The 288,358-nt window shown below is 44.4% G+C and overlaps 2 protein-coding genes across 3 annotated transcripts; both read right to left on the bottom strand.

Moving 5' to 3' along the window:
• Positions 1-54,490: 54,490 nt before the first annotated feature.
• LOC138265536 (arylacetamide deacetylase-like) lies at positions 54,491-259,484 on the bottom strand. 2 transcript variants are annotated; one of them, XM_069213342.1, is made up of 5 exons: positions 259,267-259,484; positions 170,969-171,191; positions 128,062-128,131; positions 87,761-87,932; positions 54,491-55,525 (listed from the first exon to the last, which is right to left on the bottom strand). In XM_069213342.1, the coding sequence occupies exons 1-5, from the start codon at positions 259,402-259,404 to the stop codon at positions 54,917-54,919; spliced, it is 1,212 nt and encodes a 403-aa protein (XP_069069443.1). In that variant the 5' UTR covers positions 259,405-259,484; the 3' UTR covers positions 54,491-54,916. The 2 variants fall into 2 exon arrangements, with proteins under 2 accessions (XP_069069443.1, XP_069069444.1); XM_069213343.1 differs by lacking the exon at positions 259,267-259,484 and adding an exon at positions 187,659-187,768.
• On the bottom strand, positions 123,120-128,054 carry LOC138265537 (uncharacterized). The gene is made up of 2 exons (XM_069213344.1): positions 125,431-128,054; positions 123,120-124,174 (listed from the first exon to the last, which is right to left on the bottom strand). Exons 1-2 carry the CDS (start codon positions 125,597-125,599, stop codon positions 123,708-123,710), a joined length of 636 nt encoding a protein of 211 aa, XP_069069445.1. The 5' UTR covers positions 125,600-128,054; the 3' UTR covers positions 123,120-123,707.
• Positions 259,485-288,358: the final 28,874 nt, after the last annotated feature.

Below are 288,358 nucleotides of genomic sequence, written 5' to 3'. Positions count from 1 at the left end.
ATCAAACCCAGAAACTGATTCAACAGCATTTAGAAAAAGCCAAACAAAAATATAAAAAGCATTATGACAAGAAACATTGTGAGGGACCGCAATATCAACCAGGTGACAAAGTGTGGCTTTCCACAAAACATATAGACTTCAAGAAGAAGCACATGTTTAACCCTAAATTCATAGGTCCATATACTGTCCTTCAGCAAATCAATCCGGTGACCTATAAACTACAATTGCCCAGATCCTTACGGATTCATCCAGTGTTCCACACTTCCCTCTTGAAAAAACAGCAGTCCAAAAGGTCCACCCTCATCCAGCTCCTGTTCTAGTACAAGGGGAAGAAGAATGCGAAGTCAAGTAAGTGTTGGATTCTAAACTGAGAGGGCGTAATCTATGGTACTTAATCTCATGGAAAGGTTATGGTCCTGAAAGTAACTCATGGGTTTCCGCATCCGATGTTCATGCTCCAGTACTTGTGAGATGCTTTCATCGTCTTAATCCAAGCAAACCAGGCCCTAGAGCGCGTCTGGTAGAGGGGAGTACTGTCAACACCAGAGCAGTGCGTGATCTATTGGTGAAAAAAATGCAAAAACCCAGCACTCTCAAAACAAAGTAATTTATGCATTGTGCTGATATGTTGTGGTTTAACCTTTTGCATTGCAGAGTTCAATCCGGAAAACTTATTTTTAATATGCTTACAAATATTCTTCCTTTGCAAAGTACTGCTGCAGGTTTTCAGAGTGTGTTAGGGTGTGGACCCTTTCCAGGGCCTTCCAGAGACTTTCCCTGCAACCTGCCTGGGCGTGGTTCTGGGCTGGGCCAAGACTCTATAAAAGAGAGCCAGCCCAACTCCCAGTGCTCACTAATCAGAGGTCCCGGTGCAGAGCAGCAGCTTCTTCCTGAGCTCCTGTTCCAGCGGCCTATTTGGATTTTCCAGTCTTCTGCCCTTCATCCTTTATTGGTGATCATTGTTCCAGGCGGTTGGACTGTCCCAACACCGTTATTGAGAATTTTCATATTCTTGGTTTAATTCTTAAATGAGTAACAGATTACTTGCACGCTACCATTTCTTGACATTTATATGGTAGTTTACAAATAGGCAAGACGCGCGATTGGTTTCATAAAGGTTTGACTTTGTTATTCACTGCGTGCTACCATTTCTTGACATTGGCATGGTGGCTTAAGAATCGGCAAGACGCGCAATTCGTTTTATGGTGTTTAAACATTGTTGTCCATTGCGCGTTACTATTTCTTGTCATTTACATGATGTTTTACGAATTGACAAGAGGTGCAACTCGTTTCATGAGGTTTTAACTTTGTTGTTCATTGCGTGCTACCATTTCTTGACATTTACATGGTGGCTTAAGAATCGGCAAAAGAAGCGCGATTCGTTTCATTGTACTTTGATCTTGTTATTTATTGTGAGCTGTTATTTTTTGACATTTACATTGTGTTTTACGAATCAGCAAGACGCGCGATTCTCTCCTCGAGTTTATTTCATGTTTTTATTGTATGCCACTATTCTAAGATATTTATTATGTAATATTCGAGTTGACAAGTTATGTGATGTGTTTCCTGAATCCATATCGTGTTATTCATGGTGCACAATCCTTTTATGGTGTTTAATATATATATATAAATATATATCTGCAATATGCGCAATTTGTGTTGAAACATTTTAAGAGTACACAGAAGGCCAGAGTTTCTAGATGCAATATTGTATGGTCCCAGTATACATTCTCAAAACAGCATATGACTGGTTTAAAATTTAGTCAGAATGTTTTTCTGATTCTCATGTAAAGGAAAGTACTTGAATAAGAAAGTTTTCATTTAATTCATCTTGATTCCCCTACAGGTATCCGGCCATCTTGAAACTTAATCATTTTAAACTTAACTCTTAGATTGTTCATGTTTTCAGAGTGACTAGGCTTAGAATCATAGGGCCAGATGTATGAAAACTGGGCTCTGCGAATCGCAAAATGCGATTTTTAAGAAATCGCTATTTCCGAGTCGCAATTGGCCATGTAACAAAATTACGATTCGAAATTAGCGATTTCTTAAAAATTGCTATTTTTGGTTTGCGAGGCCCATTTACGGAATCGCAGTTTGCATTCTCGCAATTTGTGATTTTTTTGCGATTCGGTAAAAAATCGCAAAATGCGAGAAAGTTCGATAATGCACACCTGGAGGTGCCTGATGTCTCATCAGCAGGAAATGAGTCATCCCAGGCAGTTACAGGTGCCACACCCAAACCAGCATCCTGAGTGAGAGCAGACCAGCCACTGTGAGCAGCACTGTGAAGGACCAGCATCACCTGAGCCACAATGGAGCCCCAAGGTCCAGGATCTGAGAAGCAGGAGAGGAAGCGCAAACTGAAGTTCAGTGAGCAGGAGCTGGAGGTCTTAACAGAAGAGGTGGTGAGGAGTCATGACCGCCTGTTTGGCCAATCATCCCTCCAGGTGCCAGAGAGTGAGAAGAGGAGACTTTGGCTGGAGATCCAAAGTAAGATCTGCGCAATTAGAGTGGCCCAGCGCTCCATTGAAGATATCAAGAAGCGCTGGTATGACCTGCGGTCCCGGGCAAAGGAGAGGGTGGCAAGGCGACTTGCAGAGGCCAGGAGCACAGGAGGAGGCCCACCAACTGAGCCACCTGCCACACCACTGGAGGGCCTGGTGGAATCAACACTCCTACCGGAAGCAGTGACGGATCACAGATATAGACACCTCCGCTCAACCAAGTACCAGCCAAGGTAAGTGCAATGTTGTCGTGTGAACCCAATATGTGCATGCATAAAAGCCCCTTAGGAATTAGCATGTAATGTGAAGTAGTGTGTGAAGTAGTCCACTCCACATCTTAGTAGCAGCACAACAATGCATTATGGGAGTGTTGTAATTTAGCAGTGATTAGATTAAGCATTAGCAGAAGACATCTTGTATTTAGTAACTATTGTGAACATTTTGCGGAATCCATTTTGTATTCATGGAAGCCATTTTCTTTGCTACATGCTGCCATGTGCTCACCATGTGCTCTGTCCTACCTTTCTGTTAACTGCTCTTGAAATCTGCCTAGTGACAAGTTATATTTAGCATCTCTTACTTTCGCACATGCTCAGTAAGGTCTGCAGCTGTTTGTCCTTGGAAACTGTTAGCTCCTCCTACCTGTCGACTGTGCATTTTCCACATGACCTTACATGTATACAAGTCTTGCTTCTATAATTGTACCACCTCCTTTTGCCCCCTGCGTGGGTATAAAAGGACCATGCTCTCTCAGTTCAGTGTGCTACTTCAAACATTACCAAAGGGTGCTGTTTGAACTGTAGTACCACCTCATGAGGTTAATAAACTTTTGTCTTTTATTCCAGTTTCTGTGCCAACTTCTTCCTACATGGTCTGAGGACTTTGTGCAGAGAAAGGTGAACCCCTTGCACTAGTAGGCCTTGCTGAGGCTTACTTCAACAAATTGGCGCCCGAACAGGGACTCATCGGCGACTCGGATGCCCAACGGATTGGTCGCGACGAAGGATTGGGATCTCGCTGCGGACGATCAATGCCTGAGGAGACCTGAGTCTTGGCAACCACAGCGTTTTTCCCTTCCTTCTGACTTGACCATCCAGGTGGCGCCGGTCCTCGACTGAGATTCTTTTTGTTCATTCGTCATGCAATGACCATTTGGTTGATTTTAGAACTTGGCAGTTGGAACCTGGACACCCTGTGATTGGTAAGAGACGTTTTACGGCACTTGCTGTGGGTTTTGATGCCTGTGTTTGGTAATGTAGTTTAGCACTACTTACTGTGGCTTTCGTGATTTGGGTGACTAGTCAATTTGTTTTCTTTGGATTGATATATAAATTGCAATTTATATAGGCAGGTAATGAGGAGAATTTTCTCCAATTTAATTTTGATTTGAACGGCACCTTAAGTACTACTTTGATTATAATATTGCATATTTTGCACTATTTTTGGCATGCCTGTTTTTAGCGCACTTCGTTGGATGTGTTGCTTTTGTAATGGTACCAATTTGAGACTGGAAGAATCGCAACCGGCACCCCCAGAGGGGACGCCAAATAGAGATATGTATGTTAAACATGGTCTTTCTTCTATAATGTACAGCACATTGTGGAATAAATACACCCGTGCGGATCCTGAGTTACGTTGGCCTATGCATGGGTCATTTGATTTGAAAAAGATTCAATATGTTGAACAATGTATGTGTAAGTGAAGGTCTAGGCAAGATATGTTTGACTGTGTACGAATGTGGGAGAAAGAAGTGCGTGGACGAGTGAAGCGTGAGCAAGCCTTGCTTGAGAAAGAGCAGCGGAAGAATGTATATGTGAAAGTATTGGAAATGAGAAAAAAAGAAATAAATGACTTAAAGGAGTTAGAAGAGAAAGAACGTAAGCTACAGGTAACTGGCCAATACACTGTTAGGCAACCTCTCTATCCTATCCTTAATAAACAACATGATGATTTATTGTTACTAGATCGCCCTCCACCTCCGTATGTCGTCCCTTCTGCCCCTCATGAGTTACCTAAAGTCTCCAGTTCGGAGCAACATAAGATGCGGGACAGTCGCTCTATGCTGTCTGCTGACCGTGAGTCTGAGCTTAGATCTATTGCTCGTAAAACAATTCGTAGCGTTGTTTCTGCTTCTGAACTTTTAGACAACATGAAAGGGTGGACGGAAAAGGAGCAGCTATATTTTACTGAGGCATTTGGCTCAGAAGTTATTGAACTATATCGGAAATATTCTGATGAGTTGGAGCCCGATGATGTAGCAGCTGATCATAAGCAAATGCGTGATGGTCTTTTTGTTTTCTCCCAGGTGGCTGATGCAATCAGGCGTTTAATGAAATTATGTATTGTGGCAGTCCGTATGCAAGAAGAGAAAAGGGCTGGGGACGCAGTTGCACGAGCATCTCAGACCGGCGGGGTGCAAGTTTCCATCTTTGGAACTGATAAGATTATGATAGTTCATGCGAAACCAATGCGGGAGGCCGCGCCTTTGTATGTTCCTCCTAAAGGATAGGGTACAAGTGATGATAAAACTTCTGTTGATCCTAAGGGTTATTTTATTTATAATTGGGTGTATACTCCTTGGAATAGGGCAGATGTAATGGCACTTAAAACAGCATTACCTGACCCGCGGAAAAATCCAGCCGCCTTTTATGAGGAAGTTGAGGGAGCAATTAGTTCTTGTACTATTACTTTGGACACCTTGATTCTTTTGTTTTGCCTGAAGGTGTGGCTCTCATACAATATGTCGATGATATTTTGTTGGCAGCTGATACCCCAGAGCAATGTGAAAAGTGCACTTTGTCCTTACTTTCTTTTCTTGCTTTACACCATCATAAAGTGTCACGAAAGAAATTGCAATATTGTAGACCAAGGGTAACCTATTTAGGTCACCTTTTGTCTAAGGAGGGCCGTGCACTTACATCAGATCGTATTCAAGCAATTTTAGACACACCAGTACCCTCTACTCAGAAAGATGTTCATGCATTCCTTGGTCTTACTTCTTTTTGTAGGCAATGGATATTTGGGTTTTCACACATTGTCAAACCTTTGCTAGCACTTTTGACTAAAGATACTCCAATGCCCCTCCCATGGACAGATGAATGTGAGACTTCTTTTAGGCAGCTGCAACAAGCCCTTTGTTCCGCACCAGTGCTAGGTACCTCAGATTACATGAAGCCTTTTGCACTTTACGTACATGAGAAAGATGGATGTGCATTATCAGTTTTAGTACAGACACATGGCGATAAGCAGCGTCCCTGTGCATATTTTTCAGCAGTATTTGATCCTGTCGCTCGAGCGTTGCCCGGGTGTTTTCGTTCAGTTGCTGCAACAGCTGTGTCAATACGTCAGAGTGAAGGGATAGTTTTGTCACATAAGCTGTTGGTGCTAGTATCCCATGCAGTTGATGCTCTTTTAAATCAAACAAAGACACAACATTTAACTAGCGCCCGTATGACAGGTTATGAGTTGACATTATTGGCTCCTCACATTACACTGAAGAGATGTGCGACACTAAATCCAGCCACTTTGTTGCCATATCCGGTGACTCAGCCTCAGTCACAAGAAACACATGATTGTATATTCCTTACCGAAGAACAGACAAAGGGTCGTGTTGATTTACAAGATACGCCCCTTCTAGATGTAGACGGGGAACTGTGGGTTGATGGGTCTTGTTTGAAGTTGCCAGATGGTACGACCTCAGCTGCATATGCAATCATCACAATACACACAGTAGTGGAGACAGCTCGTATACCACAGAAGTCAGCTCAAGCAGCTGAACTAATAGCTTTGACACGAGCATGTGAGCTTAGTACTGATTTAAGTGTGAACATTTATACAGACAGCCGCTATGCTTTTGTAGTGGCTCATGATTTTGGTTTGCTTTGGAAGGAGAGAGGTTTTCTCACATCCCATGGGATGCAGATAATGCACGGAGAATTAGTGCATAACCTCTTGACTGCATTGACATATCCAAAGAAACTAGCTATTGTGAAATGTAGTGCACATAAGAAAGTGACCGATAAGATAGGGCAAGGTAATGCTCTTGCAGACCGCGTAGCAAGTGAGACTGCGATGCAGCAAAGTACTACTTCTATGTATGTAGTGAAGTCACAAGCTGAACGTTGGCATAATGCTAGATAAGACGTATTAGATATACAGAAATCTGCTTCTGTGAAAGAACGTGACCAATGGTCTAAAGATGGAGAATTGGATGATGAGGGCTGTTGGTGGAATAAGCAGATGGATAAATGGAAATTGCCTATAGCTTTTGTACAACCTTTGGTTCAGATGGCACATGGGCTGGCACATGTTGGAGCTTCAACAATAACTAAGTTGCTTACGCAAGTTTGGGAGCATCCAGAAATTTCCAGTACAGCTAAGAGAGTAGTACAGTCTTGTTTGATCTGCTTACAATACAATCCTGGAAAAGGGACACGTACTCCTGCAGGAGGGTTTGCTACACCAACTGCACCTTTTGAAGTTCTACAAATGGATTATATTCAGCTTGAATGCTGCAACAATTTAAAGTATGTCTTGGTGGTGGTTTGTGCCTTCAGTAAATGGATAGAGGCGTACCCCACAAAGGATAATACTGCCATTACCACAGCGAAGGTACTTTTGAAATAATTTTTCCCTAGGTTTGGTGTTTGCAGACTTTTATGGAGTGATAACGGACCTCATTTTGTTGGGGAAGTTATTAAGTATGTCCTGAAAGAATTAGGGATGAAACAGAAGTTCCATGCGGTTTTCCACCCACAATCAGCAGGGTTGGTGGAAAGGTATAATGCTACATTGAAGCTGAAGTTAGCGAAGATACAGGCTTCCACATCCTTAACTTGGCCGGATGCATTACCATTGGCATTATTGTCTATTAGGTCAGTGCCACACTCCCAACTCGGCCTTAGCCCCTATGAAATAGTATTCGGGAGGCCAATGAATATTTGGGGAGTTCCTAAACCAAAATATGTATATGATGTACCTTGTGTCCTGATGAATGATTATTTTGCACAGTTAACCGACAATTTGGTTTCTATTCATCAACAGGTTCGAGAAGCACTTCCTGACAGATCTGCAGGTGAAGGCCATGAACTCCGACCTGGTGACCAGGTGATGATTAAGTCTTTTGAAAGATCAAGCAGCTTGGAACCAAGATGGCGAGGCCCAGAACAGGTGCTCCTTGCAACAAGGACAGCAGTTCGAGTGACGAACCGAAAGAATTGGGTCCATAGTACTCACTGCAAAAGAGTGTTACCTACCTTGGTGGAACCTGCTGTGCTAACCGATCATCGAGAGATTTTGACTACGGAGAAAGGCCGTGCTATATCACCTGACGAATCTGCAGAGGTCTTCCCGGACCATACGACTTCTGGAGTGTCGCAATATAATTTGAGACCAAGGAAAGAATCTGAAAATGTTTTGAAAAAGACTGGTTGAGCTACCGCCCTGGGTTAGTGAAACGGAGAGCCAATGTGGCAAGGGGGGTGGATCAGCCATGCATTAGAGTAGTGACACCCGTCTTGGCCCGTGGTGAAGAAATCAGCGGCTGCCCAGGGATAAGAGCTCCAACGATTGTTTTTAATTCATTTCTGAAAGGGTCAATTATCACTGTTGCTAAAATGAATAACAAATTGATCATTAGTATTATGGGGTTTGTTGTTGTTTTGGTGGTTACAGCAACAATCACCTGGTTTATTGAAAAGAAGTCTCCTGCTCGTGAGTTTTTTGTTGCCACTACTCCAGTACCAGAGGATCACTATTACTTTACGCTTCCCTATCAGGAGCAGAAGCACCGTCAATCGTACTTCAATAATACTTTCATTCAGATGTTGCATCATACTCATAATGCTACAAATACTACTAACTGTTGGGTATGTGGAATGATGCCTGCACATCAAAAGAAAGGAGGAACACCTTTCATTCCTCTTCCTTTTTCACACAATGGTTCTTGTCAAGCTTGGTACATGCTTTTGTTTGCATCTGGAAAACGTACAGAGGGCGGACTTCTTTTTGGCCTTAATAAAGTGTGCTACCAAGACAAAGATGGGTATCCCCAAGCTAAAGGAACTAAATGGGAATCGGAAGAGTATCAACCGGACAATGTTTCAATACCATATGTCTTCACAAATATACGAGACTCTGACAAGAAAGAACAATTTGTGATTTCTGTTACAAAAACTAAAGCACATTTATGTATACGAAGCATTGGACGAATTCCAGTAGGGATAAGCGATTGTGCTTTGATTTTAACTATTGAGGGTGTAAGTAATAGTAGTTTTACAGCTTCACATAATACATATTTTGTTTGTGGTAACTATGGATATTACCAACTACCTGTTGGAAGGTCATGTGTGTGTAATGATTGCAATATTTTTCACATGCTGTATCTGTATTCAGTGTGGTCCAATGTTCTGCTCCATGTGTATTGCTGCTTGTATGCCTACCAAAAGAAATATTACAGAAATGAAAGCACAACATATGTTAGATAAGGAAATAGCTGAAATGATGAGCATAAATATACAAGATGAATATTTAGATTATCCCAGAAAGACGAATGTCTTCAGCTAATGCTGAAAGGGTCGTCTGTTGTAATTTAGCAGTGATTAGATTAAGCATTAGCAGAAGACATCTTGTATTTAGTAACTATTGTGAACATTTTGCGGAATCCATTTTGTATTCATGGCAGCCATTTTCTTTGCTACATGCTGCCATGTGCTCACCATGTGCTCTGTCCTACCTTTCTATTAACTGCTCTTGAAATCTGCCTAGTGACAAGTTATATTTAGCATCTCTTACTTTCGCACATGCTCAGTAAGGTCTGCAGCTGTTAGTCCTTGGAAACTGTTAGCTCCTCCTACCTGTCGACTGTGCATTTTCCACATGACCTTACATGTATACAAGTCTTGCTTCTATAATTGTACCACCTCCTTTTGGCCCCTGTGTGGGTATAAAAGGACCATGCTCTCTCAGTTCAGTGTGCTACTTCAAACATTACCAAAGGGTGCTGTTTGAACTGTAGTACCACCTCATGAGGTTAATAAACTTTTGTCTTTTATTCCAATTTCTGTGCCAACTTCTTCCTACATGGTCTGAGGACTTTGTGCAGAGAAAGGTGAACCCCTTGCACTAGTAGGCCTTGCTGAGGCTTACTTCAACAGGAGTCGTGGTCCACAAACTAGTACAGACAGTGGCATGATAATGTAAGCAAGCATAGTGACACCCAAGGTAACACAACACACACTACACCATGTAGAGCAGTACCTATAGCTTTATTGCCATTTCTGGACAGAGAACGTAACATACATAACTGACATGCTGCATATTGTTGTTGCAGGTGGGCCTGGCACAGCAGCTACAGCATTAGCGTGTGTAGGGGAGACGGACACACAGCTGCCCTCTGACACCAACACCAGTGGGTCCATCAATCTCTCAACTGTGTGCCACAGGCCCAGGCCATTGCCACTTCCAGACCTCAGTGGTGACTTCGATGTGCAGCAGGAGGGGCCAGGCACACAATCTGCATCTGGGAGGCGCAGCCAGGTGCCAGAGGACAGGGGTCAGTCAGCGCATCGTCAAAGTGCCCCAGTGTCCCAACAGCAACTGCAGGAGGCAGCTGAGGGTACATCCCTGTTTGGTGGACTTGAGGCTGCTATGTTGCAGCAACAGTGCCTGCAAAATAGAAGAATACAGAGTCTGGACAGGAACCTTAGAGTCCACAACAGAAATATGGTTGGCATGCATCGGAGACTTGACACCCTGAATGAAAATATCAACCATGAGGGACAGGTGCAGGCCTCCCAGGACACTAGGGAGCTGACCACTGCAGTGGTGACCTGTGTGAGGAGCTGAGACACAAAAGACTGAGTCGACGCAGATATGAGCACCGTTTTCGCACCATGTTTGCGAACTACTGCAGGTCCTCAAATCGTATGGCCAACTCCACCGCCCTCATCGCCCGTCGTGCTGTGGCGGCCCAGGTGGAGGCTGCACACACCAGCAGGGATGTGGTCCAGGGCCTTGTCCAAATCACCAATGTGATAGAACTAATGGGACAGAGGTCGGCCACTCCCAGTGAGGTTGCCTTGGGGGACACGGAGGACACCTCGAGCCTCAGTAGTGTGCACGTACCTGCTTCTAACCACAGACGGCGCAGTGCCAGGTGCAGCACTGCCACTGAGGCTGACATTCAGGGTGCCAGTGAGTCAACTGGGCACCCCAGTGGTGTGCGAGGGAGGAGGAAGTGACTCTTGCCGCATTGACTCTGGTGTCCCCACTATGAAGTAATAGTGTGGGACTCAGTTAATTTGTTGATTTTCGTTTTTATCATTCACCTTTTTACTTCTTTCATCACAATTTATAACCTGACGTAAGGGAATAAATATTTCTATCACTACAGCTACAGCTACAGTTGTTAGTGGAGTTTGATTGTACATACTCACGTCTGAAATGGTTGTGTGTGATGTCAGCACGCCTTTGCCGTCCCTCTGCTGCAATGGTCCTGTCTGCTGGCTGTAGAGGTGGTATGGGATCGTCATCCTCATCTGATTCAGTGTCACTGATTTCTGTAGGTATGCTCCTGGTTGTTGCTATATTGTGAAGATTGCACAAGTAGCCACTATTCTACATGTGGTTTCTGGACTGTACTGTAGTGCCCCTCCACTCTTGTGGAGGCAACGGAAGCGACTCCTCAGGAGGCCAAATGTGCGCTCCACCACGTTGCGGGTTGCCCTGTGTGCTGCATTGTATCTCCGTTCTGCCGGTGTGGTGGGATTGAGGTAGGGCGTCATCATGTAGGTGCGCACTGCATAGGCACTGTCTCCTGAAAGGGACAGAAGGTTTGATGAGTACCTCAGACATCTGACAAGGGTTTGTTATCTCTGCGCCATTGTAAAGAGTGACATTACCTAGTAGATATCCTTCACCAAACTCCCCAGCTAGCAGTCTTGTGTGAATGCAGCTGTGGCAAAAGATGTACGAATCATGTGTGCTCCCTGGGTACCTGGCCACAAGATCATTTATGATGTAGGAGGCATTGCATATCATTCATGGAATGTTGGTGTTTACGGTTTCGGTACACATACTCTGTGACAGAAGGTGGATATATTGCCACATGTGTGCCATCTATGGCAACTATGACGTGGGGGAACTGTGCTATCTGATAAAAGTTAATTTTTGTCTGCTGTATTTCCTGTGGGGTGTGGGGGAATCTGATGTACAGTTGCAGTTTGCTTAGGATGGCGTTGAGAAATGCATTGAAGAATCTGGAGAGGGTGCTCTGTGAGACCCCCCAGCCGCTGCTATAACCCCTTGATAGCTCCCTGAGGCGAGTAGGTGTAAGGAGCATAATACCTGCTCATGGGTGGGGATACTATGTGTCCTTAGTGTTCTGTGCTGCAGTATGGGTTGTAGCTCAGCTATCAGGTCAAGTATCATGGCTGAGTTCAACCTATATCTCTCATATATTTCCTCCTCTGTCAGGTCAAAAAGTGTAATGCGCACTCTGAAAATGCGCTCCTGTCGCCTCCTCCCTCTCCTCAAACCTGCCAAGATCCTCATCCTCCTCGCCATGACGTAGAGTGCAGCCATTGTGGTAGAGAGTCTGAGGCATTCTGGGCCTCTTTATATAGGTTGCACCTGGTTAGCACCTGGTTTCACTTAGTGGTATTTTGTATGTGCAAAATGCCATTCTGCAAAAAATCGCTAATTGCGATTTTTTGATGCATCTCTGCGATTCAGATTTTGCGATTCGCATTTTGCTCCTCGCAATTTCCTACTGGAAATACCGAATCGCAAAATGCGACTCGCAAAACCCAGTCGCACCGCAGAAAATCGCAATTTTTGCGATTTCTTTTTTTTGGTCTACGAATGCCTTTCATGCATCGCAGACCACGTTTTTGCACTTGCAAACGGACGATTTTTGCTATTTGCACCGTTTGCGAGTGCAACAACTTTTCATACATCTTGCCCATAGTCTAGTATTGATTTCAGGAGATATAATTTTCATATTGTGTGTTCTAACCTTTTTATTACTACAGGTCTCCTTCCCAGCTGTTCCCTTCCTAACCCCCTCTTCCCCTCTTGAACTCTCTCAGTCTCTGTGATTTATCTATCAGAGTCTTGGAGCTGTTCAGTGGTGGACGTGTTGGGAACGTGCACAGACCCCGAGGATCTGGTGACTCTGACAGAGCCCCTGACACTAGCCTGGACGATGAACTGCCCACCACCTCCACCGGCGCTAGTGGACAGGAGGCACCGCCACAGGACCACGACACCAGCAGCCCACCCCCTGCTGATGGAGAACCACCCCGCAAGTGGTCCCTGAGATCCAGGAACAAGACAGAGAACAATGCCAAGACCCCCAAGAAATAAGACCACACTGAATGTCATCCTTCTGTCTCACTTTGTCACCCTGTCCATTCTTAAACTGCCCTAGCTCCACTTCCTATGCCCCTTTGGACAATGCACCTGTAAGACTAATAACTGGACTCTGCCATGGACATTCCTCCACCATCACCCCTGATCATTTTACAACCCCCTCCACTATTTTGCACTTAAATAAACACCCTTGAATCACAAAACAATCTGGAGTCAGTCTGTGCTTTCACAAATGTGTATTTGCAATAACTGAGGAAAATAGCAATGTCCATTCTATTGTCAAAATACCTATGTCACACAGCTCTAGTCCATGAGGTAACATAGCAGAGGTCACACAGTGGGAGCCACATCTGTGAAATGGAAAGGCAAAGTGACAATTCAGGGTCCATACACTGGGTGAAAGTGACAGACAGGTGGTAGGTCTAACAATTTTATCAGATGTAGGAGGCAGTGATGTCTTCTTACCTGTGTCTCACTGGAAGTATTGCTGGATCACGTTGTTTCTGTTGTCTATGTCCTCTTCTTCTGCCTCCTCTTCTTCACTGTCCACAGGCTCCACAGCTCCCACAAGACCTCCTTCTGGACCATCCTCCTGCAGAAAAGGCACCTGTCATCGCAAAACCAAGTTGTGCAGCATACAGCAGGCCACGATGATCTGGCATACCTTCTTGGGTGAGCAGTACAGACAATCACCTTTCATATGGAGGCACCGGAACCTGGCCTTCAGGAGGCCGAAGGTTCTTTCAATAATCCTCCTAGTTCACCCATGTGCCTCATTGTAGCGTTCCTCTGCCCTTGTCCTGGGATTTCTCACTGGGGTCAGTAGCCATGACAGGTTGGCGTACCCAGAGTCACCTGCAAATGTTGAAGGAAATCTGTTAGACACACACTAACCCTTAGGGACAACCCCAGACCCAGACAACTATTCACAGGGTATAGGGTACTTGTCCTCACCTATTAGCCATACACGGTGCCTCTGGAGTTGCCCCATCACAAAAGGGATGCTGCTATTCCTCAAAATGTAAGCGTCATGCACTGAGCCTGGAAACTTGGCGTTCACATGGGAGAGGTACTGGTCGTCCAAACACACCATCTGCACATTCATTGAATGATAGCTCTTCCTGTTTCTGTACACCTGTTCACTCCTGCGGGGGGTACCAAGGCCACATGTGTGCCATCAATGGCACCTATGATGTTGGGGATATTTCCCAGGGCATAGAAGTCACCTTTCACTGTAGGCAAATCCTTCACCTGAGGGAACACGATGTAGCTGTGCATGTGTTTCAGCAGGGCAGGCAACACTCTGATCAACACGTTAGAGAGGCTGATGCTATGGCCACTGTTGTTTGAAAAGACCTACTTGCCAGGAAATGGAGTACTAACATGACCTGCACTAGGGTGGGGATTCCTGTGGGATGGCGGATAGCTGACATCAGGTCTGGCTCCAACTGGTCACATAGTTCATGGACTGTGGCACGATCAAGTCTGTAGGTGACTATTACATGTCTCTCTTCCATTGTTGACAGGTCCACCAGCGGTCTGTACACCAGATCGGCGGATGTGCCCTAGGATGAGAAAAGAGAGCACAGAGTCAGCCAACACTGGTAATTTTATTGCACACATGTGTCAATACGCTATGTGCCTGTCTCTGTGTATATGCAAGGCCTATATATGTGTGACACATTAAAAACTGATTCCATATGGCCCCCTGAAATGGCGGCTGCCTGACCTGTAATGTGGGACAAGGGGATATGAGGTAACTGTGCTGGCGTTGTACACTGTCGCGGTATGCGGTCGAAGACTGCGGCGTAATCCTACATTGGTTAACATTGGGCCCTTTGGGTTCCAGGAGCCAATGACGATGTACGCCAGCCCCATTTTCTCTCGGTTCACTCACTTGAAACCTGATCTTCGACAGGAGAGGACCTGCACTGCAAGTGCTGCTGTGACCTCAGTCTGGAAGCGACGATGTCTCATGTGTCTAGGGAAAGGGCCCCTGCCTTCACATCGGAGGAGTTGGAGAAACTATTGGATGGGTTCCTCCTCCAGTACGCGCTACTCTATGGTCCACCAGACAAATAGGTGAGTACACTGTGAGCATGCTGTATGGGCAATGCCTGTTTGGAGTGGTGTCGATGGAAGATACGGGGGGAGATGAGGCCTGCATGATCGGACCGTGAGTGTATGTGCTTCAGGGCGAGGGTGGGAACGTGGGACAATGACTGTGACAGTCCGGACGATAAAAGTTTTACATTTTCCCCTGTACTATTCCTCTAGGTCAGCGCCCACCAGAAGAAGGATATTTGGGGTGCCATCGCCAAGGACGTCCGGACCCTGGGGGTCCACCACAGACGGAGCACCCACTGCCGAAAAAGATGGGAGGACCTTCGCCGCTGGAGCAAGAAGACAGCGGAGCCCAACATGGGAGGGGTGCCCGTCGCACCATGACCCCCGCTGATGTTAAGGATCCTAGCCGTGGTGTATCCGGAGTTGGATGGGCGCTTGAAGGCATCACAGCAGCCACAAGGGGGTGAGTACACTCTCATTCTGCTAACTCTGCGTGCATTGGAGGTGTCTGGGTGGGGCAGGTGGGCAGTGGGTTCCCCTAGGCTAGGACGAGCTTTGTAGGCAAGGACCCTTTGTGAGGCAGGCTAAGTGGCACCCCATCCCCACCAGTGGTAAGAGCAATATACACCTAGTCAGGCTCCTGTGACTTCTATGTGTCAGCAATCGGGCATGGGCCATGTACCCCATGTCCCTGTGATTAATTAGGGAACTCTAAGTGCATGGTGTAGTGCAGAGGGCTGCTGTGTCTGTAGTGTCCGCCGACAGTAGCGGTATTGGATGCACTGAAAATGTATTTCTTCTCCCCCCCCCCTTTTTTGTGGTCTCCCTGTTCTTGTGTGCATTAGCATCATCAGGCAGAGGAACTGTGCCACCTGAGCAGGAGGGAGCTGCATCCCACATGGCCCTGGAGGGCCAGACAACGGAGTCTGAATTCACCAGTGGGACGGAGGGCGAGGGGAGCTCCACGGCGGGGACAGGAGCTGAGACCAGTGACACAGACTCCTCCTCTGATGGGAGCTCCCTTGTGGTGGCAGGCCTCTCTGTGGCCACCGCATCTACAGGTACAGTTCCCACCACCCCTACTAGCACCTCCCTCCCAGCAGCCCCTCAGCGTGTGTCCCGTGGCCGCTCACCCAGGAGGGTGGCCATCTCCTTCGCCCCAGGCACCTCAGGCCCTGCCCCAGTCAGCCCTGCTGCCATCAATGAGGGGGCTATTGACCTCCTGAGATCCCTCACTGTTGGACAGTTTACCATTCTGAATGCCATCCAGGGTGTAGAGAGGCAGTTGCAACAGACAAATGCATACCTGGAGGGCATTCATTCTGACCAGGCAGCCCAACAGCAAGCATTTCAGGCTTTGGCCTCTGCACTGATGGCAGCCATTGTCCCTGTGTCCAGCCTCCCCCCTCCAACTTCCTGCACCCAGACCCAATCCCCAGTACCTCAGCCTATCTCAAGCATACCATCAGACCAGCAGGCACGCACCTCAACACACAAGGGTGGCTCTGGCAAACAGAAGCACCACACATCCCACAAGCACTCACACAAGCATCAGACCCATGCACACATACCAATATCCACTGCCTCCACTGTGTCCCCCTCCTCCACATTCTCCCTCATCCCTCCCTATCATGTCTCCACTCACACCTGCATGCACTACATCTTAAGCCACTACCTCCATCACCAGCACGCCCATCACCACACACCGCTCATGTTCACTCACCACCCCCACTTCCATTTACACATCCCCTGTGTCCTCTCCCAGTGTGTCTGTGAGCCCTCCTCCCAAAGTACACAAACGCAGTCACACACCCACCCAACAGCCATCCACCTCACAACAGCCTCCAACCCATGCACCTTTACCCAAAGTCAGTAAACGAACACCTCCTGCAACCACTACCTCTTCCTCCACTCCCAAACCCCCTCCATCTATCCCTCCCAGTGTGTCTAAAAACTTTTCCTCTTAAATGTTGACCTCTTTCCTACACCACCCCCACGTCCGTCCCCTAGGGCCCGCCTTTCCAGGTCCCAACCCAGCACCTCAGCCACCACATCACCGGGCACAGTGGTGCCAGCAATACCCGGATTTTTGAGTGCGCCAAGCAGCAGGGCTGCCAGTGTCCCAAGGAGCGAGGCCAAGGACATTCCCCTACCTCCAAAACAGAAAAAGTTGCCCACATCCCGGATGGAGAAGGCCAAAACACCTGCCACCAAGTGCTCAGGCAAGACAATTGTGGGGAGTGGCAAGACAGCTGCGCCACCATCCAAGGTGGGGAAGGGTCTGAGGAATAAAGGCAAGTTAACGTCGCCGCCAACATGCACGGCGGACAAGACCACCACCGGCATCGCCACATGCACCGCCGCCACGGACACCGCCGCCAGCAGCCCAGATACTGAACCCTTCACCAGCACCGCAGACACTCTGCTCTTCAGCAGCACCGCAGTCAGTGAGCCCGCCACCAGCAACGCCTCTACTGACACCACCGCCAGCACCGCGGTCAGTGAGCCCGCCACCAGCACCGCCGCTACTGACACCGCCGCCAGCACCACGGTCAGTGAGCCAGCCTCCAGCACGGCAGTCAGTGAGCCAGCCACCAGCACCGCAGTCAGTGAGCCAGCCACCGGCACCACAGTCAGTGAGGCCACCACCAGCACTGCCGCCACAATGACCGCCGCAAGCACCGTCGCTAATGACACCGCCGCCAGCCCCGCCAGCGGACCCGTGACAACCTGAGCCAGTGGAACCACCGCAGACATGGCTGCCATCCCCAGTGGTCATCCGTACGTGGCTGGTGGTCAGTTCCAGGGGCCTGGGCAGCTTCCATGTTGCCCACCGTCAGTGGACTGTCACATCCACTACCTCTGTCCTTGGCAGCATGAAGAACTCTGGGCACAAAGCCCCCTCCAGAACCAGTGGAGAATCTCATCCACTACCTCTGTCCTTGGCAGGATGAAGCACTCTGGGCACAAAGCCCCCTCCAGAACCAGTGGAGAAAGGCATCCACTACCTCTGTCCTTGGCAGGATGAAGCACTCTGAGCACAAAGCTCCCTCCTGAACCAGTGGAGAATCTCATCCACTACCTCTATCCTTGGCAGGATGAAGCACTCTGGGCACAAAGCCCCCTCCAGAACCAGTGGAGACTGTTATCCACTTGAGAGACTGTGGCTTTGCACTCCCCAGGACCAATCAGTAGGCAACCCACCCACTGGAGAGACTTGAGAGACTGTGGCTTTGCACTCCCCAGGATAAATCAGCGGGCAAACCACCCACTGGAGAGACTTGAGAGACTGTGGCTTTGCACTCCCCAGGATAAAGCAATGGGCAAACCACCCACTGTAAAGACTTGAGAGACTGTGGCTTTACACTCCCCAGGATAAAGCAGTGGGCAACCCACCCACTGGAGAGACTTGAGAGACTGTGGCTTTGCACTCCCCAGGATAAAGCAGTGGGCAAACGACCCACTGGAGAGACTTGAGAGACTGTGGCTTTGCACTCCCCAGGATAAAGCAGTGGGCAACCCACCCACTGTAAAGACTTGAGAGACTGCTGCTTTGCACTCCCCAGGATAAAGCAGTGGGCAACCCACCCATTGGAGAGACTTGAGAGACTGTGGTTTTTTTACTCCCCAGGATAAAGCAGTGGGCAACCCACCCACTGGAGAGACTTGAGAGACTGTGGCTTTGCACTCCCCAGGAAACATCAATGGGCATCGAGCCCCCTCGTGGAGGTGGCGTCGTGCACTCATCCGGCTGAGGTGCCCCCCTTCCCTTCCCCCTGAGGGGCCTGTTTTATTTCGATCTGATGCCCCTGCAGTGTCTCTCCGTTTCAATTGACTATCTTGTGTGGGCCTCGCCCATGCATTTTGGGCCCAGTGGTCCACGGACTATAGAGGTGCAGTACCTGGACTTGAATTCTTGGTGTACATATTTGTTTATAGTGTATATAAATTTTGGACTTATGGATGTTTATTGATTACAGCGTTTACAATCAATTCCTTTTGTCCTTGCGTTCTTCCGGAAGGGGGGGTGTGAATGTAATGTTTCTGCATTTATTGGTGTGTGTGTTGTTGTGGGTCAGGGTGGGGTGGGGTGTTGCGTGTGTGTGTGTCACTCTCTTTTCCCTCCCCTCTCCCCTGTGTTGTAGGTGCAGTACTCACCGTGGTCGTCGCCGCCGTCGGTCGTGCTCCTGGTAGAGGAGCAGGAAGACTACCGCAGGGAGTATTTGGAGTTCAGGCTCCCTGGCGTCCTGGTTCCTCGTGGGGTGTGTAAAGGTGAGTGTTTTCCCTTCCATGTCCTGTTTCCGCTGTGTTTTTGTTTGCATTGAATCCGCAGAGGAAAAGGTGGCGGATTGGCCTGTCATAATAGTGTGGGCGGTACATTGTCTTCCGCCTGTCTGTTGATGGTGACCATCATGCTGTTTGTTTGTACCGCCTTGGCGGTCGGAGTGTTAAAGTGGCTGTCTATGTTGGAGGTTTCCGCCATGGTCATAATTCCATTTTTTTTACTGCCGGCCTGTTGGCGGTTTTACTTCCGTTTTACCACCGACCGCCAGGGTTGTAATGAGGGCCATAATGTCACCAGAACCCCTTATTGCAATATTGGACTGTACTACACAAGTAACTATAAGATCAATCACTCTCATTACAAAAAAACATGCACAGACTGTTATGGTTAGGTGGAGTCTGGAAGTGTGAACAAAGTAAGATGGCTGCCACAATGTGAGCTCCATCTCACCTGCTTATCGATTATCTCTTCCAAAGATTTTTGGCAATTTATTTGATGTTCCTGGTCCACACATTTTTATTATAAAACCCAGATCCGGTGTGTCTTTTGAAGCCCTGAATGTGAAAATGCTGCACAGTGATCTCAAGTTTCGCTGAGGCCAAGTTGATGCTGTATGTTTCTTGTGTCACTGTGAGAAGGTAGCAACATGATATCACATCATAGGAGAAGGGGTGGTCCAACCTGTTTCTCTCACAGCCTTGGGTTCGCTTTGCTCACTGTACATATAATGACTTTGAAGTGACATATTCTTTTACAGTTACACGTAAAATTATTCTTATAATTCATGTAAAAACAACTTTCCAAAATCTTTCACCTCGCCTGATGATTTCATTAGATATTTATCACAGCAAGCTCCTGTTCTGGTGGACTTTCAGAATCATGACGACCTTAGAATAATGCCTTATTCTAACTATTTTTCTACCATTTAAAAAGCTGACCTTTATACCTCCTTCACACTCCTTTTTGTGCGGTTCATATTAGGAATGTTTTGCTTATTTCTTGTATTGTTTTTATTGCTTGTATTTTTAATGTTTTTATCGACTACCTTATTTTATGTAGGTCCTTTTGGTTCCACTTAAATCAATTCCTGTTCTCATTTTATAACCTTAACTTCATGACTGACAAATACATTACAGAATTTTTTTCTTTGAATTTTAAAGAATTAAGCCATCATATTTAGAGCCTGACAATTACTTAAATAGACATTAAACAGATCTGTTTTCTTCAAGAAACTCGTGTTGACAATGCAACTCGATCCTCTCTGATGAAAGGATGGATAAGGATGGATTGGCAACTTTTTTCAGCTAAAGGAAAGGAAAATTGATTTCCGCTGAACTGTTTCTAAAACTATAACTTCAGTTCCTAATTCACCATAGTGACCGTTCAAGAATTCTCTTTTTATCTCACAGGCACGTTCTATATAGTCCACCATTGATGATTTTCTTTCTTCTTGCCATGTGTGGCACACAATTACTGAGCTTAAATTTGTACACATTGTTATTTGTGACCATACACTAATTTATTTTTCTCCCATTCTGGAAGATTTTGGGGTGTATTCACCAAGCTTTTATGCCGTGTTTGCATCCCAAAAGCGACGCAAATCAACATAAAATCTTTTTTTTACAATTTACTTAAAGTCACTTGCAAGTAAGGCAAAGCAACGCCTAGCACTGCTTTCCATTACCTAGCACCAAGGGGCATTCAGTGGGTGGTTCATGAATTTTTCTATGCAACCATCCATGGTTTTTGACGCAAAACCCTATTTATGAACAAAAGTAGACAGGTTGTTAAGTCAAAAAATAATGCCCATTTCAAATAGGTGCTATCAAGGAGAAATGCTTTTATTTCTCTGTTCTTTTCCATCTTTGCACGTGTACTGCACTGTACAGCACACATAAGAGGTAAAAGGTCGCCTAAGCATAGTATTTTGTACTGGTAGGGTATCCTTCCAGTGCAAAACCTATTCCAGACTCCCTCAGAACCCCTTGCACTATGGCACAAACATGTTTGCATGGCACTCTGCAGCAGACGTCTGCAGCAATGCTAGGTAGAGGAGAAGAAAGTGCCCTATCTAGGTAAATATGGCGCTCTTGTGCTCTCTCTTGTGCATTTATTTTTTGCCTGCTGCACTGCATTGCATGTGAATTTAGTAAATCTGGCCCTCTGTCTCTTCTGTAACAAAATGGAGGATGAATACTGATATTGCCTGAATGATAATAAGATATACAGTTTTCTAGAAGGCATAATCAAATATGTTTCTAAAATACTAAAAATATATATTATATTTAGTATAAATACTAAAAATTATGTTGAGTACATTTCAAAATTGGCACACGAAAATATATTATATGTTATTTTTAACTGTCCTGCTAGAGAATACTATAGCAAAATTTGAAACATTTTTCATTTTCCCTGATGACAATAAATACACATTTCAATTACAAAAACATTTATACTGATAAATATATTAAATAATAAAGGAGTTGGAATTTCTGTCTTTAACGAATAAGTTAAATATGATTTGAATATAAATGTTTCTAAACACCTCATAGTTATTTATTTAAGTATGAATACGATAACAATCAGGTTCACACGCTTTGAAGCACTTATAGGAAACTATTGCCATCAGTTAATGACAGGGTCAAAGAATTTGTCAGTTTACTCCAAGCTGTACAAGAAACCAGCAACTGTTAAAAAAGTAATTGAACAATTCCTTTTGGAATTCAAATTGCTCACTATTTTACAAATCCATGAGAAATTATTAAAATCCTATGAACTTAGATGCAATATATATATATAAGTATATGTATATAAAACTCAGGGACAGTGTATGCTTCTGATGGTATTTCAATTGATTTTTTTTAAAATAAAAAAACAAATATTTTTGTGTTTCACTCTCCATGTTTCATAACTGTAATCGATGCAACAGTTGGTTGTTCTTTCAAAGAAGCTGTTATTATTGTTTTAACCAAGTCTAACATGGACCACACCACTATTTATAATAATCACATATAAATCAAGACTGTGAGCTGTCATTTAACATTTCATGAGATGTAATATGTATGGCCATAAGCAGTGCATGATGGGGGCACAGGTTATAATTAGCTAGTAGAACTATAATTGGTGAATTACTGAGTTTTTTCCCATTATTTAAAGATCACTTCTTGTGTGACTTTGTCATCTAACTATAATATCAATTTAAACATTAACACAGTTTTATGATGGTCTCTGAAGTGTGCCTCCATCAGTTTGGTGAACTGTCTCCTGTTAGTCTCACGTGAAGAGACCACCTAGTGACATTCATTGAAGTATGTTGTGCAGTACTGCATATTGTAGTCTTCACACTCTTGTTGGTGTTTTCGTACATCAGTAGGTGCTGTCTAGACTTATTCTTTGCCTCCTCGATGTTCTCTCTCAAACACAGCCTGGGTAATTTTGTTGAGTTGCACTGACTTTAGGTCCTTCTACATTAAAGAAGAGGTGATGATCTTGATTGAACAATGTGTGTGTAACATTTCAAACACCGAGGTCCATATTTATAGGAAAATGAAGGAGCTTGACGCTGCGACAAAATTGCCAGCACAGCGCTCCATCATTTTCACAATGCAGGGATGCGTAGTATTTAATTGAATAAGGTGCACCCCTGTGTTGTCCCCTGCGCTGGTGCTAAATTTAGCTGCCAGCGGGAATGCAGGCCTCCTTGCACTATCATGCAAGGATGTCTGCGTTGAGGGGTGTGATTGTTTATGTGGGGGAAGGTGACCCTTCCTGGACATAAACAATCACTACTGGCGATTTAGCACTTCTGTGTGTGCTGAAGCACACACAGAAGTGCCAAAGCATCATTTTCAAATGATTGTTTATGTGCAGCAAGGAACAACTTCCCACATATAAACAATCATTTCTGGCATTTGGCAGAATGCAGCTTCAGATGCCTCAGAGCATGGTATAGGAGCAGTACTTTCACATTTTAATGAAGAGGGTCCAGATCAACCTGTAGCCTTCATTAGCCGGAGGTTACTTCACAGGGAACGTAGGTGGAGTGCCATAGAGCGGGAAGCTTTTGCTGTGGTCTGAACGCTGAAGAAGATAAGAAACTTCTTGTTTGGGACTCACTTACGGATTCAGACCAACCACAGGCCCCTCAGATGGTTAATGCAAATGAGGGGAGAGAATCCAAAACTGTTGAGGTGATCCATTTCCCTACAGGGGATGGACTTTACTATAGAACACTGCCCTGGCACAGAACACGCCATTGCTGATGGTCTGTCCAGATCTTTCGCCGTAGTGATGAGAACTCAAATGAGTTTAGGTAGCTGCTCCCCACTTTCTGCTTGGGGGGACACATGTTAGACTTGGTATCCTTGCGTGGTCTTCCCTAACTTTTTGCCTCTGTTTCCAGGTTGTTGATGTGTGCTGGACTCTGTTTTGCTGTTTTTGTTACTGTGGGCACTTTACCACTGCTATCCAGTACTAAAATGTATGGATTTCCATGATTGGCATATTTGATAAACTGGTAAGTCCCTAGTACAGTGTACTAGATATGCCCATGGCCTGTAAATCAAATGCTACTAGTGGGTCTGCAGCACTGGTTGTGCAACCCACATTAGTAGCCTTGTAAACATAGCTCAGACCTGCTACTGCTGTGTTTGTGTGTGCAGTTTTAAACTGCCAATTCGGCTTGGCAAGTGTACCCACTTGTCAGGCCTAAACCTTCCTTTTTCTTACATGTAAGACACCCCTAAGGTAGTCCCTAGGTAGCCCCATGGGCAGGTGTTTTGCTTTCCTTATCTTATGACCGAGCTGACAAAATTTCTCTGGAATGCTCTTCTTAGTTTAAAGAAGACATTGATTATTACCTCACCACGAGGTTCCTGAGAGACAAGATTAGTAGGTTGGAAGCACACATTTAAAAGTAGGCACAGCAATGAAAGGAAAAATATATCAAAGTACTTCTCAATTCCAATGTACACAGCAAATACATGTGATTATATTATACCATAACTTCAAAGCAAAGAATAAAAGTCCAAATTCATCACCGTAGGGCCTATCACTGCTCGTCATCTTTCTCATGCCTGCAAGTTGAAGACTCCTGTTCAACTGCGAGAAAGAGATTTTCCACCCAATCGGGAGGTCAGGCAACTGACGTCTGCTCCTGACTGAAGTCTTGGAAAATTCCCCCCGCTGCTGCCCCAGGACACCCCTTATAATGAAAAAGCCTGCTAGCAGGACCTTTCCTCTAATAGTCAAAACATGCAGAGTTGGGAAGAAAACAAGCCATTGGAGATTGGCCAGATCTCCTAAACCTCACTCCTTCTCAAGGCTGTTTAGAGAGGAAAACACAAAATATAAGCTCTCTTATCATGCTAGGGCTCGGTGAGAACACAATACGTAAAACACAACTTTGTCTACCATATGGAAAAACACAGCTCATCTGCAATGTCTCCACTGCAATGTCGAACTTCACGATAAAGCCAATAGGCAAAATGTAATATCTAATGCCATGTTAAAGCCAATAGCAGCTTACCTAAATACAAAATGTAATGTGTGCAGTGGTGAAACACAAAGTCAGTGGTCAAACACAATTAATTGCATAACAGCAGGGTGCACTGTGTGTTTAACAGAGGACATATACTAATGTGTTTTATATGTCCTGACAGTGAAATTCTGCCAAATTCAGTTTTCACTGTTGCAAGGCCTATCGCTCTAATAGGTTAACATGGGGACTTCCTTTAAATATGATTAAAGCATAGATTCTCTTTGGGAGCAGATAGACATGTGGAGTTTGGGGTCTCTGAATTCACAATTAAAAAATATATATTTTAGTGAAGCTGGTTTTGAGATTGTGTGTTTGAAAATGCCACTTTTAGAAAGTAGGCATTTTTTTGCTTAAATCATTCTGTGACTCTGCCTGTTTGTAGATTCCCTGTCTGGGTCTTCTTGACAGTTTGGCTGTTTGCACTTCTATCTAGACAGTGACACAAGGGGACCTAGGGTGTAGCCTTCATATCCTGATGAGCCATTTGTGCTAGGAGGGAGGGGAAGAGTGGTCACTCACACCTGAAGGGGCAGTTTCTGCCCCCACACAATGCAGCATCCAACTCTGCTTCGGTGGTGCTAGGGGCTCATAAATATGCCCCTGGTCTACTTAAGGCCTGGGCAAGGGTAAAAAACTGTCATACAACTGATCCTTTCTGGGCCTAGTTAACAGTGGTGCTGATGAGATTGTTGCTGGCACCACAATTACATCCTCATCTAGGGGTGTTGATGTAAAGATAGGACCAGTGCTGGTTAATGGCTGGTTCACATCACCCCAGTTTTTCTAGATGCCTTGATGGACCTGGATTAAAGTTTTTTTTTCCAGGTGCCTCTGTCAACTGTCAAATAATAATTCAAATGGTCTCCAGGGAGGTTGTTCCTGTTTATTTCTACAATATGTGGCTTTATTTTTGAGTAGAGCTCCCTGAGTAGGCAATCCCACACATGTTTTCATTTTTATTTTTATTTGTTGATGTCCCGTAGGTCCCGTGATACGCCTAAAGGACCCACAGAGCCAATTACACTCACCATGCTTTTCTACATTTACGACTATATGCCACTTCCTGTTTGTGGCTTTCTCTCTCTCTTTTTCCTGTGTCTTTCATCAAAATCTTTCTTCATCTTTCTCTTCCTCTCACTCTCTCTCCTTCAATGTCTGTCTCTGTCTTACTTTCCCTCTTTCCCTCTGTTTTTCTTTCTTGTTCTCCTTGAATCTCTTTCCACCTTTTACTTTTTTCTTCCACTTTCTCTTTAATCGTCTCTTTCTCCCTGCATCTCTCTTACTCTCTCAGAAGAGATATCTCACCTTATATGTATGTCCTACTGTCCTTTCTTTCCTTTTTCTTCAATCTATTTGTGTCGCTCTCTCACTGTCTGTGTTTTCTTTTACACTCTCAGTCTCATGCTCCCATTCCCTGTGTATCTCTTTCTAAATGTCTCTATCTCTTAACTCTTTCTTTCTCTCTTTCAGTCTTTCTCTGTCTCTCCCTCTAACTTTTCCTCTTTTGCTCTCTCACTTCTGCTCTCCTTTAACTGTCTCTATCTGCCTCTGTGTTTCTCCTGCCTCTTTCTGTCTGACTAACTTTTGTCTGCCTCACTCTTTGTGTGTATGTGTCTCTCTTACAATGTATCTCTCTTTTTCTCTCTTATGTTCTCTCTCTGTACCCCTCTCTCTCTCTTTTGTTGAGTCTCTCTCCATGTCTTTCTTTCGGTATGTCCATGTCTTTCTCTGAGTAGATCTATCTTTTTCACTCACTCTCTCTCTGTCTCTCTTTGTATATCTCTAGCTCTCTTTTTTTGTGTCTCTTTCTGTCTAAGAATCTCTGTCTGTGTCACTCTCATCGTGTTCTTGCTTCCTTTGTCAGTTTCCCTTCCCATCTATCCGTGTGTTTTGCTAGCTATCGTTTTCTACATTTGTTTATGACTGCCTCTTCCCGTTTATCTTTCCTTTCTGTCTCTCTCTTGTGCTCCCTTTCTGACTCTTTCCTTCTTTGTCTTTCTCTCCTATGGTTTAATTCTTCTTCTCGCTCACTCTGTCTTTCTCTACCGCTGGCTCTCTCTCTTTGGATCGTCTTTCTCTCGCCCTAAAAACTATTCCCTATTATCTACCTTATGGGATTCTCCGTTACTGTGCCAGTGATCTTCTATGGTAAGGTACTGGAAACATTTTAATGGTTTTCCTATAAATGACCTTGTGGAAAATATAGGGAGAGTAAAAAAATGTATTACATTTAAAAAATGAATACACCTATTTTTGTATCATACATATGTCAATTTAGCACCTGTGTATAGGTTGTAGAAGTCTTTGTAGAAGTTGTTGTTATTGTTTGCAATGAACAATGCAGATTTGCGTTTGCAAATACTATTAATGCTGCTATGTTTAACTTTATATTTTACTCATTGGCACAATGATGCCTGCTGATGCCAGTTGAAAACGCTCTATGATGTCATAAACCTATGTTACGAACAAAAACCTACAGAGAATATTTTTTCTGATATTTTCTGTACATCTGCATAATTGCCACTGGTTTCCAAACCAGTCTTCCAGCGGCGGCTGGTACCCTTTGAAAATGGTGGGGCAAGTGAAGTGAAGTGCTCCACCACTTCCCAAAGAAAACCCACCCAAAACCCCATAGTAAACCACCCCTCCAAAAGCCCAAACCATAAGACTAAGTACAAAATAAACACAGCCACTACACTTACATGAATTACACACACACATGCATTACACACATATACGTATTACAGACAAATGCACTACACATTTAAATTAATAAAATGGCACTTACCCGCATGCTGTGCGTCCCTTTTCTTGTTCTTCTTCGCTGATGCTGGAAGAGCTGCCCTAACCAATCCAGACACTGCTGTCATGCTATTAACCAGCATGAGACAAGCACCTGTTGGATAGGGATGCCTGGATGGATGCTCCTTCAGGGCCTGGAGGCCTGTTCTGGGTCTTCATCCCAATGTCTTAAGACAGCTGAGTGGTAAGCTATAATGTATACAAAACAGCCAGCCAAAGAGACATGCACACTTTGGAGCGTCCTGTGAGCCCTGCTCCAGTCCGCTGCTGCCAATCGGCAACCAAGAACACTCTCAGCATAAAAGTGGGCTGGTGTATGCTGCACCATAAAAATAAAATGGCGATGAAAGCTTTTTATTGCCATTTTATTTTTGCGTGTGCAGCTCACAGCAGGTAGAGGGGTAATGCACCCCCACCCTCAAGAAAAAAACGCCACTGCAGTCATCATAAATTTGTGGTGGATTTTCTTGCAGTTGAATTGTGAACATATTCATGCATTAACTATATTTATTTTCACATATAAATACATTGTTTTTCTTTGTGTTTCCTGGTCAGGTTGATCGTATTCAATATTTCCATAAAAGTACTCTGACTTTAAAATATTTTCCTTCAGACATTACTAGCCTGTGAATATGTTTTTTAACTACTTTTTTCATTTCTTATGTACCGCTTCTCCAATTAATTTAACTAAACATCAGGTACGCATATCCAGAAATTATTAAAGAAAATACAGTGTTTCATAATCGTTTTGGTTAAAGCATATTTCTCCAAATCATGCTCTTCTCCCATGCACAAGATAAACAATGAAAAAGCAGAAAATATAAGTTTTGTGAATACTGGTTGTAATTTGTTATGTATACCAACAGTTTAGCAAAGACAATGATGGCACCATCCAAAATAAACAGAGCTTATGTTTGCACTACTTCTAGCATTTCAAAGGGTAACTTCCCGTTGCAACTAAGGTGCAATTAAGCGAGCCAGAGGTAGAGGAAAGAAATAGTAGAGCCCTTAGATGCCATGCAGGCCTGCTCCCAAATCAAGTGCAGTGTAACTTGGCACATAATAAAAACAAAGAACGTGTGTGGATGGAAATAAGGGCAGATTAAGTGTAACAATAGAAACTGAGCATAATGACCCACAGTTGAGGAACTGCTTTGAGCCCCTTGTAAACTCCCATGATAATTACAGCGGGGGAATTGAGTGATGTGGACTAGGAATTAAGCTCTTCACACAGCCATCGGACTTTTTCCTGGAATTTAGGAGGCTATAAAAAACAATTAAAAGAAGATTTATTTAAGGGAGAGCTGGAAAAATGTGATATAATGTGTTTCCAGGAAACCTGGTTGTGTGACGAACCCGAACCAGTAGATGGTTTTATGAGGCTCTTTAGGGGAGCAACTCAGCAAGGCTCAGGCCGTCCGTCAGGGGGCCTAATAACTTTAGCCTCAACTAGAATAGAGAACAGGCTTACAGAGGTAAAAACTAAGGCCCGTATTTATACTTTTTTTAGCGCCGCATTTGCTCTGCTTTTTGACGCAAAACGGCGCAAACCTACAAAATACAATGGTATTTTGCAAGTTTGCGCCGTTTTTGCGTCAAAAAACGACGCAAATGCGGCGCAAAAAAAGTATAAATACGGTTCTAAATGTCACTGGTTACTGGCAGGTCAGTTAAATCTTTACAATATAATTGGAGGATCCAAACAGCTTATTATAATTAATGTCTACATACAACCAGGGAATATGCATGATTATGACATCCAGTGGGGTTTGTTTGAGGAAGACTTGGAGGCAATATGCAAAGGTAAAGCAGGACACTTGATTTTAATGCTGGGAGATTTTAATCATAGACTTGACCCCAATAGCAGTGATAAATTGCATAAGGAGCTGCTTGTAGCTGCACAAATTCCATATAGCATCTTTTCAAATGTAGAATGTTCTGCCCGAGGCTTGTCCCTAGTAAGAACTCTAGGATCCCTAGGTATGTTTTGTATAAATGGACATATGAATACAGGTCGCCTGGCAAAACAGACCTTTCGTAGAGGCAATCAGGCATGCCCTATTGACTATGCCTTTATAAATACTTGTCATTTTGGAGAAGTATTGGACTTCAGAGTTGGGCATATATATAGGGCAGCTATCATTGGCCCTTACGGTTTACAATCCGGTCAGCAAATAAAGCCAAAAATAATGATAAAAAGCACTGATAGTTCAGGTAGAGTGCCCTTGTAGGGCAACTACCCGAATTACAGAAAGTAGTTTGAAAGCACTTAATGAATTGAACAGAAGCGGAAGGTGTGGAAATTAGAAAGGGAATATTAGAAAAAAACATCTACTGATATAAAAGATATAAAAGAGAACCTTTGTCAAGCAAAGTGAATTTATAAAACAATTATAAGACAGAAGAAATGGGTATATATAGATAGGAATTTAGGGGAAGCGTGTTGCCTGGAGACCTGAGCGTGGGGCAGGAGCCCTTTAAATACTGCTCGCGCTCCCGCCGTCGCGGGAAGCGCGTTGCCTGGAGACCTGAGCGTGGGGCAGGAGCCCTTTAAATACTGTTTGCGCTCCCACCGTCGCGGGAAGCGAGTTGCCTGGAGACCTGAGTGTGGGGCAGGAGCCCTTTAAATAGTGTTCGCGCTCCCGCCGTCGCGGGAAGCGCGTTGCCTGGAGACCTGAGCATGGGGCAGGAGCCCTTTAAATACTGTTGGCGCTCCCGCTGCGCGGGACACGCGCGGGCGGCGCCCGGGCAAAGCCCGAGCCAAGGGCAGGCCCGTCCTTGCCCGTCATTGCCAGGAAGAGGCAGGGCCACCCTTTGACATTTCCCCCAAAAAACCTTCTGGACTTCGGGACTAGGCACCTTACAAGTGTTTGGCTGCCTGAAGGTATTGTGTTGGTGCTTTGCCTGCTCTCCTTCTTTTTAAATACTTTCTTCCACCTGTCGCGCTGCGTTTCTTCAAGGGGATAGGAGCCCTTTAAATTTTTGCCACCCCGATTGGACTGGCCGTGAGGCCTATTTTTACGAAGTAAGAGCCCGCCCCTAGCCTGTCACCCACGGGAAGAAGCCGCGCTGGGCCCCTCCTCTTTAATCTTGCACCACAAACGGGTCCTCTAGCGACTAGTCCCTTTCTCCTGTGTTAAGGAAATCATTTTATATACTTAAATATAGCCCCTTGAGTAACCGGCCATTAAATAAATTACATTACACTTCATAAAACATGGGTAAAAGAAAACATTCAAAACTAAACAACTCAACAAATTTAAAAGACAGTTCATCTATATTAAAATATATCTCTGGGGCGATGGGAATGATAGATAAGCAAATCGCCATCGTTGAAGGGAAAATGTCATCATCTAAAGAGCGTTCCCATGAATCATTAGGGTCCGCACCATCGCAACACAACTCCCCATCCAGCGAACATGGGGATGGACATTCAAGAGTAAGGCTTACAAATGGCTGCGTTAAAGACTCTTCGAATCTAATCTACTCCACGGATGAAATATCCCCTGTCGCCAAGCGACCAAGAAAACCAGAGATAGCCCTGGTGGATAAGACCGCAAAAACAATGCCAGTGATAGACCTAATAACTACCCCAATTAAAAAATATCCAAAAAAATCAACGCGGAAGAAGCCCTTAACTTCAGCAGGAGACACTGTTCGGTCGCTCCTTATAAATCTCTACGAGATAGTGAACTCATTGAAATCATCCATCGGAGCCACCTTGGACTCTATGTTGGAGCGCCTAAAGGGGGTGGAGTCTAGTCTTGAGGCAGGTCTTGAAATAATAAAGTCCTTACAACGGGAAGACACGCATTTTCGAAGCAAGGACTCCAGAAGTACATCGCGGTCCCCAGAACGTGAGAACAACAGACAGCCTATCCCATACAACAGGCCAATCAGTACACACCGAAACATTAATGCTCAGACTGAACTACAAACTCAACCAATACCTCCTTCGCTGTATCATTCTACCCAACCCTCTTTTTCATCTATTACACCACATAATCCTTCTCCAGATATCAAAGTTCTAAATCCTACACTACGTAAGACAGCAAGTAGTGCTATGCATTGGGCAGCGACTACCTATCCCTATTCAAATTCAGGGAGAAATACAACTAGCAGGAATAGACCCCCGAATTCCATCTACCTCCCTAGCGACCTGCTACATCTCCCCCCGGAGGCCACACCATATGTCGTGGTCCTGGCTAATGTCCCACCGATAGACGATCAACAATGAGAAACATGGACGGCCTTGAGAAACAAGGCCTTCAATTGGATCGGGCCCGAATGGGCCCTGGTTCAGTGAGGACCCTTTTTGATGACATAAAAATGGTCAGAAGAATTAAATGGATAGGAAACAGCATGAAAGCGCTAACTGGAGATTGTGTGGTCCTTTCTTTTGGCTCACCGAATTTAGTGAATAGAATTATTCATGACTTAGGAGCCAGACAAGTTACCCTACAAGGAATCTCGCTACTACCCCTGGGTTATTTCTATCAAAGACCAGCGGGGAATAACTCCATCTATCCACAGCGAGCTGTAGCACCCTCATCCAGTCCAGAAATATCTATAACATGCAACAGATTTTACCCCCTTTCAATGTTGGAAAATATAGATTGACTCGATATGAAACAGTTAGCTCACCCTGAAAGAGTAGCCAAGACAATTCATATATCAGGGACAGACCTACATAAGGAAGGCATATCATACACTATGGTTCCTGTAAGGAACGAGAGATTACCTCATCTAAGGCAGGGCAATGATCCCAGACATATACTAAACTCAACCCACAGCGATATCCCCCCTCACTCCCCAAACGACCAGCATTGTAACTTTAAACAGAACCTTAACCAGAAATCGGAAATAGTCTTACTATTCTGGAACATTGCAGGCCTAGCTAATAAGCTAGGCAATGAGATTTGGGCCAATTTTTTAGAAGACTATTCATGTGTTTGCTTACAAGAGACATGGCTTTTATCTCCCGTCCATCTAAATGGCTATAAAACCTTTCATACTCCTGCCGAGCAGTCAAGGTATGGCAGACCTAAAGGGGGACTGTGCACATATATTTCCAACAAATTATCCTTACAGAATTTAGAGATGCAATTCACAAGTCCATACTACCAATTGATAGAGAGTAACCTGGATCACAAGACCCATTTAGTCATTATTAATTTTTATAATAATGCCGCTCCAGGAGATTTCTCCAACATTTTAGTGGAAATGGAAAATGATTTAAAAAAAATATGCGGAAAAAACAACCAAATAGATCTTATTGATATGAGGCGGTGTTTTCAACGTCCATCCGTGTAAAGAAATTTCAGATAAGATATGTGGTTGGGACTCAGAAGGTATGGGTGCAAGCCTCCACTTCTCTCACAACACTCAAGGAGATGAAATGAATTTATTGACTCAAACCTATAACCTATCCTTTGTAAATGAATTATTTTTGGACGAACCACAGTTTAAACCAACGTATAACGGAAGGGGCGTAAATACAGTGATCGATTATGTCCTAATGTCTACTCACTTCGCTCACTATCTTACAAACTATACCTTGCACGACATCGCAATTAGTGATCACTACCCCCAGAGCATGAATCTCCTACTATCCCCCCTTTTAGCAGCTAGGGAAGATAGTATTATACTGGTAGATGATATTGAACTGGTGCCACGCAACGGATACACTATGAAGTGGTCTCAGACAGACCCCAAGTCTTTATTGAAACAGGTAATACACCAATGTAAACAGGCTTTCGCAGACTGTTTAAGAGAGAACCCACATCCAGGGCAATGTCTAAGTGTGTTTACAATGATTAATCAAACCATAAAAGAAGCCCTCACTATTAAAAGCAGTAAGGCAGGGAAAAAAAGGATGTGCGGATGGTTTGACCACAACTGCACCCAAGCACATAAGAGACTGAAAAAGGCCCTAAACGCCCCAAAAAGGTGCTTGAGTGACATACGTAAACGCAGACAGAAATATAAGACAGCAATAAAGGAAAGGAAATTGACTATAAAAACAAACTTGTGGGAAACCCTCCATATAGCAAGTCGTAAGAAAGATAATATACTCTTCTGGCAGACAATAAATTCCCCCGTGTTAGGGGATAGAGACATTCCTAGGATGGAAATTGCCATCTCCGAAGAAAACTGGGTAGCACATTTCTCTAATATATATTCACTGACGAGTGACATATTAGACCATACACATGACCATGATTCACAGGAAGGTCCGCGCCTAGTTATAACACCCCAATTTAGCCTTAAGGAAGTAGAGGAAGCTATAATAGAAAGCAAATCAGGGAAAGCGCCAGGCCCTGATGGCGTTCCGATCGATATATTTAAGGCCAATATTGAGCTGTGGGGGCCTGTACTGACGCAGACATTGAGGGCTATCTGCACATGCGGACCCCTACCATCTTGGAGAGACTCTAACATAATCCCAATATATAAAAAGGGTGACCGCCTTAATCCAGCCTGTTACAGGCCAATCTCGCTGCTGGACACAACAGCTAAACTAGCAGGGAGAATAATTCTGAATAGGCTGCAAACATGGGCAGAGGAAAAGAACGTTTTATCCCCGGTCCAGTATGGATTCCAGAAAGGATTCGGAACAGTGGAACAAAGTTTAAATTTACGTCTCATTATTGCAAAGTACACTAAGATCAGAGCAGGCAATCTGTACCTGGCCTTTATTGACTTATCATCAGCTTTCGACTGTGTAATCCATGATAAATTGTGGGATATTTTAAAAAGCATGGGGTTGGAACCGGCCTTAATTCAATTTATTCGCGAAATGTACACAGGGTGCAGAGCAAGAGTGAGGTATGGCCTAAAAGGGGAATGTACTCGCCCCTTTGGTCTACACAGAGGAGTGCGCCAAGGCTGCGTTCGCGCTCCGGTCCTGTTTTCAATGTATATAAACAACCTAGACAAAGAATTGCTCACTAGGTGTAAAGATCTACCCCAAATAGATAATCGACCTGTTCCGGCATTACTTTACGCAGACGACACAGTATTAATGGCCAGGACCCCAATAGCTCTCCAGAAACTTGTAACAACCTGCATTACATACGGGGAGTGCAGAATTATTAGGCAAGTTGTATTTTTGAGGATTAATTTTATTATTGAACAACAACCATGTTCTCAATGAACCCAAAAAACTCATTAATATCAAAGCTGAATATATTTGGAAGTAGTTTTTAGTTTGTTTTTAGTTTTAGCTATGTTAGGGGGATATCTGTGTGTGCAGGTGACTATTACTGTGCATAATTATTAGGCAACTTAACAAAAAAAAATATATACCCATTTCAATTATTTATTATTACCAGTGAAACCAATATAACATCTCAACATTCACAAATATACATTTCTGACATTCAAAAACAAAACAAAAACAAATCAGTGACCAATATAGCCACCTTTCTTTGCAAGGACACTCAAAAGCCTGCCATCCATGGATTCTGTCAGTGTTTTGATCTGTTCACCATCAACATTGCGTGCAGCAGCAACCACAGCCTCCCAGACACTGTTCAGAGAGGTGTACTGTTTTCCCTCCTTGTAAATCTCACATTTGATGATGGACCACAGGTTCTCAATGGGGTTCAGATCAGGTGAACAAGGAGGCCATGTCATTAGATTTCCTTCTTTTATACCCTTTCTTGCCAGCCACGCTGTGGAGTACTTGGACGCGTGTGATGGAGCATTGTCCTGCATGAAAATCATGTTTTTCTTGAAGGATGCAGACTTCTTCCTGTACCACTGCTTGAAGAAGGTGTCTTCCAGGAACTGGCAGTAGGACTGGGAGTTGAGCTTGACTCCATCCTCAACCCGAAAAGGCCCCACAAGCTCATCTTTGATGATACCAGCCCAAACCAGTACTCCACCTCCACCTTGCTGGCGTCTGAGTCGGACTGGAGCTCTCTGCCCTTTACCAATCCAGCCACGGGCCCATCCATCTGGCCCATCAAGACTCACTCTCATTTCATCAGTCCATAACACCTTAGAAAAATCAGTCTTGAGATATTTCTTGGCCCAGTCTTGACGTTTCAGCTTGTGTGTCTTGTTCAGTGGTGGTCGTCTTTCAGCCTTTCTTACCTTGGCCATGTCTCTGAGTATTGCACACCTTGTGCTTTTGGGCACTCCAGTGATGTTGCAGCTCTGAAATATGGCCAAACTGGTGGCAAGTGGCATCGTGGCAGCTGCACGCTTGACTTTTCTCAGTTCATGGGCAGTTATTTTGCGCCTTGGTTTTTCCACACGCTTCTTGCGACCCTGTTGTCTATTTTGAATGAAACGCTTGATTGTTCGATGATCACGCTTCAGAAGCTTTGCAATTTTAAGAGTGCTGCATCCCTCTGCAAGATATCTCACTATTTTTGACTTTTCTGAGCCTGTCAAGTCCTTCTTTTGACCCATTTTGCCAAAGGAAAGGAAGTTGCCTAATAATTATGCACACCTGATATAGGGTGTTGATGTCATTAGACCACACCCCTTCTCATTACAGAGATGCACATCACCTAATATGCTTAATTGGTAGTAGGCTTTCGAGCCTATACAGCTTGGAGTAAGACAACATGCATAAAGAGGATGATGTGGTCAAAATACTAATTTGCCTAATAATTCTGCACTCCCTGTACATGACACAGCTGGGACTTACTGTCCACCGCTCCAAAACTTTTATCATGAACTGCGGAGGGAAGCGCAGCAAGACTTATAACACCACTATTGTAGATAGCAAGGTCGAAATCGCGCAAACCTTTTCATATTTGGGCATAACATTTGATAAGCTGGGTTCCTGGGCCAACTGCAGGAAGACGAAGAGAGTGCACTTGATCAAAACAACGATGGCACTACGACTCTTCTCCAAAAGGCTTGGGGGGATCACACCACCTAACATGGTAAAGATCTATAAAGCTAAGTATATTCCAGCTGTTACGTACGGGCAGTAATTTGAGGTTATACAAACTGCGATCTAGTGCAGACAGTGGAAAATGATTTCCTACGACATCTGCTGAGGGTACCAAAAGGCACTTCATCGTACATCACACACTCGGAACTCGGGGTTCCCTTTATTGCAGACTTGATAAAGATCCAGCCATTGCTAATATGGCATAAAGTCTGGACCTCGAACACACCAGTCTTAATAAGGCCATCCTGACCGACTGGATGAAGTCATTATACACATCAAGGGTACCATGGTTAAAATACATTATGACCTTCTTTGAAAAATTGGGCAATAAGGACTACTACAAAAACCCACTCTCGTTGCGGACGATTTCTAGGAAGGACCTGAGTAACCTGGCATTAAACTATCTAGAAAACATACGTTGGGGGGCGGAATAAAAAAATAACCTCAGTCATTCATAACCAAATAATTTTGACGGCTGAGGGCATGCAGCCGTACTTGGCAAATATGGTACTCCCTCACCACCGTTATGTTCTTACTAGATTCAGGCTAGACACGTTTCATCGCCTAGTTTCATTCCCAACTATGAACAATTGGTCCACCTTGTTAAAACCATGCCCCTGCGATGCAAAAACACTTCAATCCACAATCCATGTGGTTTCATTTTGTAATTTTTACGCCTACCAGAGGAAGCGCCTAGTTGTTCCGCTTTTAAGGTCAATCAATCTCCCCCAATGTCGCACAGCCTACGCCTGTCTCCAGTCACTATCTTCTTTAGAGATGTGCAGAACTTTAGCTAATTTTTTATGTTCTGTATTAAAGATAAGGAAATCTATGGGGGAGGTGATCGAAATATAATCTACTGTGATAGGGTTCTTTTTATTTATTGATACACTAGACCGTTTTATTGTTGTGTGTTTTTTTACATTTTTTTTAATTATTTTACTTACTCGACTTTTTATTGTATATTGAAATGTATGTATCATAATTGGAGATCTTTTTGTGACTGTTATGTCTTTTATGACTTGTTGAAAGTCGAATAAAGATTTTGTACACAAAATAGGAATTAGGAGACAATTACTGAGGTGATAAGAACACAGAACATATGAGGTTTTTGGCAGTTGATAAGGGAGGGGAAAACTACAGGAACCATGTGGTGTTTAGTTGGAGAATAGGACTGGAATACACATCTGTGTAATGTATATAAAGGAACTGATGCAGAGGAAGAATATGGAGTAACTAGGAAGATAGGAAGGGACCTGTGATCAGCTTTTTCCCTACAAAAGATAAAATAAATTGTTGTAGCACTAAAACTAACCAAAACTGTGGGCCCAGACCATCTTCCAGCAATAATATTAAAAAATAATATTGAGTGGTGAACTAAATTCCTTCATGCTATGTTTTATAAAATCTTTGATTATGGATGTTTCCCTGAGAATTGGAAGGGTGCCATTGTAAGACCGATTTATAAAAAGGATGACTCTATACAAGCAAAAAAACTATTGCCTTAGAAGTTTATTAGATATAGGCAAAAAGGTATTTACAAACTTATTACTGGGGTTAAATAAATCATGGGCAGAGGAAAATGATTTGATACCAGTAGAGCAAGGTGGTTTAAAAGAAGGCTACTCGACAATCGACCACTGTTTCAGCCTGTGGTCATTAGCAAAACAATCAATTGAAATGCGAGGTCTGTTTTGCTGTTTTGTTGACTTTAGTGCTGCATTTGACTTGGTAGATAGACAATTACTATGGGACATGTTAAAACAGTTAGGGCTTGATTCATATTTATTATTTCTCCTTTAGGATCTGCATGGACAAAACTGGGCCCAAGTAATTTTAGACACGAGTGGTTCACTTTCAAAGAAGATCCCCATAAGGGTGTGTTTTGGCTCCATTATTATTTACTATATTTCTGTCCGACTTACCAGGGTTGTTGAAGGAGGCTAAAGGTTTATGCCCAAAAATGAAAGAGGTACATATTTGCTGCTTACTATATGTGGACAATCTAGTGATAATCGATATGACGGAGCTAGTGCTACAAAGAAAATTGGATGTGTTTAATTCTTATTGTAAAAGAAAAGAATGGCAGTAAATATGGATAAAACAAAAATAATGTCAATAGGAAAAATGAAGAGTGTATTTACCTACTTTTTGGGAGAAGAAAAAGTAGAGAAGGTAAAAAAATATAAATGTTTAGGCATGTGGGTTGACTCAGAACTGAGATGGAAAGATCATATTGAAGCTCTAAAGAACAGAGCTCTAACATCGGTTTGGGGATTGAAACAGTTTAGCAGTAAATATCGGGGACCATCCCTTCAGCCGGTTGTCTCTGCTTTTAACGATATGGTACGTCCTCAATTTCAATATGGGGTTGAAGTTTTAAAATTCTCTGGGAAAGTAAATTTGGAGACAGAAGAAAGCACATGTGTAAAGTGTATGCTATCATTACCTCCCTCAAGCATGATACAAGCTGTGAGAGCAGAATGTCAAATGACAGCATGGACCTACCAGGGTTTGCAAGCCTTGTTGAAATTTTGGTTAAGCATAAGAGATGAGGGAATCTCTAGGATCGCAAGAATGTGGCAAAAAGAAATAATAATAAGTGAGTTACAAAGGGCATCATAATTGAGAGGACGATTAGAAAAGATTTGCGTCCTCTTAGGTTTATCTGGTAACCAGTGGTGCGGAGATCAAATTCCGAAGCAGACTCTACATATAATGGTAAAGGAGAGGGCAAGAGAAGTAGATCTGAAGTACCTGGAATGTAAAATTTCCACCCAGTTTATGGTAGGTGGATGAAGGAATCCCAATAGTTTCCCCTGTATAGAGGCCCTACCCAACCAAAGATTAAGGGACGCAGTGTTACAGTTTAGAATCAGGTTAAACCCAGGTTATAGGGACCCTAAAGCAAATGCTGTTCTTAAGGATGTCCAGGTCCTCTGCACATGTGCCTAACAACAGAAATGTAGCACTCAACGTGTACTTTTGGACTGTCAGTGGTTTTTAGAAGTGCGTACGAAGTTTTTCAAACCAATTTTCAAGGAATATTTCCCTCATTACAACCCTGGTGGTTGGTGTAAATGTGGCAGTAATACCACCAACAGGCTGGCGGTAATTACCACCACATTTTGACCGTGGTGGTGAGACCTCAAATAGATAGCCACTTTAGAACACCAACCGCCAGGGAAGAAACATAAGGCACAATGGCGGTAGCTGTCTACAGCCAGGTGGAAGTCAATGTTTCACCCACAATGTTAAGACCCTGGAAACCGCCACCTTTTCTGGGGCAGCACCAACGACATCAAAAGCCTGGCAGAAACTGAGCTCAGAAGGGAAGGGACTCATCATTGGAACAACTCACAGGGAACAACTATGCCGCCATGGAGCCCGAGCTGCATGTCTTCCCCATGCTCTTCTACATGCTTCTCCACCACTAACACCAACAACGGCAAAGACGACAACGGTGAGTACAGCCATCTAGCACACAAGGGAGGGGGGATGAAAGCGAGAGTGACACACACACGCACAACACCCCCCCACCACCAACACCATACACACGATCAGATGCAGTACTAGAACATATTTACCCCGTACTTCGTAAGAATAATGCAAGGACAACAGGAATTTACTAACGTGAGTGTAATAAGATCAACACAATACAAATAAGAAATATGCAATGTAACAGATATGTACAATTGTACCGTTCAAGGGACACTGCCCAGTCCTCAGTGTGCGTCGGCCACAGGCCAAAGACCAAGGCCCCACTTGTCACCTGCATCAACACGGAGAGAACAATGCAGGGGCATCAGTTGGAAAATAGGCAGGCACCACAGGGCAATGGGGGACAGGGAGACGCCTCAGCCGGGAGATGGAACAAGGCCACTGATTCTGGAGGGGGGGACATGCCCTGTGCTCTGTCCTGGGAATTGATAGGCCACAGTCTCTCAAGTGGGTGACTTGCCCACATGATCTGGAGGGGGCAACATGCCCTTTGCTTGGTCCTGGGGAGCGCACGGCCACAGTCTCTCAAGTGGGTGACTTGCCCACAAGCTCTTGAGGGGGAAACATACATATTGCTCTGTCCTGGGGAGTGATAGGCCACAGTCTCTCAGGTAAGTGACTGGCCCACATCCTCTGGAGGGGACACAGTGCCCTGTGCTCTTGATCCTGGGGAGTCTGGGGTTGGTAGGTGTCTTACCCACTGGTTCTGGAGGGGGCATTGTGCCCTGTGCTCTTGATCCTGGGGAGTCTGGGGTTGGTGGGTGTCTTACCCACTGGTTCTGAGGGGGAATCGTGCCCTGAGCTTTTGATCCTCTGGAGTCTGGAGTTGGTGGGTGTCTTACCCACTAATTCTGGAGGGGAATTGTGCCCTGTGCTCTTGATCCTGGGGATTGCAAGGTCACATTGTAATACCCACTGGATTTGCAGGGGTCAGGCCGCACAGCAGCCCATGGAGGCAGTACTACATACCATCCACCGGCAGTGACGGCTGCTCAGTGGTGGTAGTGGTGCTGCTGCTGCTGGTGGGGGTGGCTCCAGCCCATCTCCTGCAGCCACGGACGCTGCACAACCATGGTTGGTGGTGGGGCTCCCACAGAGTCCCAGACCCAGGCTCCTTGCCCTTCCTGGCAGCAGCTGGGGTTGCTCCTTGCCCTTCCTGGCAGCAGCTGGTGCTGGCTCTTTGCCCTTCCTGGCAGCAGCTGGTGCTGGCTCCTTGCCCATCCTGGCAGCAGCTGGTGCTGGCTCCTTGCCCTTCCTGGCAGCAGCTGGAGCAGGCTCCTTGCCCTCCCTGGCAGAAGCTGGTGCACGCTCCTTCACCCTCAGGACATGTTCCCTGGATCCTTTCTCACCCAAGTGGGTGTGGTAACTACTGGGTCGTGGACTGGGTGGGTGAGGTGCTTGCCTGGGTTTTTGCCACGCTGGCCAGATGTGAAGGACGGGGGGAGGGTGAGGGAAGAGGTCAATGGTGGATAGGAAAAGCTTTTAGGGACTTTGGGGGAGGAAGAGGGATAAGGTTTGGGGGTGGAGGAAGAGGGAGTAGTTGTTGGAGGTGTCTGCTGATTTTGGGTGCTGGTGCATGGGCTGGGTGCTGTTGTGAAGTGGATGGCTGTTGGATATCTGAGTGCTTGCGGTTGTGTATCTTTGGAGGGGGGACAGACACAGTGGGAGAGGACACAGGGGATGTGTGCATGGCTGTTGTAGAGGTGTCTGCAAGTGAGGTGTGTGTTCTGCTAGGTGTGGTGGCGATGATGGTGGTGAATGAGGATGTAGTGCATAGAGGTGTGAGTATAGACAGAACTTGGAGGAAGGTGGAGGAGGAGGAGGGGATCACAGTGGAAACTGTGGATGTTGGTATGTCTGCATCTGGATGGTGTTTGTGTGAGCACCTGGGGATGATGTGTGTTGCTTGTGTTTGCCTGTGTCACTCTTGTGTGTTGTCTTGTGTGCATGCTCATCTGGCTGTGTGCTTGGGAGAGGTTAGGGCTGAGGTGAATGGGACTGGGAAGAAGAAGTTGGAGGAGGTAGGGTGGAAACAGGGACAATGGCTGCTATCAGAGAGGAGGCCAGAGCCTGGATCGATCTCTGCCGGGCCACCAAGCCAGTGTGAATGTCCTCCAGAAATGCATTAGTCTGTTGCATCTGGGCTGCCAGCCCCTGGATCACATTCACAATGGTTGACTGCCCTACAGAGATGGATCTCAGGAGGTCAATAGCCTCCCACTCAGGGCAGCAGGGCCCACTGGGGCAGGGCCTGCATGTCTGGGGCGAAGGAGATGCCCTGGGTCCTGGGTGATCAGGCACAGGCAACTCGCTGAGGGGCTGCTGGGAGGGCGGCGCTGGTACGGGGGTGGAGGCTGTACCTGTAGCTGGGGTGGTCACAGAGGTGTCTGCCACCACCAGGGAGCTCCGCCTGCCGTAGACCCCCAGGGCCTGCACGCCCTTGGTAATGGAACACCATAAACCCTTCTTTTGATGGCCGCTGACCTGCAGAGGAAATACACACAGGAAAATAGTATCAGTCAGACAGTCCTGCCTGTTACACTTTTGGCCCACCATACCCCTTCACATCACCATTTACACACACACATGGCCCATCACACAACCAATACGCCGTCCAAAGGACATCCACCCACCCCCCTATAGGAGACCTTCACACACACCACTCCATGCATTAATGCCACATGCATCATGCCCACAGTGTGCTCACCTGTTGGTCTGGAGGCCCATACAGCTGTCTGCACTGGGGTAGGACCCCATCCACCAGTCGCTCCAACTCCGCTGAGGTGAAGGCAGGGGCCCTTTCCCCAGTTACACAGGCTATGGTAGGTTCCAGACACAGGTCACAGCAGCACATGCAGTGTAGGTCCTCTCCTGTTGAAGGTCAGGTAGCAAGTGAGTGATCCGATAGAAAATGGTGGTCACGTTCGAGGAGGTGCATACTGTCACCGCCGGCGTACCTCACCATTGGCCACTGTACCCCATAGGGACCAATGTTAACCAATGAGGAGTTACACAGCGGTTCCAGACCTCCTCCCCCAACGTCAGCGGAATTACTTCACTTCCACCTGTCCCTCCACACAGGACAGGTGGACACCATTTCGGGGGGCAGGGGGCAGGCCCTGGATAATAACTGTGTCACTGTTAAAATTTGGACATACAGAACAATTCTCACTGACCCATTACAAATTGACAGCATGCATTGTACTGTTGTAGCCCCATTGTTCAATGTGTGACCCGCTCCTCACTCTTTTGTCCCTTAGATTGCTACCACTGCAGATAAATAGGAGATGGAGACATATCCCATGTACAGACCCCTGGTGGACTTGGCAACACTGGAAGACAGGCACATTATCCTCACCTATAGACTTGACAGGGCCACAGTCACATAGCTGTGTGCCCAATTGGAGCCTGACCTGAATTCTGCTAATTGTCACCCCACTGGGATCCCCCCTCTTGTGCAAGTTCTGTCCGTGCTCCATTTCCTGGCAACTGGTTCTTTCCAAGTGACAGTGGGCTTGGCAGCAGGAATGTCAATGCCAATGTTCTCAATAGTGCTGATCAGAGTGTTGTCTGCCCTGATTAAACACATGTGCAGCTACATTGTTTTCCCTCAGTTGGAGGATTTTTCCAAAGTGAGGGCTGACTTCTACGCAATGGGATATATCCCCAACATAATTGGGGCAATTGATGGAACACATATTGCATTTGTCCCCCATGTCAAAATAAACAGGTGTTCAAAAACCGTAAGAGGTTCCACTCCATGAATGTACAGATGTTGTGCTTGGCAGACCAGTACTTCTCCCATGTCAATGCTAATTATCCTGGGTTGGTGTATGATGCTGTTATCCTGAGGAACAGCAGCATCCCAAATGAGATGGGCCAACTACAGAGGCACGGGGTGTGGCTAATAGGTGAGCCCTGTTTCCCACCCAGTATATGTTGGTGCATGGGTATGGTGTGGGCCATATGGGATAGCGTGTGTCTAAAGGTTGTCCCTCGATATTTGCAGGTGACTCTGGTGACCCCAACCTATCATGGCTACTGATCCCTGTGAGGAATGCCAGGACAAGGGCAGAAGAACCTTACACTGAGGCACATTGGTGAACCAGAAGGAAAATAGAAAGAATCTTTGGCCCCATGAAGTCCAGGTTTCGATGCCTCCATCTAACAGGCGGATCCCTGTGCTACTCACCTAAAAAGGTCTGCCAGATAATAGTGTCATGCTGCATGTTGCACAACCTTGCCCTGAGACTTATCTTCAGAAGGAGGAAGCTGGAGATGCCCGTGTGGCAGCAGTGGACCCTGGAGATAGTGAGGATGAGGAGGAAGACGATGAGGATGAGGATAACAGAACAGCAGTGATACGACAATACTTCCAATGACACACAGGTAAGACAGTGTTACTTCAGATTTCATTGTCATTATTTAGAAACTCTTTGGCACTGGCATGCTGTTATTATCCACTTCTATTCCCACTTATTGTACCCTTTGGCAATTCATTTTACAGATGTTGGTGCCCCACTATAGCTCCTGGTGTGATCACTGCAGCCACCTACAGGTCTTTCTTATGTGCTCATTTACTATACTGTTGAATTGCAATGTTTGTACCTGGTTAAACGTAAACATACTTGAAAAATGTTACATACTCCATATTTGTATTTTTTTCAAGGGTGTTTACTGAAGTGCTAAGAAAAAGAGGGGCAAGTGGAATGGGATGGGGTGATGATGGAGGAAAGTTCAGGGTATTGTTCAAGTCTATTTGTAGCACAGATGCATTGTCCAAGGGGACATAGTAAATGGAGCAATGGCAGTTTAAGGTGGACAGGGTGACAGTCGGGACACAAGGTTGACAATCATGGGAGCCTCATTTCCTGGCGGGAGTCTTGGCAATAGTCTCTGGCTTCTGCCTGGATCACAGGGAACATTTGCGGGGTGGTTCTCCTTCTGCAGAGGAAGGGGTGCTGGTGGCCCGTTGGTCCTGTGGAATGGCCTCCTGTCCACTAGCGGCAGCAGAAGTGGAAGGCAGTTCAGATGTCTGGCTAGTGGCAGGGTCCCGCTGTTGTGAGACTGCCTCCCTCATAATATTGGCCATGTCTGCCAGCACCCCTGCTATGGAGACCAGGGTGGTGTTGATGGCCTGATCACCTGGTACTGTCCCTCCTGCAGCCGCCTGTTCTCCTGCACATTGTCCAGGATCTGGCCCATCGTGTCCTGGGAATGTTGGTATGCTCCCAGGATCTCAGTGAGTGCCTCTTGGAGAGTCGGTTCCCTGGGCATGTCTTCCCCCTGGCACACAGCAGTCCTCCCAGTTTCCCTGTTGTCCTGTGCCTCTGTCCCCTGATCCGTGTACCCACTGCCACTGACCCCAGGTCCCTGATTGTCTTGGGTATGAGGTGTGCCCTGGGGTTCATGTAGAGGTGGACACACTGCTGATTGATGTGTCCTGGGGACATAGGTGTGGGTATGCTGGGTGGTTGCTGTGGTGGTGTTTCCAGATGGGGGAGGCTCTGTGGTGGTGTGTGACTGGGCTTGGGTAACCGACTGTCCAGAGGTCCATGATGGGAAGGTTGGTCATCCTGATCCAGGTGACCAGAGTTTCTGTGATCACTGTGGGCCTCTTCAGTTGGGGGACTGGATATTGCTGGCACCTCCTCTCTGGTGACATTGGCTGGGATACCTCTGGGGATGTAAATTATGTGTTACTGTTTCTGTGTGTGACATATTGTGCATCAGTGGGTTGCCCTATTTGGTTGTATTTGACCTGGCAGCTTTCACTTTTGTAAGTTGGTATGTGGTGGGCTAGCTGATTCTCTCTAGTGTGCAAGCTTTGGTGATAGATGCCCATGCAGGGCTGTGAGTTTGTCCATGCATTGGTAGTGCATGCAGGGCATGGCATTGGAATGAGTGGGATGTGATGGTGGTGTGTGTGGGAGGTGGTGGAGTGATGGGAGTGAGGGTGAGGGTGGGGGTATGTGATGGCATGCAGGGAGGGCGGTAATAGTAGAGAGTTGACTTACCAGAGTCCAGTCCTCCTCCTACTCCAGCCAGGCCCTCAGGATGCATTATTGCCAAGACCTGTTCCTCCCATGTTGTTAGTTGTGAGGGTTTAGGTGGCGGTCCACCGCCAGTCTTCTGTACAGCGAGTTGGTGTCTTGCTGCAATGGAACACACCTTCCCCCGTAGGTCATTAAACCTCTTCCTAATATCATCCCTTGTTCTTGGGTGCATTGACCCTGTCCACCATCCTCCGCCATAGCTCCATCTTCCTTGCAATGGATATCTACCGCACCTGTGCTCCAAATAGCTGCGGCTCTACCCTGATGATTTCCTCCACCATGACCCTTAGATCCTCCTCTGAGAATCGGGGGTGTCTTTGTGGTGCCATGGGTGTTGTGTGTGGTGTGTAGGTGAGGGTGTGTAGGGTAATGTGTTGGGGTATGTGATGTGGGGTGCGTGAGTGGTGTATAGGTATGAGTGGTGTGTGGCTCTGGTTTTGTCTGTGGTCATGGTGTCTGCCTCGTGCCAACAGTTTGTAGTCATAAAGGGTTGTGGGTAATGTGAGTGTGTGTTTTATAGTGGTGTGGGTGTATGGGTGTGGTGTGTGTATGGGTGTCTGGTGTGTGTAGTTTGAATGTCCAATGTAGAGTTGTTTTGTTTGTGTGTGTGTATTTAGAGCGCATCGGTGTGTACCGCCAATGGTTTACTGCCATTGAATGTCCGCCATGGTGATTCGTGGGTCATAATGTGGTGGGCGTTGTTCTGTTGGCGTAACGGTGTGGGTTTTGATACCGCCAAGTTTATCGCTGACCTTTGGTGTGGTGGAATTGTGTATGTGGCTGACTAGTGACGGATTGGTGTGTGTGTGTCATAATATGGTGGAAGGTTATCCGCTGCGGCATGTTGGCGGCACCCAGCAAGGCGGTGAGTGGGATTTACTGCCAATGTCATAATGGGGGCCATAAAATTATAAATCGGGATCAAGCGCTTAAGTTACTAGTAGATATGAGATTTTTTAATGTAATGTGTGCGCTATGCTGATTTTTTATTGGATTACGAGAGGTTTTAACTGGTCTTACAGGGTCCCGTACAATGTAGGAAAGGAAGCTGAACAAGAGATGGCACTTTTTTAGATGAATGAAGAGTCTACAAATTAAGTGTTTTAAAAATTATATTGATTGATTGTAATATAGGACATTTGTTTTGTTATAATGAGGTTCAAAACTAAATGTGGTGTCACTTTATTTAGAATTTGCCTCCCATGGAAATTCTAAGAACGAAAGGTTCATTAGAATTATAAGCAACATAGTGAGTATGCACAATACATTTTGTAAAATTAGTAGGAAAATGAAATTTGTATTTGAGGTTAGAATAATTAATTGGATTATGTAAGGAGGTTATGATAAATATGAACTGAAATGAACCAAGAGCATTGCATGGGAACATATCATGTAATAGGTAATTTTAATGAACTCTTGTACAGTTTATTGTGTTTTATACTTTTAAGGTTTTAAGCCAAATAAAGAATTTATATATTACAAAAAAAAAAAACTAAGGGCAAAAGAGGTTGCTTTAAAATAGGAACCCATGTATGCAGAATTAAATCAAAATTATTTTGAAATATCATTATTTTCAGTTGCAGAGGTGACCTTTGAAAGTAATAGGTTGCATATGAATTGCTCATATATGCAAAGCATCTATATTGTATAAGAAAATACATTATTATTACCTAATGATAATTAACACATGTCAGAACAGAAAACTGAAGCTGGTGTAGATGCTGAACTACCCATGCAAGTATCAATTCCTGCAATTGGCAATGCGCAGAGCAAGTTTTTATTCACTAAATTATAATACAGTCCTAAAAAAGGAAGGCCTTTCTCGTTATACTCCTGCCTTTTGTTTTTAATGGAACGCATAGTGTATGTAGCACATGAAATATTGATAAAACGTAATTAAATTAGTTATGATTTCAATGTGGCTTGTTATGTTTGAGTTGTTTCAAAATTAAACATTTCATTTTCAAATCAGTGTAAACACACAATAAAGTAATTCAGAATGTCTGATAACCCATTGTAAATTTACTGATATCAAAAATGTATCTGAGTACCTTTCTTAAATGCATCTACCTTAGCATGCATGAGTTTAGTTTTTGCATCAGTGTTTTATTTTAAGAGACAGGCTTAACCATTTATGTATTTGCCTGTATCTCATTAGGGACAATAACATTTTATTTTCTTATGCATAATGCAATGAATTGGCAAGGAAATTTGAAACATACTCACTCAACAAGCAAAAGAAAACATTCAAAGATAGTTCTCCTTGCTCATTAGTATCATCATGCAAATATTTCTCATCTAACCTAAACTTCTTTAATGCCGTTAATGCAGTAGTCATCTCAAAAGCAGAAGTAAGGTTGCCTTCTCTCTTATCAAGAACAGACATAACCACAATCAACATCACAAACAATATCCCACACATAATCGCCAAACCAATGCTCATATATTTACAGCATCTAGCATCCCTGTTGACTGTTACTCATGATCTGTAAAGAATCAGAAAGCAGAAGAAATTCAGAAACACTTGCAGCAAAAAATAAAAAAATAGACAATTCTTCTTTCAGCAATTCAGTCTCACTTCCAGGATCCCTTGTCAAAATTGGTTATCAGCTTTGTCAAAATCAGGTTTCAAAAGTCAAATCAGGTTATCAATGGCTCTTCCGGTTACTTTCAACAGTTTCTTCCTCAAAATCTTTCTCAGATTATTTCAACCAGTTCAGTTCATTAGCTTCCTTCAGGTGCCAAAATACTGACCCGGGATCTCTCTATCAAAACAAAAAGACAAAAACTGTTGTTGCCATTCATTTGTAGTTGCATACGCCCATTCAGGACCTGCGTATCTTTGATGTGCTATTCTCTTCCTTTTCAATTTTCAATCACCATTCAGCTCAAGATCACTTAGATCTTCTGTCCTTGTGGTATCTACTTCTTCCTCGATTGTTGGTTCAACAACCACCTCTTTCCTTTTTTCCACCTGTGACTCCGGGCACTTATCTCCTTTCAGTGGACCCTTTGTCAGTGTTCTCTTCAGAGTCGAACTTGAACCTTCTCCTTGTTCTTTGGTGTTTTCTCTTGAAGGACCCACAACCGGTTCGGGAGGATTTAGATCACATTGACTTTGATCCACCTCAACTCCTTCCCCTTCTGTTTGTCTCTCAAGATTGTCTGCTTTTGGGAAATCCCTCTCCTGACTAGGCTGTCCTGCTGCCTCAGTTTAGATAGGCTCTACGTCACCCTCCTGGAGGTTTCCTCCCTCGTCGCTGACAGGACTGACTGAACCGTCCTCAACAGGCTCAGATCCAGTCTCAGTTCCCCTTTGTTCTCCTTCCAGCCCTGAGACTTGTGTCACTGTTGTTGGTACTCTCAACAACACTTCTTCATGATCCAGTGGACATGCCACTTTCTTCGTATGACTTGCGTGAATCCAGTTTGGAATTCAAGCACACTTCACAGCTGTGGTAGTTGTCAAAACTATCTGATAAGGTCCATTACAACAAGGCTCCAAACGCATCTTTCTCATGTGTTTTCAGACCACAACCCAGTCTCCCGCTATCAGGCTGTGCCCTGGGTCATGGATCGGTGGCAGTGTGGTGGCTTCCACCTGCTGAGAGAAAGATGAACCACATCTGCCATACCTGTGCAGTAATCTGACACCATATCATCTGTAATGTTGACAAGTGCATTCGCAGTCAGCACTGGTAACCTCATTGCCCTGACCATGAGGATCTCATGCAGCGACAATCCTGTCTTCCTGTTGGGTGTGTTTCTCATTGACTTCAACATTAAAGGCAATGCGTCAGGCCATTTTAAATTTGTGGTTGCTTACATCTTTGCAACTCTTGACATCAATGTACCATTTACCTGTTCCACTAGTCCTGATGCTTCTGGTCAGTAACTACAATTCAACTTCTGCTCAATGTTCAATGCTGCACACAGTAATTTAATTACTTCATTGGTGAAGTGACTTACCCTGTCTGATTCTAAAGAGATCAGAAATCCGAAACACTGTATCAGTTCCCTGAGCAGTAGTTTCCCTACTGTCGGACTATCATTTCTTTGTGTAAGGTAAGCTTCAATGAAGTGACTAAAGATCCAAACTATCACCGACACATATGTCAAACCTCCACACACAGGCATCTCGATAAAATACATCTGCATTCTGCTGAATGGGCCTCCAGTTCTTCCAATGTGGCACAAATTAACCACTGTCCCTTTCCCTGCGCTTAGTTGTTGGCAAATGACACATCGATGGCAAGCTGCTTCAGCAACTTGTCTAAACTTTGGATTAAAACAATCATATTTCAACAAACTAATCATTGCATCCCTCCCAATATGTGCTTGACCATGATAGTACCTCGCCATTTCAGACAAAAGGCTATTTGGCAAAACCAATTGACCCACTTCTGAAACCCATAATTCATCTTGTCTTTGCTCACATTTCATTTTGCTCCATGAGCTTCCAAGGTGCCAGTAATTGTGCATACAGTGTATCCTGCTCTCAGTTTCCCTGTATTGTCTCTAAGACAAGAACCATCGACAAAGATAATTTGGTCATTTTCTTCCAATGGGGTATCTCTAATGTATGGTCTCGGTTGTGTTCACAAGTCAGATACTTCAAGACAATCATGCTCAACATCTTCCACTTTTTCAGTTTCGGCATTTTCACTCAGAAGTAAGGTTGTCGGGTTCAGCACTGTACATCTTTTCAGTGACACATTTGGTGATCCTATAATACTTGTTTCATATCTTGTCAACCTCAGTCCAGTCAAATATTGGGTTTTCGTCCCTGTAAGTAGAATCTCAATAGAGTGAGGGACCATTGCAGTCAGAGGATGTCCCATCACAATGTCTTCACACTGTGTAAGGCTCTGACCAACTGCAGCAACTGCGCTCAAACAACCCGGTAAGGCTGCTTCAACTGGGTCCAAAGTAGCTGAAAAATATACTACTGGGCGGTTTACACCTCCATGGACCTGTGTCAAGATAGACAAAGAACATGTATCATGCTCATGACAAAACAATGTGAAAGGTTTCATGTAATCAGGCATAACCAACACTGGAGCCCTGCACAAACACTCTCTCAATTCAGTGATCACTTTCATTTCAGCCTGGTCTAACACTATGGGATCAGTGACTTTCTTATGAGTCAGCTTCTGTATTGGTCTCGAAGTGACTGAAAAATGTGGAATCCACTGACAACAGTAACTTGCGATCCCTAAAAACATCCTGACATCTCTCTGAGTAGTCGGGGGATTTATCTGCAATATGGTTGTAATCCTTTCTCTGGATATCTTTCTTGAACCCTTCTCAATCTGGTGCTGTTCTGGCACCTACACTCTGTGGGAGAGTAACTCCCATATTTTGATTCATCGTTGGGTCATATCTGACTGTATTCCTGTCACTGGAGTGAATCTTGGCATTACCTGCAGCTGCACTTAGGGCAATAAAATTCGGAGTTGGTTCAGTCTGAATCAATATCGGTCTAGGGAAGACCTGTTCTGCTACCACCACTAAGTTCAAAGTCATTTCCATAATGGGCACATCAGGATAAATGCTCTGAACCTATGGTGTTTTCATCTGGGTCTGCACTACAGGAGTGGTAGGCGCATTAAGACCACTTTGCACCGCATTCTGTGTCAGGATAGCATTAACCTGCACCTACTGACTGTCCATTAACCTGTGTCGGAGCTGTGGGATCAGCACTGGTACTCGGACCACACTCATGTACTGTATATATGGTGGTGGACGATCTCTCAATAACTTTGTAATAAACTCATGATCCTCCGATTCCTCCTCCACTGTTGAAGACTTTCTAGCCTCCTTACTCTTGGACGGACTTTTATTAGTTTTCCTAGTAGCTCTCTTTCCTTCCTTCTCTTTCTCCTGCATAATTGCTGGAAACAACTTAATCCCTTACAAAGTCTCCATCCTCCAAACTTTCTGAACACAGTCCCATATGGCTTCTGCTAGAGTATTTTCTGCCTTTCTCATCCTCCTTTCGAATTTCAGTTGCTGTTGCTGTCTGGCTGATAGCTCCCAAATTGCTAAAGGCTCAAACTGTGCTGGTCTCGGAAGGGGTTTCAATTTATGTAGCACCATCCGTAAATGCTCCAAAAACCTCAAATTGAACATCCCATTTGTAGGAAACGCTAAGTTCCCATCTTTTTCTGTCAATTTGCACCATTGCTTTAGCCGAAGACATGGCGCGACACCCTTCTCTTCCATTACAATGTAAGCCGGTGTACCTTCTGGTGGTGTAGCCTTGTCTACACGTGATGTCATATACATAACTCCCTTTAGGGCACATTTTAAAGCTTTGAAAAATATCATCTTTTCGACCTTTGAGTTATTAAAAATCAAATCAGGAAGTGACTTTTAATCTCAAGATTCTTTTCACCTATGTTCTCATCCAATTGCCTCTCAAGGATGGCAGCCAATCCTTGCGCGATCCTTCTCATTAACCGACCTATCGCAGCGCAGCTTCAATGACGTCACACTCACACGTACTGAGGCTGACAAAGTCTTGCGGCTTGTCTTCCTTCACTTCGATTCACACTAACTAGAGCAAAAATTGCGAGCACTACTCAAAAATCAAAAACAAATCTGCTGGTTTACTACAGGAAAGGTAACACAATCGCTTCAGAAACCTTGCGGATTTTTCACTGACGGCTCTTCACGCACTTACAGCTACTCCTTCTTTCTCAGTCTCCCAGATTCGTAAGCAAAATTCGACCCACAAATTTTACTCTCAACTGATCAGTGGGTCTCCCCTGGTGCGAATAGAACTCACCAAATTTCAGTCGAAATTCTCTCTCACTCACCTTGACTCACACTTCATTTGTCAACCTTGCCCGATCGACCTATGAAACCAGACAAATTACAACATAAAACCAAGTGTCTCATACACTTTTCAATAAACTCTGGAGTCTTAGACGACGCAGGGTTCGTACATCAACAACCATGTGGACATTGTTTGAGCACAAAGCACCACTCACATGTGAAGTTCGACGACTTCCCTACTCTTATACTGCAGAGTACTCACACCCCTTCTACAACTTCATGTGGAGAACGCAAACTCCCTAAAACCCTCACAGAACTTACAATTCACCTGAAATTGGCATAAGCTGTGCACGCGCAACCTACTTCATTCACCCTGTCAGTAGAACACCAAGAACATCTTCAAACAACCATTAGCAGGATCCAGGATCTGGGAAAGTCATTTCTGGACTTAAGGGAACATTTTCTCTCCAATTAGCATCATTAAAAAACAAAATCCAAATCTCAATAATAATGAATTCTCAAAGGACCAACTCATCAAGCTACTACCATCTCTTGGAACACCTGTTACTGTGTACTGCATGTCCATGATACGCTTTTAAGGAGACTAACCATCAGTCTTTATTACCACCTCTGTTAACACCTGTCACTCTGTACCGGACGCCTATGGCAAGCTCTTAAGGAGACGGACCATCAGTCTGCTACCAACTCTGTTAGCGCGTCTGACCTTAAGAAGTAAACTTACAAGAGGCCACAACTAGGTTGATGAACCTTTTGACGAGCAATTAAGATGTTCTTACCATTGCTCCAGTACACAATAATCAATACACAATAATCAATAATCATTAGTAATCAATAACATCAATAATCAATGGAGTCAAAATTGTCACGCACCATGACCTTTCAGTCATGAATAAACACACCCTTTTAGTAAAAGTTAGAATATTTATTTCCCTATATTAACAATGCTAAGGTCACTTTGATTAATCTCAAAATCAAATGAAACACATACAAAAAAAACACCGGCTGTCCAAAGCAGTGGAAGAAACGTAATCTAATCAAAGCTTGAACTACAACACATTCTAAGGCTATGGTGCAAATCAATAGCAAAGTCAACTCTGTCAATGTAATTTTATACATAAAATTTAGCAGAGAAATTCATCAAGCGTTAGTCCCTGTTATTATGATTTCATTAGTGAGGATCCTTAACTAACATCAGATTAGCATCAGCATTTTGGGCTTCATGTAAAACAATTTACTAACACAAATTTGGAAAAACTTCTAACTATGGCTCTATCAAAACCAGTGGAATAGAAAGAAAAAGCAAATATGCATAACAGTCAACTGTCTATTGCATTACAACTATCCTCAGTGTGGCTCAGCAAGCAGAGTCAGTCTTCATCCTCAAGACATAGTCAATCAGCAAGGCATCAGGATGCAGCATCAAAGTTCAGAAAATGCAAAGTCTCCAAGCATTAAAGTTAGGCACGTCTCTTGTCGAGACACACTATGGGCAAAAATGTAATGGCAGAATGCCTGGCTAAAAAAGGTCTCCTCTCTTCTGAGTGTAAACCTGTTAAGTCAAAACTGCTAACACTACCCCCCAAATCCCTATTGGTCAGTTAATCATATGTTCAAACCAACTTTTAAACAATGCAATAGAAATCACAGTTTAACTCTCTAGGACAGCCATTTTATTAAATGCTAAGAAATACAACTTTTACATGAGGCCTGGCAAGTAGGCCAGGCCACTTGCTAAGTTGAGGCATACAATTAATAAAGCTAAAGCATACTGCATAATCCCTAATATGACATATTACTACATTAGTCTAACAATATTCAACATTTCATAAGTATTAAATCATTGATTAGTACAATTCGTTAACACTGTCCATTCTTCGTAATCACATTTTCAAATGCGTGCATTAATTTTCTATGTTATTAAATTTTCAACACAAACTTATTATTTAGAATAAATAAACACTCATTAATAATTTTTATTAAAACACCTGCGCTAGCACCTTCTGCCAGAACATAGTAAATCATTCCCTTAATTTCAGAGACGGAAATGATAGATCTGTTATTTCAACGTATTCATCACAAATTCTCATTGAGCCACTCAATATATTTGTTTGCCATTCTGTGGCCCAAAGACAGGTCTGCTGGCCAAGATGTGAGGGCCATCACACCATGAAACGCGTCATCAAAATGGTCATGTATAACACGCACTCCGGCTTTCTTAAGTCTTGCAGCGTACATGAAACCATCATCTCGTAAAACATCATACATACATGTTAGCATATAAGTTAAAGGTAAGTTCTTCAATTTAGCAACGTCGGCCAAAAGTGGTGCTGCTCGTGTGTCTATTATTCCCGGATATTTTTTTATGAACTCTGATGTTCCATGTTGGGGTTTGTAATAAACATGGTTCTTCTTGAGCTTTTCTGGCAACAAAGTGCTCCAGTTGGTTAACTTAATCAAATGATTTAAATCGGAAGCGACATGTGTGTTAGAGTCCATGGCTTCCCTTAAAGTTCTGTCTGTCGTAAAGTACTCACTCCAGAACCTAACCATAAGCTGCTTTTGAAGGATAGGCATGTATGCGTTCTCCCGATATGAAGGCGTGTCCATGTCTAGGGGCTGGAGTGCCGGGTAAATTAAGGCTTGAAGCTTCAACCGAACAGTAATTTCTGGATCATCCTGCATCTGTAAACAACAAAATTATTTAGCAATGAATTCAAAGTTGTTGGCACACATCTGCAAGTCGACGTCTGATAAGTAACAGTTTAGATGGGTTTATTAATATGAGAACATGAACACACAGAGGCAAGGCACATTTTTGAAACTCTACATTGGTGCCAGGAAAAGGGGAAGATGATTTTCCACCATTTACCCTGCTTGTGTCAAATGTGTTATGTCAGATTTTTTTTCAGCCCATAAAGAAAGATTTTGGGAACAGGGCAGAAAAAAGAGGATAAAGAACCCATGGGTCGCACAGATACTGGTTATAAATAAATCACTTAAATTGAGTTTCCGGAATTATAACACTAAGGAAACCTCCTTGAATACAATTAAAAATCTCAAACATGCAGACTTTTTAATACTTTTTGCTACTTACATTGGAAACGATTTTGCCTTAAATTTACCACAGTTATCTACATTTAAGAGGTAAAGAAAATTCATTTTCTGTTTCATTATATAAACACAGAGAAAATGCGATCATTATTTGAACTCAACTTTCAAAACAGAGAGACATTAGCCGCATTGTATTTTGTGAGACAGACGTAAGAGGAGAAATCACTTGGGCCACATGTACGAAGATTCGGTTTTGCATGTCGCAAAACCGGATGTACAACAGTGTCAATGAAACTGTCTGTGATTCGCAATAGGATCGCAAATGACCTACCTCATGAATGTTCATGAGGTAGGTCGCAACTTGTGATCCTATTGGGAATGGCAGCACTCACAGGGATGGTGGCCTGCTGGAGACAGCAGACCACCATGTCTGTGACTGCTTTCCGAGATGCATTTAAAAAAAAAAAAAGTTTTCTATTCATTTTTTCAGAACAGGCAGTGGTCCGTGGGACCACTGCCTGCTCTGAAAACATATTTTCGCTGCCATTCACAAAGGGGAAGGGGTCACAGAGGGACCCCTTCCCATTTGCTAATTGGTTAGGACCAGTTTGAAACTAGTGCTAACTGTGCTTGTTTTGTGACCACATTCACAGTCACGAAACAATGCTACATCGCGCTGCGACTCACAATTAGGAGGGGAACGCCCCTTCCTATATGCGACTCGCAAACCTATTTTTGTGGTTCGGTAAATAGATTACCGAATCGCAAAAGAGGGTCTGTATATAACAAAATGTATTTTTCCTGTCGCAAACGGTCCGACTCTGCGAATCGGGCTGTTTGCGATGAGAAAAATGGTACGTACATGTGCCTCTTTATTCTCAATTTCCTATAAGTCTGGTAGGAGAGGGTTATTTAGAGTCATTTAACATCAGCAAGGTATATTAAAATGCGCTTGAAATGAAATTGGAAAAGAAGGCCGAGGAGCAAGAAGGCCCACGAGCTGAAGTTCTGCAACTACCAGGGGGAATAAGACGACTCCAGCCCCCATAACACGACCTCTCTAGACAAAAACAAACGGGTAGTGCCTGCAGGTACCCTTGGACTGGTGGTTAGTTCACTGTAGCTGACCTCACTTCAGTGTGCCTTGACATCTATCCAGGAGATATCCTGCCCCTCCGCCAGCAAGGCCTGATGAAGGGAGATGCAACAGCTCTTCTCAGGCCATTTCGAGTTGGAATCATGTGCTGGGTCAATACCTTGTGTGGTGTCCTGCTAGGCACTTCTGTAAATAGTATTTTGCCACTCTCTGAGGGCTGGACTTTACACCCACCCCACACCCATCCAACACAGGCATCACCAGGTCAGGTGAGCCCGCCAATAAAGGAGCCAGAGTGCACATGCTCAAGTCTAGTTCTAGTAACATACATCCAGGTGTCCATGTCGTTCTTCATCTGGTATGAGGGCCTAGGGCCCAGGACACCACATTGGCAATGAGGGTCAACCTCAATTGCTATGTGCCCTGCTGCCGACTGCCATGAAGGAGAAGGGTGTGTGGCTCTATTGACACTGCTGCAGAGCATGCCAGGGAAATGATTCTGCTGCCCCACAAAGGAGGTGAATTTTTTGTCTTGTCAGCAGAAAGGTAGAAAGGAGACAGTTCCTCTCCAACACCTCCCCCATAACTGAGGCCCAGAGCAGTACCACAGGCTGTTGAGGCAAACCCCATCCGCATTTCAAGTAGCAACAGAGGCGGCCCTGAATTTAGAAAATAAAAGCAGCCCGCTGCACCTCTATTGCGGGCCCACCCTCTACACATTCAGCACTCCCTAAGCTCAAATGAGCTTGAGCCCTGCTGACGAGCTGTACTCGCTCACAAGAGTATGTGAGCTTTTGGAACTTCCAGCCAGATGGGCCGGTCTGTTCCCAGAGCACCAGAGCAAAGAAGACAGCCTGGCTAGCAGAGACAGTCGAGCGCGGCAACTTGCCAGAAGGGGTGAAGACCGAGGCTGCACATGCAAGAGCTGGCCATTCTCTGGAAAAAAAGAGTGACTGTGCAAATGCGTGCTCCCCATCATAAAGCATCTTGAGGAGAGCAGGCCCCACATGTCCCTACCTGCAGGCCGGTGAGCCCTCCCCCTCTCATATTGCCAGCCCCTGTGGCAACCAGTTCTTACAACAGAGACCATTTCCCTCTAGGCCACATTCTGGACCCTTCTTATATGGCCGTACCTGTGGCAGCACCCACTCTCATGGCCACCCCTCCAGCACCAGTCTCTGCAGCACCTGTATGCACTTACCCTTGAGTGGGTGCTGGAGCATGAAAGAGGCCACCTGGATGAAACAATCCACAGCATTGGAGAAACCCGAATGACTGCAGCACAATCTAGCAGCCATTTGCTGCACCACAACCTACACCACAACCGGCCACATTGACTTGAAGTGAAAGACTAGTAAAGCTGAGGCTTATGCAAAGTGTGGGCTGCCAGCCACCAAAAATAAGTGAAGAAAGTCCCATGCCCACAGGGCACCCAGCAAAAAAACAGAGGGTGAGAGCAGCCCTGCATGAAGTTCCAATTTTGTGTTTTAGCACGAAGTACAGCAGAAGACAGTGGCATGAACAGTTCCTGTCAGCATGTAAACAGAGACCAACCCAGTTAGATCTACATTGTTTCCCCCACCAAAGCCCTGGCAACGGCAGTCAGTGACACATGAAAGGAACTGAGACTGTTAGCCTCCCTTTACATAGGTGACTGTAGGCAGGAGAGATCTGAGACTGAATGAAGGAGGATGCACGCCCCCTGGTGGTAGACTGCTGACACCGCATGGGGCAACAAAGGGGAAACTGACCGAGCTTGCTACACCTGCTGAAGTTTCGATGAGTAACTGCTGGAGGGGAAATACTGTGAACCCCCAAAGAGTCTAAAAGACTAAGATTCCCCAGCCATGAGAGCTGCCACAAGTAAAGCAAAGCAAAGCCAAGGTAGTGAAGCCAATTGGCAGCCAAAACTATAAAGCCTAAGAACAGTCAGAGACTAGGTGAAGATCAGGAAGAGAACAGCACAGCCAGCAGTGTAAGCAAGACGGCCCCAGAGGAAGAAAGAATGTTTGTACACAGACTGTTTCCCAGAGCAGCCTTGCTGTCCCAAAAACACCCGAGAGTGACCAAGAAATTGGTAACCCGTTGCCATGGCGGAGAGAGCACTCAACCAGTGAAGCAACGGCTGCTAACAAAGCAAAGACAATGCCAAGAGGGTGCATAGACAATGCACCACTACCCAAAAGAGACCATGCCAGCCAGCTGCCCCTACACCGAATGGCCATCATTGGCCCTTCGAGGGGAATGTCACACAGAGTGACCAACCCTGCCAAACCCAAATTAACCGAGGCATTATCTGGCACTGTGATGGGCTGCCTTGAGGAGCAAGCACTGCACCCTCAAGCGATGAGGAGGCGGAAAGGAAGTGACACCCATCACTGCTCCAGAGTGGGCCAGAGACCATTCAAGGAGTGTCCTCCCTCACACTGCCTCAAGACAGTCACCAGTGACCCACAACAGGCAAGAGGAGAGTCACACACCCCAAGTGGCAACCACACACACACAATACAGAGAAAACGCCTAGTCCTCATACAGGTCTGAACCCGTGAGAGGTTCACACAAAAAGAAGACATGTGGCCAGACACCACATCACAGCAAACTAGAAAGAGCATGGCACGATGCCACATGAGGAAGAATAAAAGAAAGTGAGAGGAGAGATCATGGGCCAGAACTGTCAACTGGAAGACTTGGCGACCACGGATGTGCAAGAGCGAAAGATCCCAGAGTGAAGAGATGGAGGACTCATGCCACTACACAAGAGTGCACCTACAGACAAGCCAAATGCAAAAACAATAGATGATGGACAGAATGCTAAACAAATCAAACATTCAACCCAGTCGCAGATCTGAGTTTAATCCATCAGTTATTTTGCTTGCTATGCCTTTCCAGTTCGGACCCAGCCACATGCAAATTAGTCTTGACCCTGATGCCTCCATGTGCGAACCGTGTACTTGCCCCACACTTCACAGTGCAAACATCCAACCTCCTGTGACTGGCTCCTTGAAGCAGATGGAGCCACTGCTAGAAGTCACACATGGCGTAGGCGAATACCTGCACCAATTATGCAACAAGCCATGTGCTGGCGAAGTCTTTCCAGTCAATCTCACTCCAGCAACATCAACACCTGTCATCAAGGTCACCTAATGGAAAACATCATCATTGCAATGTGCATCACGTTTTTCCAATGGGGGAGCATCACAACACCAAAGTGGAATCGTACCTCCACAAAACATCAAGAGACCAATGAAGCACTCACAGAAACATGTGAGACCAATAGCCCAGAGACTCTCTCAAAGCCCACCTGCACCTTGTTCCTGTTCGGTAGGCGCACTGACCACGTGTCATCCAACCTTGCTGTTGCATAAATGACTTAACAGTGTCTCCTGTCAGAGAGCCTTCAGTGGCCCGTAGACAGCCCACACGCAGCCTAGCACAGTCCAAGCAGTCCCATGGCAACCCATCAAAAAGTAATTTCCTGAGTGAAGAATCCATAAACGCGAGGTTATCTGAAAGCTGCTCCACTGAAACATCATATCACTGCAGGTGTCTTTCTAGTCTTAGCAGGATTGGCCTTGATGAAGTTTAACCACTCGGGTGCCTTGGACGAGGTCACCTCGTCCTACACCCGGGAACTGGGGGGAGCGCTAGCGCTCCCCCCCTGTGCTCCCCACCCACCCCCCAAGGCAGGGAGGGAAGGGGAAGCCCTTCCCCTTCCACCCCCGACCCCCCCACCCCGTGACGTTACTGCGCATCGCGCGCTGACAATCACAGACGGCCTCCTCCCATCACGCTGGAAGCTCACTTCCAGCGCGATCGAAAGAGAAATGCTTTGCATTTCTCTTTCGATCACGTGGGGGAGGCCCAGAGAGGCTTCAAAGGGAAGGAAAGGAATTTCCTTCCCTTTGAAGTCTCTCTGAGTGTTTCAAAAGCCAGATTGCTTGCAATCCGGCTTTTGAAGCGCCCACTAGACACCAGTGATTTTCTTCTTTTTTTTCTGAAACTGGCATGAGGGAGTGACCTCTTGGGCAAGAGTCGCTCCCAGGGGGGGCATTTTTTTGGAAGGCCTTTTCAGCCCCCATGGGGGGCAGAAACCTCAAGGCACCAGGGATCATTTTTTATTTTTTTTTATTTTTGTTTTTTGGTTTTTTTTGGAGGTGGGGAGCTACCCCTTAGGCAAGGGTCACTCCCCTGGAGTAGAAAATTGCATTTAGGCCATTTGGGGGCAGATCGGCCAATTTTTGATACGCCAATCTGCCCCCAAGGGCAAAAACCACTAGGCACCGTTTTTTTTTTTGCGCCAATGTCACGCAGGCGGAGCGACCCCGTAGGCAAGGGTCGCTCCCAGGGGGGGATGGGGGGGCAAATTTATTTTACGCCATTTCTGCCCCCGGGGGGCAGAAACCTCTAGATGCCAGGGCAAATTTTTTTTTTTTTCTTTTTTTTTTTTTAGAGATGGCGAGCGACCCATTAGGCAAGGGTCGCTCCCCTGGGGGGCAAAGTGTATTTAGACCATTTCTGCCTCCCTTGGGGGCAGATTGGCCAATTTTTGCTACGCCAATCTGCCCCCAAGGGGGGCAGAAACCATTAGGCACCGGGGATTTTTTTTGTATGCGCCAATGTCACGCAGGGGGAGCGACCCCGTAGGCAAGGGTCGCTCCCGGGGGGGAGGGTTGGGGGTTGGGGGGGCAAATTTATTTTAGGCCATTTATGCCGGGGGCAGATCGGCCTATTATTAGACTGATCTGCACCCAGGGGAGGCAGAAACCTCTAGGCGCCAGGGCACATTTTGTTTGTGTTTTTTTTTTTTTGTTTTTTTTGTTTTTTAGAGATGGGGAGCATCCCATTAGGCAAGGGTCGCTCCCCTGGGGGGGGGGCAAATTGTATTTAGACCATTTCTGCCCCCCTTGGGGGCAGATCAGCCGATTTTAGGTCAATCTGCCCCCAAGGGGGCAGAAACCACTAGGCACCGGGATTTTTTTTGGGCGTCAATGTCACGCAGAGGGAGCGACCCAATAGGCAAGGGTCGCTCCGGGGCGGGGTTGGGGGGGCAAATTTATTTTAGGCCATTTCTGCCCCGTCTGGGGCCGGCTGAGCTAGAGGCCAAAATCCACAGGTAGGCACTTTGCAAAAAAGACCTCTGTTTTCTGTGAAAAAATGTGATGTGTCCACGTTGTGTTTTGGGGCATTTCCTGTCGCTGGCGCTAGGCCTATCCACACAAGTGAGGTATCATTTTTATCGGGAGACTTGGGAGAACGCTGGGTGGAAGGAAATTTGTGGCTCCTCTCAGATTCCGGAACTTTCTGTCACCGAAATGTGAGGGAAAAATTGGTTTTTTAGCCAAATTGTGAGGTTTGCAAAGGATTCTGCGTAACAGAACCTGGTCAGAGCCCCACAAGTCACCCCATATTGGATTCCCCTAGGTCTCTAGTTTTAAAAAATGCACAGGTTTGGTAGGTTCCCTAGGTGCCGGCTGAGCTAGAGGCCAAAAGCTACAGGTAGGCACATTGCAAAAAACACCTCTGTTTTCTGTGAAAAAATGTGATGTGTCCACGTTGTGTTTTGGGGCATTTCCTGTCACGGGCGCTAGGCCTACCCACACAAGTGAGGTATCATTTTTATCAGGAGACTTAGGGGAATGCTGGGTGGAAGGAAATTAGTGGCTCCTCCAAGATTCCAGAACTTTCTGTCACCGAAAAATGAGGAAAATATTTTTTGTAGACAAATTTTGAGGTTTGCAAAGGATTCTGGGTAACAGGACCTGGTCGGAGCCCCACAAGACACCCCATCTTGGATTCCCCTAGGTCTCTAGTTTTAAAAAATGCACAGGTTTGGTAGGTTTCCCTAGGTGCCGGCTGAGCTAGAGACCAAAATCTACAGGTAGGCACTTTGCAAAAAACACCTCTGTTTTCTGTCAAAAATTGTGATGTGTCCACGTTGTGTTTATGGGCATTTCCTGTCGCGGGCGCTAGGCCTACCCACACAAGTGAGGTATCATTTGTATCGGGAGACTTGGGGGAACGCTGGGTGGAAGGAAATTTGTGGCTCCTCTCAGATTCCAGAACTTTCTGTCACAGAAATGTGAGGAAAAAGTGATTTTTTAGCCAAATTTTGAGGTTTGCAAAGGGTTCTGGGTAACAGAACCTGGTCAGAGCCCCACAAGTCACCCCATCTTGGATTTCCCTAGGTCTCTAGTTTTAAAAAATGCACAGGTTTGGTAGGTTTCCCTAGGTGCCGGCTGAGCTAGAGGCCAAAATCTACAGGTAGGCACTTTGCAAAAAACACCTCTGTTTTCTGTCAAATATTGTGATGTGTCCACGTTGTGTTTTGGGGCATTTCCTGTCACTGGGGCTAGGCCTACCCACACAAGTGAGGCATCATTTTTATCTGGAGACTTGGGGGAATGCTGGGTGGAAGGAAATTTGTGGCTCCTCTCAGATTCCAGAACTTTCTGTCACCAAAATGGGAGGAAAACGTGTTTTTTAATCCAAATTTTGAGGTTGCAAAGGATTCTGTGTAACAAAACCTTGTCAGAGCCCCACAAGTCACCCCATTGTGGATTCCCCTAGGTCTCTAGTTTTCAAAAATGCACAGGTTGGGAGGTTTCCCTAGGCGCCGGCTGAGCTAGAGACCAAAATCTACAGGTAGGCACTTTGCAAAAAACACCTCTGTTTTCTGTCAAAAATTGTGATGTGTCCACGTTGTGTTTATGGGCATTTCCTGTCGCGGGCGCTAGGCCTACCCACACAAGTGAGGTATCATTTGTATCGGGAGACTTGGGGGAACGCTGGGTGGAAGGAAATGAGTGGCTCCTCCCAGATTCCAGAACTTTCTGTCACCGAAATGTGAGGAAAAAGTGTTTTTTTAGCCACATTTTGAGGTTTGCAAAGGATTCTGGGTAACAGAACCTGGTCAGAGTCCCACAATTCACCCCATCTTAGATTCCCCTAGGTCTCTAGTTTTCATAAATGCACAGGTTTGGTAGGTTTCCCTATATGCCGCCTGAGCTAGAGGCCAAAATCTACAGGTAGGCACTTTGCAAAAAACACCTCTGTTTTCTGTCAAAAATTGAAATGTGTCCACGTTGTGTTTGGGGGCATTTCCTGTCGCGGGCGCTAGGCCTACCCACACAAGTGAGGCATCATTTTTATCTGGAGACTTGGGGGAATGCTGGGTGGAAGGAAATTTGTGGCTCCTCTCAGATTCCAGAACTTTCTGTCACCAAAATGGGAGGAAAACGTGTTTTTTAATCCAAATTTTGAGGTTGCAAAGGATTCTGTGTAACAAAACCTTGTCAGAGCCCCACAAGTCACCCCATTGTGGATTCCCCTAGGTCTCTAGTTTTCAAAAATGCACAGGTTGGGAGGTTTCCCTAGGCGCCGGCTGAGCTAGAGGCCAAAAGCTACAGGTAGGCACTTTGCAAAAAACACCTCTGTTTTCTTTAAAAAATTGTGATGTGTCCACGTTGTGTTTTGGGGCATTTCCTGTCGTGGTCGCTAGGCCTACCCACACAAGTGAGGTATCAATTTTATTGGGAGACTTGGGGGAACGCTGGGTGGAAGGAAATCTGTGGCTCCTCTCAGATTGCAGAACTTTCTGTCACCGAAATATGAGGAAAATTGTTTTTTTAGCCACATTTTGAGGTTTGCAAAGGATTCTGGGTAACAGAACCTGGTCAGAGCCCCACAAGTCACCCCATCTTACATTCCCCTAGGTCTCTAGTTTTCAAAAATGCACAGGTTTGGTAGGATTTCCTTCGTGCCGGCTGAGCTAGAGGCCAAAAGCTACAGGTAGGCACTTTGCAAAAAACACCTCTGTTTCCTTTAAAAAAATGTGATGTGTCCACGTTGTGTTTTGGGGCATTTCCTGTCACGGGTGCTAGGCCTACCCACACAAGTGAGGTATAATTTTTATCGGGAGACTTGGGGAAACGCTGGGTGGAAGGAAATTAGTGGCTCCTTCCAGATTCTAGAACTTTCTGTCACTGAAATGTGAGGAAAAATTGATTTTTTTACCCAAATTTTGAGGTTTCCAAAGGATTCTGGGTAACAGAACCTGGTCAGAGCCCCACAAGTCACCCCATCTTAGATTCCCCTAGGTCTTTAGTTTTAAAAAATGCACAGGTTTGGTAGGTTTCCCTAGGTGCCGGCTGAGCTAGAGGCCAAAATCTACAGGTAGGCACTTTGCAAAAAACACCTGTTTTCTTTTAAAAAATGTGATGTGTCCATGTTGTGTTTTGGGCCATTTCCTGTCGCGGGGGCTAGGCCTACCCACACAAGTGAGGTATCATTTTTATCGGGAGACTTGGGGGAACATAGAATAGCAAAACAAGTGTTATTGCCCCTCGTCTTTCCCTACATTTTTTCCTTCGAAATATAAGAGAGTGTGTAAAAAAGACGTCTATTTGAGAATTGCCCTGTAATTCACATGCTAGTATGGTCACCCCGGAATTCAGAGATGTGCAAATAACCACTGCTCGTCAACACCTTATCTTGTGCTCATTTTGGAAATACAAAGGTTTTCTTGATAGCTATGTTTCACTCTTTATATTTCAGCAAATGAATTGCTGTATACCCGGTATAGAATGAAAACGCACTGCAGGGTGCAGCTAATTTATTGGCTCTGGGTACTTAGGGTTCTTAATGAACCTACAAGCCCTATATATCGCCACAACCAGAGGAGTCCAGCAGACGTAACGGTATATTGCTTTCGACAATCTGACATTGCAGGAAAAGGTTACAGAGTAAAATGTAGAGAAATATTGCTGTTTTTATCACCTCAATTTCAATATTTTTCTTTTTCAGTTGTTATTTTCTGTAGGAAACCCTTGTAGGATCTACACAAATGACCCCTTGCTGAATTCAGAATTTAGTCTACTTTTCAGAAATGTTTAGGTTTCTGGGATCCAGCATTGGTTTCACACCCATTTCTGTCACTGACTGGAAGGAGGCTGAAAGCACAAACAATTGTAAAAATGGGGGATGTCCCAGTAAAATGCCAAATTTGTGTTGAAAAATTGAGTTTTCTGATTCAAGTCTGCCTGTTCCTGAAAGCTGGGAAGCTGGTGATTTTAGCACTGCAAACCCTTTGTTGATGCCATTTTCAGGGGAAAAAACAACAAGCCTTCTTCTGCAGCCACTTTTTCCAATTTGTTTAAAAAAAACACAATTTTCACTGTATTTTGGCTAATTTCTTGGCCTCCTTCAGGGGAACCCACGAAATCTGGGTACCTCTAGAATCTCTAGGGTGTTTGAAAATAAGGACGCACATTTGGCTTGGCTAGCTTATGTGGACAAAAAGCTATGAGGGCCTAAGCGCGAACTGCCCCATATAGCCAAAAAAAGGCCTGGCACAGGAGGGGGAAAAGGCCTGGCAGCGAAGGGGTTAAAGAGTCTCATGAATTATCTCTGCAACGGACTCCACCAATGCTCCTGTTGCACCAAGTTTGAACTGTTTACACCAACCGCATCACTGCAAGAGCCCACAGGACTGACCCACAGTGCATAAGTGGACATTGAACCAACCAGCCAGCTGTCACCGAGTCCAGGCTCCATCCATACAGCGTTTCTGCCCAGCAGCAGCTGGTTAAATCATGGATGCATGCAGAGATGCTTGGGTACTCCCAGCTGCATCTGTCCACTACCATCCTGCAGACTGCCTCTCAAGTCTGAGAGACTTAGGGCCTGATAACGACCTTGGCGGGTTTGGGATACTCCATCACAAATGTGACTGATATCACTCCAGTCATTTCACAAGTTATGTAGGCTATAATAGAACTTGTAATATGGAGGACATGATATCTGTCACATTTGTGACAGAGTATCCCATCCACCGAGGTCATTATCAGCCCCTAAGTTGGTGCTTTATGTGTTTTGGTGTTTTATCCTTACCGGTTGGACTTGCTGTATTTTCAGTAAAGTTTGGGAGGAATGTAGTGTCCTGCAAGACACATGTGCACTTCTGCATGTAACATTTTGCCAGCCACCCCCTAAGGGCTGGAGTTTATGCCCACCCCACACCCATCCAACACAGGCATCACCAGTCAGGTGACCTGCCAATTAAAGAGTCTGAGTGTGTGTGCTCGAAGCTAGTTCTAGCACCTTACACTCAGGGGTCCATTTTGTTCTTCATCTGCTATGACGGCATAAGGCCCAGGACACCACACCTTGGTAGACTCAGGGGGCCAGACAGATAACATTGCCGCTGAAACTACCAAATTACCACTCTGGCCCATTGCAAATGGAAATCCAGCACTGCACTGAGTGTGACTGAGTGGGGCACTAACTTGATAACGTGGAGGCAAGGAAGCCATGTACAGGGGCACAGCTACAGGGTGTGCGTGTGTGGAGTGGAACACTCCCCAGTATTTACTGTAAGTTAACATGCCCCTGATGGCTGACTGGTTGGGTCTGGTATATATGGGGTGACTGTTTAACTGTGGCAGAGTATGACATTGTGAAAGGGCTCTGGGATTGGCTTAGGTGTCATTTGTGTGCCAACAAAGCCCTGCCACATTTTCCCTCTGTAATTCACCTCACTGATTTCTGCTACCTTTCACTGAAGTTGCTTTCCTCAGTTAAAAAAAACTGTCCAACTTTTGCATGAGCCAGATCTAAACAGTGATTGGATCAGTCATCTGTAATGCTCCAATTATCCTGCAGCTCCCGGTGTAACACTTGGTCGGGTCTCCACAATCCAAAGTACCCTGCTTCTTCCCAGCAGTGGGACGAGTGGCCTGCCTGGTGATTCCTGGGGATGACGGTGGGGTTGATGTTGTACTCCCAAAGAAACAGTTACTCTGCTACAGCAAACAAAAAATTGTTTAACGCTTTATGTATGTGTGTGTGTATGGTTGTGTGTGTGTGCATCAGTGAGTTTTTCCACATGAGAGTGGGCATGTGTCTGTGTGAGCTTGTGGGCCCTTGATTGTGAGTGAATAATTGTTTGTGCATGTGTGCTTGTGCACGTGAGCTTGTGTATGAACATGAGGATTGTTAGAAATGGGGTCTTTTGTTGGCAGTCTGGTTATCCCCTGTCTAAGCAAGGACCCTCATTCTAGTCAGGTTGAAGGAGAATCACCCCCTTTAACCCTCACTCACCCCCTTAGTAGCTTGACACAAGCAGGCAGGCTTAACTTCAAAAGCAATGTGTAAAATATTTGTACCAAACACACACAGTAACTCAGTGAAAACACTACAAAATGACACAATACAGTTTAGAACAATAGGTAATATTTAGCTAAAAAACCAAAAACAAAAAGACAAAAATCTAACATACACAACTGAAGACATGAATTTTAAAAAGAATAAGGGGGTCATTAAGACCCCGGCGGTTGGTGCTATAGTGGAGGTATTACCTCCAAAAGGCTGGTGGTACCTACCTCCACTATTATGACATTGGTGGTTTGGCCAAAGCCAAACCGCCAAGTCAACACACCAACCGCCACGGCGGTAACCACCGCCGGGATGGAGACTTCAGTCTCCAGCCTGGCGACCATCACTGGGCCGCTCATGAAAATATGATCCCGCCCTCCACCATGGTTTCCGTGGTTTCTGTAATGCCACGGAACCCATGGCGGTAGGCACTATCAGTGCCAGGGAATGCCTTCCCTGGCACTGATACGGGTCTCCCCAGCCCCCCTTCCCCTCCCAGAGTCCTCCCCCACCCTCCCCCTCCCAACCCCCTCCCCCCATATACACACATACACGCACATACATACACACCCATACACACACGCATACACACATTCACCCACGCAGGCATACATTTATACACACTCACAGCAACACTCACAAACATACATCCAGGCAGACAAGCACTCACACGACACAACATGCACATATACACACACACCCACTCATGCACACAAGCATTACACACGCATGCATGCATTCAAACACAGTCACACCCACCCCCACACACGCACAAAACACCCCCACCCCCTCTCCTGTTGGAGAACCCAAGTTACCTGCTTGCAGAGGGTCCTCCGGCAGGAGAAAGGACGCAGCGCTGCTGCCAGCAGCAGCGTCCGCCAGCAAAACACCGGCAGGCCATATCATGGGACATGATATGGTAGGTGGCGTTTTGCTGGTTTGGCGCTGCTGCTGGCAGCATCGCCACCTTACTGCCGTCCACTGCCATGACTGTCGCCGGAACTCCGCCAGCCTACTGGCGGAATTCCGGCTACAGTCATAATGGCATTGACGGTCGGTAGCCACGGCGACGGTAAGTTGGGGGCCGTCGCCTTGGCGGTAGAAAGCATTTGCCGCCAATTTCATAATGATTGCCTAAGAGTTTTACATCCTTTGAAAACAGTGAGAATGCTATTAGTGCACAAAAGTGCCTGGATAGCGTCAAAATAAAGAAGCACGGGTTAGTGTGCGTCAAAAAAGGCCAGCGATGTGTCAATTTTCTCACCCGCAAACAAGACCGTGCATCGTTCCTCTTCCGGTCGGGTCAGCGTGCGCCATTTCTTCTCTCCTGCAAGAGAGCCATGCATCAATCCCGGATGGGCACCTCAGGCCCGGGCAGGCTTTGCATTGATTTTCCATGCCCAGTGATGTTGTTTTGAAATCTGGTTGCACTGTGTCAGGAAACCACACTGTGTGGGGACTGCGTCATTTCTCCAGCCGCGTTGCCTCAATCTCACAGCCACAATGCAGGTCGATTTTAGCCACGAGGCCGGCGGCACGTCATTTATCAGCCGCACGGCGGGTGGTGCGTCAACAGTTTCCCCGCACGCCGGTCTTTGCATGGATTTCTGTCCTTTTCCACCAGCTGCACCTTTCAAGGGCCCAGAAACAGGTTAGGGCACCAATTGGCAGGCAGGACTCTCAGCAGAAAGCCCAACTGCTGGCAGAGAGAAGTCTTTGCTGTCCTTAAGACTTCAACAACAGGAGGCAACCTCAGTTTGAGCCCTTGGAGATTCTTCACCAGTGGCAAGTCACACAAAAGACAGTCTTTGTCCTCTCCCAGGCAGAAGCAGCTACTGCAGGCCAACTCAGCAAAGCACAGTCACAGGCAAAGGGGCAGTAAGCCTCCTCCAGCTTCTCAGCTCTTCTCCTTGGCAGAGGTTCCTCTTTGTTCCAGAAGTAATCTGATTTTCAGGGGTTTTGGGTGCTCTTCTCATACCCCTTTCTGGATATGAATTAGGGCTACTTCAAAGAGAAGTCTCTGTGTTTTCAAGATCCAGCTATGCCCAGGCCAGGCCCCAGACACACACCAAGGGGCTGGAGACTGCATTGTGTGAGGGCAGGCAAAGCCCTTTAATGTATATGTGACCACTCCTCTCCTCCCCTCAACCCAGATGGCCCTTAAGGATATGCAGGCCACACCCCAGCTCCCTTTGTGCCACTATCTAGAGGGGAGGTGCAAACAGCCCAACTGTCAAACTGACCCAGACAGGGAATCCACAAAAAAGCAGAGTCACAGAATGGTTTAAGCAAGAAAATACCTACTTTCTAAAAGTGGCATTTTCAAACACACAATCTAAAAACCAATTTCACTAAAATATGTATTTTTGATTTGTGAGTTGAGAGAACCCAAACTCCACATGTCTATCTGCTCCTGAACGGAATCTGCGCTTTGATCATATTTAAAGGCAGCCCCCATGTTAACCTATGAGAGAGACCTTGCAACAGAGAAAAACGAATTTGCCAGTATTTCACTGTCAAGGCATATAAAACACATAAGTAAATGTCCCACCTTTAACATACAGTGCACTCTGCCCATGGGACTAACTAGGTCCTAACTTAGGGGTGCTTTACATGTATGAAAAGGAAGGGTTTAGGCCTGGCACGTGGGTACACTTGCCAAGTCGAATTGGCAGTTTTAAACTGCACTCACAGACACTGCAGTGGCAGGTTTGAGCCATGTTTACAGGGCTACTAATGTGGGTGTCACAACCAGTGCTGCAGGCCCACTAGTAGCATTTGATTTACAGGCCCTGGGTACTTCTAGGGCACTTTACTAGGGACTTACTAGTAAATTAAATATGGCAATCATAGATAAGCCAATGTACACATATAATTTATGCAGGGAACACTTACACTTTAGCACTGGTCAGCAGTGGTAAAGTGTCCAGAGCAAACAAGACAGCAAAAACAGAGTCCAGAACACAGAAACAACCTGGGAAGTAGAGGCAAAAAGTTAGGGGAGACCATGCCAATGATGCCAAGTCTAACAAGAATGTAGGCGCATATGTGAGTGTGCACACATTATAGCTTGTCTGAGCAAGAGACTGCACTTACGTTTGTGAGTGTTGGACTGTTCAAAGACAGTTTTCATCCGGCTTACCTGCCTCTTTGGTTCCAGGCATTTCTCTGGGGTGGGACTAGGTCCCCCAGGGGACATTGGTGTTGGGAGAGAGCCGCAGCACAGCTCTCAGATGCTCCTGCTCCCTGCAGAGCAGGGTACTTCAAAGGCGGTTTCTTTTCTGCTTACCTGCCGCTTTGGCTCTGGATATATTGCTGATGTGGGATTACATCCCTCAGTGGGCATCGGTGTTGTGAAGAGCCCCAGCACAGCTTTCAGCCGCTCCTACTTTCTACTTCCAATAGGTGAGACACTTCAAAGGCAGTTTCTATCCTGCTTACCTGTCGCTTTGGTTGCTGGCATTTCGTTGGGGTGCGACTATGTCCTTCAGTGGACACTGGTGTAGGGAAGAGCCCCAGGACATATTTCAGCTGCTCCTGCTTACCGCAGTATGGGACACATCAAAGGTAGGTTTCATCCTCCTTATCTGCCACTTTGGTTCCGGGAACTTCCATAGAGTGGGACTACGTCCCCTAATAGACAATGGTGCTGGGAGGAGCTGCAGCACAGATTTCAGCTGCTCCTGCTTCCTGCAGCTCGGGACGCACCCATGGGAAGACTGGGACAAGATGGGCCCTTCTGTTCTTGTCAGTGCCCGAAAGAGGCCTGGTCGGGAAACCCGTCTAACAACCAGCCCGAGAGGTGAGCATTTTTTTATTTGCATTTACTGGGAGCTTTATTCATAGTGACAGCATGGGAAAATGGAAAACAAATATACCAACCTCTGGGTCCACTATGGACAGCATTTTGAAGTGTGTCATGAATTTTATCTACAAAGAAATAGAACTGGCAGAAAGGGGTTTATCCTTGTCCCCCAACCAGCTGTTTGTGGTCCTGCAGTCTCACCTAGTTCACCTACCATGCCAACAGCAGACAATATCGTCGCGGGCACACTCCAGCTTATTGCTGTTACTCATGGATCTTCAAATACCATTTCTGATTCATCCTCAGGTGACCAAGAGGAAGGATTTAATCCAGACGACCAAGTCCCTGGAGAAGGGAACAAAGCTAAAGCCCAAAGGGGGAAGAGAAAAAGAGGTGAGGTTGGGCTCAGTTGAAAATGCAAATGTCCTGGTTTGTCTATGGGAAATCACTGCCCTAGGGCAAAAGAAACCAAGGACTAATTGCAACCAGGTGGAGAGCAGCAACTCGATCAGTCTACCTTCCAGGCTGAAGTAATTTTAGAGGATGTTCTTGCATCACACTCTGTTGCACTGAGTCCTTTTTTAGATCACTGAACCAAGATTGAAGAGACATGATCAAAACTGGAATATGGGTTGGGGAGGGGAAATTGAGTAAGTTGTATAAATACAGGTATAGTGGAAAACGTGCTAGACCCTCATTATGTGGGGGGTGCCGAGAGGGTCTGCTTCTTGCGGGAACATGGTCCTGCCTTGGTGCCACCTAGCAGCTTTCAAACCATTGGGGGGTATTTAAATGATGCAGATCCAACAAATAGTTTGGATGGGGCACAGAGTTCATGTACAAATTTACCTTGTCATTTAATAGGAGGTTTTGAAGGGAGAGAGACCTGCCCACAGAACCCTGGTACCCTATCAACAAAACTGGTTACCTGCCCTATGGAACCTTCATTGTTACCAACCTTACATCTTCCCCCCAAGCTACTGCATATGTAATGATGTTAAAAGGTGAGCCTCCTCTGAGGCCGGAAGCCAGAGACAATCATGATCAACTCCTGAATAAGGTGGTGCACTGGGTGAAAGGGAGACTAGAAGACACATCCTCATTACAAGACCAAATCAATCTTGTGCAGAGGGTCAGCTGCATGGGAGACTCAGTGAAAATGGACACACATGATTGGGTTGTTATTAATTTTAAAGATGAGGCTACTGTTAGAGATATCCTATCAAGGATTCATTTCTCTGAGTGATCATTTTCATCAATTGAGGCCTTATTCTTGGGATTTTTAATAGACCAGCGAGGACAGGGGCTCTAGTGCCACCGCCCCAACGCGTCCCAGTGTCTAGCTCAAATAGATTCCAAGTACTTTCACAGCTAGATCACCTAGCCTTACTCTCCGACTTTGATCACCCACATTGTCAGTTACAGATACAGCCCATAGACAATGAGAATCTTTTGGACTCAATATCCATACTGTCAGGTATTGAGAATCGGGGGACACTAGTCACCTTGTGGAATATTGACGGCTCTGCAAATAAACAGAATACAGAAGACTGGGACAAATATGTCAAATATGCTCACATAGTTTGCATTCAGGAAACTTGGGCTACCATGCAAATAGAAAGAGATGGTTTTGTGTCTGTTAGTACCTCAGCTGTCCCCTCTACTTTGGGTAGAGCTCGAAAGGGGATGCCTGGACACATTTGTCTCCATGATCCTAGCACCATGGATCAAGAAAAGTTTATTTAATCTCAGCGTATTACAAATGTTTCCTATTTACCCTAGATAAGAAATTGGGCGTTATAGAAATAAACCTTTATAACAAAGTGGAGGTGGTGAAAGCACTAGAGAGAGGTATGGACCATTTTGTAGACAGGCCCAGTAAGGACCCATTCTTTGGTCCAGATTGAAGAAACCCCTAGCAATACCTTGTGCCACATTAACGTCATTTTTTTTTATGCTAATGTGGCGTTAGGTGGAAAAAACAATGCACCATATTTACAAAGTAGTGCAATGCACACATTGCACCACTTTGTAAACCCTTGACCCACATTATGCCTGCGACAGGCATATTGTATGCAAGGGGGGGCATTCCAGTGTTAGGAGGCCCAGAAAATCTATGAGATTCCACTGCACCATTTTTAGTGTAATTTTTAACGTCTGCCTGAGGCAGCCTTTAAAAAGATGCTCCCATTGTTTTCAATGGGCCTTCATTCAGTTTGCAGGTTTGGCATCAACATTTTTGGTGCTAATCCTGCAAAGTACCAAACTAGCATCAACATTTTGGGGCAAGTTCCCTAACGTGCACCAGTGCATTGTATCATCAATACGGTGCACAAATGGTGGGATTAGGGAGGGGGCAATAGGTTGCAAGAAAAATGGCCCATCATGACATGATGTGCCACTTTTCATAAATATGCCCCTTTCTTTGTTTGGGTAATTTTTATTTCAAATTGTGTCCTATCATATCAAAGCTGTCATGTGGATATGGAGATATGGGAGGGTGTTCACTGGCCCATTTTAGTCATAGTATATGTGGATTGGCTTTAAATGATTTGAATATGAAGTCTAATTTACTGTTTAGCCATGATTAAGCTAAGATCAATTATATCACCCTCACAGGTCTGAATGGTGTTAGAATAAATTGGGACGGTGTAGATCCTTTAAGCTTTCTAAAGTAATTAGTAGAGGGGAAAAAGTCTGACTTTATGAGAGGTCTTAGCCCTACTACAAATTATGTGGAGTTCCTGGATGCTCATATTTTCATCTCTAACTCCATTAAAAAAATCCGGACAGTGAGGCCCAAGCGACATAATAAGGAAGCAATGGGATGGTTCAATCACCAGTGTGCAAAGGTCAGAAACAAATTGTTAAAAACTCTTAATCACCGCCCCATTGATTCTCAGTCAGTTCAAGGTGCTAGTGCCCTGTATAATAAAGTTGTTAGCAAAATAAAGAGAGTTACAAGGGGCAGCGTGTGCCAATCTTAGACCAAGCAGCAGAAGCCATGGATGAAGTGTTATTTTTGAGAACGATAAATGACCCCCAGTTTACTAAGGGAATTGGTCCTGACCTAGAGTTCTCTCTGGGTTGAGCATTTTTGCTTGATATGTTATTATCCTGGTCCAGCTGATGGAGATTTTACTCCTCCTACAGTGGCAAATACATCAGCAATGACTTTTACAGTTGAGACGGTGAAGCAGGCACCAGTCAAAAGTCCATTAGGGAAGTCTCCAAGCCCAGGTGGGGTCCCAGTGGCCATCTATGAATCTAATCTTGAATCATGGGCCCCATTTCTTACTAAGGTCCTTAATGCTGCAAGAGCTGGGTATGTTCCCTCATTCTGTTATTCCTCACTCATAATATCCATTTTTAAGAAGGGTCCCAGGAATGACCCCAAATGGTATCCCCCGATCTCTCTACTCGACTCTTCTGCCAAACTGTTGGGTAGAGTATTGTTAGAGAGATTAGAGGAATGGACAGAAGATAGAAATAATTTTCTGACACACAGTTCGGGTTTAAGACAGGTTTGGGGACTGTGGAGCAATCACTGAACTTGGCTTTCCTCATTGGGAAGTAGACACAGTTAAAGAGAGGTTCAATACATATATGCTTTGTGGACTTAAGCTGCGCTTTTGACCTCGGCAACCATGCTAAACTGTGTGAGTATATGGATAGAATGGGGGCACCAAAAGAGATTATTTCTCTCTTAGCCCACCTATATAGTAATCTGACAGCTAGGGTCTGCCATGGAACAAAGGGAGAACTAACCCCACCACTTGTTGTAGGGAGAGGGGTAAGACAGGGATGCCGGTTGGCACCCTTTCTCTTCTCCTGGTATATTAATGGAGTGGTTGACACATTACAGGTGGTTCCGGCAGATACCCCTAGGATAGGTCGGTGGTAGGTTCCAATTTTGATGTACACCAATGATGCAGCATTAATTGTGTTTACCCCAAAAAAGTGTACATGCCTTAATCAATTCCTTCTCAGACTTTATGGAAGATAGGGCTATGAAGATCAATATAGCTAAACATATACTATCTGCTGTGGTCAGGCTAAGAGAACTCATAATTCCTTTTATGTGAAGTGGGAAAAGATAGAAAGTACCATTTGTTTTAGCTATTTGGGGATTCAGATTTCCAATTTGGAGTGAAGCGTCATAAAGAAAGTAGCAAGTCAAACATGATAAGGAACAATGAAGGCCTCATGCGCTTTGCCAGAAAATTAGATTTGTACCTAATCCCAGAGCTATCAACCCTTTATAATGCTAAATACATCTCTGCAGTCACCTATAGTGCAGGGATCTGGCGCATGGGGGACAATTGGGTCCAGGAAGCTATTATTCATTAGGAGTCAAGTTTATTTCTGATATTTTAGAAAGTAAATATTTTTTTACTTTGCCGATCAGTGTGATTAAAATCAGAGACACATTTTACTAGATCGATCATTGAAGATTGCATGGGCCTTGATTGTGTCAATAAAATCCAATGGTTAAGCTCCATTAAATGATTGTTATAGGGTTTGGAGCAAACTGAGAAGGATCTTTGGGCCCATCTAGAGGATATTAGTGGGTACTACAGGAGGGATCTAAGAAACTATGGGCCAGATTTACAAGCCCTAGTGCCTCTAAGCACCACACTAGCATCATTTTTTTTACGCTGATGTGGCTTTTAGGAGGCCATTCTTCTTTTTCCCTTCGCCATATTTACAAAGTCGTGCAATGCTTGCATTGCACCACTTTGTAACACCCTTGTGTCACATTATGCCTGTGCCAGGCATAATGTATGCAAGGGGGGAATTCCCCCCGCAGGGAGGCCCGTAAAAATGGTGCAGTGAAATTTACATTTCACTGTGTCATTTTTAGCATCATTTTTAACACCTGCTTAGAGCAGGAATTAAAATGATGCGCCCGTTACTTTCAATGGGCCTCTCTTTATTTTGCAGGATTAATGCCACTATTTATGACGCTATTCCTGCAAAGTACCACAATAGCATCATAAATTCTGATGCTATTGTCCTAACGTGTACCATGGGACTCCGTATTGTAAATACGGCGCACACATGGTGTTGTTAACAGGGTGCAGGGGGGTGCAAGAAAAGTGGCGCATCACAGCTAATACGCCACTTTCTTTTAACTTTGGCCATATGTTTATAAGTTGAGAAAAAAAAAAAGAATACTATGTTAACAAAGAATCAAAAGTCCGGTATCTTCTGCTTAATGATGCAATTTGGCTGCGTGAGGCATCTAACCCTAGTCTACAACACGTACCATAGGTTTCTTTTAACAAGGATCTACCTTCTTGCATTTCACTATAAAATGGTATTCCCAAGGAAAACAGGGTGGGGTTCCGTTACACGGAAAAGCCCTTGTGATAATAGGTCGGAGCAATCCACTCTGCACATTGCACTTTTTTTTTGGTTTTATTTAGCACCAAGGACATTTTACCTAAAACTTCTGTTTTTGAAAGAAAGAATTATTGAACATTTGGACGTTTTCACATTTTTATATGATCTTAGCAATGTGTCTATTTGCTATAGTGTTGCTGTGTTTCTCTCAAAAGTCCTTCGCATTAGAGAAAAATTGAATGATGAAGGTAAGGAAATGAATTTTATTCTTAATATGGGCCATATGTACGAACACTTTTTCCCATAGACACAGAATGGGTAAAAACCTTTGCTACATCTGGCCCTATATGTTTTAGAGTGGGTAGGGGCGAACATATTATAACAGTTATCCTGTTGGATGTATTTTTATGTTTTATTTCACAAACTATGTGAATCTAGAGTTACACCACGGTCAATAGGGACATAGAAATGTTTGTTATGTGTTGTGTGGCTTTTATGGTTTATATATTTGAACTGAATAAAGATTTTGATGATGATGAAGATGATTAGTGTGTGTTCATTAGAGTGTACTCATGAGTATGTGTGCCCACGTGTGCGGTGTGGATATAAGAGTATATATGATTGTGAGTGGTTATGTGTGTGTACATGAGTATGTGTGTTTAGAAATCTGTGTTTGAATCTCAGCTTCTTCACTTGGTCTTTCAAGCCTCCGAGAGGGTACCCAATTCACCCACAAGGAAGAAAAGCAACCTGTGTTTTATAACCACCCCCACCAATGTCACCTCCATGGCAGAGTCCCATAAATACAGTCATGTCCAAAATATAAATGATTCTTACCAAACGGTGGGTTAAATAAGCTTTGCAGTATGCAATATATGGCATATGTTGCATACAAAGAAACTTATTTAGATCATCTTTATAAAATATTGGTTGCTTTTCTTCCTGGTGGCTAATTGGAGATCCCACAAGTTATGGTTATTAGATAAAAGGATGACATGAGAGATACCTATCAGTGGAGGTCTGACATATACAAGGCCCTTATTGAAATGCATATGGCACGAGAGATAAACTGTTTATTAAGATCTCTACTAAGCTGTCTACTATAGCGACTGTATCTGATATATATATATGTGCTTACTTATTTCATAAAGGTTGTTTGACAACAAACAAGACCTCCTTACAGGCGAGATATACACAACTGAGAGATGTGTGATTAAATAAGTTAGATATATCCCAAATATAAGTAAGAATCCCATGAGGTTAATCAAGACTGTTATGAATGCACTTTTCTAGGTGCTTGGTCAGATGGATTCTCTGTCCTGGTGAGACCTACTATAATTATTGTGTGTCTTGAAACATCAACAATTACCTGGGGATAAATTACAGCAATTTTGTAACATGGATCAGTATTCATGCTGGCCTAATTATCTGGAATGATTAGATACCCACGCTGTATATATGTATCATGTTTTTACCTTTGCACTATTGCACTTATGAGCACTGTACAGTCTGAACCTTGAAGATATATAGTCTAACACCTGTTGCAAATGAATAATACAATTGTGATCCTGTAGATGTTTAAACATTAAAATGCAATTTTACCACTTGGGGTTATTTAAGTAAGGCTCACAGAACCAGTTGCTAATTGTGTCAAACAACTAAGCACCAATGAATGTTAATGGTCACAGAATACCAGACTCAGGGCATAATTGGAAGCTGACCATGCTAGAGTGCAGGTCAGATGCAACAACTAAGGATTTAGCTCAGGACTAAGACTCTGAAATAAAAGGCAAATTGCTCAGCAGGGCTAGGCTGCAGTCTGGACCCTAAGAGGTCTTCACAATGTTGTATACACATTGGACTCGGTTTTTGCTTAGTCATTAATTTTGACAGGAAAAGCCCAGCTCCAGAAAAGTTGAAATTTCGGCCTCAGGGACATCCTCTTGCCCATCGGATACGTTTGTGCCTTTGCCTAGTCAACATTTTTACCTTCAGCTAAGTCTCTTCTTTGGATCTCAAGATCCTCCAATGGGGCAATGTGGCAGGCTTTATCTGACAATGGGTTCCACAAGGCTGGATACCTTCTCATGGAAGGTCTGCCAGATTGGATTTGCCAATGCAGAGAAGCTCTTGGTAAAAGTAACCTGCTTTCTCAGCCCAGCTAAGTCATGCGTTTGGTAGAAAGGCTGGGGTAGTTCGGCCTGGTACTCCAGAGCTCTTAAAGTCCAAAACATTTTTAAGTCCCAGCTTTTATGAGGTAGTAGGAGAAGGCCAGTTCAATGGATCCAAGGGCCCTAGGACCCCAGGAATGGTATTTGGAGATCAATACTCACTCTAGCAGTGGAGGACAAAAGCTGTAGACTTTCAAGGTGTCACAACATTTGCCTGAGATATGGAAGTCCCCTTTTGAAGTAAATGAATTTCCTGGGTCCATTCCAACTGGCCTTCTTGACTGAGCTATAGCCGGAGAGCTAATGTAAATTAGCATCCAGGATCCTCAGTCAGGGAAAAGGTAGCTTTCTAAAAGTTACCCTTCATTGACCTTTATTAAAAATATGACTTTACCCTGGAATTGGGTTTTTAATATATATTAAAATAGCAATTTAATAAATTTCCTATCCAGCCCCTAAATGAAGAGAGCAGAAATAATAGTTCATATTGCTTCCTAGTGTTTCTTTATGGACCAACCAGAGTCTTTTTACAATAAAATAACTTTTGCATGCTAATCACTATTATGACATGTTAACTTTACATTTCTACTATTTTTAAATACCATTCAGCCTGTCTTGTGGACTACACGCCCTACATAGGGGTGACTTAACAATATTTAAAATGAAGGTTTTTTCTGTCAAAAAAGGATTATATTGACAGCTTGAACAGCAGAGTTTACACCCAACAGTCAGGCTACACAGGGTTAGCTTGAAGTAATGTTTGCGTTACCACTATATGGTTGTCAGAATAGGTACTGTAGTCCACAAGTGCCCGTTAAATTCCAGGCCCTAGTGCACTTTCACTTGTTATTTGGGACTCACGAATAAGTTAAAAGGGTTAATCAGGGATAAGCCAAATTAACCATGGACAGAAATTGAGTTATTGTTTGGAGAGGCTTGGGGCCTCATGTACGTACCTTTTTTCTCATCGCAAACAGTCCGATTCGCAGAATCGGGCCGTTTGCGATGAGAAAAATGTTTTTGGGTATGTACAGACAAATTTTTGTGATTCGGTAATCTAGTTACCGAATCACAAAAAGGGTTTGTGAGTCACAATTAGGAAGGGGCGTTCCCTTCCTAATTGCGAATCGCAGTCAGATGTACGACTGTTTTGTGAATGCAAATGCAGTCACAAAACAATCGCAGTTAGCACCAGTCTCAAATTGGGGCTAACCCATTCGCAAAAGGGAAGGGGACCCCTTCCCCTATGTGAATGGCAGCAAAAATATTTTTTCAGACCACTGCCTGCTCAAAAAAAAAAAAATGAAACGAAAACTTTTCATTTTTGTTTTTGAAATGCATCTCGTTTTACTTTAAGGAAAACGGGCTGCACTAAAAAAAAACTACAAAAAAATGCTTTATTTAAAAGCAGTCACAGACATGGTGGTCTGCTGTCTCCCGCAGGCCACCATCCCTGTGAGGGCGGCCATTCCTAATGGGGTCGCAAATTCCGACCTATCTCATGAATATTCATGAGATAGGTCATTTGCGACCCCATTGCGAATCGCAAACAGTATAAAGTACACTGTTGTACATAAGGTTTTGCGGATCGTAATTTGCGACTCGCAAACGAGTCGCAAATTGTGAGTCACAAAACTCAGGGTCGTACATCTGGCCCTTGATGTCACACACAGGTAACAGCCTCAGTCCTTGTCAGAGTGAACCATAAAAGTCACTAAATATGTACCTAACCCTCTAGTAGCTTGGTGCAAAAGCAGTCAGGCTTAACATATATGCAATGTGTATGTATTTATGCAGGACACACAGAGTGATAAAGTGAAAACACAATACAAGAAAAGTCCCAAACCATTTTAGAAGAACTGGGAAACTGTAATGAAGAAAAATATACCAAAACGACAACAATCCAATCAGTAAAACTAGAAATATTCAATTTAAAGGTTTTAGGTAAAATTAGCGCTTCAAAGAACTAAACACCCACTCTCAGTCATCTGGTTGTACTAGACTAGGTTAAAGTCACAAGTTGAAATGGAGTGTGGTTGGATAAGGGTACCAGGTTAGTCTCACTGAAAAAGTTACCTTCTCAAAGTATGACGCTAAGCTTTCCATTTGAGGTGGAGGAGGCCATGAGGAGTAGGGAGAGCATTGCTGATGGTTGTTGCTGTAGAACAAAGCGAGGCTGGGCATCACAGGCTGTTGTCACTGTAGCCTGAAGAGCCACTTGAGGCCATGGACAGTCATTGCTAGAGCTTAATGTTCCTGGCCACTGAAGGCGTTTGTTCCTGAAGCCAGAAGTCCAGATGTCACATTGCCCGTAGTCGCTGGTAGTCACTGTAGCGTAAAGAGCAGGTTTGATCAGAGCTTCATGTTAGCTGTCGTCACAGGAGGCAGAGTATTGAAGGGGCCCATTCAGGAATTTACTTCTTCTTCTTTGGAGGATCTCAAACTGATGCCAACCAAGGTCAGCACCTTGAAGCACTTCATCTGGATCAAGAACTCACTCCAGGTCCAACTACAGGCCCAGGAAGGTCCAGTGCAGCAGGTCAGAAGCAAAGTTTCACAGGGGCCTCTGGAGATTCTTATGTCCCTGCATCTCAAACATGAGGTCTGATAACTGACACTTGGAGTCACTCAAGAGTCACATGAATCAATCAGTTATATTTATACAGTGCGCTACTCACCCGTGAGGGTCTCAAGGGGCTTGGGGGTGGGGGTTACTGCTGCTCGAAGAGCCAGGTCTTGAGCTGCCTCCTGAAGGCGAGGTGGTCCTGGGTGGTCCTGAGGTGGGCGGGGAGGGAGTTCCATGTCTTGGCCGCCAGGTAGGAGAAGGATTTCCCACCTACAGTGGTACGGCGGATGCGAGGGACGGCGGCGAGTGTGAGGCTGGTGGAACGAAGTTGACGGGTGGGCGTGTAGAAGCTGAGGCGACGGTTGAGGTATTCGGGCCCTTGTTGTGGAGGGCTTTGTGTGCGTGGGTGAGGAGCCTGAAGGTGATCCTTCTGTTGACGGGTAGCCAGTACAGGTGTCTCAGGTGGGCGGAGATGTGGCTGTGGCGGGGTATGTCGAGGATGAGGCGTGCAGAGGCGTTGTGTATTCGCTGAAGACGTTTCTGGAGTTTTGCGGTTGTTCCTGCATATAGGGTGTTTCCGTAGTCTAGGCGGCTTGTGACGAGGGCGTGGGTCACAGTTTTTCTGGTGTCAGCGGGGATCCAGTGGAAGATCTTTCAGAGCATGCGGAGAGTAAGGAAGAAGGAAGACGAGACGGCGTTGACTTGTTTGGTCATGGTGAGAAGCGGGTCCAGGATGAATCCGAGGTTGCGTGCATGGTCTGAGGGGGTTGGTGCGGTGCCCAGGGCCGTGGGCCACCAAGAATTGTCCCAGGCGGACGGGGTGTTTCCGAGGATGAGGACTTCCGTTTTGTCTGAGTTCAGCTTCAGGCGGCTGAGTTTCATCCATTCTGCGACGTCTTTCATTCCATCCTGCAGGTTGGTCTTGGCGGTGGTTGGGTCCTTGGTGAGGGAAAGTATCAGCTGGGTGTCGTCGGCGTAGGAGATGATGTTGATGTTGTCTTTGCGTGCGATGTCGGCGAGGGGGCTCATGTAGACATTGAAGAGAGTCGGGCTCAGCGAGGAGCCCTGTGGGACGCCGCAGATGATCTCGGTGGGATCTGAGCAGAACGGCGGGAGGTAGACTCTTTGGGAGCGGTTAGAGAGAAAAGAGGCGATCCAGTCCAGGGCCTGTCCTTGGATACCGGTGGAGCGGAGGCGGGATATTAGGGTGCAGTGGCAGACAGTGTCGAAGGCTGCCGAGAGGTCAAGGAGGATGAGGGCGGCTGTTTCTCCGTTGTCCAGCAGAGTTCTGATGTCATCGGTGACTGCGATGAGGGCAGATTCTGTGCTATGGTTGGCCCGGAATCCGGACTGGGAGGGGTCGAGCAGGTTGTTGTCTTCGAGGAAGTTGGTCAGTTGCTTGTTGATGGCCTTCTCGATGACTTTGGCCGGAAAGGGGAGGAGCGAGATGGGGCGGAAGTTCTTCAAGTCGCTGGGGTCCGCTGTGGGTTTCTTCAGAAGAGCGTTGACTTCCGCTCTCGGGGAAGGTGGCAGATGTTGAAGATGAAATGAGGGCAAGGGTCCGAGGGGGCACCGGAGTGGATGGTGTTCATGGTAGTTTTGGTCTCTTCGGTGCTGATGTGTGTCCAGGCGTTGAGGGTGATGGCTGGGGCTGTGGGTTCTGTGGTGGTCGGCTGGGTCTGTGGACCGAAGCTGTCGTGTAGGTCGGTGATCTTTCGATGGAAGAAGGTAGCGAGGGAGTTGCAGAGTTCTTGTGAGGGCGTGATGGAGTTGGAGCTGGCGTTGGGATTGGAGAGCTCTTTGACGATGTTGAAGAGTTCTTTGCTGTTGTGAGTGTTCTTGTCCAGTCTTTCTTTGAAGGATGCTCTTTTGGTGGCACGGATCAGCTGATGGTGTTCGCGGGTGGCGATTTTGAGGGCTGACATGTTTTCTACGGTGTGGTCTTTGCGCCAGGTTTTCTCGAGGGTACGGCAGTTTTTTTTTGATTCTTTGAGGGCGTCTGAGAACCATTGAGGTTTGCTGGTGTTGGTCTGTCTTGGGAGGCGTCTGAGGGGTGTGAGGTTGTCAGCGCAGTTGGTGATCCACTGTGTGAGGCTGAGGGCTGCGTTGTTGGCGTCGGCGGTGATGGTAGGTTGGTTGTGGTTGAGAGTGGAGAGTAGCTGTTCAGTGGAGATTTTGTTCCAAGGTCTGCGTGAGATGGGTTGTGTGCGAAGGTGGAGAGTCTTGCGTCTGAAGGTGAAGTGGACACATCTGTGGTCGGTCCAGTGTATTTCGGAGGAGTGGCTGAAGGATACGTGGTTGCTGGCGGAGAAGATGGGGTCGAGCGTGTGTCCGGCGATGTGGGTGGGGGTGTTCACCAGTTGCTTGAGACCGAGGGTGGCGAGGTTGTCGAGCAGGGTGGTGGTGTTGGTGTTGTTGTTCTGCTCCAGGTGGAAGTTAAGGTCTCCGAGGAGGATGTAGTCTGGCGAGGCTAGGGCGTGCGGGGAGATGAAGTCTGTGATGGATTTGCTGAAGAGGGCGTGTGGTCCAGGGGGCCTGTAGATGAGAGTTCCTCTGAGGATGGTCCTGGGGTCGGTGTGGATCTGAAAGTGCATGTGTTCGGCGGCGAGGGGGGTGGCCTTGGGCGGAGGTAGTGACGTTGATGGAGTTCTTGAATATGATAGCGATTCCTCCTCCGACTTGGTTGGTGCGGTCTCTCCTGGCGATCTTGTAGCCGTCGGGGATGGCTATGGCGATGACGGGGGCCGAGGAGGCGTTCATCCAGGTCTCAGTGAATAAGGCGCCGTCCAGTCCTGTAGAGTCCAGGAGGTCCCATAGTTCAATGGCGCGCTTGTGGACAGAGCGTGCGTTGATGAGGATGCATTTGAGGTGGTTATTGGCACGTGGGCTGGCGGGCGGGGTGCAGTCGCGGTGGAAGGTATGCTTGCAGGTAAGACATGCGAAGGGTCCATGAGTGCGTTTCGAGCTGGCTTGGAAGCAGGTTGTAGAACGTCCCGGGTTGAGTGCGCGGAGGGAGGCGGGGTCGTAGCGGCGCTGTGGGGTTTGGGAATGCTGGGGGCCAGGTGTCGTGGCGCTGGGCGCGGTCCAGGCGCGGACGGGCGCAGACGGGCTTGCCTTTGGTGCGCCTTTGGCGCGCCAGCGGTGCGGCCGCCATAAGAGGGAGGTGAGGGGGAGGAGGGGTCAGCTGGGGGCGGGGGGCAGGAGGGGGGTCAACGAATGGGAGCAGGGGGGGCGGGGCCACACGGGTGGCAGCGGCGGGAAAGCAGAGGGCAGGGGACAAGGGGGGTCAGAAAGAAGAGAAAGAAGGGAAAGTGTGAAAAAAATGAAAATCCACAGGAGATGGAGGCGCAAACGAGGAGCAAGGACAGCGGCAGAGCAGAGGAAAAATGAAGAAGAATGGATGAGGGAGAGAGCAGAGGCAGGCGAGGAAAAATGGACGAGGGAGAGAGCAGAGAAGGAAGAAGAAAAATGGACGAGGGAGAGAGCAGAGAAGGAAGAAGAAAAAGGGAAGAGGGAGAGAGCAGAGAAGGAAGAAGAAAAATGGAGGTAAATGGACAGTACAGAAAAACGAAGGAAGATGGACAACAGAAGAAGAGCAGAAAACGAGGGGTAAATGGACAGTAAATGGACAGTAAAGAAGATGGAGGAAGATGTACAACACAGGAACAGCAGAAAACGAGGGAAAGATGGACAGTACAGATAACGAAGGAAGATGGACAACACAGGAACAGCAGAAAACGAGGGAGAGATGGACAGTACAGATAACGAAGGAAGATGGACAACGCAGGAACAGCAGAAAACGAAGGAAAATGGATAGTACAGGAAACGAAGGAAGATGGACAACAGAGGAAGAGCAGAAAACGAGGGGTAAATGGACAGTAAATGGACAGTACAGAAAACGAGGGAAGATGGACAGCACAGGAAGAGCAGAAAACAAAGGAAAATGGACAGTACAAGGAACGGCAGAACATGAAGGAAAGTGGACAGTACAAGGAACAGCAGAAAAACAGAGGAAGATGGGCAGTGCAAGGAACAGCAAAACACGAAGGGAAATGGACAGAGACAGAGGACAGCAGAGGAACAAAGAAAATTTGGAAGAGAGAGAGCTCAGAAGACAGACGAGAATAACGAGGGGCTGGACAGGGAGGAGCGCAGGGAGTACTTACGGTTTGCTGGAGGTGGCAGGAGCCTGGGCAGGTGGAGCTGCAGCGGCATGGGAAGTGACCTACCCTACGGTCAAGGGTTGCCATCCATTTTCTTTGTACAATTCACTCAACATTGTACACGATCCAATGATGGCCATATCCCAATAATACTGTTCTAAACTGACATTTTCCCACCAACCGCCTTAAAACTATAATTGCAGCAAATGTAATTTGGGAATTTGTGTTACCAAGGGACAAGGTTTGTGGAGCCCAACAAATAAATAGGGAACAAATATTAGAAAAATAATAGCAAAATATCATAAAATACCATATTAATAAAATTTTAATAATTGCCCCTGTAGTGGGTTGGGTACAGGAACTGCCCTGAACCAAAACCTGTGTGCAACCCCAACTACCTTCAACCATTCACAGTGGTGGTTGGCTTCTCCCTGGAACTGTGTGAGGGTTTAGATAAAGATAATGTCAACAGGGTTTGGAAAGCTGTGATGGCTGGGTGCATGACTAGCCACAACCACATGAATAAATTACTTTACTAGAAGTTGAACTTAGTATAGTATCAACAAATACCAGCAATTCACTGAAAGAACGGTTAAAGTTTATTATATAACGGTTAAAGTTTATTATTATCAGGACTGGATATTGCACCACAACAGATGTTTAAGAAAACCATCGGAACTTCACTTAAAATCCAGAAAGAAAGGAAAGTTATGTTTCTGAATTTTAACCAGCCAGGTCCTGTGACCAACATAGGCTAAGAACGACTGAAAACCATGCCGAATGTGATTTGTCCAGGGGCAGGTTGGGCCAAGGGCCTGTCTTTCTGCTGCACATGGCCCAGAACAGGTAACCTTATAACATGGTCTAGCATTGCCATCAATGTCTGGTAACATCCTGAACTAGGTGCTGGTAGCCACTTGGCTGCTCACTGTTACTAGAACCCTGAGATGGGGATTCCATTACTCATTAAGTTATTATTACTCTATGTGTTAATTCTGTGGCAATTAGCTTGAAAATGTGTTTTTCATGTAGGGACAGTTCTATCGAAAATAATGTCAACACTTGGCATGCACTTTTTCGCTTTCAATTACAAGTATTGTTTTGTGCTGAAAATATACTGCACCATGTCACACAATTTGTATTTTGTTGCTGTATAATTTGGATAATTTTGCTGCATACGTTGGACACTTTTGCTGCAGTATTTGGATCATCATTGCTGCATAATGCTAGTTTCCCTTCAATGGCAAAAGTCATCTGAGTTGTTTGGGGGTCAAATATGTCTATGTTTCATGGATGCCTGTGACATATGGATGGGACAGCCAGCATTTCTGTTGCATAAATCAGACTAATGAAAATGGCATTGGAAAGAATCACACTATAAATTGATAATATACAGCTAAAAAAGTGCCTAGAATAATTCTAAGGCCCATGCTATAGAAAACGTTCACCTAGTTATACAAATATCCAAAAGAATGTCCTTGCTAACATTTTTTGGAAAGTTTTTTACATTTTATTTTGTTGGGGGTTTTAAGTTCTTAATAATCTTTCTTGACAAATGGCACGCTTACCTGCTGCGCCACAGCTGCAGCTAAATTACCTCCGGCACTGTCCCCTGACACACCGACTCTCTCAGGGTCCACATGGTACAGAGAAAGAACGTCCTTCTGTAGGAAAAACTTGACTACAGAATACACATCTTCAAACTGAATTGGAAAATGAAATTGTGGTGCCAATCGGTAGCTGTTGGACACAAACAGACAGGAAACTTTGTTAAAAGTGTTGAGTTTTATTACTTCATTCCATCACACAACACATGGTTAATGGCAGCTAAGCTCTTACATGTTTTGAAAACTCCTTTAAAATACACAAAACTATTGTTCTGCAGGGAAATACAACAAGTGCTTCTAAGTATTTATCTTGTGCACGCTTCCCACAGTTCAGCCTTGCAGGATAATTTAAGAAAACATTTAAAACAATAACTATTAGTGCCGAGGGAGGCAGGGGTGTATTTGAAATACATTTTATATTTAAAATAAGTTAAAGGTGGACTTTTTGTTGATAAAATAAGAAACATCAATTACAGATTGCAAAAGCTGTTGTTTCTAAATTGGCTATAATTGTGTGAGATCATCCAGATTAGAGGGAAAGACCCACCCTTAAGCAAGAGAAGCTTTATTGCCATTTAATGTTGGTTCAAGTTACGGGGTGGAGGCTCGCCTACAATACAGCTGCTAAGATTCCATAGTTCTTACAAACAAGTGTCTGGATAGCCATAAAGAAGTCTAATCTTGCTTCAATATTATATTTTGTACTAAAATACAGATACCTTGATATCCTAATTTTTTTAAGTGACCTTCTAAATCCTGTCTCTATGCCTCCTTATGAAGTAATGCTTAACTGGACTGGATTCTCGAATCGATTCTCTTGAACATGTGCCATTTAATAATCCTCAAATAATATATTTAGATGGGATTTGTAGAGGGTTCCTTCCACAATTTAGAGCAATCTGTTGTAGATCCATAGAGTCATGACCCTTAATGCCAATCAGAAGTGTTAACTGTCTGCCGTCCTATGTTGGTCCACCATCTTAAATAGAGTCCCTCTATTCTTTCAAAGGATACAACCAACTCCTTTAAATAATGATGGTGCAATAAATAATGGCCTCTCTCACCCAGTCACTTGCTTCAATCAGCTTTGACCCTCCTGACACTGTGTACCATCATGACGTGAGTCAACCTCAACATTTAGGTCTTTGAAAAATTGAAAAATGCGTAACCGTTTTAAGGGGGCAGCAGCTGCTCACATAAACCAATAACATTGTTTATATTAATGTACTATTTCATTTAATAAATACTTTGTCTTCTCTATTATTTCTCCCTGCCCACCTCTACGGTTCCTCGACCAGTACTATGGTCCCAGGGTTGAAGATCCTAGGTACCCAATCACCAAAGAAAAATTAATTCTATATTTGTATTCATGTTTGGAGGAACTATACGCCTTGATGTGTGGAGAAGGATGCAAGAGTGCACTCTAACTCCCAAAGGAATTATTCATATCTAAGCAATTCTAAAAGCTCAGTTCAAGAGTCATACTACATACTGGCAAATTACAAACCATGTAGCATAGCTCCCATATACCACAAAGCAATAAACAATAGTAAGGAGATTTCACTCACTTGCTGGGCCTTGCACACTTATTTATCAGCTTCTTAAAACCTTAGAAAAAAGTTTTAGCTTCCTTCATAGTGCAGAAAGTGTGAATCTTCTGCAAACAATATACTAATGCACAATTTTGTTCTGTCCATCAATCGCTGAAACTATCTGATCCAGCTGTGAAAATCCAAATGACGCTTGATGGTTTCAATGGCAACATAAAAAAGCTTTGTAGACCTCACTGGTATACACAAAGTATAACTCTCACATCTTGCCAAGGATTCTTTATTTTATTCCATAACTCTTTGATTAGGCAATCACAGTCCATAATGGCTGCCTCTGCGCATGCTTGCCAGAATGCCAGAATGTGAGTTCTGTATAAGTGTGAGGAACCTTGAAAAGTACAGAAGAAATTTTTCCATTTAATATGAGGGATTACCTTAAGCAAACACACATTCGGCTTTACCTTTTTATGAATACCTAAAAGGGAAATATTACTCCAGCCTTCAGCTTTGAAACTCAAATCAAGCTCTTGATTAACGCTGAGTGTGGATGGAGATCATTTTGGATCCCCCTGCCCAACCGCAACTATTTTTAACCTCACTCTGTTATGTCTTCAATAAACACTAATAGTTTAGTATTGATTGATTCCATTTGTATATTCATGGTGTCAAGTACCTTTTGGTGGGTAGAATTGAATGTAGCAGGCCAAATGTGTAGGAATTTCCCCCGTACATGAGAAGAAATATTTCTACTGATTCTGATATTTTTACCTTTTTTATGTTTCTCCTTGCCTTCAGCCCCAGAGTCCGGTGCATCACCTCCCTCAAGTATTGTCATGTCTTCTACGGGGACAGAAACTGAAGTGTTATCTTGAGGCTTACCGCTAACTCCAGATACTTATAAGTCCTTATAAGACATTCATTGTAGTCCAGGATTTCCTGAAGGAGAACAATTATCAATGGAAAGATTTGCCCATGCCTCTCTTAACTTGATTTGTGGCACTAAGTCTAGAGAAACTTAGGATCTTCAGTTTCAGAGATAATGATTATTGATAGTTGTAGAGTATTTGCTCCAACATGAGCTCTTATGTACAGGAAACTGCCAAGGTCTAAGTAGGAATTATGTAGAGGGAGACCGTGCCCAAAACTTTTCTTCGAAAGCCACCACCTATTTACTATATTGACCCTGCTCTAATGACATTGTCAACTGCTTGCACAGACAATTCCCAAAACCACATTACAGCATTTAAAGAAAGTGAGAGATTTGTCTTTCTCAAGATAATCCCAGTTCCTTCACAGAAACATTTGAAAATATGAGGTGAAATAGTCCATTTTGCAGGCCAGTTATCCATTACATTTTCCACAAAGCCAGCAGCTCTGAAAAGGGACTCTGAAAGGGCACTTCTATTGTCCGATTGGAGGGTTTGGCAAGACCTGGGATCCATGGATAAATCAAATTTACCTTAAGAATGAGTGAATTTCCCCTTTTAAGAGCAACCATCTACAGTCAGAATTACCAGTAAATCCTAACATGTCAATATGTCTTGTTATTTTTGTGAAGTTTTAATGTGTCTATTGTAGAAATGCCAAATTATCAATTAAGACACTTATTGTGAATGAAAATATTCACAAATTATGATGTGCTGAAATTAATCACCCAATGCTTACCATAGACCACTTCATATGGCTAAAATACGTTTTCTTCCATTTTTAAATATGCTGTGGGAAAATTATATTTCTTTGTGATTTTAATATCTTGCCAAAATCCCAGATGATCCTCAGATCTAAGACAGTTCAAATGTCTTGAAATTGCTAAATCTGGCAGTCAGGTTATAGGCCCCACCAACAAAGCTGGACACTCTTTAGACATAACATTTGCTTCAAAGGACCATGTAGATTCTAATATCTGTCTCTTGAAATTCTCGTATCTAACCACCCATGTATTTTCTTCATCATCATCCTCTGGAATATATGAATATAAGAGAAATTTCTTTATCCACAGTAACCTTATTAAATATGAAAGGTGGGCCATTTTTGATTCATTCACAAACAGTCAAAGGCTGGAACATCTCTTGGAGACGTTTCCTATCACAACAGATTTGTAATCAAACAAGAACACTGGATGATTTCAATCAGAATTTATCTGGGATTTTAGTCAAATGAAGCCATATCAAAGAAACAAATATAATTATGAAAATTGCGATATGTAAATGGTATATGCCTGGGATCAAAGCAAAACAACTATTTTGAAAAAACTTGAATCGTTATCGAGAAAACCGGATAGGAAAGCCTTTATTTAATAGCTGCATAAATACATGTTCTTTTTTAGAATTGCTAAGAGTCTCACATCAGAAAATATCTACAGGAAATTTGTTTGCAGTATTGAATTACTTATGAATTTAATTTTAGAAAAGACCAGTATCATATTCTCGTAGGACCTGGTTGACATGGTTGACACGCTATCCAACAACTCTAAAATGAAATAAAAGTTTGAGCTAGTTTTCATCCCAACCTTAAATTTATAACTATTCAGTGTAAAGCCAGTTTCCCAGCCCATTGACACAACTCTCTTAATATAAATCTCTTGCTAATGAAAACCTGATAGCCATTAGCCAACAGCTGCCATTCAGTTCCTGGAATATTTATAACCAGATGCATTCTGGAATTAAAAGCCAAGTAGCACTGTGTTTCACATAGTTAATAAGTGCCTTCTTCTCAACAGACATTATCCCTGAGTGCCTTAAATGAGCCATTCCACATCCATTATTAAAGGGGACTACTCTGCACTCCAGGCATTCTGCGAATTATAGCTCTAACTCTCTGTTGCCTTACATTTAAAAAGTAATGGGAAAAGCAACTTTTCACCAGCTACAGAAAATAATGGAAACAATCCACCAGCTACGCCACATTCAGACAGGCTTCATACCATGCATGTGTACTGAGTTGGTTATTACCTCAGAAGCTGACAATTTTAGGACGATGATGGACACAGGTGAATGGTGTGTCCTGTTTGAATCTCACCTTTACCTTCGAAGGCCTCAGCTTTACCATCTTATACAGTGGCTCATATCCTACTATACTGAAGGTCATTTCTTTGCGTGGCTCTTGTCATTTCTTATGGTAGGTGTCAAACCATTCTAGTTGGTCACCCTTCAAGGGTTATTTATGCCCCATTTGTTTTTTACCCTTTATCCATGTCTCTTAGAAGGCCTGATTCTGTAGTTTCATTTTAAACTTGTTTTTACACTGATGCGTAACTCTCACCATTTGTTACTGGTAGGTGTCAAAACATTTAACTTGTATATTACTTGTCATCACTCACTTATTATGACTCAACTCTCGAGGGTCAATTATGTCCCTTTTGTTATTTAACCTTTATCCGCATCTCTTAGAAAACCTGGATCTAGCTTCAATTCCAACTTATTTTTATACTGATGACATGTAACTTATTTCAACCCATGGTATACTATCTGTCAGTCTCCATCTCATTTGATCATCCATCATTAATTAGGCATCTCACTCTTGGGTGGCAAGCTACATTTAAAAAATAAATGATTCTAAGTCTGAAATCCTGCCTATGTACAAAAAATACCTTCCTGAGAGAGTCAATTCTTGCCATAATCAGTAGATGAGTGCCTCAAATCTTTGCCATCAAGGCTTATCTTAAGTACTATTTCTGAATGGCAACTATCTGTAGAACCACAGATTGCAGCTATGACCAAATCATGTCTTTTTCACTTAAAAACTAAAAAGTTGAATGTTTCCTTTACGCTTGTTTACACGTAAGTCAGCTGTGGCAAATTTCTGTCTTCAATCTTGATTCAAGGAATCTAATTCAATATATTTGACTTACCTCAAAAGAGCCTTACTTGCCAACAGCAGATTCAAAGTGGAGAGGTCAGCATTTTTGTGCCCTAAAAATGTGATCATGTCTCACCCTACCTTCTACAACTCCACTAGCTTCCAGTCAATGCAAGTATCCAATTAAAATCTGCCTGTATCTTCTATGAAGACTCCAAAAATAAAATTTTCACTGACAAGCTCAAGAAGCATGCTTTCCCTTGTCTGCTTAGTTCAGCTTACAAATTGGAATTGTTGTCAAAAGACCTCACCTAAACAAGTTGGGAGAAGGACCTTTAAAGCTCCTCAGGATATCCTTCTGGAATTACTGGGCTCTTAAAACCCCATGTATAATCCTTCACTATCTTTGAAGAAAAGCCCCACACTTGATCCTAAATAGCCTACAAACACACCTTCCAATTTCTCCATTTTGCCAATTGTGTCTTTAGTTATTCCTCTCTTTTCTAGATCCCACTGAATAGGCAGAGAATTCTTCATACTATGTCCTCACTTGTGGAATTCACTTCCCCATAATATGAAATTGACTGCTAGCCACTGTCATTTCAATAAAGCTTGCAAACTTATCTATCACTGTTGCATACTTTTTTATAGGTCAGCAATAAGAAACTCTTTGAGTGATAGTTGCCTTTACAAGACAATATAACATAACACAACCTGAGGCTAACCTGTTCATGATTTTACCCTCATTAACTACTGTCTCACCTCAGACTTCTTTGTGTTTCATAAGTAAATTTCAGAATTAACTTGCCCAATACCTCAATGAGTGACATTTTTGACATTGTAAATAAGGATATGACACATTCACTCACCTGGCTCAATAAGTTAGCCTTTTTGTGCATACAATAGCTTAAATCTACTCCTTGACAAACTACTGAACTACAGATGAAGCAGTTGTTCCCATTGATCTCCCTTGAAGATACTGTAACAGCCTAACTTACCTGTAAATCTGGATTGCCAATGGAACATTATCTGCTAGACAATCTATTGACTCATCCCTGAGAGACCTAATTTCTTTACTGGCTCTACCTGGTAAAATTGTGGAGAAAAGCAATTATATTTTTTTGGGCAAATTATCTAGCAAATATTAATATTCTAGATCCAACTCAGTTAGGATTCAGCACTGAGACTGACTTACAGATGGAATCCTCCTAGGTCAAGGGTGACCGCAGCTCAGAGCCTTTTGGATCTGTTAATGACCTTTGATACTTTCTCCCATTCCATTCTTCTACATAGACTTTAACCGATGGATTTCTGCAACTTTGCACTGCAATGGCTCACCTGTTTTTTTTTTTAACTAGATGAACTTTTCTCCCTTTCAATTTTGCATCTGGAGCAATCAAGCAGGGCCCATTTTATTCAGCATTCACATTGCCACCCCTAGCATCTCTGTTTAAATCTTGTGGCTTCCAGATTCCATCATGTGCAGACAATACTGAATTGATCATTTCCATATCAGAAGGTCTGTGCCTTTCTATCATGTCTCCAAGAAGAGGTAACGTGGATGAACAACACGTGCCTGAAATTCAATGTTAAAAAAATACTAAAATACTACAATTAGGGCTTAGAGTGCCCATCTGGTCCGATCAAATGTGGTCACCTGGACTGGCCTCCACGCTTACACACTGGACCAGATCTAAGAATTTTGACTTATGGATTGATACTACTATATTCATGGAAGACCACAGTTCCCTGATCTCTGTATCTCTTTTCTTTATCCTTAGAATGCTAAGGAAGATTCCCCCTTTCCTCCCTCACTTATTTAGAGAGACCGTAGTACACGGTTTGGTAACTTCCAGAGTGGAATAAGAGAACTTGTTGAATCGTGGTTTTCCTGTTTACAGAATGCAACAGCTGCAGAGAATACACAATGTGGCAGCCAGATTTGCGCAAATTTCTCTCCATGTAAATTCATATCTACACATCTAAGACAGTTACTCTGGCTTCCTGTCACAAAAATGAGCTTTTTAAAAACAGATTGCATCATCTTTGAAGCAGTCAATAATAAGTGTCCCAGGAATTTGAGTGCATGGTGAAAATACCATGTGCCTCCCAGACAATTGCCAATTTTAAACTACTTCCCATGCCCACATTTAGATGTTAGAAAATGGGAGGTAGCTCTTTATCCCTTCTCTAAATCAACATTTGGAACTCTCTCCCACATGTTCTATTGTTCTTAGAACAGACACTGGACTTTCAGAAGCAGCTAAAACATCCTTGCTTTTCCACAAATGGTCCTGCTCTTTGTTGATATGTGGAAGGTCTATCATCATGGTCAAGATGCCCTTTTGAGGTTATAGTGTACCTTAGAAACCTTAATTCATTTTTTCATTCATTCAGACTCTCTGTAGCTTCTCCAATGTTTCATCTATAGCTATGTAGCTTATTAAAATTACTATCGATAGGAGAATACATGATATGAGTGACAGTATGCATTACAAATTAGCTAAATAAATAAAGTAAATAAAAATAAAAAATGATAATAAAACTCTCATGCCAATCGCTCGCTCAAAAAATGGAAATTCCATGCAAGAACAACATAGCACTGACTAATAAACCTGAAGCATCTTAACTACAAAATTGTCAATGCACATTTTCAAGAGGTGCAGGAGCCAAAGTCAAAGCTGCACAGTTTGTGGTTTCCTAAACCCTCCATTAAACTGTCATTTTAAATAATCAGTGAATTAATTTCCTTTTTTTCCTGCTAGTGAACAACAGAGATTTGGGAAAAAATAATCTTGTACCAATCAGTGGCACAAAATGTACCTTTTCAAAACTAAGGAAACCTAGATGTTCATCTTCAAAGCTGTGATTGAAAAAATGATAGCGAGGCCTCAGGAGAAGATTTTATTGCCTTTAATTAATTTACTTGACCTATAATACTAGTAACCTTTTTAACCATCTGTATATGTATATGACACAGTCGGTTGTTATCACTCCGTAGTTGGAGTTAGGTCAGCATTTCTAAAGGAAAATCATTTTTTGTTTTGGGAATACTTTTGATGCCGTTTGATGAATCTGCAGAAACATTTCTGAAAATGTTCATCCATCTCCCCTCATACATTGAAAGATTTATGGTGATCCATTAAAGGGGGGGCCAAGAAAAAGGGAAAGTCCAAGTGTGCTTTCACATGGTAATTCCCATATGAAAGTTTGATCTCTGATACAGAAAAGAGACTGGAATGAATTTCACCAAATTTGGGATCAAGTTAGACCCTTTCTCAGGAAGCATGTTTGTGTGCTTTAGTGTACATCTGTTCTGAAAAGGTAGGATTTACAGAGGAGCTCCGATTGGGCATGAAAGGATTAAAAAGTTAGGTATATTTGGGCCACAGTTTGAATTGGATACGTTAAGGGAGACTAGTCAATTTTAATTGGCTACAAAATGAACAATATGTTGTACTAGCCATTACAGTACTCTGGAACAAGGTCCGTGGACCAGAAACTTAATTTAAAACAGTAAAAGGTGGTAGGGTGAGCACATCCCAGGGCCCAGTGGCATGTAAGTGTTCACAAGGGTCCTCCCCTCCTTGAATTGGCTGACCACAACATGGATAACACTTTGTGGCAGCCCTTACAGACTTCTGGGACATGGCTCTCATTGAAATGCATTGTAGTGAATGCCAGGCTTTGAAGATCAGAAAATGGAGCGTATATGATGGGTGATAACATATTTTACTCACAATATACATGATTTGTATGAGTATGTGTTGAACTCATTTGAAGAATTTTGGTGGGTTCACAGGTGATATACTTAGAGAAAATTGCTGACCCTCTGCTGGGATTTGATTATCCATGTTAGAGACAGCTTTCTTTTCTCTCATGATTCTCCTCTTGGAATGTGCTCCATGAGCTTCCTCATCCTTGTGAGAATAAAGTCTGATATTCTGTTTAAATGATCCCCAGTGTTCTGCTGCAGATTCATCGTAGTGTTCTCATGAACACCCTGAGCGCAACCATTCTGTATTTATTGACAAAAATGTAGCATACACGAACACCATCTTGATATACTCAAAGGAGAAAACTGATAACATTCACTTTAGAAATTAGGAACATTAGGGGTTTATTTTGTCTTAGAAATTATTATTAGTGCTCCAGAAAGATAAAAGGGAGGACACATTTTCAAATATCTTCCTTATCCATGTCTGAAAAATATTTTGGCATGGCGACTGCAACATACTTCCAACACCAGCAGCAGTCTATTAGTTAACTCCTGAGTGATCAATTATAGCTTTTCTACAGAATTCTTATTAACAACTTGAACTGTACCATTCTGTATTTATGACAAAAGAGTGACAGAAAGGAATGCCATCATGATGGAATCACAGCTGTCCAACAGAAAGGGAATTCCTACAACTGTGCCTGCAGTATGTGAACAAAATCAGGTGTTTCTTTTTGTTATAGATATAATGGTTACTACTGTAAAAAACTAAATGACGCCACATTTCCTGTGAGTTCCCAAACATCTACCTCCTCTGTTTGAGCAGATCATTCTGACATGCAGAGTGAAACGTATTTTGAACACCAGCTGCAGTCTGTCAGTTAACTCCATAGTAATCAACAGGACCATCACCACCGAGATCTAATGAACACCTGTTCCGATATTACATATTGGGTGCACTTCTCATGTTTGCCCCACAATGCACCCTAAAGCAGGAGTTCCTGGTGCAAAGATGGAAAGTGTGCCCTATCAGAAAGAATGCCCTGCCATCGGGACAGCCACAACTTTGTGCTATCCCTAGTGCAGGGCATTCAATCGAAATATGAAGCAGCTGTTTAAAAGCTGCTCTATTTCTCTTTGTAGGTGTCAACGTGCCTGCACTTTTAAAAGGGATTAGCGATCCCCATGCAGGCAGGTGAAGTGAGTAACTGCCCCCGCCATGGGACTCCCTTTCATTCTTTTTTGAGGGCTGAATTTAGGAGGCACACTGAAAGTGTGTTGCCTCTTTGCGGCACACTCTCAATGTGCCTTCTAATGACATGTTTGCCTCTACAACCACGTCAGTATGCAGCACGGGTGCAAAGGCAAAATGGCCATGCCTCAATGCAACTGAGGTCACTTCCCTCTAATGACAGCACTGGCGCTATATTTGCCCCAATACTATCTGTATCACAGAGGAGGCCACACATGCATTTGTGGCCCCTTCTGTGATACCAAAGAGCCCCGGGGGCACACAAGCAGGCACAAATTCACATTGTGCCTCGGGGCACTTGTGTAATATGGTCCCAGGTACCATATTACATATACAGCACAAAACAAGGAGAAAGCACAATATTAGCATGAATACATTGCCCCCAGGGCAGCCACAAACTCATGCTGCTCTCAGGGCAGTGCATTCAGGTGAAAAACAGAGTGGCTCTGAAGCAGCTTCTCTGTGTTTCATAGTGCAGGCGGCAACCCATCTGCACTTTAAAGAGGGGCAAGAGTTCCCCTTGCAGTCAGGTGCAGTGAGTGATGTCACCCGCCTGCAAGGGGTTGTCTGTGCGATCCATTGGACCCTGCCCCCCCTCGAGCGGCCTCCATCAGGCGGCGCACTGACAGTCTGCCACCTTTTGTGGCACACTTTCAGTGCCACCTCTCAATGACTTCTTTGCACACATATCTGTGATGCAAAAACAACAGATGAGTGATGAAATGCAGAACAAATCAAACATTTACCCCGCAGTCACAGATCTGGACTTAATCTATCAGTTTATTTGCTTGCCATTCCAGTTCAGACCCAACCATATGCAAATCAGTCTTGACCCTGTGCCCCATGGGAACACTACAGCCCAAACTGGCATACCAGGTATTCGCTGGACCAGAAACAAACATCCTGGGACCAGTTTCAGAGTATCACCCATCATCAGGCTAACTGGCCAACCTGACTCTGGTGGCATAGCAAGCACTGGACCCATGTCTGGGCATCCCCTTCCTACTTAGGGCGACAAATGCAAAAACAACAGATGATGAACGGACTGCAGAAGAAATCCAACATTCACCCCCAGTCACAGATCTGGGTTTAATCTATAAGTTGTTTTGCTTGCCATGCCGTTCCAGTTCAGACCCCGCCATATGCAAATCAGTCTTGACCCTGTTCCCCATAGGAACAGTCCAGCCCGAACTGCTCCAAGTGGGAAGGGTATGCCTAGACGTGGGTCCTGTGCTCACTGCGCCACTGGATTCAAGCTAGCCTTGCTGATGCAGGGTGATACCCTGAAACCGGTCCTAGGATGCTTGTTTCTTCTCCAGGGAGGCACTGGCTTTGCAGTTCGAGCTGGACTTTTCCCATAAAGACCAGGGTCAAGACTGATTTGAATATCGCTGGGTCCAAACCTGGGTGGCGTGGTAAGAAAAAAATTATGGATTAAACCCAGGTCTTTGTGACTTGGGGGTGAATGTTTGCATTGTTCAGATTTCCATCCATCATCTGTTCATTTTGCATTTGTTGCCCCAAGTGAGAAGGGTGTGCCCAGACGTGGGTCCCGTGCTCATTGTGTCACTGGATTTGAGCTAGCCTAGCTGATGAAGGGAGATATCTTGAAACTGGTCCTGGGGTTCTTGTTTCTGGTCCAGGGAGGATCTGGTTTGGCAGTTTGGGCTGGACTGTTCCCATGAGGAAAAGGGTCAAGACTTATTTGCGTATGGCTGGGTCCAAACTGGGGTGGCTGGGTGAGCAAAAAAAACAATGAATTAAACCCACATCTTTGTGACTGGGGGTGAATGTTTGCATTGGTTAGCATTCCAGCCATCATCTTTTCTTTTTGCATTCTTTTTACACATCAAAAATGCGGCATGGGTGTAGAGGCAAAGAGACTCTCTCATTTGCATGGGGTCACGCCCCCATGCAAATGAGACAATGCGCTCTGAGGTTAGAGTTTGGGCTCCATGTGTGCTAGAACTATCTGTATTACAGAAGGGGCCGCACAAGCATCTGTAGCCCATTCTGTAATATAAAAGTGCCCCGGGGCAGGCAAAGGGCCTGCAAACACTCATTGCACCCTTGGGGTACTTTGTATACTACTGGGCCTAGAGCACTAACATTTGTATTCAAAACAAAAGTTAGGCACTTCAGATTGCAATTTTTATAAAATAGGAGCAGTTGAAGTATTTCTAGAGTAGTAAGAAGAGGTAAATTAGCACTGAGATGTTAACACAGGCATGAAACAAGTGGGTTAATAATTAGAGGCATAATATGTTTTAAAGGGGCTACAAAACGCATTAAAGAGAGAGACATCTGCATAAATACAGCTTTTCTTTTCCACAACCATTTACTCAGCCTTCTCCTTGTTTTAGTCGAATAACAGCTCCTTAAGTTTAAAATAGTGACATTTTGGAACAGAAAGTTTATTAACTATGTAGCTGTTGTTGGATCTAGATGAAGAGCTTTATGCATTATGCAGGTAATTTTGAAACCAATTCTGACGTTGAGGAAAGACCAATTAGGTCTCTCAGAACCAGAGTGGATCATTTGCATTTCTTGGTGCCTTTAGCAAAGCATTCTTCTGCATGAAGAATAGCCTTGTGAAATGCTAGTGCAGTTTTGGAAATGCAAGCTAATTTAAAATTCTCACCAGCAAGAGAAATTGGCTTGTATTGTTAAGCTGAAGACAGAAGGAACAATACTAGGTTTAAGTTATTATTGGGTTCATGTTTCCTGAGCTCCAAAATTTGAAATAAAGTAGCTTTAGCTGTTTTGGTTTTGCGAGGAACATCTGTTATTTGGTCTATGATGATGGCAAGTGAATTTGCAGAAAAGTCTAATTTGGAACAAATACCTGGAAATAAGAGCAGTTCAAGACATGAGTATACTGTGATTACAGTAAATTGGCTCACCTCACAACATAATGTGCTAGACACAAATAATATGATGGTGGGATTGGGATGCATTCCTGATATATGTTATAAGTATACACACAAACACACACACACACACACATATATAAATATATGTGCATATATATGTATATGGACATATACAAAGAAAAATCCACTGATTTTTCTGGCATTTAAAAAAGTACTTTTTAGCCCTGGCGGGGGTCCCATGAAAGATGCCAACACTTCCTGGCTGTGTTGGCAGCCAGTCAGATATCAACACAGGGACAGTTGGATATGCAGAGGATCTGCATCCCTATATATCTATATTTTTTAAACTCTAATCTCTCCAAAACTACTGAAAGGATTTACATCAAATCACAAAAAGCACACTTTCTGTACCAAAAGCTAGCTTTCTGCCTAATTTGGTGTAATTCCTTAGGCGGTTCATGCTGCAGTCGTGTTAAAAAAATAGAAAAATCAAATTGACCTAAAATAGGGGAAAAAGTGTCCAGGGATCCCCACTTTTTCTCGGCTCGCATTAGACAGTTCATCCCAAAGCTTTCAACAGAACAGTTGAACTGACCAATGTATAATTGTTTTAGATTTTGTAAAGCAGTGCCAAAGTTATTAGAAAAAAGGAAAAATGCTCTGTGTATGGGAAAAATGATCCTAACTATAACTGCCTATTGGCCCTCAGTAGGTAATTGTTGGAGGGTTGGTCATTAGTTGTGTGGCCTACAGAGGTAATGGGTCCTCACACAGCCACCAATCGGACCCAATTGCCCTTTGTAGCAATTGACTCTCATAGAGTAGTGTTGCAGAGTAGTCCAGGGCTTACTCCAGGGAGGGGGTCTGGGCTAGTAATCACCATTCACAAGCACACAAGAATACCACTCAATAAATGATTGTCCAGTCTGTGCTTTTCCTTGTGATAAAGTAAAAAAACATTTATTACACACGCACTACTCAATACAATGAAGGAATTTACAAATATACTCAAACTGATGGAATTACTTTTTGATGACATTGCATAGTCATTATCGTCTCTCCCAAAGGATGATATAAACCAACAACCTACATGGCAGAACATTAACTTGTAGTCTAATGCAATTTTTGATTGTAGCTTGTGAGTCAGTTCACCTTATACTGCAATACTAGCCACTACTTTCAGCTACTTGTGGCTGTTAGATTCATTACTCAAATAAGTATCAATAAGGAACATGTCTAGGCTGGAGTGGTTGGTGTTGGTAGGATTACTCTCAGCATGATTTACGCAGTCGTATTCCACATTGAAACATTTAACATAAAGGCGATGCACAGTTGACACAGTCCCTAAAGAACATAGGGGCATATTTAAACCTTGTTTGCGCCGAATGTGCGTCAACATTCTTTACGCACATTCGGCGCAAGCCGTGCACCATATTTAAACTTTGACGCCCGAGCCCGCGGACGTCAAAATTCCTCTGTGTGCGTCATTTTTTGGAGGCGGAAAACTGCCTTGCATTAATGACATGCAAGGTAGGCGTTCCCGCCCAAGAAATGACTATTTATACTCCAGCGTCATTTTGACGCACAGGAGTGGGTGGGCCTTAAATAGCGGCACACAGCCTGATGTGCGCTGTTTTTTAACACCTGGGTCTGGGCTGGCTGTAAGGGACCTGTGGGCTCACTTCCATGGCCTCTGACCATGGAAGGAGCCCAGAGGTGCCCTTCCCTGCCCCCAGGGACACCCCCTGCCACCCACGCCCACCCCTGGAGGACACCCATGGATGGTAAGTACAGGTAAGTTGATGTAATTACTTTTTTTATTTTTTTTCAAGTGGCATAGGGGGGCCTAATTTGCGCCCCCCCTACATGCCACTGTGCCCAATGACCATGCCCAGGGGACAGAAGTCTCCTGGGCATGGCCATTGGTCAAGGGGGCATGACTCCTGTCTTTGCTAAGACAGGAGTCATTTCAATGGGGGTTTTGCGTTAAAAAATGGCGCAAGTCTGGTTTGAGGCATGTTTTTTGCCTCAAACCTGACTTGCACCATTTTTTGATGCACAACCCCGATTTTCCCCTACGCCGGCGCTGCCTGGTTTGAGTAATTTTTTTGACTCAGACCAGTCCACAGCGCCAGCTAACGTCATTCCTTAAATAAGGTGCCCGCATGGCGCGTAGGAATGGGGTTAGCCAGCGCTGGTTTGCGTTAAAAAGTATAAATATGGGCCATCATTTGGTTGTTAATCTTTATGTAAAACCATCTTTCACCCCTATAGGGTGCCTTTTAATATGACCCTTCCAAGTCATATCATTGGCTGCAACACTGCAGCCATACATTTGTAAACACATTTAGCATAACATGCTATCCTTTAAACCATACTCATTAAAGGACTCCTTTGCTGTAAAACCACCTGGAATTATAGCCTTTCACATCTAGAGTGTCTTCATCATTACAGCAATGTATTGTTATCACCATTTAGGCCACTGGGATTGCAGCCATGATCTTTACCCCTAGAGGGCACAGTTCCACCACCCTGAAATAAAGTTCTAGCTGGGACTGGCTTGAAAACACATTCAAACTCTGAGGGGTTATTATTTCCAAGTCCCCTGAAACTGAGGGTGTGGATATATGAAAACGTCTTGGTGAGAGGCTGTGTGCCTCCTGCAGCTCCCCCACAGTTGGTGCTCATTTTAGTGGTGATCCCACTCTCCTGGGGCCACCACTACCAAAAAAACTCTAAGTAAAATCTGGGCCTTTTCTCGTTCACATTGCAGGCTGGCCCAGCAAGGTATTATGGAGTGCTCCTCCAGGAGTGCTATGCCTTGATAATGAGCGGCTCTCCCGCTGCTCCAGTGAGACCTGCTCTGCCTTGTCCATTGGCAGCCTCGCCCTACCTCAGTTGGCCTTCTGGCGGGTCTCTTCTTCGGGGGTGTGCAGTCTCACCCAGACACCCCCCACATCAGGTGAGTTTCTGTTGGGGAGAGACATGGTGAGCCCACCTCCAGCTGCTCCCACCGGCTTCCCATATGGCCAGCACCTGGTTGTGCTACTGTGGGAGCCAGCTCCTATTTTGAGTCTAATCGCTTCAACTGAGCAGGACGGCGAGCAGGCCCCAGAAGGAGGTGCATAAGCATGCCCCCCTTCCTCCTCTTAGGGTCTGCCCTCTCCCGCAAGCAGTCATAGTGCTAGCGGTGGCTGAACCAGCCATGCAGGGGAGTGCAATAGCACTTCACCTCCATCTTTCTCCCATTGGGGCCCAGGGATAGTGTCCTGGGCCCCCCAACAGTTTTCACGGTGAGTTCAACAACGCTCCCCAACTTTACTTTGCTGTGTGCCCCAGAGTAGGGTGTGGGCCCCCTCTGCCATATTTATGGGGGGTGTGACAGCATCCTTGACTTGTCTCGGGCCCCTTTCGACACCTTCACAAGGGTGCAATGGAATCCCCTGACTTCGCTCATTACTATGAGGCCCAAGGATGGGCTCCTGGTTCCCTCCTCCTCCTCTTTGAGGGAGCACAATGGCACTCCCTCCACACGGCCCTTTTTGTTGGGGATGTGCTGGACTTGGCAGCTTAGCCCCACATGCTTTGTTGCCAATCCTCCCTAAGGGTCAAATGTCACAAACTTTACATGAGGATATTGCAGGCCCCCCTGGGCCAATCTGGTGGCTTTTTCACTCCAGGTGATGAGCCCTAGCCACCTGGAGCACTTTCATCAGGCCTCCTGGCCTAAAAGGTTGATGAATTTGGCAGGGAACTGTATTCCCAGGCTCCCTGCACCAGATTCCATTTTGTTCTCCCATTGGGCCTCTCATCTCCTGGCGCAAAGCCCAGTTTCTCCCCACTAATCCTTGGGTCAAACAAAGTCAGAGTCCTTGGTCCTGGGGACAATCAGGGGTCTCCTTCTTCCAAGTGTCCATAGCATCAGCCTCCAGTCCTGGGATTCTTCAGGAAAATCACATTCAAAGAGAGAGAACCCTCCCCAGGGCAAGACCTTTTAAGTGGGGTGGGAGTTTCTAGCAGGTCTACACCTCTGGCCTATCCTGATGTGCCACATCACCTCTCCACCCCGTCCCAACCTTCCTACACAGTATTATGGGATAGCTCTAAATGACATTGTCCAGGGGTCAGTTGTCACATGTGCTCCGAGAGACTCAGACCCTCCTCCCTGACATTCCTTTTAGGACCTCTAACATCCGGTTCCTGGCACAGAATGACAGCTGACTGATTGATGCAAGGCCCTGCTCCTGCAGCTGGACAGAGCAGTAACTGGCAATTATCCTGAGCTCAGTCAGAGAAAGATGACATTCCTCGATGACTCATAAGCTATACAAATATGCTTTTGTAACCTACTGCATTGCTTCTTTAATACAGGTTACAGTGTACATTGGTGCAACTCTGGAGTCTGTGGACCTTAGAAAATTGGAGCTGCGCCCTAGGCCAGGCTTTCCCATTGACATGTAATGGAAAGTCCCTACAATCAAGACAGTAAGCACACTGACTATCCCTCATATGTGCACACCTATCTCTTAAGGCCTACCCCAGGTCACTACCCACTCTGCTTAGTCACTCCTGCACCAGGCTACCTAAGTTCAGTTCTTGGGCTGCGCATGCCAGGAATCCTCCCCGCGCAGCCCTCACATATGTGCACATAGGTGTGCACACATGATCACGAATAACCATTCCTGGGCCTCCTACCCTTGCTGTGTCACAGCAACCTCGGCTTAATAAGGTGGTAAACATGCGCAGTCCATTTTACCATGAGTTTACTGTGTGTGATTCCCAAGCTATGAGGCTCCCTCACAGTAAAAGGTAATAAAACAGGTGATACAAAAAAAAAACCTCAGGGTAGACCCGATAGTCATAACCATCCTCTCACACTAATACATACATAGAAATTCACTTAAATAAACAAGGGTTGCAAGGACGTTATAGTTAGGTTCACATTTTAAACATATGAAACCATTGACATTAACCAGTTATAATAAGAGCTACCTCAAGTAACTATAACTTGTGCCCTACGGTAACTATAAATCATACCCCCGCCATGCACAGTTTTTTCATCAAAGATTTTGCTGCATAAATTACATTGATATTATCAAGGAGGTTATAACAATGTCATGAGTGCCGTAATTTGTGGTGTATTTACCAGTGCATTGCAAGGACAAAGGTTATAGTTACCTTAGGGCGCAAGTTATAGTTACTTGAAGTAACACTATGGGCCTCATTATGACTTCAGCAGTCTATAACATAGATCGCCGAAGTCCCATCGGCCACAAGACCGCCAGGGATGCCATATCATGACTGCTGGCGGCTCTCTGCCAGAATTTGGGCAGAGAGCCGCCAGCAGCCCAACTGGCGGTCGGCGGTCCAGTGGAGGCTGCTCCGCTTGCACCACCACAGACTCACAACACCTCCACACCTATTACGAGTTGGTAATAGGCGTGGTGGTGTTGTGGTGATGGGGCGCTGGCAGCAGAGCAGGCCCCAAGGATCCCGTCCCCTCCCGGACGACAACTGAGAAAAGGTAAGTGCCCGTCCAATAGGGGAGGGGGGTGATGAGTGGTGTGTGCTTGCATGGGGGTATGCTTTTGTGTGATTTAAGGGTGGTGGTGTTTCTGTGTGACTGTGAGTGTCTGTGTGAGTGTGTGAATGGATGCGGTGGGTGTGGGGGGTGTGCGAGTGTATGTGTGTGTCTGTATGAGTGTGTGAATGCGTGATTGTGTGTGTGTGTGGTGCATGCATGCTTGGATGGGGTGGGGGGTCTTTAAGGGGGTTCGGGGTCCCTACGGGGTTACGGGGACAGTGGCTGTGTGGGGAGGGCTGGGGGCGTCACATACTGACAGCAGGAATGTAAATTCCTGTCACCAGTATCCTTTCCACCAGGGATTTCCTGGTGGGGTTGCTGCCAGGAAATCCCTGGCGCAAAGGTGACTCCAAATACCGTTGGCGGTTTATGATGGACCACAGGGGCAAAGGTGGTCCACCTTCGCCCCGACGGTCCGACCGCCCTGGCGCTACGGGCGTGGTCATAATCTGGCGGTCCAGCACCACCACGCTGTCGACGGTGTTACAGCCACTGCCAGCGTTGTGGAGTTGGACCACCAATGTCATAATGAGGGCCTATATGTGATGAATTTCTATGGTTTTGTACGTTTAAAATGTGAGCCTATTCATAGCATCCCTGTAACCTTTGATTTTTTTTAAGTGAGTTTCGATGTTTTTTTAACATATAATAATTGTAATTACTGTAAGTCAATCCAACCACTGCCATGCACGGCCTTCTACTGTGCGTGGTGGCAGTTGGCCATAGGGCCTGACCTACAGCGAGACCCTGTTGCCAACACCTTCTAACCACCAAAACCCACTCTGTGCACAGTACTTTGGCTGTGTGTGTGGTGGGACTTAGCTGTAGCTTCTCTGGGTGTGAGAATAGCTGTGAGAGGGTGTATCTGGGGGTGAGAGTGGCTGTCAGATTGTCTGTCTGGGTGTCAAAGTTCGTACATCAGTGTTTCAGTGGGTGTGTCAGTGTGTGCGCGGGTCTGTGGGTGAGTGCATGAGGGTATCAGAAGGTCTGTGAGTGGGTGTGAGTGCCTGAGTGGGCCTGTGAGTGGGTGCGTAAGTGTCCAAGTGGGTGTGTGAGTGTGAGAAATTGATTGAAAGTGAGAAAGAGAGAAAGTGAGAGGAAAAGAGATAACTTTTTTTAGGCTTTACTAACTAAAATATTTGTGTTTGACTTAAAATAAAAAATGTATTTATTATTTCAAATAAACTATAATACTTTTTTATTTGAAAAAAGGGAGAAATTAGTGCAGTTTATTTATTTATAGTCCCCATATCTTTTTTTATTTGTTTGTATTTTTTTTTTTTTTTAAACAATCAAAAGCCCTGTGCCTGTGGAAGAGCCTGGCTGTAGGTGCTGGTTATATTAACATAACATAAAGTGAGTATATATATATATATATATATATATATATATATATATATGCAAAACACAAGAGAGAACTCTGGGTAGTTCCCAAATTTAGGTGGAGAACAGCTCCAGTAAAGAGCACTCTACAACACCAGCGACACTTTAGATTTGCTCACCTCAAATGTCTGTTTATCTAGCAACATTTTTAAGCATAGGATCAGCACAGTGCTATCCACACCGAGCTAGATAGGGACTGAGGCCCTGATTTATACTTTTTGGTGCAAAACTGCACCAACTCAGTTTTGCACCAAAATGTTTAGCACTGGCTTGCACCATTTCTGTGCACCAGCCGGGCACCATATTTATGGAATGGTGCAAGCCGGTACAAAAGGTAGGCTAGAGGTAAAAAAAAATAACTTTAGTTGGGTGGGGCTGGCGGTATGGAAGAAGGGGGTTTTGCACCAAAAAATTACATTAGGCAGGTTAGAGTAAAAAACAAATGACTCTAACCTGACTAGAGTGATTTTCTGACCCAAAACCATCCATACCACGACTCCTGTCTTAGAAAAGACACAAGTCATGCCCACCACCCCAAGGCCAGCACACAGGACTAGGGTCCCCTGGGCATGGCCATTGTACCCAGTGCCATGTAGGGGGGCCCATTTCAGGGCCCCCAAAGGCAATTAAAAAAAAATACTTACCGGTACTTAGCTATACTTACCTGGGATGGGGTCCCCCATCCTCCGTTGTCCCTCTGGTGTTGGTGGGGGTGTCCCTGGGGCCTGCGGAGGGCACCTGTAGGCTTATTCTATGGTAAAGCTTTGCACCATTATTTGACCTCTCTTCCCCCATGCCTGATTTTAGCTTGGGGATAAATATGGCGCTAAGGCCATAGAGTCAGTTTTTTGCATGGGAACGCCTACCTTGCATCTCCTCAACGCAAGGTAGGTTTCCATGTCCAAAAAATGACTTTAACTCTATAAATTTGGCACAAGATGGTTCTAGCACCAAAGTATAAATATGGAGTTAGTTTTGCACTGAATTTACATTTCAAAAAATGACGCAAATTTGGGGCAAAACAAGTATAAATATGCCCCAAAGTCTTTTACCATTTGTACAGCAAAATCTTTAAGCATAGGATTGACACAGTGTCATCCTTGCTGAGCTGTAAAATAACAAAAGCCATTTACCACTCCAGACACAGTATTACAGCTTTGGATTGGTCAAATACCATCCAAGCCAACCTGGAATGAGTAAAGCAATCCCTTACACATGTTTCACTCATTAACTCTTCAGAAGGGTTTTGCTTTGTCCAGACACAAGGGAGCACCCAATATAAGTCAAAACAAGTCCCTTGCAGGGTTAGAGTGACGCATAAATTATGCAAAACACAAGAGAGAACTCTGGGTAGCTCCCAAATTTAGGTGGAGAGCAGCTCCAGTAAAGAGCACTCTACAACACCCGGGACACTCTAGATTTTCTCACCTCAATATGGATATATATATATATATATATATAGAAATATATATATATATATATATATATATATATATATATATATATATATATATATATATGTGTGTAACTTTATAGTTAGGACCTAGTTTCTATATAAAAAATGTTTTTTAACTTGTCTATATCTTCGGTGCTGCTTGAGAATCTTCACAAAACTTTCCAAAACAATTTGCCAGCCCCACCAGCTGCTGCCTGGATGCCTGGAAAGTGTTGGGATAATCTGTCCAGGGGGAGAAGGGGGCTCGGGTGAGAAAAATGGAGCAGGGGTCCAAAAACACGTTTTCCACATTAATTTTTCCTTAGAGATTTTGTACAGCAATAGTGCAAAAACTACTGAATGGAATTACACCAAATTTGGCAGGAACGTAGGCCCTAGTCCAGAAAGATTGCCCCTAATAGTTTTGGTGTAATTCTGTTCAGTACTTTTAGAGAAATTAAAGAAAATCCAAATTTGTATATCTAGGGACGCTAAGGATTCGGGACCCCACCGATCTCACGCAGATTGTTGAAGTGTTGTCAGCCGTACTGGGACTTGGTAAAAAAAATAAAGAAAAGGGGCCAGGGTATGAACAACCTAACCTCTGAGTTCTAGTGGTGGGGTCCCAAAGGGACTCCCCCAGGGCTAAAAAGCATTTGTTTTTTTTATTTTATGGATGGAGTCACAGTGGATCAATGGATCTGTGCTAAAATTTTAAAAAAGAATGAAATACGGGCTCCCCAACCTCATTACTACAATGCCCCCGGGTGGGCCAAGTCCCGGAGGCTATTGTGTAAAAAAGCGAGGCGGCCTCCTGTCCCCCTCCTGCTGCCCCAGGGGCCGCCACCTCTGTGGGGAAAGATTAGTTAAATGCGGGGGCTATTTGCTTCCCCACTGCCCTGGGGACCACCACCTCCCAGGGAAATCTTAAATATGCGAGGGCCGTGTGCCCTGCTGCCCCAGGGACCACCACCCCCTAGGGTTACACTGTGTTTTTCCCAACAGTGCCTGTAAACAGCTTTGTATTAACACCTTCACTGCAGGCGTCGGCCACTGGCCGACGCCCGCACTAACTCCTTGGTGCGGGTCACGACCAGTGGCCGACATCAGGGAGGGGGTTAATAAATCCTCGGGTGCGTCGCACCTGAGGATTTTTATTTTTTATTTTTTATAACCCAGGGAGACACGGAAGCTTCCGTGTCTCCCCCACCCGCCCCATGTGACATCAGCGCGCCGTGAGGCGCACTGACGTAACAAAGTTGATTTCCCCATCGGAGCGGGAAGCAGCCTTGCGGCCGCTTCCTGCTCCGATGGGGAAGACAGCCTTCCCCACATTCGGGAAGGCCTCGTAAGAAAGGGGAGAGTCTCCCCTTTCTTACGATGCCTTCCTGTGAGTGTTGTGCTGCGATCGGGGGCCAGGAAACACCACTAGACGCCAGGGATTTCACTTGGGGGGGTCGGCCCCCTCGGAAAATGGGCTGCCCCCCCCCCCGGGGGCATATTTTTTTTTTTAAAAAGGTAGGTGCCCCCTGGGGGGGGGAGGGCGATATCGCGCCGCCCCCAGGGGAAACATTTTTTTTAATAAAAATAAATGGACAGGGGGTCTATGTACATGGATATATCTATAGCTAGATCTATATATATGTATATATATATATATATATATATATATATCTCTATAGATCTAGCTATAGATATATCTATGTAGATATATATATATATAGAGATAGATCTATATATATATCTCAATCAATCAATCAATCAAAGAGATTTATAAAGCTCGCTACTCACCCGTGAGGGTCTCAAGGCACTGGGGGGGTGGGGGGGGGGGAAGGGCTGGGAGGATCACTGTTCGAAAAGCCAGGTTTTGAGGCCCTTCCTGAAAAGAAGTAGGTTTTGGGTCTTGCGAAGGTGGGTTGGGAGGGCGTTCCAGGTTTTGGGTGCAAGGTAGGAGAAGGATCTGCCCCCGTTGGTGGTGTGTTTGATGCGGGGGACAGAGGCGAGAGAGAGGTCAGCTGAGCGGAGGTTTCGTGTGGGGGTGTGGAAGGCGACTCTCGTTGAGGTAGGCAGGGCCTGTGTTGTGGAGTGATTTGTGTGCGAGGATGAGGATCTTGAAGGTGATCCTTTTGTCAATGGGGAGCCAGTGGAGGGATTTGAGGTGTGGAGAGATGTGTTCGTGTCAGGGGAGGTCGAGGAGGAGTTGTGCTGCTGAGTTCTGGATGCGCAGTAGTTTGCGCTTGAGTTTTAGAGTGGCGCCGGCGTAGAGGGCGTTTCCGTAATCAAGTCTGCTGCTGATGAGTGCATGAGTGACAGTTTTTCTGGTCTCTGTGGGGATCCATTTGAATGTTTTTTTTCAGTATACGGAGTGTGTTGAAGCATGAGGAGGTGAGAGCGTTGATTTGTTGGGTCATCAAGAGGGAGGAGTCTAGGATGATGCCGAGGTTGCGTGCGTGGTTGGTGGGGGTGGGTTCAGGGCCTAGCGTGGTGGGCCACAATGAGGGGTCCCAGGTGTTTTTGTGTGGGCCAAAGAGGATTATTTCGGTTTTGCTTGAGTTGAGTTTCAGGTGGTTGGCTGTCATATATATATCACTTTTGTCAATATGTGTGTGGTTTCCCTGGGGGCTGCGATCGGCCCCCAGGAAAACCAGACCCACATATAAAAGTGATATATATATATATATATATATATATATATATATATATATATAGATTTGCCGCCAGTTGTCTTGCAGTTGCAGCTTGCGTCTTCAAAGCAATGCACATACTTCAACTGACGCTTTTCAACTGTAGCTTTTAGGCAGCAATAAAAAAGTCAAGTAAGTATTGTGACTATGTTTCTGCTACAAAAGGGTCATACTTGTCTAGTGGCAGTTTTAGTGCCATAAAGAAGCACAAAAGGTTTATATGCCTACTGCAAAGAGCAAATCTGTATTTTATGTAAATAGCTGAGTACATTAGTAAAGTCAGCCATTTCTTGCACTATAATACCAATGAAATGTAGGTGCGGGGTGGATCGCGGCTATGGAGAGATGAAGGGTACTTTTGCTGGGTGGTAATGAGGGAATCCGAGGAGGAGGGAGTGGGAGCACCAATAATGATTGTTGGACTGGGCGCAGGAGGTGCTAAAGACTGTGACAAATGGTATGTGACAAGGTGTTTTTTGAGTGTCTTGAAAGAACGTGCTGATTGAGGGAAGAAGCGCAGGTAAGGTGGCCTCTACTGTTGCACATATCTCACATACACCATCGATTTTGTGACTGTCTACGTAGGCTAGTGTTTTAGAGCAACAGTTTAGCCAATAGCAGAGATGGCATCTTGATGGATGACTGCTGCCGGCACTTGGGTTATAGAGGACAGCTCTGACATAGGATCAGAGATTGAGACATCAGATACTGAGACAGCATCTGAGGGATAGGACAATGGCGCAGACTCTGGGAGTGATTTTTCAGTTGGTGTAGTCCCATCCGATAACTCCTCTTCCAGTACATTATGAGGGAGGTGATGAGGACAGTCCTGCTGTCCCTTCGCAAGCTGTTTGTGCAACTGGGTAATAGTCAGTTAGCCCAACCCAGAGAGCAGGTGAATGCGGCGGCAAGCAGAGAGAGAGAGAGAAAGTGCTCTCTTGGGAGCTCCCCAATTTAGTTCAGCCCCAAATTCCACCGCCCAAATCGTATTGTGGAGACATCAAATTTATCTATGGCAAAACAAACTGGTTTTGTAAGGCAGGCACCTGTGTTTTTGGTCCTGGGTTCGGCGGCCATATAGAGAAACACACTAAACCCAAACATTTCTGGAAACTAGACGTTTGGGGGAGTCCACAGAGGTGTGACTTGTGTGGATTCCCCAAAGTTTTCTTACCCAAAATACCCTGCAAAGCTGAAATGTTGAATAAAAACTCTATTTTTCTCGCCTTTCTGTCACACAAACTACAGGAATATGCTGGGATCCACAAAATTCCTACCACCCAGTGACTCCTCACCTGTCCTGATAAAAACACTACCCCACTTGAGTGCCTACACCTAGTGCCTGCGTCAGGAATGGATCACCCCAGGGTCAACAGCTGCCTCATGTAAGGACCAACATTGACCGTTGTGTGATCTATTCCTGTCGCGGGCACCAGGCCTACCCACACAAGTGAGGTATCATTTTTATCTGGAGACTTGGGGGAATGCTGGGTGGAAGGAAATTTGTGGCTCCTCTCAGATTCCAGAACTTTCTGTCACCGAAATGTGAGGAAAACGTGTTTTTAGCCACATTTTGAGGTTTGCAAAGGATTCTGGGTAACAGAACCTGGTCAGAGCCCCACAAGTCACCCCATCTTGGATTCCCCAAGGTCTCTAGTTTTAAAAAATGCACAGGTTTGGTAGGTTTCCCTAGGTGCCGGCTAAGCTAGAGGCCAAAATCTACAGGTAGGCACTTTGCAAAAAACTGCTCTGTTTTCTGTCAAAAAATGGGATGTGTCCACGTTGTGTTTTGGGGCATTTCCTGTTGTGGGCGCTAGGCCTACCCACACAAGTGAGGTATCATTTTTATCGGGAGACTTGGGGGAACATAGAATAGCAAAACAAGTGTTATTGCCCCTTATCTTTCTCTATATTTTTCCCTTCCAAATATAAGAGAGTGTGTAAAAAAGACGTCTATTTGAGAAATGCCCTGCAATTCACATGCTAGTATGGGCACCCCAGAATTCAGAGATGTGCAAATAACCACTGCTCCTCAAAACCTCATCTTGATCCCATTTTGGAAATGCAAAGGTTTTCTGATAGCTATTTTTCACTCTTCATATTTCAGCAAATGAGTTGCTGTATAACCAGTATAGAATGAAAACCAACTGTAGGGTGCTGCTCATTTATTGGCTCTGGGTACCTAGGGTTCTTGATGAACCTATAAGCCCTTTATATCCCCGCAACCAGAAGAGTCCAGCAGACAAAACTGTATATTGCTTTCAGAAATCTGACATCGCAGGAAAAAGTTACAGAGTAAAACATAAAGAAAAATGGCTGTTGTTTTCAGCTCAATTTCAATATGTTTTTATTTCAGCTGTTATTTTCTGTAGGAAAACCTTGTAGGATGTACACAAATGACCCCTTGCTGAATTCAGAATTTTGTCTAGTTTTCAGAAATGTTTAGCGCTCCGGGATCCAGCATTGGTTTCATACCCATTCTTGTCACTAACTGGAAGGAGGCTGAAAGCACCAAAAATAGTAAAAATGGGGTATGTCCCAGTAAAATGCCAAATTTGTGTTGATAAATGTGGTTTTCTGATTCAAGTCTGCCCGTTCCTGAAAGGTGGGAAGATAGTGATTTCAGCACCAGAAACCCTTTGTTGATGGCATTTTCAGGGAAACAACCACAAGCCTTCTTCGGCAGCCCTTTGTTCCCATTTGTTTGGAAAAAACAAAATTGTCACTGTATTTTGGCTATTTTCTTGGTCTCCTCCAGGGGAAACCACAAACTCTGGGTACCGTTAGAATCCCTAGGATGTTGGAAAAAAAGGACGCAAATTTGGCATGGATAGCTTATGTGGACAAAAAGTTATGAAGGCCTAAGTAGGAACTACCCCAAATAGCCAAAAAAGGGCTCAGCACTGGGGGGGGGGGGAAGGCCCAGCAGCTAAGAGGTTAAAGTAAAAAATAATAAGTAAATAAACTAGTAGGGACCGCAGGGGAGTCCTTGAAGGCTCCCCCAAAGTCCCAGATAGCCGACGAAGGGCTAAAAAATAAAACATAGCTCAGTGTGAAGGTCACAGACCTTCACACTGAGCTTTGGGGATTTAAGTCCAGTTGGACTCATTTCTATCTTTATTTTAATTAGAAAAAAATATTATAGTGTTTTTAAAAATAGCAAATACATTTTTTATTTTAAAATGAACACAAATATCTCATTCTAAGTATATGTGATATTAAAGCCTAAAAAAAACCATCTTACATAAAATCATTGATAATATCAGTTTATATTTGCAGTAAAATTTTGGATGAAAAAACTGTGCCTGGCGGGAGTACAAGTTGTATTTACCTTAGGGCATGAGTTATAGTAACTTGAGGTAACTCTAATTATAACTAGTGAATTTCTATGGTTTTGTACGTTTAAAATGTGAGCCTGCCTATAACGTCCCTATAACCTTATTTTTTTTACAGTGAATTTCTATGTTTTTTAAAATTCTAATCCTAACTATTCTATTTTATTACCTAACTATAACGTCCCTGTACATTGTTAAAATACTACCCAAAGAAAATTAAAAGGATGGACTATAGAGAGAAGAAACAGCATTCACTATAGCACAACCAGAAGACTGAAAAAAAAAGGATTTGATTTAATGCATAGTTTTGAATATGAGGTACTAACTACAACACAAGTGTTGGAAGAGTTAGAGATACGTGCTGATCACCATACACATAGCAACCTCAAACCTAAATCCAAATTTTGTCCAGCCCTGGCCCCTGGAAATAAAATTCCTGTATTTTTGTGAACTGGTAAGCATCGAACTGGAGAAATGGGAAAATGAAAGAATTTTAGTATCAACAGAAAATGTAACTAAAGAGGAAAGAGGGCAATAACATTTTTAATGCAACATGATGATATAGAGGTATAACCGTCCGATAAAGGCAGTAATATAGTGATTCTGAATAAGGATTACATGGAGGAGGCATACTGCCACTTGAATGATGTTAGAAATTTTTAAAAATTACAGAACTACCCCATATATGATTTGACAATGAAACTGAATGATTGGCTCAAACAATGGCAGCATGAATCTGTATTGACAGATGATGAGCAACAATACCTCAAGATGGAAGACCCAGTGTTTCTAACTATTTATTTCCTCCCCAAAATACACAAAACATTAGTAAAACGACCTGGGAAGCCAATAATTTCAAGCTGTGGTTCTCTCTTTGAAAAGGTATCAAGGTATGTTGATTGCTACTTGGCACCACTGGTAACAACTCTGTGTGGCCATATAAAAATAATGGCGACTTCCTAAGGATTCTGGCTGAAACCAAATGGAAAGAAGGCTATATTTTGGCAACAATAAAAGGGTGTCATTATTTAATTCAATTGTCCATACTTTTTGAAAGAGAGGAAAGTTAAAGAACTGCAACATTCTCAAGTGATCCTGAAAATGATTGAAATGCTTCTACAAAATTATGGGCCTGATTTTAACCTTGGCGGACGGCGGAAGCCGTCCGCCAAGGTTCCGCCGCCAAATGACCGCACCGCGGTCACAAGACTGCGGCGGCCATTCTAACATTTCCTCTGGGCCGGCGGGCGCTCTCCAAAAGAGCGCCCGCCGGCCCAGAGGAAATGCCCCTGCAACGAGGACGCCGGCTCAGAATTAAGCCGGCGTAGTTGCAGGGGTGCGACGGGTGCAGTTTGCACCCGTCGCGTATTTCAGTGTCTGCATGGCAGACACTGAAATACTTTGCGGGGCCCTCTTACGGGGGCCCCGCGGCACCCCCTACCGCCATCCTGTTCCTGGCGGGAGACCCGCCAGGAACAGGATGGCGGTAGGGGGTGTCAGAATCCCCATGGCTGCGGAGCGCGCTCCGCAGCCATGGAGGATTCCCCCGAGCAGTGGAAAGTCGGCGGGAGACCGCCGACTTTCCGCTTCTGACCGCGGCTGAACCGCCGCGGTCAGAATGCTCGTGGTAGCACCGCCAGCCTGTTGGCGGTGCTCCCGTGGTCGGTGGCCCTGGCGGCCACCGGGCGCCAGGGTCAGAATGACCCCCCATGTGTTTTTGTTTAATCATCAGATGTACTTTCAAGAAGGCAGGACAGCAATAGGAGCTTCCTTCTCTCCAAGCAATTCAAATTTCACCATGGGTTGGTGGGAGAGGGAAGTAGCTTGGGGAGAGGGGAGTGAGGAGCACCTGGACAACATTGCCTTGTGGCTGAGATTTATAGAAGATCTGTTTATTATCTGACTGCAACACAAAAAGACTTGAAGAGCCACTTTGATAAACTGAATGACAATCAATATTGTTTAAATTTACACACACACATCCTATCTGAGTGGCACATGAGTACTACTCAGACAGGATGTTAAAATATATGTTAAGAACAATAAATTGGAAAAGAGTTTATCAAGAACCAACAGCAACCAATAGTATTCATAAAATTTCACGCATCATAATACAAAAGCACCGCATTTGAGACAGGAAGTGACGTAATAGACTATCCTGTTAACAGAAATGGTACAGTGGGTGTACTTTCACTTTCACTTTCACTTTGCAGTTTGCGATTCTTCTAGACTGTGTGGCTATGTTCAGAGTTGTGTCTGTCAATATTGTGCTTTTGTCTCCTGTGTGCCATTTCCATTGTCATCTTTTGTTTTTGCAATTGTCTGTGTAAATCAGTGTAAATGTGTTTTTGTAATTTTTTTAGATTATTTTTGTCTTTGTACTGTTGGGAGTGTGTTAGTGGGTATTTTTAGTTGGGGTATTGTTGGGCTGCTTGTGGGTTTTTAAGTTTCCTTTCATACCTTCTTTCCCTGTATTTCCCTCTTTACCCCTTCCTATCCCTATTACTTCTGATATGTTGGGAAGGCCACGTCTGGGGAGAATGGGTGTGGAGGAGCTGGGGGCTTTTATTTGGCTGGTGTGCCACTTCCTCCCCCTGATGACGGAGGCTGGTGGCAGGGTGATACAGGGGTATCACACTGAGGCTGTGAGGCTCAGGTGGTCAAAGGTGCTATTCCACCTAAAATGCTGTTCAACAGCCAGCGCAACGACCACCAACTGAAACATCGCTGGGCTGACCTGGTGGCCAGAGAGCAAGACCTGCTGGACCACCTGGGTGTGGTGATTGGTGGCCCTGTTGGTGAGTACAAATTAGACTATTGTGTACAGTTAAATGTTCTGTAGTGGCAGTAGCAGATTTTGGGACATGCTGCATGCAATGTTTGTGGACATGTGAATGCAAGTTGAAGAAACTGTGGCCCTGATGAATACTATTTTTGCTACGCAGTACCGTCATTTGTTGACGCAAAAGCTACAAATACTTACATAAGACAACTTTATCTTGTTAATAAGTGCTGCTTTTATGTCAATAGATTATTCAGGGCCTGGGAGTGTACCAGGAATGAGATGTATTTCACATGCTAATGCAACTAACCAAAGTCGTTCCTAAATCCTTTAATACATGTCTGCACAGTATTCATGGCCCTACGTACAAATATCTTCCTAACCTCAGTTAATGTCTTAGGCTGATATTTCGACTTGGTTTGTGCAGCATTTAAATTAATTATGGATGGCAATGTAATGCACACTTGATAATATCATTTTTTTTTTGCTACATTCCATAGCATGAAGCAAATGCTACACATAAAAAGAAACACAATTACATGTGGCCCTAAGTTCATTGTTTCTGTGTGTTTATGTCTGGACAGATAATCTTTCAGATGGCCAAATGTAATTGTGCCCGGATTCTACCAGATTGCAGTAGCAGTACACAGATTACTCTTGTGGCTTTTAGGAGTGGGTGTAGAATTCCTATCATTGAGTAGCATAGCGCAACAACATTTTTGCCTTGGGCACAATTGCTGGTACAGAGCTGGTGCATTTGCCATCTGTGTCACTTTATAGCCAAACATTGTTCTAAAGTTAATGGGTCATCATGGGATCCCTGACCTTTGGGAATGCATGGTCAGAAAATATTTATTTGCATGATGTTGTGCAAGGGACCACTGACTGCTTCCATCATACATTTAAAGTCCAAAATAGTTTGCTAGTATGAAGGCTATCACAGACATGGTTGTATGCTAAGATCAGCAGGCCAGCATTCCTGTGAGTGCCGCCATTCCCAAGGTGCTTACAAATCGAGACCTACGTCATCAAGATTGCAGAAGTAGAACATTTGCTAAACCATGTTTTAATTAGGGGACAGTGTTGGTTCGGTTGTATAACCACATATCACCCAACTTGGCAAATGTAAGCTAATGAATGTGGCAAACTGTGATATACAAACCTGATATAGGTACACAGGGCCCCGAGTAGCACATTTGAGGTGCAATGACTACACCTGTGCCCATGCATTCTGTCACGGATTATCAAAATAGACACTGTCAGCATATACTTGTTAGTTGTTTTGATTTAGATAAATGGCCAAACCATGTTTTAGCGTAACATTGTCATCAAGTAACACACACGATCCCTGCCATCATGGTGTCATAGGGGGCATATACGGCTCTGGGTACACTGCCAATATGGCATATGTAACCTACATACAACACAGGCACACATTTAATGAACTGTTGAAATCACAATAATTCCAGAACTAAACTCAACCCACATGAGCATCACACAGTAACTCATTTTCCCTTGATGCACAAACCACAATACCTGAGTCACTGGTATTGCAGTGCACCAGGCATGTGGCTTTGCATGTCTCTCATAATAACAAATGGTGAAATGGAGTGCCCTCTAGAAACAATTCTGCACTAAATTGAGTAATCATGTTTGGCACTACATGATTGTTAGGGCCAGTGCATGTGTGCATATGTGTGTCTATCACTCACTGGAGTGACAGTGTCAATGCATGTTTGCAGTAGTATGTCTGTTGGGGTGTCTACATGCCTGATGTGCTGCTCTATCATATAAAATGTCACACACAGTAATTTGTTTATCCAAGTTACGTACAGGGAGCAGACATTGAGCACATTTCACCCTTCCATGTTTTACCGGTGGACCAGCCGCCTACATAATTGGTGAAGTGGCTCGATTTGCAGACCCAGACGTATCCAGTAAGTGTTGATATGTTTGTCCTGTATTGTGTTTGCAGCTGTTGTGTGATTGACTCCTGTGTGTTGGACTCATTGCAAGGTATGATGTGCTGGCACGTAATCGGATATGTGACTTGACTGGAGGTTGACATTTTGTTCCATGTTTGAGTTGGACATTCTGTGGCGGAAAGTCATATATTGGGAGTCGAGTGCTGCGCTATAGGCATGGGCAGGTGAAGAGGGTGATTTATTGCTACATGTATGCCAATGATTAATTTGGAAGTGGCCAGTTTCATGATTTAGTTAGCAAGTAATGACCAGATTCACACAGACCAGTGATGCCGAAGTATTCCCCACACAATTGAGCATCCCTGTTAACTAATGAACATGTAGGACTGTATGTTTGACTTCCTAGCAGATCTAGCTCCACATGTTGTGCTCCGTTTATGTGGCACTTGAGTGACATGCCATAGGTGTGCATGCAGGTCAAGCGTAGATGGGTGCTTGCATCTATGTGCTTGTTTTTGGAAAGGTATTAGTGATATCTAATGATGTTGACAATTGTCCGCAATAAGAAACATAAATGTGGATGTGATTGTCCAATGTTTGAGTCAATCCTAGTTAGCAGCCCTCCTTAGCTGTGGTGGACTGAATAAACCCATGGACAACTGTCAAAAGCTTCCTGCCTGTCCTTGATGTTTGAAAGTATGTGTTGTATGTCCATCCCCCCCTGAGGCACAGGGTTAGGGTTAGGAAATATTTGTACCTATGTGTGAGGATCCCAGTGTAGAAGACAGACATGTAATTCAAACATTCATTTGTTCCAACCTAGGATACCCCCTCATGATTAGCAACTGCATACCGTCCAGCCAATTCCATTTACAAATCACAGGTCTTGTGGGCCTTGGTTGTCTTCCAGAAGATAGTCATTAGTTGGCCTGGCACTTGTGGAGTACTTGCAGCATCTGTTATGTGACTAATTGCAGTACAAAGATGCACACATCAATTAAGTAGGTACACACCTTTTTGTGCATTGCTGTGCTATTAGATAGTAGATGTGTAGGCTGCGTTGGCCTGTCATTCCTCAGGGACATTCTATGATCTGTACTGTGATTTGGACAGTATCAGCTATTTTTGAGGAAGTGTTACAATATCATCTGTAGATGTATCACATAATGATGTCACTAATGTTTGGCTTTCTTTATTTTTACAGCTGCCAACATGAATGTCCATGAGATCAGGGAATTCCAGAGGCGGACAATGTGTTACCGCCACATACTAGACGTGGAGTCTGGGTTTCCGCAATATGGCACGCTGGTATCGCCATGAGAGAACCACAGGGGTCTGGAGGGCATTTGCCCAAGGGGGGCCAGCCTTGCCCACAACAGCCACCACCACCACTACAGCTCAAACCACAGTCACCCAAAGGATGACAGCCACTGTTGCAGGTCCCTCAACCTAATCTGCCCCAGGCCCACGGGCAGCAGCTCCTGCACCTACCCCTCCAAGCATGGTACCGGCACCGGAACCAGCACCAGCAGTACCATCAACAAGTGGAACACAGACAACCCCAGCTGCAGTGATAGACAATGTAGAATTTTAGAACATGAGACATGACAAGCAACGGATGTTGCGCAGGATGGACAGGCTGCAGCAGGAGGGGTCCCGCAATAGCAGGAAACTCCGGGGGTATTAAAAAGATCCTGAGGAGGGCCAATTTGTGACTTTTGGATCCTTACCCATGGTTCCCTCCCCTTCCTCCTCTATTTTGGTTCTTATCTCTAGTGGGTTTAGGGGGTTTAGTGTTAGGTTAGAGTAGGCTGTTAGTTTAGTTAGTGTAAGTGGGTTGGGGGTGGAGGGTGTTATATTTTTACATGTTTTCTTTGTTGGTGGGTGGATGGTGGATGATGTTGGGGTTTATGTGTCAAATAAAAAATAAAAAACTTTTTTAAAAATATAAAAAACAAAATCTATTTTTGTTTAGGATAAGTTAGTATGTGTTTAGGTTAGTATATGTTGTCCTACATGTGTTCCGTCATATAAGGGGGGTGGGTGGTTGATGTTTAGAGTGTTTAGTTAAATGTGATAGGTAAGTTTAGCTTAGGGCAGTTAGGGCCAGTAGTGGGTAATGTGTAGTTAGGATAGGTTAGGTTAGTTAAGGTGTTTCCCCTAGTTTTAGTATCCTTTATTACTGTGAAATAAGTTTTTGGTACTCCTTTACATTATGTGTCATATGCTTGGGGATCAGGGACTTGGCATGAGTTAACAGTGTCAATTTAGTATTTGCATTTGTGTTCCATCCTGCATCAGAATCCCATTATTGACATGGTTATTCACAATTCCTAATGTGCAGTCACATTGGCAGCTACACCAAAGCTACTTCTCTATGCATATGCCATCCTTTGCACCCACCACTCAGGGTTACTATGGTTCCTAATGTGTTGTGAAGTTTGGATGTGTTTTTAAATCAGTCATCGTTTGAGTCCTGATTTGGAATCTTGGGCACTGTGGTACGTCTGCCTGCAGCCTGATGTTCATGTGAACCCTGGTAAGCTGAGTGATGTTATATTATTATGTAGTATTGTAGACATAAATCACACCTATAATTTCTTACATTGTACTCCCAGGTTACATATTTGTCCATACGCTCATACACATCCATTCCTGCTGTGTGGTGTGTGTGTGTGATGAAAGTTTATAGTCAGATGTCACATACATAAAGATCGTCTTGAAGGGAATGTTGGCCACATTGATTTTCAGCTTATACATACCTTGAAGCAGACTTTTTCAGTCCAACACAGCATTATACTGTTTGTTTTCAAGTTACTTCAGAAATTAGCCTCAGGAAGTGCAGATGATGATACAATCCAGACTCCAGGGTATAGTTATCAGCCCACAATCTTTCAACGCAGTTGTATTGACATTCTATGACCATTGGCGTGTGACATACATCACTAATCTCTTACACAGTTTATGTGTCACATTACACAGAGACAAAGTGGTTGTGTGAGTGCTATTTATTTTAAAGGGCTGTAGTGCAATAATTACATAGTCCAGGATTGTGAGTCCGTTAGTGTGACGCCTTCTATTGTGATGCAACACAAGTGCATTGGGACATGTCATTGGACATGCTAGGGTGAAGTGTCATAAAGTGCAGAGGAACTTGAAATGCCAATGAGGTAGTGAGAGACAATCACACAGCATAGTGTCAAGGTAAACAGTGTGCTGGAGAACAGTGCATGTGACCAACTGTAGCAAGACTGGCATGTTAACAAGCATAGGACCTAGGATATCAGTGCCCATGTGGCATGGACTGGTGCTACCGGGTACTCCTACGGGTGAAGGTGATCTGTTCCATGTCTTCATCTTCTGATGTGTGTGTCGTCTCCTCTGCCCCTGGTGGTGGTGGGTTTGAAGGGGCAACACACACTTCAGTGTTTGAAGACGTGGAGTAAGAATTTCTAGTAGCTGCCAACTGTGGGGCTATTAAGGGCATTACTGCAGCAAGGACAAGCTCCTGGTTCTTGAGTATAGCAGCTACATCACTGTGGTAGGCAGCCAGGTCAGCCCTGAGGGGGTCATGATTGCATTTGTGCACTCAGTGAAAGGTTTGGGATGCCTGGTGTTGTGGCAACTCCCTCACTGCTGTGGTGAATTCCCTTACACATTGTTGTAGTCCTTGCAGGATGGATGGTAGCACTTGCATGGCTGCTGCCTGTTCTGCAGATGACATCATGTACGTGCGCATCCCCTCAAGGCTGGCTGCCATACTTTGCATCCCCACCCGCACCTCCTTGGCCAGCTCCTGCTGTACTCCAACTACAGTTCTCTCAAAGGTGGTACCAGTGTCCTCAGCTGAGTTGGAGCTGGCAGGTCGTACTATTGGGGTGGTAGGTGGGTCCTCTGTGTTGGCTGCTACTTCAGTGCTCCTCCTTGCGACGGAAAGTGGGGTCTGGAGGGTTCCAAGGACATCTTGGAGGGTCTGCTGGCTAATGTTTGTCAGCTCGTCATCCATGTCATCAGGGAAGTCCTGGACAGGCATATCCCCAGGAGAGCCATCGTCCTCTGCAATGAGATATTGTACAATTAGTGTGTCTGTGTTGTGGCATTTGTAATGTGACGTTACTGACTTCCTATTAGTGGAACATTGTAATCTTGGTTCCTGATTATTGTCCTTTTCATTTATATTAGCATTCTCCCAGGCCTATGCCCCACATGCCTGTCACATGTAGGGTGGGCAGTTTGGGGACTTGTCTGCGTTACATCCTCTAGGTGTAGGTTCTGTCCAAATTGTATGTTGCCACCTTATTGTCCTACTCAACCCTCCGTCTACTTTCATTATCATGGTGAGGCCTTGCACTGGCTGTGGGTGTTCTGATGCCACTTGCACCACACTTAACAATCTGGAACTGACCCAGTCTCAGATATTTCACATCCACCTATATGTTACTGAGACCTAGCATATACTATGTAGAGCATTGGCATGGCACGATACAGGTGTCAGCATTGGTAGTGTGTAATGTTGATGTTGGGGAATGTGTGCTACATTGGATTGCAGTTATGGTCCTGGCAGTGTTCCATTTCCTCTTAAGACTGTGCAGGTGTGTTTAACTAGCTAGACACATATGTCCTCAACGTCAATGCTGTTGTCTTAGCAGTATGACAGTTGGGATGTTGCAAGGTGGCATTGCAGCTATTGTAACACAGGCACGGGGTAGACCCTGAAATGTGCAGCATGGGTATGACATTACTGCTGTATACTTCATAATGTAAGTAACAATACCTGATGTTTATTGTGCCTATAGACATGAGCATTTGACAGTATTTGCACTGTGTTAGGAATTACAGAGGATTGATAACATTGTCATCCTGAACTCTCTATTGTGGGTGTGTTTGATCCATGGGCACGTAACTGCCATAAGCTACTTGACCTGCACACACAGCGCAGGTGGTAGTGGCAACTGTTGTCAATGGTAAATACCACTTGTGGATATGGCCTGAGACTGGTAATTGAGCCCTAGTTCATGTAGCGACAATACCAGATGTCGTGTGACAGCAGGCCAGTTTTACGTTGTACCCTACCCTCCTGGGCTGCCTTTGCCATTCCAACAGCCTTGGCATGGCAGAGTACCCCCATTCAAAGGTTGTTGGTGTAGTGGTGTGCTGTGCCCCAGGTTTCCCCTGTACAGCCCATACACCCGTGCTGTGCCCCTTTGCCCTTTCCACTACCTGATTATCATGGCTGACATACATTGTGTAGTGGGTAAGTCCCCCCCGCTAACAGTTAACATTTAGGCATTTTTGTCCCCCATGCATCTTACCCTGCATCTGTGTGGTTTCCTGGTAGTCTTTGCTGTCCTGTCCTTGAATTTCTTTGACGACCTCCTCAGTGATGAAGGCTGCCACCATCTCCTCCATGTGGTCCAGGGCCTCCTGCAGTGCTGGACTCCCACCTCCAGTTTGCAGTGCTGCCTTCCTGTTCCTTGCCATCTTTTCCTTGGTCCTGCGCTTGCAGTCATGCCAGCGTTTCTTGCACTCACTGACTGTTCTCCGTACTTCTGCCACACTGTTTATCTTGTCGACAATTTGTTGCCAAATTGCCTCTCTCCTCCCAATTGGTAATTTTGAGGTGACAAAAAGTTGATGCTGGTGTTCCGTCACCTCTTTCACCAGTATTTCACGCTCCTCTGCACTGAACTAGCACTTCCTTTTCTGCTTCTCCCTCTCCTGGGTCTTGTCTGGGTCCTCCTGGCTGGTTCCTGGTTGGTTGTAGTCTTCCTGGGGTCTCTCATGGCTTCTGGCATCCATTTTGGGGCTCCTTTGCACATTTTGCTGTGTTTGCACCGCTTTTTGAGGCTATTACGGCAAAAAAAGGCGCGTATCTGGTTTGCGACATCGTAAACCGGATTAAAGTCATTTTTGCCCCGTTAACGTAATTTTTCTTTACAACTTGGCGCAATGGTTTGAGTAAAAGAAAATGACTCTAACCCGTGGTTTGCGCCACAGAGCGTCAACGTATAAATTTGACACCCGGGTGGCGCAAAGAAATGGCATTAGCCAGCGTTAAACTGTTTGACACAAAACTGCGCAGTTTTGCATCAAAAAGTAGAAATATGGCCCCTAATCCTTCTATTGTGTGGCTCTGGGAGGAATACACAACGTCAAATTGCCAACTACACCAAGTTAAGAGATCCAGGAACAGGCTTCAGGCACCAAATAGGGCAGGAAAAGGGCAACTTTCTAAAAGTGGCTTTTTTAAAATTGTGACTTAAAATCCAACATTACCATTAAAGAGGATTTCAAGTTACAATTTCTCAGACAGCAAACATGAATTGCCCACTTGCTACCCATCAAATGTTAGCACTTATTCAATTTACTAATGTAACTCAAAGTTACCCTATGGGAGAGGTAGACATCATGGTATTAAAAAATTAATTGAGGAGCTTTTTAGTACTGGAATATGTACAACTTAATTGTACATGTCTAACATTTTAACTACAATGCACCCTGCCCTATGGGCTGCCTAGGGCCTATATTAGGGGTGATGAATAGTTCATAAAAGGGAAGTTTAAGGCTTGTTAAGTGGGTTATATTTTCAAGTTGAATTGGCAGTTTAAGATTACATACAGGGTGCTTTTAAAGGGATACTTAAGTGGGTGGCGAAATAAGTGCTGCAGGTCCACTAGTTTCATTTAATGTACTGGCCCTGGGTAGAGAGCATACCACTGTACCAGGGACTTATAAGTAAATTAAATATGCCAATCAGGTATAGGCGAATTTTGCCATGTTTTGTTCTATTACGTCCATCAAATACGTGTATAAACTACTGCCCCACATGGATAAAATATCTTGTATAACTGCATATAATCATTTCATCAATACCACCAATATGTCAAGTTCTGACACTACTACAAAGGACATCATTATATCAAGGGTATAATTTGAAATATTCATGCCATAGATGGTCCCATAGTCCAAGAATTACCAGCAATCTTCAAGGGCTAGTGTTCCACCTAATGTGGGCACCTCCTGCCATGGATGACTGTGCCCATGTACCACCATTTCATATCATGGGTGTCCTCAGTATGCTAAGTATTGCCACTATTATGTCAGGGTAAGCAATATATCATTAGGAGGCAATGGGGACGGCTATGCTATGGATGGAGGTAAAATGCAAAGAATTACCACAAATATCTTTAGGGTGGCACCAAAGTGGCAGAAATTACCAACAAAGCCCTCCACGACACCAGACCGGCCTACCTCAATGATCGACTTAACTTCCACATCCCGACACGCCAGGTACGCTCCGCCGACCTCGCCCTCACAACAGTCCCTCGCATTCACCGTACCACAACCAGCGGCAGATCCTTCTTCCACTTCGTTGCCAATGCCTGGAACTCCCTCCCTACCAACCTACGCAAGACCCAGGACTTCCTGACCTGCAGGAAGCGCCTCAAGACCTGGCTCTTCGAGCACTAGCACCCCAGCCCCACCCCAGTGCCTTGAGACCCTACCGGGTGAGTAGCGCGCTCAACAAATTTATTGATTATTGATTGATAATCTCTGTAGTAATCTTTGACAAAACCTCTCCTTCTCGCTCTAGTAAACAACACATTTATTCTTTCTTCTAGGTTAGCTCTGTTGAATTGTTTCTTTGCTACATCAACATTAAGCATTGAAATCTTCAAACTATATTACTGCCAAGTCATTTACACCAGCTAAACTTGCAAGGAGTACGGAAGCTTTTGGTCCTCTCATCTTTTAATTAAGCAGCTATCATCATATGATGCCGAACACCTCTGCAAATGTTCACTTTTCTCCCTGTTGTGCCCATTATACACCTTCCTTTACAGCTCTCTACTACAGTCAACAAATGCATACAATTAAATTAAAACGCATAAATAAAAACAAATGAATACATATATAACTTAAAAATATTATTTGGAACTTACTCTACAGATACAACAACAGCGCTTAGCCTGTTTGCAGTCCATCTTGACAGTAGATCGTATGGCATCATGGCTGGAAGTAAACAAAAGAAAATCAAAATATTTTACATATTTTACATATAGCATGGAAGAACGTGCTTTCACTTGAGTTCTGATAAAACGTCGCAATAAATTAGTAGACTGTACTCTTTGCCCCAGTCTCATCTCCAGGAAGGAATTTTTCTACCCAGTTCTGGGCTGGTTCTCATTTGTCTGCGTTTGTGTCTGTTGTGTGTTTGCAATCACTGAAGTGATATTCCCTCTTTGTTCTCTAAAGTAAACCATAAAATGGAGATGCAATGCTAGGTGACAGGCCTTATTATATCCAGTTGGACTTTCAGTTTAATAGTTGAACGTCACTACTCAGTGATGTGCAAACACCTTAGAAGCCATTATGGAATATCTATTCTGTAACATATGTCATACTTATTTCCCATAGGACGGTAGACCACTTGTGTCTTTTATCAAAGATTGTCCAAAGATGTTAAAAATTAAATGTGATTAAGTGGATTTCTGTGCAGTTACCAAAAAATTTGTATTTAGAGTAAAGCGGCATTACTGTGTCAAGAACGAGAAATACCTTTTCACTGCACAGGAAATAGATTTCTTGTTAGCAACCTGCTAACATTCCACCTAGAAATTCAAATATGGGAAACACAGTTTCTGCATGTTCTTCCCCATTCCATTGCATATGTGTGATAATCTCGTGATTACTAGCTGCAGATTTGCATCAGCCTAATATTGGTATTACAGCCAATAATCCAGCGTTCTTTAAATGATTATTCCCAAAGGCATTTAAGAGTAAGTAAACGAGTACTCCTGTGGTGCTATTTTACATACCAGTACTTTTTTTTTTACATACTATGACTTGCCTATGCAAATTAGCCTCAAAACATCTAAAATGTAACATTCCGGGCAATATTGGTATACAATTACTGCAAATACGAAGCTTTGTGCCTCTGCACTTTTACTTGAAAGGAATTAGACTTTTCTCAGACAATTCACAAAGGCATGTAAGAGTACTTAAACTTTAGGTAGCCATGAATGCTCTTGTAAATAGGACCCTTAGGGGCTTAATTACAAGCCCCTTTTGGCGCTGGTGCATAATTCTTTTAATGGCACTCTGGTAGTGCAGAATGCAGACCCATATCTACGAGGTCACGCAAGGCCACTTTGTGTGGCTTTTCATGGGCTCCTAGATATTGCGTAGGACAACGCAGTGCAAGTCTCTGTAGTGCCTTACACTGTGCCGGGGGGGTGTTTCCATAAAGTACCCATGGGTTGTGCTGCATTTGCAGATTTACAAGGATCCGTAAACCTGGGAATATGCCAAAACTGTACACCTCACCTGGGAGATGTTTATTTGTCTTTGTGTTTTCTTTTTCAATGTATAGAAAGAGGAAAAGGCCTCAATGGATTGTTTTCATACAGGAAGGTGTCGCTTCATGCACAAAATCAAACCTGCCAGCAATGCAGACACTCTTGCACCATGGTGCAAGGGTGCCTGTGTTGGCGCTAGGAAGCAAATTGCGCACTGGCACTGGCACTGGCTGAAAGAACAGGAATGCACTGTATCTCACATATATGGTGCATTCCTTCCGTTTTGAATTGGTATAGGGTGTAGCTTCTCCCACCGTTAACCTCAGAGGCCAAAAAGATCATGTGTGGAGTCCCCAAATGATCGAACCTCAGTTTCACCCTCTTCAACACCTACATGACTCTACTGGCTGACACCGTCAGATTGCACTGACACAACATCATCTCCTATGCTGATGACACCCAGCTCATCACTGCCCAAAAACACCCCCCACCCCCCAAAGCCACCTTTCACAGATGCATGGTGTACTTTTTGGACTGGATGCAGGACAACTGTCTCAAACTTAACACAGACAAGATAGTAGTCCTCATCTTTGGGAGCAACATTTTGCTATGGAATGAAACATGATGGCCACAGAACTTGACCCAGCCCCGCCTCAATAGGCCACGTCCGCAAGCTTGGCATCATCCTGGACAATAAGCTTTCCATGAAGGAACAAGATAACACAGTCTCATCCACCTGCTTCCCCACCCTTCACATGCTCCCAAAAATCTTTAGTTGCCTTCCACTGAACACCAGAAGAACCATTACTCAGGCCTTTGTCACCAGCAGACTGGACTATGGAAACACACTCTATGTAGGAATCACAGCAATCCTGCTTAAGAGACTCCAGACAATCAAACTCAGCTGCAAGACTCATATTCAACCTCCCCAGAGCAACCCACAACACACCCCATCTCAAGAAACTACACTGACTCCCGATTCAGAAAAGATGCCAGTTCAAGATGCTGACCCACGCTTCAAGGGCCGTGCACAATGAAAGAGCAGCATACATCAACAGAGGCCTGACTTTCCACCAACCTTCCAGACACCTTCGATCTGCCTCCTTCTATCTTGCAGACACCCCATTGATCTACTGAACTAACAACGGAGGATGCTCCTTCTTACACCGGGCATCCAATGCATGGAACAACCAACCAATACACCTCAGTGCAGCTCTGTCACTACTGCAATTCAGGAAAGAGCTAAAGACCTGGTGTTTGACTGAGCAATCCACAAAGCACAAGACAGCAAATCCTGGGTGATTTGCCACACTTTACAAATGTCTGATTGATTGATTGATTGATTGACTAACTCAAATAATGAATCAATCATTCAATGCTATAAAAACTATTCATACAAATGTATGAAAAATAAAAATACTAAATATACTATCCCCACTCCAGCTTATACAACAGAAGGGAAAGTGTTGGACTTTGGAGGGGATAGATTTACTATTCCTACTCTAGTCTGTGCGATAGCAGGGAAAGGGTTGGATTTCTAACAGATGAAATTTTCTATTCTCACGCCAAATAGCACAACAGTAGGGAAAGTGTTGGACTTGAATTGAATATAAGGGAGTTAATATCACCTCGAAAACCCTAAATAACTGCCGCAGTAAGAATGTAGTGTATTTGATTCTTTGCCCCTGTGGATTAGGATATGTGGGAGGGACGGGCGTGAATTGCGGGTTCGCCTGTGTGAACACAGAACCGCCATTCGAACCAAAAAGGTCAATGCACCCCTGGAGGAACATTTTATGAGAAGTGAACACTCAGAAACAGATTTTAAGTGGTTCATTATAGAGAAAATATTTCAGAGGAAGAGAGGTGGAAATTGTGATCTATTCCGGAAAAAACATGAGTGGTGGTATATTACTAGACTAGATACCATCAAATCTGGTTTGAATTGCAAAGAGGAAGGATTCTGAGGATGGTATGGTTGTTTTGGGTAGACCTGGTGGGCAATTGATATTTTACCCCCTATTTTCAGCATTAGGAGACAGCTGCTTTTATTTGGATTATGGTGTATATATAGAGTTACATGTAGATACATAAAATATGTTGTAAGAGGTTTTTAGGTGTTTAGCTTTTTATATTTTTGATTAGTGAGCTAGTCTTGTTTTTATTATACATGAACTGTATTACCTTGGTATCGAGTTGCTCCCTCTTTTTTGCCTAGTATAATACCATTTTTGATAGTTCTATCATTGCCTGGCTTATTTATGAATTTCCATATTTTTTATTATATAATTTTGATACATTTTCCTTTTTTATATTTTTATACTAATAATGTAACAATTAAGGTGGTGCAGATCCCCTTTATATACACCGCGGCAATTGATGAGATAGTTGTGTGCCCTTTTTTCTTATAATTATGAGCAACCCTAAGATGGCGGCCATGATAGACCAGCGAGGTGAGTGCCTTACTGGTTCGACTGGATCTTCAACATGGCACCCGTGTGGTGCCGCGAATAGACGTTTGCGTGGTCAACGTCCGCTGCGGAGTGGGCGGGTAGTCAATTTGACATAACAGGAAGTGATTTCACTTCCCGCACCACATATCTGGAATGCACACACGGTATAAATGGGCTGAATTGAGGTAAACCAGGGTTCTTTATAAAATAAATATGAACCGGCAGTGAAACAAAGAAATTCAGAAGAACGCCGCAATAAAGGTTAGTGTATGGAACTGTGTTAGAATAGAAGGGTTTTTGGGCTTTAATTAATATATTGAGTTATATCAAACAACCATGTAATCTGAGAATAGTTGAAACATGAGGAAAAAGTAAATAGATTTTTGGCAATAGAATGCGATGTAGAGTAGTAGCGAGGCGAGTTTTGATTTACAAACTTTATAAATACTGCAAGCAGGGTAAAATAAAAAAAATATATATATTTTTTAAATTCTATATATTTGATTTTTGTTGTAGAAGTAAGGCTTGAACCTGTTGATTTATATATGGTTCTGGCTTAGTTCAATACATTTGGATTCCATGGTAAGTCTTAGGACTACGACTAGTGCATGCTATGAAATTAATAGATATTGTGGAGATGTTTGTTTTAAAAAATTCTGAAAAAATAGCACTGAATTGCATGTGGGATATGTATAAATCCTGTCTTTCTTTTACACCTAGTGAAAAATCTTTTTTAATTGGGTGTGCACCTATGGGCAAAGGATAGAAAGGATGAATGTTCACCACTATATGGGTCACAACATGGTGTTTGGGCCTTTTTCTAATGTTGAATAGTGGATTCATGGCTCTTTTATTCTATTTATATAGAAATATACTTCACAAAGACTGTGGATGTGAAGCAAAGTATCTATTTGTATCAGTGTGGATGGTTTGAATTGACCTTTATGGAGGTGAGTGATGAGGACTACTTCCATAGTCAGTTTTTTATAAAGATGAAAAAAAATCTTTAAAAAAAAAAAAAAACATTATAGAAAAAAAGAAAAACATCTTTTTTAGAAACATTTTTAATTTGGATGAGATTTATACTCTGGAAGCAGTAGGTGTAGAGATATATATACATACCTTGATTCATCATGCACTGACAATCATGTATATATACATGCATGTCGGTGTAGGTGTGCTCTTGTTTTGATGTGGAAGGGGCTCAATGGAATCTCTATTTGGGATGATAAATATCAAGGAATCTGGTTGGGATTTGGATAATGAATTAGCTGCTATGGGGGATAAAGTGGGGCATTTGGGTGTATGAAATATGAATAGTGTGTATATATATTTTGTCTGTTGTGTTGTTATATGTAGGTTTTATCGAACCACCCTGGGGAGTACAATATATAGTCCTGAAGAAGGTTGTGGTTTGGAAGCCCACCGAAACGCGTCGACGCATTACTTTTACTGGACCCACAGAAAGAGGCTCTTATAGAATAAAGAGTGTTGATAATTATCGAGATGCCTATCCCTATCAATTTTGGGACAGTTTGTTCTTATAGACTATTGTATATGTCTTGTTTTTATCTCCCTTTTTATTGAATTTTACTTGACATTTGTGTTGTGCTATTATTGTTTTAGTATTTATGTGGTTGTCTTGTCTTTGTATGATTTTGGGTTTTTACTTGGAACTATATTAAAAATTCACCTTTGATTGCTTTGACTTTAGCTGATCAGTAGAGAGATTCGTTGCCTGTATGAGTGAGGTGTGATTGGTGTGGCTTTCCCGTGGGGGACTTTTTTCAGGACTTTGGAGGGGTAACATTTACTATTCCCACTCCAGCCTGTGCAACAGTACGGAGAGCGTTGGATTTCAGATTGGTCAAATTTACTAATCCCATTTCAAACAGAAGGGAAAGTGTTGGAATTTGGAGGGGTCAATTTCACTTTTTCTACTGAAATTAAAGCAAGAGTAGGGAAAATACTTCACTTCAAATACATTACTTTTGGAAGTAACCCCATGAATATAGAAAAAAAGTATTTATTACTATACAAATGAATAATTAACATGAAATAAATATATATATATATATATACATAAATATATATATATATATGCTAAAAACAATGAATCAATTTTAATTTGCAAAATTACTATTCAATAATTATCAATTAATAAATAATTGTTATCCAATTATTAATCAACTTTCCACCCTACAGCCCTACAAACCTAACAGCCCACACCTAAAATATAACAATAAAATAGGATTCCATAATTTACATTTTAAAAATCATTTGCATATTTAAATGCCAATTCATATTTTATTGTTAATGAATTATTACTTAATTAACTTCCCACCCTATTACCCTACAAACCTTGCAGCTCGCAATTAAAACATAAAAAAATAAGTATTCTATAATTTACATATTTAACATTCAATTAAATAAGTAATTTACAAATAATTTATAGTTAATAAGTTATTACTTAACTTCCCACCTTATATCGCTACTAACCTAGAATCCCACAACTAAAATTAAGTTAAATAAGTCAGCATTCCATAAATTACATACTTAAAAGTCAATTAAAAATCAAAAAACAATTAGTAATTAATAAATAATGAATTGTTACTTAATTACCTTCCCTTTCCCTTTCCTACAAATCTAACGACCCAGAAATAACATAGAAAACATCTAATGATTATTACATTATTTACTTAATAAATATCATTCATAGATTAAATAAAATGTATTAACTAAATCGTAATCAATTATCACTGATTTACCTGCCCATTGCATCCTCTACAAATCCAACAACTTGCCAAAACACTATAAAATACTTTTAAAATTTAAAAACAAAATTCAAATTTACATAAAATTACATGCTCCATTTTAAAAAGTAACATTCATATGAACACTAGTAAAACATAATATGAATACAGCAACTGAAATATATTAAAATAATTCAAAAACAATATTTTAACCACTATATTACTGAAAACGATATTAAACACATTGATTTTGCTTAGAACAAAGCACTTACCTAAAAAAAAACAATATTCTTGTTAATTATATTCTTGCATTACAATATTTTTGTATCACAATATTTTATTTCCACTATTTCTGTCTCCTGATATGCACAACTCAATATTGTGTTCAAACACCCATCCGGTACCTCCCCAATAGCCTCATTAGTCATAGGTTCAATCTATTCATCACTTGCTGAGCAATTTATAGATCTAGTGATTTTGAGATTTTAATCTTATTGGTGGTGGGCTTAGTATGTACTAATGTGTAGAATTCAAAATTTTGCTGGGTTATCTAGTAATCTTGGTTAATCATCCAGGTGTTAGTTGCAGTTGCTACCCTAGGCAAAATTACCTTCAGTGCAAGATGTTCCAGCCGTCTGTATGGAATGATTATTTATTTTTTCTGTTGTGTGTCAAAGTGGTTATAAGTCAGTAGAACTGGAAACTGTTATCATACATGGGTGTGTTTATTAGGTAAGGCACATCTTATCGAGGATCAAAATACCGAAAGGTAAGTGCATGTAGGGAACTATAGGTTTACTACTCCTAAATCCATATTGAAGCACCTTGAAAAAATATATGTAGCACCAAGGTACATATATTCTGGAGTTAGGTGTAGAAAATGTATACTAATATACCTGTTGATACTTCAGTATCAATATGTCGCCCTCAACATTCAGTGGCATTGATATTCTGTTTTTGATATTCAAGATACACACCACCAGCATCTACGTGAAGCCCTCTTGAGTCACTGGCAACTCTGGTTTGTCTAGTAACAAATATGTTCCAGATATTCAGCAACATCTTTCAAAGTTCCAAATCCACCCCTTTTCTGATGTAGTGCAGGATGTCCTCTTTATATACCTCAGAATGCAAATTATGTTATTTGATCAGCTGTATTGTGGATAAGTGAGCTTCTGCCAAAATTAAACACCATTAAGTGTTTTTCACACATACGAATTTCAGTTTATTGACAATGTTGTTAAAAACTATAGGCCTGGTTTACAAAAGTTAACATACACTTTTGTTTAAGTTTAGGTTTGTTTTAGAATTCCCAACAATTTTAATAGTAAGTTTATTATAAGTGACGTGGCTCCACAGTTGGAGCGAAGAACTCCCCACATAAAAATATCATACATGCCTTTTTTATGTGCTGAGTTCTTTGTCCTTACAGTGAAGTCTTGGCACTGTTAAGCTTACTATTAAAATGCAGTTTCGTGAATTCTAAAATATATGTAATCTTACACAAAAGTGTAATTCCATCTTTGTGAATCAGGACCTATGTTGGTAAATACTTGCTGTCCCTGACAAATCTCTGATTAACACACATGAAAACAATACAGCTACATATGAAAGCAAACATTCTGAGCTTGCAGGACATGTGATATGAAACAACATCAATGTTACCAACAATTATATTCTGAAACAAATGTCATCAGTTTATTATATGTGAATGAATTGAGAACAGGCACATTCCAAATTAGGTGCTTGTGTTACATGTAATTTAGATTCCTTTGCAAATACTGTAAAGATTTTATTTACTGCATTGTTACATGTAAACCAATGCTTTCAATCACAAAGACTGAATTTTTCTATCAGCAGGATATTTTTTTTAATGTATTAAATGCTTGAGAAGCAATCCATTACAGATAGAAGATAAAAGGAATAACAATATCACATTGATTATAGTGAAATGAGGTATAACACCCAGTACTTCATTGACATGTATTTTCTAGTTACTACATTAATGTATCATTCCAACTTTTAATTATAATTGATTCTTGAAACCCTTTATAATTCAGTTTGCCCATTTCCCTGACCCTGTCTCAGCCCTACATATTCTAAACAAAATGCATTAAGAGCAAAGGAAGCTACATGTTCGGCATAAGTATGTGAGTGCAGAAAATAAAGTGTATATTATACTAGGTAATCCTACCATTAACCATAAAATACCATTTATTTATTGCACATCCACTATCGTTTCAGTAGTTACTGTCCCCCGAAATGTAACCCACTCTTCAAGCAAACCCCGAATTTCTTGCCCCTTGCATTGGCTTCTCTACCCTTATGTTGATACAAGGCAATCTACAGATTACATATGGAAAGGAGGTGTCCCAGCCAAGGGGGTTAGGGGTCGAGCCATGTAGAAGCTAAACATAGGCAGTGCACCACCGTTGATAAGAATACTAATAGCTGATATTTTGCTGTTCCTTGCACCTCTATTACCCCTAAAACGATATTAGAAGGGGTGAATTCCATATCGTACTTCATTACTTCCTTCAGAAATCTTGTGATCTCAATCTTCAATGCATCTAATCTTGCACAAGTGGCAAACATATGTGTTAAATCTGCCCCCAAAGCACGGCATCTTGAGCAGGTTGTCCCCTCTATCCTCTCTCATTTGTGATTTTTAGATAGGGTACAATATAAGTCAAAAATTGTCATATAATGTTGCGCCTGCAGTCCAGATGACACCAATATGGTATAACCTAACTCTAGGGATTCATGAAAGCTAGTGTCCATGGTATTTAATTGAGTTTGCCACTTATCCCTGTGTTTCTCTAGATCAACAGGTTGTTCGGAAGTTAACACTGAGTACAGAAAGCTTATTGAGGGTCGGGTTCTCCCAGTCAGTGCTTCCATAAGGGGAATCTTTCCAAACTCTGTCTGCCTCCCAGTTTTCCTGAATAAAAAATCCCTGATTTGCACGTTTTGAAAAAGCTACTTTGCTCAAGCCAGTAGCTCTCCCGAAGGTCCTCAAATGTTCTCACCTCGGATCTTTCAAAGAAGTCTCCTAATTTTTGAATCCCAGCTGATTCCACTTTGCTATATGCCTATCCCACATGATTTCTGGGAGGGATGGATTATTGTAGATAGGACTGTATCCGTTAAACCTTCCAAGGCCAGCTTTCTTTCATCACGAGTTCCAATATTTAAATGCAGCCTCTAAAACCTTGAACAGAACTTTCTTGAAATAACTGGGTTCCAACAGGGCTAGCAGTCCATTATTAGACAATAAACCGATTAGCAATTCATAAATATTAGGAACCTATTCTATCCACTTTAAACCCTTGTCTTTATATACCAACAGAGGTTGCATATACTATGAGGCAGCAGCCAACTGATATAATCTTAAATTAGGGGTAAAGACCACCCAGCTCTATCCCAGGTAAAGTCATACATTTACTTGCCCTTCTAGTCTTTCCATAGGCCCAAATTAATTTTGTTATTAAATTATTCACCGCTGTAAACCATGTCTTTCCATAATCAAGTGGAATTGCCCGAAGCAAGTATAAAACCTTCAGAACGTAAATCATTTTATATATATTACAGCGACCCATTATACACTTTTGTAAATTATTCCACCTGCTAAAGTCCTGTTTTGCTTTCTCTAAGATTGGTGATAAATGTAATTTTACTATCTGGTCTATATTTGTGGTAATATCGATCCAAAGATATATTGCGTGCTCCACCCTTTTGGCATAGTTTGTGAAAATATGGCTATTAGTCATCAGCTGAGTTTTATCTCTGTTCAGTGAGTACCCTGAAAGCTTGCTGAACTTTTCCACCACCCTTTCAATTTCCGTCAAAGCCTCATCGTGATTTGTTGTTACGACAGCTACATCATCAGCATAAGCTAGAATTTTGGTGCTCCATCTGTAGCTCCTCCCAGGTAAAATAACAGGGTTGCTTCCTGGCTGTCGGACGAGGGGATCGACATACATAGCAATTAATAATGGAGAGCATGGGCACCCTTGCCTGGTACCTCGTCTAACTTGTGTCAAATTAGATTGATCCACCATCCATCGTATCAGGACAACTGGGCTCTTATATATTGCTTGCACAGCAGTGATGAAGCCCCTTCCTAACCCGTAAGCTGCCATGGTTTTCCATAATTACACCCAGTTAACCCTGTTGAATGGTTTTTCAGCATTCAACAAGGCTACTGCCATAGGCTTTCTAGCAACGTTAGTTGCATCAAACAACGTAATGACCCTTCTAATGGGGTCAGTTGTTTCTCTCCCGGGCACAAACCCATGTTGATTTTGTGCAACTAATTTACCTATCACAGTGCTTGGCCGAGATGCAAGGATTTTAGAAAAGATTTAGAATAGATCCTAGTGTCACTATTTACCCCGTTATCAACTCCGGTGATGTTAGAAAGTAACCTAAACAAGCATATTCTCTGTGTGGGCAGAATATTACGCATAGCCGGTGTCTGGTTGCTTAGGGTAGGCCATGCATTGACTAATTCAGTCTCTTTCTGCAGACTAGAGAGCGCTTTTAAGACCCTTGGTTTACGCCAATGTAACCACTAAGGTTAGTTTCTGTTATCTTCCACAGGATATCCCCGGAGCCATTAACATTTAAATCCCCACACACTACATAAGGGGCAGGTTACTCCGTGAGTTTGACTGCCAGGAAGTCAAACAGCTGGATCATCCAACTCTGAGCCATGAATTGAACACAGAGTGATCCCCACTGTATTGAAATGGCACTTGGCTATAGCCCATCAACCATTTTTATCTGCATTATGTCTAATAAATTCATTGTCCCTACATCAGGTTATTGCAAAAAACCCTCTGGTTTTCATATTCTGCTTGGTACATGTCACTACTTTCATCCCAAGAGTATCGAATATGTGTTTAATGCAGTATTCAACATGTATTCTCCTGCAAACAATATATGTCAGCCCTTAAAGTTTCCAGATTTACAACTAATTTCCGTCTTTTTTGGACATTATTGAACTCGCAGATATTAATAGAGGCTAATCGAAGTTGAGTCATTTTCCAAAGATTTGAGCTGCTACTGCAGTGGGGAGGAACAATTTGAAATAATCATACATCCAATTTAATCCCGGTAACCATCCCCCATACCTTACGCCTTTGTCTTTTTTATTGACCGTTGTTTTAATCTAAAAAAAAATCCTTATTCCTCTCCCACAGTGACTACTGCATCCTCCATTTCTCAAGCATATTTTTTGTTCCCACCCCGCTAACTGTACCCTCCCATCCTCCCGGCACCCCAGTACTCCACCCTAGCCCTTGTCTTAACACTTCCACCTCTACCTGCTCCAACCCTTCCCCCCACCATTAGAAGCAATCAGACCCCAATGGTCTCAATTATAGCTCCCTAAGTGCCGTCTGCAACCTCCCCCGCCAAAACCCTTGCCTGTGACCTATCCTAAATAATCAGCCAATTTATTACATTGCAGTTATCAAATAGTATAGCCCTGTGAAAAACAATTATATGGCCCAAGATTCCCAGTACACCATCTTACTTTGCCTACTGTGCCAAGTGCAGACCAGGACAACAGTATTCTTGATACAGATACCTTGTCAGTCTCAAGTCCATTGTGCTGTGTGAACCTCTGAGACTTAATCCCTGACCCTTAGGTATTTATCCAGTTTATCATCCGCTATTGTATTGACTATTTGTAATTGCTCAGCTTCTTCCTTGATGTTGATAATTCATCAGGCTTGAATAGATTCAACTCATTCTGAATCTCAGAGGTGAACACTTTGATCCTCCCTTTGACTATAGTCATGCTGGGCCTGTACTACAGCTTCCCCCCTGCTTCCTGATAGCGTTCTATCAGCTGCTGAAGCCTCCAGCGGCACTCTACAGTTGCGTGACAGAAGTCTGGTCATGTGAAGAATGTATGGTCTTCCACACACCTTGAAGATGGCTTGTCTTAGCAGGAAGTTGCCAAAGAAGACCAAAATTGTTCTTAGTTATTCTGCTTCAGAACTACGACCGTTACCTGAGGAGAGACTAACCTCATTCTCACTTTGATTAGGACAACTACTGATGGCCTCGGAGTTATCTGTAAGGGAATAAAACTCATCATGTCCTTCATGAGACCAATCAGAAGTTCTTCTGTTTCATCCATCCTTTTTCATTATATCTGCTTTATCATCCTGTATTTCTACAGTGGGGCTCCTGTCAATGCACAGCTCCATACCGTTGTTATTTGTTGTATTGCACCCTCCAGACTGTGATGATAGTGCTAGTGGACTGGCGTTGTTTACGTCATGTACTGCATGATTCCTCTTTTTCGATACTTATGAGCTTCTAATGCTATGTAACTGAATATAAGCCAGACTGCCTATGCTACAGGTGGTCGTCACCCTCCCCCCCAGACTGCTTGTTTCAGGGGTTTTAGTCTTTGCCCACGATTGCATTTCGTCTGTCCGCATAGAATCCCAGGGCCATTTCCCTAGTGTGGGACCCTGCATTTGCCAGGTTTAACAAGTTCAAGTTCATATTCATACTGAGGGGGCAGCGTATTACTGAGTAAGCAGTGTTGATTTCTAGGGGGGCTCAGATCAGACACAGCCTTTGTGTTCTCCATCACATTCACTATTAAAGTAGTTATCCCTGTGAGTCCATTAGCCTGACCACTGCTGCTGAAAAATTGTGTGAGTGCTGGTTGCAGCCCATCCCCTTGTCTACTTTCATTTTCCCCCAGAGCCTTTACAGTAGCTTCATCAAGTTTATTGTTTAATTTTGTCAGTCCTGTTAGAGACCACCTTCCTGTTGGGGCCCTACCATTCTGGTCTGGCTTTCCCATTTGCTTCTGCAGAGCACCAAGTGCTGGACGGCCCCCGACTGTTGCTCCATTAAGCTTCCCTGTTTTTTCACCAGTGGTGCATACGTTTTTTGGTGCCTTGTCTTCTGGTGCTATATTGCTGTCACCCATCCAACCGCTCCCACCATATGTGGTTCCACATGCAGAGAAATACAGCTAATACAGCTACTTGAGCTACAGTGCAGGGATTTTGTTTTGATTGGGCCGGGAATGCCGGGAATGAGAAGAACCCCTCCCGGAGGCACCCAGGATCTGTGCCCTGTCGCGTCTTCCTCACGGCAACTCTCCAAAAAGTCGCATAGATTCTGGTTTCCTCCTGTAATATCATCGGCCCCCATCACACACAGCGGCTCTCCTTCCAGGTCCTCACCACTTTGCTTGGTCACTCGCACACAGTCGTGCTCGACTGCACTACGCGTTCACCATCTTAACCCTACTATCAGCAGATTAATTTAAATTTCAGCATATAAAATGGAGCCAATAGTTTATTCTTGTGCTCTACATGAAATAACATAACAAAGACAGTGTCAAACAAGTATAGGTGAGGTATCTTTTTTATTAAAGTAATGACAACAGCCTGCCATAAAAGCTGAGCAAAGGAATCCTGAACATGGTTAATTTGGTGAGCTTTAACAGCCTTAAAGTGTAAGGCATGGTAGGTAAATTCTCAAAAGTTAACCTCAAAAGTACGACAAAATGACTTATGTTGAAGGCAACTTCTGTGTGTATATGCTAGTGGACATGAGCCACATTCCAACTTCTAAATGATTCCTTTAGTTCCTGAGCAAGTAAAGCCATTTTTTTACAAAATAGTTTTGGTTTGATCAGAATGTGGTGAATGTATATCTCTGACTAATATCTTCATTATTTGGTGTGTTATGTTATGCAGATTTGTAGAGTGCTCTATCACTCGAGAAGGTATCTTGGCAGTGAGCAGATGTGAGCCTAGCTAACCCTAGGGCCTGGTGGGATTACTCGAAGAGCCAGATTTTAGCTTCTTGTTGAATTCAAGAAGTGAGGAGGAGGCTCTTATGTGGGTGCTTTAGAAGTGATGTAGGAGAAGGCTTGAGTACAGGATTTGGTTTTCCATGTGCCTTGGCTATGTGCAAGTAGGAGTCTGGACCACTGGAGGTGTCTGGGAGGTTAGTGAAATCAGATGCAAAGGTTAAGGTATGTTAGGCCAGTGTAGTGTAGTGTAGTGTAGTGTAGTGACTTTAAAGCTTGAGTAAATAGTTTAAATTGTTCTTGTTTGTGTATGGGGAGCCAGTGGAGCTCCTTCAGGTGTGGTGTGATGTGAGTGTAGCATGGAAGGTTGAGAAAGATTCTTGCTGCTGAGTTCAAATGGTCTGCAGCCTCCTGGTGAGTTTTTGTGGTCTCTGGTGGAATTTCAATGATGCTGTTGTAATCAGAGTATTATTGGCAATTCCTTGATAATAATGTGATTACTTGCATAACTAAAAGTACTTACAAACTGCTTGCTGTTCATGTTCTGCTGCATTTAGTGCTATTCCTTTGCTCAAAATGCATCCATTTTTAAAGTGAGGGGTATTTTTGTGGTAGGAAATAATGCTAAACACAGAATTGCTCTTCTCTTGTAACTATGCATAATCTTTCAGAATTCTTAGGTAATTCTGCTTGACTATGCCACAATAAATTATGTGAGTTATGCCAACTCGTAACTTTTTGTTGACTCAGGCTTAGAGGGTTTGCCTGTAGTCCTCCTTGCTTGTGACACAGTATGTGTGATGGTTTTCCAGATGCTGATTGGGGGCCATTTGAAAATCTTCCTCAGCATCTTTACGGTTTGGAAGTCTGAGGCATGACTGCATTGATTTAGGTGGTCACATCGAGTTTGTTGATGATCTCGAGGTTCTTGCCGTGAATGGGGGAAGGTGGGTGTTGCTTCTAGCTGTGCTGGTCAGCAGGTGGAGTCCCCCAGTGAAGGGCTGTTCCTGAAAGTCATGATTTCGGTCTTGTCAGTGTTCAGCTTTTGACAGTTGGTCTTCATCCAGTTGGCGATTTCAATCATGCTTGTAATGAACTTGATCTGGGTACTGGGCATCTTGCATAGGAGGAGAAGAATGAGTTGTGTGTTATCAGCATATGAGAGGACATTGATGTTTTGAGAACAGACGATGCTGGCTAGAGGGAGCTCATGTATGCAATTGAAGAGGGTCGGGCTCAGGCAGGATCCTTGCAGAACTTCTCAGATACATCATGTTTGGTTTCTGAGGAATTGTAATTGAAAATCCTCTTTAATGGTATACTCAGATTATAAATTACAACATCTGTCATTTTCGATGGCCTAACCATTTGGAGCCAGCAGCCAGTTCCTGGGTCACATGATTAAATGTAGTTGGCAGACAGCAACATTGTATAGGGTGTGGGTGATGGCCAAATGGGCCATCCTGACTTGATGAGGGTGTGGATCTTTCACCTGTCTCACTTGCAGGTCTGAGACACTGCCTCAGCTAACACACAAAATAATTCATGCTAGCTTATTGTACCTGCAGACCGGCTCAGACCAGTACAAGGAGACATTCATAGCACTTCTATAGGGGGAAGACTCCAGACGTTTCTTCTACTTCAAAGTGGGTACCAAGTATAAAAAGGGTACCTTCAGACCCACTCTTCGGTAGACTCTTGGACCAGTGTATACTACAGAAAAAGAACTTTCTAATAGGGTTGCTTATGTCTTACAAATTGCAGGGGCAGATAAGGCAATATTATACCTAAAGAGTACCACATTAAAAAAAAAAATCTCAAATTTCACACTGCACTGTCCCAGATTTGGTGAGTAAGTTCTACATTTGTTGAACAATGTTCACAATTAAAATAATCTTTTAATTTCATCAATAACTAACCAGTATGGCTGCCTTGTTTTAGTAAAAGCTGTGTGTGGTTTTCTCTCCCATTGTGAATAATTACTTGCAGGATGTTAAAATCGTTTAAGTAAGACATCTCCAGGTTTAGCAAGGACCAAAACTGGGACAGAAGCTGTGCCATCACATTACAGTGTGGTCTCTTCACTGTCATTCCCAAACTTTGCAATTTGTACAGTACAGGGAACTAATGGAATTTTGTATGTGCAACAATAAAAATGATGTCTGGTCATATTGATTAGTATGTTACATTTTGATATCATACATTGTAGAAAATGAAGGGAGAGTCATTATTGTGCCCTTAATATGTCACATCAACCACACAGAAATAGCCATGCATGGGTGAGGAGTCTCAAGAACATGACGTTTCCATTTGACTGGACCCAATTTAAAAATAATGATTGATGTTAGTTAATGCCATAGACTAAACATCCAGGGGGTCAGCACAAGCTAGAAAAGCATGAACACGAGGTGTGTAAGATGCATTCTCATGGCCATTTTCTTTGTCAGCATCTTAAAATTAGCAACAGAACATAATTTATTAGCATCTTTTCCCACACCCTTGGCACAAACTTCCAGTTACTGCATGATCCAGCTAGCAAACAGACGTTGATGGGAAACTGGTTGGCACAACACCCTCTACCACTCCCTTTTAACAACTTCAGCACAGCAATTTGATGGTTGGTGGCTACAGTGGTAAGGGAGTGGCTGCAGCATTTTAGCATATTTTGAAATCCTTTTGGATATGTAAAGAAAACTTTAACAAATAACTAAGTCAGAAAGGAAACATACATTTGCATTTAGAAATTATATACAAATTGAAAATGTGTGCATACCTATAAAAAAGCATACACTGTGTGAATTGAGTACTGTAATACATTATTTTTATACTTTGATAAGAAGTAGTGACAAAGGTGTGACTGCACGTAACACTACCAAAGTCGTTATTCTCAAGGACACCATCTGAAGCAATCTCCTATGCACTGGTAAGCATGTGATGTTTGTACCCCATTGCATCTTCCCACCCCTTTTCGTGTTCCATGCTTACTTGCTTCACAAACTGTATTTATAATATTGTATTACCCATTAAAAACAAATCCAAATAGACATTTGAAATGTTTGTGAATTTGTTTGAGCTTAGTGCTTTCAAAGAGTATTATGGCAGTATTTGAGGTACTTTTATAACACAATGCACTTCAACAACAACATTCAAACTCATACCCACACTCTATCTCTACTACCACAATAATGCACAGGATATTCATCATCATCCTCTATCCCTAGGGTTTACACTATTTCACCCTCATGTGTTAGTAGGGATTTCAGGGGCCCAGACTAGTTTTAAGGCAGTTGATCAGTAGGGCTGGGACTTGGTCATATTACCCACAAAATGTTCATCCCCAAAGTATGTGGAAAAATGTTTCCTCCCTTCCCTCCTGTTTACTCTAGATCACCTTAGTGATTAACTTTCACGTAGATCCTCATTCCATATCACAACTTACACCTATGATTGCAACTTTACACTATGTAGATTGTTTCAGTTTGATTTTGCACTAGTTAAAGCTATGCCACAGGTTATTACTATGTTGGATGGAAAATGTATATGTGGACATCTGCACAATTAAATTTCCACATATGCCTGGGCTGAGTTTACTGCTTGGGGAAGTTCACGAATTACAGGTAAAAATATGTATGCAGTGGTAAGAATTACCACTTACTTGAGTGGGCGGAGGTGCTTTCATCCGAAAATTTGACTGTACAATTACTATTAACAACTTTATAACTTTTTTTTGAGTTATGCCTGTAAACACAGATCTCTACCTCCAGTATAGATAACTCAAATTGGAGAAATATAGGAAAACAGCATTTTCCTGATTTAAATCACAAACATATATTAACCACTTTAAGCACATAATGCAGCTTATAAATTAGGCTCTACCCTGTCCCCTTAAACTGCATGACTTTTCTTGCTGATTCAGTCTTTGAGGCCTACTCGATCCTCCAGGATGCAGCCTCCATACTCAAGAGGAAGAATAGGAAGTAAATATTAATCGGCCCCTTTCCAGGGTTTTATGGCTTTTCGTCAACTATGAAGAAGAAGACCACATTTGATATCCTAAGTACTACAATGGATTTTAAAGTCTAGCCTCCACTCTTCATGTGCCATGCTCCAAACTCTTGCAGAATGTCACTTAGTGACTGCTAATGTGGAATCGCTGGAAACAAACTAAAGACCTGATTACGAGTACGGTGGTACTAAGACCGCCGTACCTGCAGTGGCAGTCTGACCCCCACAGATTTGGATGCTGGCAGTTGGACGGCCACAAGACCCCTACCACTGCCAGAATTTGGGATCCCGATGCGTTGGCAGTGGGGAAAGCTGAGGTCATGCACAGCAGTGCCGATGTCAGCACCACCATGCATATCACAACTTGCCTTTCCACCGGCCTTTTCACTGGGGTGACACTGCCATGAAAAGGCAGCCAGAAAGGCAGTGGGCAGTGGAGAGGCCCCCCTGTCAGCACAGTCAGAATGCACACTGTCTGTAATGACAATAGTGCGCATACTGACTGTGCTGGCAGCGCAGAAAGTGCAGTGGCACTGGCCTTGGCTCTGCCTTAATGCCGAAGCCAATGCTGCTGCACTGTCTCTGCCATCTTGCGTGGTAGGAACATCATAATACGGCACTGGGGAGACCACTGGTTTAAGTGGCATCCTCCTCACTGCCGAATTGGCAGTCCGGTGGTCAGGCCCCCAATGTTTTAATAGGACCCTTAATGGTGAGGATACACAGCCATAGTCTGAGTGCAACATCTGACACCACACTACAGGAAAGGATGTATAACAATTCTCTCCCTGAAACCAGCTGATCTCTGATACACTGATCTCTGTACAAATACAACAGTATTTTTGCTGCTTTGGGATTTCACTGAGGAGTTAACTACTTCCTAGTTCAACACGTGCTTCTGAAAAATGTGAAATATTTGAAATGTTGACATAAAAGTAATTTAAAAAGCAGGAAAAAGAGAGGACAAAGCAAAAAATACAAATATAAAAACAAGAACTAAGGGCCTTGAGTGATTCTGAGTTTGCAGGATGGGTTACTCCATCACAAATGTGAACGATATCCTTTCTGCCTTGCCATAGGATATAACAAACTTGTTATAAGGTGGACCGGATACCTGTCATGTTTGTGATGGAGCAACCCATCCACCAAACTCAAAATCACCCCCAGTAGGAAGTAAAAAAGGAGAGCATGGAGAGAAACACAACATGATAAAAGAAGTAAGGAAAAAGTAGAAAATGAGAAGAAGAAAAGATAAAATTGAAAAGTAATGCATTTAAATTAACAAGCTTTAATTTATAGAGATATATTTTCCATTTTGCAGTTCATCTACAACATTCTATTGCTTGCACTCTTTGCACGGCATTAACTGCAGATATGATTTTATGTAAATCCAAATGTTAAAAAATAATGTAACTCTTTTTAAATTAAAAATAAATGTAACTTTATTTTACATCTTAAAAATAAACTCAATACATTTGAATTAAATATTTAATTCAAAATTACTTTCCATTACTTTTGTTGTAGCATTCCTTTTTAGTTTGTTCTACAGTTAAAATAAATATATAGCATAATTCTAAAGTATCTCCAATACATATGTTGGAAGATCAAGCTCCCATGATACAAGCAAGGGTAATAGAAGAACTGGAACTTAACTTAAAGGTTTCTCTCAACTCAGTCTTACTAATCTACTGGACCATACTAAAGTTTAGCAGTCCCGGCCCTTGACAACCCATGCCATTTAGCATGTGAAACAGGGAGGGAGGAACTAGTGGATGATATTATCAGCCCCTGTCCTTAAATGTTGCAATATTTAAATTGAAACTCTCAGAGCCAAAGTGGGGTGCTTTTGTAGACAATTACCACATTGTAGTTGTCCAGGAAACCTGGGCAACTAAGCCAGTGCACAGATCTTGGATTATTACATTCAGCACAAATGCTTTTCCTCCCCCTGCAGAGACAACATCTGGTGGCCTTCTGACATGGTTAGGTTAGATCTATTCCCGCAGGTCAGTGTGGTCCCCTCTAACTCCAGAGACTTGCTAGGGCTCATGTTTTGAATATCTACTCTTGTGGGGAGGGGGGCAAGGGGTGAGATATACTGTTTTAGTGAATATGTATATTAGATCTGTCCCGCCAAGTTTGCAATCTGGTACAGTGGACCTTCTATTAGAGTTGTTAGAATGCTCTGATCAGAGTTCTAAGAAAATATGAGCAGGCGATTGCAACACGTGACTGCCTTTTGAGCCGCAGCAGTTAGAGTGGGGGTCGTTTAGTAATGATTTAATAACTAAATCTAGTTCAGTATTGGCAGCTGACAAGAAATTCACAAAGGTGGTATCTCAGTTGTTGGATATAGCCACTGCTTATGGTCTAAATATTATTAATGGTAACACTAGGTCTGATAGCCCTACCTTTAAAAGAGGGCAAATCACATGTAGTCTAGGTTACATCTTTCTGGACCTTGATTTATGGCTGTTTCTTTATGAGACGGACGTCATCCGAAGACAAGATAGTGATCATCATCCCCTAAGTGTGAATTTTACATCGGGCATATTGATTGATCTAAATACTCCACTCTCAATAGAGATAGTCCTACTGGTGCCTATAACAATAGAAGGAATGTTAAGTGGTCAGTAATAGCATTTTATGCTGTGGTTTTGATGCAAAAATGAGTTATTTGTGGAATATTTTTCCAGATTAGACTTCACTGATATTACAACTCAAAAACTTACTAACTTGCATTGTCAGCTTATGGACTGATTAAGGAGGCTTTTTGTGAGAGACCAAAGAAAGGGACCCTGCCAAAATACTTTTCCGTCTTGGTATACAAACAAGTGTTGTATGAGGAAGCAATGTTTCTTAAAGCAATAAAGGAAAGTAACAGTTCAAAAATAACTGAGGCAAAGAAAAGCTCTAAACCATATTGACCAATGCCAAAAGGGGTTGAGAATTGGATCGATGGAGGGAGCTAAGAGAAGCCTTACATAATGGAAATCAAAAGGCTTTCTGGAAGCTGATAACAGTTATATCGCATGTAATTGATAATCATTTAAAACAGTTATTCCACCAGATTGCTAGATACAGCATTTTTGGAATCTTTTTAGGCAACAGGATAGTAAAATAGCCTCACTAAGCCACTGTTGTGTTCCTTGGTAGGAGCACAGGGGAATTTAACTGTATTGGATAATGGGCCTAACACGGGACCCAGTGATATTAGACACTTTAGCCTAGCCAACACGGATAATGCCCTCAGGCTGATGAAGTAAGAAAATGCACCAGGATTAGATGGCATTCCCAGTGAGCTATATCTATCACAGCCAGATATATGGGTCCTGTATTTAAATACTCTGAGTAATGCCATTTTAAACAGTGAACACATTCCTCCATCATGAGCTGCAGCTATCATTATTTCCATTTACAAAAAGGGCCTAGGGATGTCCCCTCAAATTATAGGCCCATAACCTTTCTTGACACAAGCCAAAAATGTTTCTTTTGGTAGGTCTTATTTAGGCCCCATGACCAAGTTCATGAGAATCATATACTCGAGAACACGCAGGCGGAATTTAAGAAGATGGTTAGCACCTTTGACCAGGTCCTGTGCTTCAAGACTATGGCCCTCAACATGATCCTGGCAGTCCAATGACAGCCAGGATGGCTGTAGCGATGTCACCTCCAGTGGGCTGGCAATGACTACCACCAAACTAGGAGTTTGGCAGTTTTCCAAAGCCAAACCCTCGAGCCCTCCCCAGTGCATACATACATTCACACCCTTCTCCCCCAGCACATACAAACCTTCTCCTCCTACTCCCCCTGCACTGCATACATGCACTCACCCGCTCTCCCCATTCACTCACACAAAAAGCACCCCCTCCCCGTTCACTCACACAAACACGCACCCACCTCCGGAGTCCACTTACATACACATGCACACGCATACACTCACTCACCCCTTCCATCCGCAAAATTGCATTCATGCACTCAATCACCCACACACGCACTCATGCACTCACCCCATCCCCAAACACTCACTCACCTCATCACCCACTCAAACACTCACTCACCCCCTCACCCAATCCATACTCATTCACCCCGTCCACAGACACTCACTCACCCCTCAACCACAAATACTCACTCACCCCCCTCACCTCGTCCACAAACACTTATTCACCCCCTTACCCCATCCACAAACGATCATTCACACATGCAGATACACACCCTCAAACACCACCTCTCCCCCTGCATTCACAACATTCACAGACTCACTCACGCATGCACATACACACACACACACACACACACCCCTCCCCTGTCGGACGATCCACTTAACTTGTCTGTCCAGGAGGTCATCTGGAAGGGCACAGGCCATGGCGCTTCCACCGGCGACAAAGCCCCGCCATCAGGACACCGCCACGCAGTATTATGGGTTGTAATACGGTGTGCTGTCTTTTTTTGGCCCAGCGGTACAGGTGGCCATAGCACCTCTGCACCGCCAACTGCCAACACGACTGGTCTAGCAATTAGAAGTCAGAGATCAGTCGTATGAGGCGGTCTTAAGGCCGCCAGCACTGGCTGTATTTTGGCACCAGCTGATTCTGGGTCTTTGGAAAGTACAGCCAAAGTCGTTATGAGGGCCTATATGCAGGAAGTATGTCAACGTGAAGTGGGACCATCTATATGCCACGTATATCGACTTAAGAGCGGAATTTGACCTGGTGTCAAGGGAAAGCTTATGGAAGGTCTTGGAAGACTATGGAATTCAAAGTGATCTGCTTTGGATACTGAGGGCCCTTCATAATGGTACATATGCCAGGGTGAGATGTAATATGGGAGGAGAACTGACTGATAGGATTAGCATTAATCAAGGAGTATGGCAGGTCTGTGCCCTTGCCCCAAGCTTTTAAGCTTCTATATTAATGGAGTGATCCAATGGTTATCTCAGTGTAGACATGACGCCCCCAAGTCTGCTGGAACTCTGGTTCCCATATTAACGTTTGCTGATGACACCTTACTTTCACCTAGGACTCCTCTAGGTCTTCAGTCAGAATTGGATGCTTTTAGAGCCCTCTGTGTAGATAGGGGCTTAGAACTTACTTTGGCTAAATCTAAGTTTATGTCAATCAGTCCTCATCGGACTTTTAGAGGGAAGATGTTAATAGATGGAGTTCCCTTAGAGCAGGTCATACGCTTTGATTATTTAGGTGTTAGATTGACAGATAATCTGTTGTGGGGTGCCCAAAAGAAGAAAAGTACTACTATTTTGAACTAGAAGGCATCTGCAATCAGGAGGAAATACAAGGCTACCTGAGGGGGTTCAGTGACCCCTGCCCTCACTTTATATAGAGCTGAGGTGATATCAGTGCCTATTTATGGGGCGGATATCTGGGGCTATGTGGACTCAGTTACTCTTACAAAGGCTGAAGACAAATTTATTAGGGCCCTCTTTAATTAACCCGTGAGTAGCCCTCTTACACCTTTAAGATTTCATCTAGCATTGAACCCTATCCATCTGGTTACCTTGCTTAAACCCCTGACATATTGGGTCCATGTGTGGACAACTGTGGATATCGGGAATCATTAAAGGATTTATTTGCCTTTGGCAAGGAAGTCTGAACCCTTTGGTCGAAGCACGTTAGAGATCTGTCTGTCAAGCTAGGAATAGATGAATTATGGACTGCCTCCCATGAGATAGCTAAAACTGATTCTCAAAAAGTGAAGCATTTGTTCTTGGAAAATGTTGTACAACAGACCTGGAAAGATTACTCTGAAGGGAGTATAACTGGGTGTTTTAGAACCATAAGTGGCAACCTAGCTTTGAACCTTATATGAATAGAATATTCCCCGTTCCAAGTGATGTGGTTATATGTCCAAATTACACTAATGATGCACACTATGAAACGGACTAGGTCAGGGTGCTCTACCAATCATTGCCCACATTGCCCGCAGGCTGAAGAGACGGAGGTTCACTTTCTTTTCCTCTGCTCCTACAACTGACCAGCACGGACGAAATTAATTATTGAGGTTTGCAAACTTGAGGGTGTGGAACATTACTAGGAGCCACTGAGGATTTTAAAAAGCGATACAAAAGAACAAATTGTGTTTGCTGTCTCTTGCTATTTATTTTGAGCATGGAACTTTTGACCGAAAGCCTTGCGTCTAATGGACATGATTATTAAGTAGCCATGTGTGGCCAATTCCATCTTGTAATCACTTCTGGCACAAAGCAAGCTATACTGGTAGATACAATGTAAACCATTTATATTTATCGAGACTTATGGATTATAGGAATTGGTATTCATATCCATTTTTATAAGGTGCTTTTATAATATATATGTGTTGAAATCAAGTTCAAACAAGGCTGCTGATAATTGCTGGAAGATTATCTTTTATGTAGATACTGTCTTACTTTTATTCTTCTTTATCTTTATTGTTCTCATAACATTTTGCTGATTGTCTGCACTATTTTTATGGTGTACAGCCGAAAAAAAGTTATTACTACCACTACTGCATAACATTAATTTAAATCAATATTTAATTTGAACATTTTGTGCAATTTTTTTAAAGTTTAACTACCTTTAGGCTTCCCCCTACGCTGATATGTGGAAAATTACTAGTGATAACTTTTCACTCACAACGTTGACTCTATCCTCTGTTTCAGAGGATGGAGACATGACATTATACACTTTGCATCCAAAGGTAGTACATTTCCTAGAAAGTGTTAGAGTAAATTGCCATGTTGAGATTTACTCATGTATACATTTACTTTGTGAATAGGCCCCATATTATCGATACCTATTTACATGAATGTCCATTGCAGTTATACATGCCCTAATAATAATCCTCACATTTTGAGTCCATGAACCTTGGTATGTTGGATTATAATCATTCATGTGATAACCCATTTTTTCAAACTATGCTTTAGTGTGCTTACTGATTGATACTTCTCCTCATTTGGACAGTTTGAAAGCAGTTAAATATTCACACAAAATAATGTCTCATTATTTTTGCAGCAGGAACACCTGGTTTATAATACATGGCCGACTGCACTGAAACAAATCAGGATAAATGACTTTAACATGTGGTATTAAAAATAAAATGGGTCAAAATGTTACTTTCACAGCATATCTAGTGGGTGCTTTGGTCACTGCTCATGTAGTGTTCCCCAAAAACATCTTCCCCCACCACACACAAATAGACATAGTTTGTGTGTATATCAGCCTTGCTAAGACAATGTTTGCCAGAGGCACAGCTTCAAGGGCTCATCAGTCACATAGGTCTCAGACTAATTGCTCTTCATGGGGTGGAAAATGTATGTAATTTGCTTTAAACAATTATGTGAAATTTTAGGAAAATTATATGAAATTACAAGTAAATAGCCAAAATTAAATTCTATTATTTTGTGCTCTATTAGTGCGAAATGAGTCATTGCATTTCGGGTTAAAAAAAATGGAGTGAAAAATACTGTGAAAAACACATTTTCAGTGTATATATACTAAGGTTCATGTAAGTTCATGTAAGAGTACAACTACCAAGCTCAGCACCTTTCGGCTCTGGGCATTTTTCCAGTGCTTCACACCCAACGTGGTGTAAATTGTTTGACAAAGACTTCTCCAAAGATAGCAGGTACCAGCATGTGTAACTGAGTCCATTCTGCACGTTCTCTTATATCCATATCGATGCACAGCTATGGACTTGCTGCAACATAGTTTAAGCAGACTCTGTCCCACATGCATGACACCAAAAATCTTTCCACGTCAGGCCACAATGTACTCTCACGCTTTCCATCTGTCTGTACACTAGTATGTTACACTTATTTCACACTCCTTCCTGCTTCTATATCATTGCTGCTTAGGCCTTGACAAAATGTGATTTTATATATATATATATATATATATATATATATATATATATATATTTATATGTGTGTGAGAAAATCATCCTTTTATGTCCTGGTCATCCCCAAGCTTTTTGACTGGTACTGTTGGTTACTGACTCTGACTGTGCCTTGGGCACTGCTAACCAGTTCTGTGTAAAATGGTATATGCAATATGTAATAGTTATAATTGGGTCCGGCAACCTACTTTAAGGCCCTAGTATATCGTAGGGCATGTAGGTTTAGGGACCCCAGGGTAGTTAGAAAAACCCTGGGTGCCCTGCTGTGGTCTGGAGTTATTATGAAAATAGATCTACCTTGATGGCAGCTTTTAAAATACAATGAACTCCAAATTCTACTTTGGAATTAAAAAGTACTTCTAAAGTCTCAAACTACCTTATCTTTACACAGACAGCCCTAAGTGCCCCAAGGGTTGGTGCAGTGTAAATATAAGCAGGGACTTTATAAAAGTTGTTTAATAGGCTCTGGTGAGGAAAAAACAACCAAATTTGTTTTTCCCCATTGTTGTTCATTAGCTCCATAGGCTACACACAGCAGATAGATAGATATGTAGATATATATGTATATATATGAACATAAATGTATATATGTTTGTGTGTGTGTGTGTATATATATATATATATATATACTGTCGCCAGTAGGTAGCTAAAGTTAGGACCCAGTATCCATAGAAAAAGTATTTTTTACTTCCCTATATCTTTTGCACAGCTTGACAAGCCTTTACAAAAATTTCCAAAGAAAGTGTCTTATAGGATCTTGATGCACATGTAAAACTTCACTTTGGGTTGACCCATCAATTGGGAGCTGAGAAAAAGGGGAGTCAAATAAAGGGTGTTCTTTTGTTAATTCCCACAGGGATTGTAGGCAAGCCTACATTCCGAACTGCTGAACAAAATTACACCAAATTTGGCAGGAAGCTAGATCTTGTTGCTTTTTGTAATTGGGTGTAAATCTGTTTAGTAGTTTTTGAAATATTAAAGGTTAAAAAATATAGATATCTATGGACGGGGAGGGCCTGCGGAATTCAACTGTCCACATGCTGATATCTGATTGACTGCCAACACTTCAATAAAGAAGTGTTGGCAGCCATTTTGGGACTCGGCTTCAGCTGAGTCCCATAAAAAAAATGGGCCAGAGTAGGGTTACCCTCAACCCTTAGCCTTGGTGCAGGGGTACCACAGGGAGGTCCCTAGGGCTAAAAAGCCAATGGATCCATGGATTTTTCCGTGATTAAAAAAAAAAAAAACGCAGACTCCTGACCTTTAAATTCTTTGGCCCCCGGGTGGGCCAGGTCCTGAGGCATTAGGGTGTTAAAAATGGGCACATGGGCCATCTCTTCTAAGACTTTCATTAGCCCCTTGTACTGCTACCTCCCTGGGCAAAAGTTGTTGATGCAAGGCAGTGTGGCTAAATGGTCCCCCGCAACCCATGGACCGCCACCTCCCAGAGTGACTGTACTTTAAAAAATGTGGGGGTCCACACAGTCCCCCACAGCCCTAGTGACCGCCACCTCCCTGGAACAAATGCATTTCAATAAAGGCGGGGGCCACTGTGGCCCTCATGCAGCCCCAGGAACCACCACCTCCCCTGGAGCAAATAAACTTTAATAAAAGTGGGGGGTCCAGCATGGCACCCCGCAGCCCAGGCACCACCACATCAACCCGTGCAAATGTACTTTAATAAAAGCGGAGGCCCATGCACCACCACACCTCAGGGACCACCAGCTCCCCAGAGTGCATGTATGTCGGAACAACGCATGCCGGAACAACGCATGCCTGAACAACGAGGTTGGAACAGCGACCTCGTTGTTACCAGTAAAGCCTTTACCACGAATGCCTTAACAACGATTTTTCATTGTAAAGGCATTCCTGGTAAAGGCATTAGTGATAGGCATGCATTGTTCCAGCATGTGTTCCCCCTGACCCCCACCCCGCCCCCCCTAAAACTAAAAATACCCCAACCACCCACCGCCGCCCCTAAAACTAAAAATACCCGACCCCCACCCAGCCCCTAAAACTAAAACTTAAACCCCAACCCCCCACCCCTGCCCCTAAAACTAAAACCCAACCCCCCACCCCCGCACCACTTACCTGACCCGACCCCCCACCCCGGCCCCGAAAATTAAAACCCCCCACTCCGCCCCACCCCTAATACTAAAAATACCCCGACCCCCCACCCCGCCCCTAAAACTAAAACCCTGCCCCTAAAACTAAAAATACCCCCGCCCCTGCCCCTAAAACTAAAACCCCCACCCCCGCCACTGCCCCTAAAACAAAAAATACCCTGACCCCCCCCACCCCGCCCCTAAAACTAAAACTACCCCGACCCCCCAACCCTGCCCCTAAAACCCCAACCCCCGCCCCACTTACCTGACTCGTCGCGTCGTCCTCCTCAGCCGACTCCCTTGTTTGTGCCTTAACCACGCATGTGCGTTGTTCAGCATATGTGTGGTTAAGGCACAAAACAACGAAGTCGTGGTTAACAAAAGCGTAGTTCTGCTTTCGTTGCCCATGACTTTGTTGTTCCGGAGTCGGCCTTCAGGGCGTTTCACCCCCAGAGCTCCAATACCTTAATGTAGGGTGGCCATCGCAGACCCACCTCCCTCGGGCTAAATTCAAAGATGGAGGGGGACCCCCTTGTTGAGTCATATATGGTCCAGGGGACCTCCACTGCTAGGGCTGGCTCCTGCTCCCTTCCGAGGTGCCCACCCTTTGGAGGTAGCTGCTTGCTTATGATTGGTGGGAGCTGACAGCCCCCGGCAAGCAAAATCAAACATACCTCCGCCTTCAGCGAGCATAAGCTGTAAAACAGCTCCCGCTTCCTGAAAGCGGGGTTTTCCTCTCTTTTTGTACATGCAAATATGCGTGCAGGGAAAGAGATGAAAACAGTACTTCTGCAAACAGGGAGCTGCTATTTAAAGCAGCTCCCTGCTTGTGGGAACAATGCCAGCTCCCGCAGGATGTGGAGAGCTTGCTAGGACCATGGGAGCCTGCGGACCTCTCCTGCCACCAAGCATCTTTCTTGTGTGCCGCTTTGAAGTAATTCTATGGAGAGATCATTGCAATAACAATAGCAATGGTCTCTCCATAGAAAAACTTCAAAGCGGCACAGAAGCAATATATTTGGCATGAATGTTATCGTTAATTTTCAGGTACAGCAGAACAGAATCATGTCTGGCCTACTGGCAATGCTCTTGGATGTCCCTCAGTAGGTTAAAGGTCCAAATCCTGGTTTCTCATGGCAGTGTGTCTGTTTATTTACTAGTGTTTTGACTGTTAAACATTCCTACTGATTGAACATATACATCTTTTTGCCATCAAAAAATGTGGGTTAAATGTCATATCTATGTCTAGAAACTGCATAGCAAAAAAATGACTTTAACCTGCCTAGAGTTATTTTCTGACACAAAACCATCCATACCACATGAATCCTGTCTTAGAACAGACAGGAGTCATGCCCACCACCCCAATGGCCCGCACAGGGCGCCAGGGCATGGCTATTGCACCCTGTGCAATGTATGGGGGCCCATTTCAGGCCCCCATGGCACTTTAAAAATAAAATAAAATACTTACCTGCGATGGGGTCCCCCACCCTCTGCAGTCCCTCTGGGGGTGTCCCTGGGGCGTGGGGAGGGCACCTCTGGGCTTATTCCATGGTGTTCCACCATGGAAATAGGCCCACAGGTCCCCTAACGCCTGCCCTGACCCAGGCGTTAAAAAATGGGGCAAAGCAAGCTTTGCCCCATTTTTTGACCCCTCCTCCCTCCTGTGCACCATTTTTGCACGGGAGTATAAATATGGCGGTAAGGCCATAGAGTAATTTTTTGCACGGAAACGCCTACCTTGCATCTCAATAAGGCAAGGTAGGTTTCCATTTCCACAAAATGACTTTAACTCCATAATTTTGGCGCTACACGGGTCTAGCGCCAAAGTATAAATATGGAGTTAGTTTTGCACCGAATTAGAGTAAAAAAAACATGACTCTAATTCAGTGCAAACGGAGTATAAATATGCCCCTCGGTATGTTGTGGAGGGTCAAATCCTCCTATCTCATGGTGATGATTCTGTTTATTTACTAGTGTTTTGCATGTTAAACATTCCTTGTGATAGAACACTGAAGTCTTTTCCCCAGTAAAATCTTTGGGTTGTGGCCTACCCCCTATAAATACCCAAACCCGAGCCAAGCCCTGCCGCCACCCTCCCCACACACAGACAAAGGACGTGTGTGGTGTAGGATTGGGTGGTTATAGGGTGTTGACCACAGTGCCTGGCTGCAACCTCGGCCCTGCATCTAACCCCACCATGCACGGCTGAAGGTTGTGCATGGCAGTGGTTGAACTAGCATATAGTAATTAAAACTACTTTACATTAAAAAAAATTGAAAGTAACAGAAAAAAACAAAGGTTACAGGGACATTATAGTTAGGAAATAGAAATTATAAAAAATCAAAATTCACTTAAAGAAACAAAGTTAGCAGGGACGTTATAGTTAGGCTTTTTGAGCCATAAATGACACTGGGGACAGCCACCCCCAGAGCCAGCTCCTGCTACCTCCCTCACAAAGTAGCTGTTTGTTTTTGCTTGGTGGGAACTAATAGCTCCCACCAATTAAAACCAAACATACCTCTGCTTTAAGCAAGCTGGGGCTGTCAAACAGCTCCCGCTTCCTGAATGCAGAACGTTTATCTCTTTCCCTGTGAGCAAGTATGCATGCAGGTAAAGAGATTAAAACACTGCTCCCACAAGCAGGGAGCTGCTATTTAAAGCAGTTCCCTGCTTGCGGGAGCAATGCCGGCTCCTGCAGAATGAAGTCAGCAGGTTAAGACAACAGGGCCATCAGGTTCCCCCTGTTGCACTCTCCTGCCACCAAGCATCTTGCTTGTGTGCCACTGTGAAGTAATTCTATAAAAAGACCAATGCAATAACAATAGCAAAGTTCTCTCCATAGGATGACTTCAAAGTGGCACACAAGCAAGATTTCTGGCAGAAATCTTATAGTTATATTTTCAGGCACAGCAGAACATCTGGACTAATGACAAAGCTCTTGGACTGTCCTCTGCAGATTGAAGGTTCAAATCCTGATATCTCATGGCAGTATTGTCTGTTTATTTACTAGTGTTTTCACTGTTAAACATTCCTATTGATGGAACATTTACATCTTTTTGCCATCAAAATCTTGAGCAGCACAACAAAAAAGTCACTTATGGCCTAGAGTTTTAGGTCTCAGTCCCTCCCCCTGAAGGTTGAGAGTTACAGTTTGTGTCAGTAGTCACATTCCTGCTTTAATTACTTTTCAAATTAAAAAATGTAAGGTAATTACTTTTCAAATTAAAAAATGTAAAGTATATACGAAAATGTAATTGCACTCTTTCTACGTGACAAATGTATTTTTCTTGTCACTTTGTCCTAAAATATCTGATTCTAAGTGTATAATTCATCAATGTCTAGAAAAACTCTCTCCCTCCATCTCCCTTTCTCTCTCTCTCTCTCTCTCTCTCTCTCACACTCTCAATTTCTCTCTGTCAGACTTCCTCTAAATGTCTCTCTCTTTCTCAATCTCTCACTTCCTCTCTCTATCTCTTTTCCATCCCATAATGGGGTGAAAGAGAGAGCAATGTGAAAAGAGTGCAATGGTCTCTGTATACAATGACTTCAAGGTAGTACACTAGCAAGATGTTTTGGTTTGAATTTTATAGATATATTTGTGATGCACAGTACACCTGAGCTACTTGTGATCTACTGGTAAAGCATTTAGACTGACACTCAGTTGGTTCAGGGTTCAAATCCTTCTGTATCATGGTAGTGTGTCTGCTTTTTACTAGTTTTGAATACTAAACATTCCTCCTGATTGAACACTGAAGAGTTTTTCCCAGAATAATCTTTGGGTTGTGGCATACTTGCTATAACTACCCAACCCATGGCTAGGCACTACTGCTAACCCCTGTCACACACAGCCACAGGCTGTGGATGGTGAGAGTCTGGGTGGTTATGGGGGGTTAACTGCAGGGCCTGACCGCAGGCCTGGCCCTGCATCCAACACCTGCAGTGCACAGCTGTGAGAAAACAGGGCTGATTGCAGAGGCCCCATAACTTTTTGCCCCCATGTTCCTCTTTTTGCTGGTGTTTTCCTGACTTTGATGGTGCCCTGGGTACTGCTAACCAGTCCCAGGGACTGTGCTCTGTGTAAAATGGATATGCAAATTAGGCTAATTATAATTGGCTAAGTTAACCTACCTATAAGTCCCTAGTATATGGTAGGGCATGTAGGTTTAGGGACCACAGCATAGGTGGTGCACACCTAGGTGCACTGCTGAGGTGCCCAGTGTCATTTTAAAAGCAAGCCTGCCTTGCTGGCTGCTTTTAAATTAAAGTTATATGCAAATTCGACTTTGGAATTAAAGGTACTTCCAAAGTCTTAAACTACCTTATTTTTACATATAAGTCACCCCTAAGGTGTGCCCTATGTGCCCCTAGGGCTGGGTGCCATGTAACTATAAGCAGGGACTTTATAAAAATAGATTTATAAGCCCTGGTGAGGTAAAAACAGCCAAATTCGTTTTTCCCTCATTGAAGTAAATGGCCTTCATAGGCTAGAATGGGCAGACTTTATTTTAAATTTTAAAGTCTCCTTAAATGTTACATACCAAGAATTTGGTATCAAATTAATTGTTGTAATAAATCCCACAACTTCCAGTTGTTGGATTTAATATAACTTGTTCAGGTAAAAAGTTTAGACTTTACCTAAAAAGTTGCCAATTTCAGCTCTGCATTGTTTTTGCTGCTGTGCTCTGATTGGCCAGCCTGCAGCAGCTTCTGCCAGGCTGCCTTGATGAGGTGTGAAGTGGCCAGGCTTCACACAAAGGAATGTGCTTGGGGGAGAGAATCTCCCCTCAGCAGATGGTGAGGCAGGAAGGGGGAGGGCTGCCAAACTGGTCTTCAAAGGCAGAGAAGGACATTTGCAGCACCCAGCAACACCCCCACATCCTGCAACCCCAGACAATTAGGTGCCCCCTTGATTAGATTAGGAGAGGGCAGGAGAGGGGTGTGTTTATGATTTTTAGCCACACCAGTGGGTGGGCTCAGCCAGATGTAACCTCCAAAAATCAGATTCATCCATGTTGGATTTTTAGAGACTGTTGCCTTCTGGGATGGATTTTTGCCACACTTCCCAGGAAGTGGTCATCACAGGGGGACGACCCTGTCCCTGATTGGAGAACCAGGGCCCCCCTGCTTTTCACCCAGGAGCAAGGATAAAACTGGCAGACCTGCACCCACGCCTCAGATCCCCTCCAGAATTCAACAAGAAAAGAACTAAAGAAGAAGAAGGACTGCCCTGCAGGACCCCTGGCCTGCACCTGGAACCTGCACTCAGAAGGACTGCACCAGCTGCACACTTGGGCTTCACCACAAGAAGGACTTTGCCTGGCTTCAACTGGTTCAAGGAGGGACTCCCTGTTTGCTACAGGTGAAAAATTGCTAACCAGAGTCCCCTGCACCAACTCCTGAAGAAAGCGACCAGCTGACCACTGTCCAGTGGCCAAAAAGGAGTTTGCGCCAGGTGCATTCTGGGAGTTGAAGTCCGCACCCCCCAAGGACCATCACAGAACTTCTGGACCCTTGGGGTGAGCTGTGGAGCCCAAAAGAACCTTAAAAGAACATCTGGGTGAAGCCCCAGAAGATTGGAAAAGATTTGAGAATTTTTGGAAAAAAGCTCCAGAGAGGGACCGACCCGCCGCGGAAATTCTAGCCGGCTTGCCTCAACCGCGACCCGGCTTGACTTCGTGGTTCGTCCCGGTAAAGAAAAACATCCAAAAAAGAGACTAAGTCCGAACGTAAAAAGTTGACCGGGACCTCCCAGCCATCGTATCCGAGAAGGGCTCCATGGACGTCGGATCAAGATCCAGGTTTACCCCGGTCGAAGGATTTTCATCTCGAAAAAACGACTAAGTCCGAAGGTAAAAGTCTCCACCGAGGAAACCCACATCGCGTATCCGGACAAGGGCTCCAGGAGGTCGGATTCAACTGGCAGGTTCGTCCCGGTGAAGAAAAACTTCAAAATAAAGACTAAGTCAGAAGGTAACTTTTTAACCGAGGCCTCCCGCGACCTGTAGAGGAGCAGGGCTCCATCGCGGTCGGCCTGAAAGTTTGACTTTGCCCCGGTCGAGGTGCAACCAGATGACCCGATTGGCGCTTTTTGTTTCTAAGCGCTAGAAAAGTAATAATTCTTTAAAAATTCATATCTCCGGTTCCCCTGAACCGATTTTAATCGTTTTTGTGTCATTTTAAAGATAAAAATATAAACTATTTTTATAAATTGGTTTTGGATTTTTAAACTGTTTCCTGTGTTTTATTTAATTACTGTTTTGTGATATTTGAATGCTTTACACTTTGTCTCCTAAGTTAAGCCTTGACGCTCGTTGCCAAGCTACCAAGGGTTGAGCTGGGATTAATTTACTGAGACCTAACTGTACCTATGTGGAGGTTAGTGGCTTGTTGCTAGGTGTAGGTACCTACCTGCCCTACCAATAACCCATTTTCCAACAACAGCTGAAGGCCATGCATAGCCCCGGCTGAATTAAAGTATAGTAATTACAATTAATTTACATTTATAAAAGTGAAATTCACAGAAAAAACACAAAGTTTACAGGGACGTTATAGATAGGAAATAGAATTAAAAAAAACAAATAAATTCACTCAAAAAAACAAAGGTTACAGGGACGTTATAGTTAGGTTCACATTTTAAGAGAAGAAAAAGATAGAAATTCACCTGTTATAGTTAGAATTATCTCAAGTACTCATAACTCGTGCCCTAAGGAAACTATAACTCGAGCCCTCACTATGCACTGCTAATTACCCCACAAGTTACAGCACTAATGACATATTTGATAACATCATTGATAATATCAGTGAAATATTTGCATTAAACTTTTTGACAAAAAAACTGTGCATGGCGGGGCCTGAGTTATAATATAATTTTAGTGTTTAAAAAGGTAACATTTGTTTTGGTTATTTCATATGTGATCTTGAGTTCTGTCACAATGTTATTAAATTTTATACATTATTTTTCATACTCTTCTTTTGTATTCTCCAAGATTACGAAAGTCACCAATGAAACTGAGCCACATTATTGTATTTTCTACATACTCTTCTTTCTCAGGTGTTCATGCAACTTCTTGTTCACACAACTCCATTGTTAGGTTGGTATAACTTGTAGAGAAAGGAAATCCCATGACAGTCCCTCTTCATTGTTTGAACAAGTCTTCTTTTAACAAAACATTTTTATTGTAAAGGCACATCTCCATCATTTCAAATAAGATCTTATTTTGCTGAAGAAAATATTCACAAAGCTTGAAGTCCTATGTGATTTTCAGTACTAGTATAAATGGAAATAACAACCATAGTTATTAACTCCTAGGTAGATTGTCATGGTATTTCTTCTAGATGTTGCAATAAATGTCCTGTTGATCTCAAATATGAATTCAGATCCCTCAACAAGGGTGCCAAGAAATAATCAATATAATTTGAGATTGGTTCCAACAATTAACCCTTTGCCAATAATATCGGCCTTTCCGGTGGGATTATTTGATCCTAATGGATTTTAGGGAGGAAATAGTTGGTGTTATCCGGTAGTCAGTTGTCAAGTATGTTTGTTCATCCACATCATTGAGTTCTAATTCAAAATACTTGTTAAACTTTTCACTTAATATCTCTTTAAGTTGTTGAGTAGGATTGTTGGTGAGACAGATATAGCATGTTCTATCCATCAATTGGCGATTGGCTTCCTTTATATAATCCACTTTATTTAAGAGTATGATGTTCCCCCATTTTTAGCCAGTTTGATTTCAATAGTTTCATCTTCCTGTAATACTATTAGTGCTTCTTTTTCTTGTAACGTTAAATTATGTTTTAGTTGTGCAATTTTTCTTGTGTAGATCCTGAACCACAGCTTCAGGAAAGACATCAATTTTATTTCCTGGTGGAGGATTCGGATAGAAGAAAGATATCCAATCCAAGTATCCAAATGTGCTGTGGGGCAAAAGTTAAAACCGTTCCTGAGTAATGTGATTTCCTGATTCATAATTTTCCTAGTTGACAACTTCATCACATTTAGTTCCAGGGTTTTGCTTTCAATTATTTTATCCCCTTTTCAAATTTCCTCTGGTTCGAACTCCCAGTCTTTCTGGATCATTTGCCCATTGTGCCCCTTCTTGTTTTACTCCCTTTGCTCCTATACCATATCCTCTTCCTCTCCTCTTTGGCACACCTCTTGTTGCTCCCATTTTTATTGTTGGAATACAAGGCAAATTTCTTTAAAAAAGTGGATTTCTTTCTCGGCGTTGTGGATGTTGAGCCTTCTTCCTCTTCACTGTAGTTTGTGTCACCCTGGAGTGAATCTTTGCGTGATGATTCTATCGCCACTTGATCCATAAGACTATTTTTCCACAGTGTATCAAATCTTTTATCGAAGTTAAAGATCCTAACCGCCTCATAGACCTCTTTATCTCTCAGAAATGTTGTTTGTTTTCTGCGTTTGACTTCCTCCTTATGTTTTTCAATTGCTATTATTGAAAACATTGATGTTGACGTGTACAATGATATGTCCACATATAACAACAAAAGTGCATCTCTATTAGTGAATTAACCAGTCATGAACTCTCCATCAACCACAAGTCTAAAGTATGTGGTCGGACCGGCTCTGAGATCTAGGCCTTAGGTTGCTGACTGACAAGTCACATGTGGGGCAGCACATTGCCAGCAAACAAATGCGTGAATAGGAAACTCAGCTTGATCCCACAGATAGGCGCAGCAACACCACAATGGTCCCAGGAGTTTGGCCCCAATAAAACACATATGGCCGAAGGGGTGTTCCTGGAGGAGTTCCCCACTTGTATCTTGATGATGTGGCATTAGGGAAATGTGTAAACCATATGGTACTCTTTGTACTTCTACATATTTGTTGAGGGTTAGTACTTCCCACCATTCATTTTTTTCTTTCGTTAAAAGTTTTTTCCATTCTCTTAACTTGCTTTTCATGTCCATTGGTTTTCTTTCTTAATGTTTGTTATCATAAGACCCTTTGTGGGTATGAATTTCTACTTGTTGGAATACTGTTGCCATGACTCCATTTTTCTTCACTTCTCTAGACTCCAGATTATCGCCCTCTCCATTTATTATCTGTTGTACTTAAGGAAAGCCACTCCCTGTTCAGTATTGTCCTTCATCGATGGATTAGACAAATCCAAAATCTGTGTATGTTTTTCTCTTGATTTATCTAATTGAAGACCCGTTTTTTACACTAAAATGTGAGAAACTGAAACCTCCAAATGAGGACTGGAACTACAACTCCCATGGGAATAGGGGAATTAAGCCAGAAGTCAGTAAGATGAAGACTAAGGGGATATAAACAGTGTTGTGGGACTAATTAAAATCCCCACGGGGACTGAAACGGGTAGGGTCTGCTTGCTGCAACTGTTTTATATTGAATAAATCCTGCAGAAGTATCTCCATCCACTAGTGCGACTTTTTTGTTACAAAAAGTACAAATTGGTTACACAGCTAGAGTTGAGGTATATCATTGAGTTGCAGACTAAGGAACTAGATGGACTGAATAGTGAGGAGGAGCTCTGGGTTCATATAGGTGACTGATGGTATAGATATTTGGGGAAGCACATAGGGTACACTAGTGTTGATGATGTGTTAAATGACATTTCGCCACACTTTAATCTTATGGAATATTTTCGTTCTTTAGTCTTTGTTGCTTTGATGTTCTTAGTTATTTGTCCTTTCTGAGTAATTTTTCATCCCTATTGGTATCCTGTTTCCTTTCTTTTCTTGTGTTCCTAGTAGGTAAGGGGTGTATATACTACATATCTTTTGTATTTTTTGCTCTTCATTCGTTTTATCTCTGCTGCAGAGGAGATTGGATGGAATGTTTCCCCTGGAATGTTCTTTTCACTCCTATTTTCAGCCTTCAGATGAGCAATACAGAAGGTAGTTTGTGAGGTTGAATTATCATGAGGTAGATATATTAGGTACATTTATTCAGGAGACTGTAACACTGCCCTTTTCTGTGTTGTGGAAGTCCCGCTGAGGGATTATGAGTGGTGAGGATTTGCCCATCCAGGGATCAATTGGGGAACACTTACCCATCCAGGGTAGTATGGAGAAAGCCAATTGTGGTTGGGTGGTATGAAGTGGCGATTGGCACTGGTGCAATGATCACTGTAGGTGAATGTTCTGTTGGTCTCTGTGTGGCAAAAAATCTTTTGAGCAAAAATAGATTGTGTTCCAGAGTGGCCATCAATTCAGTCCTGACTGGGGAAATATCAAAGTGATTTTTGGGTACCTATTCTGACAAGGCTGTTTAATATGGCCATGTCCGGGGAAATCCCGATGTCCTGGACTATGTCCATTATTATTATACATATATACAAGAAAGGTTACAAAGATGATCCCATCGGCCAATATCATTGCTGGATTCACCCATGAAAGTTTTTAGTAGGGTAATCCTGGCAAGACTTAGTGACTGGGCATTGGATAATAATATTCTTTAACCTGCCCGTTTGAATTTAGGACAGGACTGTGCACTTAAGAGCAATGTCTTAACTTAGATCTGATCATAGGGAAGTATACAAAGGCCAAAAAAGGGTCTCTCTACCTCTGCTTTGCAGATCTTAGTAGTGCCTTCGATTTAGTTGAGCATGGCCTTCTTTGGACCACACTACTGGATATGGGTGCCCCAAGGTACATCATTGACTTCATTGCCCACCTTTATGCAAATTTAACATTTAAAGTCTGCTTTGGCCTATTAGGAGAGTGTACTACCCCTTTTAATATTGGAAGAGGTATTCGCCGAGGTTGTGTACTGGCCCCGTTACTGTTTTCTTTATATGTTAATGGGGTGGATAGGTTCTTGCAGGAAATTCAGGCGGACCCCCCACTATGTGTCAGGACGTCCCATACCCGCATCACTCTATGCTGATGATGTTATCCTGATTTCTAGGACCCCGGTGGGGCTTCAAAAACTAATGGATGGTCTAGAACAGTTCATGACCTCAAACGGTATGGCGATTAACAAATCTAAAAATGTTACTATGACCTGTGGCCAAAGGGTGAAGAAATGCAGGAGTTTTTATATTCATAATATGGAGATTACTACTGTAAAGTCTTTTAGTTACTTGGGTGTATTGTTCTCGAGCAATGGGCAATGGGAACAACATATTCATTCGGGAAAAGTTAAGAAGGAATTCCGGTGACATTTTTAGATTTGCCAACAATTTAGGGAGTCGTCCCATTCCTGCTATGATAAACATTTATAGGGTTAGAGCACTATCCACGGTAGTTTATGGAGCTAGTGTATGGAGGTACACAAAAAGCACCCCGATACAATTAGAGGAAAACCATTTTTTAAAACATTTGCTATGTTTACCTACTTCAGCATCTAATTGGATTGTACATCAAGAGGTGGGCCTCCAATTTTTGGAGGACGCGCTGTGGGTGAGCCATTTGCTCCTATGGTGTAGTATTTGGTCCAAGGAGGAAACTGTTTTCACCAAGAACATTATTCTAGATTGTTTAAAACTGGATAATGCTATGAGTATACCGCCTTTATAGATTCCTCTTTCAAATCTGTATTCAATATAAAAATAAAACCAGACCCAGAGAAAGTGTTGGTATTATCAAAGGAATGTATAAAGGACACTTTTTTGTAACACAGGGCTGACTGTAGGAAAACAAATGAATCCATGAAATCCAATGCTGGCATATTTATGTCCCTTTCATTGTAGGCAAGTAGGGAAGGATACCAACTTGGAGTTACTAATATGCAGCACCGGTTCGTTCTGACAAGATTAAGACTGGGTATAGCACATCAGTTAGTAACATTTCCTAGTGTGAGGTCTTGTCCTCTTGGGACAGTCAGTTGCCCCTGTGATGGAATAAGTAAACAAAACACTTTGCTTTTTATGTTATTTTGCAAGTTTTATGAACATCTTAGTCATTTTTATCTTAAACCCCTTTTTAAAAAAATAGTATGTGAACCTATCTGGTGGCACTATAGGGTGGCATTATAGATTTTAAACGCCATACAAGTCAGGAAAAGTCTTGTTTTCATTTCTGGTGAAACTAGATAAGTGCAATGAACTAGCTTTTTAGTATTCCTTTTATGATAAATGTTACTGTGAATTTGGGGGGGGTCAGTATCAATGTTATGATATATTATATATTTATGTTTATTTATTATGGTTAGTTAGTAACTGTATTATGAATTAGGATATGAGTATGTCAAAGATTTGCTTTTAAGGTTATTTTGTATTGACCGAACAAAGTTGATAATGATGATGACTGGGGATTATAAAAAAAAAAAATATATATATATATATATATATATATATATATATATATATATATATATATATATGTGTGTATATATATATATATATATATATATATATATATATATATATATAAGGTTACAGAGGCATTATAGTTAGGCTCACTTTTTAAATGTACAAAACCATAGAAATTCAGCTATTATAGTTAGAGTTATCACAAGTTAAGTATAACTCGTGCCCTAAGATAACTATAACTTGCACCCCATCATGAACAGTTATCTCATCAATAATTTTCCTGCAAATGTTATAGTAACATTATCATTGGTTACCTAAAAGATGTCATGAGTGCTGTAATATCTGGGGTAATCAAAAGTGCCTGGCGAGGGCACGAGGTACAGTTACCTTAAGGCACACGTTATAGTTACTTGAAATAACTCTAACTAACATAACTAAACATAACTCGGCTTTCAGGCCGCTGTCAAACAGCTCTCGCATGCTGAAAGCGAAGTTTTCGTCTCTTTCCCTTCACATAAATATGCGTGCAGGGAAAGAGATTAAAACATTGTTCTTGCAATCAAGGAGCATCTATTTAAAGCAACAACATGCTTGCGGGAGCAATCCCAGGTTCTGCAGGAGATGGGAGTTGGCTGGGACCACTGGGGCCTTAAGGTTCTCCGTGCAGTCCCCCATAATTGAAAAAAAAATAAAAAATATAAAAAATTCTCTGCAGATCCACCTTGAAAAAACGTTCTGATGAAGATGCTCGGGTAACAATCACATTGGCAACGTAAGAGGCACACAAGGTCACTGGAGACATTTCCTTGATGTCCTTTACACAGCTGTAGTACAGGAGATGCACTACACATTTTCCTAGCAAGGTAATACTTACTACTTAGCAAGTAGAAACTACTCCAATTGGGTAGACATTTTGCACAAAACTGTGGCCTCTTCTTTAATAAGTACGCAGGGCGGAATTCATTCTTGCACGATGCTCACCACAGGGAAATTAAACCTCACCAGGAAGCACTTACAAATATGAATATGAATATGAATAAAGGAGGTGTCCACGTTGAAGCTCCACTTCTGTAAAGTACTAATCATCCTGACTTCATGCACATGGCCAAGGCAAAGCAAGTGTGTTTTTACTACATTTCTACCTTGAAAGGTTATCTGTAATCCTTGATGGAGGAGTTTGCATCAATGCCTTTTTCAAATGCAACATTTCAATTGGTGACTGTGACGAGTGGGTTCTTTCCTGTCAACTGCTGCTGAGACCCATCTCTGCCGGGTTGGGTGGTTATAGGGGGTTGGCATCAGGGCCTGGCCTATAACTATAACAGGTACATTTTTATGGTTTTGTACATTTAAAATCGGACCATAACTAATAACGCCCCAGTAACCCTATTTTTTTACGTGAATTTCAAAGTTTTTTTTACATTTTCTTTCTTAACTATAACATCCCTGCACTTTTGTTTTTTCAGTGAATTTGTATATATTTTTTTATGTACAGTAATTAATATAAATATATGTGTGTATATATCTATATAAAGACATATATATATATCTCTTTATATATATATATATATATATATATAAACATGCACACACACATTGCTAAATGTGTGTTCTTAAGAAATACATTGGATTATGGTTACTCATAAGTTAATGCGATTACTTTTTCTGCTTTATATATGATGAAATGTTGACCCCCAAGCCAATATGCCTTCCTTTGATTTTCTGACCCTTTCTCAAAGCGGTAGGTCTTGTTTATTTAAAACGGCTCCCCCTTATAACTTAAAAAAAACACCTACATTCACTGAAAAAAACAAAGGTTAAGGGATGTTATTATTAAGTGAAAATTCCATTTAAAGAATAACACTTTAAATAAAAAAAAACTGAAATGCACCAGTTATAGTTTACTGAAGTTACTATCACTTGCACCCTCGCCATGCACTGCTTATGATCTCACATTCTACAACACTCATAACATATTCTATGAAATCGTTGACAACATTACGGATCACACTTGAAATTACATCTCGGACGACATCACTGTGCAAGGCGAGGGGAGAGGGCGCAAGTTATAGTTGCTGCATTTTTCTCTTCAAGCAAGATTTTATCAATCATAAGGATTTGTTTTTCAGTTCTGTGGCATTTGCCCAAAGATTCCAGAAACAATTATAATTAAAGTGCAACGCCAGGGGGTTTTGAGCTGCATCACTTTGATAAAGCTTTTATCGGTGATGCAAGTAAGAACAATAAGTAACACTGTCATTTTAATTCTTAACGAAACACTGACAACTAACTGCACTTTGACACTTACCAGGACTTCCTACACACCACCCACCACCATGGAAATATATAACAGCTCTTCTTAGCTTCGGGGATTCTGCCCTCGGAAGATATAATCGAACTGGAACATTATTAAATATCGTATCCGTCACTGTGACATTTTCATCTGAGACTGGAGAAGATTGTTCAGCATATGTGAGAAGCATCATCACTTCCATGTAGTTTTTCAGGCCAAGTAATTCGGCTATTTTAGCCTGTGAATAATAAAAAAAAAAAAAACATAAAGACACGTTAGGTAATCAATGGCACAGTGAAATGTAAAAACTAATTGGGATTTCGTATGATTTAATCTTTTTTGGAATTGTTTATTTGCAGCTCCCTAAAATCTCTACATACCTGTTATGTGAAAGGCAAATAGGGTGCCGCTTTTATCACAACTGTAATTCTAAAGGCTTTTGCACTATACAGAGCATTTCAACAAAGAATGTTGTACATAGATAAAATCGTGCGCCATTGATTAAATGGGCCAGACTGTAAATGATGTCACAGTAAATGCAAAATCCAGATGACATTACCAAAAAAGCAGCTTTCTTGAAAGCCTGTTTGTGACTGTTAATCAATGCACGTTTAGATAAAGAGAACAGGTGTTTCTCTATACTGAATGGCGCTTTAAGTATTTGGGGTTTGTTAAAACAATTACTGTTTTTGTGAGAGTAAATTGAAGAACATTTGCCTTGGATGTGTTTACTTTCCATCAAAGGAAGTGGCAGTTCAATCCACATCTTTTTTTTTCTCTTGGATGAGCAATTGGTAAAGGGTGAAGTTGAAGTGAGGGTTTTGTTTCAGATAAAGGAGGGAGATTGATAAGTAATGCAAGATAATTTTCAGAGTGTGAGAGAGTTCATGCAACTTCAATGAAAGGATTTGCCCCTTTCAAGAGACATCATTCTATACACACAGATCCTTCAAACTGAAACCTACACCTGGAGAAGAAAATTCCCTAAAAGCAGATACAACTATTTACACTGTTAATTATCATAATTGAGAGGCAGTGAACTTTCAGGGCTTTTCAGGCATCGCCAAAATACAAAGACATTGTATGCCTATGGTTAAACCATGACAAAGATAACATGGAATGCTAACACCTTAAGGTGGAACCATGGATACAGTGAATCATATTTGCAAAGTTGTGCGTCACCCTTGCTCCAGGTAAAGTAATGCAAGGGGTGACGCAATCATCAGATTTACGTACTGAGGAAAATATCTTTGTTTCTTAAATAAATGTAAAAAAGATTTAACGTGCAGACACATCTTATTATGTTAAATCACTCAGCCATCTAAGCATCCTTGAGAAAACAACGCACCAGACTAAGGGGCAGATGTAGCAAAAAAACAAATAGCGAGTTGCAATTTGCGAGTCCTTCCGACTCGCAAATTGCAACTCGCTATTTGGTATGCAGAACGGTGTCTCAGACACCGTCTGCGAGTCGGTATGGGGTCGCAAAGACCCTCCTCATTAATATTAATGAGGTGGGTCGCAAATTGCGGCCCCATAGCGACTATGGGCACTCGCAAACATGGAGGCCTGCTGTAGTCAGCAGACCTCCATGTTCGTGACTGCTTATAAATAAAGCAGTTTTTTTTTTTTTTTTTAAGTGTAGCTTGTTTTCCTTAAAGGAAAACGAGCTGCACTTAAAAAAAAATCCGAAACCTTTAGTTTCGGTATTTTTTCAGGGCAGGTAGTGGTCCCTTGGACCACTACCTGCCCTGAAAAAATAATTTGTGGTCCATTCACAAAGGGGAAGGGGTCCCATGGGGACCCCTTCCAATTTGCGAGTGGGTTACCATCCACTTGAAGTGGATGGTAACTGCGACACCATTTGCGACCGCATATGCGGTCGCAAATGGTATTGCATACCACTGCAAATCGCAAATAGGAAGGGAACACCTCTTCCTATTTGCGATTCGGAAATGCAATTTGCGAGTCGGTCCCGACTCGCAAAATGCATTTCTGCATTGGGAACTCACATTTGCGGCTCGCAAACGGCATTCTTTGCCGTTTGCGACTCGCAAATTGTTTCCTACATCTGGCCCTAAAAGTCATAATAAGCAAGGCCCAAACATATTTAAAAGAAAACAGACATGCATAAATTCAAGTCAATTTGCTACCGACGTGACGAGAAAAGAAGTGAACTTACGAAATCAAGTGTCATAGGTACTTTGAGTATACTTTGCTTCATTTTAGGGATCCCATTTTTACATAAAAACCAGAACCCTTTTTGTAGATGTACATGAATCTATTAGTATTGATAGTGATATCATTTTGACAACATTGAATAATGTTGTTATTCAATTGATAGGAAAATAAGCATAAAGATAAAAACTATCCAATATTTTCAATAAAAGAATACCCAGAAGAGCAGAAAATGATAAGGAGATAAGAAAAGACTACAAACACATATTTTTCATCTGTTAAGGTTGGTTTTATCCAAATCAAATCAACTCATCTAAAAATATCCACATCTCTACATCCACTTTATTATGCAAAGAATTAAATCATAATTTCAGAGACAAGATCTTTTCTATGAGACGTCCGCTCATAGTGTGTCCTCCACCGGCATAGAAAAACATGGAAGGTGTGGCTTGGCTACTTCTGTTTTTTAACACCCTTTATTGCTTTTGTACAGGGCAAGAACACCATTAACAAGGAAGCAAACGAGTGCCATTCTGGTGGGTAATAAAAGATCGATTAGTATGACAAGATCCTAAATCCATTCAAGATAGGAAGAGGGGTTCCGGAGGTGGTAGTGCGATAGATAAAAGCTAGTCATAGAGAAAAAGGGGAAAGAGCTGGGCAGGGTTAGGCTGGTAGGGCTAGGCAACTGTGTCAGGATAGAAATGGATGGACAAAGAGTGAGATTTCTCTATGCTAAGCACAATAGCATGGCAAAGTCTTATGCACTCATAGAGAATGTGGCATAGCGTATGCAGGGTGGATGGAGAGAGGACTGTTGGTCACCCAGCGTCTGGTTTTAATGCTGCAGAAGTGGCATCAGTGGGAGTCTGACCTGCCTATTGTGATATTGGGCCAGAGAAAGTGCAAGGTGTTGAGATGAGTCCTAGGTAGTTATTTCCTGCTTTTAAAACTGCAGGAGGAGGGCATCTCACTCCACCGCAATAGGATGTTGATGAAGGGCACTGGCCCCCTCCCTGCAAAGCACAGTGCTCTCAGCTGTAGCTCAAGCCAGGTTTAAGAGTCTTCATGCCATAGGACTCCAAGTCTGAGTAGCCTGCCAGTGGCGCAATGGTGCTTTGTGCTAGGAGTATGGCGAGATCCATGAAAGGTGCCTCAACTCATTGCCCCACAGGGCACAGAAAAGTACCCAAAGTGCGGATCTCCCAGGTGTAAATGCCTGTTCTTGATGACCAGTATTGAATGAGCGAGGTGCACACCCAAACCTTGCGGTGGAAGTCAGCATCCTGTGTTAGACAGTGGAGGCAGGTCACACTTGCACCAGGAAAGTATCTTTTTATTCTCTTCAGGGTTAAGTAAGTGATGTGAAGCATGAAAGATTGTATAAGCTTGGATCTGGCATTGTGCTAGAGTGTCACCTCATAGGCTTGAATTCTATGCAAATCTTTGTCAGGAGGTGGTCTATCCAGGACTACCTCCCATACTTGTGTGAGAACCTTCAGTGTCTTGATAGCCAGGTGATGAGGTGGTTCCTAGTTCTTCATGTGTGAAGTTATTGGATTAGGGAAAGGTTTGAGGGTTCAGTATTAGTAATGTGCCAGTAGCGCTGAGTACCGTAATAGAGCATGGGGTATGATGAAGTGGCCCTGCAGGATGTCACTACGTTCTATGAGCATGTCATAGGGTAGGAGTCCACCATTCTCAGACAGGTCACCCAAGGTTGCAATGCCCCTTGACCACCAAGCCTTAAGCATTGAAGGCTAGTGATAGTGTTGATATGGTGATCCACAGGCATCTTCTATAGCATAAGAAAGCAACATGGAGGATACAGGGGAGGTAGGAGGTTTAGTCTGTGTAGAATGGAAAAGGTGAAGCATGGAGTTCAAGCTCCAAGATAGAGAGGCTGAAGCAGTATCATCTAGGTGGTGTCGTGCAAACCATCGGCACACCAACTGGAGTTGGTATGCTAAGTAGAAGTGTTCATAGTTTGGGGTCCCAAGTCCTCCCCCCATCGTGGGTGAGAACAGTTTGTGTGAAGGAACTCTGTGGTGGTCCTCCCTCAAAATGAAGCCCCCCAAGATGAAGTTTATTTTGCAAAAGAGTGATGTGGGTCAGACAAGGGGGAGATAGCAAAATAGTATAGCAGGTGCTTTAAGGTTTTTCATTTTGAAAGGTGCCACTATGGCAGCCACAGAGAGGGGTAGGGTGTGCCAGAATGCCATCTGGCTCCTTATCCTTATCACTTCTCTTAGAGATTGGCTTCTTGTAGTGCCTGCTCCTTGTGGTAAATCTTCATACTTAAATAATGGAATGTTTGCAGCTGCCATATCAGCCGTCCACCTCCGACATTCACACCAGGGTCATTCAAAGTTGTGCACAAAGGAAATAGGCAGGACTTCTGCCAGTTAACTTGAAGGCAGAGACTTGGGCAAATTGCATGGGTGGCCTTGATGGCGGATAAGTTTACTCGCTCATCCATGACGTAGAGCATAGTATTGATTGCATGTAGAGAGACCAGGTGGGTGTGATTGCCAAGTGTGATCACCCATGCCACCCCTTCTTGTGGAGTCTAATGGCTATGGGTTCTACTGCGAGGTAAAATGCAGATGGTACAGAGGGCATCCCTGCTTAGTGCCCCAGCAAAGAGATAACAGGGGTTATATTTGTCATCTCATTCAGACTCACATCTGGGGTGCAACACAAAGCAGCCAAACCATTCATAGTGCCTGCTTGTCCTCCCTGAGAAGGTCAGCCTGGAGGATTTTGTAAAGGCGTTGAGGATTCAAAGATGGACTCCTGCCAGGTACAAATCCATTTTGATCAGCACCCACTGGGCTTGGGACCAGGGGAAAGAGGTGCTCCACTAATATTTTGCTGGGAATTTTAGAATCCATATTAAGCACTGTTTAATCGCAGTAAGAAGAGATATTGAATGCGTCTTTGCCAGTTTGGGAATGGAGATTAGTGTGACATCCCGTAGCGAGAATGGGATGTAGCCTTCTGCTATTTTGCTATTGCTGTTTTATAGAGGCATTCTAGGCGGGAGAAAGCAGGTCAGCATGTAGGAAGATCGTCCGGTCCTGGGGTTTTGTTGGTAGCAAGGAAGCGGATCTCCTCCGTAATCTCCATAGAAGGGATGGGAACAGCTAGTCCACGTCGCTGTCCCGATGTGGGCCAAGGCAAAGGAAGGTCCCTGAAAAAGCCAATTAAGCCATTAGTTGTGGATATGGGTCTGCCCATATAACCCCACGTAGTGTGAGGTGAAGGCCTCATGCATGTCTGCCTGGGTAGGCGATTGTGCCTCATGTGAGGTGCAGTGAGAGTAAGGCTGAAGGGGTGCTGTCCTGCCGGAGCAGCCACATGAGGAGAGTGCCTGATTTGTCAGCTTCTGCTTGGGTCCTTGCAGTGTGTTCTACATAATTGATATATCCGAATCGATTAATAAGGGTGAAGTGCTCAGTTTACAGCATCAGGAAAGTCTCCTTGTCCACATCGGACAGTGACCACTTGGAGTCTGAGGGAAGCATAAAGTCTTCGCAATGCTTGAGCTCACTTTCCAGGGTTTTGCAGGCTCTTACCACCATGCCGTTGGAGAGCCTTGGATTGTGACTTTAAAGGCATCACATTTGATGGCCCAGGAGAGGTGGTGCTTTCATTATGTGTAAAGAAAGAGAAGATCTGGTCCCATAGGTCAGCTTGGAACACCTGGTCCTCGAGCAGGTAAGGTTATAGTCACCAGGTGGGTATCAGAGAGTGGAGGCTCACTACTGAAGGTCCAGCTGCCAAGGGGTTATAATCAGATACTGTTCATCCAAATAGTCCAGTCGTGAGAAGGAGGCACTGAGAGAGCCTGAGCAAACAATTCTCTCAAGGCATATATGCAAGCCATGAGGAGGGTAATCGAAGGAGTACTCCTGGGAAGGACCGTGATGCTTTAAGTACCAGTCGCAAAGTCAGAAAGTCAAGTACACAGCACATCTTGTCACTGTTATGTGGGACAGTGGGTGTAAGGTGTGGTCTAAACTGGTATCCAGGACACAGTTGAAATCACTGCTCAGAGTCCAGGGCATTCTGGCCCAGCAGTTGTGAACACCAGTCAGATGGTTTAAAGAGGCTATCTGTTCAATATTGGGGTATATTCTGCCTAACACTAATGGTCATCCATCAAGGGTGCCTTTCAACAGGGCATATCTGACTTCTGCATCTAGTTCTATGCTGTGCAGTTAAAATGGGCCTCCCATCTTTATCCATATCAGGCCCACCCAAGTGAATACAGAATAAGTTGTGGGGAAGGGTTGTTCACACCAGCTGGGTAGAAACCTGCCAAGTTCAGACTCAGTCATGTGGGATTCCTGTAATAGAGTGATATTCACCACTCTACGTTTCATTTAGGAATATACTACATAGTGCTTGTTAGCTGTTTTTACCCCCCTGATGTTCCAGGTGACAAGGTTATAATGGCTCAGTGATATTGCCATGGGAGAGGGGGTTGTGGTACATACCTTAGGCTGAGCTTGTTGAGCTCCTTCCTGCACAACTGCACCTCCCAGGACTACGCACACCAACATAGTTCTAAATCACATCATCTAGCCTCCGGGGTGCCATGGAGCTCTGCCCTAAGTCCAATTCTTTTCAGGCTCTACGTAAGACTTTAGCAGAGATTGTTGAATTCCATGGGCTTACATTCTTTTCATATGCAGATAATACCCACATTGTGATTTCCCTATCATCCAAGGATAACCACAATGCAGAAGCCCTTTACATCTGTCTTGTCCAATTTTCAAGGTGGTTGAATTCCAACTCACTGAAACCTAATGGGAAAAAGATGGAGGTTCCACTGGTGTGTAATCACCCCCACCCATAGGGCCCTCATCTGTGGCTGTCATCCATAGGCACCACTCCCTCCCCAGTACATTTGGTAAAATATCTGGGGGTATAGCTCGATGAAAAGCTGTCTATGAGTCACTAGATCAACAAAGTAGCTGCTACTTGTTTTGGCATATTTAAATGGCTGAGGAAAAGTCTAGTATGCCTCCTGGTCCTAGCCCAAAGAACTGTAGTCCAGGCCCTGGTGGTCTCCAGACTGAACTATGGCAGTGTTCTGTATGTGGGTTCCTACAGTTAAGAAATACTGTCAAGGTTGCGGGGTGTTTGCGTATCTGGGGCCTAAGCTTTAGAACGTCTTGACACAGTCACTGAGAGCCTGTAAATCGCTGACAGCCTTTTGTAAACTGCTTAAAACTTGGATCTTTCCACCTCTTTTTCAATAACAGTTAACTATTTGTTCAAGTGGTAATGCTTGGCTAACTCAGTGAGGAGGCTAGCGCTGGTAAACCTTTATTAGATACTTATGCTCTTTACAAATCACGTATAATTATAATAATGAGCACAAGAAGCATAGGAGTGAGTTGTGTACATAGGGTAATGGTGCATTACATATAGCAGATGGGAAAGGGGCCAGCAGTGGCGCCTGCCACATATATTGAGTGATGAGGCGGCATTAACATAGTAATAACAAAAAAAACCTTAATTTCTTTACTTTCCACAACATCCTCTTTGCTCCGGAGTCTTCTGTATTCGAAGCTCTGGACCCAGGAAACTGCATTACCCAGTCCTGGCACTGCTCTCATGCTGTTAAACAGCATATCAAAAGCACCAGAATTGGAGGGAGCGGCCTCTCTCAGAGCTCTTAAGAGCACTGGATGCCTGTGCTTTCTCTAACCCAGCTGTCTTTAGACCTAAGCACCAGTTCTCCTCCCCTTCTGAAACAAAGGGGTTCAGGCTGTCCAAGGTGCATCATTTTGGGTGCCCCAAACAGCCATCCTGCCTGAAATTTCATCTGAGCTGGGAGGCAGGCACTGCTGGGGGCACCCATTCAGAATTCTGGAACTGGTGTGCCCAGTGTCAGGGAGCTGCAGGGTCATTGAAGATATGTAACCTGTTGTTGTGCACCACTCAGAGCTGGAGAGGGAAGAGGAGGGAGGAGGTGAGGTTCATGTCTTGCAGCATGCATTTTACTGCTGCATAAGATGCGGATTGGCACTGGCCGGCAATGGTATAGTCCGGGAAAAACATCATATATTAAGATTGTTGATGTCTAAAAGTGACTGTTTGCAAGCTTTTGTTAATATTGCATCCTGGTCTCTGTAGTGAAGAATCCAAGCTATCAGCAGTTAGGGCGCAGACCTCAGATAAGTCTGTACGCATGTATTCTATGTGCATGTTCTATGGAGAAAAAAGGGGAGAATGTGTCCGGTGGCATAAAGATTTTATTTCATGTTTCCAGGAAGGAGACTACATATTGTACCTCCGCTTCCTCTGACAATCCTAATTCGGGGATATAATTTCTTCAGGATGACCTCTCCCCACCCTCCCACACTCTTTAAAGTTGTCTACTCCGTCATGTATGTCTGTGACCAATCGCTGCACGTCCACAGACTCTAGTTGCGGTGCCAAGAGCGTCTTCTCTGTGTGCATGACTCTATCTGAGAGCTTCATATGGATGTCACAAAGCAGGCTGAGATCCACTTCAACAGCATAAATTTTATGCTCGAGTGACATCCCTGAATGTTCAGTGGTGGCCAGGATGAAATCTAGTTTTTCTGAGGTGTCCACCTGAGTGAGGTCTGTTGCTGTGGACCTGCTCGATGTCTTTGGCATCTGCAACACCGTTGCGGGTCTGAGCTTTCCCATTGTGGCCGGGGGTGATGAGAGTGTCATGGATGGGCCTGCTTACAAGCAGATATCAGTTTTGCCTGTAGCACGGGTAGTATGAACATGCAAAAAATGCTCTTGGCCTATTGTTATGAGGAAGAGACACAAGTCTTGATGGCTGATGTTACAGGGGGCAGGTTGCAGCAGTCGGAGGCTTCTGGGGTCCTCTCAAGGTGGCAGTGTAAAGTGAGTGTGTAGTGCTGCAGGGGAGGGTCAGGCCCAAAGAAGATGAATGAAGGAATGAATAAATGAAGGGAGGATGCAACCCCTCTCCTCATCAGGGCAGTAGTACACTCTGTGGGTAGGCCAACTCTACAGCTGCTTCACCATTACGTCCATGGGGGGTCACACTCTAGCTAGATGTGTAAAGGAGGTGAAGGAGGACCATCCCTGGCAGTGGAGCATCAAGCAAGGGAAGCATCCAGTGAAAATTGTACCATAGAGATGGTAGGTGTACAATTTCCCCATGGGTTCTGGCCATGAAGACTGCCTCCACAGAGGGGCCTGCATAGGCAGTGCAGGCCATGGCCACCTTCCAATGCTGGGCAGCTCTTGTCCTCAAGGCCTTAAGAATTTCAGCTGTGCTTGCAATTATAATCAGCCCGTAGGGCTGTACGCTCTCAGCCTGCCCTACAGTGAATGCGGTCAAGGTGCAGTTTGGGTCCACACTTCAGTGCATGGTGGTGACTCTGCCAGTGTGCAGATTAGGGAGGCACCTCGGTCTATTCAATGGGGGACCATTTTTAGCACAGGGTCCATCTTTGTCTGCAACAGTGGTTCAGTACAGTGCCCAGTGGAGTCCAGGGTTGTGAGCAGGCCCAAAGGAGAAGGTAGCAAATGGCTGAACCTGCAGCTTGAGGCCCCTGAGCACCACAAGGCACTGCTGTGCATCTCTGCTTGTGCTCTGAGCCAGGAGTGGCTCCTCTCTGGTCACTACTGCAGTTGGGGCCCTCACCAAGTACAAGTGCCCCCTAGCAGAGCTGATACAATTTGAATAATTGCAGATAAATTAGCACAGCTGAATGCTTAGGGGGCTGCCACCGTGGCTCTTGGAGCCACACCCCCTCCTGGCTTGGCTACTTCTTTAATGACCACCTTCCCCATAGAAAATAAATATCTGATATGGCCCTGTGTACTAGAAGTGACACAGGGAGAGGACTGCCTTGCTGTAAGCTGAAGAGGAGTTTAAGAGGGCAGTGAGGTAATAAAAAAGGCAAATGAAGGGAAGAAGCAGAGGACGTCATGACCACAGTTGGGAACGCTTCTGCTCTCAAGTATCCCCAGCTAGTCCATGAGAAATCCATATCTAGCTATGACCCCTGTATTAGACATATTACAAAGTATGACTGCCTTGCTGTGCAGGTAAACAGAGCCAATGAGGTTAGGGGGATGACAGAAATGGAGTGTGTGAAGTTCCTTCTGCAATGATGGAGGTGATCCATTAATGGAGCTGCAAGTGCTCCATCTTTGGAGTAGTTATTAAAAAAGTAAGTCGGCAAACAATGCAGGAATAACTTCACACAAATCTGATTCTGTTACATATAAGAATTATTTTAGACCTGTCAGCCCTAGGGTGGTTTTCCCCAAAACGTTTTGCCTACTTGCCTTATGTTTTTGCTGATTCTTTTTGTTGGCCTTAGGACTCTGAGCACCTTACCACTGCTGTGGGGAGCGAAAGTGCATGTGCTACTTCCCTAAACATGGTTTGACTGGTACATCCACAACTGGCATATTTAATTTACTTATAAGTCCCCTGTAAAGTGGTATATCAAATATCCCACGCCTGTAAACTAAATTCCACTAATGGGCTGCAGCACTGATTGTGCCATCCACTTAAAGAACCCTTTAAACATGTCTCAGACCTGCCACTGCAGAGCCTTTGTATGCAGGCTGAATGCCACTTCTATTTGGCCTTTACAACCCTTTGCCCACTTTAAACTCCCCTTTTATTACAAATAGGTCGACCCTTAGGAAGGCCCTGGGTAGCCCATAAGGCAAGGTTCTAGGTAAATAAAAGGTAGGACATGTACTTTAAGGTTTTAATATCCTGGTAGTAAGAAACTCCCAAAGTAATTTTTCACTACTGTGAGATCTACCCCTTTCATAGGTTAACATTGAGAAAACCTTTTTAAACTTTTAAGCTGTAATTCCTGATTGAGAAGGAGTAGCTATCTCATGTTTCATATTATTGGGGTGGTAATTCCAACTCCTCTTTACTTGAAAAGTCGGTTTTAACATTACTATTTTAGAAATGCTATTTTCAGAAAGTGGGCATTTCTCTGCTCTTAGAGCTCTGTTTGCCAGCAGCCTTTCTCATATACACATTTGGGGTGAGTGACAGCTACACTTTGTGTATTCCCTGGAGACAGCCACAAGCGCAGGAAGAGTAGATGAAACTGAGCCCTTATCTGTATTCTGATGGCTTTTCCTGGGCAGAAAGGGAGGGAGGGGTTGACACCTACACCTGCATAGGCTGTGCCTGTCTCCACACAAAGGGCTGATCACCCCCCACTGGTAGTCTGGTGCTAGGAAGAAAGGTGCTCTGTGCCCTTCAAATACCCTTCTTTGAAGGCACCCCCACTTCAGAGATACAACAGGGTATAAGTACTGGATCTCACACCCCAGCAAATTAGGCACTTCTGAGCCTACAACTGGACTCTGTCAGACAAACTGCTGTGATAGATCAAACACTGTTACTCTGCTGCACTCCTGACCTGGAAGGACTGTTTTTCTGCTGTACTGTCCTGCTGCTCTCTGATCCTGCTGAGGGAGAGTTAGACTCTGCCTTGCAACCCAAAGTGATCTCCAAAGACGTTTGGCTTGCCCCCAGTTGATAACGACTTTGGGATGTCAAAGTCTTTACCCCTGCTACTGTGCCTGGCTCACTGAAAGTGGACTCAGATACTTGCACCAGTGAAATTGACACATCTCCTGGCTACTGGAAGCAGCAACCAACACACAACCCTGTTGTGGGAGTAAAACCGGCCCATCACACTTGTTGCACAAGCAGTGCCTAAGGAACCGCTCATTGACAGACACCCCCCCCACCTTTTGGAAGTGGAACAAGGCACATCGGCATCAATACAGCACTGAAACCACTGCATCCCTTCCATCGCTGAAGGACAATTGATGCATCCTTTCAACAGCATGGAGAAACTTGGCGCTTTGTTCCAGAATCAACACACCATTGTTTCAACGCTTGTCTAAGGAAACCAAAACATCATCATCAACGCTTGTGAAAAATCAGTGTGGGAGTGACATTGACACATCTACTGACTCATATTGTGATTGTGATCAGGATCAAAATACTCTGTTCCCTGGGCCTGCGTGGCTTTTTTACCCAGCCCACTCTCCAATATGGCCATTTTCAACTGTTGACTTTGACCCAGTCCAGCCCGAACTTAAATAACCTCTAAAGCACTATGAGCCTCATTACGACCCTAGTGGCCGGCCGTAAGCTGGTGGTAACACTGCCAGCAGGCTGGTGGTGTACTGTCAGTGGATTATGACTGTGGCGCATAAGCCACGACCATACCGCTGCACCCTCCAACATACCGCCAGGCTTCCGCCTGGTGGTCAAAATCCCCAGGGCAGCGGTGCTATGAGTCCCCAACCGCCAGCCTGTCCATGGTGGTAAACAACGCCATGGAAAGGCTGGCGGTAAGGGTGACTCGGAGTGCCCCTGGGGGCCCCTGCACTGCCCATGCACTTGGCATGAGCAGTGCAGGGGCCCCCAGGCACAGCCCCATCACGCGTGTCACTGCCTGAATTTCAGGCAGTGAAATGTGTGACGGGTTTTGCTGCACCCGTTGCACATCAACATTGCCGCCGGCTCTATTATGAGCTGGCTGCAATGTTGATGTGACCTTTCCGCTGGGCTAGCAGACGGAAACACTGTTTCCGTCTGCTGGCCCAGTGGAAAAGTCATAATAGCGAGCCACCAATACCGCCAGCACTGGCGGTATAGTGCAGCTCGCGGCTTTTCTGTAAGACCGCCAAAGTTGTAATGAGGGCCAGTATGCTTCTGAGCGTTAGAACTCGTTTTATTCTTTAAAAATTAAAAACTTGACTTATACTCATTGGATTTTTGACTTTTTGATCTTAAATTATTTATGAAATCCTAAGTTATGTTTTTTTACCTGGTGTGGAATATTTTTCTGGTGTTTTTCATTGTTTTACTGCCTGTGTGTGTGTTGCACAAATACTTAACACATTGCCTCTTTAGATAAGCCTGACTGCTCTGTGCCATGCTACCAGAGGGTGAGAGTAGGTTATCTTTCAGTGAATAACTGACTTATCCTTACAAGAGTGGTTGTCCCTATGTGGACTGGGTACATACCCCTGCCAACTAGAAACCCAATTTCTAACAAATCACAAAAAAGAGTGTTACAAAAGCATGCAGACTTGCAGACGCAGTACAACCTTGCTTACGAGTGGATGACTGTAAGTTATAAAAGCAAAGTCAGAAATGAATAGAGTAAAATCTACATTTTGTCATGGAGATAAAGCAGTCATTAGATTCACTGTCAGGACGTAGAATTTAATGATACTTGCAGTTTTCTGAAGCTCAAAAGGTCAAAGATATAGATATATTTGATGTTTACAGGGACAAGTACTGACTGTACTCAAGCAATGGAGGTCCATAGATTTATGTTGTATGTGGAATGTTGTATGGAGAATACTATCTTGATATACTCTGTTAAAAATGAACATTGTTCTGTGCCAAGCGTACATTAATAGATTTTTTTTTTCAAGGACATGATATGTACCGATAACTGTGTGGCACATCTAACTTTTTTTCAAGATTGCAAACATGGATATCAGATTTGTCTATGTCTAAGTGAAAAGCCGAACAACAAATATTGTTTTTGAAGGTGGTAGCTGTAAGATCAAAACAAGTACAATCTTCTAGTATGGCTCCCTAGGTTGAAATATTTTTGAACACTGATGTGAGTACTAACATTGATCAAATCAGCAATATGTTCAATCAAAGACTCCCTCACAGGCCACAGCAGAAGTTACATCTATAATATCATAAACAGCTGTGTTCCTGGCTAGACTGGGTGCATTGGTAGGAGTCTGGAAAAGTACAGAATCAGTTAAACCTTACTTGCAGGGGCCCTGACTGGAGTAAAGAACTATAAAACATCAAAAGAAACTAGTGGACCTGGAAAATGGCAGTCGGAGAGGTAATGTTGGACTTCTGGGAGTGTTTGAAGATGCATATCAGTTGGATTCACTGTTCTTCTTATCGTAGTTACTCCCAGATAGCTGCAACGTGAATGTGAAAATGTGAATTTACATACAATTAGATCATGTTGAACCCACAAGAAAGCTTTCTATGACACTAGCAGGCATGTCAAGTTGGTGCTTTTGTAACCAAGAATTCCAAAAATCACTAAATGTGCACATTTTTACCAGAAAACATACATAAACCACAGGAAATTCCTAGCATTTGGCATGAAGCTCAAGACATTGGAAAGAAGATATGGCTCACTAAAACCACTAACGCTGCTGATTACTCTAGACAAGGAAAGCAAAGAATATTATAAAAACAGAACCCTAGAGAAAGTCATGGAAATTCTTGAAGTCTCATCAATGGAGACTTCACGTTTGAGTTGGCAAAGTGGGATGGACTTAACAATGCCCACTGACCTCAACACAACCAAAGAATCAGAAGAAGAACCCTAGGGCCTCAGACAGACGGTCCCCAAAAAACTGCCATGTTTATGGTCTTACAGACTGCCCTATTACGAGTGAAACATGCAGTACCACCGACCCCATGCAAAATAGGCAGGCCAGCAGCAGTGCGGAGGCCTGTAAATAGATGGTCTGACCTCCAGCGCCAACAGCATCGCGTCCAACCACTGACCATATTACAAGCCCAAAGTCGCAGTGGTGGACACACATGGTGGTCAGCCAATGGCGGTCTGAACGACAGCAGTTTGTGATCACCAAAGTGATATACAACAGCACATTGGATGGATTTGAAAACGACACAGCTGACACACATTGCCCCACTGGACCCACATGAAAAGGACAATATAATACACACCCCTACAAACACCAAAATCCTCTGCATTACCAAAGCAACACACTGAAGCCAGAGAAAATTATTTACTACAGCAGCACAGCTACTAGGCACCACTTTTTTCTCACATCTCTTTTCGCACTCAGCACACACTTTTGTTCAGTTAGTCCCTTTTGCACTTCCCCTCTTTTTTTTTCTTTTCCACCATGTCACATTCTAAAAATCCACATTTTCCTGAAGATAAGTTGAGAGTCATGGTTGAAATCATAAGAGCAGAGCCACAATTGGTTGGAGCCCAAGTCCAGCACACTCCTCTCATTAGAAAAATGGAAATCGGGGACAGGATAGTCAACATCGTCAATGCTGTAGGCACTGCCCTGCACACAAAGGAGACATAAGAAAGAGGTGGAACAACCTCAGGGGCAAAGCGCGTTCCCTGGTCTCCAGACACCAGCTGCCAGCCAAGAAGACTGGTGGTGTCCCTCCCAGTGCCCCATTAATACCCTTTCCTTGGGAGGAGAAGGTCTTGGCCATCCTGCATCCTGAGGGTTTGACAGGAATACAGAGGGAATAGAGTCATAACAATAAAAATGTCACCAAAATTCAGTCATGCATACTCACTGCTCACCTTTTGCCACCTTTACTGTAATTCCACTCACCAGCCCAGGGTTCACTTGTCCAAAGACACCTCTATGGCAACTCCCAATCAAAGTGTACTCACCCGGGGGACTAACAATAGCCATGTGTGTGTAGTACAGGGAATTACATGACTACAACTCCCAGGAGGCAGTGTTACTGTTACTCAAACCACCAGCCCAGTATTTTATTCTCCAAATATCCTTGTTTGACAACTTCCAATCGAAGTGTACTCATCTGGAAGGATACGATTTGTTAAGTGTGTGTAGTACAGGGACTGACATGACTACAACTCCCAGGAAGCACTGTTACTGTTACTCAAACCACCAGCCCAGTGTTTCCTTCTTTAAATACCCTTGTTTGGCAACTTACAATTGAAATGTACATACCTGGGAGGATAACATTTGTCAAGTGTGTGTAGTACAAGGACTGTCATGACTACAACTCCCAGGAAGCACTGTTACTGTTACTCACACCACCAGCCCGAGGCGTCCCTCTCCAAATACCCTTGTTTGACAATTCTGAATTGAAGTGTACTCACCTGGGAGGATAGCATTTGTCAAGTGTGTGTAGTACGGGGACAGACATGACTACAACTCCCAGAATGCACTGTTAATGTTACTCAAACCACCAGCCCAGTAGTTCCTTCTCCAAATACCCTTGTTTTACAACTCCCAATTGAAGTGTACGCACGTTGGGGGATACCATGGGCTCACTGTTGGGAAGTAGAGGGAGTGCTATGACTGAAAAGCCCAATAGCCCCTCTTTCTCTAAACTTGAATACCAGTCCAGTGTTCTCTTGCCCAAATACACCTGTTAGTGACTCTCAAATTAAGTTTACTCACTTGGAAGTATACCATTTGTCAAGTGTGAGTAGTAGAGAGAGTGACATTGCTGCAAATCCCAATGGGCACTGGTTCTGTAACGCTAAACACCAGCACAGTGTGTACTTGCCGTATACACTTGTTTGTCAACTCAGAACCGAAATGTACTCACCGGGGGGACAACATATGGATGGTGTATGTAGTAAAGTGACTGACATGAATTACAATCCCAGGAGGCCCTGATACTGTTACCCCAACCACAAGCTCATTATCCTCCTCTCAAAATACCTGGTTTGGTAACTAATAAATTACGTATACTCACCAGGGGGAACAACATTTGTATAGTGGGTGTAGTAGAGAGAGTGACAGGACTGGAAATCCCAGGAGGCACTGTTTCCATAACTCCAAGCACCAGCACAGTGTTCCCTTGTTGAAAGACACCTGTTTATCAAATCAGAAATGAAGTTTACTCACCTGGGAGGATACTATTTGTCAAGTGTGAGGAGTAGAGGGAATAACATGACTGCAATTCACAGGAGACACTGTTTCTCAAATCAGAGAATAACATTTGTAAAGTGTGTGTAGTAGAGGGACTGACATGACCGCTAAGGCCAGGAGGCTTTGTATCTCTCACTCAGACACAAGCCCACGGTCCATATACCCATATAGGCATGTCTGTGAAATCCCAATTGAAATGCACTCACCTGGGATGATACCATATGAGAAATGGTGGGAAATAGAGGGAGTGCCCGGAATCCAAATCCCATTTGGCCCTGTTTCCCTAAATCCAACAACAAAACCAGTTTCACTTGCCCAAATCCATCCAGAATAGAACTCCTAAATGAACTCCAAACACCTGGGAGGATGAAAATTGTCAAGGGTGCGCAGTAGAAACAGTAACATGACTGTGACTCCCAGGAGGCACTGTTTACCCAACTCAAAACAACACACCAGTGGTCTGCCTGCATCACATTCGACTAGATCTCAAATGGGACAAAAACCTGACTTTCCTAGCCACTGTTTAGCCTACACTTGTGGCAAGGTGACATTCTCAGGCCATCACCCCAAGGTACAATGTTTTGCACATCTCAGGAACTGTTTCAGGCAAGGAGATCCGGCATGCTCCAGAAGTGTCAAATCAGTACAACCACTACCATGTGCACCTGTCACAATAGGATTACCTGCAAATCAACTATGTACAAGGTCTTTACAAAATGTCACTGTAAACGTTTGGAGGTGGATGTCACAATACAACGAGTGACATTGTATGTTTCACATCAACAGGTCGAGCTGCCTCAGACCACACAGAGCCCACAGAAGAGATTGTCACTACCCCCATGGATGATCCGCCCATTGATAAAGATAGTACTGGACATCTGGAAATGGAAGTTGGTTCTGGCCCATCTGGACAAACTTGTCAGACACCAACAGTGAGTCTCACTGTGGCCACTACACCACCTCCCAGCCACATCACAGTCAACCATGGGCCCCCAACCTGTGCCCCTAGTGCACTGTCAAACATGTTGTACCCCCCAGTGCAATGATGAAACACATCTGCAGCTACATACAGGTCATACAAGAGAGTGTTTAGCCAATGTGAAGAGTGAATGTCTTGCTCACAATTGATGACTACAGATTGCATGCCCACATGATGGCACACATGATGCAATTGGCCCAACACAGCATACTAAACAAGTAAAATGTTGCACTTTAGACCTTCCACCCAAACACTATTCAAGCTGCCTTGGCGTAGGTCTCATACACCTCATATCTGTGACCTACATATCCTGGAACAATCCATGTCCACTTCATATGTCAGAACAGCCTAAGATATCTGCCAATGTCACAACTCTGAAATGCTCACATGAAGATGTCATGGTGAAGGCAACTATACAAAGACAAAACAAGGAGCATGGGCTTGAAAGCATACCCATTAAACAAATCACATAGCAGACATAATGGAAGGAAATTATATTGCAATGAGACTGACACAAACAAAGCAGCTTAATCAAGGTGGGGATATGGCAAAGGTTAACTCTACAAGCACACTTTGGCTGAATATTGCAGAGTATCAGCTCCCTATTTATTGCCAAAACACAACTCCAAACATTCTCACATCTACAGTTCTTCGTACAGTCACAGTCAATACATTACATGACATATTTTCACTCATGAAAAGCAGCTATTGATGAGATAGTCCCTCAAGTCAGCTCCTTCATCTTCACCACTGTCATCCTCACTTGGCATTTACTGGGTCGCACCCGGTGGCACTGCATGCTCCTCCTCCTCTGGGATATATGGGATATTCCTCTGTGATGTCGTGGAGCATGCAGCAGGCCACAGTGATCTGACACACTTATCTGGATGAGTAGAGGAGGACTCCAACAGTCCGGTCTAGAAACTGAAATCTGGCCTTCAGGAGCCCAAAATCCCACTCCACTAGCCATCTTGTTCTTCCCCTGGTGTAGTTGGATTCCTTATTGGTGTCAACAAGGAAGGACAGTTTAGATATGCAGAGTCTTCTGTTAAGTAATGCGACATATGTGCAACAATGAGTCACTCACTTACTGATTGTAGCACCAGACATTGCACACACTCCCACACAGGACAGCTGTGACTTACCAACCAGCATGGCCCTCTCTGGGTACAGGCTTGACATCAGCTGGGGTATGATGCTGTTCTGCATTAAGAAGAAATCATGGGCTAAACCCAGATAATGGGCACAGACCTGTGAAATGTAGAGATCCATCAGACAACTTGCACGTAGATGGAATAGAAGTTCTTTCTGTTGCGATATACTTGTTCATTAGCCTGCGGTGGTACCAAGCCAATATGTGTGCCATCAATGGCCCCCACCACATGTGGGATACGTGCAAAACCATGAAAGTCAGCCTTCACATGGGGTGAATCGTGAGGTCGGGGAAACTGGCTGTAGCTGTCCAGGTGTTTCAACATTGCTGAGAGGACATCCTTCAACACCAGACTGAGCATAGGTTAGGACATGCAAGCTGATATGGACAATGTATGTTGGAAGGACTCTGTGGCTAGGAAGTGCAATACTGACATGACTTGTATAATGGGTGGTATTCTGATTGGATAACTAATAGCTGGAATCAGATCGGGCTCCAACTGATGACATAAGTCCACTATTGTTTGCCTAGTCAGATGGTGTGGATGGTAGACAGGAGGTTGTCGCATCCTCCCTAGCGCTGGGTACCTATGTATGACAAGACATGATTTCTAATATTAGTTAGTGTGTCCCAGCAACATGCATGATGCATGACAATTATATCATGTGACAAGGCATTTCTGGATGGATAGACAAGGCAACAAGTACACATCACAGCTGCAAACAATTAAATGTTCACATGTGGCCACCATAGATCTCTGCGCATTTCACAACATGTATGTGGACCAAATGCACAGATGTGCAACACAATTGCCCCTCAAAATGTAACTGGATATCCCTACCGCCAAAATAATCATCGGCGGGGGTGGGCTGTGCCCCACACTTACATGGCATCTGTGCCCTGCTATATTGTACAATGGTGTTTGAGGAGTACATCCTATATGACAAAACAGCATAAGCATATTTGTGAGGTCAAAAATACATTTACGGGGATGTAACACAGTTTTACAGCTCAATACAGCATTTCAGGCAACCAAAACAGTGGATGCATTAGGAACTGCCTGCAACCTCCGGCGGAAGTGAACAATACAGTAGGCAGTTGCAACTGCGGTGGACTCAGCCGTAGGCCAATGTTGTTACCAGTGGGAGTTGCTGCCCAATGTCTGTGCCCGCCTGCAGTGACGACCGCGTACGTGGCGAACGTGACTGCCATGTTCTGCAGATTCATTTACTTGATTCCTGACACTGCTACCAGCAAGACCTCCATGACCTGAACTGCCATGTACCATCTCTGTGAGCAATCATGCCACGTCCAGCATGTGATAGGGCCCTTATCTTCTCTCCAGAGGAGCTGGAGAGGTTAGTAGATGAGGTCTTATCCCTGTATGAACAGCTCTAAGGGTCACCAGAGGGGCAGGTAAGTACCTCATGCGCACATTTTTCTCTGTACTTCATGATCCTTTCCCGCCCCTTAGGCTAGAATGAGCCCTTGTGTGTCAGCTGGACTACTCATGTGCCTGTTGTTGCAGTCTGTGTGGCATCAATGGGAGGGGCAATATGCAGGTATTGGTGGCCAGTGCCATATGTTAAGTTGAGTTACATTGTGTTATGTGAGATTTTTGAATTCCTGGATCCTCCTTATGTTAGATGCACACAAATAGTTAAGGAGGCTTTACTGCCATCCACTGACATCTTTTACCTCATGACTGTTGTAAATAATAGACAACATGTATGTGCATGACAGCATGAGCTGAGTACGCATGTTGTATGAGTCAGTTTAGAGTAATGTGAGCTATTTGTATAGTGTCACAGAGATTGTTAAACTGTTGTTTGGAAGGCATATCATGACTCGCTCTGTCCTTCAGGTTGCCACACACACCACTTGCCAAATTACTGTTGGCTACATGATGTACTGTGCATGGACCTGCATGAAAGTGATGGAAATGGAGTGTCATGTAGGTTCTGTCAGCTCAGCCTGCACAGACCAGGGCCTGACAAATGTAATTCCCAGTATGGGCCTAGCCTAGGCTATAGGAGAGTCACTGTGGCTATGCAACTGTGGTACTGTACCCAATCCCTGTACCCCAGCAGATCCTGTCATGTGGCCAATATGAGGCTCTGGTGGCAAATCCTGCCCAGAATGCCTCATTCCTTTGACTATTTAAGGAATTGGTAGAGAGGTAAGTCGTTACTCTAAGCCATATGTGCACTTAGCATCATTTTCAATGTGTGTTTGACTCATGACAGGTCCCTTACTTCCACAGCTCGGTTGTCACCTTCCCACAGGTCACATTTGTCCTGTACAGGCATATTGCACAAATGACAGTCCCACAGTGCAGACAGTGTGTTAATTCTTGGGAGGCCATGATATGTGGCTCAGTAGCTTGGTCTCATAGCAGAAACTGTACAACACATGTATTTGGTTCTTGGATGCCATCTCTGTAGGATGGACACATATGTCCAAAGGAGTGTTCTGTGGTACAGTTAAATAGCACGGAATCCCACCCCCTGAAGTGGCATGAGTCTGCATTTGGTATTGTACCTGTCTCCACATGGACAGGAATGACACTTCATTGTACTCGTGGGTAATGTTTGAGTTTGTACTCTGGCAGTTGCCTGTAAGTACTGTATGCAGTCAATCATTCTCACAGAGTGAGAATGTCTTGGTCCATTCATGCTTAAGTTTACCCTTCAGAAGCCACATATGGGTGATCTTTTTCGTAGTGGCTCACATCAAAGTACAGGTTGCTAGAGCATGGGCTACATGATGTTAGTAAGCTTGCTTAGTCAGTGTAGGGCCTGAGCAGGGTAGTGTGTTAGTCTGGAGATGGAAAATATATGTCTGTAGTCATGTCCCTGTACATACTGGCATGTATGTGTGTACTGACAAAAAGGAAAGTCCTAGCTTGATGTAACTGACAAGTATGTTGTGAGAAAGTAGCCTCTTTCTATCCTTGTTACCCCCACTTTTGGCCTGTTTGTGAGTATATGTCAGGATATTTTCACATGTCTCACTGGGATCCTGCTAGCCAGGGCCCAGTGCTCATAGTGAAAACCCTATGTTGTCAGTATGTTTGTTATGTGTCACTGGGACCCTGCTAGCCAGGACCCCAGTGCTCATAAGTTTGTGGCCTATATGTATGTGTTCCCTGTGTGATGCCTAACTGTCTCACTGAGGCTCTGCTAACCAGAACCTCAGTGGTTATGCTCTCTCTGCTTTCCAAATTTGTCACTAACAGGCTAGTGACTAAATTTACCAATTCACATTGGCATACTGGTACACCCATACAATTCCCTAGTATATGGTACTGAGGTACCCAGCGTATTGGGGTTCTAGGAGATCCCTATGGAATGCAGCATTTCTTTGCCACCCATAGGGAGCTCTAACAATTCTTACACAGGCCTGCCAGTGCAGCCTGAGTGAAATAACGTCCACGTTATTTCACAGCCATTTACCACTGCACTTAAGTAACTTATAAGTCACCTATATGTCTAACCTTCACCTGGTGAAGGTTGGGTGCAAAGTTACTTAGTGTGTGGGCACCCTGGCACTAGCCAAGGTTCCCCCACATCGTTCAGGGCAAATTCCCCGGACTGGACTTTGTGAGTATGGGGACACCATTACACGCGTGCACTGTACATAGGTCACTACCTATGTACAGCGTCATAATGGTAACTCCGAACATGGCCATGTAACATGTCTAAGATCATGGAATGGTCACCCCAATTCCATGATCCCCCGGGTCTCTAGCACAGAACCTGGGTACTGCCAAACTGCCTTTTCAGGGTTTGCACTGCAGCTGCTGCCAACCCCTCAGACAGGTTTCTGCCCCCCTGGGGTCCAGGCAGCCCTGGCCCAGGAAGGCAGAACAAAGGATTTCCCCTGAGAGAGGGTGTTACACCCTCTCCCTTTGGAAATAGGTGTGATGGGCTGGGGAAGAGTAGCCTCCCCCAGCCTCTGGAAATGCTTTGATGGGCACAGATGGTGCCCATCTCTGCATAAGCCAGTCTACACCAGTTCAGGGATCCCCCAGCCCTGCTCTGGTGCAAAACTGGACAAAGGAAAGGGGAGTGACCACTCCACTGACCTGCACCTCCCAGGGGCGGTGCCCAGAGCTCCTCCAGTGTGTCCCAGACCTCTGCCATCTTGGAAACAGAGGTGTGTGTGGCACACTGGACTGCTCTGAGTGGCCAGTGCCAGCAGGTGACGTCAGAGGCTCCTTCAGATAGGCTCTTACCCCTCTTGGTAGCCAATCTTCATTCCTAGGTAGCCAAACCTCCTTCTCTGGCTATTTAGGGTCTCTGCTTTGGGGATCTCACAGATAACGAATGCAAGAGCTCACCAGAGTTCCTCTGCATCTCCCTCTTCACCTTCTGCCAAAGGATCGACCGCTGACTGCTCAGGACACCTGCAAAACCGCAACAAAGTCGCCAGACGACTACTAGCAACCTTGTATCGCTTCATCCTGCCGGCTTTCTCGACTGTTTCCAGGTGGTGAATTCTCTGGGGGTAGCCTGCCTCCTTCTTGCCCCAGGAGCTCTGAAGAAATCTCCCGTGGGTCTTTCCCCTGCAACCGCAGGCAACAAAAGACTGCATCACCGGTCCTCTGGGTCCCCTCTCAGCATGACGAGTGTGGTCCCTGTAACTCAGCAACTCTGTCCAAGTGACTCCCACAGTCCAGTGACTCTTCAGTCCAAGTTTGGTGGAGGTAAGTCCATGCCTCCCCACACTAGACTGCATTGCTGGGTACCGTGTGATTTGCAGCTGCTCCAGCTCCTGTGCACTCTTCCAGGATTTCCTTCGTGCACAGCCAAGCCTGGGTCCCCGACACTCTAACCTGCAGTGAACAACCTTCTGAGTTGTCCTCCGGCGTCGTGGAACTCTCTTTGGTGACTTTGGGTGGACTCCGGTTCACTTTTCTTCTAAGTGCCTGTTCAGGTACTTCTGCGGGTGCTGCCTGCTTCTGTGAGGGCTCCCTGTCTTGCTGGGCACTCCCTCTGTCTCCTCATCCAAGTGGCGACATCCTGATCCCTCCTGAGCCATAGCAGCATCCAAAAACCCTAACTACAACCCTTGCAGCTAGCAAGGCTTGTTTGTGGTATTTCTGCGTGGGAACACCTCTGCAAGCTTTTTCACGACGTGGGACATCCATCCTCCAAAGGGGAAGTTCCTAGTCCTCTTTGTTCTTGCAAAACACCAAGCTTCTTCCATCTGGTGGCAGCTTCCTTGCACCCTCAGCTGGCATTTCCTGGGCTCCTGCCCACTCTCGACACTGTTGCGACTCTTGGACTTGGTCCCCTTGTCTTACAGGTACTCAGGTCTGGAAATCCACTGTTGTTACATTGCTGGTGTTGGTTTTCCTTGCAGAATCCCCCTATCACGACTTCTGTGCTCTCTGGGGGTTGTAGGTGCACTTTACACCTAACTTACAGGGTCTTGGGGTGGGCTATTTTTCTAACCCTCACTGTTTTCTTACAGTCCCAGCGACCCTCTACAAGCTCACATAGGTTTCGGGTCCATTCGTGGTTCGCTTTCCACTTTTGGAGTATATGGTTTGTGTTGCCCCTATACCTATGTGCTCCTATTGCAATCTATTGTAACTTTACATTGCTTGCATTACTTCCTTTTGCTAATATCTGCATAATTTTGGTTTGTGTACATATATCTTGTGTATATTTCTCATCCTCATACTGAGGGTACTCACTGAGATACTTTTGGCATATTGTCATAAAAATAAAGTACCTTTATTTTTAGTATATCTGTGTATTGTGTTTTCTTGTGATATTGTGCATTTGACACCAGTGGTATAGTAGGAGCTTTACATGTCTCCTAGTTCAGCCTAAGCTGCTTTGCCATAGCTACCTTCTATCAGCCTTAGCTGCTAGAAACACCTCTTCTACACTAATAAGGGATAACTGGACCTGGCACAAGATGTAAGTATCTCTGGTACCCACTACAAGCCGGGCCAGCCTCCTACATATGTGATTCTACCATTTGTGATGAAACTTGGAATCACGATCTCTTGATTTGTCTTCTGCATCCATGCAGGTCAACGTCCATCAAAAGAAGGGATTATGGAGAGCTATCACCCAGAAAGTACAGTCCCTGGTGGTCTGCAGCCAGCGGAGCGCCCACTGCAGGAAAAGGTGGGAGGACCGGAGACGCTGGGTCCGGAAGATCGCTGAGGTCCAGCCGGGGATGTCCTCCAATATGGATGAGGTGCCCATCGGACCATTACTCCCAATGGCCCACATTCTGGCAGTGGCTTATTGAGAGTTTGAGATCATCAGAGAGCAGCACAGCAGCCACAAGGGGGTGAGTACAGTGCATATTCCTACCTGTCAAATTACCAAGTGAATGTGTTAGGTTTTGATGGCTCCCCCTGACAATTAGGGATCAGCCATGTGTCACACAGTAGATGAGTGATTGTCTGTGTAGATATGGCATGTATTGTATACTGATGTGCCCTGCCTATTGGACCAGGAACCTAAGACAGAACTGTGTACAATCCACAAACCACTTGCTCTCCAGGAACAACAATTGGCTCTGTACAGTGATCTATCATAAGTATTGTTTGTTGTTGTGGTGTGTGTAAATTCTATGCAACATACCGCTACTAAATGTTATAGGCCAAAGGTAAGTAAGTGACAGATCACTGACCTCAGCCATGTGTCCAGGTAAATTAGTTTGTTGGCATCTCCCACCCCGAGGCTAGTTGTCCTTAGCGTATGGTGGGTACTGGTGCCTCACTGCAGTCTGTAATGTGAAGATGGCCATCATACATGTGACATAGCCTACATTGTACTTTGGATACAGCTATAGCTCAATACTTTCCCTTAGTAAGTGGAGAATTTCCATTAACATGATTTATGTGAGATCACTTCTCCCTACAATCCTTGTGCCTACATGTCAGCATGTGTCCCTTTCTCTTTTGAAAAACATTTGTATGCTGCTGTTTCATGCAATGTGTACCTATGTTGATAGGATGTCTGTATTCTCTCACACATATGTGCATGGCAAACTGTGTGTGGAATAGGACATTTACAATGGGGGTACATTTCATGTTCTGCCACATACAGGAGTGTGTCACCATTGTCAATTGGCTGACACATTCCCTCATACATCATAGCATGTCCTTTGACATGCACAACTGGAATAGCAATGAGTGACATGACAGGTGGGCCTAGAGATTTGCGCCACAATGTGAAAATCTATGCTCTTGATGTGGCATCATGTGGAAAAGTGCACTACACATGTGCAATGAGTAAGGTTTGTAACCTGACTATTGGCATGCATCATGGAGTGACTTGCAGTTATGTTGAAATCACATGTGTTATGGTACAAGCATTAACCCATAGACAGACATCTGGGTCTGCATGACCATAATGGAGACAACGATGTAGCTTTCAATTGGGGAACTTTTTTGAGGCCCTTCAACAAGTGCTTGCAAATCCCAGGGCCTCTCCAACATCCAAGGTACTAATGGTGTCTACTGATGCACTCAGAGTATGTCATTGTAAGGGGTGCCAGACACTAGTGGTGATTTCCCTGGGGTTTGCTGATTCCTTGTGCTGTGAATTTTGGGAACATCTCTCCCTGACACACTGCACATGATGTCTACGCTGTCAATTTCCTTGCCACATGTGTGGTGTATCTGAGCAACATTAATACTACCTCCATGACTCTATTGGGACAAATATCACTTGGTAAAGTGTGCATAGTGGAACTGCTTCCACTGTGTCATGAATATTTCCATGTCACCTTCTCCAGGCTATTGTTCTCTTGCCAGCAGCATGGAAGGATTTTGGAGCATCATTTCTTATTTTTGGGGTCATTATGCATGTGACAAACAGATGTGTGTCTGACCTTGTGGGGGGCCTGTGGGAATGCATTTGAATTTGTCCTACCCTTATATGACAACAGGTAACTGAGGTCTGCTTAATGGGACAAGGCTTTGAGGGTGATGGGGTCTCCTACTTTGTGAATGGTTATTGTAATTACACAACTTCAGCCATGTAATTGTAGTTGTAAGAAATCCTGAATTTCCTGTTGTTAACAGTTGTAAATTCAAACAGCATGCATGCATATGGTACAGCACATGTATTGGCCACTTAGACAGAGTTTGCTGCTGGGGCCTACTTGTTATCATGGCAACATTTGCTAATCAGACCTTTTGTTCATGTGTGATCATGGAAATGTGATGATTCTATTTCTCTTTGTATTTGCAGATTGAGCACCTGCAAGCAAACGAGACGGGGCAGAGCTGAATGGGGAAGCATCTGGCCAAGGGACCTCGGGTCAAGGCACCACTGAGACAGAGAGACCCAGTGGCCTGTAAAGGTGACAGATGTGCCACCAGGTAGACCAGAACATCCTCTTCATCATTGGATTCTTCCTCCAATGGACACTCCCTAGTGGTTGCGGACCCATCAGGTAATTCCCCGTACCATCTTTGCTTGCCACCCCCCCAGTTCTATCACCACCCTCACTCTTGCTCCCCACTCCCTTGTCCGTGCCTGCTCACCCAAGAGGGTGGGTGTCTCCTTTGCCATAGGCAACTCTGCCCCAGCCCATGTTTCCTCTGCTGTCCTCAATGAGGAGGCTATTGACCTCCTGAGAAAGTATCTCTGTGGGTCTGTCAGCCACTGTGAATGCCATCCAGGGATTGTCAACCCAACTACAACAAACAAATGCAATCATGGAAGGCATTCATGGTGCAATGGCTAGCCTACAATGATTTCTTCAGGGTCTGCTCTCCTCAATGACACCAGCCAGCCACCCCCTACCTTCCGTCCCTCCACTTCTCCTTCAGCAATCCAAATCTACCCCTCACCTACCTACCCCAAGCACACAGACCGATCTGTGTGCATCTACCTCAACACACATGAGCAACATACACAGACACAAGCATCACAAAACACACCTGCACACAAGCAAACAGCAGACACCCACAGACACAACACTCAACACCTTCCCCAGGCATCCCCAGCATTACACACATAACATCAAGCATACCCACAGGTACCACACCAACTGTCTTTGACACAGCCATCACACCTAGCATACCCACAGACACCCAGACATTCACCACAAGCATGCATACCAGCAGACACCACCCCAACAGAAACTCACACATCCACCACTCCATCCCCTAGCACCCCCACCTCCCAGGCCCTCAGGACACACTCAAATGCACTCATTCACCCACCCAACAGACACAAACCAAGCACAAGCATACCCCTGACTCAAAAAATAAACACCAACACAGCAGACAACCACTTTCTTGACCTTCAAATCTTCACCCCCTTCTGCTGACTGTACCTGTGCCTCTAAGAAAGTTTTTATTTGTTGGACCTTGACCTTTCCCCGTTCCCTCCACCCCATCCCTAACCAGAGTCTGAGCTCTCCCAAGAAAATACCCACCCCTCCTAAAAAGCAGACAACCCCTCCCAAACCCAAGCCTAAAGCCCCTCTCTCATATCCAACACCTCCCTAAAGATGATCCTTGAGGTGCCTGCCTGCTTACTTGATGCCCCTTCCTGTGGAAGTTCTCTGGCAGTTAGGAGACAAGTGTGGGCACAGTGTTGTGCACTGCCCATTGAGTATGGACTGGCCAATGGCCTTGGACATTTTGAATATCAAAATAATAAACCCAAATAGTTGTTTTGTTGGGTACACATTTGTCCTACAATTCTTTTTATATCTTTATTTTGTTCCTGAGTAACTTGTGTTGTCTGCCTACAGTTGTGTGTGTTGTAGTCTGCTTGCTGATAAATCTTTTGTTGTTTGCAGTATCTGACTTTGTGGGTGGTGCTGGTGTCCCTCAAGACAAGGGAATATGTTGAGAGTATGGATATGTGGGTGTAAATGCAATAGTGTTGTCATGGCATTGTGTACTGTTTGCTATGGTAAGTATTTCATGCTGTGTTGCCCAATGTTAGCATGTATGGTGTTTGAATTGTCCCCCTGATATGGATTATGTATTCATCTGATGTGTGTCACTGTGAGTTTTGTTTGTGCAGACATGGAGTGTGTTCAATTGTGCTAACATTGTTTGCATTATTTTTCATATAGATATGTTGCTTGGGTCTAGTATTGTTTGTCCCAGAGATATCTGAATGGCAGGTTCCTGTGAAAAAGATGTTTTGTGGGCAGTCACAAGGTGATATGTGTCCCAGTGTAGCCTACTTCCCTGGGTGTTCCAGCTCGCCTCATCCCAATTGTGCAGGTATTGGTTGCATAGTGAGGCTTGTATTTTTGTCTCTCTGTCTAATTTGCATCCCATTGTCCTTCCTTTGTGTTGCAATGTGTGTGATGTGTGTGTCCATTGCAGGGCTGTTTACTGGAAGTGTTTGTGTTCCATACCACGTCCATACATGTGTGTGTTGAATGTGACGACAGTCCATGGCATGAGCGCAATGTGAGTGCATGAGTTGTATTTGTAGATGTGATGTTATTGTGTTGTTGAGTTTGTGTGAGACAATGTTGTGTACACTTCACTGTCCCTGTGCCTGAGATAAGTGAGCATGTGTTTTCGTGTAGTGTTGTAGTACAGTGTGAGTGACCTGCTCAAAGGGGGCTTATTGTGCCTGTGAATGTGTTCTTCTGTGTATATAATTCTGACTGTGTACATAGTGGCATGTGTACTTGGTGCCTGTTGCATGACCTCCAAATCATGTGGACGGCGGTGCAACGATCTGTTGGTACGGTTAATGACACAGGCAGATGTGTGTACTTACGATCGGTTGCGCCCATGGCGTGTTGATCTTGTGCACCTTCGATGGTCAGCAGCAGCGACAGTCCGTGCGTGATGGGTTCCATGGCTGCACCGGACGTGTAAGGCTGCCTGCAGGTGAGTATCTCCCTTCATAGTCCGTTTCCTCCTGCTGATATGTAGTGGTTGGACCACCACTGTCACATTGGCGGGGTGCAACCTCATAATGTGTCTGACCAACACAGGCTCCGCAAGCCTGTTTGTACTGCCTCATGACCTTGGAGGTCTGTGCTGCCTGGTGGTGCCAACAGGACCACAGTGGTCCTTGCTCCATAGGCCAGCATGACTCATAATCTGGCAATCCAACCGCCAACCCGACGGCAGTCAGACCTCCGCCACTGCCATTGCAGTCCCCAGACCCCCAAACTCATAATGAGGCACTTAGAGCTAAAGGAGAAAGGCTGGAATCTGCCACAATGAGCTCACAGACAAATGAAGAAGAGAATCACTTTCACAAAGGAGTGGATACAATTGAGCTCACCATGAAAAAGGTTTAATTGAATAGACGCTTTCTGTAATACCACCTAATAGTATAACATGCACAGCTCCTTGTGCTCAATGGACAGAGGTCAGCTGTTTTTGAATGCACAGATTTAATTTTGAAAGATGAATTTGTCGTGTTATATTCCTGATCTATGATGACCAGATAATGAATTTGATAGAGTGCACCAATTCACAATGAAATGGCAAAAATCTATCAGACCCTTGTCTGCATTCTATAATTTCACCTAATGTCACCTTTTAGAGTGTTTATTTGAGTGACCTTTTTAATTTGCCTCTTCACATTGCTGATTTCCACGCTGAATAGAAACATGCAAATTTGCTCCCTCCACATTAAAAAATTCTGAAAGGTTAATTAGCATCCAGTTATCATAGCATTTAAAGCAAAATAATCTACTGGATCCCTTTCTATCATGTTTCAGGGCTGCAAACAGCAACAAAATTGCCCTACTGGCTGCCATCAGTAATATCAAGTTAAATCTGGACGAGGGCAGATCTGCTGCCCTATACTTCTTGACCTGTCGGCAGCCCTTGACATGAAGTTTCATGCCACATTAATTAAAAGACTGCATGAGATAGACCAAATCTCTAAGGCACTTAAATGATTTTAGTCTTTTTCTGGAAGATCTCAGTCCATCTATATGTCTTCATTCAAAGCTAACTCTGTACTTATTTCCTGCAGTCTTTTTTAGGGGTCATTCCTTAATTAAATGCTTTTAAACACTCATATGTCCTCTCTCATAGCCATTGTGAGAGCTTGTCACCTCGACTCAGAATCTTAGTCAGAAGGTGCCCAATTGATAATATTTTTTGCTGACAATGCTGAAGCAAAGAGAGACAATTTCCTGGACATCATGAGTAACATGGCCACTTTTATGAAAGACAGTTGCCTTAAACTGAATGCAGGTAAGAGGAATGTCATCCTATTTGGTAAAACTACCTCTCTTTGGTCTGGAAACTGGTGGCCAAGTGAACATGGCTCTGCTCCTTTTCCAAAGAAAGCAGCAAACAATTTCACTACTTTCCAATAAAGATCATAGTACCACACCGTGTGGGCATGTATGGGATCCTGTGCATGGTGCACAAAACATTTTCAACTGGCTCCCATTACAATGTTACAAAACCATTTTCCAAGCTTTGATCATGTAGCGGCTTGATTATGGTAATGTCTATAAGTGGATGTTGACGATTACCTATTTACTTGTCTTCAAACTATTCAAAACACTGGAGTCTATATGGTGTGTAATCTTCCTGTCAGATTCCCACCCACCCCTATGCTGAGAGCACTTCATTGGCTGCTATCCATCGAATGGGTCTTTTTAAAGGTTTTCTATTAGGTTCATAGGCCTCTTGACTCTTTAGGTTCTCCTTATCTGCACAGTAGAGTCTCCTTCTATAGACAAGAGTTTTAAGATCTGTAAGCCTTGCCATTGCAAAAGCATGTCATATCCATCTCACTAGAATTGGGGTTGCTCTTTTTCCTATTTTGCAGCACATCATTGGAATACTCTCCTTTGGAATCTTTGTGCAACTCTGAGATTTTTCTTTTTAAGAAGTTACTAAAATAATATCTGTTTTAATTGTTCTACTTCTTTTTCCTCTCGTCACTAGGGCCTTTCCACTGTGCATTTTTATTGTTATGTGGCCTGTTCGTACAAGTACAATGCTCCACGAGTGAGTAGATGCACTATAAATCCTAAATAACATAACAATGCTATAGGTAGAGACTGGATAAGGGACGACACTTGACTTCTACTGTGTGTTGTAATTTTAGCTATGCATTATGGAACACATACTTATACCCTATCTAAGTGTAGTGTTCATGGTGGAAGTGGGAAGCATTAGCACACTTGAATAAATTAAGGGGCTGCCTCCTTTAAATTTGGTGTGGGATGTTTTTTAAACTGAAATACATAAAACGAAATGTCCCACACTATGCGAGGTTTGTTCCATGGTGTGGGGGTTACTATTCTTATTTTTACTATGCCTCACACCATGTTTTACCTGATGGTGACAGATAGCAAAGAAAGCCACCCCATCACCTACTCTAAATACAGTGGGATGTCGGATGGTTAACCTCAAACAGCTTATACTCCTTTGGACTGTCTAGGAGTATGTTGGTGATGCAGGCAGAGTAGGCTCCATAGTCGATGTACTCTGCCATATAGTTTGACAGACAGTACTCTATCACTGTTGCAATGGAGTTGCCTCTCCTCGAAACCCAAAATCAGCTACTATGTTTGGTTAAGGTATTCCGTTTCATGGATTGCACATTATAGACCATAACATAAACAACCATTGGCATTGGAATGGGTCTCACATTTGCTCAAATTAGAAATTCCTAACTGGACATTTCTTGCCACATAAATTGAAAATAAAAAGTAAAGCAGTTTATATAAGCAAGATAGAGCTGTCCTAAACTTACTCTCAACTCTTAGTTTGTGAATACCAAAAACAAGTAAACTTACTCAAAATTGTCAATTATCCTTTATGAATGAGACTGAAAGAATTGAATTTTGACACAGTTGACCATGGCAGATTATTCCAAACAATCAAAACTCTCATTGGATTACATGGTCAGGTTCTGAGTTGATTTGCCTCCTGGCCCAACATGTAAAAAGTTTTGAAGATTGGGGAATACACAGATAAAGCTGCAATGCCATGTGTTGTCCTTAAGGGTTTGATTTTGTCCCCTGAATTCCATCATTTAATGGAGGAGCTCAGTGGGACACAGCCATTCTTCATTTATGGCTTGATAAAACTTCAAAAACAAAGTTGTACAGTTTCCTTACCGTGTAGCCAGAGACGAATGTATTCCTTAACTTCAGCCTCTCCCACAGGAGTAAAGTTGAGCTCCTCCTTCAATATTATTTGAAATACAAAGGCATCTTTCCTGTTTCATCTCTAATAGTAAATAACTGTCCCTCTGTTTCCCTTTGAATTATGCCATCCATTTTTATAGTATACTTGGAGGGTGAAGAGTCAGCTTATTTCTTTCTACACTCCCTTAAAAACAGGCACCTTTTCACTCAAGCCCATTTACATTTTCAGTACATGCTCTTGTTACTTCCGGAGCTTATTTTGGGATTGCTGTCCTTGTTGGCATCACATGAGCTACCATTGGTCTGCTCAAAGCAATTCTCTATTCAATGACTAGACTAATCACAAATGCAGGTGAATTTAACCACATCACTCCTATGTTACATGAGATTCACTATCTTGATCTCAGTGCAATGATCCGATTTAAACTTTGCTGCTGGGCTTGCAAAGCCATCTACCAAAATCTCCATTATATAGCATATCTGCTCTTTACTTACTGTGTTTCTGAGAGGCCCTACAAAAAGAATCATTTCTGTGCATCTGCATAACAATGTTGGTTCATATGCTTTTCCTCTGTTCTCATATACACCTAGACAGGAGCACCTCATGTCAATGTAAAAATCAGAAATGTTTTGTTTCATTCAACCAGATGTGATTGTCTCTCTAGAAAGCAATACTTTTTATGCCGTTGTATATTGCACAAACCTGTCTCAAAGGAATTGCAGAACTTTATAACCAAACTGATTACACATTCTTTTTTTTGGGCACAGAAAGATTAAGAAATGTGTCCTGAACTCAAAGGATGTTGAGCCAGTGCTGCGGTTTGAACTGGGTTCCCTGTTTTCCAACGGTGAGAAACTGGGGTGTTGTTAAAGGAGGTGAAACCCTACTCAAGCATAATCTTTGTCAAGGAGAACCACATAAGGTCACTAAATTAACCTGGGCTTAACCCTCTCGTAGCTTGGCACAAAAACAGCCAGGCATGGCTGAGTGATAAAGTGAAAACACCACACAAGAACAAACCCACACCAAATTAGAAAAATAGTAGTAATAGTAATAGTAAATTATTTGAAGTCAAAATGACACAACTTGAATCAGTAGACCAAGGTTTTGAATTTTCAAAGTTTAAAGTGCAAAATAGTGACCAAAAATCAAATCAAAGTGCAAACTATGGATGTATAGTTGACAGAGACCAGGGCAAAGTTGAAAGTTATGGGCAACCGCAAAGGTGTGCAGTTCACAAAATGAATTGGCCCAGTCAGTACTTACTAGACTTAGAAGAATCTTTGAAGAAAATATATGAGATGGTGAAGTTCAGTGGGGCAAGCCAGCTGGGGGTGTTCAAGGAGGAGGCACTGTCATTAGGTAGCTTCTGGATGAAGTTTGGATTTACTCTTTTTTGTGAAAGATGAAAATCTCCAGCAGGATGATGCTGCAGTCTGTAGTTGAAAAGGGCTCCAATAGGCTGATTGCCCCTTCTATGAGGAGCCACTGAAGAGGATTTGCTGCTGCAGAGAAGAACATAGGGGGAGCTGCCGCAAAGTCAGCCCAAATGGTGATACACCTTGGGCAGCTTGTAGGTCCGTGACACCTCTCAGTTCTTAGTGCACTTGTTGGCAGACAATTTTCAAAGTCCCAAGACTTGGATTTGGGCTGTCTGGGCACATTTAGCACCAATTCTGTCATGACCACACAAACTTGCCAAATCAAATCAAAGAAATGCTTGAGAAAAGCAAAGAGATATCCTCAGTGGAAACAGCAAAGCCCAAACTGGAAGAAGGTTTGCAGAGTAATCTTGCGCTTATTTCAAAGGAAGAATCAAGAAGAGAAGATCCAAGAAGGCCATCGTGAGTCCTGAAGGTTAGTTACCGTTCTAGTCTTGCAATCGGTTGGTTGCTAGGTTACGAGCTCACCAGCTGGAAGCTTCACACTTCAACTGAGGTCTGACAGGAATCCGCTGTGTGGAGAGAGAGCGCGCTTCAGAGCAGAAACTCCTGTGAGGTAAAAATACACTTGAAGACTATTTTACAGAAAATGTGATAAATATTGTCAAGGTTTATTCGAGGAGTTTGATAGTAGACCGTTCCAGTGGAGGTTTGGCAAGGCTACAGAGTTTAATGTATGAATAAACCTTATGTTTACAAGGTTCCTGTTTAAGATACCAAAGTCAAAAGAGAAACGAACTTTAACAAGCAAGTATTTACAAATACCAAGGTTATAAACGAAGGCCGAGTTTAACGGAGAAATGAATGTTAACAAGTAAGCATTTACAAATGCAACGGTAATAAACCAAAGTAGAGTTTAAAAGAGAAACAAACTTTAATAAACAAGCATTTACAAATACAAGTTATCGACAGATGTCGAAGTTAGAAAGGAGAAACTAACTTTAATAAACAAGCATTTACAAATACAGGTTATCAACAAATGTCGAAGTAAGAAAGAAGAAACGAACTTTAATAAACAAGCATTTACAAATACAAGTATTGACAGAAGTCAAAATAAGACAGGAGAAACAAACTTTCACAAGCAAGAATTACCAATGCAATAAACGTAATTGAACTCTCTAATGTAAAGTAGAAACCAACTAACATCAGCTGATTTGGAGAACGCATTATCACCAACTATATATATATATATATAAATATATATATATATATATATATATATATACTGGAAGATGCAGGATCACAAGAAAACAACAGCCAGCCAGGGCAAAAATCTGGATCCCAAAGGATACAAAGAGCCACAAGAAAATGTAATATCCAAGAAAGAAGTGACTCAAACAGATGATCTCATTAAAGAACAAAAATATATTTCTACTACAACGTTTCAGCTTCCGCCTTCCTCAGGTAGTACAAGATGGTTTGCTCAGTGGCTGTGCAGCTGAGGAAGGCGGAAGCTGAAACGTTGTAGTAGAAATATATTTTTGTTCTTTAATGAGATCATCTGTTTGAGTCACTTCTTTCTTGGATATATATATATATATATATATATATATATATATATATATATATATATATATATATATATATATATATATATATAGCAACATAAAACCAATCTCTAACAAAAGTTGAGAAGTTCTTCCAGAATCAGTAATAAGCATTTTTAAGAAGAGCTTATCATTCATAGAGAGAAGCAAGGCTACAGAGAACTAAGGGTGAGTGAAGAAATAATAGAATTAAAGAGAATTAAGTGTTAAGAGTAGAAAGTGTAAAACTGATGTTGTATGTCCCTAGTAATTGCGACTGTGACTCTTGCAGGTGCTGCATCCAATCTTAGACGTGAAGAGGCAGACTGAGTACTGACATTCATCATCTCTGTGGCAGTCTCTCTACAATCCCATTCCCCTTTCCCCTCCGGGGTACTCAGCACAAAGGATTAACATTCGTTGTGAGTAGCTCGGGTCGGGACTGAGGAGTTATCTTCTGCTCCTGAGGAAATCGAATTTAAGTATCCTGACAATTTCCAAGGGTCCAAGACTGGAAAGGCATCACTAGGGGAGTTAGGACTCACTGAGGATGCGCCCAAATGTGGGTTTGAAATGTCTGGAGCTATTTCTGTCCCTGAGGCACTCTGGAAGTCTTGGGTTCAATATGGAAATCAGCTTTCAAGCAGTTGGACTGTCCTCTGATGCACAGGGCAGACTTCATGGTGCAATGGCAATCCTCTGAAGTACACAGCAGGCCACAGGCAGCAGGACAGTCCTCTGAGACTCCTTCTGCAGGTAGAGAAGTGAACTAAATAGTGGGTGTGAGGGTCCTAGTTTTATACCTGGTGCCAGTTTTGAAGTGGAAGAAACCTCTGCAGTTTTCCCTCCACAGATGGGTCTGGAATTTCCTGCCTCCCTGCCCTAGTCCCAGCATGTCTTTAGTTTCAAAAGGCTAGTGTGAAGTTTTGTATGTGTGAGCTGAGACAGGGTCTTTGACGTGCAATTGGGGCTCCCCCCAGCTTTCCCGCTTGGAGGACCTATCCTGCCAACATCCAATCTGTCTGTTGTGTGTCTGTCTGGGAAGAATACACAAAAGAGAACTGCCAACTACACCTAGTCATGTGATTCAAGAAACAGGCTGCAGGCATCAAATGGACAGGAAAAGAAAATGGCAACTTTGAAAAAGAAGCATTTTCAGAATTGTGACTTAAAATCTGCGTTTACCATTAAAGAGGATTTTAAATTACAATTACAATTCCTTAGACGTCTAACAGGACATTCCCACCTGCTCCCACACAAAGATTATAAATTGTTAAATGCAATAAGGTAACTCACTGTGATCCTATGGTAGGCCTCACTGTAGTGAAAAACATATGTTTGAGTTTTTCACTACCATAACATGTAAAGCCTAAAAGATAGATGTCCAACTTTTTAAGTAAATTCACCCTGCCCTGTGGGCTTTCTTAAGGTCTACCTAAGGGGTAACATATGTATTAAACAGGGATTTGTTGGCCTGGCAAGGAGTTTATTTTGCCAAGACGAATTGGCAGATTAAAACTGATCATTAGCTACAATGAGAGGCCTGGGTGATGTCTTATGGAGCTACTCAAGTGGTTGCCACAATAGGTGCTGTAGGCCCACTAGTAGCATTTAACTTACCAGCCCGGGGTATACATAATACCACTTTACTAGGGGCTTATAAGTAAATTGAATATTGCAATGTCACCATGTTTTAGGAAGTGAACATAGGCACCTTAGCACTGGATAGTCCTAAGGCCAAGAAAATCTATTTTAGTAAAATAGGAGAGAGAGTTCAAAAAGTTTGGGGAAAGACCACACTAAGGCTGACAGGTCTAACAGCAGGGTTGGCAGGCCTAGCTAACAGGCCATTTTCTCTGGGAAGTGGGATGGAGACTTTTTGGTTTCTGCATTTGATTTTCTCGGTGACTAGATGGGTGATTGCTCTCTCCTTCCCTTATGATTGTAGTATCTATCTAAACCCATTCTCTAATTGCCAAAAGGGAATAGCAGGAAAAAACTTGGGACATTTGTCATTATCATTTAAAAACAGAAATAGAGAGACCTAATGACTGTACAATCTATTCTTCTAAATAGAGAATAAGCCTACTCCTTATAGATTAATCTTAAAAATGATTTACTTGTGAATGATTCACCCCACTTCCTCGACTCCGAGAACTACCTCTATTTGTGCCTTTATACAGTTAATCACTAGTCTCCCATTAACATCTTGAAAAAACTGACGGGCAGCGATGGTGCAGCGCTAAACTGGGTCATCTCCTACTTGTAGAACTGACTGCAAATAGAAAAAAAAGGATAACACTGTTTCTAGCAAAGTCGACCAAAAACAAAAAGTTCTGCGGGGCTTGATTCTGTCAACAACTCTCTTTAACCGATACTATGGGGGTCATTCTGACCTCGGCGGTAAAAGGCTCCTACCGTCGGTCAGAAGACCGCCATTCTACCGCCGCGGCCGCGGAAAGCCGCCACGGTCATTCTGACCAACAACTGCCAAGCTGCCAAAAACCCGACATCCACGGAAGGCCGCCTCATCAGCGGGCAGCGATAAACTGGAGATGACCAAACCTCCACCGCCACGCCAATACAAACACGCCCATGCCATTACGACCCACCAATCCACGCGGCGGTCTTTCAGCTGCGGTATTCCATTGGCGGTACACACCGCCGCGGTCAAAATACACACCCAGGCTCCAAAACCCAGCCACATTGGACAATTTGAAATACACACACCTGATACACATACAAACACCACTCCCACACATCCAAGCAACTATAAAACATACACCCACATCACCCACAAACCCCCACTAGTTGGAAATCGGAGAGAAGGCGAGAGAGAGAGAGAGAGAGAGAGAGAGAGAACATCAATCTAAAACCCCAACACACACAGGAACCCAACATCATCAACCACACCACATCTACGCACACATCACCACACACCACCACTCACATCACCGCAAACACCACCCCACACCTCATCCACACCACCCCATGGCACCCCAAAGACACCCCAGGTTTTCTGACCAAGAACTCCGGGTCATGGTGGAGGAAATCATAAGGGTAGAGCCCCAGCTCTTCGGCACACAGGTGCAACACACCACAATAGCCAGGAAGGCGGAGCTATGGCAGAGGATTTTCGACAGGGTCAACGCGGTGGGACAGCATCCCAGAAACCGGGAAGACATCAGAAAGCGCTGGAACGACCTACGGGGGAAGGTACGGTCGATGGTCTCACGACACAACATCGCTGTGCAGAGGACTGGCGGCGGACCACCACCCACCACTCCCGAATTCACAGCATGGGAGCAAGAGGTCCTCAACATCCTGCATCCTGCGGGCCTCGCTGGAGTAGGCGGAGGAATGGACTCTGGTAAGTCTAGTCTCAACTACTCCCCCCCCCAACCACCAGCATGCCAACCCACACCCCCACCCTCACCCCCAACCCCCCAGCACACAGCCTCCCTGCCAATGTCTCACCAGCACAACCCACCCAACCCAAAACCAAACCCTGAATGCCAACACAAACCATGGACACCCATCACCTATGCATGACCACTGCACATACCCATCCCCCCCACAAACCACCCTCACAACTCCTGCCACAAGGGGATGCCAGCACTGGGGGACAAGGGCACCCACAAATCGCACACCATGGAACCCACAGAAGCAATAACCATACTCTTTCACCCCTGCAGGGCCCGATCGCCAACACACCGGCCAGGAGGGTCCAGATATGTGTATCCCACCCCCAGAACAGGCCCGCAGTGAGGACAGCAGCTCTGTCGACCTGGAACCTGATGACCAGCCCGGACCCTCGGGGACCTCTGGACAGTCGGTTCCCCACACACAGACACAGGCCACAGCAGACCTAACCCCCTCTGGGAATATCAGCACCGCTCCCACCCAGCGGGCCCATGCCTCTGTCTCCAGGACAGGTCAATCAGCGGTGTGTCCGCCACTACAGGGCACCCAGGCTGACCCAACACCCCAACAACAACAGGGACCTGGGGGCAGGGGTAGCGGGCACACCGTCCAGGGGACAGAGGCCCGGGGAAACAGGGCAACTGGGAGGGCTGCAGTGCGACAGGGGGGGGAGGACAGGCCCAGGGAACCGACTCTCCAAGAGGCCCTCACCACCATCATGGGAGCATACCACCGCTCCCAGGAGACGATGGCGACGGTAATGGCCAGGTTCCAGGAGATCCAGGCACAGCAGGAGGAACGGTACATGGGGTACAGAGAGGAGCTCAGGAACATCGTCCAGGCCCTGAACCTAATAGTCACCACATTGCGGGACCATGTGGCACCCCAAAGGGCCCCTGTCCCCAGCCTGGACCAGGAACAGCCTACCACCTCCGCCGGCGCTAGTGGACAGGAGGCCCCCACACAACGACGGGCCACCAGAACCCCACCTCCTGCTGAAGATCAACCACCCCGCTAGAGGAGCATGAGATCACAAAGGAAGACAGAGTAGGATGCCAAGACCCCCGCCAGCCTAAGATCCCCCCGGATGTCATTCCACTGTCCCACATCGTCACCCTGTCCAACCTTGAACTGCCCCTGCTCCATCCTTCCACAGGCATATGGACAATGCACCTGTGCGAGCGAGAACTGGACTCTGCCATGGACATCACTCCACCCCCACCCATCACCGTTTTACTATCATGGACCTATATGTAGCACTTTAAATAAATCACTTATTGCACATAAAACACTCAGGAGTCTGCTTGTATTCTTAACAAATGTATTATGCATAACGGGTCAAAAACGTGCAGTTACTTTGTGATGACAACATACCAATGTCAATTTGCTTTACTCCATTGCCGAACAAACCAGATGTCACGCAGTGGGTCATACAGCTCTGAAAAGCCAAGGAAAGTCACAATTCAGTTGAAAGGAACTGGGGGGAAACACAGAAAGTAGAGATGCAGGAGGCCAGAAGGAAATGTAAAATGACGTGGGGGATTCTTACCTGGGTGCTACTGAAAATACTGTTGTATGACCGTGTCCCTGTTGTCCGTGTCGTCCCCGTCGTCTTCCTCCTCTTCACTCTCCACCATCTGGACCATCCTCATGCAGAAAAGGCACCTGGCGCCGCAATGCAAGATTGTGAAGCATACAGCAGGCCACGATGATCTGGCACACCTTCTTTGGTGAGTACATGAGGGATCCCCCTGTCATATGCAGGCACCTAAACCTGGCCTTCAGGAGGCCGAAGGTCCTTTCTATGATCCTCCTAGATCGCCCATGGGCCTCATTGTACCGTTCCTCTGCCCTGGTCCGGGGATTCCTCACTGGGGTCAGTAGCCACGGCAGGTTGGGGTAACCAGAGTCACCAATTAGCCACACACGGTGTCTCTGTAGCTGTTCCATCACATAGGGGATGCTGCTATTTCGCATAACATACGCGTCATGCACTGACCCAGGGAACTTGGCATTTAGATGGGAGATGTACTGGTCAGCCAAACAGACCACCTGGACATTCATAGAATGGTAACTTTTCCTGTTTCTGTACACCTGCTCAACGTCTTTTGGGGGTACTAAGGCCACATGGGTCCCATCAATGGCACCAATGATGTTGGGGATATGTCCAAGGGCATAGAAGTCAGCCTTCACAGTGGCCAAATCACCCTCCTCAGGGAAAATTATGTAGCTCTGCATGTATTTCGTCAGGGCAGACAACACTCTGGACAAAATCTTAGAAAACATAGGCTGAGACATCCCTGATGACATGTCCACTGTTGTCTGAAAAGACCCACTTGCCAAGAAATGGAGGACTGACAGAACCTGCACCAGAGGGGGAATTCCTGTGGGTTGGCGGATGGGGGACAACAGTGCTGGCTCCAGCTGGGCACACAGTTCATGTATAGTGGCTCGGTCAAGTCGGTATCGAAGTATTATATGACGTTCCTCCATTGTCGACAGGTCCACCAGCGGTCGGTACACGGGAGGATTCATCCTTTTCCTCGCAAGTCCCAGCGGACGGTGCCTAGGAAGGACAACATGGAGCACAGAGTCAAACAACCCACAGGTACGAAACTACAGCTTGCACAGTACACGATTGTCAATGCATTGAATGGCTTGTATGAGTGGCAATGCAAGGCCTGGGCCTGCGTGACGCAGTAGTAATTAAGCCCTGTGGCCCCTGGTAATGGCGGCTGCCTGATCTGAGATGTGTGACAATGGGATGTGAGGTCAATGCGCTGGCGTGACACACCGTGGCGGTAGGCGGTCGAAGACCGCGGCGCAAAGCCGCATTGGTTAACATGGAACCCTATGGGTTTCACGGGCCAATGACTAGCTGCGCCGGCGGTCGCGGAACGCACCGCAGCGGTACGCGCCGCCGCGGGCGTGACCGCCATTTTCTATCTGATTAATCACTCGAGACCTGATCATCCACAGGAGAGGACCTATACTGCAAGTGCTGCTGTGACCTCGGTCTGGGAGATACAATGGCTGCTGCGACTGGGGAAAGGGCCCCTGCCTTCACGACAGAAGAATTGGAGAAACTTGTGGATGGGGTCCTGCCCCAGTATGCGCGACTCTACGGTCCTCCAGACCAACAGGTAAGTACACTGTGTGCACGTTGCATGGGCCATGCCTGGGTTGTGTATGGTGGATGTAAGATGGTGGGGTGGGGAGCGAATGAGGAGTGCAAGGCACGACAGATGAGAGCATGTGCCACATGGCAAGGTTGGGGAGGGGGGGCCAATCGCATCTATCATGCGGAAAATTGATGATATTTCAATTTCCACCCTGTACATGTCAGATAGGTCAGCGCCCATCAGAAGATCGACATTTGGCGTGCCATCGCCAAGGAAGTCCGGACCCTGGGGGTCCACAACAGACGGGGCACCCACTGCCGCAAGAGGTGGGAGGACATCCGCCGCGGGACCAGGAAGACCGCCGAGTCACTGCTGGGGATGGCCTCCCAACCTAGGAGGGGTGCCAGCCGTACCCTGACCCCCCTGATGTCCCGGATCCTGGCGGTGGCCTACCCCGATTTGGATGGGCGCGTGACGACATCACAGCAGACACAAGGGGGTAAGTACCAGCACATTCAGCTATCTTTACACGCAGTGGAGGCGTCTGGGTGGGGGAGGAGAGCTGTGGGTGACATTAGGCCAGGGCGCTTTCTGTAGTGTAGTCCGCTCCTTTAGGCATGGCCCTGTGCCCCCGTCCCCAACCTCCTGTACGGTGCCAGGTACAGCTAGCCATGGTCCTGCATCACCCATGTGCGCGTTTGTTGTCCCTAGACCTGTTGGCCCAGTCACAAGTACTCAGTAGTGTACCCTGATTGCGCGGCTTAGTGCATGAGGCTCCTGTGTCTGTCCTCTCCGCCAACGGTGTTGACAATGCATGTACTCAACCTTTTATTATGTCTCCCCCCACCCTTTTACTTTGTCTTCTTGTGCATGTGTGCTTCAGCATCATCAGGCGGAGGAGACTTGGCACCGGAGCACGAGGGAGCTGCGACTCACAAGGCCCCGGTGGGCCATGGCACAGACACCGAGGCCACCAGTGATACGGAGGGCGAGGGGAGCTTCACAACGGGGAGCCGTGGTGAAACCAGAGACACCGACACGTCCTCGGAAGGGAGCTCCCTAGCGGTGGTGGCAACATCCGTGCCCCCCGCCTCTACAGGTACAGCCGCCACCCAGCGCACCAGCTCCGCCCTCCCAGCAGCCCCTCAGCCTACGCTCCGTGCCCGCTCGCCCAAGAAGGCGGGCGTCTCCTTCGCCCCAGGCACCTCAGGCCCTGCCACTGTTACCCCTGCTGCCCTCAGTGAGGAGGTCATTGACCTCCTGAGGACCATCATTGTTGGGCAGACTACCCTTTTGAATGCCATCCAGGGGGTAGAGAGGGAGGTGCATCGTAGCAATGCATACCTGGAGGGCATTCATTCGGGTCAGTCTGCCCATCAACGATCGTTCAATTCTCTGGCCTCAGCACTGACGGCAGCCATTGTCCCTGTTTCCAGCCTCCCTCTTCTAACTGCCTCCACCCTGTCTCTGTCTCCTGTTCCTCTGCCTATCCCACCCACACCATCAGACCAGCCTGCACACACCTCAACACCCAAGGGCAGCTCTTCCAGACATAAGCACCACAGATCACACAAACATTCACCCAAGCAACACCCAGATGCAGACATGCCAACAGCCACTACCACCTCTGTGTCCCCCACCTCCTTGTCTCCCTCCTCCCTGCCTGTGACGTCGCCACTCACACCTGCATGCACACCACCAACAGCCAGTACACCCATCACCAGCACACCCTCCAGTACAGTCCGCACACGTGCAGTCACCACCCCCACTGCCGTTTACACGTCCCCTGTGTCCTCTCCCACTGTGTCTGTCACCCCCTCTTCCAAGACACACAAACGCAGGCAGCCACCCACCCAACAGTCAACCACCTCACGACAGCCTCCAGTCCATGCACCTTCACCCAAGGACAGCACACCTGACTCTCCTACAACCACCTCCTCTTCCTCCACTCCCATAACCACTGCACCTACCTTTTACCTTGGTCCTAAAAAGTGTTACCTCTCCAATCTTGACCTCTTTCCCTCACCTGACCCACCCCCTCCATCTGCTAAGAGTCCCAAGAGCACCTCAGCCACCACCAGCCCAGGTTCACGTGTCAGCGTCGTCCATGGATTTTGGAGTCCCCCCTTTGCCAGCAGTGAGACATCGGTCAGCAGCAAGGGGACAGCCAGCCCCCCCCCCTGGAAAGAGGACCCGGAAAGTGAGGGGCCGCCGCGGGAGGAGTGCCACGGCTGCCCCCAAGGACCAAAGTTCGGACACTTCACCTGCCACAACATCCAGGGGAGGCAAGGCCCAGAGAGCCACAGCGAAGGAGGGCAAGGGCAGCAGGGCGGAGAAGTCAGGCAGCAGGAGCGCGGACCAGGAGGGCCCCACAAGCCCCATCCCGGGTGTGAGGGAGGACACCCAAGGGCTCAGGACACCGTCACCGAAGGGTCCAGCAACTGCACAGTCGGAGGGCGACTGAGCAGGGAGTCCTGCCCAGGTCAGACTCCCTGGAATTACAGGCCAGGCACCGCTGAAGGGGGCCCGCCGTCCTGAAAGGCACCGCTGAAGAGGGCCCCGCCGTCCTGAAAGGCACCGCTGAAGAGGGCCCCGCCGTCCTGAAAGGCACCGCTGAAGAGGGCCCCGCCATGCAGGAAGGCACCGCTGAAGAGGGCCCCGCAGTGCAGGAAGGCACCGCTGAAGAGGGCCCCGCCGTCCTGAAAGGCACCGCTGAAGAGGGCCCCGCTGTCCTGAAAGGCACCGCTGAAGAGTGCCCCGCCGTCCTGAAAGGCACCGCTGAAGAGGGCCCCGCCGTCCTGAAAGGCACCGCTGAAGAGGGCCCCGCCGTGCAGGAAGGCACCGCTGAAGAGGGCCCCGCCGTCCTGAAAGGCACCGCTGAAGAGGGCCCCGCCGTCCTGAAAGGCACCGCTGAAGAGGGCCCCGCCGTGCAGGAAGGCACCGCTGAAGAGGGCCCCGCCGTCCTGAAAGGCACTGCTGAAGAGGGCCCCGCCGTCCTGAAAGGCACTGCTGAAGAGGGCCCCGCCGTCCTGAAAGGCACCGCTGAAGAGGGCCCCGCCGTGCAGGAAGGCACCGCTGAAGAGGGCCCCGCCGTCCTGAAAGGCACCGCTGAAGAGGGCCCCGCCAAGACAGGCCCCGCTCCGCTGGGCCCCGCCGTCTCAAGCACCGCTCCGCTGGGCCCTTCATCTCAAGCACCGCTCCGCTGGGCCCTTCATCTCAGGCACCGCTCCGCTAGGCCCCGCCGTCTCAAGCACCGCTCCGCTGGGCCCTTCCTGTCAAGCACTGCTCCGCTGGGCCCTTCATCTCAGGCACCGCTCCGCTGGGCCCCGCCGTCTCAAGCACCGCTCCGCTGGGCCCTTCATCTCAAGCACGGCTCCGCTGGGCCCTTCATCTCAGGCACCGCTCCGCTGGGCCCCGCCGTCTCAAGCACCGCTCCGCTGGGCCCTTCCTGTCAAGCACCGCTCCGCTGGGCCCTTCATCTCAAGCACCGCTCCACTGGGCCCTTCATCTCAAGCACCGCTCCGCTGGGCCCTTCATCTCAGGCACCGCTCCGCTGGGCCCCGCCGTCTCAAGCGCCGCTCCGCTGGGCCCCGCCGTCTCAAGCACCGCTCCGCTGGGCCCTTCATCTCAAGCACCGCTCCGCTGGGCCCTTCATCTCAGGCACCGCTCCGTTGGGCCCCGCCGTCTCAAGCACCGCTCCGCTGGGCCCTTCCTGTCAAGCACCGCTCCGCTGGGCCCTTCATCTCAAGCACCGCTCCGCTGGGCCCTTCATCTCAAGCACCGCTCCGCTGGGCCCTTCATCTCAGGCACCGCTCCGCTGGGCCCCGCCGTCTCAAGCACCGCTCCGCTGGTCCCTTCCTGTCAAGCACCGCTCCGCTGGACCCTTCATCTCAGGCACCGCTCCGCTGGGCCCCGCCGTCTCAAGCACCGCTCCGCTGGGCCCTTCATCTCAAGCACCGCTCCGCTGGGCCCCGCCGTCTCATGCACCGCTGGGCCAATGACTGTGCTGGTTCTGTGTCGTGCTAATGTTCACGCTGCACTCGGCCCACCCTGCCTCCTCCATTGCCTGTGGAGACTGTTATCCAATTGATGGACTGTGACTTTGCACTCCCCAGGATATGACAGTGGGCAAGCCACCCACTGTAGAGACTTGAGAGACTGTGGCTTTGCACTCCCCAGGATATGACAGTGGGCAAGCCACCCACTGTAGAGACTTGAGAGACTGTGGCTTTGCACTCCCCAGGATATGACAGTGGGCAAGCCACCCACTGTAGAGACTTGAGAGACTGTGGCTTTGCACTCCCCAGGATTGGACGGTGGGCATGGTGGCCCCTTCTTGGATCTGGCGTCGTGGACTCATGTGGCTGTGGTGCCCCCCCTTCCCTTCCCCCTGAGGTGCCTGTAGTTTTGTCATGTGATGCCCCTGCAGTGTTCTCTCCAACGGACTCAGGTCTCGTTTGTGTGCTTTGCCCATGTGTTGATACACTTCGGCCCACGGACATTTGCATTTTCTGTGACTGTGCGGGACTTTCTGCCTCTATTTCTCGGTCACGCAATGTTTACATTAGATAATATTTCCATAATTTTCCTATTTTGCCATGTCTTCAATGAACCTATTTTGTACATAAATGTTGTTTCTCCCTTGTATCATATCTTTTCGTTATTCCGGGGGGTTTGGGTGGGGTCACTTTGACTTGGTGCTCTGCATTGGTGTGTAGATAGTTGGGGGGTGGGTGTGATGCGTATGTGTGTGCCCGTAACCCTTCCTCCTCCCCCCCTCCCCTGTGTCGTAGGTGCGGTACTCACCGTTGTCGTCTGCGCCGGAGTTCGTACTCGTGGTAGATGAGCAGGTAGACGAGAGCGGGTAGGATGTGTAATTAGGGCTCCATGCTGTCCTCCGTCCTCGTGGAGTGTATAGTGGTGAGCGTTTTCCCGTTCGTAGTCTGTTTCCGCCGTGTTTTTATCGGTGGGGCTCCCGCCCCGGATGAGGTGGCGGATTGGTGAGTTGTGATAGGGTGGGTGGTACTTTGTCTGCCGCCTGCCTGTTGGCGGTGACCGCCGCGCTGTTTGTCTGTCCCGCCGTGGCGGTCGGAGTGGTAAAGTGGCGGGCTGTGTTGGCAGTTCCCGCCAGGGTCAGAATTCCATTTTTTGAACCGCCAGCCTGTTGGCGGATTGGCCGCCGCTTTATCACCGACCGCCAGGGTCAGAATGACCCCCTATGTCTGCTTGGAGAGATTATAAGAAACTCTTGAATTCTTTGTCATCAGTATGCAGATGATGACCAGAACTATCTGAAGATTTAAACTTCTAAAGATATCCTCCTGTTCTCCAACACCCTGGACCGAATTAAAAAGCCTTGAAGCTCAACCCAAACAAAACAGAATTTCTTCTAATATCAATGAAAAAATCAAGTAATTCTCTTTAAAAGTGGACGGAATCCTTTTCTCCTCTGGATTGCAATAAACTATTGTGGAAAAGGCCAAAGCACTGGGATCTGTCCAGCTTAACATTCAGATGAAAATCTCTCCATGACTGAGAGCTCCAATCGACAAATCAGTCTGCTTTGGGGTGTCAAGCAGTTAATTCCAGATCAGGACATAAAAGCATTTTTTTGGAGTTTGGAAGAAAGGGTACTGTACTGCAAACTCAACTGAGTTCCCTGCTTACTAAACCCTTGGTCAGCTCACTTAATTTTGAGACAGACTGACATTAAGGCCCTGATTTATACTTTTTGATGCTAAACTGTACAGGTTACCATCAAAAAGTATACCGCCGGCCAGCGCCATTCCAAGACGCCTGCTGGGTGTCTTATTCATGGAATGGTGCAATCCAGTGCCAAGGGTGGGCTAACGTCATGGAGAATTACGTTAGCCGGGTGGGGGTGGCGGTATGGGAGTAGTGGGTTTAGCGTTAAGAAAAGACGCTAGGCTGGTTAGAGTAAAAAAAGATGACTCTAACCTGCCTAGCGTCATTTATTGACGCTAAACCTACCATACCACATGACTCCTCTCTTATAAAAGACAGGAGTCATACCCACCACCCCAATGGCCCGCACCGGTGACAAGAGTCTCCGGGCATGGCAGTTGCACCCAGTGACATGTATGGGGGCCTATTTCTGGGCCCCCTATTGTACTTTAAGAAAAAACGACAAATACTTACCTTTACTTACCTGTACTTACCTGGGATGGGGTCCCCCATCCTTCGCTGTCCCTTTGTTGTGGGTGTCCCTGGGGAAGGCGCCTGTGGGCTTATTCCATTGTGTACCACCATGGAAATGGGCCCACAGGTCCCCTAACGCCTGCCCTGATCCAGGCATTAAATAATGGCGCTAAGCAAGCCTAACGGCATTATTTAGGCCCGCCTCCCTCCCGTGCACCATTTTTGCAAAGCAGGATAAATAATGCGCTAGGGACTTTGAGTAATTGTTATGCCCGGGAACGCCTACCTTGCATCTCATTGACGCAAGGTAGTTTTCCGCAGGCAAAAAATGACTTTATCTCCAATATTTTGGCTCTAGACATGTGTAGCCCCAAAATATAAATATGTAGATAAGTTTGCGCTGAATTAGCGTTAAAAAGTTATGCTAATTCAGTGCAAACAGAGTATAAATATGCCCCTAAGTACTCCATTAACAGAGCCCTCATTGACTCTGTCACTGGAAATCTTCCCCAAAATGGCCAAGGCCAAGTACGGACCATCAAAGGAAACAGATTAATACACCTGCCATACTTAGAGTGGACAGTGTCATGTCGTATTTGTCTTATTTGACACTGTTAGGAAAACCTGATGTTGAGGTGCAGGAAAACAAAATAATAATAAACTCACACTCTAGGAGAGCGGTGGAGGGAGAAGTCATCTGTTTCTTTTGTTTTTCAGAAACAACGTCCCAGAGCGATGGAAAAAAAAAACAAAAAACTGTAAAGCTTTATTGAACAACTGTTCACCAGACTTTTAGTACATTGAAAGAAACAACCCTGATAGTGCTTCAAGCAATCGAAAGAGAGGACTGTTGGGCTACTGTTCATCTTTAAATCTGGTAGGTGGAATGGCCTCAGGATGGTGGAGTTAATGTCCTCCACCATCGTTCGGACACTACTACGTCAAAAGCTACATCATGTCGTTCAGGAATTAGTCCTATTCAAAATGCACTATGGGGAGTCACTCCAGTCCGGATTCCCAAAAACTCATCTGTCACCCCTGAGACCTTTGCTTCCCTTAACCTCCCATTTTGTCAAATGACACACAAAATTTTCAGCCATATCACTCCTATCCTTCGTACCATTCAGTGGCTCCCCATTGCACAATTGCACAGACCAAAACTGCTCGCATCACTCACAAAGCCATTCACGACTCCACACCTTACTATCTAAATGAAAAACTAAAATTCTCTGGCCTTCAATAGGACTCAAGGCAGGCAGAATCTTCTTCTCTGAAACCTTCCACATTCAAGAAAGAGCATTATATGAAATTGGCGCTATCAGCCAGTGCAGCAAGGATTCGGAACTTCATTTCACCAGCTCTACATGTAAACTCTCAATTTGCCACCTTTAAAAGAAAGTCCAAATCCTCTTTTTTTCAAAGACACTTTGTTTACACTTTGTATAAAGTAGTGTTCGCTTCAAATTGTTCTGGTCTCTGAGGTCCGCTCCCTAAATTGTTGTTCCTTTTGACCAGTCTGTTTTGTTTTGATGCTTAGCTGTTTATGTACGTTGATTGTTTTTCATAATTGATTCCCTGCTGTTCCGTGAAACGCTATAATGCCCTTGGGATCAAGTTCACACGTAGAAAACCACAAATAAATTAAAACATACATTAAAAAACTTCAGTTCCTAAGTCTTCATCTTCCTTCCACTGCTAACGTTGGTCTTCATCAACAAGGTTTCTGGCATAGTCTGAAGGTTGCCCAGATAAATCACATAATCAATACATTCTGCTTAATAAATAAAAATCAGCTAACTAGTGTGAGATCCATTCTGCAATGTAATTCTGTATATAAAGTCATAAACTTGACAAATATGATAATACAGCTATTCACTGGTGAATTCCCTTTATTTCTTTTTTTGAATAGGTTTTCAAAAAGTGTTTATTTAAATAATTCAAATAGAGCCAAAAGTGTTGGAAACATCAGAGGAACAAGAATGTAAACAAATAACTGGAGATGAAGAGGCAACCTGCCTCTTCAGAATTAACCCTGCACACTCCATGTGCAGCATGCACAATTCTGACATTAACACAGCTGTCAACATTTAACATCTGTCTCTGCACACTCCCCTCCTGCCTCCTCAGAAAATAAGCATACGGTTCCAAGATATTTATTCACTCCCCCTGTGCGCTGGACAGATCTTAGAACAGAACATTCTTCCAACCGATGCTCTGAGACGTCACTGACAGGTATCTGAAAGAAAACTTTTGGCTCCTGTCAAGAATTTGTGTAACTATTAAATATTCTAATGGCATATATTGAAGCAGTGGGCCAAGTTTCTGTTTTATGAGTGCACGCTGAGCTTCCCAGGTCAACTTACAAAATCAGGAGTTCCTTTAGTGTATGTATCATGAAGCATATTTAAGAGACCCTCACTTCCTGCACAAAAACAATCCTGCCTAAAACACAGACACCCTTTAGAGCTAGCCTGCCAAAACAGTGTCAGCACAGTGGGAATGGGCAGGAATGTGCTGTGTGCCATAGATGCAGCACATTCCTGTCCTTTTCCTTTGCCGCAGGGCAGCACAGCAAGGTGAGTTGGTGTATGGCTACTAAATCACAAACATGGTGTATACCTTGTCTGTCTTATTACAAGTGCATGCAGGATATAATGCTTACTCTAATTCAAGCTTTTATCCACTGTCTTCTTGTTATTAGTTGATTCATCATTGTACTTATATTTTCTCACGAAATGTGTGTAAAAATGCTTCTCATTGTGATAGAGACATGCAATCATTCCTGTGGTGTTTTACCTATCTTTCAAGACACACAGATTACAAGCAAATATTGATATTGAAAATTCTTGCACAGCAGGTCTCTAACCAAATAAATTTGCTTGCAGCAACCAAGTATTGTCAATAGCTCAATTTATAACAATACTTTGTTATACCTCTCTTTATCTACATAATTCCTTATAATTCTTAAGAATGCTTTTAATTGTGATTAAGTTCTAAATATATCTCAGTGGTAGTTAATTAGATACAAACCTCATAGTGTTGGATAGTTTCTGAAATACAAAAATTTCAGTGGCCTTTTCGCATTTAGAGTTTTCTCCCTTCAAGTAGGGGCCAATGATCATTTTCTCTTCCAAAGTCTATAGCTGTCCTGAGAAAGGAATAATATGCTTCAGAAGATATTCTGTAAATACAACAGGTCCTCTGAATCACTGACCTGGTGGAGACAGTAATAGATGGGCTCTCAGGTCATAGGTATCTGGAGGCAGAGCCACCTGAGTGTCTGCCATCGAAAGGAAACCTAGGGTTATAAAACATCCAATATGCATGTCCTCAGATTAAATTTTACCTAAAAATGAAAATACCAACAGAAATTTCCCAGAGTTGGGCGTACATCGTTGACACAGTCTGTAATGTGATTGTGTGGTAAAAATACATAAAACAATGTCCCGTTAATATGCTCTTAAAGAACAGAGCTTGAAACCTGTGTAAATCAAGCAAGCGTATTATAAAATACAATCTCAATGTGGAGTGTTTCCAACTATGTGTTATTCACACCATCTCCTTTACCACTTGCTGCTGGCTCCTTTCTGCTACTAGCTGTTCTACTTTGTTCAGAAATTTAATAAAACAAATAGACACCATTGTGAGATCACCTATCAAACAGAAAATTATTGTTTGCTGACATGCCCCACTCCACCAAACTCTAAATGAGTCCCTGAGCACTTGTCTCAAAGGTTTGTTATCAGGGAATGCATCATGCGAGTTAGGCTATGGCACTGTTCATTGATGTCTTGCAATCAACGTCTCTTCAACATTTCACACTTAACACTCCTCTCCTTTCCTTACCCCCTCAAAATCACAGACTAATTGTCCACTCTTCCCAGTTACCCCTGTGTCATCCTTACACACAGTGACACCCCGTATCTTTTTTATTAACTAGAGATAAAGGACTGGTGAGAGATAACAACAATATGCAGACCTCTTTGCACTGAGTCTTTTTTTATACTGGATAGTACTGTTTCTTCCTTGTGTCCTCCTAGTGAAAACCAGCTTTTTCATTGTGTACATGCAATGTGCTTATTTTCAAAAGCTTTCACTTAGATTTAACAACACATAGGGGCATACTTACGCTCTGTTTGCGCCGGATTTTTGTCATTTTTTTTTATGCAAATTTGGCGCAAAGTTAACCCCATATTTATAATTTGACGCTAGACCCGTCTAACGTCAAAATATCCCAGGGTGCGTCATTTTCTGGATGCGCGAAACCGACTTGCATTAATGAGATGCAAGGCAGGCGTTCCCGTCCAAAAAATGACTTACACACCCGTGCACCATATTTATCCAACAGTGCAAAAATGGCGCACGGCTGGGAGGCGGAGCCGTAAAATGACACAAATCCTGATGTGCGCCAAAAATTAACACCTGGGTCAGGGCAGGCGTTAAAATGGGGCAAACACACCAGTACTTAAGGAAAACACACAGAAGCAACATCAGAGCTCAAAAAGGAAGACATGGAGGTGCTTTTTAACCAGCATGCATGAAGACGAAGAGCACAGTAGCAACAGCAGCAGCTTCCACCACACCAACAGGGAGCCCAAAGGCAACGCGAAAGACAGGAGAGGATATTCAGAACCAGGACAACCCTTCAGGGCCACAGGGAACATAACATCATCCAGAGGTACAGACTAAACTGGCAAGCCATACAGCAGCTGCTGTGCCACACTGAGCCACAGTTGGCACTCAGCTTGCAGACACCCCACATCATTCCACCAGAGACCAAGCTGCTAGCTGTCCTGCACATGTTGGCAAGTGGCTCTTTTCAAACCACTGGTGCCATCGTTGCTGGGATTTCACAGCCCTCCGTTCTCTGCCTTCCTTCCCAAGGTACTGGATGCCATCAGCTCCCTAAAACCACACCACAACAGCTTCCCTAACACACAGCAGAAGCTGCAGGAGACCAAACAGGGCTTCTATCAAATCAATGGCTTCCCGCACGTGCTCGATGCCATTGACTGCACACATGTACGGATTGTGCCACCTGCTGCAACAGAGCATCCATACCGCAACAGGAAGCACACACACTCCATCAATGTGCAGGCCATTGTGGATCACCGTGGATTGATCACCAACATCGTGGCAAAGTATCCTGGGAGTGTTCATGATTCATTCATCTTCCGCAACAGCACCATCAATCAACACTTCCAGGATGGATGATATTACAATGGCCTACTTGTTGGTAAGTACAGAAACATAGTAATATACACACAACACAGCAACCCTGTAGGACACACAACACATACACCACTACATTGACACGTGGCCAGGAAGACACTGAGGTTGTGACACTGCTAGTCATGTTTGATATCCTGAGCCAATGGGATACACACCTATGGACAAACAACAGATGCCACTCCAGAACCACAAGGGTCCAATTTAAAACCACACAGTGACAATGACATGGCCTTAACTTTCAGTACAACTTGGAAGATGAATCTTCCAATATCACATCAATAACACTCACTCACACACCCTTCCAAGCAATACGTCCTGTGTAAGGGGTGTGTAATGTGTTTTGCTGCAGGTCAAACACCATGAGACACATAGCATGATGATGCTGTCTCTAATGAAGGGGACATGGAATCATTAAGGCAGTACCAACATCTCACATCACTCCCGGGGTGACATAGGCCGCAAGCAACAAGGAAGTGGACTGTGCTATGAATACATGTGGATTTGACACTAATGCAAAGTGCACACTGCTACACATACGGATTGAGACAATTACACATATACGTAACAGATGTTCAGGCACATGGACCTTCTGACACTAAAACCTTCACCCCCACAACCAAGTTAGCCAGCGTACCAGGAGCAGGTTCAGTAGTGTAGGTACATGTTTGCACATGAGCCAAGTCGGTGAGGGCACAAAAATAGGTTTGCATAGAACTGGTCACACATGGGATAATTGTGCATTGTCAATTGTGAAAACTACAGTGCTGCCAACTTATGGAGATGTGTTGTACATTGTCACCTACCCCAAACATAGGGCCTCACTGTTGCATTTCACATGCAATTACATATGTCTAATTGGATGGGATGTTCAACCCATATAGTGCAACTGTGTTACCACCACAGTGGAATCAATTGTGTGTGTGGAAGTATCATGTAACCTCCAGTGAAGGCACATGGACACTTCTTTCACATGAATTAATGCTTGGGAGATACACAATGAACTGCAAGTCTAGAAATATACCGCTGATATCAGGTCAATCAGCCAAACCCCAGTTTTGATAGTTCAACAACCCAATGCAGAAAGAACATCTTAGAAGCCTAGGATCCCACACAATACCATACACACAGATGAGTCACATACAAGACAAGACAACGACTGCCATGCAAAGTGATAATCAACGTGCAAACAACAACCAAATATTTATCCTCATTTTTTCTTTCAGCTGATCAGGGTTACAGGATCCAGCCATGGATCATGACCCCATTTGCCAACCCAAGCACAGCAGCAGAGCATGCCTATAAGGAGGCACATCGTAGGACATGCACCATCCTGCACAACATTTGTGTAAGGAGGAACATTCCCCTCTATGAACCAGACCCACAAATGCCTGAAGAGGAGGAAGAGGAGGATGCTGTCTATGAAAATGAGGGGGAACATCCAAACACTGCTGCAGGACTGCGTTGCAGACAACACATCGTAGAAAATTTCTTCTAACTGTAGTCACCATCACACCTTTGTTATCATATGTCATTAAACATCTACCTTCATCACTCAATCAGGCTCTGGGTAATTTTGTATGCATCACATGATCCCTAGGAATCATAATCAGAGTTTAGCCTCATGGAACATTGCAGAAATACAGATTAGGATCCTGAAAAAGCCACATCACATTTGATGGGTTTGAATATACAGCCAACATCACACACAGTATAAATGACAAAGATCCTGTCTATTTCACATGTGAAGGGCAATATCAGAAGACCAAAGCTATGAGACACATCCATGTTGCCAACATGGTACATTGCAGCACATGACACACAACTAAGACTCCATCAACCAGAATGAAAAAATGTGTCTCATACATGAGGCAGTGGAAGTGCCATTGCATTGGTAACAGGAATGTATGACCAGACCCTTGAAAGCAGTAAGTGTGACATCAGCTATCTCTGCAAGTAGCATGTGTGACAAGAAGTCCATCTAAGCTGAAAATGGATAGCACGAGTGCCCCAGGTATGACAAGCATTGCACACAAAACAGGCCAAGCGCAGTCCATCCCAGGTAATCAGTCCTGCCACTGCTGTGTTTTAAGTCTCTCCCCACCCTTCTCTAGGGGGCCCTGTTAGTGGACTATCTGTACCCTGAGATTCCTCACCTGCACACACCCACACTCCCATTCTGACTCCTGTGTGCTTCCCACTTCAGGATGGCATGCCATAGTCATAGTTCATCAGTCTGCATGGACTTCAGGTCAAATAATGCACTGCCTGGTAGTCGGTAAGGCCTGTAATCAGCTGTCCATTGCTTCCCTTGTGAAAGGTCCACTTGGCCCTTTGAACTTGATTCTCAACTCCATGACTTGTGAAAGACTGAAGCTGCACACATATGTGAGTACTACCATGCCGACCAGCCATTTCAACCTGCTCTGCCTTTGCTGCTGGCTGGAACTGCTTAGAAGCTGCCAGATTCAGAATTTCCTTGTTGTGCATTGGCATATAAATCACGTGTGTACCACAGCCTTTGGGGGATTGTGTAACGTTACAGACCACAGCACAAACTGTTTTTAATTCCCACAGTGTTGTTCCTACTTGTCCCAGTCAGAGTCTGCTCACTGTGTATTTGCCTTGTTCATATTTGTTCCTGACAGAGCCTGCATCCTGTTAGCCAGACTGGTTCCAGGCTTTGCGTTCAACATAGAGATTCCCTGTGGCAACATTTGTCTCATGTTTGGTTTCCATGCCCTCCCTTGACTCATGGGTTATTGTGTGGGGTAGGTCTACAATGAATCCTCAAATAGATAGTATATTTTAATCATGTTACTCATCGCAATCAGTTCTGGGACACGTATTCAAATGGCCTAATCCAGCCACCATCCCTTGTCTCGTATTGCCTGTAAATATGTTTGCCAAACAGTGACAGTGTGCTATGGCTGTATGCATGGATTTGGTACGGTGCCTCAAGCACAACAAAGAAGGCTTACCAATGTGTATGTGAGGAAAAAACATGTTTGTGCACTTACGGTCCACACACAGAATCACTTCTGCCGCCACTTTTTGATGGTGCTTGCGTGGTGACTAGCTGTGAGATTAATTAGCATAGAGGCACTGATGTTCCCTTTTGCAGTGGGAATTTTCAAGACCACCCTGTGTACACATTTGTGATGAAGGCTGCCTGTTACCTATTACTCATCCATTAAGTTTTTGAGCACACCAAGGTTGCCCTGTCATCAGCCTTAATAAAGTTCTGCATTGCCATAGCTGGGCTATCACCATGTGTGTCGTTTGTAGATCTTTGGCTTTAGGGCAAATCTGCTTTGAAGGACACTCTGTTAATTGAGGGAATGGCTCCACAGACTCATGATTAGACCTGCAAGTAACTTTGACAACATGGAGGCCAATACTGACACAGGGTACAGATGGCCACACACTTGAATTGGACACCTTTGTGCAATGAAGCACTGGCAATATGTGAACACATGCAGCATGGTCTGCTGGTCCTCCACAGCCACAGGAGGAAGATAGGTCATTTACATTAGTCAAACTGTGGTGTACCAAAACATTTCTGGATTGGATTTGGGACTCTGTGTCACAAACACTGTACCTACCTAGCATGTTCAAATGCCTGACTCATGGGTAGTATACACACAAGTGACCATGAAGTGGTATCCAACATTTCATTACATGTGATGGGTTACATTTCTGACATTGCCATTATCACAAATATTGATCCTTGAATGCGGGGGTATTTTCAAGCATATGCGTCAAAAAATATTGACGCAAAGCCCGTAAGCGTTATAGAATTTCACACATCATAATAAAAACGAACCGCATTTGAGACAGGAAGTGATGTAATAGGATATCCTGTTTACAGAAATGGTACAGTGGATGTACTTTCACTTTCACTTTGCAGTCTGTGATTCTTCTAGACTGTGTGGCTGTGTAGAGAATTGTGTCTGTCAATATTGTGCTTTTGACTCCTGTGTTCTATTTCCATTGTCATCTGTTGTTTTTGTAATTGTCTGTGTAAATCAGTGTAAGTGTGTTTTTGTCATTTTTTTAGATTAGTTTTGTCTTTGTACTGTTGGGAGTGTGTTAGTTGGTATTGTTAGTTGGGGTATTGTTAGGCTGTTTGTAGGTTCTTTAGGTTTCCTTTTCATACCTCCTTTCCCTCTATTTCCCTCTTTACCTTTTCCTATCCCTATAATTTCTGATATGTTGGAAAGGACACGTCTGGGGAGAATGGGTGAGGAGGAGCAGGGGGCTTTTATTTGGCTGGTGTGCCACTTCCTCCCCCTGATGTTGGAGGCTGGTGGTAGGGTGATATAGGTGTATCACACCGAGGCGAGGAGGCTCAGGTGGTCAAAGGTGCTGTTCCACCTAAAGAGACTGTTCAATAGCCCATGCAACGACCACCAACCGAAACATGGCTGGGCTGACCTGGTGGCCGGGGAGCAAGACCTGCTGGACTACCTGGATGTGGTAATTGGTGGCCCTGTTAGTGAGTACAAATTAGACTAATGTGTACAGTTAAATGCTCTGTAGTGACAGTAGCAGATTGTGCATTCAATGTTTGTGGACATGTGGAATGCAAGTTAAAGAAACTGTGGCCTTGATGAATATTATTTTTGCTACGCATTACCGTCATTTGTTGCTGCAAAAGCTGCAACAACTTAGATAAGACAACTTTATCTTGTTAATAAGTGCTGCTTTTACATCAATAGATGATGGTAATGCGGAACAAACAAAAGTAACATTCAGGGCCTGTGAGTGTACCAAGAATGAGATGTATTTCACATGCTAATGCAAGTAACCAAAGTCGTTCCCAAATCCATTAAGACATGTCTGCACAGTATTCATGGCCCTACATACAAATATCTTCCTAACCTCAGTTAATGTCTTAGGCTGATATTTCAACTTGGTTTGTGGAGCACTTAAATTAATTATGGATGCCAATGTAATGCACACTTGAAAATATATAATTTTTTTGTGCTACTTTCCATAGCTGTAGAGTAAACAAATGAAGCAAATGCCACACATAAAAAAACAATTACATCTGGCCCTAAGTTCAGTGTTTCTGTGTATTTACGTCTAGACAGATAATCTTTCACATGGCCAAACGTAATTGTGCCCGGACTCTACCAGATTGCAGTAGCACTACACAGGTTCCTCTTGTGGCTTTTCAGAGTAGGCATTGAATTCCTATCATTGAGTAGCATGGGCCAACACCATTTTTGCCTTGGGCACAATTGCTGGTACAGAGATGGTGCTTTTGCCATCTGTGTCACTTTATAGCCAAACATTTTTCTAAAGTTAATGGATCATCATTGGGATCCCTGACCTTTGTGAATGCATGGTCAGAAAATATTTATTTGCATGATGTTGTGCAAAGGACCACGGACTGCTTCCATCATACATTAAAAGTCACGAAATAGTTTGCTAGTTTATGTTTGGTACACCCCTGCTGATCTAGTGCAGCATATGTACAATTGTTGACTTCTTAAGTATGAAGGCTATCACAGACATGGTTGAATGCTAAGATCAGCACGCCAGCATTCCTGTGAGTGCCGCCATTCATAAGGTGCTTACAAATCGAGACCTACGTCATCAAGATGGAAGAAATAGGACATTTGCTAAACCATATTTCAATTAGGGCACAGTGTCAGTTCGGTTGTATAACCACAGATCACCCAACTTGGCAAATGTAAGCTAATGAATGTGGCAAACTGTGATCTATAATACCTGATATAGGTACACAGGGCCCAGAGTAATACATTTCAGGTGCAATTACTACACCTGTGCCCATGCATTCTGTCACAGATTATCAAAATAGACACTGTTAGCATATATTTGTTAGTTGTTTTGATTCAGAGAAATGGCCAACCCATGTTTAGCGTAACATTGTCATCATGTAACACACAGGAACCCTGCAGTCATGGTGTCATAGTGGGCATATACGGCTCTTGGTACACTGCCAATGTGGCATTAGTAACCTACATACAACACAGGCACTCATATAATGGACCATTGAAAGCACAATAATTCCAGAACTAAACTCAACCCACATGAGCATCACACAGTAACTCATTTTCCCTCGATGCACAAGCCACAATACCTGAGTCACTGGTATTGCAGTGCACCAGGAATGTGGCTTTGCAAATAACAAATGATGAAATGGAGTACCCTCTAGAAACAATTCTGCACTAAATTGAGTAATCATGTTTGGCACCACATGATTGTTAAGTCCAGTGCATGTGTGCAAATGTGTGTCTATCACTCATTTGGAGTGACAGTGTCAATGCATGTTTGCAGTAGTATGTCTGTTGGGGTGTCTACATGCCTAATGTGCTGCTCTATCATATAAAATGCCACACACAGTAAGTTGTTTATCCAAGTTATGTACAGGGAGAAGATATTGAGCACATTTCACCCTTCCATGTTTTACAGGTGGACCAGCCCCCTACACAATTGGTGATGTGGCTCGATTAGCGGACATAGACGTATCCAGTAAGTGTTGATATGTTTGTCCTGTGTTGTGTTTGCAGCTGTTGTGTGATTCTCTCCTGTGTTTCGACTCATCGCAAGGTATGATGTGCTGGCACATGATCTGATATGTGACTTGACTGGAGGTTGACATTTTGTTCCATGTTTGAGTTGGACATTCTGTGGCAGAGAGTCATATATTGGGAGTCGAGTGCTGCGCTATAGGCATGGGCAGGTGAAGATGGTGATTTTTTGCTACATGTATGCCAGTGATTAATTTGGAGGTGGCCAGATTCATGATTTAGTCAGCAAGTCGTACCCTGATTCACACAGACCAATGATGCCGAAGTATTACCCACAGACTTGAGCATCCCTGTTAACTATTGGACATGTAGGACTGTATGTTTGACTTCCTAGCAGCATCTAACTCCACATGGTGTGCTCTGTTTCTGTGGCACTTGAGTGACATGTCAAAGGTGTGCATGCAGCCCAGATGGGTGCTTGCATCTATGTGCTTGTTTTTGCAAAGGTATCAGTGAGATCTAATTATGTTGACAACTGTCTGCAATAAGAAACATAAATGTGGATGTGATTGTCCAATGTTAGAGTCAATCCTAGTTAGAAGCCCTCCTTACCTCTGGTGGACTGACTAAACCCATGGACAGCTGTCCAAAGCTTCCTGCCTGTCCTTGATGTTTGAAAGTATGTGTTGCATGTCCATCCCCCCCTGAGGCACAGGGTTAGGAAATATGTGTACCTAGATATGAGGATCCCAGTGTAGAAGACAGACATGTAATTCAACCATTCATTTGTTCCAACTTAGGATACCCCCTCATGATTAGGAACTGCATACCGTCCAGCCAATTCCATTTACAAATCGCAGGTCTTGAGGGCCTTGGTTGTCTTCCAGAAGATAGTCAGTAGTTGGCCTGACACATGTGGAGAACTTGCAGCATTTGTTATGTGACTATTAGCAGTACAAAGACGCACAGAACATTTAAGTAGGTACACACCTTTTTGTGCATTGTTGTGCTGCTAGATAGTAGATGTGTAGGCTGTGTTGGCCTGACATTTCTCTGTTATGTTATGTTATAACAGCTTATATAGCGCCTAAGTACTGCCCGAGGGCCTCATAGCGCTTTACATACATAGCAGCAAGGTGTCATCATCTTACAATCCAGTGGAGATTAGACTCTAAATAGCCACGTTTTTAAGGCCTTCCTAAACAAGGTCTCTTGGGATGTCGATCTAATACTAAAAGGAAGGCTATTCCAAAGAGTGGCACCTTGATAGGCTAAGGATCTTCCTCCCTATCTCATTTTCTTTATTTTAGGTACTGTGGCCAGCACCGCTGACGAAGATCTAAGTGGTCTGGTCGGAGTATATATCGATGCCAGGGTTTTGAGTATTTCAGGGCCATGATTAAATATAGATCTATGAAAATGGCATAACGTCTTAAACTGAATTCTTTTATCCACTGGCCGCCAATGTAGGGATGAAATTGCAGCCCGAATAAAGTGATGTTTAGGGGTATTCAAAAGTAAACGTGCGGCTGCATTTTGCACCCTCTGCAGTCTCTGGATTACATATTTTGGTGCTCCTACAAACAGAGCATTCCCGTAGTCGAGGTGAGAGCCTATCAGTGCCTGGATCACCAGTCTCTTAGCAAGAGGAGGAAGTATTGTTATAACCTTCCTCAAGGTTCTGAGCAGAGCAAAGGAAGTTCCAGCTATTCTATTGACATGTTGTGACATGGAGAGTTGAGGATCTAACCATACTCCCAGACTCTTAATAATAGATTTAGCGGAGGGAAGATTGAGATCTCCACTCAATGATCTTGGATTGATGGAGGAGGCTTTTGTGATCCAAAGAACATGACTTTTGTCTTGTCATCATTAAGCTTTAATTTACTTCCTGACATACAAGTCGCCATTACTTTCAAACACGGACCCACTGCTGTATCCATGTCCGGATATGAATTACAAAAGGAGACAATTAGTTGAGTGTCATCTGCGTAAGACACCAACTTAAGTCCATATGATTCGATAATTTATGCTAAAGGTTGCATGTAAACATTAAAAAGTAATGGGCTCAAAGCAGAGCCCTGTGGAACTCCACAACTGCTGAAAGTGCGCCTAGAGGTACATGATCTGTCAAGGACTTGGAAAGATCTTCCGTGGAGGAATGAAAGAATCCATTCCAATGCTACTTCTAGAATGCCACATCGTTGTAATCTATCTTTAAGAATGTTCAAATCAACAGTATCGAACGCTGCACTTAAGTCTAAAAGAATGATGGCAGTTTCCATTCCCTTATCCATCCTCATTTTGGCTTCTTCTGTAATTGCTACCAAGGCGGTTTCCGTCCCATGTAGTGGTCTAAAGCCCATCTGAGTGGGATGTAGACATTTTTTATCTTCCAGAAAGGTAGATAACTGAGTATGTATATACTTTTCTGTTATTTTGGACATTATAGGTAGCAAGGAGATCGGTCTATAATTGGGCAGTATCTTTGGGTCCAAATTAGTTTTTTTCAGAAGAGGCTTAACAATAGCCCATTTCCAAGAGTCGGGTACAATACCGGAGGCTAGCGAGGTATTAATAAGATTTGTGACTGCCGGACCTATTATTGGAGTTCCCATACAGAGAATCTGAGGGGGGGCAGGGTCGAGTGGGGAGCCTGATTTAGTTGAACCCAGTAATCTCGTCACTATGTCCAGGTTAATAGGGGTAAAATTTGTTAAGACAGCTTCAGATTCCCTCCTGACCTCCAGGTTAACCACTACCTGGTCACTAATCAGGGAGTCAGGAAAAGAGACATAAATGTGATGGATTTTCCTTAAAAAAAAGCTTGCCAGATTCTCCACATGTTGCTGTGGGGAATCTAGGATTTCTGGCTCCTCCTTAGGATGAATAAGATCTTTTAAAACATTGAAAATTACCTTAGGGGAGTTGGTGGCGGCTTCAATCCTGCTGGTGTAATATGTTGCCTGAACCTTTTTCATTTCTAAGTGATATGCCCGGATCATATCCTTATATTCTTTTTTCAATGAGTCATCTAGGGAATGCCTCCATTTTCTTTCTTGCTTCCTGCATTCCCTTTTCATCTCAAGTAGACTTGTAGTGAACCAAGGATACTAACTATGGGGTGAAATAACTAGGATTACCAAGGCGCTCAGGATTCAAAAGGACCAAAGATCTCAAAGTAAGAGGGAACCTGCACGAGGGTAATCACCCGACCCTCCAAAAGGTTCCAAAGAGAACCTACAACCTAAACACATCAAAGTGCGGTACCCCTCAAGTAACAATTAAATGGATTGTAATCTGAATAAAAATCACTTCCCCACAGAAAAAAACAATTCGGAAAGTTGAGATTTAGCCAAAAAAGTCAAAAAACATTAATTGTTGCTCTTGAAAATTACACTTCGGTATGATTACAATTTCCAAAATCACTTTGGACACACAGTGTAACTTGTCCAACAAATTTTATAATTCAAGTCAATTTATAACAATTCATTCATTGTAATACACAATATTTATAACAATTCATTCATTGTAATACAAATTTTTCATGCAATTCACGCCACAATTCATTTAAGAATTCGAGCCCGCCAACACGTGTTTCGTCTCAGGACAGTGTTGTCTCTTGTCCCAAACGACTTCTTCAGGGCTGAAAAGACGTATTAGATAAATTAAACCTGTGCACTTAAACAGATTTATTAAAAAGCTACAAACACTCGTATGAACCAAAATGCTCCAATTTGAAAAATCAAAAGATCCTCAAACTCCCCTAAGGAAATATGAACATGAAATGGCTCTGGTAGACGTGCGAAAACGTGATAAAGGGTGAAGGAACACAGCGATGGGGAACCCCCATCCCCAAATAACCTAAGTATACCTTCAGCACAAATGAATTGTGGCGTGAATTGCATGAAAAATTTGTATTACAATGAATGAATTGTTAATAATTGAATTGTTATAAATATTGTGTATTACAATGAATGAATTGTTATAAATTGACTTGAATTATAAAATTTGTTGGACAAGTTACACTGTGTGTCCAAAGTGATTTTGGAAATTGTAATCATACCGAAGTGTAATTTTCAAGAGCAACAATTAATGTTTTTTGACTTTTTTGGCTAAATCTCAACTTTCCGAATTGTTTTTTTCTGTGGGGAAGTGATTTTTATTCAGATTACAATCCATTTAATTGTTACATGAGGGGTACCGTACTTTGATGTGTTGTAGTGAACCAAGGGGCTGAATTCTTACGAGGAAGGTTTTTCGAGGTGGAAATTGGTATGATTTCCTCCAAACTATCCTCTATCCAGTTGTCTATTAGGCAGATGAGATCAGTTATATTTTTAGAATCTAAGTTTCCTGGTTTCCTCTTTCCTAGTACCTTAATAAACTCAGCGGCCTCTAATTTGTGCCATTGTCTTCTATAAAGTGGGGGACTGCAAGACCAGTGTTTCTGCCGAACAATGGTTAACTCTAGTTCTATCAAAGAATGATCAGACCAAGCTAGCGGGCAGGAGGATAAAAATTCTAGCTCTGGTATGTTGGAGAAAACAAGGTCAAGTGTATGGCCTTTGTTGTGCATAGGACCCTGCACCAATTGCACTAAATCGCAGGCCTTCATGTCTGCTATTATCATCCTGGTCGGGGCTTTATCTTCCATTTCTGCGTGTAGATTGAAATCTCCCAATAGTAGAAAATTGGATTTCGTAAAAACCGATTGAGAGATAGTCTCTGCGAGTGAGGGCACAAAGTCTCCACTAGGACCAGGCGGTCGATAGACCAGGACAGCAGAAATTGTATAGTGAGGGTTAACCTTAAAGGAGAAAGACATACTCTCACATCCTTTACTGTCGGGGCTATTGTTATCCCACATGTATCTTTATATACAACTGCGATCCCACCACCTCGAGAGGGTCTATCAGTTCTGCTGAGTTTGTATCCAGTAGGAAGCATCATAACAATATCTGGGCCAGAGCTTTCATTCAACCAGGTTTCAGTGAAAAACAGAGCTAGGGTTTTTTTTTGTTCCACCAAAAGGTAGATATCCATTATATGGGCCCCTAGCGAGCGACAGTTGACTAATAGAATCGGAAATTTGTCAGATTTACTATTTTTTTGATAGTCCGTACCTCGTTGAGGGGTCCAAGTACAAGCGGGACAGCTGTAATTCTCAACACAAGGATATAACCTTTGCAGACAGATGTAATGCGATTTGTTGTTCAACGAGAATAGTGTATCCCTATTGTAAGTAAGCAATCCCTGCTCAGTACTATTTGGAGCGCAATCTCTTGGCTCTTGGCACGGTCTGGCGCGGCCGGGCACAGACGGGCGCAGAAGGGCTTTCCTTTGGCGCGCCTTCCGCACGCCCGCTGCGCGCTGTGGTCATGTGGGCTAAAGATAGCCCAGCAGCAGGAGAAAGCTAACCTAAAATAGCGGCGGTACTTCTGATATTTTAACGTTTTGAAAATGAGTTCAAAGTGATAGATTATCTCAAAAACACTCTCCGTATTAGATTACCGAATTGTACATGTGCTAAAGTGCTTCCGTGCAAATCATATATCAAATTCAATACATTGACTTACTATTTAAAAAGAATTTATACAAATTATTAAATTTCAAAAAATGATGAGACTTGCCGCTTGCAGCGGGCGTAGGTAGTCCGATAAACCTAGGACTACCCTCCGCCCTGGGACATTCTATGATCTGTACTGTGATTTGGACAGTGTCAGCTATTTTTGAGAAGTGTTACAATATCATCTGTAGATGTATCACATAATGATGTCACTAATGTTTGGCTTTCTCTATTTTTACAGCTGCCAACATGAATGCCCATGAGATCAAGGGATTCCAGAGGCAAGCAATGCGTTATCACCACTAGTACTAGATGTGGAGTCTGGGTTCCAAAATATGGCACGCCGGTATCGCCATGAGAGAGCCACTGGGGTCTGGAGGGCATTCGCCCAAGGGGGACCAGCCTTGCCCACAGCAGCCACCACCACCACTACAGCTCAGACCACATTCACCCAAATGATGACAGCCACTGTTGCAGGTCCCTCAACCTCATCTGCCCCAGGCCCACAGGCAACAGCTCCTTCATCTCCCTCCCCAATCTCGGCTCCGGCACCAGCAGTACCATCAACAAGTGGAACACAGACAACCCCAACTGCAGTGATAGACAATGTAGAATTTCAGAACATGAGACGTGACATGCAAAGGATGTTGGACAGGACAGACAGGCTACAGCAGGAGGTGTCCTGCAATAGCAGGAGACTGCGGGGTATAAAAAAGATCCTGCAGAGGGCCAATTTGTGACTTTTGGATCCTCACCTATAGTCCCCTCCCCTCCCTCCTCTTTCATTGTTCTTATCTTTAATGGGTTTAGGGGGTTTAGTGTTAGGTTAGAGTAGGCTGTTAGTTTAGTTAGTGGGTTGGGGGTGGAGTAGGTTATATTATGACATGCTTTTTTGTGGGGGGTGGGTGGGTTAGATGATGTTGGGGTTTATGTGTAAAAAAAAACATTATAAGAAAAAAATACAAAAAAGTATATATTTGTTTAGGATAAGTTAGTATGTGTTTAGGTTAGTATATGTTGTGTCCTACATGTGTCCCGTCATATAAGGGGGGTGGGGGTTGATGTTTAGAGTGTTAGGATTAGGTTTGTTAAGCTGTTTCCTCTAGTTTTAGTATTGTTTATTACTGTTAAATAAAGTTTTAGGAACTCCTTTAAAGTATGTGTCATACGCTTAGGGATCAGGGCCTTGGCATGGGTGAACAGTGTAAATTTAGTATTTGCATTTGTGTTCCATCCTGCACCAGAATCCCATTATTGACATGGTTATTCACAATTCCTAATGTGCAGTCACAGAATCCCATTATTGACATGGTTATTGACAATTCCTAATGTGCAGTCACATTGGCAGCTACACCAAAGCTACTTCTCTATGCATCTGCCATCCGCTGCACCCACCACTCAAGGTTACTATGGTTCCCAATGTGTTGTGAAGTTTGGATGTGTTTTTAAATCTGTCATCGTTTGAGTCCTGATTTGGAATCTTGGGTACTGTGGTACGTCTGCCTGCAGCCTGATGTTCATGTGAACCCGATAAGCTGAGTGATGTTATAATCTTATGTAGCATTGTATACATAAATCACACCTATCGTTTCTTACATTGTACTCCCAGGTTACATGTTTGTCCATACACTCGTACTCATCCATTCCTGCTGTATGGTGTGTGTGATGAAAGTTTATTGTCAGATGTCACATACATAAAGATTGTCTTGAAGGGAATGTTGGCCACATTGATTTTCAGGTTATACATACCTTGAAGCTGACATTTTCTGTCCAACACAGCATTATACTGTCTGTTTTCAATATACTTCAGAAATAAGCCTCAGGAAGCACAGATGATGATACAATCTAGACCCCAGTACATAGTTATCAGTCCACAATCTTTCAATGCAGTTGCATTGACATTCTATGGCCATTGACATGTGACATACATCACTAATCTCCAACATAGTTTATGAGTTACATTACACAGGGACAAAGTGGTTGTGTAAGTGCTATTTATTTTGAAGTGCTGTAGTGCAATAATTACATAGTCCAGGATTGTGAGTCCATTAGTGTGTCGCCTTCGATTGCGATGCAACACAAGTGCAATGGGGCATGTCATTGGACAAGCTGGGGTGAAGTGTCATACAGTGCAGAGGAACATGAATTGCCAATGAGGTAGTGAGAGACAATCACAGAGCATAGTGTCAAGGTAAATAGTGTGCTGGAGAACAGTGCATGTGCCCAACTGTAGCAAGACTGGCATGTTAACAAGCACAGGACCTAGGATATCAGTACCCGTGTGGCATGGAATGGTGCTACTGAGTACTCCTACGGGTGAAGGTGATCTGTTCCACGTCTTCATCTTCTGGTGTGTGTGTGTCATCTCCTCTGCCCTTGGTGGTGGTGGGTTTGAAGGGGCAACACACACTTCAGTATTTGAAGACGTGGAGTGAGAATTCCCGTAGCTGCCAACTGTGGGGCTATTAAAGGCATTACTACAGCAAGAGGGAGCTGCTAATTCTTGAGTATAGCAGCTACATCACTGTGGTAGGCAGCCAGGTCGGCCCTGAGGGGGTCAGGATTGCATTTGTTCATGCAGTGAAAGGTTTGGGATGCCAGGTGTCGTGGCGACTCCCTTACTGCTGTGGTGAATTCCCTTACACTTTGTTGTAGTCCTTGCAGGATGGATGGTAGCGCTTGCATGGCTGCTGCCTGTTCTGCAGATGACATCATGCACGTGCGCTTCCCTTCAAGGCTGGCTGCCATATTTTGCATCCCCACCCGCACCTCCTTGGCCAGCTCCTGCTGTACTCCAACTACAGTCCTCTCAAAGGTGGTACCGGTGTCCTCAGAGGCCTCATCTGGGTTGGAGCTGGCAGTTCGCACTATTGGGGTGGTGGGTGGTTCCTCTGTGATGGCTGCTACTTCTGCGCTCCTTCTTGTGACTGAAGGTGGGGTCTGGAGGGTTCCAAGGACATCTTGGAGGGTCTGCTGGCTAATGTTTGTCAGCTCATCATCCATGTCATCAGGGAAGTCCAGGACAGGCATATCCCCAGGAGAGCCGTCGTCCTCTGCAGTGAGATATTGTACAATTAGTGTGTCTTTGTTGTGGCATTTGTAATGTGACGTTACTGATTTCCTATTAGTAGAACATTGTAATCTTGGTTCCTGTTAATTGTTCCTGTCATTAATATTAGCATTCTCACAGGCCTTTGCCCCACCTGCATGTCACATGTAGTGTGGACAGTTTGGGGAATTGTCTGCGTCACATTGTCTATGTGTAGGTTCTGTCCAAATTGTATGTTGCCACCTTATTGTCCTACTCAACCCTCCGTTTACTTTGATTATCATGGTGAGGCCTTGCACTGGAGTGGGTGTTCTGATGACACTTGCACCACACTTAACTATCTGGAACTGACCCAGTCTCAGATATTTCACATCCACCTATATGTTGCCGAGACCTAGCATATACTATGTATAGCATTGGCATGGCATGATACAGGTGTCAGCACTGGTAGTATGTATTGTTTATGTTGGGGAATGTGTGCTACATTGGTTTGCACTGATGGTCCTGGCAGTGTTACATTTCCTCTTATGACTGTGCAGGTGTGCTTAACTAGCTAGACCCATATGTCTTCACCCTCAATGCTGTTGTCTTAGCAGTATGACAGTTGGGATGTTGCAAGGTGGTATTGCAGCTATTGTAACAAAGGCATGGGGTAGACCCTGAAATGTGCAACATGGGTATGACATTACTGCTGTGTATTTCATAATGTAAATAACAATACCTGATGTTTATTGTGCCTATAAACATGAGCATTTGACAGGATTTGCACCCTCTATTTTGGGTGTGTTTGATCCATGGGCACGTAACTGCCATAAACTACTTGACCTGCACGCACAGCACAGGTGGTAGTGGCAACTGATGTCAATGGTAAATACCACTTGCGGATATGGCCTGAGACTGGAAATTGAGCCTGAGTTCATGTAGAGACAATACCAGCTGTCGTGTGACAGTAGGCCAGTTTTACGTTGTACACTACGCTCCTGGACTGCCTTTGCCTTTCCAACAGCCTTGGCACGGCAGAGTACCCCCATGCAAAGGTTGTTAGTGTAGTGTTGTGCTGTGCCCAGGTTTCCCCTGCACAGCCCATGCACCCGTGCGTGCCCCTTTCCACTACCTGATTATCATGGCTGACATGCATTGTGTAGTAGATATGTCCCCCCCGCTTACAGTTAACATTTAGGCATTTTTGTCCCCCATGCAATTTACCCTGCATCCGTGTGGGGGCCTGGTAGTCTGTGCTGTCCTGTCCTTGAATCCCTGTGACGATCTCCTCAGGGATGACGGCTGCCACCATCTCCTCCATGTGGTCCAGGGCCCCCTGCGGTGCTGGACTCCCACCTCCAGTCTGCAGTGCTGCCTTCCTGTTCCTTGCCATCTTTTCCTTGGTCCTGCGCTTGCAGTCATGCCAGCGTTTCTTGCACTCAGTGACTTTTCTCCGTACTTCTGCCACACTGTTTATCTTGTCAACAATTTGTTGCAAAATTGCCTCTCTCCTCCCAATGGGCAATTTTGAGGTGACAAAAAGTTGATGCTGGTGTTCCATCACCTCTTTCACCAGTATTTCATGCTCCTTTGAACTGAACCAGCACTTCCTTTTCTTCTTCTCCCTCTCCTGGGTCTTGTCTGGGTCCTCCTGGCTGGTTCCTGGTCGGTTGTAGTCTCTTGGGGTCTCTCATGGCTTCTGGGATCCATTTTGGGGCTCCTTTGCACATTTTGCGGTGTTTGCGGTGCTTTTTGAAGCTATTGTGGCAAAAAAAGGCACATATCCAGTTTGTGAGGCCGTAAACCGGATAAAAGTCATTTTCGCCGCGTTAACATTGTTTTTCTTTTCGACGTGGTGCAATGGTTTGACTCTAACCCGTGGTTTGCACCACGGAGCATCAAAGTATAAATTTGACACCCGGGTGGCGCAAAGAAATAGCGTTAGCCGGCATTAAACTTTTTGAAGCAAAACTGCGTTGGCGCTGTTTTGCGTCAAAAAATATACATATGGCCCATAGTATTTCATTCTACTACTTTGTAATCACCTACACATGTTTGCCATTTGATATAGGATTTAAAATAAAACTACTATTTGTTCAGACAACCAGAGACCATTACAAATAATAATGCATTTGGTTATACAAAAGAAATTAATGCCAACTCTGCATATATTTAACAACTTAAAATATATATATGGTTACCTTTGAGAGTCAATTGTATACTGAAAACCAAGATAGCACAGAGCTCAACAGCATCTCCCAGTTCATTCTATGACAAACAATGGTGATCATCAATTAACAAAAACAGGCAATCACTTCACAGCTGGAGGTTCCACAAACTGTATAGAAGTCCCCAGAGTTATGGCAGATATGAAGCCTACAGCCCACCTGAAAATGAAACAGAACAAGTCTACAAGGTAATTCATGGTACTTGATATTAACATAATAGGATGTCATTAGTATTACAAGGTCTTGGTGAGCAACCTCTGTGAAGGAAGCTGAACATGGGAATAAGTGAGATTCAGCTATTGTTTGATATATTGCTGGATGATACAATCATAAATCTTCTCCTGCTTGGGTTAATAGATTTACCTCCAAAAAATAAGGGGCATATGTATGAGAGGCTTGCGCCACCAGAGCATCACCTTTTGTTAAGCTGCGGGGGCACAAACCTTTCAACCATATTTATGAGACCATTCAAAGCCACTTTGCATCGATTTGAATGGCCTCCTAGATATGGAGTAAGGCAAGGCAGCATAAGTCGTTGCATTGCCTTACTCTATACCAGGGAGCTGTTCCATGGGCGTTGTGGTGGGTTTTCTGATGCAACACCCCTGGATTTTGACGCTGCCCCAGATTTACAAAATCACATAAAACCTTATGCCTCCTGAGGTGGGGAAGGAGAAATATTTTTATTTTGTCTTGTTTTTTCCTCTTCCATGTGTGCTGTATTCTGCAGTACACATAAAAAAGAGGAAACTGCTTCTTGGGTTGTTTTTGTGCAGGAAGGTGTAATTTACTGCACAAAAACGATTCTGCATGCAATGGAGGCATCCTTGCACCCTGGTGCAAGCGTGCCTGCATTGGCTCTAGGCTGCCAAAACAGCTCCAGCACAAGGGGAAAGGACAGGAAAGCACCATATTGCACAAATAAGGGTGTATTCCTGCCCTTTCACTTTCGTGTAGAGCAGCGCAGCAAGATGACTTGCTGCACTGTCCTACGCCAAATCCCCATAAATATGCCCCTAAGTACTTCTGTCACAAGAGTCACAATGTAATTTTTCTCTGAGATCAATATCACTGCACCCTGGTCCCTGTCAAGGGAATACGCAGGCCTCTTGCCTTAACCATGTCCACTGCCTCTGGCAACAGTCCGGTAGTTTCCCTTGATGAATGAGTGACATGCAATCTGTCCCCCTCCATAGGGTACTAAGTAACCAAACTAGAGGTACAACTTCAGCCGCAATTGTCTCAAATCCGCTGGGAGTATCATGTTTGTAAATTGTATTTTGAATGCAGTGAATGAGAGCTGCAACAGTATGGATTTAAATCCTGAAAAAGGCCTTGGGTCCTCAGGGGCTGTCAAGACAGCAGAAGCATGTTGTTTACAGGAACAAGGGAGTATTTATACCCTCTAGTGTATTGCTTTTCTTGTTTTTAAACATCCTACAGTGAAACTCCTGTAATAATACATTGAGGGTGGGCTTTACTGTAAGGGATTTTTAATTCCACATGACCTCATCAATAGGTGAGGCCACAATCACCGCCAAAGTGCTCTTGATTCAATAGATGAGCCCATCCCGCCAAACAGGTTTTCAGGGTGGATGTAGGCAACCCGATGAGGAAGCATGACACCTAGGTGGGCATGTGAGGGTTTTTCTTAATTTTTGATTAATCACCAGACACAAGTGACTCATTGTGATCGGTTACCAGACCAAATAGAAACAGTGAAGTACTCTCCACATCTCGATAAGATGACCACCAGTAACTTTTTGTTTTTGTCAATGTATAGGATAAACCTGTACAAATATACAGGACCAATGCCTTAAGCCACATCCGTATTGGGGTCTAATTTGTAAAAAAACAGCGATGGTTCAGTGAGTCTATTTTGATCTAGAAACCAAGCCAACCCCACTCCCCACTCTCTATGTTAGCCAACAATATTACTCTGAAATAACCACATTAAAGTCATCAAAATCAAGTGAAGTTCAAATGGCACGGTGCTCAAAAATTGCAGTGAAGGGCATTATTTTACAATGATCCATATATACAAGGGACGTCTAGGGTTTCCCAGTAGAAAAATACAGTCCAAGATACAATCATCTGTTTCTGCACTAAATGTACTTTGAACAATCAGATAATCCCAATAAATCAGTCAGTGTTTTTACTCTCAGATATTTTCATGGGGGTCTCTTCAGGACAAATATGACTTCTGACATATCACCTCTGAGCAGCTGTTACACGTTCTCTACTGGAGTAATGTCAAAGGTCGACATCTAGATCAATGCTCTCTAATGTGCAAGAATTGCAAGATGAATACACCCCATCGGTCAACTGTGTTGAAACACACCACATCCAATAGCTGTGGCAACAACAAACAAAGGGGGTCATTCTGACCCTGGTGGTCATTGACCGCCAGGGTCAACGACCGCGAGAGCACCGCCAACAGGCTGGCGGTGCTCTCAAGGGCATTCTGACCGCGGCGGTTTGGCCGCGGTCAGAAAGGGAAAACCGGAGGTCTCCCGCCGGTTTTCCACTGCGGGGATTCCGACACCCCATACCGCCATCCTGTTCCTGGCGGTTCGGCCGCCAGGAACAGGATGGCGGTATGGGGGGTCGTGGAGCCCCTGGGGGCCCCTGCAGTGCCCATGCCAATGGCATGGGCACTGCAGGGTCCCCCGTAAGAGGGCCCCGCAAAGAATTTCAGTGTCTGCTTAGCAGACACTGAAATTCGCGACGGGTGCAACTGCACCCGTCGCACCCTTCCCACTCCGCCGACTCCATTCGGAGCTGGCTTCCTCGTGGGAAGGGGTTTCCCGCTGGGCTGGCGGGCGGCCTCCTGGCGGTCGCCCGCCAGCCCAGCGGGAAACACAGAGTCACCGTGGCGGTCTTCGGACCGCGGAGCGGTGTTCTGGAGGGGGAACTCTGGCGGGCGGCCTCCGCCGCCCGCCAGAGTTAGGATGACCCCCAAAGTCTTGTATATGGATCACTGTAAATAATGCACTTCACTGCACATAAACAGAGCAAGATTTTTAGATAATAGTGGGTTTGGTTTGGTTTAAAAAGAGACCCATGGAAACATTGTTGTTTTATTGCACGATGTTTAGGATAAGGCATAGATCACACTACGTCTGCTTTCATGTTTCCTATGCCACCCCAACATCACATCTAAGGTGACACTCCTTGATGCCTGGGTTGTTAGCCAATAACTCTTCCTTCACTGCAGAATATGCAGTTTATCCCTAATTAGTGTTGTGCTTTCCACACACAATGTAATATATGGCTCAAAAAACATCAACATCTAGAAATGTCTGATCCATTCATGACCAAGTTTACATTTGTGAATCCAGCAGGACACTGTGCTGATCTTAATCAAGATAGCCTTCAACCCAATGAGATGATTTGTTTATTTCAGAACATCTTTGACTACAAATATTGTATAATAAATTAAGCAATGCTTAACTTTGTAGCAGAAGATTTATTAATCGTTGTTGTATACCATGGATTAAGGGAAGGTCTAAAGACTAATTAAGCCTATTAGTCGTGCCTTTGAACACTATCATATGCCTAATCACCTGTTTTGAAAACTCAATAAATGCAAAGGGATAGAATAAACAAGAGACCAAGGTGTGAATTTAAAGAGGAGTTCCTTGAAGGGACATAGGGGGTCATTCTGACCCTGGCGGTCATTGACCGCCAGGGTCAACGACCACGAGAGCACCGCCAACAGGCTGGCCGTGCTCTCAAGGGCATTCTGACCACGGCGGTTTGGCCGCGGTCAGAAAGGGAAAACCGGCGGTCTCCCGCCGGTTTTCCGCTGCCCTCAGGAATCCTCCATGGCGGCGCAGCTTGCTGCACCGCCATGGGGATTCCGACACCCCATACCGCCATCCTGTTCCTGGCGGTTCGCCCGCCAGGAACAGGATGGCGGTATGGGGTGTCGTGGGGCCCCTGCAGTGCCCATGCAAATGGCATAGGCACTGCAGGGGTCCCCGTAAGAGGGCCCCACAAAGAATTTCAGTGTCTGCTTAGCAGACACTGAAATTCGCGACGGGTGCAACTGCACCCGTCGCACCTTCCCACTCCGCCGGCTCCATTTGGAGCCGGCTTCCTCGTGGGAAGGGGTTTCCCGCTGGGCTGGCGGGCGGCCTTCTGGCGGTCGCCCGCCAGCCCAGCGGGAAAGCCAGAATGGCCTACACGGTCTTTCGACCGCGGAGCGGCCATATGGCGGTTCCTGCCAGGCGGGCGGCGACCGCCGCCCGCTGGCCTCAGAATGAGGCCCATAGTCTTACCTTTCTGTCCGAGAGAGTACATTGTAGACACCATCAACCGTGATGAGACACAGTAATGGGAGGGTTTAAATCTCTATAATTCCAATCATAAATGGGGGCACTGGATACATCTCTACCACATGAAACCCAAGGTGATGGCCAATAAGGTCAATCTTCATGAATTTGGGGTGTATCTCTGAGTCAAAAAGAAAAGTTTGCTAATACTATTGGCATGTGCTTCCCCTCCATTCCCAAACAATGTTTATTTCTATATAATGAAACTTACCTTTTTCCCTGGAACAGAATAAAAGCAAGAGAGCCCTCTAATGGACGCTAGAACCTAGGAGTTGCCAAGAAACATTTCCTTCTTGTATGTATGTATGCATGTATTGGGAATTGTAGGGAGTGAACCTGTCTGGAGACCAACATCGAGATGAACAGTGGGCCTGAAAGTCGGTACTCCTGTAATGTTGTTAGGGACACAGTTCAAGATCCTGGGAGCAAGAAAGGAGAAGGATTGTTTTTTTGGCATTTTTTTCTTCTTGCAATGTTTTGCCTCCAGTCTGGGGTATCCAAGCTCCTGGTGTAGCACAGTTCTCCATAGATGGCTAGTTTTTTTGGGAGGTTAAGCTGGGGTCAGGTCTTGTTAATGAGGGCTTTAAATGTATGCATCCGGTCTTGAAGATTATTCAAGCCGGAAGGGGCAAGTCTTTTAACATCAGGGTCATGTGGTTCATTTTCTCCAAGTCATTGTTAAGATGTATTGCAGCATGTGGGATACCTTCCAGGTGTGTTAAGTTGATATTGGGGAGACCTCTAAATGTAGATTTCTTTCTTCTAGATTGGAGAGGTCTAAAGAGTGTTCACTTGTTATGAAGTTATCTTATTTGATAAATTGCTTCATTTTCATCATCAGAAAGAGCTGGTATAAAGCTTTCTTGGTCTTTGTTGGAAAATGGGTTATTGGTAGGGCAGGTAGGTACCTACACCTAGCAACAAGCCACTAACCTCCACATAGGTACAGTTAGGTCTCAGTAAATTAATCCCAGCTCAACCCTTGGTAGCTTGGCATCGAGCGTCAAGGCTTAACTTAGGAGACAAAGGGCCTGATTCTAACTTTGGAGGACGGTGTTAAACCGTCCCAAAAGTGGCGGATATACCACCTACCGTATTACGAGTCCATTATATCCTATGGAACTCGTAATACGGTAGGTGGTATATCCGCCACTTTTGGGACGGTTTAACACCGTCCTCCAAAGTTAGAATCAGGCCCAAAGTGTAAAGCATTCAAATATCACACAACAGTAATTAAATAAAACACAGGAAACAGTTTAAAAATCCAAAACCAATTTATAAAAATAGCTTATATTTTTATCTTTAAAATGACACAAAAACGATTAAAATCGGTTCAGGGGAACCGGAGATATGAATTTTTAAAGTATTATTATTTTCTAGCGCTTAGAAACAAAAAGCGCCAATCGGGTCATCTGGTTGCACCAGGACCGGGGCAAAGTCAAACTTTCAGGCCGACCGCGATGGAGCCCTGCTCGGCTACAAGTCGCGGGAGGCCTCGGTTAAAAAGTTACCTTCTGACTTAGTCTTTATTTTGAAGTTTTTCTTCACCAGGACGAACCTGCCAGTTGAATCCGACCTCCTGGAGCCCTTGTCCGGATACCCGATGTGGGTTTCCTCGGTGGAGACTTTTACCTTCGGACTTAGTCATTTTTTCGAGATGAAAATCCTTCGACCGGGGTAAACCTGGATCTTGATCCGACGTCCATGGAGCCCTTCTCAGATAAGATGGCTGGGAGGTCCCGGTCAACTTTTTACGTTCGGACTTAGTCTCTTTTTTGGATGTTTTTCTTTACCGGGACGAACCACGAAGTCAGGCCGGGTCGCGGTTGAGGCAAGCCGGCTAGAATTTCCGCGGCGGGTCGGTCCCTCTCTGGAGCTTTTTTCCAAAAATTCGCAAATCTTTTCCAAACTTCTGGGGCTTCACCCAGATGTTCTTTTAAGGTTCTTTTGGGGTCCACAGCTCACCCCAAGGGTCCAGAAGTTCTGTGATGGTCCTTGGGGGGTGCGGACTTCAACTCCCAGAATGCACCTGGCGCAAACTCCTTTTTGGCCACTGGACAGTGGTCAGCTGGTCGCTTTCTTCAGGAGTTGGTGCAGGGGACTCTGGTTTAGCAATTTTTCACCTGTAGCAAACAGGGAGTCCCTCCTTGAACCAGTTGAAGCCAGGCAAAGTCCTTCTTGTGGTGAAGCCCAAGTGTGCAGCTGGTGCAGTCCTTCTGAGTGCAGGGTCCAGGTGCAGGCCAGGGGTCCAGCAGGGCAGTCCTTCTTCTCCTTGTAGTTCCTTCTTCTTGAAATTTGGTGGGGATCTGAGGCGTGGGTGCAGGTCTGCCAGTTTTATCCTTGCTCCTGGGTGAAAAGCAGGGGGGCCCTGGTTCTCCAATCAGGGACAGGGTCGTCCCCCTGTGATGACCACTTCCTGGGAAGTGTGGCAAAAATCCATCCCAGAAGGCAACAGTCTCTAAAAATCCAAAATGGATGAATCTGATTTTTGGAGGAGAGATCTGGCTGAGCCCACCCACTGGTGTGGCTAAAAATCATAAACACACCCCTCTCCTGCCCTCTCCTAATCTAATCAAGGGGGCACCTAGCTGTCTGGGGTTGCAGGATGTGGGGGTGTTGCTGGGTGCTCCAGATGTCCTTCTCTGCCTTTGAAGACCAGTTTGGCAGCCCTCCCCCTTCCTGCCTCACCATCTGCTGAGGGGAGATTCTCTCCCCCAAGCACATTCCTTTGTGTGAAGCCAGGCCACTTCACACCTCATTAAAGTAGCCTGGCAGAAGCTGCTGCAGGCTGGCCAATCAGAGCACAGCAGCAAAAACAATGCAGAGCTGAAATTGGCAACTTTTTAGGTAAAGTCTAAACTTTTTACCTGGACAAGTTATATTAAATCCAACAACTGGAAGTTGTGGGATTTATTACAACAATCAATTTGATACCAAATTCTTGGTATGTAACATTTAAGGAGACTTTAAAATTTAAAATAAAGTCTGCCCATTCTAGCCTATGAAGGCCATTTACTTCAATGAGGGAAAAACGAATTTGGCTGTTTTTACCTCACCAGGGCTTATAAATCTATTTTTATAAAGTCCCTGCTTATAGTTACATGGCACCCAGCCCTAGGGGCACATAGGGCACACCTTAGGGGTGACTTATATGTAAAAATAAGGTAGTTTAAGACTTTGCTAGTACCTTTAATTCCAAAGTCGAATTTGCATATAACTTTAATTTAAAAGCAGCCAGCAAGGCAGGCTTGCTTTTAAAATGACACTGGGCACCTCAGCAATGCACCTAGGTGTGCACCACCTATGCTGTGGTCCCTAAACCTACATGCCCTACCATATACTAGGGACTTATAGGTAGGTTAACTTAGCCAATTATAATTAGCCTAATTTGCATATCCATTTTACACAGAGCACAGGCCTTGGGACTGGTTAGCAGTACCCAGGGCACCATCAGAGTCAGGAAAACACCAGCATAAAGTGGAAAATGGGGGCAAAAAGTTATGGGGCCTCTGCAATCAGCCCTAGTTTCTCACAGTCTTTCTGGCAATCAGTTGCTTGAATGAGAGATATGTGTCAGTATTCAAGGACAGATCTGAAACTATCTATTCTTCAGAGGCAGCCTTTTCTAATGCCTGGGCCCATTTCCAACCAACGGAATCCTTAAAAAGTAATTGTGCTCTACAACACAGATGGTCAAGAATGTGCATATGGCTGGTTTGTGTCCGAGGTGGCAAAGCTGGTGAAAAAAAGATGGACGGGAATGCGGCTGAGAGTAATTGCCAGTGGTTAGAAGCCATTCAAGCAATCTATTCATCATTTTCTTTTTTCTTCAGTACAAGACCCCAAATGTGAATGATATGTCCAGACATCACTTTTGTGCTTTCACTGACACAGTACTCGAGTTGCACTATAGTGATGAGGCCAAAGTGGACTGAAAATACTTCGGGTTGAGTTTTTTCCAAGTGAAGCTGGCTGGGCAGTTTGGCAGGACTATTCCTTTTGGAGCAGAGGCAAGACAAAAAATGTTATGGCTGGTTCCTGTCTGAGGTGGCAAAGTGAGCAGAACAAATGGACATGATTGTGGCCCAAAGTAATTAGCAACAGCTGAGTCTTATTGAAGCTATTCATGCAACACTTTTGTTTCCTCAGCACAACTTAAAGTAGCACATGTTTTCCATGTGATAGATGTCCCAGAGTTCTATTTCTATATTGTATTGCTGAGGGGTTTTGAGGTCATCAGCCCTCTGGACTTCCCCAGTGCATGGGGATTCCATCCCCCAACAAAACACATGCCAGGTGGCAAGGATGCCTCCTGATGACCTAGGCAGTGGGGCCTCCTCTCCAGCACTAAAATACCTTTCCATCCTGCTCCTCAGGAGATATACTGCCTGGGGACTCCATTCTCCAACAGATCATGCACCAGGATCCATGGCTGCAGCCCGTGACCAAGGGCTGCAGCCTCCTCTTCAGCGCTAAAAGCTGAACAATATGCAGTAAAATATCAATGAATTGGTGTGTTTCTTTTTATCTGTATGTACACCAGACCAGATCCACTCATTATGTTATCCAACAAAATTGCTCTGTTTATTCATAAATAACCAAATGAATGTCAAAATCAAGTGCAGCCCGGTGACCAACGGGATGGGCCCCCTCTTCAGCGCTGAAAGCACCTCTGCCATCCTGCTCCACAAGAGGCGGGAGGGCAGGGCCCGGGCAAAGCCTGAGTCAAGGGCAGGCCCAACCTGCACCCTTCAGCACCAGGAAGAGGCAGGGCCACATCCCCTTGGCTCTGCTTGGTACATCAGCTGATCATTTGCTAGTAAGCTCATTTGTGTGGTTCTGTCTCTCCAATCAGAATACATTTTCATTTTCAGCATCCTTGGCTTGTCTGATTGACTGATTGGCATTGTGTGGCTTGTCTTTGTCCCTGTCCATTAACTGTGCCTCCTTTAAGTGCCATGGGCAAACAGAGCATAACCAACAATTCCTTAGGTGTTGGGAAGGAGCCCAAATCCACAAGGTACAATACAGCAGAGAACTATGCTCTTCAAGTTATTGTTGAGGATGGGGATATGCTTAGTAGTGGGAGACCTATCCCTACAATGCCTGCACTCAGAAGAACAAAAACTAAGATCACCCAGTTCTACAAAGAGAAGGGCAATACATTGAGAGACCCCCCGGTCCTGCCATTAGCTTGGAGAAACAGTCAGGGCCTCTGGATACTGTTATTGCACCTATTCCACTTTCACCTACCATCGCCAATGGCCCATTATTAGATATGGCATTATCCAACCAAGACTCCTGGGCTACTCTATCACCACAACTCACTCATGCATCTGCTCCTACTGATCCGACTAGTCCTAGAGCTCAACAGAAAGCTGGTTCAGACCCTGTTATTTTTTATACTGACTGTCTGGATGATATTTAGAGCCTGGTTTTACAGCTTAGAGCTGAACCTAAGATCGTTAAAGACATTAGCCTCTCACTAAATAAAAGTGTATACTGCCCCCTTCCACACATGTGGTTCCTACACCTGTTCAGATGACATCCACCTGTCTTGCTTCCACCTTTCCATGTATAAGACAAGGGGGTTTTCAATTTGACAGGAACATCAGTTCTGACAAATTTAATATGGGTAATTCTAATACGTCCTTCCCATCTCGTCCTGTGAAATCACAACATACCACCGCCATGTGCACCCATACTGGGGCTCACTCCGTACTCTCGTAGGAGACAAGTCCCTGGGGTTTTCCCCACAGGGGCAACTTCTTAGACCTCCCACCTGATTGCACTCCCTTTGTGGTGGTCCTAATGGACATGCCCCCAAATAAATTAAACACTCAAGAGGGGTTTTCACAGCTCAAGAACAAAGTGTCCCATTGGATGTCTATGAGGGCAAGGGCTGATGCCAGCATCCACACACAGATAAACATGGTCCGTAGAGTGGGGTGTGTTGTATATTTTAATTTCATCAGCATTAAATTGTTCAATTAATGAGGTAGTGACAAACTGTTGATATGTAGGGGTGGTTCTACTCACTTTTTTAGATAAAGCTTTGATGTTAATTGTGAATATTTAGAACCCCAATGGTCATTATCCCCACTCTGATTCCATTTTCAATTTAGACTCTAAAATAGAGAAATTGCAAAACTCCTTAGCCTCCCCAGGTGTTGATCTAGCCAAGAAAGTCGGAACTGTGGCCATGGGTGACTTTATCATCCACCCCTGCTCAGAAGCCTGTTTTATTTTTCAGAAAGGAGTTGAGTAACTATTCCCCCACTACTAACTTCCTCCCCATGGGATCAGTTGAACCTTCTGACTCATTCCAAAAATTTGGGGGAAGAGGGACAGAATCAACTGTGGACCATATCCTAATTTCTCTGACACTCTCCAGTTATTTGGTAGAATACCAGACGGAATGAAGGGGTTGGAGTGATCATAACCCCTTGGTGTTAGTTTTAAAATATCAGTGTCAGCGTCCCCCATCATCAGCCTCAACTCTGCAACATCTGACTCCTTCAGATCACAGTATAGGCCTAGGTGGTCCAAAATAATCTTGGAGGAATTCTCTGGGAAACTATTCAGGCAGTTGCACCCTGAGCTAGTTGCCTTAGCCCAGACGTCCGAACTACTTTTTTCTGCATTTTGTGCAGGGGTGAGACTTGCCTTTACTGCTCCCAGCCGAGGTCTTCTGCTTTGAGTAGGCCTCAGTGGTTTGATGAAGTATGTTCTGAAGTCCATCATGCCATAAAGACAACCCTTAAATGCTGTCAAAGAAATAGGGGGACCCAGTGCCTAAAAGCCCACTACAAGAAGATGCAGAAGGAAAGAAAGAGGCCCCTGAAGGATGATGCCTGGAATCAGCTAGTTCACACCAGTGTTTCTAATGATTGTGCAGCATTCTGGAGAGTATTAAATCACCCTAAATCACCCTTTCTTAGCGGATGATGCCATGCTAAATTTGGCCAATGTAATTTCTGAAGATAAATGGTATGATAATTTCTCCCAAATGTATTCCTTTGAGGACAGGGCAGTGTTAGCTACCTCAAAGACTGGTATGAAAGACATTAGCTTCCCTTGCCTTTTCTTTTCTATCTCTTAAGTTACATGTGTTATCAGACGATTAGACTGTCATAAGGTACCTTGGTGCAGATGGTCTCCCACCCATCCTCTTTAAGAGTGAAGTAACCATCTGGGTGCCCTTGTTGACAAACATCTTAAATGCTGCTGTGTCATTTGACCCCTTAAGTTCCTAGTCTCAATCTATATTGTGCAAGTGTTTAGAAAGAGTGATTGGGCTTATCCAAAATGCTATACACTGATATTGCTCTTTGACACCACTGTTAAGGTTCTAGGTCAGGTGGTCCTAAAAAGGCTGTCAGGGCAAAGGGAACAATCATATCATTGTGTTGGTTCAGGCCTTGTCTGGGTAGCATTGATCAATGTTTGAATTTACACCATTTGATTCATAAATACATGGTGGCCAAATGGGGCACCCTTTATGAGGGGTTTTATGGTCCTCTCTTTGGTTTTTGATCAGGTGAATTGTTCAAAGCTGTGGTCACTGTTTCTTTTCTTAGGTGTTAGGCAAGCCATGGTGTCTTTATTGACATTCATCCATCTGGACATATCTGACTCAGTTAGATTCAGGGATGATGGCACAACAAGATTCTCCATTGGCAGAGGAGTAAGATAGGGGTGCTTTCTCCCCCCTCTTCTTATTCAACATTTATATCAACGGTCGAGAGGCAGTATTGCTCAGAATACAAGGTGACCCCCCCTTGGGTGGGTTCCCGGGCACTACCAGTCCTTTTATATGTAGACAATGCCCTCCTTATGTCAAGGACTGCATTTGTCCTTCAACTGCTCCTTGACTCTTATGTTGAGTTCATGGAGGGACTGGATTTTTCCATGAACACTTTGAACTCCTTTGTGATGGCTGTGGATGTTAAACTCACCAAAACTAAAAGCTATTTCTGACTCAGTGCTCACCCAAGTCCCTTCTATTAGTTATTTGGGTATTTTGTTCAATTATAAGACTTCCTGGGGCCCTTATTCCTTTCAAAAAGGCTTATCCTAGTCACATTATGCAGCTTGGTGCTGGGTTTGAATTTGAAGGTGGGTATGAAACTCTTAAAAGCTTTGATTCACATTTACAAAGCTAAGTGTGTCTCTGCAAACTGTTAAGGTAGTGACTTCTGGGGGTACCACAACTGTGGCTCCATTCAGCTAGAGGAACAACAGTTTGTTTGGTGGTTGCTGGGCGTATTTCAAAGTTCCTCAACGTTTGCCCTGCACAAGGAGCTTGGACTTAGATACATTTCAGGTGCCATCAAACCTAGGCCCCTACTATGTTGACTCTCAATGTAGTATACGAGTGAGCCAAACCTTAACAGGCTGATAATCAGAGATTGCCTTTCTGGGAGAATTCCCTGGTTGAGTTATATCAAGTCTGAACTGACAGCTCTGGGTTTCCCAAGCCTATTTATGCACCCCGAAGAAATTGCGTAGGCTGATTATTCGTGTGTCAAACGGAATTTTTTGCTGTCAGGATGCGCTTGAAATGTGGAAAACAGTCGTTTGTGCACACAGTTTGATACAAATTGTTAATTCCATTGAAACGTACCTGACCTGGGTCAATAATGTTTACAATTGTCAGCTTTTATCCAGGTTTAGGCTGAATTATTTTCTCCCACTAATCAGCTTTCCTAAAGACTGGGCATCCAATGGCACCTTAGGCCCATGAACGTGTGATAAAACTTCAGTTCAGACCACTACTCACACTGTAATGTTTTGCACCTTATATACCTTTCCCAGAAAAAACTTTTTGGGTCCTGTTTTAAGAGCAGCTCGTTTCAAGCAGGTAAGGCCAGCAAAGTTGTTTCTTCTTTTGCTGGGGATATCTGTACCAATCAAAAATGGCAGTTGATTGTGGCACCTAAAATAGTGGCTCACTGGATTGCTATCCTTCTTTGACTCACGAGTTGTGCCCCTACTTCTATGTTTTTGCCTGATAATGGAGTTCACTTTTCCATACCTCTGCATACCCCCTCAGGGCTCCCCTGCAGCTGGGCACCTATAAGCATGGATCCCATAGCATTGGATTTTCTTTTCACAACACAGAATTTGTGAGTCAGTGTTGACTCATCAGTTCCATGGTGATGGGAAAACATTTTTCAGAACCCTTCTCCAGCCAATAACACTTCTCAAAAAATTCAAAATGTGATTGTCAGGGGTTGTGAATCTCTGAGTTACAATTTTAATGTAAGGATATGCAAAAGTGTTAACCTTTTGAAGTCCATCCAGGAACTGTTTAAAACACTTACCAATTTGGGAGCTAACATGGGAAAACACATTTTTACCCCACTTATCCTTCTCTTCTGTACAGATCTTCAAGAACAGTTGGAATGCCAAACGTTAATGGATGACACTAATTGATTATCACATTTTGTGCAAATCCGTCTACACAGTCTAACGTTATAGGCAAATGGAGAAATGCATTTTAATGGAAAGTGCACTACACTATAACTACACAGCTGTGATAAGCACTGAATAATATACATTTGTATATTTTCAGACAGTTTTAATTCATAATCATAACTGCTCTTTTTTCAGTGAAGTTTTAGGGATATCTGATCATGTACCACGTGCAACTAATCCCTGCACACTTCCTGCCATGTAGGTCAACCCCTGCAGTGCAAGACCACTAAGCCTGGCCTAAGGCCTAACGCACCGAGGGTGGCCAGCTCCACTGCACAGGGCTTTTTGGTTTAAATTGCAACCAAAAGTCTACTTGAATATACATCAAGATATTTACTGGCTGGAACAGTGCTACAATATTGGTCTCCGCTCTCCCAATACCGTAGTATTACAGCACCCTTGGAATGCACACTGTCTGCAAAGCAGACAGTACGCATTCTGAGCATGCTGGGCAGGGCATTGTAACTGTCAATATACTCGCCAATTCCTGGGTTTTGCAGGTTTGCAGGTCTACAAACTGTAGAAATTTCACAATAGGCCACCAACAAGTAAATGTACTTATGCATAAAGTGACAACACACTGGTGCAATTTTACAGCTGAGTAAATACATCTTCAAATACAAATTGCATTTTTTAGTCACAAAATTGAATGTTCATTTATAAATGCTACTATTTTTTGTCACATGTATAAAGAGATTTATGAATTGGATAATAAAGTCTTCATTGTCCTCATTATGAGTGGCCCATATAATGGTCTGGTGTTTTCTACCTCCAGAATTACCAATACTGGGAGTTTCTGTATTTCTGTTTTATGTGAAATTCTTGGGTATTATGAGTTGGACTCTGAAGGTCCATTTAAATGGGAAATTACATGTAAAATCACCAATCCTGCTCTTATTTCACTTGCAATTCCTCATTTTGGCTTGGTCTTTCACCTGGACATGTTAGCTACAGCATCATGTTGATTTGTTCAGCTTGCAGTTCAGTCTTCTCCTGCTGCAATCATTTAGAGTTTGCAACTGGATTCATTTCACAAATGAAGACCAATGTTTCCATTAAGTGTTGGGTGGGTGCTAGGCCTGGGAGTAAATTTAATTAAGCTGGAGTAATGTGAGTAATTTCAGCAATTCTGTGCTACTCATTGACGTGGAATTACGAATAATAAAATTATTATGGCCGCTCACGTAATTAAGAGTAATTTGGGAAAGAAATATTACAGTGAGAGCACATTTAGTGAGCATGAATGGCTGCTCATGCTGCTGTCTATAGTCTTTTGCATTTATTGCTATGTTCTTAGCAGAAAATGCATTTTGAGCTAAGAGACTAGCCTAAATGCCAAGAGTAAATTGGGAACAATCCTACACTAACTGCATATCTAGCGAGTGTGAATAGTTGCTCACACTCGCTATTCATGTTCTTTTGCATTTAGGCTATATCTTAGTGCAAGATGCATCCCTGCATCCATTTTAGACATGAAGCGGCATTTGTGCGATAAAACAATTAACACAGAATTACTTTTCTCATGTAATCCCCTGTAACCTAGCAGAATGTCTAGATAATTCAGAATGAATACACTACATGGAACTGCGCAAGTAACAGCCTCTCCTGGTGAAGGCATTGAGCCCTGCATTGCTTAGCAAGATGACTGTATTTATAAAAAAAATCTTAAACCCAGAGACTTTAGGTCTCATAACCAGTTGTGGTCTTCACCAGTGTGTTTACTACCTCACATGAGAGCAGGTTTCCAACTGTTTTGATTTCGCACAATATTTCCAGGTTATGCTCACTGCAAAATACCCATATGTAATCTGGGAAAAGTTTTGTGAAATCCTTTTTCTAAGGTTAAAATATACATGTGCATATTTTCGCATGAGAAACATAACATAGCAAGTGCGCTTGCTAACTGTTACGCCTTCATTCTTCTTATGAAAAACATCTTTCACTTGTAGAAACGCTTTCCCTACAATCAATGAATTCTGTGGAGTGCTTCATTCCCCTTTATACCTTTAAAGAAAATTTACTCCAAACTTTTACAGAAGTAAATCTCTGAACATATCCATGCTGGGAAAGAGGGAGAACATTATTTGTGAACACCAACAACCGTAGGTTTCTGGTTGAATCAAAATTTTCAAGATGTACTTGTCCTCCTATGAGTGCAAAATAAACGTTTGTGAATTGTAAAAATGGGTTTGAACTCACCAGAAATTGTTGTTTACATAGGTTAGGCTTGCAAACGTAAATAGACAATTGCGAATCATCACTGAAACTGCAAGTCTTTGCCAAATTTGCTAGTGACTTATGCGGTAGTTTTACAGTTGCATTTAAACAAACATCCAGTTACTGATTGAAAACATTTTTCAGAACTAGCGCCATATCACTTAAAGTGAATACTGGAAATTCCAACGTAGGGCTAGCTGGAGTTTTAAGTGCTTGTGTTATAGAGCACAACACAACAAAAAACAGTGATGAAACACAAAGCAAGACAAAACAACGCAAAAAAACATAACAGGGCACAACCTATCAGACCGTCAAAAATGAACTAAACACAACAACCACAGTACCACACAATAACACAATGGAAAATGCAGCATGAAAACACAATAGCACAAAACAACAATACAGAGCATCGCACCACAAAAAAGCAATGTGATAGCCCTTGACACATATCTTCTCACACATTAGCACCTTAGCAAGCCTATAATTAACAAAAAAATAAAAATAAGTAGTGCCAGTCAAAATGTTGTGATCCGGCACTGTAACTCAAGAAACTCCCAAAAAAGATAACTGGAACGCTGGCTGGATTTTGGAACGTGTTTGCACTCCAGCCGTTTAAAAAGAGCTGCGTAGCGTTTGGAACTCGAACATAAATCAGGCACTCTGCTACATTTCATTTTATCGCTACCTTCAGCACTTCCATATTTAGCTGCAACTATTTATATCTATCCTTTTCACAACTTGGATTATCCTTGCCTCGGTAGCCCTGTGTTAAGTAGTTTATTTATGCTAAATTATTAAACACTACCTGTCATTTACTAAGACACTAGTTTCTCACATGTACAAAGTAAAAAACATATTGCAGATCCAGTCACACTTTTATTAATATTAATTTCACCTATCAATTCAAATCAAACATCGAAGGTAATTGTAACTTACCGCATGACCCAAAGTTCTAAAAGCAGTATCTATCAGTCGTACTTTCCAACTCTCCTCGACATTATCTGGTAGCGGTATGTACACGTAATAGGCCAGGAGAGCCGCCACAAATACGAAGAACAACAGCTTACTTGCCATGTTTAACGGCTCAGCCCTTTCAGCACCGCTTGCATTACCGTCCCTCCTGGAGTCGAATAGCTACCAGTCAGCATATACTGAGTGCGGAGCGTTAAGCTTTTGTAATACTTGGACACTTGCCCAGTTTCCTCACAACTCCCCACTTTGCACAGCACTTACTCTGTTACAATCAACATGTGTTGATCGTTCAACGCTATGGCCCAGATTTTTAAAGATTTCACCTTGCGTTACTTTTTTAACGTAGACCTGACGCAAAATCCAGATTAGTATTTACAAACCAATGCAAATTGTGTTTTGTGTTGTTTTGGAACCACATTTAATCCAACGCAGCACAATGAGCTGTTCTGCATTACTTTGTGTCAAGGGAGCATTTTACGTGTGTTGCATGAGCGTTACCGTGCATTCACACACATAGTTTGAAGTCTACAAAGACTTGTAGACATAGATTTGTACCAAAACCCTGCACTAGCATACTAAGGATAAATAATGTAATTTCTCCTGGTGCTGAATGCATTTTGCAAGCACACATGTAAAGAGGAAATTACCTTTCAGCATAGTTTTTGTGCAACATGGGAACCCTTCCTGCACAAAAACTGCGATGACCACAACACAGATACTCTTGTACCATGGTGCAAGGGTCCCTGCATTGGCTATCACTACCCAATCTCACAAGGGGTTGTTGGGACACCCTCCTCTTGTCTTACAGCTCATAGAGAGAGCAGAACTGTGACACTTCTTCCTAGATACGGTTCTACTCTCTCCAGTTAACACAATGAAGCAGAGCAGCTTTGTTTGCTACACTACTTTGCTTCAAAGCTTTGTGTTCATCCGAGTTTTTATCTGCACTGACAGATTATCACACCATCTTTCGGGATGTGTTCAAACCCTCCTAGAGATAACATGTTACATGGTTGAAACTGAATGGAGTTCAGAATTGCGAGGCACGATGAGAAGGCAAAGTGCTTTGTAATGTAAACACAATAAACTACATTCTAAAAACTGTAAAAGCCCGTTACAAAGTAAACAAAACAGTAATGGCTCCACAACATCGTTCTTATTTACTTTCCATAATATCTTATTTGTAAACGTGCACAGAATAAATGTGTATAAAGTAGAAAGAAGAAAAGTTTATTTTTTTTCAAATGCGAGTACAGTATCTAAATAACATTATTTTACCCCGGAGTCTGGAGTTTTGCAATCTCGAACGCCAGTGCCTTCACCTGACTATTCAGAGTAAAGGTGCCCATGCCCCAGAAAGGAATTTGAACCCATCGTAATTTGTTTGATTCAAAGCCTTCAACTGACTAGCCATAATCCCTATTTGAGGTCTTTAATTGGCTTATAGGATCATTTTGGCTCTAAAATCTGCAAACGATAGGAGTGATTAAAGTAAAAATGTTGGCATTGGTTAGCAAGTTTTTGTTATGTTACCAGTGATATTTTTTTAGCAAAAAATAATAATATACGGGGAGACAAATGATTATATTTTTGCTGAAGAATTCCAATATGAATATTGGATTGAGATGATACTTTCTTCTTTATAATTTCATCAATTTGTTGTTTTTCCTATGGTTGTACTTAGATTGAGGTTATATGCGTGGGATGTATTTAAAAGTATGAGAGGACTGTATTATGATTATTATATTGAGATGATGAAATTCTATTTTCTAGAATCTCATCATTTTGCTGATTGATTTGTTATGTAAAGTAAATGATTCATATGACAGATTATAAATTGTTGAAATCTAGACTCAAAAGCAATGGTGTTCTGCATCCATTACAAAATTTGGGTTTTGGGGTGCCCCTGCACTATTTTTTCACTTTTGAATTGCTGAAGGTAGTGAGCAACTTCCCTTTGGGTCCACTCTGCGCTGTACGGTATAGCTCTTTTCTTTGGCCTACCCCCAGTAATGTTTTAGCTATGACTTGGCCGAACAGTTGTTTGAATTTCCTATTGCTAGCAATTCTTTAAAATATACTCTGGGTGAGAATTCTCCCACACCACACTATCATGGCAGTTTAGTATATCATTTCACTTCCTATAACGAGATTACATTGTAGTCCATGAGGAACTATTTTATATCTCAAATATACACTGACGCACCACACAGTGTATTCTCCATTTTACAGATGCATTGTACACTAAAAATTATATATATTTTGTATTTGTTTATTCGCTGCAGCAAGGTGTTTTGTTATGTTAGACCAAACTTTACCACTGCTTGTTTGTTCAAACTTACTTAACCCTGTTCATCAAAAGGAAATACTATGCTGCTTGTCAAGTGTGTCTATTTTAGAACAATGGGGGTTATTACAACTTTGGAGGAGGTGTTAATCCGTCCCAAAAGTGATGGTAAAGTGACAGATATACCACCAGCCGTATTATGAGTCCATTATATCCTATGGAACTCGTAATACGGCTGGTGGTATATCCGTCACATTTGGGACGGATTAACACCTCCTCCAAAGTTGTAATAACCCCCAATGTATTTAACCAAAATTAGGATACATATGGCCAGATTATGAGTTTAGGTGTTATTTATTGCACCTGGAAAATAATGATACCAGGGAGTATGTTTTGAATTGGGAGATTAAATAGCACCTATTATGAGTTATTTGGGAATAATGTGAGGAATTTGATGTTCAGCACACCAAAAAACTCATGATACAGTAAAAACAGTATGCTTTTTCCACATTAAGGGCCAGATGTAGCAATTTCCGATTCGCAAAATCGGATGCAGTACGGTGTCTCAGACACCGACTGCGAGTCGCTATGGGGTCGCAAAGACCCACCTGATTCATTTTAATGAGGTTGGTCGCATTTTGCGACCCCATAGCAAGTCCCTGCACTCACAGGGATGGTGGCCTGCTGAAGTCAGCAGACCTCCATGTCTGGGACTGCTTTTTAAATAAGGCAGTTTTTATTTTTATTTTGCAGCCAGTTTTCCTTAAAGGAAAACGAGTTGCAAAATAAAAAAAAATAACAAAACCATTTGGTTTCGGTTTTTCAGAGTAGGCAGTGGTCCATTGGACCACTACCTTCTCTGAAAAACCCTTTTTGGCAACATTCACAAAGTGGAAGGGGTCCCATGAAGTCGCTACACTTGTGGTGGAATCTCTGCACTGTAGTTCTTACAGCAGCGATTCAGTCACACTGCGGATGCTCCCCAGTGACTATGGGGACTTTTTGTGAATCCGGACCTGTTTTGGAGAGGCAAATATTTCTTCAGTAGAAATTTTCAGTTTGGTTGAATGCATCTAAACTTAACAATTCAATTTATCATTTGGATTTTGTGTTTTGATTTATTGTATTTAAAATAACACACAAGTGTGTACTACCATGTCAGCTTTTAATTAGACCAGGATTAAATTTAAACTAAGCTGATCTAAGTCAAGTAATTTTGTAAATTTTGTGTTATGCTTTTTACGTGAAAATGTTGGAACTTTGCCATCATGCAATGTTACATAATTACTCCAACATTTACTGCAAAATTATAGTGTAGTAGAACGGGGAAAACACAAAAAACAGAACGAGATTGGCTGCTGTTTGCAGAAACTATGTTTTATGGTTCCATTTTGAATAAGAACTGCAACCTTTTGAAAACTGACAGGAGGAGGCATTTTATGCTATTGTTCGTTCATTCATCATTTGTCAACGATGACCAAGGACATCACGTTGAGTAAGTTGACTAGGTACGGTGTGTTGAGGTGTGATCAGTCCGTTGTGCGCTCAGAAAGCTCTCCTGCACGGTAGGCACAAGTGATCTCCTGGGTTGGTTGGCTAACAGTTGGCTATAGATTTGTGCAGCTCACACTTCTTCTGCACCTCTGCAATCCTGATCTACTCATAGGAGGGAGTGCCTTTGCTGATACGGCTTCGTCAGGTGGGGCAGTCTTATGCTAGGATTTCCCAGGAGTCCAGGACAATGCCAAAGCTCTTCAGAGAAGCTTTCAACGTGTCCTTGAAATTATTTTTCTGCCCACCTTGTGTGTGTTTCTTTCCGCCAGTTCACCATAGAACAGTTTCTAGGGGAGACATATTTCTGGCATAAGTACAAGGTCGTCTGCCCACCTGACTTGGGCTCTCCTCAGCAGGGTGTAGATACTTGGCAGACCAGCTTGAGAGAGGACATCTGTATCTGGAACTTTGTCCTGCCACGTAATTTTCAGCAGCCTTATTAAGCAGTTCATATGGAAGCGATTCAGCTTTTTAGCATGGTTTGCTGTACACTGTCCATGTTTCACAGGTATACAGTAGTGTGGGCCGTCGGACTGCCTTGTACATCTTCAGCTTTGTGGACAGTTTGACACCTCTCCTCTCCCACACTGACTCCTGCAACCATCCAAATGCAGAGCTTACCTTGGCGATGCGTGTGTGCACCTCATCGTCAATGTTCACAGATCTGGAGAGTGTGCTGCCGAGGTATGTAAACTTATCAACAGCCTTCACGTTTTCTCCTTCAGTGGTGATAGTTGGTTCCGCATAATTTTTCTGCGGTGCGGGCTGATGCAAGGCCTCAGTCTTCTTGGTACTGATTGTGAGGCCGAACTTTCTGCAGGTAGTGGAAAAGTGGTTCATGCTCTGCTTTATCTGGACCTCTGTGCAGCATTGAGTGTGCAGTCATCTGCAAACAGGAAGTCGCGCACAGATTCATCTTCAAAATTGGTCTTGGCCTGTAGTCTCTGCAGGTTGAAGAGCCTGCAATCAGTCCTATATCTGATCTTGATGCTGGTTTCTTTGTCATCGCAGAAGGCATCTGACAGCATGGCTGAGAACATCATGCTGAAAAGCATGGGTGCCAGTACACAGCCTTGCTTGACTCCGTTGGTGACTGGCAAGGCATTGGAGGAGTCTGCATTGTCAAATACTCGAGCAAGCATGCCTTTGTGGAACTGGTGCACCATACTGATGAATTTGCCTGGGCAGCATGATCCACCATAACCCCTCACGACTAATGGTGTCAAAGGCTTTGATCAGGTCCACAAAATTTGTATAAATGTTCCTGTTTTATGCCTGGCACTTCGACTGCTGAAAACTGACAGGAGGAATCATTTCATGCTGTAATATAACACTAACTCACAGATTTGCATTTTGCATAATTATACACAAATTCTTGTTACTACAGAAAAGCAAATTACACAACGTTTGCTTAGATCTACTTTTAATGGCACCCATTTGATCTGGATTCAAAATTAATTTCAGTTACTTTACAATCTAAATGTGCTGTAAGGATTCTAGTCAATATTTTCAAATCTACTTTGAGGAGCCCATGGTTTATTGCTTGAATGATCTAGGTCACTTTTCGCAGACCTGTGTATCACATTAATATTTGTTGCAGCCTTACTCTGTGGTTTATCATTCACCAAAATTATGTAATTATGTAATTAGGTCATTTGTTGGGGACTCAGTGCCCATTCACGGTGGGATCAATTTCTCGTCAAGCTTGCCATCCCCTGTATTTCCTCACAGGGCAAATCAAAACAAAGCTTTGTAATTTTTTGTACATTATGTAGTCAAAATGTTGGTCTGACCAGTTGAACATATCATTGAGAAAATGTGTAGCTGACTTTATGGGTCTGGAGATGAGCACCTTGTCGGGCTCAAGCTTTGTGCATAACAATGATATCTGAAAGACTCCTTAAGATAAGGTAATATCTCTCAGCATCACATATATTAGGTGTGAATGATTTACAGATGAATTTCAACAATATAAATTACTGTTGAGAAAACAGGAAAAGCAAAGGTAAAGCTAATATTAACTACAGGTTAAATGTGCTTATCTCAGGGAAATGTGGAAATGTAACTATATTATTCTTGAGACCAAGAAATATTATTATGTAAAATCAATGCAGCATCTAATTTTTCCAAACCATTTTTCAAAACTCTAGGGGCCTGATGTACGAAATCTCTATTTATTTAAACATGGTTGCAAACTACCTGCCAACTTTTTGTGAACAGCAAATAATTTTGTGATCTGACCTACATACTAATAGACTGGTTCCCAAAATTCGAATCATATTGGGTCGCATCCCAACCTACCTTATCACTATTCAAAAGAGGTAGTTTGTGAATTGTGACACAATTGATTGGATGCTATCAAGGGGGTGGTGGCCTCCTGAGATCAGCATTTAAATAGAGTAAACATTATTATTTTTAGGCAGTTCGTTTTCCTTAAAAGAAATATGGCTGCATTTAAAAAGAAAGGTTTTTTTGAAAGTTTTGTTTGAGAATTAGCAGTGGTACCCTGGACCACAACCTAATCCCCAACAAATGTTTGTATTACATTCACAAAAGGGACAGCGCATGGGGACTTCTTCCTTTTTGTAAACTCATTACCACCCCAAATTGAAAGTCTGTAAGCTTTCAATGCTTTGCAATTGGATTTCAGAAACAAAACAGTAGTCTATGATATTATGAACCACTATTTATAATGGGCAAGCTAAACGTGCTCCTTCAAAACAGGGATGTGTTATGCCTTTCTAAGTCCATTGTGTGATTCACTAACCAACATATTAAGAAAACCTATTTTTCTGTCTCAAACTCTATAATTTTTCAAATGTTAGGATTTCTGATACCAAAATGGCTTTGTACATCAGTTCATGAGTTCCATTGCAAAGCCATGACTTTAAATAGCAGTTCTTTACTACCCATTTAGAATTTGATAGACAGCCCCGGGGGTCATTCCTTTGAAATAAATAAACAAAAATTGATCTTGAGCTTGATCAGCAATTATGTTCAAATGCTGGTAGTAGGGTAAGTCCCCGTTTCTCCACAGCCCACTTCTTTAATGGAGTTTATGACATTGTCTATTCTTGAAACAGCTAAGATTAATCAACATTAAACCCTCAGGTTCTCCTAAAGTCATTTGATCAGTCAATGTAGTGAAAGGAATTCTGAAACAATTGTTTTTTTGATAAAACACATCTTTAGTTATTTTTTGGGGGGGAATCATGTAACATCACCTCTGCATTGAACTACAATGGTATTCGTTCATGAATGAGAAACATGAATTTGAATCCATTGGACTCTTCCAATTTCACTTCAGTCTCTCTCTTGCCATTTCCTGTAAAACTCAATCCAACCAAGACAGAAGTCATCCTAGTAAAGCAGAGGCTAGGTGGCTGGGGCAAGTCCTCCTGAACGAATTAATGAATTAGTTAATTGTTTAACAGATTTAAACATATTTAAAATGACTTACTTGTAGTGGTAATCTATCACTAAGGATATGGGAGAGAGTGGTTGTTGAACTATCAGTTTTTTTTACACTTTTCAGAGCAGTGAGATATTCCTGGATTATGCACAAGTAAATAGGAAATGAACTCCAATTCTTCTGCTTGCAAAAGAGAGAAGGAGTGGCTGCCAATGCAGGCACATTGGTAGCTAGGTAGAGTAAAGAGAGTAAGCAGTGAAGCACAGGATGACAGAATAGACGACTAGGGGAGCATGGCTGACGTTTCTAATTTTGTCATGAATCAACCTGTGCTCACCCTCTAGTAGCTAGGCACAGAGCAGGCAGGTGTCACTTAGGAGGCACTGTGTAAAGTATTTGTGAAACACCTAAAACAGTAACACAGTGAAAACACCACCAAGACACTCTAGACCAAATTAGAAAAATAGAGTATATATTTATGAGCAAAACAAATCCAAGGACACAAAAATCCAATAAGTAGAAGTCTATATGAGTTTTTAAATATTCAATGCAACTGTAGTCATTAAAAGCATAAAATACCAGCCAGGGCTTCCTGGTTCTGCTAGACTAGGGTAAAGTCAAGAGCTTAGACCCACCACGATGGAGTGCACGACAGCTACAGTGACTAACTTTGTACTGCTGAAAGGATACCTTGTATGCAGGGTTGCGTCAACATCAAAGTTCCGATGTGAGGAGCAGAGGAGACCATGTGAAGGCGATCTGTCAGTTCTGATTTGCACAGTCAAGGGATGCATTGTGACGAGAAGCAATATCATCGAACCTCGAGCAGTGGTGCAACGTTGAACCCTTTGCGATGATGGTGATGAGTCGCTGTCAAGCTGAGCAGCCGGCGACACAAAGGTGATGCATCAGGGCTGATGTAATGCATTGATCCTGAGCCGTGTAGTCAGTAATGTGATGTCCTCATCCTCATGGCAGCAGCAAGGCACCAGTGTCAAGGTGAAATGCAGCTGTTCAGATCGGCGTAGTGCCACCGATGCATGGATTCTGCTGGATCAGCACAGGGAAACCCACTTCCAATGGCCCAGCACTGGGTTGGCATCACTTAGCAGGGCAGGACTCACAGTTGGTAGAGTCCTGCAGCTATTGCAAATGTGAGTGAAGTCTTTCATGTCCCTGAGACTTCAGACCAGGAGGCAAGCCAGCAAGCATTTGGAGTCACTCTGATTCTGGGGATGGAGAGATGCAGGTCCAGTCCTTCTAACTCCCAGCAACACAAGGAGGGCAAAACACAGGTTGGCAGGCACAGCAAAGCAGTAGTCCAGCAAAGTCTAAAAGACTTCCAGAAGGATGATAGTCCCTTCAGCACAGCAGTACTCCTTCCAGGCAGAATGTTCTCATGTTCAGAAGTGTACTGATTTAGTGGTGTTTGAGATCCATTACTTATACCCAGTTGTGCCTTTGAAGTGGGGGAGACTTTAAAGAGAGGACTCTGAAGTGTCCCCGATCCTGCCCTTCCTATCCTGGCTCCAGAAACACTACAGGGGGTTATGCAGCCCTTTGGTTGGGCTCAGAACCCAACCTATTCAGGTGCAATTGTCAGCTCTTCCCTGTCATCCTCCCCAGGGTGACCCATCAAGTTGTCAGTGGCCATCAGATACAACTAAGCTCCCTGTGTGTGGCTGTCTAGAGGGAAGGCACAAGAGCCCAGCTGTCACCAACCCAGATGTGTACTCAGAGACAGGCAGAGGTACTTAATGGTTAAAGTAACAATACACCAACATTCTAAATGTGGCATTTTCAGACTTAAGATTCAACTTTACCATAAATTTTATTTTTACATTGTGAGTTCAGAGACACCAAACTCAAAATATCTATCTGGTCCCCACTGGAAATTACTCCTATAAAATGCAATAGGGCAATCCCAATGTTAAATTAGTGGAGGTATAGGCCTTGCAGTAGTGAAAAATGAATTTGAGAGTTTTTCTCTACCTGGACATGTAAATCTTAAAAGTACTTTCCCAGCTTTTTAAATACACTGCACCCTGCCCCTGGGGCTTTCCAAGGCCTACCTCAGGGAAGACCTATATGTATTAAAAAAAGAAGGATTGGGCCTGCCAAGTGTGTTAACTTGCCACGTCAACATGGCAATTTAAAACTGCACACATAGGCTCGACAATGGCAGGCCTGAGACATGTTTAAAGGCTACTAAAGTGAGTGGCACAATCAGTGCTGCAGGTCCACTAGTGGCATTTAATTTACAGGCCCTGGGCACAGGTGGTGCACTTTACTGTGGACTTACAAGTAAATTAAATATGCCAATTGTGGATAGGCCTATGTTAACATGTTTTAGGGAAAGAGCACATGCACTTTAGCCCTGGTCAGCAGTGGTAAAGTGCCCAGAAAAAACAAAGTCAGCAAAATAGGAGATCAGAAGTAAAAAATCTAAGGGGAAACCACGCAAAGGATGCCAGGGCTAACACGTGTCCCCCCAACTGAAAGTGAGGAGAGCTAACCAACCCCTTGGGATTTCTCTTCACTAAGGTGGAAAAACCTGGCGAGATCATCAGCGCTGGGATGGTCTGTTCCAGGATGATGTTCTACTGTAAAGTCCATTCCCTGTAGGGAGAATGACCATCTCAACAGTCTGGAATTCTCATCCCTCATCTCCATTAAGCATCTTAGGGGCCTGTAGTCTGTCGGAACCCAGAAGTGAGTGCCAAACAGGTATGGCTTTAGCTTCATCAGTGTCCAGACCACAGCAAAGGCTCCCCTTTCTGTTGCTCTCCACCTCTGTTCCCAGGGAAGTAGCTTCCTACTGATAAAGGCTACGAGTTAATCCAGACCCTCTTCATATAGCTGTGAGAAAAAGACCCCTACACCATGCACTGAGGCATCTGTTTGTACAATGAATTCTAAGGAAAAGTCAGAGGCCTTGAGCACTGGTGTTGTGCACATGGCCTCATTCAGGGTGTTAAAAGCTTTCTGACACACCTCTGTTCAAATCACCTGATGTGGCTTCTTTCTGGATGTCTGACCTATCAAGGGGGCAACAATTGTGCAATGCCCCTTGATGAATCTCCTGTAGTAACCAGTGAGGCCTAAGAAGACTCTCACTTCTGTCTGGGTCTTGTTGGTATCACAAGCCACAATGGTCTCAATCTTGGCCTGGAGGGCCTGCACTTTGCCACTTTCCACTTGGTGACCCAACTAGACCAGAGAACCCTGATCTATCTGGCACTTACTGGCTGTGATAGTCAGGCCTGCCATCTGCAGAGCCTGACACACTTCCCTCAGGTGGCACAGGTGGTCCTCCCAGCTAGAAATGAAGGTCACAATATATTTTAGGTAGGAGGCACTGAAGGTCTTCAACCTAGCCAGGACTTAGTTGACCAACCTTTGGAAGGAGGCAAGGAGGTTCTACAACCCTAAGGGTATGACCCAGACCTGGAAGTGCCCTTCTAGTATTGAGAATGCAGACCTCTCTTTTGCCCACTCTGTCAAGGCAATCTGCCAGTACCCAGATGTCAAGTCAAACGTGCTGAGGAACTTGGCAGCTCTAGGCCAATCCATGAGCTAATCAGCTTGGGAGATGGGACGCGCATCAGTCTTGGTGACTGCATTGAGCCAATAGTAGCCATGCAGAACCTAAATTCAGGTATAACACCTGGAGGGGCAGCTTTGGGGACTAACACTACTGAGTTGGACCAAGGACTGCTGGAGGGCTCAATTACCACTAACACCAGCATTTTGGAAAAGGAAAGGGAAGAATGGAAGAGGACTCCAAGATATTTGGCCAACATCAAAGAAGTTGGGGGTGGTACCAAGATGATAAGGCCACCATAGACTGAACTAGACAGACGTATCATTACCAAAGATGAGGACCACAGTTATGTAACTATTAAGCTTGATACAGTTACTAAACATCCAGGGAATTATTTACAAGCAGCTTGCACCGCTGATGCATTACTTTCTGTGACGCACTGGTGGCGCAAGCCCATGTCTTCAAGGCCATGCAAAGCCACTTTGCGTGGCTTTTCATGGCTTTGTAGAAATGGAGTAAGGCAATGCAGCTAAAGTCACTGCATTGCCTCACTTTGCTTCAAAGAGGAATTCCATGGGTGTTGCAGTGGGTGTTCCCACATAACACCAATGGGCTTTGACGCATTCCCAGATTTACAAACCTGGGAATGCATCAAATGCTTATGCCATCCCAGGGGTGGTGTAAGGGTGGTGCAACGGGGAGAACTCTTTTCATTTCTCCCTGTTGTTAACTCTTTCTATATGTTTTGCACTTTGCAGCACACATAGAAAGAGAAAAATTACTCTCATGATTGTTTTTGTGCAGAAAGGTGCAACAAGGCTTGTGACACTATCAATCAATCAGTTACATTTATAAAGCGCGCTACTCACCCGTAAGGGTCTCAAGGCGCTGGGGGGGAGGGCGGGGGGCAGTGCTCGTAGAGCCAGGTCTTGAGCTGCCTTCTGAAGGGGAGGTGGTCCTGTATGGCGCGAAGGTGGCTGGGAAGGGAGTTCCAGGTCTTCGCTGCCAGAAAAGAGAAGGATCTTCCTCCGGCGGTGGCTTTGCGGATGCGGGGTACAGCTGCCAGGGATTGTCCGGTCAAGCGTAGGGTGCGTGGAGGAGTGTAGAAGGAGACGCGGTGGTTGATGAGTTTTGGTCCAAGGTTGTGCAGGGCTTTGTGTGCGTGGGTGAGGAGTCGGAAGGTGATCCTCTTGTTGACTGGGAGCCAGTGAAGTTTCTTCAGGTGTCCGGAGATGTGGTGGTGGCGGGGTATGTTCAGGATGAGTCGTACGGCAGCGTTCTGGATTCGTTGCAGTTTTCTCTGCAGCTTGATGGTGATGCCAGCGTATAGAGTGTTCCCATAGTCCAAGCGACTGGTGACGAGGGCGTGGGTGACGGTCTTCCTGGTGTCGGTGGGGATCAAGCGGAAGATCTTGCGGAGCATGCGGAGGGTGTTGAAGCATGCCGAGGTCACCGAGTTGACCTGTCTGGTCATGGAGAGGGATGAGTCCAGGATGAAGCCGAGGTTGCGTGCGTGGTCGGTGGGTTGGGGAGTGCTGCCCAGGGCGGGAGGCCACCAGGAGTCGTCCCAGGCGGTGGGTGTAGGGCCGAGGATGAGGACCTCCGTCTTCTCTGTGTTCAGTTTAAGCCGGCTGTCTGTCATCCAGTTTGCTACTTCCTTCATGCCTTCGTGTAGTCTGCAGTCTTGCTGAGGTGGGGTTGTTGGTGAGGGATAAGATGAGCTGGGTGTCGTCGGCGTAGGATATGAGGTCGAGTCCGTGTTTTCGTGCGATGTTCGCCAGGGGGGTCATGTAGATGTTGAAGAGGGTGGGGCTGAGGGAGGATCCTTGGGGGACGCCGCAGATGATCTCTGTGGCTGTGGATCTGAAGGGGGGGAGGCGGACTCTCTGAGTTCTTCCGGAGAGGAAGGAGATGATCCATTCCAAGGCCTTGCCTCTGATGCTGGCGTTGCTGAGGCGACGTATCAGGGTACGGTGGCATACCGTGTCGAAGGCTGCAGAGAGGTCCAGGAGTATGAGGGCCACGGTTTCTCCTTTGTCGGTCAGGGATCTGATGTCGTCCGTGGCTGCGATGAGGGCGGTCTCTGTGCTGTGGTTAGCTCTGAAGCCGAACTGTGAGGGGTCGAGTGAGTCGTTGGTTTCCAGGGCGGTGGTGAGTTGAGCGTTGACGATTTTCTCAATCACTTTGGCGGGGAACGGTAGGAGCGAGATGGGCCGGAAGTTTTTGAGTTCGGTGGGGTCTGCTGTTGGTTTCTTTAGGAGGGCGTTGAGTTCGGCGTGTTTCCAGTTCTCCGGGAAGGTGGCGGTGGTGAAAGACGCGTTGATGATGTCTCGGAGGTGGGGTGCGATGATGTTGTCGGCTTTGTTGAAGATGTGGTGCGGGCAGGGGTCGGATGGTGATCCTGAGTGGATGGAGTTCATGATGCGGGTGGTTTCCTCTGTGGTGGTTGGGTTCCAGGTGAGGATGGTGGTGTTGTCAGTGGCGGGTTCCAGTGGTGGGTTCGTGTTGGTTGTGGTGAAGCTGTTGTAGATGTCGGTGATCTTGTGGTGGAAGAAGGCTGCGAGGGAGTCGCAGAGGTCCTGTGAGGGAGGGATGGAGTTGTTTTCTGCATCGGGGTTGGAGAGTTCTTTGACGATGCCAAATAGTTCCTTGCTGTTGTGGGCGTTGTTGTCTAGTCTGTTCTGGAAGGCTGATTTTCGTGCGGCGCGGAGGCGTTGGTGGTGTTGGCGGGTTGCGTTCTTGAGAGCAGACATGTTCTCCTCGGTCTGGTTGAGGCGCCAAGTCTTTTCGAGGGTGCGGCATTCTTTTTTGGAGTCCTTGAGGTCGGGGGTGAACCAGGAGTTTTTCTTGTGGTTGTTGGTGTTTGCTTGGGTCTTCAGGGGGGCCAGGAGGTTGGCGCAGTCGGAGATCCAGCTCGTGAGGTTATTGGCGGCTTCGTTTGGGTCTGTGGTGCTGGTGGGTTGGTTCTGAGAGAGGGTCGATGTGAGTTGTTCCGTGGTGATTCGATTCCACTGTCTTCTTGGTGGTTGCTGGGTGTGGTGGTGCACGGTGGTCTTCTTGAAGCTGAAGTGGACACAGCTGTGGTCCGACCAGGCGAGTTCGGTGGTGTGGCTGAAAGAGATGTGTTTGCTGGAGGAGAAGATGGGGTCGAGCGTGTGTCCGGCGTAGTGGGTGGCGGTGTTGACTAGCTGTTTCAGTCCCAGGTTGGCGAGGTTGTCCAGTAAGGCGGTGGTGTTGTTGTCGGTGTGGTTCTCCAGGTGGAAGTTGAGGTCCCCTAGGAGGATGTAGTCGGTGGACGGGAGTGCGTGTGGGCTGACGAAGTCTGCGATGTCTTCGCTGAACTTAGTGCGTGGTCCTGGTGGTCTGTACATGAGGGTGCCTCTGAGGGTGGTGTTGGGGTCGCTGTGGATCGCGAAGTGGAGGTGTTCGGCGTCGGGGAGTGAGTCGTCGACGTGGGTCGAGATGCGGATGGAGCTTTTGTGTGCGATGGCGATGCCTCCTCCGGTGCGGTTGGTGCGGTCTTTCCGGATGATTTTGTAGCCGTCGGGGATGGCTATGGCGATGTCAGGTGTCGAGGAGGGGTTCATCCAGGTCTCGGTGAGGAAGGCGATGTCCGGTGTTGTTGAGTGGATGAGGTTCCATAGTTCGATGGCATGCCTGTGGACGGATCGGGTGTTGATCAGGATGCAGTCGAGGTTGTTTCCGGGGGAGTCGTTCTTGTCGGGTGCGATGTGTGTTCGTAGGCAGGTAAGGCGGCAGTTGCGGCAGGTGAAGGATCCGTGGGTCCGCTTCGGGGTAGCGCGGTAGCAGCCCGGCGTGCTGCCGGGGTTGAGGGCGGTGAGGGTGGTGGTGGTGTAGGTCAGACGGGGGTGGCGGATGGGGTGGGGGTCGCGGGGATCAGGGGTTCGGGCGCTGGGCGTGGTCCAGGCGCGGACAGGCGCAAACGGGCTTGCCTTAGGCGCGCCAGCGGCGCGCCAGCGGCGCGCCCGCTGCGCGGCCTCGCAGCGGCCGCCATATATAGGGTAGCCGGGGAGGAGGGGTCAGCTGGGAGGCGGGAGGCGGGAGGGTAGGTGAGCCAATGGGATTGCACTTGAGGAGCGCAGAAACGGCAGGAAAAGCGGGAGGCGGGCGGCGGGAAAAAACGAGGGGAAAACGGCTTTGGGAAGGTGGCGAGAAAACAGGGGAAGAAGTGATGCAGACGACGAGAAAGGAGGAAAAAGGACGAAAAAAGGTGGAGAAAAACAAGCACAACGAGCAGGGGCACCGGGCGCACAGGGGGGGCCACGCACTCGGGGATACAGAAAAAAGGTGGAATTACATTCAACCAGGCAGTCTCTGAGGCAGGCACTCGGGGGTACAAAATAAAAGAAGGGAACCGGGCACTCTGGGGCCACGCACTCGGGGAACAAGGAGAGAAGTGGAAGCGGCAGTCACGGGGGCACACAGGCAGAAATAGGCAACACTGAGGCAGGCCAGCACTGGTGGCGCTGCGGAGGCGGCGGAGCGACCTACCCAAAATGTTGTGAATGAGGCCCCCAGTTTGCAACTGCGACCATGTAGTGACAAAATCATTCTTGGCCAAATTGACAGTATCACTGAAAGACACAATGATTAGTATAATATCAGTTTGTGACCAAAAATCAAAACATCAACTGAGAAGAGCAAATAGGCTAATGTAAATATTGAAAAGTATGGCAGTGAGAGGAGCCCCCCAAAGAGATACCACAAGTGACAGGAACAATAGAGAAATGAAATGGGGGAAGTTGGATGGTTTGAGTAAGATCAGTAAGAAAGAAATATAGGCATGCAAGTGCTTGTTTGAAGCAGTCATTGGCAAAAACATGACACATCAACATGTTAAGAGATACTGGGTCAATATCAGTTGAATGAGTAGGATCTGGGTAGCAGAAACATCTTGATTAATAATGCAGCATAGCACAGGATCTGCAAAGTGTGTATTCGGCCTGTCTGTATCCAAGGAAATTTTAAGGTCAGGAGCACATCCCTCACCTTGCACACCAGTTTGTGCTTTACTGATTGGTTTACAGACACTCAAGCAGCCCCCCCCCCCTTCACACCTGGCACAGTACCTTAAGTTTGTGAAGAGAACCACAAGGCAGCCACCTCCATTTTGGAGCCCCAAGTTCTGTGAGCCCTAGACAGCTCAGTAAGCAAGGCCAAAGAAAAAGTGGCAGGAGCACTGATTTTGTGCTGTGCCATTTTTAACTTTGCAAATGCTGTTTTCTTCTAAGAGCAACTGCTTCAATTTATTTCCTTGTTTGCCCTTAAGTGTGCTAAGGCTACTAGATGGAACCCCTCACACCTAAATTAAAGCTAACTAAGCAAACAAATTACCTCTAAACCTAACCCGAGTGTTTAAGAGACTGCTTAATCTGTTTGGTGATTTAAATTGTGTTTGGGGAGTGTGTGTAGCACTTGTTATTAGCCTGAAAAACATGTTTTTTTAAAGCGTGGCAATTGCATTAATATGTGGCTGTGCATTCAAGCCTCACCTGCAGGGTTCAACAATAACTGCCAAGTATGTATTAGGCCTTTCTGTATCTAAGGGAATTCTCAGCTCAGGAGCATTTCCCTCCCTCCTGCACACCAGTTTGTGCTTTAGTGACTGGCCCAACAACACCTGAGCAGGCCTCCCTCCTCCCCTCACACCTGACACAGCTCCTTAAGTTATAGGTCATATGCTCTTTAAATAGGTTTTTTTATTAAGTGTTGCATCCGTGTTCTTATTTGTTCCTAGGGCTCAGGTTTGTATTGGACTTTGGGCTTAGGATTTGTGTGCTGATTGTTTGATAGGGCTAGGTTTCTGATTGGTTCCTGGGTTTAGGGTTTCTATTGGATTTGGAGTTTAGGGTCAGCGATATGATTCATTGATATAGCCAGGGCTGTGATTCGTTCCTAGGGCTATGCTTCCCATTGGTCCTAGGGCTTAGGGCTAGGGCTCTGATTGGTTAGGGTACAGGTTAGTATTCCAATTGTCCCCCAGTAAGCCGATCAGTAGGGCTATTGCCCTTAGGGCTCAGGCAGTCTCCACCCAGGCATTGAGGCTAAGGGCAGAAAGGACAAGGGCAGTTGCCTATTTGCTCCTGTTCAGGTCGACTCAGGCCAAGGGCCAGGGATGCCTCCAATTTCACATTCTAAAAACACTGTCCAAAAACACAGCCATGGCCACAAACTCACAACAAATACACTATGCTTACTACAAACATCCACTTCCAACTCTTGCACAAAACTTTAGCTGTGAATAGAGCACACTTCAACATACCCTTATATGCCTTCACCCTCAAACCTATCTGACAACTTAGATCTACTCTTCAGGGATTTAAAATTCTGAATGGATCGCGTCCCCAAGATAGACCATTGAAATGACAAATTTGTCGAGATAGAGGAAACAGTGGAAATAAGGCAGGGCACGGACTCAACTTCCTATTTTTGAACAAAAGAGTACAGCAAAGACTTCCTCCTTAATGCAAAAATGTATTGCAATTTGTTGTGCACCTTACAATGAAGAGAAGGAATGAACACAAAATGGCGTGTTGGGGGCACAAACGTTCATACCTCGCAACCTGTGACCCTCCAAAAATGTCCACCTAATAGGCCACTTCACTTAGCAGACACTGATTTGGATTCTCCACAGTGCCGCTCAGAAGCCCTCCCGTTCAGCTCCCAATTACTGTGCATTCCCAAAACAACTATCACAAGATGCATTAATCAGGAGAACAATCAAAACTCTGCCAAAATTCCAGGCCCCAGCAATGCAATGCTACATTGAAAGATGACCTCCGGCTCAATACTAACTCAGAGAACTAGCCTCAGTCAAGGACCCAGGTAAAGGATTTCTGTTACAGATGCACCAAAATGCATGATCCAAAGTCCTGTACCTAACAAAATGGAACTACAACCTTTATCAATTGCCAGCAGGGTGAAGTAAAGCTCATCTTTTATCCTGATTTTGAGTTGCCAGTACACTCTAAACTGGGGAAATCTTCTAAGGCTGTTCCGGACCCTCCCTTCCCTAGCACATATCACCTCCAAAGACATTATTTGAGGTGACTTTTTCATGGACAACAGGCTCCTCTTTAAAGAATCTATGATGGTCACTTGCTCATCACCAGAAATTCAGTCGTTTGTCCTCACAGACCTAGAGGTCTTCAAGGAATCTTGCCCTACGCCCGCTACCCCGCTACTCCGCTACCCTGCTCTCCTAGAACTAACCCCCGACCCTTCCAAGACAAGTGCTGCCACTCCATCTACTTTCTTGGTGCTAAGAGGAGCACATAGGCCCTTATTATGACATTGGCGGTAAATGCTGCTTACTGCCACGCTGACGGCCGCCAACATACTGCCACAGTGGCGGATATCCGTTCACCATATTATGACACACACACACATCAATCCGACAGAATACTGCCACATACACAAATCTGCCAGACCAAAGGTCAGTGATAAAGTGGCGGTCCCAATCCCATACCGTTACGCTAATAAAACAACACACATCACAATATGACCCACGAATCACCATGGTGGACATTCAACTGCAGTACCCATTGGCGGTACATACCGCCGCACACAGAATGGACACCCCCATACATAACAACACTACATTGGCCAATACCAAATACACAACCTGACACTCATACACACACCACACCCACACCACTATAAAACACACACCCACATTACCCACAACCCCTTACCAACAACAATTGCCACCAGGAGACTGAGAAGAAGAACACAGAGGCAACTAGACACATACACCACTTACACCCATACACCCCTCATGACCTCCTCATCACAAACTCCGCCACATTACCCAACACACCCTTGCCAACACACATCACACAACACCCATGGCACCACAAAGGCACCCCCATTTCACTGAGGAGGAGTTAAGGGTCATGCTGGAGGAAATTGTTAGGGTAGAGCCACAGCTCTTTGGAGCACAGGTACAGCAGATATCCATTGCAAAGAAGATGGAGCTATGGCGGAGAATCGTGGACAGGGTCAATGCCGTGGGACAGCACCCAAAAACAAGGGAGGACGTCAGGAAAAGGTGGAATGACCTACAGGGGAAGGTACATTCCATAGCAGCAAGACACCAGCTCTCCATACAGAGGACTGGCGGTGGACCCCCACCTCTTCCCCCACCACTCACAGCATGGGAGGAGCAGGTACTGGCAATACTGTATCCTGAGGGACTCCCTGGAGCAGCCGGAGGACTGGACACTGGTAAGTCAATATTTACTACCTATCACCCCCCAATACATGCATGCCATCTCACACCCACACCCTCACCCCATCACTCCACTCCATCCCATACACTGCACCCACACATTTCACTAAACCCAATGCCAAGCCCTGCATGGACACCCCTCCCAGCCCTGCATCAACACCCATCACTAAAGCGTGCACAGCATAGGGAAACTAAAAATCCCACAATACATCATCATACACAAGCAGAAGCTGGCAGGGCAACACCAACGATAGAGGGGAAGCCAGGGAAGTACAAATGTCATACACTTGAAGCATAATACATCACTTACATCCCCACAAGTACCCCAGTCAATGTCAGTGAAGAAGAGGTGCCACCACTATCCAGTCCCCCAACAGATGAGGCCCCCAGTGATGACAGTAACTCTGGACTTCTGGATATGGATGACCTACCAGGCCCATCAGGGACCACTGGACAGCCGGTCACCCAGGCCCACTCACAGGCCACCACAGAGCCTCCCGCATCAGGATCCAACACCACAGGACCCACCCAGAGTACCCAAACCTCTGCCCCCAGGCCACGTCAATCAGCTGTGTTCCCACCTGTACAGGGATCCCATGTCACACTTCACACCCAAGACAATCAGGGACCTGGGGTCAGTGGCAGTGGGCACACCGCTCAGGGGACGGGGCACAGGCCAACAGGGAAACTGGTAGGACTGCTGTGCACCAGGGGGAGGAAAGGACCAGGGAACCGACTCTCCTGGAGGCACTCTCTGAGATCCTGGGAGCCTACCAACATTCCCAGGACACGATGGGCCAGATCCTTGACAACGTGCAGGAGAACAGGCAGCTGCAGGAGGGACAGTATCAGGGGATCATGGAGGACTTGCAGGCCATTAACAACACCCATGGGTGCTGGCAGACATGGCCAACATCATGAGGGAGGCAACAGCACACCAGCGGGCCCCTACAACTAGCCAGTCCATCGACCAGCCCTCCACTTACACTGCTGCTAGTTGTCAGGAGGCCCTGCCACAGGACCCACAGGCCACCAGCACCCCTCCCCCTGCAGAAGGTGAACCACCCCACAAACATTCCCTGCAACCCAGACAGAAGCCAGAGACACTTGCCAAGACCACCGCCAGGAAATTAGACTCTCCTGATTGTACTCCTTGTGTACCACTCAGTCACCTTGTCCACCTTGAACTGCCATTACTCTCCTTCCTATGGCCCCTTGGACACTGCACCTGTGCTACAAACAGACTGGAACAATACTCTGGACTTTCCTCCATCATCACCCCATTCCATTGCACTTTCCCCTCTATTTCTTAGCAGTACAATAAACACCCTTGGAAAAAACTCGACTTCTAGTATTTCCTGTATTGAAAATTTGTATTGATGGTACCAGCTACTTCCATTGCAAATGAACTGTACATAGTGAAAACATAGAAAGAATGACCTGTAGCTGGCTGTAGTGATCACATCAGGACATTGTTGTTATATCACGAACATCTGTAAAATGATAATCCATATGTGACAGTAAGTAGAGGTAACAAGTGAGTAGCGCCAGAATGCCACTGCCACACAGAATACACCAATAGCCACAGAAATGTGAAGTTGCACTGTCTCACCTGTGTGTCATTGGAAGTACTGACAGATAACTAATGTTCTGTTATCCACATCCTCTTCCTCATCCTCACTGTCCTCAGGATCCACTGCTGCCACAGGGACATCTCCAGTCACCTCCTCCTACAAAAAAGGTACATGGAGTGAGGGCCAGGTTGTGCAACATGCAGCATGCCACTACTATCTGGCAGACCTTCTCGGTGAGTAGCACAAGGATCCACCTGTCAGATGGAGGCACCTGAACCTGGCCTTCATGTGGCCGAAGGTCCTCTTAATGATCCTTCTGGTTCACCCATGTGCCTCATTATAATGTTCTTCAGCCCTTGTCCTGGCATTCCTCACAGGGGTCAGCAGCCACAATAGGTTTGGGTAGCCAGAGTCACCTGCAGGCATTGAGAGACAAAATTTAGGCACACACTATCCTATTAGGGTTACATCAGAGGCATACACTAACATACAACAGGCTGGGACCCAAGCTCACCCATATGCCACACCCTGTGCCTCTGTAGTTGGGCCATCACATTTGGGATGCTGCTATTCCTCAGGACAAAGGCATCATGCACCAACCCAGGATATTTAGCATTGACGTGGGAGATGTACTGATCCGCCAGGCACACCATCTGTACATTTATTGAGTGAAAACGTTTACGATTCCTGTACGCCTGTTCGTTCTGGCGGGGGGAACAAACACAAAATGTGTCCCGTCAATCTCATCAATAATATTGGGGATATGTCCCATTGCTTAGAATCCGGCCTTCACTGTGGGCAAATCTTCCACCTGGGTGAAAGCAATGTAGCTGCACATGTGTTTTACCAGGGCAGACAAGACTCTTACCAGCACGATTGAGAATTTTGGCTGTGACATTCCTGCTGCCAAGCCCACTGTCACTTGGAAAGAACCAGTTGCCAGGAAATGGAGCACTGATAGAACTTGCACAAGAGGGGGGATCCCAGTCAGATGATGGATAGCTGATGTCAAGTCAGGCCCCAACTGGGCACACAGCTCTGTGATTGTGGCCCTGTCCAGTCTATAGGTAATTATAATGTGCCTGTCCTCAGTGTAGCTAAGTCCACCATGGGGGGTATGTCTCCATCTCCTATTCATTCACATCTGTAGGTATCTAAGGGACACAAGAGTGTATAGGCTGTCACAATTTGAACAACTAAATCACAACAGCAGTCCACATTGTGCAATTACGTATTGGGACAGTGTAAATTTCAAAGTAGATGCCTATTTATCCTGTGACGCAGTAATTATCGATAGGCCTGTTCACCCCCCTGAAATGGCGACCGCCGGTCCTGTGTGGAAAGACAGGTGGATGTGAGGTAATTCCACCGACATTGGGCGCTGAGGCGGTAGGCAGTCGTGAACCGATGTGCAATTCCTCATTGGATAATATTGGGCCTATGGAGTACAGTGGCCAATGGGGATGTACACTGGTGGTGACAGTGTACACCGCCGCGGACGTGACTGCAATTTTCTAAATCATTCCTCACTTGTTTCCTGACCTTCAACAGGAGAAGACCTACACTGCATGCGCTGCTGTGACCTGTGTCTGAAACTACCATGGCCTGTGTGACCAGGGAAAGGGTCCCAGCCTTCAATTCGCAGGAGTTGGAGCGACTGGTGGATGGGGTACTACCCCAGCACGGACTGCTGTATGGGCCTCCACACCAACAGGTGAGTACACTGTAGACACGATGCATGTGGCATGGATGCATGGAGATGTGTGTGAAGGCATTGTGTAAGGGGGGATTATCTGTTGGTGGTGTACATGTCATGCACTGTGCAAGGTGTGTGTAAATGGTGATGGAAATGGGTATGGTGGGCCATGTGTGTGACAGCCTGGACTGTTAGTTTCATGGTGTTCTCCCCTTTCTTGTTTTGTCATCCTGTCCTTGTGTGCATTAGCATTATCTGGCAGAGGAGCAGGGGCACCGGCAACAGAGTAAGCTGCATTCCACATGACCCTGGAGGTAGAGTCCACTGACGCCGAGGGAACCAGTAGGACGGGGGGGCGAGGGGAGCACCATGGCGGAGACTGTAGGATACAACACAAACTCTAATGCCTCATCCGATGGGTGGCGGACACTTCTGTGACTACCCCAGCTGCAGATACAGCCGCCACCCCCGTACCAGCACTGCCCTCACAGTAGCCCCTCAGCAATTTGCCTGTGCCCGCTCACCCAGGATGGGTGTTCTCACCCCAGGCACCTCAGGCCCTGCCCCAGTGAGCCCTGCTACCCTGAGTGAGGAGGCTATTGACCTCCTGAGATCCATCTACCCGGGGTGGTAAGGATACCAGACCTACAACACAGAAGGGGAAGGAGCCAGCACCACCAGGGAAGAAGGGTAAAGGGCCTGCACCACCAGGGAAGAGAGTGAAGAGTCCTGCACCACCAGGGAAGAGTGTGAAGAGTCCTGCACCACCAGGGAAGAGTGTGAAGAGGCCTGCACCAACTGTAAAGAAAGGTAAGGGGCCTGCAACAGCTGTGAAGAAGGGGAAGGAGCCTGCACCACGAGGCAGAGAGGGTAAGAGCCCATCCACCCCTACCAGGAAGGGTAAGGGATCCACGACCCATGGACAGGAGGAGACGAGGCACTCTACACCTGTGGAAGCTGTCAGGCTAACACTGCCACCACCACCAGCTGTCACAGGCCCCCACCGCCAGCTGTGGAAGTGCAGCCATCAGGGAGTGCAGGGTCTGCCCAGGAGGCTCCTCCAACCACCACCACTATGCAGCCATCAGGGAATGCATGGTCTGCCCATGGGGCTTCTCCAACCACTACCACAATGCAGCTATCGGACAGTGCAGGGGCTGCCAGGAGGTTCCTCCAACCACCACCACAATGCAGCTATCTGACAGTGCAGGTACTGCCCAGGAGGCTCCGCCAACCACCACTACAATGCAGCTATTGGACAGTGCAGGGGCTGGCCAGAAGGCTCCCCAACCACCACTACAGTGTAGCCATCACTGCCAGCGGACGCCATGTAGGCCACCCTCCAGGAGCTGCTATGCGGGTTGCCCCTCCAGAACCAGTGAGCAAGTCACCCACTTGAGAGACTTTGGCCTTGCACTAACCCCAGCCCAGAGCAATGGGCGAGTTGCCCCCTCCAGAACCAGTGGGCAAGTCACCCACTTGAGAGACTGTGGCCTTGCACACCCCAAGACAAAGCAATGGGCATGTTGCCTTCTCCAGAGCCAGTGGGCAATTCAGCCACTTGAGAGACTGTGGCATTGCACTCCCCAGGACAAAGCAATGGGCATGTTGCCCCCTTCAGAACCAGTGGGGACCTTCCCGTATTTGGCTGAGGTGCCCCCCTTCCTGAGGTGCCTTTCCACTTGCAAAATGATGCCCCTGCAGTGCTCTCTCCAGCTGTGTCAGGAACAGGTTGGTCCTTGGACTGTGCCCTCTGGACTTTTGTGCCCTCATGACGTTGGACTGGGCATTGGCCCTTCATGGACATTTGTATATATTTGGTTTGTGTGGTGGATTTTGTTATGCTAATACATTGTAGTTACTCTAGCATTAAGGTCCTTGTTTTATTATGCCATGTGTAATGTACCATTGGTTTACGTGTGCAGCTGGTTGTTGTTTATGGTGTGTGTGTGTTGGGTGTGTTTTGTGTGTGTCACTCTCCTTTTCTTCCCTCCCTCCCTTGTGTGCTAGGCGGCTGTACTCACCATTGTTGTCTTTGTCGGCGTTGGTGTTCCAGGTGGAGCATGACGCAGAAGATCATCGGGAAGACTTGCAGTTCGGGTTCCATGGTGGCTTGGTTCTTCCCTGTGTCTCAATGGTGAGCCCTTTCAATTCTGAGCTCTGTTTCCACCAGGGTTTTGTAGGCTGTGGTACCACCCCTGATAACTAGAAACCCAGCAAACCTCCAACATAGATCTAGTCAACATCTGTACAAACACTCTGAAGATGGCTCCAGTCAGCTTTTGAACTTCTAATTCCTCTGAAGACATCTAAGTATAACAAAAGGAAACACACACATTGGATGAATACAGCGTTAAAAAAGATCAAACAACCAAATGCAAAGCTTCAACACAACTGGCTCAAAACAAAGCACACGGAGGACAAGATATTCCTTCCCAGACACAACAGAATATGCAAGTCAAAAATGAAAGCAGCAAAAACATGTACTAGTCAAACTGAATCCTCAATGTAAGATGTGCAAAAAAGAATTCTATAAAATACTTACAAAACTCCATAAACCAAAATGCACAGAGGCTATCAATCCCAGTTCTCAAGCTTTGTGTGGCAAACTAGCTAGCCGTTACGAAGCTAAAGCAAATATATTGGAAGCTTACTTATCAGACAAATGATCGACAGTCTTATCCTATTTCCACCAATACCTTCCTGTCAATGGCAAACACAGCTACCAAGTGAATTTCTGGACCTTGTCAAAACAAGCAAACCACTTTGCTACCCCTCTGACCCTTGTCCACCTTCGATCTTCAAAATTATCCCACTACCAACTTCTGTGGCCATCCCAGTGAGAACACTTGCCAAAAACTCATAACAACAGGAGTTTTGCCAGAAGACCTCAGCAAAACATATATATACGCACCCTTTAGAAAAGCCTAACCTGGACAATCAAGACTGCAGCAACTACGAACCTACAGTAAACCACCATTCCTGTACAAATTCATAGAAAGAGCAGCTTTCATCCACATATAACAATTCATTGGAAATATTTCAATACTTTCCAACTCCCACCCTGGTGTTCATCCAGGAAGAGACACCAAATTGCCCTAATCTCCATCTGGGTTTATCCTTCTTCTCTTGACTTTTCTGCAGCCTCTGACATAGTGAATCATTATACACTCACCCAAAGACTTGATAAAGCTAGAATAGAGGGCACAGCTCTAACTTGGAGTACATTCTACCTATGCAACAGAACTAATACTATACATACCCTCTATTCACTTCTAAACCATACAACAACTAAGCAGGAATACCCCAAGACTCAATCATCTCACGCATGCTTTTCAACATCTACATGAAATCACTACCAGATTTAATTGCAAAGTTTGACATCACCTGCTATAAATACACCGATAACACACAGATACTTCTGAAATTGGAGAGCCCAGAGGACATTAAAACATCAAGGCCGTCATTACAACTTTGGCGGTAACTGCCGCCTACCGCAATGGCGACAGCCACCAACATACCGTTGCCGTGGCTACCAGCCACATACCCACATTATGACCCTCAACGGAATTTCGCCAGAAGGCTGGCGGAATATCGTCAACGGTCATGGCGGCGGATGGCGGTAAGGTGGTGCTGCTGTCAGCAGCAGCGCTACGCCAGCAAAACACTGCCTACCATATCATGCGCAATGATACAGCCTGGCGGTGTTTTGCTGGCGGACGCTGCTGCTGACAGCAGTGCCGCATCCGGTCTCCTGCCAGAGGACCCCCTGGAAGCAGGTAAGTCAGGTTCTCCAACAGGAGAGGGGGAGCGGGGAGGTGTGTGCATGTGTGAGGGTGTTGTGTGTGTGGGGTGGTATGTGTCTGTTTTTTTATGTGTGCATGCGGGTGTGAGTTGTGTTGAATGCATGCGTGAATGACTGAATGTGAGTGTAAGTGTATGTTGTGTGTTGTGAATGTGTGTTGTTGGTGTGTGTTGCGGTGTGTATGTGTGCGTGCATGAGTGGATGTGGGTATGCGTGTGTGTATGATTGTGTATGTGTGCATGTGTGGGTGTGCAAATGTGAGGGGGGCAGGAGGGGGAGGGTGAAGGTGGGGGAGGTCTCTTGGGAGGGGAAAGGGGTGGGAAGGAATTCCCTGGCATTGATAGTGCCTACTGCCATGGTTTTCGTGGCGGTACGATTGCCACGAAAACCACAGTGATAGGCGGGGTCATAATCCTGTGGGTGGGACTGTGACAGCAGCGGTGCTGGAGACCGAAGTCCCCAGCCCAGCGGCCTTTACCACCCTGGTGGCAGGCATGGTACATTGGTGGTTTGGCTTGAGCCAAACCGCCATGTTTGGGAAAAGGTACTGCCAGCCTGTTGGCAGCACCTTTCCTCAAATTACCGCCGACGGGCAGGGTTGTAATGAGGACCCAAATCTCTTTAATGCCTGAGGGACGTTGACCAAGGGTTGACATGGAGCAAACCTTAAATTGGTTTCAAAACCAAGATAATTACTTGTGGTACTGGAAACCGTACGATCTAAGATCTTCTCTGTGTCAACATCAGGGCAGTGCGTGCTCTATGGGCGACTGGAATGCAAAAACCCAGCACTCATGAGATTATGTTGATATGCTGTTGTTTAAACCTTTGCATTGCAGAGTTTAATCCTGAAGACTTATGTTCAAGGTTCTTGTAAATACTGTTAATTTGCAATGTATAGCTGCAGGCTTTCAGAGTGTTTCAGGGTGTGGTCCCTTTCCAGGGCCTACTAGAAGCTTTCTCTTCGGCATGACTGGGTGTGGTTTGTGGGCTGGGCCAGACTCTATATAAGAGAGCCAGCCCAGCTCCACGTGCTCACTATTCAGTGGTCCCAGTGCACAGCAGCAGCAATTACCTTAGCTCCTGTTCCGGAGGCCTACGTTGATCTTCCAGGCCTTTGTCCTTCATTGTGTTGGTGATCGTTGATCAGGGCGGAAAGGCGGAGGTCGGACTGGGACCCCGATCCCGTTTTCGAAGGCATTTGAGTTTTTGGGCCTAGTTTTCATGTTGGAAGATTTTTCCTTGTGGGTGTGAATGTGCTCTTGGTTTCTGGCATTACATGTTGATATTTGAATCAGCAAGACGCGCAATTCATTCTTGGCATTTGACTTTTGAGATTCTGGTCGGCAACAGTGTGCGTGACCATTTCTAGACAATTGCATATTGACATTCGAATCGGCAAGACACGCGATTCATTCCTTGCATTTAACTCTTGGTACTCATTGTGCGCTACCATTTCTTGGCATTTACATGATGGCATTCGAATCGGCAAGACGTGCGATTCATTCCGTGCATTTAACTCTTGATAATCATTGTGCGCAACCATTTCCTGCCATTTACATGGTGGCATTCGAATCGGCAAGACGCGTGATTCATTCTGTGCCTTTAACTCTTGATAATCATTGTGCGCAACCATTTCTTGGCATTTACATGGTGGCATTCAAATCAGCAAGACGCGCGATTCATTCCTTGCATTTTAAACCTTGACATTCATTGTGCGCAACCATTTCTTGCCATTTACATGGTGGCACTTGAAGCTGCAAGACGCGCAATTCATTCCTTTCATGAAAACTTTGATAATCATTGTGCGCAACCATTTCTTGCCATTTACATGGTGTCATTCGAATCGGCAAGACGCGCAACTCATTCCTTGCATTAAAACTTTGACAATCATTGTGCACGATTCATTCCCGCATTTAAAACTGATGTTTTAGATCGCTTGCAGAGTGCGCAATCATTTCATGGCATTTACATATCCTTGTTGAAATCGGCAGTGTGCGCGTTTCATTTCCCACATTTAAAACTAGGTATTAAAATTCAAGATGTTACATTCTATGTGCATATTAAGTCCTTAATACAATTCCTATTGTGATCCAGGAAATGTTCAGGTTACTTTTTGTCCTCATGTAAAAAGACCATGTTTGTTCTGAAAACATAATTCTAGAAGGTTCTTATAATCCTAGACAATGTGTAACATTTCATGAAAAGTTTCATTGAGAAGTTGTATTAATCATTCTTGATTCCTTCCCAGGTACCTAGACGTTGTGAGGCCTAATTATTAGTCTTTTTTTAAGTTATCCATGGTTACAGTATGACAATGCTTAGAATCATAGTCTAGTGAAAATCAATGTGATGTAATTTTGATATTGTTTGGTTTAACCTTTTGCTTCCTACAGGTCTCCTTCCCAGCTGTTCCCATCCTAATCCCCTTTCCCTCCGCTTGGACCCTCTCAGTCTCTGTGATTTTATCTATCAGAGTCTTGGAGCTGTCTAGTGGTGGACATGTTGGGAACATGCGCAGACCCCAAGGATCTGGTCTCCCTGACACTCTGTCCCTGGTCTGACAATCTACAACCATTACAAAAAATCTCTAAAATGGTAACATACCATTGATGCAAAACTGGCAATAAATCCACAAGCAGATAAGGTAACTAAATCAAGCTTTCTTACAATGAAAACACTGCACTGATTCCTCCCACATAAGGTTCAAGTTAACATCTCTCTTGTCCTATCAAAATTGGACTACACTAATGGGCTGTATCATGGCTCAACTTTTCAACCATGATAAAACCAAAAAGAATTCAGAAAGCTGCTGCTAGATTCCTCCAATGTGTAAAGCTACAAGCAGACATCTCTCCTGCATTAAGGGCACTCAACTGGTTACCAGTTGCCAGAATATCTTCCTTCAAGCTACTTTGTATCACACACAAAGC

This window comes from Pleurodeles waltl, chromosome 11 (genome assembly GCF_031143425.1).
Source record: "Pleurodeles waltl isolate 20211129_DDA chromosome 11, aPleWal1.hap1.20221129, whole genome shotgun sequence".
NCBI lineage: Eukaryota > Metazoa > Chordata > Amphibia > Caudata > Salamandridae > Pleurodeles > Pleurodeles waltl.
The sequence above is the reverse complement of the archived record's forward strand: the minus strand, read 5'-3'. Positions and strand labels throughout refer to the sequence as shown.

What these genes read in the sequence shown, in the direction of transcription:
- LOC138265537 (XM_069213344.1), bottom strand. Translation starts at nt 125,599, where the DNA reads ATGGCAAGGAACAGGAAGGCAGCACTGCAAACTGGAGGTGGGAGTCCA. An exon ending in GGAAACCACACAGATGCAGG is followed by an intron (nt 124,175 to 125,430) that starts GTAAGATGCATG and finishes ATCTCATTGCAG; the next exon opens with AGGACGATGGCTCTCCTGGG.
- LOC138265536 (XM_069213342.1), bottom strand. Translation starts at nt 259,404, where the DNA reads ATGGCAAGTAAGCTGTTGTTCTTCGTATTTGTGGCGGCTCTCCTGGCC. An exon ending in TTAGAACTTTGGGTCATGCG is followed by an intron (nt 171,192 to 259,266) that starts GTAAGTTACAAT and finishes TATTATTCACAG; the next exon opens with GCTAAAATAGCCGAATTACT. An exon ending in GTGGTGTGTAGGAAGTCCTG is followed by an intron (nt 128,132 to 170,968) that starts GTAAGTGTCAAA and finishes GTTTACTTCCAG; the next exon opens with CCATGATGCCATACGATCTA.